The sequence below is a fragment of the Sturnira hondurensis genome, unplaced genomic scaffold (genome assembly GCF_014824575.4).
Source record: "Sturnira hondurensis isolate 20B ecotype Veracruz unplaced genomic scaffold, ASM1482457v3 Scaffold0014384, whole genome shotgun sequence".
NCBI classification, from domain to species: domain Eukaryota; kingdom Metazoa; phylum Chordata; class Mammalia; order Chiroptera; family Phyllostomidae; genus Sturnira; species Sturnira hondurensis.
The window spans coordinates 8,114,421-8,372,009 of NW_028087015.1; the positions used below are offsets into that span (position 1 = coordinate 8,114,421).

The 257,589-nt window shown below is 48.4% G+C and overlaps 5 protein-coding genes and 1 pseudogene across 17 annotated transcripts; 5 read left to right on the plus strand and 1 right to left on the minus strand.

The window, feature by feature from the left end:
* Window positions 1-8,822: 8,822 nt before the first annotated feature.
* On the plus strand, window positions 8,823-99,854 carry LOC118998638 (leucine-rich repeat-containing protein 14B-like). Of its 10 annotated transcripts, none has more exons than XM_037062908.1 (22): window positions 8,823-9,004; window positions 35,043-35,240; window positions 52,752-53,901; window positions 58,027-58,218; window positions 58,772-58,895; window positions 61,630-61,723; window positions 67,559-67,645; window positions 71,544-71,660; window positions 71,966-72,064; window positions 72,703-72,845; window positions 73,537-73,675; window positions 77,486-77,614; window positions 78,476-79,245; window positions 81,714-81,966; window positions 83,051-83,140; window positions 83,217-83,447; window positions 85,059-85,229; window positions 85,812-85,992; window positions 87,302-87,418; window positions 87,602-87,829; window positions 90,731-90,909; window positions 93,313-94,216. In XM_037062908.1, exons 1-22 carry the CDS (start codon window positions 8,957-8,959, stop codon window positions 93,316-93,318), a joined length of 4,746 nt encoding a protein of 1,581 aa, XP_036918803.1. In that variant the 5' UTR covers window positions 8,823-8,956; the 3' UTR covers window positions 93,319-94,216. The 10 variants fall into 10 exon arrangements, with proteins under 10 accessions (XP_036918803.1, XP_036918802.1, XP_036918804.1 ...); XM_037062907.1 differs by having other exon boundaries at window positions 87,602-87,826; window positions 90,728-90,909; XM_037062909.1 differs by having other exon boundaries at window positions 81,717-81,966; window positions 87,602-87,826; window positions 90,728-90,909.
* Window positions 13,680-24,880, plus strand: LOC118998829 (40S ribosomal protein S25-like; annotated as a pseudogene).
* A 42-nt stretch (window positions 99,855-99,896) lies between the features above and the next one.
* CCDC127 (coiled-coil domain containing 127) lies at window positions 99,897-109,716 on the minus strand. Of its 2 annotated transcripts, XM_037062920.1 has the most exons (4): window positions 109,588-109,697; window positions 108,257-108,387; window positions 104,147-104,845; window positions 99,897-100,882 (listed from the first exon to the last, which is right to left on the minus strand). In XM_037062920.1, the coding sequence occupies exons 2-3, from the start codon at window positions 108,375-108,377 to the stop codon at window positions 104,184-104,186; spliced, it is 783 nt and encodes a 260-aa protein (XP_036918815.1). In that variant the 5' UTR covers window positions 108,378-108,387; window positions 109,588-109,697; the 3' UTR covers window positions 99,897-100,882; window positions 104,147-104,183. The 2 variants fall into 2 exon arrangements, with proteins under 2 accessions (XP_036918815.1, XP_036918816.1); XM_037062921.1 differs by lacking the exon at window positions 99,897-100,882 and having other exon boundaries at window positions 102,160-104,845; window positions 109,588-109,716.
* Window positions 109,717-109,787: 71 nt separating this feature from the next.
* Window positions 109,788-136,436, plus strand: SDHA (succinate dehydrogenase complex flavoprotein subunit A). Of its 2 annotated transcripts, none has more exons than XM_037062918.1 (15): window positions 109,788-109,911; window positions 114,528-114,614; window positions 115,701-115,862; window positions 117,757-117,900; window positions 118,413-118,577; window positions 119,708-119,856; window positions 120,530-120,654; window positions 122,732-122,900; window positions 123,682-123,877; window positions 124,675-124,846; window positions 127,367-127,485; window positions 132,095-132,206; window positions 132,307-132,437; window positions 134,779-134,892; window positions 136,104-136,436. In XM_037062918.1, the coding sequence occupies exons 1-15, from the start codon at window positions 109,849-109,851 to the stop codon at window positions 136,188-136,190; spliced, it is 1,995 nt and encodes a 664-aa protein (XP_036918813.1). In that variant the 5' UTR covers window positions 109,788-109,848; the 3' UTR covers window positions 136,191-136,436. The 2 variants fall into 2 exon arrangements, with proteins under 2 accessions (XP_036918813.1, XP_036918814.1); XM_037062919.1 differs by having other exon boundaries at window positions 114,531-114,614.
* A 6,024-nt stretch (window positions 136,437-142,460) lies between these two features.
* Window positions 142,461-160,658, plus strand: PDCD6 (programmed cell death 6). 2 transcript variants are annotated; one of them, XM_037062922.1, is made up of 6 exons: window positions 142,461-142,670; window positions 143,631-143,692; window positions 151,779-151,823; window positions 153,466-153,624; window positions 157,412-157,521; window positions 160,091-160,658. In XM_037062922.1, exons 1-6 carry the CDS (start codon window positions 142,558-142,560, stop codon window positions 160,187-160,189), a joined length of 588 nt encoding a protein of 195 aa, XP_036918817.1. In that variant the 5' UTR covers window positions 142,461-142,557; the 3' UTR covers window positions 160,190-160,658. The 2 variants fall into 2 exon arrangements, with proteins under 2 accessions (XP_036918817.1, XP_036918818.1); XM_037062923.1 differs by having other exon boundaries at window positions 153,466-153,618.
* A 9,637-nt stretch (window positions 160,659-170,295) lies between these two features.
* AHRR (aryl hydrocarbon receptor repressor) lies at window positions 170,296-254,152 on the plus strand. The gene is made up of 11 exons (XM_037062924.1): window positions 170,296-170,363; window positions 179,514-179,586; window positions 190,517-190,698; window positions 210,474-210,580; window positions 237,067-237,156; window positions 243,479-243,608; window positions 244,560-244,693; window positions 246,782-246,981; window positions 249,387-249,448; window positions 249,728-249,869; window positions 250,705-254,152. The coding sequence occupies exons 2-11, from the start codon at window positions 179,525-179,527 to the stop codon at window positions 251,720-251,722; spliced, it is 2,127 nt and encodes a 708-aa protein (XP_036918819.1). The 5' UTR covers window positions 170,296-170,363; window positions 179,514-179,524; the 3' UTR covers window positions 251,723-254,152.
* Window positions 254,153-257,589: the final 3,437 nt, after the last annotated feature.

Sequence of the window (257,589 nt, forward strand, 5' to 3'; positions counted from 1 at the left end):
AGCCCACAGCATAGTTTCCATTTACACAGGCCACTCTGTCCTCCAGGGCAGGTCTCCCCATGGGCTGAGACACAGAAGGCCCTGCTCTGAAATTACTCACATTCCAGGGCAGGCAGGGCCTGAGTTTCCCTTTGTCTTCTGCTGCCCAGTTCTGTCAGAGTGAAATCCTGTGTATAATGGAATCAGTGTGGGCAGCGAGAGCAGACAACTAACTCCCCATCTCCCCCTGAGCTCCCTGGAGGGGCCATAGGTGTGCAGGACTGGCCGGAACAGGTGGCTTTTCTAAACCTTCTTAGAATATTAGGTTTTAACTATTTCTGAACTGAAAATAATTTTAGTTCATAGGCTCCACGATTATACTGCTGGTGATCAAGGGGTATAGTTCCTTTTTGTTTCTCAGAAGAATTAGCAAATTAACATGCTAAAATGTTTTGTTGTATTAAAATTTTTATTTCATTGGTCTTAGAGTTTTAATATTTAAGTCAGACATACCAATAGTTTAAGAACAATTATTTAAACATCACAGCAAAGCTTTTAAACAGGTGCCCCTCTTCTTGTATGTCAGTGAAACTGTCACTGCTTCAGATGGGCATTTGCTGGTCACCTGTATGTCCCTGCTTTGTCCGCACCGAGCACATCTTTAAGTGTTTTTAAAACAAGCACAATCAGGTAACCCAGGACAGGAAGGTTTCCTCTCCAAGCTCTGTGTGTGCTGTGTGAAAGGGGTTCTCAGGGACACAAACCCTCTCACCTAACACCCAAGTGATCGGTGACCGTGAATGGGGTCAGTGGCCAGCACCATGCCAGGAACAGGGACAAACTCAGGCAGGAGATTGCTGTACCTCTGTGCTGCTTCGTCTGTGAGCACTGCTCTTATTTGTTTGTCAGAGGTGCCTTTTGATGTTTTGTAACTGTGGGAACATTCCCCTGGAAAGCTAATATTTTCTGTTATTATATTCTTTGCTGTAACCTACCATGACGACAAAGGAGTGAAAAAAAATGAAATGAATAAGCCAATTTTAAAGTTAAGTGGTACCCGTGAAATGAAAAATATGAAAAAGTAAATAAAGAAAGGCGAAGTTCACAACAAATTTGGGCCATCAATGCTCAAAATTCCTCTTTAAGACTTCTAAATGCTCGACACCAGAACCTAAATGTCCAAAGGTAAACGCCAAGCAGTAGCCCTGGCCCAGTGCCCACCAGAGTCCTGTCACAGGGGAGCCTCTGCCAGTTCCCAGATCCTCCTCTCCCTACCACACACAGCCAGTGGATAGGCGCGGGTCATCTCCCCAAGGACAGCCCAGCCCTGCACTGCCCGTGTCCCCAACCCCAAGCCCTACCCCCATTCCCCTGCTCAGCCACACTAGTCCTTTGTAGTCCCACAATGCTCTGTATCCATCCAGTCTCTGGGCCTCTAGCCCTGCAATTCCCTCTGTGGGGCGGGCCTGAGCTCTGACCCATGGGCGGTGAGCCCCTGAGGGCGGTGCTCCCCATCGCAGCAGGTGGAATTAAAGGCTCTGGACCCACAGGTGTGTCTCTCTCCTCTTTGCGGCTTCTCTGGGAGGCCAACCTCACGCCGCCCTGCACGGGGGTAGCGGTTGGGCAGAATTCACACCCACTCCCCAACGCACTCCCCTCCGTTTGCTGCTCTCCGCATTTGCTTTACTTTGGGAGATGAAAGGTTAAAAATTCACAGGACGACGGAATCTGGGAGGAAAGGCAGCTGAGGAAGGCTGGGCCAGGAGGAGCGGGCACCTAGCCCCGCACGGATTCCACGCAGTGATTCTCGGCACCCAGGAGTGCGCGCGCCTCTACTGGCACCTTCATTTCAGGCGCGCCATTCATCGCGTCCTCCCCAGAACAAGCAACTGCACAAGTATTCAATCATTGCTGCCTTACTATATTTCCTAGTATAATCTCTGATTAAAACTTGAATTGGAGTCGGGAGCAAATGTAGAATTAAAAAACGAAAAACAAACAAGCAAAGAAAAAAACAACGAGAAGTTGTAAAGCAGTTGGAGCCCTGAGCCCAGCGTTTGGCAGCTCCCACGGTGGAACCCGAACCAACGTCCCGCTCCTAGAGGAGTGTCGCCGCCGCCCATCTGCAGTACGACCTCACCGGACCATAACACGGAGCCCTCGTGGGATAAACCTCTGCGTGTTGTCATTCCATGCACGATTTTATGCTCCAAGAGTGTGAGCGTGCATTGCTTTACAGTCCAGAGAATTGGGGGGGGAGGGGGCTATTTCTAGGGTTTGCCTAAATGGCAGGACACCCTCTGATCCTTTTGTAATGTGCTGGGTGTTTTTGACTTAACATTGCCTTCGAAGCTTCTCTGTTCATTTATTTTACCTGCTGTGCTACTTCGTGTAAGTGTCAGAATTCACTTCTTCGTTCCCAAGTTGGTGGACACGTTTAGAGACCCTCTGCAGCTGGGCCGGCACAGTGCTGTAGAGGGGACCCTATGAGTCCACTCTGCCACTGCAGGTGTCCCTCTCAGATGTGTCCCTGAAGGGGATTTGATAATGTGACGTTTCATCGACAGGTCCACCAATACTCTCAGCAAACAGCAAACACTTGGGATTTTTAGACCTTGATACTGTAACCTATTACATATTTTAGCTTTATAAAAATATTTTAGGCCTTAAATACTTTCCCAAATTACAGGTGTAAAGTGAGATCTTGTTTACACTTTCTTTTTTTTTTTATTGCTGGAAAGGCTGAACATTTTTAAAAAATTAATCATTAGGGTTTATTCTTTCAAAATGCCAATTTATAACCTTTGACAAATATCCCACAAGGCTTTTGTTGTTGATTATAGTTTTCAGGAACTCTAAATATTCTGGAATCTGGTCATTAGTTGGCTGTAAGAGTTTCGAATATTTCCCATTTTGTGGCTCATATTTTAAATTCATCACCCAGCAGTATGAAATTTTAATGTAGCCAAATATATCAATGATTTTATTCAAAGTCTGTGCTTTATGTAGCTCATTTATTAAATACTTCCCTATCCTAACTTCCTAATAATCTTTTTTTAATTTTAAGATTCGGCTTTGTATATTCAGTTCTTTGATCTACTTGTAATTTATTTTTATTGAGGTGACATTCACATAGCATAAAATTCACCATTTGAACCATTACAAAGTGTACGATTCAGTGGTACGAGTATTTAGTGCATCCACCACGTTACACAATCATCACCACCACCCGGCCTCATCATTTTCATCACCGCGGAAGGAAGCCTGGAGCCCATCGGGCACTCACTACCCAGCAGGCCCTCTCCACAGCCCTTGGCAAACAATCATTTACTTTCTCGCTGTGGATTTACCTACTCTAGGTATTTCATACAAATAGAATTAGGCAAACATGTGCGTTTTGTGTCTTGCTTCTTTGAGTTGGCGAATGTTTTTAAGGTTCACCTGCGCTGTAGCATGTCAGGACCTCATTCTTTTCTTGGCAACATTCCATTGGATGGATGAGCCACTTCTGTTCATCCGTTCATCTGGGGATGTACCCTGCCTCGTTTCCACCTTTTGGTGATTGTAAGTGCTGCTATGAACATTTGTGTACAAATTTTGGTGTGAATTTACTTGTTCACTTCTCTTGAGTATACACATAAGAATGGAATTGCTTAGTTACATAGTAGCTCTATGTTTAACTTTCTGAGAAAATGAAAAACTGTTTTCTCCAGAGGCTGAACCATTTTACATTCCCAAGAACAATATAGGAGGATTCCAATGTCTCCACATTCTCACCCTTATTATTTCCCTCCTTTTATTGCAGCCCCCCTCATGAGTGTGAAGTGGTTCGGACTAATTTCCCAGTGACTAATGAGGTCAAACATCTTTCCATGGCCTTGTTGGTCATTTGTATATATTCTCTGAAGAAATAACAATTTCAGTCCTTTGACCATTGTTTAATTGGATTGTTCGTCTCTATTGTTGAATTTTAGAATTTATGTATATATTCTGAATTTTAATTTCTTGTTGAACTTAATAGGCAAAACCAATTTGTCCCATTCTGTAGGTTGTCTTTTCACTTTCTTGATAGACTCCTTTAATGCATAAAGTTTTCAATTTTGATGCAGTCCAACTGATGTATTTTTTTCTTCTGTTGCATGTGCTTTTACTGTCATATCTACAGAACTGCTACCAAATCCAAGGATATGAAGATTTACTCCTATGATTTTTTTCTAACAATTTTATAGCTTTACCATTTACATTTAGGTCTTTGACCCACTCTGGGTTAAATTTTGTGTATGGTATAAAGTAAGGGTCCAGATTCACTGTTTTTGCATGTGGATATCTAGTTTTCCCAGAACCATCTGTTGGAAAGACTGTTCTTTCCCCACTGAATGTTCTTGGCACCCTTGTTGGAGATCATTTGACCATGTATGTGAGAGTCTATTTCTGGGCTTTCTATTCTTTTCCACTGGTTTATACCTCTGTCCTTATGAGAGCACCACACTTAACTGCTGAAGTTTTATGATAAGTTTTGAATTCAGGTAGTGTGAGTCCTCCAACTTCATTCTTTTTCTCAAGACTGCTTTTGCTGCTAGGGGACCCCTGTAATTCTGTATGAATTTCAGAATCAGCTTTTCAATTTCTGTGGAAAAGGCTGTTGGAATTTTGATAGGAATTGTGTTTAATCTGTAGGTCACTTTAGGTAGTATTGACATTTTGACAATGTTAAGTCTTCCTACCCACGAGCACCATGTATGTCCATTTATTTAGATCTTTCATTTCCTTCAGCAATGTTTTAGTTTTCAGCATTCAAGCCATTCACCTCTTTGATTAGATATGTTCCTAAGCATTTAATTCTCTTAGATGCTATTATAAACGAATTTATTTTGTTAATTCCTTTTAAATGGTACATTGCTGGTATATAGAAACACAGCTGATTTCTGTGTGTTGAACTTGTACCCTGCAACTTTGCTAAATTCATCAATTGGCTCTAGTAACTTTTAGGTGGATTCTTTGGCATTTTCTATGTATAGGATAATGTCACTATGAATAGAGATAGTTTTACCCCTTTCTTTCCAACTTGAATGCCTTTTATTTCTTTTTGTTGCCTCTACAGCTCCAGCTGGAGCTTCCAGCACAATGTTGAATAGCGGTGGTGAGAGCAGGCGCCCTTGTCTTGTTCCTGATCTTAAGGAGAAAGCTTTCAGTCTTTCATTATTGTTTATAAGTTTAACTATCTGTTTCCCATAAATATTGTTTATCATGTTGAGGAATTTTTTTCTCTAATCCTGATTTCCCAAGAGCTCTTCTCATGAAAGGGTGTTGGATTTTTGAAATGCCTTTCCCCATCCATTGAGATGATCATCATCCCCCCATTGTGCTGTTACTGAGACGCATTACATTGATTAATTCTCTTGTGTCAAATTACGTTTGCATTAGTAGGATAAATCCTATTTGTCCGTGGTAATTCTAATATGCTATTAAAATTTTATGGAGGATTCTTACATCTATTATGTATTCATCAGGGATACGGATGTGTAGTTTTCTTGGGTCTTTATCTGGCTTTGGTATCAGGGTAATGCTGGCCTCATAGAACGAGTTAGGAGGTTTGAGAAGGAGGCCCATCTATTCACTCCTGGTCCCTCTTTCCTTATGTTTACACATTCAATGTACTCATCTCTAAACACACCTGTGTGCAGTCACGTCCAGATCTGTATTTCCAACCTGACCTCTCCTCTCAGCGTACACCAAGCTCATTCAGCACTTGGTCCCCTCTACAGGTCTAACAGGTTTCTCAGTGTTAATATGCCTTCTTGTCCAAAATCTGCTTTTCCCCCAGTCTCTCCGATCCCAGGAGATACCCCTGACTTCCACCTGCCAATCAGACCCCCAATCCTGAACTGCTGTCTTGGTGCCGATTCTCACCTGCAGACAGCAGAACCTGCTGTAGCTAATTTATGCAGTAAGAGATGTAGTAGAAGATATCAGTAGATTATAGCGTCTGTGAGAGGGTCAGGTATCAAGGACCAGCCAGAAACATGAACAAGTCGGAGGAACACCTGACCGTGCTGTGAGTGTCAGGAAATTTCCCCTGCTCTGCTCCCTTCTGCCCTCAGCACCACTGCTGTCGGGGTCAGGACCTGAACTGCCCCAGACAAACCAATCACCTCCCTCACCAGTATGCCGTGGCACCCACCACTTTCTGTGGTTCCTTGCACATCTCATGTGGTGCATGTCTCAGCAAAACCAGGCATATCTGTGATCTCAGACTAAGGGACCCAGGGCACGTAGCTTTGCCGTCTCCAGCTTCTGCATGCAGCAAGGCACACAGGAGGTGGTGGGCATGGGTTGTGCTTAGCTAATTTGAAATGCCTCCCAGTGTCCTCCTGGGCTTCTCTTTCCCTCACTCTCCACAGCCAGCAGTCAGCCGGTCTTCTCAGCCTCTCTGCTTCTAAGTATATCCTGCTCTGACCACTTCTCACAACCTCTGTCATTCCCACTTTGATCCAGTCCTATCACTCTCACCAAGATTGTGGCAAGTGCTTCCTGACTGGTCTCCCTAACGTTGACCGCCTGGGGTCTCCACATTGCAGAGAGTGAGGAATGTACATCAAATAGCGCCACTTCCATTCCAAACTCTCTCCACAGTGGTTTCCCACAACACTCCAAATAAAGCAGAACCCATTACTGTGACCTACTTATTCCCGCAGCCTCTCCAACCTTGTCTGCCTCACATTGCCCTCATTCACCATGCTCCTATGTACACCAACCTTCCCCAAGGGCACCAGATCCATCCCGAGCCCAGGGCTTTGCCTAGGCAGCTTCTTCACTTTCTTCCAGTCCCTGCACAGTCTTCTCTGCCCGGACCATCTGCTTTATCTAGGCTTATGTTCTCTGTTCATTGGCTTATTGTCTGTCTCCCTCCACTGGAATGTCAGACCCTCCAAGGCTCTGACAGGGGCTGTGCAATGACGGGCCAAAAGTATATAATCAGTAAGTATCTTTTGAATAAATGAAACCACCTCCATTGTCTAAGTTTTGGAAAAAACTTCTTATCCCTGACTTTATAGATGCACAACCAGGAAGGAACTGGATCCCTATACATTACGATGGGAGACAGTACGAACAGGACCCCTGGGCTTGCCCTGTGCCAGCCCAGCTTTCCCCCCACAACAGAAGTGTGGCAAGACTGGCTCCACCTGTAGGCCCCCAAGCCTCCAGTAAGAATAAGAGTCCAGGGCTGCACCTTAACCAGGCATCTGGGTCACTGTTGACCTCCCCTAAGGTCAGATCCTGGATTCTGGGGAACCTGGTGAGGGACAAAGTCAAATGCTCTGGAGGTGTGCCAACATTCCCAGTTCTGTCCTGGCAAGTGCTTTGGGACCCTACAGGTTTATAAAGCCTGGCTCCCATTCCTAGAGTGTTGTGGTCAGGACTCCCACAGGGAGGAGAGCAGGTGGCAGAAGGCAAGGCAGGGATGCTTGGTGGCCTCAGGGAGGTGCAGACAGGCGTAACACCCAGATTCCCAGAAGACTGGTGCACTCTGCTTGGGCTCAGTGGGAGGGCTGGGGGTTCCAGGAAGCAAGGCAGGGAACAACCAGAAAAGTTCAAAAAGGCCCTGTGCTGGTAGGAGAGGGAGGGTGACCACGCAGAGCTCACCCCTGCCGCCCTCACTGCCATTCCTTCTGCAGCCCGTGGCTGAGAGTGCAGCTCTCTTCCCTGAACAACTGAACTTTATCCCAGATGAGCATGCTGGTGGGTGAGCCTGTACCTGTTTCCAGTCAGGACACAGCCGAGGGAGAGACAACATACAGATGGGCAGGCTCTGCTGGGACACCACCCCCTAGAGGAGGCCGGTTCACCTGGGACCTTGGCTGCCCTCTCAGGCGGTCAGGGAATGTGCTCCACCAAAATCCTACAAGTTGCCCAGCTACAGGGAAGTCATTTTTCACTGTGATGTGGGAGATACTGTGCTTTTTGGAGGTTGTCTATAAAACAAGACATTAAAATTGCAAAGCCGGTGGGAGCCTGTTCAACTCTCCGGGTACCTGACTCCCCAAAGAGGGGAAGGTGGGCCCCAGCTCAAGCCCCTTATTCTGAGACGAGGGCCAGAGGGCTCAAAATAGAATCCCCACAAGCAATGTGCTCACTTGGACGGGAAGAGAAGGTCGGTCCGTCTTCCCCAGCACAAATCGAAGTCCAATGTGTCTATACCGGAGGAAATCAGGGTTCCAGGGGTCCTTCCTAGTCCCTCTACATCAGTGGAGGTCAGGAACCTGTCTGTATCTGTCTTCACCGGGGAAAATCGGGGTTCAATAGTCTTCGCAGGCAGAAATCAGGGTCTGGTCAGTCTACGCTAGCGCAAATCGGGGGCAGAACAACAGTTACTGGTCTGAGAACAAAATGGCAAGTTCCCCAGGCTTCGTGAGAACAAAGTAAAAGAAAATGCCACCGCCGATCCATCTCCAGAGGGAGGAGCCCCACCGGGCCCCGCCCAGGTGAGAGCGTCAGGTCGAAGCACTTGCACTCAGGGTCCGCCTCCCAGAGGGGAGGTGGCGGGGGAGGGAAGGAGGACCCCACCTTAGCCTGTAGACCCCCGGGGTGGGGAGGGTTAGGCTTTGCTCCTGCCGGGCAGTACTCACTGGAGGTGAGACCCCGCCCCACGCCTGGGAGCCCCTGCAAGGTGAGACCCGGCCTGGGAACTAGGGGGGTGGGTGGGGCTGAGACCTCGCCTCCGAGTTCCTACGAGGTGAGGCCCCGCCCCCTCCTGGGAGCCCCCTCGGGTGAATCCCAGGCCCCGCCCCCGCGTGGAGCCCCCGCGAAGTGAGATCCCGCCCTCCTGGTCCGCCCATCGCTTCCGCAGCCGGGCGGGGTGGGGGTGCGGCCGGAGAGGGTCCACCAGGCCCACTGCGGGCCTCACTCCCGCCCCGGCTCCGGGCAGTGGCCTCTATGGGGACGTTGGCCCCTGAAGCTGGACAAAGGCGGCACCACCATGGCTCTCAGCGCGGACGGCTCTGGCGACAAGGGCTCGAGCGGCCAGGTAAGGAACCGGCCGCGGGAAGGTGAGGTCCTGATCGCCTCCTCTGCAGCCAGGGGAGGAAACTTTGACTTTCTTCTCTTTGGAACACAGTTTAGCAAACTTTTCCCTTAACCTTATAAATATTTATGAGGAAAATATGCTTTCCAAGACAGATTTGCATTCCTGGGGTCTGAAAGGAGTGCAGAGGGAGGGAGTGTAAGACAAAAAGACATTTGTGAAATTGTTGCCTAGGATGAGAATGTTCCTAAGTTACTCATTAGCTCCAAACTGGTGGGACAGTCCGATGAACTATGGTGCACAAAGGCACAGCATTTTTACTGAAAGAAATACCAGGACTGACTTTTACATTGGAAGGTCAGTTGATTTAAATAATGAACATTGTCTAGTAAAACAAGATAGTCATTTCAGGTTTGGAGAAATGTAATGAAAGCTGTTTTGAGTACTGCTTCGTGTGAACTGCAAAAAAGTGAATTGGGTTTGTTTTTTCCTTTTTCCAGTGAAACTAGAGTAAAATGTTTGGTAAAGTAATTACACTTGATTCCTGTTACCTGACAGCATTTTACTTAAAAATTTTCATTGTTACTTGCAGGTGTTTAATATTAAAACATGCAATCCAAAATTAAGTTAAATGTAATTGAAACTGTGCATATGTAATACCTTATGAAATGGCTATGCTACACAGGGCGCAGGCCCTGGGAGGAGAGTGAGCGTCTCAGCTTCATGGAAAGAGATTTCAAAGTGGAGAGAGTGAGGTTTGGCTTCTGATCCCTAGCCTGCCTCACATGTACAGGGTCTTTGTATCAGGAGGGACTCTCGAGGTCACTCTATGGGAAATGTTTGCTCTCATTGAAACACATTCAGAGGCTGAGATGTTTAACAGCTTGCTACACATTTCTATTCACTATGGGGTCCTATCTGCAGAGCTCGGCATCAGCCACCCAGATAACAAACCCACTTGTGCTTCTGTGGTGACATGCATTTCGATCTCACAGTGTTGGGTCTAGTCTGCAAATGTGCAAGGTGGCTGTGGACTGTCCAGCTGGGCAACAGAGAGCAGAGCCATGACATCCCAGTGGGTGGTGTGCCTGGGTGGCAGGTAACCTGTGGTTAGCAGGAAGTCCTCACGTTTTATCCCATTGGAGGGGTCCAGTGTGGGTCTAGTCTGAAAGGGCCTCTGTGAAATTAAGACTTCTGTGTGTACGGCACCAGTTAGTTTCTGAGCCTGCTGGTGGTCTCACATGAATACTTGTAAAACCTAAGAAAGAGTATAGGAGGCTCCAGGTTCCCAGATCCCAGCAGCTTTGTAAGAAAGTCATCCAAAACCAGTTCACAGGCCACCACCTTTCTCTTGCACACAACACTGGGTCCTCTCTGCTTGAACAGAAATACAAGTCACATGCAGACTGCTAGGCCCAAACAGCAGTGTGCTGGGCCCTGACGGCAGTCTGCCCAGGCTGGATACCCATTCCTCAGATAGTGGAAAGTGAGGCTTTTTGTTGCCTGTGTCTCCCAGACAAGCAGCAGCCCTGAAGCTGTGGTTTCCCTCTCTACACCCCAGCATGGCTGCGCCTTGAGGCAGTGGTGAATCTGCTCAGTATTGAGCTCTGGGTTTCAGTTGGTCGGGAAGCTCTGGGGATTGAGAGTTCCTCACCTGCATCCCTCCACAGCCAGGGCTCACTGGGCCTCCGCTCAGCTGAGGAGAATGAGCCCCGCATACTTCTGAAGGGTGGTGAGTCAGGAGAGGAGGCTGGGGTAAGGGGGGGGGAGTGGAGGGTGGGCTGAGAGGTGCCAAGTCCTTTCCTGCATGAGTTGATCCTGGGTGCCTGGGGAACCTGGGGTCCTAGGGGGAGAAGACATGCCCACCTTCACTATTTACTCTCCAAGGGGCCTGGAGGGTGGTGCTTGTGGAGTGGGGAAAAGACACCAGACCCCAACCAGTGCCTAGAGAACAGGCCTGGATCTGAGATTGCACGTGCGCCTGCATCCACCCTTCGTTAGCTGTCGGCCTTTGGGCTGGTAATTCATCCTCTCCAAGCTTCAGACTGTGCACATGTGTAGGAATAACACATGGCTCACCTACCTCTTGGAACATTGAGCAAAAAAGAAAACAAAGAGAGAGAAAGGACTCATGGACATGGACAACAGTGTGGTGATTGCTGCAGGTGAGGGGAGGAGTAGGAGGGTATGAAGGGGATAAGTGGTGATGGACGGAGACTTGGGTGGTGAATGCACAATACAGACGGTGTGTGTGGAACTGTGCATCTGAAACCTGTATACATTTGTTAACTAGCGTCACTTCAAGAAATTCAATAAAAAGGGGAAAAATTAAAAATAACATAAAAATGAGTATGTAGATGCTTCTGGAAAGGAAACCCAGTTCCTCATTTAGCTGAATGCCTCCAAGTTGAGTACCACCTCTGCCCTGATATCTGGGACACCTTTCCAGGTGTCTCCAGGTATCTCTGTTCACATCTGGGCCCAAATTCCTTTAAAACTACTTATGTTCTTGAGACCTAGTAATGGGGATAAATCTAATGCAACAATAGTTAGGAATTAATTAATTCAGAGTTCTGCACTAGAATTGATCAAGTCAGCCAGGTCATGAGTATGTGTACCCCTCCTGGAGAAGTCTCGCCAGCCTGCAGCCTCTTGACCTGGGGCCCCCCAGTCATTCATGGTAGGCATCGCCCTCAGAAAACTCCCCCAGTCATGCTGCTTGCAGCCCGCTTTGTGGCGTTCCCCTGCTCCTGCCCCACCCTAGCCCCTTTCCTGCTTGGTTTCTCTACATGTGGGTCTCCACAGGAGGGTCTAAACTGATGTCACCCGTGTCTGGATCTCCTTGATTGCCTGTCTCCCCAGGCTTTATTTCATTCCCCTTGTTTCTCTGATACCTGGAATGGTGCATGTCACACAGTAGGTGTCACATGGTGGTGACCCTCCCCCCTTCTAAAGCCCACTTTTGCTCCCCTGCCCACTCCCAACCTTCTGTGGGTCACGAGATGCAGCGCCTGCCTTGTGGAACCTGAGGGAGCAGCCAGGGCATAGCTCATTCTGGGAAACCTTCTTTGTCTGAGTGCGGTATAGTCAAAGCAGACCCAAGACAATTACAGAGAAAGGCTCAATAAACCCTGGTGTGACGTAATGGGTGTGCTTTGTGTGTGTGTTTTGGGGTGGGGATGATGGTGAGCAGAGCAGAAAAGAAATGCCTGAATGTTTCAAAGAAGTGGAAAGGGCAGCCTGGAGGATGACCCCTCCCTTCATGGTCAAGTGGAGCTGTGGTTTGGCGTGGCAGAAACTCTTCGATCTGTAATTAGCTGTGAGCCATCAGGTGACTGACTGCCTGGAGAGTGAAGGGGTTAGAATGAGTTTCTGAGAGCTCTTGACTCTGTCCCTCCCAGACTGAGACAAAGGACAGTGAGGCACAGAGGCAGTGGCTTGGTGGTTGGGACGTTGTCTGTGCAGCCACAGGGGCCTGAGTTTAGTCCTGGTTTCCCCTCGAGTGGGTGGGCAAGCCAGCCCCTCACCTCACCGTCTCACCGTCTTTAGGAGGGAAATGATACCAGTATCATAGTTGCTTAGAATAGTGTCTGCAGTACTTGAAAAATGTTAGCTGCTACTCTGTGATTCAGTATAGGGATTTAACTATAAATACAAAAAAGGGTTGAGTTTTCACTTTTTGTCAAATCACTTAAGGAAAACTATTCAGTGAAGTTATCTTCAAGGCATTTTTGTACTCAAAGATATTAACTGAGAAGAGGAATTATGACTACAATCAAGTACTGTTTTTGACAGTATAATCATCTATTTTTTAAAAAAGAAACTTTTTGTGAAAGTGCCCAAATCCAACTCCACTTGGTGCCAAGGCCACAGAGCTTTCCTTCTGGATTATTCAGAGACTAAAGCCACCCAATTGGCACAAGCCTTTAGTAGGTCTGGAGTCCCTCACTGGGTGAAGGAGTGAGCACTTAGTAATCTCCAAGTGACGTCTGTGTCCAGAGACTCGTGGTGGCTAGTGACGTGTACTGACTAGCCTCAGAGAAGAATGGGACCTGTGTCCCAAGCGCGGTGTTAACTAGGAAAAGCACGTGCGAGGGCTGTTGGGGACAGAGAGCAATAGCAGTGCAACAAATGAGGGAAAAAGATATTAGCATGATTTCTGGAAGGTACTGTAACTAATTTTTTAAAAATAATTTATAGAGGTGAAATTTACTTATATAACATAAAACTAACCATTTTCAAGCCAACGATTCAGTCACACTGAGTGCATTTACAACCCTCTGAAACCACCACCTATGTCTAGTTCCAGGACACTTTCGTCACCTCAAACCCCTGCACCGATTAAGCAGTGTCCCTCCATCCCTCCCTCTCCCAGTGCCTGGACCCACCACTGATGTGTTCTCTGTGAATTTATCTGAATATTTCCTGTAAGTGGAATCAGACAATCTGTGGCTCTTTAAATTGTGTTCAAATACATATAATGTGGAGCTGCCATGGAGCCACTGGACCTGCCCACTCCCCTGTGGCCGAGAACACCTGGGTCACAGTGAGGACGCTGCTCAAAAAGGGCCAAGAGCCACGAGGGCCAAGTCCCAGCAGGCCATCCTGGTGACTCAGAAGAGGAGAGGTGGAGATTTCCCAGAAATGTGCCTCTGGCCAGAACAAATAGTATCCAATCATGAAGAACATGGCCAAGCTGGACAGGGAGACTGACGAGCTGCATCACGACCAGGCGTCCCTGAAGATGGGCAAGGTGATCCAGCAGGGCCAGCAGAGCGAAGGACTGGCACAGAAGGACCTGGTGACAAAAATCAACGAAAAGCTGCAGGTCATCGTGAACTATGAGGGTGGGCTGACCATTTCTGTTAACTGGGCTCTGGGCAAAATTGAGAGAGCCAATGGCCTCAGGCTCCGGGGAAGGGCAGTGGGAAGCTGACTGAGAAGGGGCCAACGGGAAAATGCACACAAAGCCTCCAAATCAGTGCATTCCAACTGATCTTGTCTGGCTGGTTCCTCTTGACCATCAGCGCCAGCATGAGTCTCTTCACATGGCCAAGCAGAACACAGGGTGTCAGCCCTGCCTGGGAAGCCTCTCTACCCTGCTATCAAATAGAACCTTGCAAAGTGTTTGCTTCTCCTGATTTTTATTCCTCCTTACTCCCCAATCTCAAATTGAGGTGCAAAACGCCACCTTCCTCTCCTACGGTACTGGCCCAATTGTGGGTGCGGTTCCTGGGGGAGCTGGGTGGGACCCCCTGCCATGGGCGTGTGTGGGGTGGAATGGCCCAATCTGGTCCAGGACAGGGAAGATGCCGCCTTTAGACTGGCTGTTAGAGGCACTAACAAACATTTGCTGCCCTTCAAAAAAGCACATAACATGAGATTTACCATTTAACCATTTTAAGTGGTTAAATGTAAGTGTACGGTTCAGTGTGTTAAGAACGTTCTCATTGTGCAGCGATCACCTCCATCCATCCCTATAACTCCTGCATCTTGTAAATCAGCAACTCTGTGCCTATTAAATGCTAACTCCCATTGCACAGTCCTTGGAGACCATCACTCTACTTTCTGTCTCTATGATTGTGACAACACTAAGGACCTCATATCAGTGGAATCACACAGTATTTGTCTTGTGACGACTTATTTCACTCAGCATAAAATCCTCAAGGTCCATCCACGTTATAGGATGTATCAGAACTCCTTCCTTTTTAAGGCTGATAATACTCCGTTGTATACATACACTACCTGTTGGATCGTTCTCATCTTTTGACTTTTGTGAATAGTGCTGCTAGGAAAATATGTTTACAGGTTTTCATGTGTACAGATGTTTTCATTGTGGGATATATACCTAGGAGTAGAATTTCAAGGTCACATGGTAATTCTGCATTTAACTTCTTGATGAACCACCACACTTACACATTTCCACAGCAGCTTAACCATTTTAAATTCCCACCAGCAGTGTATGAGGGTTCCGATTTCTTCACAGCCTCACCAACACTCACTTCTGGTTTTTAAAAAGTATTATTATAGTCATCCTCATGTGTGTGAAGTTGTATTTCACTGGAGCTTTGGTTTGCATTTCCCTGATGACGGCGGATGTTGAGCGTTTTTTCATGTGCTTGTTGGCCATCTGTGTGTCTTCCTGGGAGAGCTGTTGATTCTGTCTTTGCCTGTTTTTAAAGTGGATTGTTTCTCTTTTTGTGTAGAGTTTCAGTGTTTCTTTATCTAATCTGGAAATGGGACTCTTTATCAGATGTATGACTTGTAAGTCTTTTCTCTTGTAATCAACAGATAATCTTGTTGATTATCTGTTTACCTCCTTGATACACAAAAATGTTTAATTTTGATGAAGTCCAATTTACATGTGTATGTATATTTGCTTCTGTTTTCAGTGTCATATCTAAGAAATCATTGTCACAAACAAGGTCTTGAAGATTTACCTACATTTTTTTTCATAAGAGTTTTATAGTTTTAGCACTTACATGGAGGTCACTGATCCACTTTGGTTAATTTTTGTGTATGGTGTGAGATAGGCATCCAACTTTTGTTCTTTCGTGTGTGGATATCTGCTTTTTCTAGCACCCCTTGTTGAAATTGTTAACCTAAGAAACATCCAAACCTGTAGAGAACTTTTATGACTTTATTTAGGCCAAACTGACTATACTTGCTGGGAAGCAAAATCTCAACCAGTTGAGAAAATGTCTGGAGAATTGCAGTTTTGCCGCTTATTTTATCCATTAGAGTGAAAGGAAGAGGTGTTGCTAGGGGTTACCTGAATCCCACTAGTGTTAGATGAAGGGGGCAGGAGAAAGCAACGCAAGGAACTCTCTGAGCTTGCATTCAAAGCAAACCAGAGTGATACGTATTTGTCTTTCATTGGGCAGCACAGGATTCGTATGTACAGCACATGGAGATCACATGCCGGGGACAAGGTAACCAGGAAGGGTTCTGTGGTCTCCTGCAAAAGATGGTCTGAGATTTCAAAGGTGCGTAACCTCAGATGCCAAAAGACAATAGACAAGCTTACTTGGAGATTGACCTTTATCAAGGAAGCTACAGGTCTAAGACGTGACTACCCACTATGACCTGCTTTTAGTTAGGAATTTGTATGTTCAGACTGTCCTGTGTGGATACTCTCAGTCTTTCAGTTTGTAAGGCCCACCATGCAGGCCTCCCCTGAGCTTGCCAGGTTTAGAATGTGGTCCTTCTTTGTCCACAAAATTAGTTTTCGCTTATTGAATAGTCTTGGAAAACTGGCTGAAAGTCCATGGGTTTTAGCTGTATGGGTTTATTTCTAGACCTTCAGCTCTGTACAGAACTTTTATGAGTTTATTTGAGACAACTGACAACATATGCCGGACACAAGATACCAGATGCTCAAGAGAATAGCAGTTTGCCGTTTCTTTTATGCATTTGGACTTAAGGAGGGAACAAGAGAAAGACAACGTGAAGATGGAGGGAAGCAAGGCAGGGATTGGATTAGAAGGAGGGGTGAAAGGGGGCATTTCAAAGGTATATTAACTTAGACACACAGAAACAATGGCTAGGGCTTGCCTAAGGCAAAACAAGCCTTTTTGTAAAGAAGTTCTTTACGTGGGGTGTGACTACCCACCTATTACCTGCCCAGTTAGGAATTTATGATCCGATCACCCTATGAGGCGACCTACCACAGCGCCTGCTTTTCTTCTATAATCTCCCCACCCTTTGGGCAGAAGTCTACCCAAAGGGCGCATTGATGACCAACCTTTTGATCAGATAGTGGTCTCACGGCACTAGGAAGGCTTGTTCCGAGGATATCTCAGTACTAACGTCATCGTTTTGACCACTGCGGGCGGGGCGGTACTGTAAAAGCATGGGGGATGTAAGTTGAGGCTAGGTTTTCCTGAAATGGGAAGGGCAGGTAAATGGAAGGCAGTCGCGTCATGTGGTTGTCGTTGAGAAAAAACACTGGGTTGTTTCCATCCTATAAACTGTCATGATCTGAGTTTCACCTTCTGCCTCATTTTTCTGTATTCGGCATCAAGTATAGCAGTTACATAGTCATAGAGAAAGAGTACCAACAGTTATCTTATACATGTTCAGTTGGACTATATGGAAAAACCCAAAGAACAAGTACAACTATTATGAATGATATCATTAGCACGCAGATAAAGACAATTAAACAGAATGGTTTCGGAGTTCACTGTCAGTCTGTAGGCATACAAACCTTGTTGACATCTTGGGACAGCTGTCTACCTCTGATATCAATGGCTTCTCATTTTTGAGGAGTTTTAATGTCCCTTGTAGGTGGAGGCAAGTGTCAGAGACAGGTAGATGTCCATTCATGGTTAGGCGTCTGGTAAGGTCTGATCCATGAAGGCTGGGGTGTGTCTTTTATTTGGTGTCTTTTTCAATAAACAAAATCTCAGGGTGACTGTCAATGACATTTAAAACCTTGGACTTCTGGGAGCTCACTGTGAAAGGAACCATGTACCAACTTGGCATTTTCTTAAAGTAACTCTTTCAAACCTTAGTGATAGAGTAAGATGTCTCCCTCAATAATGCCAGCTCATAAATTCCTTCATTTAATTTCAGCGTAAATGCACTACCATGTGCGGAGGGATGCAAAACCCAAAAAATGGGGAGCCAGGAAAAGAACCAAGTACCTACTTGGGTTCCCCACAGCCCTAATATTTTTATCACTCAGCTTCATAAATGTATTTCATACACATCAAAATAAATTATTAACACAAACTTATTTTTGTAAAACCCAAGTAAAATAAAGACATGTCTGTTCTACATAAACCAACAAACTTAAGCTAGATTTTACCCATGAAGATTATTACTGTGATAATTTTCCAGGGTGAACCCCTTTCAGGGTGCCCTTCCCTTCTCCCCTGGGCCCCCACTGGCTTCTCTAGGATTGGCTGCACTGCCACACTGGACAGCCCTGGGGCCCATCTCCGGATTCAAGGATCCAAACAAGTCGTGACTGCACTTGCCATTTGTGTTGGGGAGGCAAGTGTCCTTTCTCTTCTGGAGCTAAAAAGATCCAGTCTCTCAGTTAACCAGCAAAGGTTTTGTTCACATTGCTTTGAATACTATTGACTTCTTAAGAGTAGGAAGTCTTTCAGTGCATGAATGCAGGATGCTTTCCATTTATTTAGGTTCCTTTAATTTCCTCTAGCAATGCTTTGTAGTTTAAAGTGTACAAGGCTTTTGCCTCACTGGTTAAATGGATATTATTCTTTTTGGATGCAATTGTATAACGGAATTGTTTTCTTCATTTCCTTTTGGATTATTCATTGCTAGAAACACAACAGATTTTTGCATGTCAATTTTATGCCCTGCAACGTTGCTGAATTCGTTTATTGACCCTAGTAGGTTTTTTGTGGATTCTTTGGGATTTTCTGCATACGCAGTCATGCCATGTGCAGAAAGAGAGTTTTACTTTATTTCTAATTTGACTGCTTCGTTCTTGACTTTCCTTCTCAGACTTTGTTCACAGCACGACACATTTTTCAGGGTTCATTGGCTTTGAATTCAAACACTGTCAGTAAAACACAGCATGTGAGGTGGGAGAAGAGGGCCCCCACCCTGGGAAGAAAGAGGCTTTGGACTGCACTGACCAGAGAACCCAGGTGCATGTTCCAACCACACACATCTGTTTCCCCAATTGTTCCCGTGTGCAGACACATGATTTGTCCCTCCCCAGGACTTGCTCACATCCACACACCTTTGCACTACATTCAGCCGTCACTTCGGATTTACTGTCGTTATTGGTGGAATTGCTGCCAGATCCCTGTGAGAGTGCAGCAAGCCTGATCCTGCCTTCTGCAGTTGCGACACTGTCCTGAAAGGACACAGAGGTCGAATCGTTTCCTAGTGTCTCATCAGAATTCCTCACTCTCCTCCACCCTCCCTCACCTCCACCTCTCACTTACCTTATCTTTATTTACCTGCTTCTACCCTCACCCACCTTCCCCCCACTTACTGCTCCCTTGCTGGCCTCCCCCTCGCTCACCTCCACCACTCACTCACCTTCACTCTTCACTCATCTTCACTCCCACTCACCTCCACACCTCAACCCTCTCCATTGTCATTTGCCTCCCACCCTTCACTCACCTCCTACCCTTTACTCAAGATGAGGCCGGTTGGGAGAGACGCAGATTGTGAAAATTCAGGGTAATGAACCTGTGGTCACTTGAGTTGAGAACTGCCACCCTGGGCTCAAGGAAGCCTACATGTTATAATTATGGTGGCCGTATCATTTATTGTCCCAATTGGACCACTTTGGGGCGGGGGGGAGAGGTAATGCCAAGACCACGGGTCAAAACTCAGATCATTTGAGGAACCTTGTGACTCGGGCCATCATTTCCTCCTGGAACCTTCGTTGTCAATGACAGGGGTAAGTCCCTTCTGTGGACGGGGATGCTCAGAGATCGGGTATCTACCGACTCCCTCCAAAGCCAGGTGCTGTCATTCCAGTGGGAGCACTTTAGAGCCAGGCTGTGGGGAGGTGCCGACTACACAGCATGCAGCCAGCCCCCAGCAGATGTGGGCACAGCCTCTGTCGTCACGAGCCAGCCCACTGTTAGGGCTCTGCCAGGTCCAGGCTGCCTGTGTACTGAGCCTGGCTGCCACTGGGCACTATACCTCTCGTCAGTGGTTTTCCAGTTTGTACCAATAGCTCCTTTCCTCTGTGCCAGGAGTGACAGACTCATCTTCACCAGGGGCCACATCAGCCTCATGGTTGCCTTCAAAGGGCCGAAATAATTTTAGGACTGTGTAAATGTAACTACTGCTTAACAGTTAAGGAGCTGCAATTACATTCAGCCCTTTGAAGGCACCCATGAGGCTGATGTGGCACCCCCCTCACCCCAGTGAAATGAACTTGACACCCCTGCTCTATGCTGTGTTTGTCTTGCTTGCATCAGAATTCCCCTGTTCCGGAACACCAACAATTGGTTAGCCTCTTGCCCTGCCCATTCTGAGTGTGGGTTTGGGCTCCATGCTCTGGCTTCATCTTCAGACTCAGGATCCCCAACAGTTTTGTTGAACATGTCTTTCTTGGCCCTTCTTTGGGCCGCGTGTGGGAAACCTCGGGAGCCAGTTCACATCCTGTGCAGCCACACATGCCAGGCTGGCCTTGGCCTGGGGCCATGTGCTTCCTGTGCCAGCCTAATGGTGACTTCCCTGGGTGGGGAGGCCATGCAAAGGGCCACTCAGCACTCCAAGTACATACATCATGGGTTTCTCATTAGCATAATTTTATTGTTTTTATCATGTACATAAAGCTTGCATTTCCCTTAAAGTACTTTAAATCCTTGTTTACCCTCTGCCACTTGCTCTTCCTCCTGCGCTCCAGTACTGCCTCATGAGTGTTCCTCCGGAGCTTTCCCAGCCAGCTGTGCTGCCCTGAAGCCTTCCTCTGGAGTAAACAAAGGGGCTTCGTCCCGGCCCAGCACCAAGCCCTGAGAAACCTCAGCCCGCTGTCAGCACTGATTCTCAGACAACCTCAGCCCAGGGTCAGCAGTCATCTCTGTCCCACTGAAACTAAAGATTTAAAGATTAAGTCTAAATCCTGGGGTCCTTTAGGAGAAGTACAGGAATCATGCCTAATTTAAAGCACGTCTGTGGTCCTTCATTAATACCATAAATTGGGGCCTTCTTGCCTTAATTGTTAGTCAAATTAGGTCCTAGGTACCAGCTGTCTTCCAGGCACCATTGAGCCGAGCAGCGCCGCCAGTCTGCGGGAAGGGCTCCTGCACTCCGGCCGGCCGTGAAGGGCGAGCATCAGACCAGCTCCTGACTGTGGTCGCTGCTCTGTGGTCTGGGGTCCCCCGCTCACAGGATGCTTAGGGAAGGTGTCAGGTGACGCTTTTAAACTAGCAGTGCAGGTACGTACACAACGGCACACTCCCACTCAGCGTTTTTGAACCTAACTTTTTAAAAATTTATGTTGGAATATAATCTGAAAGTGTGAGGGAAAAAACATGTAACTGTGATTTAGGTGGAATCTACAGTCAGATCTACAATTTAGAAGAATTAGTTTCAACCCTTCCTCCAGAGTGTCAACTGGAATTAGTTGTTTTTCTGTGGGAAACTGGGCGGGAAAGGTGTGGGGACGCCAGGTGTGCCGAGGGAAGACAGGATGCTGGGCAGACGCTGGCAAAGCAGCTGGACCCAGACAAAAGGGAACTCGCTCTGGTTTGGAAGGCGGTTTGTTTTGGCTCCATTTACCAGCGTGTGAACCAAAAAGGACAACAGAAACCTTGGAGGGATGAGAATATGTTTTGCTTTTCGTACATGAGAAGCAATACACCTCGTTGACCTGACACATTCCAAGAGCACTTTCCCTCCCTGACCCGGGGTTTTTCAGGTCAACCGAGCAGGAACAAGTGGCTGTTATCAGTTGTCCTCCTAAAGAGCTGCGGGTTCGGGTGCAGGGTGCAGAGATGGACAGGCTCAGGGGCCGAGCAGGCCCCCGCCTGGGGGGGCGGGTCTCTGCTCGCCCATGCCCCAGGTCTGGAAGGAGGGCCCAACGCAGACAGCTGGGTTTGGTGTAATGAGGAGTGCAGGCAATTAGGTTGGTATCATCTTTCTGGTCCAGCCATGGTTTAGAACAAACAAAACTCTTCCTTCCAGCTGAAATTCCATTTCAGCACAAGGAACCCAGTCTGGGCTGGTGGTGGTTTACAAGTCATGTGCACTTTTTATCAAGCACCTTCAAAGAACTAAACAAATTACAGAACTAAATTCAGCCAAAATGCCTTGAAAAACCAACATTTTATTGTCAGTTTGCCTTGTGTGTTAAAAATAAAAAGCTTTGAAGTCCTTTTAAGATAAAATACATTGTTACCATTGTGTAATAATTGGTGAATTATTAGCAATTTTCCCATTTTACAAATGGATAAACCAGATGTGTAGAAATCTTGGGGACTTTATACTATGAATCGGCCAACACAGCACCCCGGTGACGTTTGCATGTAGTGTCATCTCCCCCCACCCCCACCACCTTTGCCTTGGGCCCCGTGGACACTGCCCACTGCCTGGCCAGCCTCCTCTTCACTGGCATCTCCACTCAGGCCCCCTTGGTCCCTTCCCCAGGCCTGCTTCTCACCCTGCCAGTCCCACCTTCTGCCTGCCCATTCTTCCTTCTGTGTCTCCGGTAGTTTCTTTTCCCCTCAGTGCAGAGGGCAGGACTAGGTGTGTTGACCAACCCCTGCAGGATCAGCAGGTGAACAGTAAGGTGGGGTCACCTCCTGCTCGCGCTGGCATGATGGGCTCCTGTGCCCGGGGCAGGCCGTGGTCTGGGACCTTGTGCTTGCAGCTGCTCTTGTGCTGGGGACAGGCCAGGTGACCATCCAACAGGTGGCGAGGATTGTGCTCGACTCCCCACGTGCAGCCACCGTTCCCTAACATGCTGCCCCATAGAGCACCCCAGGACTTTCACAGCCCCCTGCTTGGGAATTCCCCTGTAGCTTATTAGGCTGTCAAATGAAAAACCAAAAAGCAAACAAACAAAAAAATTCTACCCTGGCTGGTATGGCTTGGTGGTTGAGTGCCAGCCTGTGAATCAAAGGGTTGCCAGTTTGACTCCTAATCTAGGGCACATGCCTGGGTTGTGGGCCCAGTAGGGAGTGTGTGAGAGGCAACCACACATTGATGTTTCTGTCTCATTCTCTCTCCCTTCCCCTCTCTAAAAAATAAATTAAATCTTTTAAAAAGCCCCCCAAACCTAACAACAGGACTTTAAATGACTGCATTAGACACTTTCCATGCACTTGACCATGAGTAGAAATGAGCACTCCCCGACAGAAGTGCCTGGTGGCCGTCCCCTCCTTCGCAGGCTAAGACCATCGACTGCCCACCCTCAGAGCACACAGAACAAAGCTGTTCCCCGGCTAAATCATGAAGGATCACGTGTCACTGCAATTAGTTGAAACTTGATTGTTTAATCAGAGAATGGTGTGAGCAGAGCCCTCCCTCCTCTGTCTTCACCCAGAGCCGCAGCCGTGAGGAGCCAGGCTCCACACCACGGGGCGGCAGACAGGGAGGTGGGTGAAGTGGGTGGGGCTGCCCCTCGGCTGCCTGGCCGGAGGGCCTCCCTCCGAGTGGGGTCAGCAGCTTTTCTATGAAAGGCCGGACAGTAAGTGTTTTAGGCTTTGAGGGGTCACAACTACTCAACTCTGCTTTTGTCGCACAAAAGCCATCGCAGACTGAGGGTGGCTGTGTTCCAATAAAACTTTATTTATGGACGCTGAAACTTGAATGTCATGTGATTTTCATATCACAAACTAGTGTTCTTCTTTGGTTATTTTTCGACCACTGGGTCATGGTGGGTGGGCTGCTGAGCATTTTGTAGAGAGCAACAAGGACAGAGCTGGGGTGACACAGGGTGCCCACGCATGCAGGCGAGTTCCTGAGGCAGCGTTTCCGAAGAACACCCAGGGGAAGATTATGGGCATGCCCGGTGGAGGCAGTCACCAGGAGAGGGAACCCCATCAAGTCCAGGCCATTCTGTGACGTGGTAGCTTTGATAGAACGGCTAATGCCATGATTGCAGAGTTAACGTAGAGTTGTGGGGCCCGGCTGCTTTGTCGGTCACAGGAGTTAAGTGTGTGAATGTGGTTGTAAACTGTGAAGTGCCCTCAGTTACCACACTGTGGTGGTTGTGGCATTACAGTTTGGAGGTTCAGAGGCCACATGGTGGGCAGGTATGCGGATACCCCACTGGTGGCCTGGGAGCCAAGCCTTCTGGTCCCATGGTTTAGGGGCATCTCCTGGAAGGTTGCCTGAGGGTGAACGCCCCATCCCCTGAACCCTGCACTAGTAGCTGGGTGGGCGTGACACATCCATTACCCTGCAGCTGCCTCGGTTTCCTGTCCTTCAAAGGAAGGGACTGATCTTCTTTCTGTTTCTGAAGCTCTGTTTGGGGAGGTTGATTTTTATGATTTTGTTTGATGACATAGGATTGGGTCTATTTGTTTAACTGGAGAGGAAAGCAGGGACCTCACGACATGACCGGAATGGGAAAATGAGAGCCTCCTGGAACAGAAACAGGGGCCGTGCTGAAGAGGGACACAGCTGCTGAGCTGGGCACGTTCTGGCCTCTGACTGGGAGTGAGGGCGAAGCCCCCTCCCGCAGGCCCTGTCAGACGCCATCTTCCATGGACCAGGCCCCCTCCTGAGGTTCCCGCCCTCCGCCCTTGCAGCCACCCTCTGAGCCCCTGTATGTGTGTAACAGAGGAGGAAACCAAGGCCCTGAGTAGAGATGGAGCAGGTCACCCAGGCCTGGCCACCTGATATGAGTAGGGACCTTGAGGCCCACTCAGCTGTCCTGGCTGGGTTAGTGACAGGTATGAGAGGGGGAGGACCCAGGTTCTTCCTTCAGGACAGTCCACCCAGACATCTTATCACAACTGCGGTGGTAGCAGCTGCTCCTCAGGGCTTGCTGTGCTGCCCAAGGACAACAAGAAGAAAAAAGATGCTGGAAAGTCAACCAAGAAAGACAAAGACCCAGTGAGCAAATCTGGGACAAGGCCAAGAAGAAGTGGTCCAAAGGCAGAGTTTGGAACAAGCTCAATGATCTAGTCTGGTTTGACAAAGCTACACATGACAAACTGTAAGGAAGTTCCCAACCATAAGCTTCTAACCCCCACTGTTGTCTGTGAGAGATTGAAGGTCTGTGGTTCCCTGGTTCCCTGGTTCCTTGGTTCCTTGGCCCAGGCAGCCCTGAAGGAGCTCCTTAGTAAAGAACTTGTTATTAAACTAGTTCAAAGCACAGAGCTCACCTAATTTATACCAGGAACACCAAAGGTGGGGACACACCAGCTTCTGGTGAAGATGCATGAATAACAGGTCCCACCAGCTGTCCATTTTGAAAAATAAAACTTTATTAAAAAGAAACAAAAAACAGCCTCACCCCAGGTGTGCCTGCCACTTCTACCTCAGGAAGTTTAGTCTGGGCAGCTGGGATAGCAGGAAGAAGGGGAGATACATTTAAAAAGAAATTGGCACATAAGCCACCTGTAAAGTCTCTGCTCCAGGTGGATCTGAGCATCTGAGGAGGGAGCAAAGAAAAGAAAGTAGCAGTGGAGCCTCATTCTGCTCATAGACTTGAGAGAAGCCCGTCTGGCGGCCCTCCCAGCAGGGTTCTTGGCACAAAATTGCAATGGGCAGCAGTTCTAACACGCCAGAGGAGACAGTGGCTGGGCTGGGTATTTAGCACTGTTAACAGATTTTCATTGTCAGTGATCCTCAGCATCCCATAATCCAATGTAATCTCACACCAGCTTTAAATCTCTGAAGTCAGGCAATTGTGTGTTTCCTATTTTGTAAGTTGTGTATAAATTCAGAAAAGACATTTCAAGCTTATATTCGAAGACATTATTTTCTGGATTTTCCTCCTGGGCCTGTTACACAAGGTTCAGCCCTGAAGAATGACCCCTGAAATGGTTTCTTTGCTTTGACATTCTCCCAAATTGGCCCTGAAAGCTGTGAAGTGTTGGCACCATGGAAAAGCAAAATCTGCAGATGATGAAACTCAGGGCTGAGATGCTTCTGCAACAGCCCCAGCCTCCTGGAAATGCAGACAAGATTGAGAAATGCCAAATGGGCCTTTCACCCTGAAGCCACCATGCCAACTATGGGGGAGCAGAGCCCCAAGCTCCTGCTCCTCAAGCTGCCTTATAGGGCTTGGTCTATCCAGGAAGCCTCTGAGAACCAGCTCCAGCTCAGGATGCACCGACGTGTTTGCAGACAGCTCTGTCCTCCCAGGTGCACCACGGGACACCTGTCTGGGGGGCCATCAGTAGAGGTGGTAGTCCATGCCAAGGTGTGTGCTGGGGCTGCCCTGGTGGGCAAAGGCCCAAGCTCAGCTGTCCCCTGGATCCATGTCCCAGGCCCTGGGGAGCATCAGTCAGGGTGGGCAGGGTATGCTGCAGTCACCAGTGACCTCGAGTCTTAGTGACCAGCACAGAGGACCTGCTCATGCTGCATGGCCATTATGTCTTGCCCTGGGATCCAGGTTCATGAAATGGCCCCTCTCTGGGGTGTTGCCTGACAGATGGTGACCTGTGTGCTGGCTCAAAGAGCTGCTTCTGGAGCTGGCCTTTGCCATGGCCACTGCATTTCTTTGTCACATGGCCATGCTGATGCCAGTGGGCAGGGGTTCTGCGAACAGCATGGCCCACCAGGGTGTTTGCTCTGCCTCGTGCCAGATCAGTATCTCAGTGGAATCCAGCATTTCCTGTCCCTCAGAGGAGTCTTGTCCATGCAGTGACGCTCTTTCAGAGACAGGACTTCCTTGTGGTAAACATTTGGGCAAACATTTCCCTACCTCTCTCTTGTAGACAAGAGATCCTATAGACACTTCCTGCTCTAACTTGACTCCTAAAAGCAGAGCCTGGTTTGGGAAACATACAACAAGATGACAGCCAAGTGCCCAGTGAGCAATTTGGAACTTGAGAAGGAAGCGCTTACCTGGCTTAGGAAGGCCGAGCTTGTTTGTGGAAGGTATGAGGTGAGCTACAATCACCCGTGTGTCATGCTCGGGGAGCCCTGGCCAGGGTGAGAAGACCCAGCCCACAGGCAGCAGATGCTGCTGCCTTTGCCCAGGAAGGGTTCCAAGTGGCAGCTGGGGTCACCAGTGGGGCAGGTGGAGGCTTAGCTGGAGAGGCAGGTCCAGATGGAGGCGACACCTGCTCAGCGTAGCCAGAATTTTCCTGGAAGCAACTGCCTTTTTGAGAATTATTTATGCATCTGGAAACCCTCAAGGTGTTTAGAGATCTTCATGTTTGCTAAGCAAGCTGGCAACCTTAGCAACATCACCATCACTCACTGACAAACTGCATTGAAGGTCCCGTTCAGGCGGGAGGTCTTGGGTGGCAGGTACTCATACAGGACCCTAGCCTGAAAGTATTAGGAAGAGAGAAAAGGGGGTGTAATGGGCAGCTGTAGCCTCAAGAGGGGCTTCCTTAGCTTTTGCCTTTCAGCTGCTGTAAATGTAAGGGTCCTTGTTTGAGTGTGAAAAAACTGGGAATGGCCTGCCGCTGTTCCCTCTTCATTGTTTTCAGTTACTGAAGGGAAACAGGCAGTTCCACGTCCAGCTCCCTGTCTTATTCAGGTGCAAATCCCAGTCCTTAGATTGAAATTTTATTCTTGAGATTAAAAAAAAAACCTTAGACCTAAATACATGGTGTTGTGTTTAAATACTTGCATACTTGTTTTATTTCAATATTTTATTTTCAATTTGAAATAAAATTCTGCAAGCAGTATTTAGTCCAGGGTAATGAAGCTTTACAAATAAGTTTTAAATTAGTTTTTCTCTCATGACTGGTCTGTAAGCTCCAAACTTACAGAACTCCTGACGCTCCTGCTGCTGCCAAACAGGGGCTGAGAACAGACCGAGGTGAGAAGCGAGGCTGTAGAAATGAGAGGTTGGGTCCAGGGATGCACAGACAGGATTTGGGGGAGTTTCTCTGCACTTCTGAGTGTGTGTAATGTGTGTGCCTGTGTGTGGGGGTGTGCACACATTCCAGAAACTGTCTGTGTGTGCATGCATGTCTATATGCATGTGTGCAGGGGAAGAAGGTACAGGGCACAGTTCTCATGTGTTTGCACATGCATTTATGTGTGCGTGTGTGTGCACACATCCATGCAGGGAGACCCAGGTGTACTGCACAAGGCTCTATCCCCACCAACAGGCTGGAATGTTCAGCTTTCTGAGTCCTGCCCACTGGGATGTGCTGTTGCAGACCAATGTCTCTTGGGCTGCACGAGCTCAAGGTAATGGGCTCATTCAGTGCTTGGTGGCTACAAAGCCAGCTCTAGCCCTCACCTGCCTCTCAGTGATGGAGGAGGGCACCAGCCCTGATGGGGAGTCCATAAGTGCCCATGGTCAGCCCTGGGGACCAGTGGACAGCACTCCCTCACTGTTGACTCTCTAGGGACCTTAGCTTCTTCCTGGGAACCTGACCCCATAGACACCCTGCCTGGCCTTCTGGGCTCTCTGCTCTGGGTTGCTCACCCCCATTTAGACCTGACCTCATTCTCTCCTCTATGGCAGGTTCATCCAGAGAGCCAGGACAGCTCCTGGACATCTCTGGGGATAGGTGGGCAGCCTGCAGAAAAGGAGAAGGAACCCCTGGAGGGCTCCTTCCTCATCTGCCCACCCAGTGAGACCTTGCTCACACCTGTGTCCTTTGTCTATGGGAAGCTGCCTGGATCTGCTCAGTCCGTGCTCCACACGCCCACCTGCCCACCTGCCCACCTGCCCACCTGCCCTGGTCTGGCCTCATTATCTGGTCCATGGTCAGTTCTTCAGAGTCCTCTGCCCCTTATACTGTGAGTTAGTAGAGAGCCAGGTCACCCTGGGCAGGGCCTCAGAAGAAGGGAACTGGACCAACCATGGAGCCTCCTGAGGCTTTAAGCTGCCAGCTGTGCTCTGGTGTGGGAAGAGGGGATCTGGCCAGATCATGGTGGTGTTGTCACCAACATGAGACATCACCACAAGGCTTAGTGGCTCACCTGGGCCACCTGCAGATCCTGGTTGAGTGCTCCAGGTGGGGACGTCAGACCTAGATGAACTAGGTGTATGTGTTTTGGGGCTGTGGGAAGTACAAGCATTGGGGTAGGAGGGGGTCATGCAGGGCTCTTTCAGCAGCCATCGCCATCCCAGGCTCAGTTATAACTGAGAGGTTTAAAAGGAGGCTGTGGAATCAGGAGAGAGAAGGTCTCATTGATAGAGGATTCCCCAGAGGCGCCCCCCGCCCCCAGGCGCTGGTATCTCACGTCTCTGCTAGGCTTCTTGTGCCAATTTAAGTAGAAAACAGGTTGGGAAAAATACTTGTCAGGTGAAGCTTCTCACCAGGGCCTGAGGATTTCCAAATCTGCATCAGCAGAATTAGGGGTGTGCATTGCTTGTGTTAATCTCCAAGCTCTACCAAGGGTGTAGGGTGCAGACCTAAAGAGGCCCCGCCACTTTTTCTTCCTTCACTTTCCGTCTGGGCGCCAGCTTTGGGCCAAAAGAATCTTCACCTCTTAGGAACATCTCAGCCTCCCCAGCTGTGAGGGTCAGGAATCCCAAGGACACAGCAGCCTGTGAGTGGAAAACAGGGCAGGTACAGGTAGGTCAGGTGTAGACAGACTGGTGTAGACAGGCCTGACGCAAATAGACTGGGCACAGACAGGTTGGATGTAGGTGGACACGGTGTAGGTAGACAGGCTGACACACCAGCCCAGGTGAGGGGACCAGGCTTTTTAGACAGGGTTCTTGGATTCGAAGCTGGTTCCTGGGTCTGTGCACACAGGAAACCAGCGATGGCCATCGGCAGCCTGGGCGGGACCCTGGGTGGCGGGATGCTGGGTGCCGTCACTGGGCCCTTTCAGGGAGGAGGCCCCTGTTAATAGCACCTGAGCGGCTCTAACCAGGTTGGCTGCCCAGAGCAAGCCTCTGGGGAGTGTGGGTTTCACACGCAGCTCCCTCACCCGCATAGTTGAGAAAGCAGCTATTGATGGAAAGTGGGGCAGAGCAGGGCCCCTCTTGACCCAGGCCCTGCTTGGGGGCGTTGCAGGACACTCCAGTGTACATCCTGGTTTTTGTTTTTAAATTCTGGCTAGAGGCAAAGGCCCAGCGGTGAGTTAAAAGGCTGTTCTACCTTCTGGGGTGGAAGTGCCTGGAAGTGCCTGGGTGACAGACACCACCACACTCCCCACTCAAGATGGCTCCACCCTGGGATGCAGCCTCTAATCACTGGGGCTGGTGCTGGGGCTGCAGGAGACCCAAGCTCCCAGACCAGACGAGGGGCCCTTGTGACTACCACCCCCGCCCTTGTCCACCCAGCCACGCCTGCCTCCAGGGTGATGCCCCCAGGCCACATTCTGTCACCCTCAGCCCCATATTCTGTCTGCTCTTTGTACCCCGATGTCAGCCCACTGAATTTTCAGAATGAAACAATGTGACTGGGTCCCAGAGCAGCCCCCCTAGCCTTGGGTGTGGAGAGGACTGTGCCGACTTTCACCAGCACTGCTTCTCAGTCCTCTCCTCTCCCCACCCAAGACCTTGTCCTGAGTGTCCTGTGGCCTGTCCTACACACCCCCCACTATCTTTGGGCAAAGGGACACAAACATCAAGGAATCACCCATGAGATTGGGTAGCAGGTTCCTTTGGTTGTGGGGTGGCCACAGGGAAGATGTCCCCAAGGTGGCTATGCTGAGAGGGTAGGAACAGGGTCTGGGAGCCCCCCGTTTGTGTGGGGACCTTGCTATTTAGCAATCGGTTATCTTGGGGGGGCAGAGTGACCCCCTCAGTAAGCCACTGTGGGCCTTCTTAGCAGGTAAGGGGCCCAGCCTGTGGACAGCCACTCCCAAAGCCCTGGGCTGCACCCTGGACTTGCACCTTCACTTGCCTGTGGGGATGTTGTGCTTAAATTAAAACTCAAGCATTGATAGACATTTCTTGCTGGGGTAGCCTCAGCCACGTCCCTTCAGCCCACCAGGCACTGGAGAGGGTTCTCCTATTTCAGGGGCTCCTGAAATAGACCCCCTGACCCCCAGCCTCTATCTTCCCATCTCTGGCCTATGTGAGACCCAGAGTGTCACATCAAGATGGTCATCTTTTGAGGGCCCGGTGCCAGGAAAAGCTTATTCCCCGGGGAGCAGGGATATGATGAGAAACAAAGATCTCAACTTAAAAAATCATCCTCATTTCAATAAAATTTTACCTAAAGTTAATAGGGAAAATCCTTTGTTGAAGAGGGAAGCTTTAAAATGGCTTTGCAGACCTTGATTTTTGGTTGTAAAAATGCAAAGACAGTCCTGTGGTCAGCAAGATAACAGCACACCGAGTTCACAGTCCAGCAAGATGGTGATTAAAAGCTTTTATGCAAGTATTGTGCCTGCCATTCCACTAACGCGTGTGGCACATAATCCCATTGGAAGCCACAGTCAGATTTATGATCAAGAGAATAGGCAAGGTTCTGCATTTTGGAGTCAGCCCAGGTCCATGTGTGTGGGTTTGGATGAAACGGAAATCCTGAGATATATAAGGAAAAGAAATGAGTGGTTTACTTTTAACAAAGTCACCAACATTCGTCTCCTCTCCTCTTATTTTTGGATGTTTTGATGGTGTGTGAGGTTTGGTGCACAGATGACTTACCTCAGAGGCCAGGCTGAAATGGTTAGAAGTGCTCACACAATATTCACCCCAACCCTCCGTCTACCACTGTCATGTCCTCTGCACCCAAAGGCCTAGAAACAATTTTAAGAATTTGTCAACATGTATTCCTCTTGGCTCACCACTTCTCTCCCCATGCACACACACATCTGTAGAAACCCTTGTGCACAAACACTGGCCCTCAGCACTCCCAGTCTTTGAACACACACTTGGCCTTCCCATACAAGCAGGCTCTCACACACATAAACACACTGGCCTTTGCAAACACTCATTGTCCCCCACACACCAGCCCTCCTACACACACTGACACCCACTCACCCTCACACACTCACCAGCCTTTGCACACCACAGTGTGTGTGCACATGCACACATACACTTGGCCCGGCAAACATGAGGGAAGAAAATGCTTTACAGAGTACATATTCCAGATGACTGAACTTGATGCTAAAGATACCAAAACAATGTTCTCTTTTTAAGCACTTATTGTGGAAATCACTCTAAAATACACTGTATGTTGCCCTGTTTTCTTAAGCTGCCTGGAGTATACTCAAGCTAACAGGATTTTGGTGTAATTGAAGAGTTTCTGCCTCTCCTGTGTCTCTGTTGTTTCCCTCCCCCGTCTGTAACTCATGTGTCCCCACAAGCTAAGCTGTTAGAGTTGTGCCAAGTGGGAATGGCCGTCCTGTGCTGGGCACAGGCACACAGTGCTGCAGCCTGGGGTAGCCCTAGCCTGGCCAGTCACAAACCTGGCTTGTTTATTAGAACCTCTCTTCCTAAGACCAAGAACAATCACCATCCATGAAATGACTGGGGAGCTCCTGCAGCAGTGGTCTCAAGCACAATCTGGTGTCTCTCTCTCTCCTTCATCGTGAAGCACCCAGTGAGGTGGGTGGTAGTCAGGAAGTTCGGTCATGGCCCTCTCTTTTCAGTTAGGGCACCTTAGCATCTGAGGCTGGAGAAGACCATGTTGTCCCCTCGCACCTGTCAGAATGGCTATCATCAAGAAATCAAGAAACAACAAGCACTGCCAAGGATGTGGAGAAATGGGAACCCTTGTGCACTGTTGGCGGGATTGTAAGTTGACGTAGCCACCATAGAAAACAATATGGAGAGTCCTTAAAAACCTGAAAATAGAACATGATCCAGCAATTCCACTTCTGGATATATATCTGAAGAAACCCAAAACATTAATTTGAAAAGATGTATGCACCCCTGTGTTCATTGCAGCATAGTTACACAGTCAAAATATGGAAGCAACCAAAGTGCCCATCAGTAGACAGTTAGATGAAGAAAATGCGGTTCATATACACAATGGAATATTACTCAGCCATAAAAAGAATGAAATCTTGCTATTTGTAACAATTTAGATGGACCTAGAGGGTATTATGCTATAAAATAAGTAAGACAGATATCATGTGATCTCAATTATATGTGGGACCTAATAAACAAAATCAACAACAAGCAAAATAGAAACAAACTTACAGATGCAGAGAACATTCTGATGGTCACCAGGTGGGAGGGGATTTGGGGGAACAGGTGAAAAAGGTGAAGGGATTAAGAAGCACAAATTACCGATTATAAAAACAGTAATAGGCCCTGACCAGGTTGCTCAGTTGGTTAGAGCATTGTCCCGTACACTGAAAAAAGATTTGAGGTTTGATTCCTGGTCAGGGCACATTCGTAGGTTGCAGGTTCAATTCCTGGTTGGGGTGCATACAGGAGGCAACTGATTGATGCTTCTCTCTCACATTGATCTCTCTGCCTCTCTAAAATCAACAAACTTGTATTCAGATAAGGATTAAAAAAACAGTCACAGAGATGTAAAGTACAGGATAGGGAATATATCAATAATATTATATTAACTATGTTGGTGTCAGATGGGTACTGGATTTATTGAGTGATCAGTTATTTCATAGGTAATATAAATGTGTATCCACTATTGTACACCTGAAACTAATATAATATTGTATGATAACTGTAATTGAATTTTTAAAAAATTTTAAAAAAGAAAGTGGAGAGATTGTTTCACTTTGGCTTACCCAAGGCTTCCTCAACTTACCTGACTGGGGAAATGGCCTCTTGGCCGGCAGACAACTTCCCTTGGGTGGCTCTTGCCAGAACCAGGCTCTGAGTGGGGATGTCTACACAGGGAGTTGGAACCAGTGGAGGAGCACCCCTCAGGCCAAGTGCGGGGGCCTAACTCAATCACAAGTGAATTCAAACGACAAAGAAGGAGCCAGGGAGGCTCTGGCTGCCCTGCGAGTGACCAGGGTTGTCTCTAGGATCTCAGCGAGCGTCGATTCCTCTCCTTCCATGTTGGGCAGTTTTCAGAAGGTGAACCGGTGAGGTGGAGGCCAGGAGACCCACCCATCAGCTGGACATGGGAAGTCAGGACCTTCCCCGAGGGTCAGGAGGAGGAATGGGCCTGGATTAGGTCATCTGAGCAACAGAAAGACCTCTCTCTCTGAGAGGGTCTGAAATTTGCATTTCAGTTCCTCCAACATAGGTCATTAAAGACATGTCCCCTAGAACCACGTTGCACTTACTTCCTAACTGTTATCTTTCATCCCAGGAGCCTTTGCTTCAGACTTCTGTAAGGAGCTGCGCGGCTCCTGGAGGGTGTTGGAACTAGCTCCATTTATTCTCATGGACTGGATGTCTGCTTCCAACTCGGGTGCGATTTGAGTTTTTGGAAATCACACCACATTGGCATTTTCTGGACAAAAGCAGTATTTAGATAATTCACATTGACAAGGGAGGACCAGGCGAGGCAAGACTCATGTGGGGCACGGATGCTCCAGAGGGTGTCAGCACGGGCGCCTCCATGCTGGCTCAGGTCTGCCTTGAATCACGTGCTTTCTGGAAGCTGAACTTGACACTGCAGCACACACCTGCCGGGTCTCTGTTTGGCCTGGCCCCTCAGAGAGTGCAGACAGCCTCCCTCTGAGTCCTGTCTTCCTCAGGCCCAGAGATTTCACTGCTGTGTGGTCAGCTTTCTTAGGAAATTATCTCTGTGATTAGCTGGTCAGAGGAGTCTTAGATGTAGCATTTGTCCCTTTAAAAATCTACTTGGCAATTTAACCTCTTTGGCTTTTAACCGTTATTTGTAGCCTTTCGCTTATTTTCCAAACAAATGAACATTGTGGCATTTCCTCAGGAAATGGTATATCTAAAAATAGCATTAAACCGTTTCTTAAAAAAATAAAAGCATTCCATCTTTATACAAAAGCATGTTGCACCAAACATGTTAAGGGAGATCAAATACCAGTGGCACTGTTTTCAAAATGACTGAAAGAGCACAATTCTGTGACTTTCTATAATGGTTTCTATTTAAATTTTAAAACATCAATACAATTAAAGTGCATTTGCTGTGGATGAACTTATTTCTGAGCATTCAATGGCGTTGGACCAACTCTCTTCTCCCCACAGCCCCCCCCCCATTCCATGGGCACACCCAGGAATGCCAAGGAGGGGGAGCCAGGGGAGGGGGAAGGCACCCTGAGAAATTTCACATGTTCCCTGGAAGACCCTAAAATGTAGCATTGAAGGTGTGCATTTCAGAATTTGATGGGTTGGAACTTCTGCCAAATCTAAACATGTGATAAGAGTGACAACCCTCACTTCCAAAGTGGTGCTGAGGATTGCCCTAGCAGGCAGAGGTCCCCAGTGTCCCTGATGCAGCCTCGGTGTGCTGCTGCTGTGTGACAGTGTGAAGGACAGCAGGTACTCCCCAACTGGAACTTCCCCGTATGCTGAGGATTCATGTGTACCCTTCCTCTTTCACAAATATAATTTGGGACCCTTAGGTGCCAGCCTGAGAAAGTACACACATATGTGTCTTTATTGGTGTCTTAACCTTCCGGATGCTCTCTTCCATTTCAGGATCTGGGATCCCTTGACACCTACATCCAGAACACCCTCTCTGCCCTCTACCCACCATTTGAGGCCACGGCGGCCACCGTGCTCTGGCAGGTGTTCAGCGTGGCTGAGAGGCTCCACGGAGGGGATGGGCTGCGCTGCCTCACTGACTTCCTCATCCCAGCCAAGAGGGCCCTGCAGCACCTGCAGCAGGAAGCCTGTGTGAGTACCCATCCTCAGGGGACAGCCTATTTGAGGACTTCCCTGCAGGGAACACCTTAACTGTTCTTTATCTAGGGGAAGAGACAGGCAAAGATACCTGGTACCTGGAAAATATTCAGTGTTTAAGCTGAGGAAGTGGAATTTTAGAACCAGGGAAATAGGCCATCAGAGGCCAGGGAGAACATTTGAAATTAAACCAGTAATAAAAACCAACATAATTCAAGTAAACATTTGTTGTTTTCTTTCTATAAGAAAGCTGTGAGATAATGAAAAAATAAAACTGTATTGTAATCCCACCCGTGTTCTCATAGAGTTTAAACACATAAACAGAGAAAACTTCCCATTCCTCTCTGTCTGATGGATCCATCAGGACTGGCTTGTCTCCCTCTTTCTAGCTTCTGGCTCCTCCTTTTTCTCGTCCCAAATGATGGGTGAAATAAGACTGTGTATTCCAGAAACCAGGCTTCTCAGGTCTGCCAGGGGGTGTAGAGACCACTCTGCCTGCAGACATGCACTCTGGTTCCCCCCAGCAAACTTTCACTACAGCCTTTTAATGAAGGAAGGAAATCTCACTCTTGAGTAATCATCTCAGGGCCAGCTTACTGGACCAATTCCAATACATACAAAGAAAATCTGCTTAATACATTTCTCATGTGTTCAGTTTATTTCTGGGGATGTTTTTATTGTAGGTTTTTTTTGAGGCAGTGCTAAAACTAATGACAGCCAAGTAGTGGGTATATTATTGTGAGCTGCTGGAAAGATTATGGCTGAATCTTAAAAAGACATTTTATTTATTTTGTATTGAATTAGGGCTTTAAAAAATTACCTTTGGGCTACTTCAATGTATTAAACTGTTTGAATATCTTTTAGTTAGAAGAAGGACCATGGCAGAGAAATAACCAGGGGTAACCTGGATTGGACCCTTTGTTTGAAGTAGTCTGCTCGGAGGATGTTTCCTTGGTGGTTCGAACCTCGTGCACATTGACATAGAGAAGGAGCGGGAAAGGTGCCTCTCAGCACAGAGAACCAATCTGCTTGACGTCAGGTCTGAAAACACCTGTCCCCTATCAAAGTCATGTCTTGAAAAGTTATTCTGACCTAATGTTTTGCCTTTTTTCTCCTAAGTGTCTTTTCCCTTTCATTTCAACCATATATTCTCTTCTTGCTTACAGAACCACCTATTTTCTGAAAAAGCCATATGAATATTACCCTTTAATAAGGATGCATATTTACAAGCATTTAATAAGCACAAAATGAAATTTAAAGACAACCTTACTATTTCATATTTCTGTTGCTATTGCTTTTTACTTTTTAATATAGAACATAAAATTTGATCATCTTTATGACATAGAAAATGAACTTATTCTAACAACTGTGAATATAAACATATTTTAGTTAATATAAATTTAATTCAGTTTTTATTCCTTTACCCACATTTGTCAAAGTATATGGCTTGGAAATCATTATTAGTGACATTAAATTTAAGATATGTTGTATTAGGCTAATATTTCAATGACCACCATCTGTCATTCCTCTCTAGATAGAAGAAATGCTTAAAATCACTCATTGACGTACTTGTAATTTTGTTTCATCACAGTTTGGATCAGAAAATGTCTGGAAACATTTAAAAAAGAGTTATCAGAAATATATAAATATAGAATGTTTCTACTAAGGGGAAAAGTAGGAGGAAGAGATTAGAATAAAAAAATGAAATCAAGTAGAAGTCAGAAAAAGAAGGTAGTAAATACAACAAAGATGTGGAAAATAAAAGGCACAACTTACATAATAGGTTAAAAATAAAGTTATTAAAATTGTACACCAGCAAAATTCTATTTTTTTAGATTTTGTTTATTTCTGTTTTATCTATTTTTTAAAATATGTTTTATTGATTATGCCATTACAGTTGTCCCATTTCCCCCTTCATTCCCCCGACCCTGCACACCCCCTCCCACCCACATTGCCCCCCTTTAGTTTATGTCCATGTGTCACAAGTTCTTTACATTCTGTATTTCCCATACTATTCTTGTCCTGCCCCCTGTCTATTTTCTACCTACCATCTATGCTACTTAGTCTCTGTATCTCCTCCCCCTGCCACTCCCCTGTTGCTAACCCTCCATGTGTTCTTCATTTCTATGGTTCTGCTCCTGATCTAGCTGTCCTCTTGGTTTGCTTTTGTTTTAGGTGTGGTTGTTAATAACTGTGAATTTGCTGTCCTTTCACTGTTCATATTTTTTATCTTCTTTTTCTTAGATAAGTCCCTTTAACATTTCATATAATAAGGGCTTGGTGATGATGAACTCCTTGAACTTGACCTTATCTGAGAAGCACTTTATCTGCCCTTCCATTCTAAATGAAAGCTCTGCTGGTTAGAACAATCTTGGATGTAGGTCTTTGGCTTTCATGACTTGGAATACTTCTTTCCAGCCCCTTCTTGCCTATAAGGTTTCTTTCGAGAAATCAGCTGACAGTCTGATGGGAGCTCCTTTGTATGTAACTGTCCCCTTATCTCTTGCTGCTTCTAGGATTTTCTCCTTCATTTTAGTCTTGGCTAATGTAATGATGATGTGCCTTGGTGTGTACCTTCTTGGGTCCAACTTCTTTGGGACACTCTGAGCTTCCTGGACTTCCTGGAAGTCTATTGCCTTTGTCAGATTGGGGAAGTTCTCTTTCATTATTTGTTCAAATAAGTTTTCCACTTGTTCCTCTTCCCCTTCTGGTACCCCTATAATTTGGATGTTGGAATGTTTAAAGATATCCTGGAGGTTCCTAAGCCTCTCCTCACTTCTTCCTCATTTTCCTAAGCCATTCCTCCACTGTTTTCTGTTTGGTCGTTTTTTTCTTCCTTCTGGTCCACTCCATTGATTTGAGTCCCAGTTTCCTTCCCATCACTATTGTTTCATGTGCATTTTGCTTCATTTCACTTAGTGAAGCCTTCATTTTTTCATCTAATTTGTGACTAAAACCAACCAGTTCTGTAAGCATCCTGATCACCAGTGTTTTGAACTGTGCATCAGACAGGTTGGCTATCTCTTGATCACTTAGAAGTATTGGCTCTGGGGCTTTGAGCTGTTCTTGAACCATAATGTTTTGGTCTGTTCATGCTTGTTATGTATGAGGTGTGGAGCCTTAGGTGTTCACCAGGGCAGGGCAACCCAGTGGCTGGGTTGTGATGCTGTATGTGGGGGTAGGGTCAGAGAGGGGCAGTGACATTTGTTCTGCTCTCTCTCAGATTTCGGTCCCCTCTGCTGCTTTCCACAAGCAATTGGGCCCTTCTGGTGCTAGTTCCCAGATATGTGGGCTTGTGCACCCTGCAGGACCCTGTGGGTCTCTCCAACAAACTCTGTGAGCCTGGGAGACTCTCCCGGCTGGCACCTCGACCCCCGAAAGTTTTTTCAGTCGGTGCTTTTAGGCTTTATTTCCCCGCACTGGGGCCCTGGGTTGTGCAGGGAAATGCTGCACAACCAATGCTCACTCCTTTGCCTGGTTTATCTGCACGTGAATGTGTGACCACGGTCAGCCAGCTGCCTTGCACCCTCACTGGGTCCACCTGTTGCAACCCCACACCTGGGATCTGTCAATCTCCGCCTGCTCGCCTGGGTCGGTCCGGCCACTTTTTACTGTGCGACCCAGCTCCATTCGCCACTGACTCCGCCCTTCTTACCAGTCTGGATGAATGGTTCGTTGTTGTCAGACTTCAGTACAGCTTAATTTTCTCTCTGTTTTGGTTGCATTCTGGTTTTTAAATGTTTGTTGTTCATAAATTTGGTTGTGCGAGGAGGTTCAGTGTTTCCACCTATGCCTCCATCTTGGCTGGAAGTGGGCTTATTCTCTATTTGTGTTTTATTTTTAAGTATATTTTATTGATTACGCTATTACAATTGTCCCACCTTTTACCTCTGCTTTATTTGCCTCTTCACTGCAACACCCCCACCAGCATATTCCCCACTTAGTTCATGTCCATGGGTAGTACATGTACTTTCTTTGACTTCTCCATTTCCTATACTATTATTAACCTCCCCCTGGCTATTTTGTACCTGCCATTTATGCTTCTTATTTCCTGTACCTTTTCCCCCAATCTCCTCCCTCCACTTCCCCTCTGATAATCCTCCATGTGATCTCCATTTCTGTGACTCTCTTCCTGTTCTAGTTGTTTGCTTAATTAATTTTTTTGTAAGGTTCAGTTGTTGATAGTTGTGAGTTTATTATCATTTTACTGTTCATATTTTTGATCATCTTCTTTTTCTTAAATAAGTGCATTTAACATTTCATATAATAAGGCCTTGGTGATGATGATCTCCTTTACTTGACCTTATCTGGGAAGCACTTTATCTGCCCTCCCATTCTAAATGATAGTTTTGCTGGATAGAGCAATCTTGGATGTAGGTCCTTGCCTTTCTGACTTGGAATACTTCTTTCCAGCCCCTTCTTGCCTGCAAGGTTCCTTTTGAGAAATCAGCTGATAGTCTTATGGGAACTCTTTTGCAGGTAACTGTCTCCTTTTCTTTTACTGCTTTTACGATTCTCTCCTTATCTTTAATCTTGGGTAATGTAATTATGATGTGCCTTGGTGTGTGCTTCCTTGGGTCCAACTTCTTTGGGAATCTCTGGGCTTCCTGGACTTCCTGGAAGTCTGTTTTCTTTGACAGATTGGGGAAGTTCTCCTACATTATTTTTTCAAGTAAGTTTTCAATTTCTTGTTCTTTATTCAGATTGGGAGTATTTAAAGTTGTCCCTGAGGTTCCTAAGCCTCTCCTCATTTTTTTGAATTATTTTTTCTTCATTCTGTTTTGGTTGGGATATGGGAGTGTTTAAAGTTGTCTCTGAGGTTCCTAAGCCTCTCCTCATTTTTTTGAATTATTTTTTATTCATTCTGTTTTGGTTGAATGTTTATTTCTTCCTTCTGTTCCAAATTGTTGATTTGAGTCCTGGTTTCATTCCCATCGCTGTTGGTTCCCTGTATATTTTTATTTTTTTATTTTTTTAAATTTAATTGTTGTTCAAGTAGTTTTCTGTCTTTTACTCCCATCCCAGCCCACTGTCCTCAGTGCTCCCCACCTCCCTCCCATTTCCACCCCCCCCCTTAGTTATTGTCCATGTGTCCTTTATACTAGTTCCTGTAAATCCTTCTCCTTTTCCCCTGAAATTTCCTCCCCTCTCCCCTCTGGTTACTGTCTTCCTGTTCTCTATTTCAGTGTCTTTGATTATATTTGTACATTTTTCTTTATTTCACTTTGCATAGCCTCCACTTTTTCCTCTATTTTGAGACCATACTCAACCATTTCTGTGAGCATCCTGATTACCAGTGTTTTGAACTCTGCATCTGATAGGTTGGCTCTCTTCATCGCTTAGTTGTTTTTCTGGAGTTTTGATCTGTTCATTCATCTGGGTCATATTTCTTTGTCTTGGTGTACCTTACATTGTAAGGGGCAGAGCATTAGCTATTAGCCAGAGCAGGACAACCCACGTTGCTGCACTGTGGTGCTGTATGTGGGGGAGGGGTTAGAGAGGGAACAGTGCCACTTGCTGGGCTCTCTGTGGGCTTTCAGGCACTTCCCCCACTACCCACAAGCAAATTGGGCCCTTCTGGTGTTGATTCCTGGGTGGGTGGGTTTGTATATGTTCTAGGATTCTGTGGATCTCTCCAATGAACTACCCCGTGAGACTGGGAGTTTATCCTGCCACCACAACCCCCACCGGTTTTTACACCCAGAGGGTTTTAGGCTTTCTTTTCCCACACTGGAGCCCTGGGTTGCTCAGTCTGTCTTGCTCTGAAGTTGTTCCTCCTGGTTTATCCACAAGCAAATGTGGGGCCACCAACGGCCACCTCTCCCGCCTGGTCCTCCAGCTACCTCCTTGCTACCCCCTTGCTACCCATCCTCTCCACCCTGGCTGCCAATCTCCACCCCCTCCTATCAATCAGGATGAATGTTTCTTCTTTAACTCCTTGGTTATTTGACTTCCATACAGTTTGATTTTGTGTCAGTTCTGGCATTATTTTTTAATTTGTTGTGGTACTTATTTTGGTTGTGCAAGGAGGCAGAGTGTATCTACCTATGCCTCCATCTTGGTCAGAAGAGAGCTACCAGCAAAATTCTAATAACCAAAAGATAACTGATATAGCAATATTCATAACAAGTTAAATATAGTAAAAGGCAAAATGCATTGTTATGGCTAAAAAGGATCATTCAATAGTAGTACTGGTCACAATGACAAATACATAAAAAATTGTCAATACTTAGCATAGCATGAAAATGTTTGAAGCATAAATTGAGGGAATTACAGGGAGTAAGTCATAATTATAGTAGGCAATTTCACCTCTCTCCAACGCAAGCAGGATAAGCAAACCACCTATTAATTAAGGTATACATTTGAACACGTATCTCTCTTCCGCTAATGGCATTCACAGAGTGCTGAACCCAGTAATTTCAGAATACAAATCCTTCCTATGTGCACATGGCATACTTTCCAACTTTAATCAAAATTTGATAAAATTCTGGTCAAATTTTACAATAAGAGACTATGCATGTATCTCAAGAACTTACCTTCTTAAGTAAGTATACATGTACATCTACCAAAATTGACCAGAGTTGACTATTGGCCATAAAGTGTCAACAAATAACAAAGAATTGATATCTATAGACTGTAAGAAAATAAATCTAGAAATAACAACAACAAAAAAACACACCCTTACATTTGGAAAATTATACTCCTATAAATAAATAAAGGGTCAAATGGAAAATCACAAAGGAAATTAGCCAAACATTTCTTACTGATGAATTGGTGAGTCCTATTTCTGGTTAGGGCGTAAAAGTATGTGAAACACCTTTACTCTGCCAAAACAAGAAATCTCAAGATAAAACAAAACAATTCCCCTTTCCTTTAAAGCCGTCGTAGAGCTATGGATACACAAAGATCCCAAAGAACTAAACTGTGAAGAGACAATGCTTTCCTAAATGAGCAAAGAACAGAAAACACTGTCATACTCGGGGCCAGTAACTGCGTTTGCAGGGAGCATGGGTGGAGGAGCAAGCTGCCAGAGAAGGACTGTTTTGCTTAGATGAAGAGCAATTGAACTCTGGAAACCTCAGGGCTGATTCATCAGACAAGAATCTAAGAGAGCCTGGAAAAAGGAAGGATAATCCTCTTTACCAATCCTAAGCATTTTTTTTACAAGCAATTCTGTTGAGTAAGTGGAAACAGAAATGGGGACAGAGAGCAAAAGAAGATCTCAAAAATCTTATAGTCACAGTTTCAAAGTGTCATAATCCCCAACTCTCATGGTCTCTTGGTCACACAGTCTTAAAATTTTAGTTATCATAGTTTGAGCACCTCTTAGTATCGAAGTCCAGTAGTGGTCCGTGGAGACTTGTGAACCATCAAGCATTTGAAACCAGAGGTAAATTGAAATTAACAAAGCTGAGCCACACCCCACCCAATTCAGATTTTATAAAATATCCCTGGTGGCCAAAGGAGTCTGGGGTTGAGCTGGGAAGTAGAGAGGTATCTCATTAGACTCCTGTAGCTTGAATTCCAAGGCTCCTCTAGAGTTTCAAGCCTCAACCTACCCCAATCTACCCCTATTTTTAAATGCACTAAACTGATAAACCCCTTATGCTAGCTGCCTAACAGAGGACAAAGCATGTTTTTTTAAAAAAATCACCTACTTTAGACACAATCTCTGGCATAAAATTAAAAAATTACAAGATGTACAAAGGCACCAGATTATCAACCCATAAACAAGAGAAAAAATTTCAGTACAAACAGACGCAGACTACCCAGGTTTGTCATTATCAGGGAAAGACCTTTTAAAAACCTATGCTAAACATAAATAATCTATAAATAAATATGGATGAATTGATTGGAGAGATGCAGAATTTCAGGAAAGATTTGGAAACTATAAAAAAAGATCAAAATGGAAATCTTAGTATCCTAATATATAATATCAGCAATTAAAAAAAAACTTACTAGATGGGATTAATGTAGATTGGACAAGAAAGGATACATCAATTTGAAGACATTACAAAAGAAATTGAGCAAAGGGAAGCACAGAAAGAAAAAAGAGTGCGGAGAAAATTATCAAAGCCTCCATAACCCGTGGGAGTATTGAGCAGTCAAACTTACAAGTGACTGGATTCCCAGATGGGGAGGAGTGAGAAAATAGGGCAGGAGAAAAGTATTTGAAGAAACATTGTTGGAAAATTTTTGTATTTGTTAAAAAGCAGTAACCTTTAGAGCCACGAAGCTTATCAAATGCAGGAGAGGATAAATGCAAAAACAAAACAAAACACTTCAATACATTGTGATTGAGCTGCTGAGAGCCAGTCATAAGGAGAAAATAAAGCTCACAGAAACGAGGCACATTGCATACAGTGGGCAGCAATAAGAATGATGAGTGACTCTTCATCAGAAGAAACATTGGATCCCAATAGACAATGAGAAAATATCTTTAAATGTTGAAAGGAAAAACATCAACCTAAAATTTCATAGCCAGTGAAAATATCTTTCAAACATGAACGTATAATGACATCTTCAGATAAATAAAAGTGTACTAGCAGAGGTGCAATGCAAGAAATGTGGAAGGGGGTCTTTAGGCTGAAAAGAGGTGGTACCAGGTAGAAGCTCAGATCTACAGTAAGAAAAGAAGAGCAGAAGCAAGACTACTATATGAGTAAGGGTGAATTTCTCTTAAAAATTACTGACTGCTTAGAGCAATATTGTGGGATCTGTAACATGGAAGTAAAATATGACAACACAAGAACGAAGGGTGGGAGGGAGTAAATTGAATTATACAAATGTAAGGTCCTTACGTTGTTTTTAAATAATAAAATATCTAAGATAGACTGGGATAAATTACAGATGCGTATTGTAATCTTGAGAGCAACCACTAAAAATAACACAGAATATAACTAAAAATTCAGTGAAGGAGATGAATGGAATCCAAAAAATAGAAGAGGTGATTAAAGGAAGAACAAAGGAACAAAGAGCAGATATGAAGATAGAAATTATATGCCAAAGTGATAGATTTAATCCAACCATATCAATAATTATATTAAATGTAGTTAAAAGAACTAAACATTCCAAGTAAAAGGCAGAGATTACCAGATTGGAAAACAGGCAATGCCAACTAAATGTTGGTTATAAGAAATACCCTTTAAATATAAACACATACAAAGAGTGAAAAGTAAAAGAATAGAATAAGTTATGCCACAAGTTAGATTTCGGACCATGAGTATCACCAGAGACTACGAGGACAGGACATTTCTTAATGATCAAAGGCCCAATTTATCAACAAGATACCTAATAACAGAGCTTCAGAACACATAAGCCAAACCAATGACAACACCAAATGGAGATTTTCACGCTCCTCTCCCAGGATTGATAGAACAATTAGTCAAAACAATCAGTAGGGATATAAAACAGCTGACCAACAAACACTACGGACAAAGTGACCAATTTGACACGTACAGAACATCATGTTTAACAACGCAGAATGCACCTGCCCTTCCCAGACACATGACATGCTTTTCAAGATCAATCGCTTACCATAGGTCACTAAAAAGCCAAGTTTCGATTAATTTCAAGGGACGGAAATTATACAGATAATTTTTTGCACCACAATGGTATTAAATCAGAATCAAATAATAAAAAATATAACTAGAAACTCCTAACATATTTGGAAATTAAGTAATATATTTCTAAATAATATAGGTTAAAGAAATCATGGAAAATTATTGGAGCTGAATCATAATGAAACAACATGTTGAATTTTTAACATATAGTGAACCAATGTTTAAAGTATAATACATAGTTTTAGGGGGGAGTTTAATATTAATTATCCAAATTTCCACCCTATGAGGCCAGGAGCAGAAGAGCTGATTAAACGCTACTTAATTGGGAACTAAAACTAATTAAATACAAGGGCAGAAATAAAGGAGATAGCTTTTTCTGAGGAAATGAACTTGAATGTTCTGCGAAGACTCATGAAAAGTCACTAAAAAAAAGTGCTGTCATATTAGGTGTGAGCAAAACAACTGAAAAGACTAGGATATTTTGAGGGGGGACATCCAAAGAATCCTACATTCCTCATCCCTTCCTAATAATGTCTTTAAATTCTAGCTCCACTTCCAAGGCACTGTAAGACAAAGCAGTCTGGGCACGCACAGCCCAGGGAAGACACTGGAGCCTTCCACATCAGCAGAGAGAAGTTGGGCTCTTGATGCATTAGTCCCATCAGGCAGCAGAAGCCACAGAGACATTTAATCAGGAGATTGGTATTATTAATGTTATTCTCTAATAACACAGGATTGACTCTAATGGGGCAGCGAGAGCTGGTCAAAAAAGAAGACAAATTTCGTGTGATTCCAATTAATATCAGGTCCCTAGAGGAGTCAAACCCACAGAGGCAGAAGGTAGAGTGGTGGTCTCCAGGTGCTGGGGACCGGGATGGGGAGTTACAGTTTAATCAGTAGAGTTGCAGTTTGGGGAGGTGGAAAAGTTCTGGAGATGGCCATACTTAATGCAGACAGACCAATCCATATTGAGAACAGTGTTTGTCTTGTCACAGATTTAACTGGTAGAGATGTGGACCCCTGGAGATGAGGCAAAAGACCCCGAAGACTCCAACTTGCTTCCATTTGTGTTTTCTAACAGAGCAAAACCTAGTGGTTATTCCAAAGACGAGTAACTATCTTGTAAATGGTCATTTGCTCATTCTACATCAGATCAGCTCTTCAGAAGAAAATGTCCTGGGTGCAAATACTGTGCTGTGGTGGGCATTGGCATCACCAGGAATGGGCCCTCGGTGTTCTGGGGGGCATATTTCAGGTGGGGCCCCATGGGCCAGGGGATGCCTTTCTTTACTGGGGTGAAATGTGCAGGGAAGGGAGGGGGTGGTGCAACCTGGAGACATGCATTTCCTTGGGTACCAGGCCCTGTGCATAGCATTCAGGGAGGTGTGTTGCAGACTTACTTCTTGAATTGTGTGCTCACTGATGTAAGGAACATTCTCAGAGATCTTTAAAATGTACGAGGTAATGCCTAAGCGGACAGTGCAGCTGCAGAGTTCGACATGCCCTGGAGAGCTCCTGTGCCTGACCCCCGATCTCTGCTGTTTAAACAGTACGACTCCTATTTGGGGGCCACAGAAGACCCTGGGAAAACCCTGCCCCAGCTATTTTTTTCCATCTGAAATGGAAAGGTAGTTTCTATTTGTGTTTCTGCATTGCTTTCAATTATTAATTCGTGTTATTTTCTGAAATCAGTACTGTTTTCCGCAGGCCATGGGGTCCAACACAGGAACATAGGCTAAAGGTGCCCCCTGGATCTGGTGGGCATAGTCTCAGGGGGAAGGAGGTTGAAGTTGGACTGGAGTGAACTGAGGAGGGCTGGAGAATGCAGAAAGGAGAGCGAGTGTGACCACAGAGAGGGCAATGACAGGGGGCAGGGAGGCTGTGCACTTTTATGGAGGAGAGCTACTCAGACTGACCACTGAGAGGGGCCAAAGGTTCAGGAGGGAGGGGGGAGATCCGTGGCTCAGTGCCTACGCAAGCAGGAGGAGCATCCAGGGTGTTGTCCCCATGCTCAGACCCCACGCAACCAGACTCTGGTTCATGATCTCAGAGTAGAAAGTGGAGCTGGGCAGAGCTAAGCCAGCTGCTCCAGGAGCCTATCGACCACAGGCGTACACTCGCCTCTGGGACATGGCAGAAGAGTAGAGGAGGGTGGGTCCCCATACATGGCACCGGGCAACTTGGTATCCACATGCAAAAAACTAGCTGGACCCTACCTCACATTATACACAAAAATCCATTCCATGTGGACAAAGTCCTGATGCAAATCTCAAAACTATAAAACTGTGAAAACAACATAGAACATTTGCAACATGTAACCAATAAAGGACCATCTCTAGATCGTATGGAGAATCTACAAATAAAAAAAAATGACCTGAAGGAAAATGATTGAAAGACTGGAACTGAAGGCATGAGATACTACTTCACAGCCTCCAGGTTGACACAAATGTTCAAATCTGATACCAAATGAGTGAGAGTGTGGAATGGTCGACAGGGTTATACACATACATACTGGGAAGAATGCGGACTTGCACCAGCACCTTAGAAAACAGTTTGGTACCAGCAAAGTTGATGTACCCAAACCCAATTCCACGTCTAGGGCTATCCCCAGGAAGCATTGTTGTGTCTGTACACCAGGATTTGTGATCAAGACCATTCACTGTAGCTGTGTCTGTAACCGCCAAAGTGTACAGGACAGACAGACAGAAGCAGCTCAAATGCCCACCCAGTTCTTCTCCCAGGTGTTCACCATGGGCTCTCTCCCTGTATGTCAAGGCATTCTCTCTTATCCTTTTGAGTCCAGACTGTCTGTGGTGACTCAGGACCAATAAAATGTAGCAGAGGTGTTGTCCCAAGGTTTCTGAGAAAGGTCACGGAGGTGGGGGTTTGCAATGCTTGCTTCTGGAACAGTTACCGTGGGGAAGCCTGACTACCCTGAGCCCGCTGTGCTGTGAGGAAACCCATGTCACAGAGGAGACTCTGGACAATCAGATGCCCTTCAGAGGAGGGAGAGAGATAAAAGAAGAGAGACAGGAAGACCTCGGAGTCCCACGGTGCAGACATGGGGGTGAGGAAGCCATCTTGCAGTAGGTCCTCCAGCTCACACCCTGGGTCCAAAACAAACCCCTTAGCCAAGTCCTTCCCTGATTCCTGACTCACAAAACTGTGAGCAAAATAAAGTCATTTTTGTAAGCCATTAAGTTTGGGGATAGTTGGTTATACTAGTAATAGTCATAGATCAAATTAGTACATAGCAAACACTACCTTGCAAAGAAAATTAGTCAACTGCAGCTGTAACGGTATTGATAAATTTCAGTGTTGATTGAAAAACAAGTCAGAAGAATACAGACTATATGACTCCGTTTTGGTAAAGTTCAGATACATGCAAAAGTACAGGATTTATTGCCTAGGGATTCAAACATGTGGTAAATGTCAAGAAAAGGAAGAGACTAATAACAAAATTTGGGGAAGTTGTCCTCTGAGAGGATGCAGGTGTGCAGGAGATGGCCACCATGATGGCGACGTTCTTTTCCCAAACTTCTGTATCATGATATTTTAGGTCTTATACATCTAAACATTCTTTTGTATCTCAATATTTAATTAAAAAAAGCTTAAAACGATTTATTATCACTGTTGTAAACAAGTTTCTCACAAAGATGGGAAAATGCCTGCGTCTCTCACAAGACCTAACAGAAGTGGCTCGGACAGGGCGATCTTTGTGTCACGAGCCTTTCTGATTGGGGGCGGGGCAGGGGAGACATGAGGTGGGAGCTGTGTGTCGGGTGGGAGGTTCTCATTGGACTGGAGATTAATAGACCCTGTGATGTGGCCAGAGTGCCAAACTCCGCATCACAGGAATGACTGGCTCTTCCCACGGCAGGGCAGCGCGTGGTGCCTGCTGCCGGAGGCCAGTTTTCTCCACCTCCACCTTGGAGCTTCCTGCCCGCAGCCCATTGGATGGTGGGAGCAAACCCAGGGTGTGGATAGTCAAGCTGTTTTCATGGCAGGAGAGCAATCGGCAGGATTGGGGTGTGGAGGCTGCACGGTCACAGGTCACCAAGGGAAAGTCTACCCACAAGCGCCACCCTGACCTTGCTTAGGCCCTCCAAAACAGGATTGCCTCATTTGTCCTTGGACCCTCTGATTCTGGACCTTTCTATCATGAAGGTCATTCCTAGGGCTCAAACATCGACCCCAGTTGCGCATCTTTGGGCCACAGCTCAGGTTGAACTTCTCTCCCTGGTGGCTGTTGGGTTCCTGGCAGCTGCCAGGCTGGAAATCTCACCTTTGCTGACCGTGGGGCGGGGCAACTTTGTGTCCAGTGTGGGGAGGTCACTGACTCTCAGTAGAGACGTGGCCCACATCTGTGGCCATCCACACCAGCGGGCACTGGCTTAGCCCAAGGGCCCGGGAATAACCATACTCTTTGACCTGCTCAAAGGCCTCCGATTCCACCGGGGCATCTGAAATCCCAGTTGGGCTCCAGGCCCAGAGAAGTGCATGGATTTTCATGTGTCAGAGACAAGTTTGAGGGAAGTTGGGACTTGGCAGTGAAGTAGTCTGTGGGAAGAGTTTCTCACAGTCAGGACATGCTGATGAAATCTTGTTACATGAGAAATCAAGGTGCTCAGGGAACTTGTGATGTCATCACAATTGTTACAAATGCACAGAGAAAGGAATGTGGTGAAACCCATAAATGTCCATAAGGCAAAATGTCCAAAATGCTGGCCTGGGCATTGGTGTTGGGATCATTTTATTCTTTAATCTCAAAGTATTAATTTTTATTTTTTACATTAATTTTTAAAAGATTTTCTTTATTTATTTTTAGAGAGGGGAAGGGAGAGACAAAGAGAGGAAGAGAAACATTAATGTGTGCTTACCCCTCAAATGTCTCCCATTCCCCCACTTGGGGACCTGGCCTACAGCCCAGCATGTACCCTGATTGGCAATCGAACTGGCAATGCTTTCCTTCTTAGTCTGGCACTTAATCTACTGAGCCATACCAGCCAGGGCTCAAAGTCTTACTTTTTAGTTAAATACAGCCATAGGTGTGAAGGTACCTAGCAGGTGTCCAGTAAATACCACCTGCATCTGCACCAGAGGCCACACTATGCTGCCCTCCTCGAAGGCCATCCACCTCAGCTCCTTGTCCGGACCATCTGCTCCTCCTTCCTGTAACATGTGCGTGCATAGTGAGCTCATGCCAGCAGGGACATAACTAATGAGACCTTTACTCTTAATTCATATCTGTATATTTGAATTACAATTTTCAAAGTAAACTCCAGGTATACAAGGTGTGTCTCAAAAAAGTTCAGCCATTGTTAATATAATAAAAATGGTTTGCGTGGCATTGATGTAACCGGGCAACCAAGGAGAGTAGACTAGAATGTGCATGCATGAACAATGACAACTTCTTTGTACTAGTTAGTAGGGGCAGTAGATGCTGTTGAGTGAGCATATGTACTGTGTTGCCACTGCATTCAAAATGAGCATGTAGAGCAATGAATCTGCAACAAATTTTGCACTGCGCTTGAACATTCCTCCACGGAAACTATTCAGATGACTCAGAAGGCCACAGCTATGGGCCACTGGTGACTGGCAGCTTCATCACAACAGTGCTCCTACTCATGCATCACATCTTGTGCAGGGTTTTGTTTTGTTTTGTTTTTTTGCAAAACATCAAATCACCCAGGTTACTCAGCCCCCTACAGCTCAGATTTGGTGTCCTGTGACTTCTGGCTTTTTCCAAAACTAAAACCACCTTTGAAAGGGAAGAGACTTCAGACCTTCAATGAAATTCAGGAGAATATGATGGAGCAGCTGATGGAGAGTGGGAGAGCTGTGTGAGGTCCCAAGGTGCCGACTTTGAAGGGAACTGAGGCCTCATTGTCCTGTGTACAATGTTTCTTGTATCTTGTATCTTCTTCAATAAACATCTCTATTTTTTATATTACATGGCCAATACCTTCTGGACAGACCTCGTATGAAATACTAAATCTTTTTCAACCTCAACTCTTAGGAAAACTAAATAAAAGAAATGTGAAAGACAACTTCTGCTGAGATACCAAGTTCTAAGTTTTAAGACAGTAAAAGATGCCACCAAAAAACTCAGGGAACACATCTTATATAAAATTCAGCCTTCTGTAGAGAGGAAAAGAACATAGCCAAACTATAAAGCAAGTGAACTGGGAAGCATACATGTTGCAGTAGATACATGATAGAAACATTGGCTAATGGTTTGTGTAGAAAATTATTAATTAAAAAAAATCACTGGCAACTCATAAGGCAAGAAACAAGACAATTGAGGCAAAAAATACATATAGAAAACAAACATCAAAAAAGGGTGACTTTTTTATCACATAAATGTGAATTAAAACAGCAATATTCCACACTGTACACACCAGTTTAGAAAATGATGTGTCAACGCAAAGCCCAATGTTCCTGAACCTGGCATACCTGTCCCAGTGACAGCACTGGCAGCAGTCCCCTTTCTTGGCAAATGGGCCACAGTGCCAAGAATCGTAAAGGAGCGCCCTGGCTGGTGTAGCTCAGTGGATTGAGCGTGGGCCTGCGAACCAGGGTATCACGGTTCAATTCCCAGTCAGGGCACATGCCTGGGTTGCAGGCCGGTTCCTTGCAGGCCAACTACCAGCAGGGGATGCACGAAAGGCAACCATACATTGATGTTTCTCTCCCTCTCTCCTTCCCTTCCTCTCTAAAGATAAATAAATAAAATCTTTTAAAAAAAGAATTAAAAAAAAAGAATTGTAAAGGACATTCCTAGCCTTTGATCCTGTACTGCTAACTCCAGAAATGTGTCCTAAAATGATCATTTAGAGGAAAAAGGAACTATATCATGAAAATGTCCCTGGTGCGTACTGTTTACAGTAGTCGAAGCACTGCGGATTTACAACACAAGGGACAGTTAAGCTGTCACCACCATGGTGGTAACTGTGAGAGGGTGACATGGAGAAATGTTTGCGGAGGCTGACAAGCCTGCCAAATTATATCTGCATTACAGTTTAGAAAAGTTATTTCCCATGTAGGTAAGGACAAAGAAAAGTTTAAAATCTGTGAAGGTATATCGGGTGGAGATTTTTTTTTAATATTCTCGGTTATTGTAATAATGTGTGTGCAGTAAGTCAGTGTTGGGATGGAGAAATGTGAGTTGCAAAGCCAAAAATGTTGGAACTCAACTTGTCCTGTGGGAGGTGATTTCAAGTTAGAACGTGTAGCTGCAGCTTCTGACGTACCAGCGTCCCACCCCTTGTTCCCTGACCGGCGGACACTGTCATGCCTCGTGAAGACACGGCCCCTGTTTGTGTCTCGCCCATCCTGAAGCTGAAACTTTTTCTATAGCGAATTCTTTTCAGAGTGCTTGAGAACTCTCCCAGTAACCTACAGCTTGGCTGTAACCATCACTGACTCAATAAGTAGAAACCGCCGGTCGCATTAGGTGGGAGTTTGCAGCCAATGTGGTTGGGGTCCTGCCCAGATCCCACATTTTCTTGCTGTGCTCCCACCCTGTGATTCCAGAAGCTATGCTGTTTGAGCGGGCTCCCCGTGGATGCCTAGAAGCCCCTGGAGGTTAGACCGAGGGCAGGGGCCAGGGAGGCTAGAGGGTGGAACCGGGGTGGGGACAACCCCTAGGAGTCACTCCCTGCAGAATCCCCTAGGGTCTGGCCGCCTGAGACTGTGCCTGGGGCGGTTTCCTCCCTTCCTGTCCGGTTGCCTACCCTCCCCCAGCCCCCCAGCCTCCCAGGAGGAGCTGTAAAAGTACAGTGTGACTACACTGAATCAAAAAGAAACGCATTTTCAGCCCTAATTTGTTTGCTGTTCTGAGGGGCAGAGGGTGCGTCTCCTCTCTGTCTCTCTACTGGGTGGAGACCAAGGGTCCTGACAGGCCCACCAGCTGCTAATCTCCCTCCCTTTCTTGTCCCAGGCCAGGTACACGGGCCTCATCTTCTTCCATGAAGGCTGGCCACTGTGCATCCACGGGAAGGTGGTGGTGCAGTTGGCGTCCCTCCGCGGAGTGAGGCTCAGGCCCGGGGACTTCTACCTGCAGGTCACATCGGTGGGGAAGCAGTCGGCCAGACTGGTCTTAAAATGCCTCTCTCAGCTGGGGCGAGGCTCAGAGGAAGTCACTGTGCCTGAGGCCATGTACGGCTGTGTCTTCACAGGAGAGTTCCTGGACCAGGTGAACAGGGAACGCAACAGTGTCCTCTTGAAAAACTGCTTGCTGACCTCAGGCTCCACCGTCTACCGCACCCCATGGAGTAACGTCACAGTCCCCGTGTTTTTACCTGCCAGTGGAAGAGTACTGCCCAGCTGCTCTACCTCTGTGCCTGAGCAGCCTCCCAGCAGTGCCTTGGAGGACCCGGCCCCAACACCAGCCATGGCCAGCCCCTGTCTTCCGGGGAGCACCTCTTCCAGAGACACTCTGACCCTGCCTCACTGCGCTGGGCATCCTGGCAGCGACCGGCCCAGCCACCTTCCTCACCTAAGAAGAGCCGAGTGCGAAAGCCCCATGGCCCTGCCCGGGAGCTCTGACGTCGGCCCACAGGAGTCCACAGAGAGCCCCGAAGGACTGGGAGGGAGGCTGGACCCTGTGGACAAGAAGGATGGCCCTCAGGCCCTTACCTCTCCTGAGGATTCAGACAGCCCAAGAAAGCGGCCACCTGAGGTCCTCGCTGGTGTGGAGACCAGACGCTGGTTCCGGAAGTCCTACATGGAGGCCCTTCAGAACCCCATGCCCCTGGGCTCCAGCTCCGAGGAGTCCCTCGTGGATGAGGCCTCCAGCACCCAAAGCAAGAGGGCCGGGACAGCAGCCAGCCTGACCCAGAAAGAAACCCCCAGCCCCCAGGGAGACTCCCAGGGGATCCGGAGTCAAGAGAGCTGCCCAGGAACTGCTGGGAGGACCCTTACCAGGAGGTCTAGGTCCTTGGACAGGTCTCTCAGAAGTGTCCGAGGTGATGTCCAGCAGGCCTCCCCTCATTCAGCCAGTGCTGGACCCGGAGGTCTCTTAGGAGGACAAGCTGAGGGGACCAGAAACTTGGGCTCCAGCCAGCCTTCTGTCTGCACAAAAGAGAAAGGTAAATGTCTCCTCTCCCCTACCCCCTTCTTCCCCCACTGTCCCCTTTCTCCCTGAACTTCCTCTCCTCCCCCTGCCACCCTGCCCCATTTAGTCTGATCACTGCTAGGTTGAGTAGAATCCATCTTGACTGTTGAAAATAATGTTCACATGTCCTCATTTCCTGTGGCTGCTGCACAAAGTACCGCAGACACGGTGGCTTAGAACAACAGAAACCCATCCTTTCATAGTCTGGAGGCCAGAAGTCTGACCTCACAGTGCCACAGGCTCTAAGTGAAGGTCCGTCCAGCCTCTCCAGCTGCTGGGGCCTCCAGGCACTCCTGGCCTTCTCCCTGTCTGCCTCTCCATGCCCAGAACCACCCTGCCCTTTCTCTTCCAAGGACACCTGTTGTTGGATGTAGGGCCTACCCTAAACTTTATGAGTCCACATCTGCAAAGACCCTTCCCCATATAAGGTCCCATTCACAGGTTCTGAAAGTGGACACACCCTTCCGTGGTGTACACACCATGTACCCCAACATTGTATTAATCATTGTTCATATAGATAAATTCAGTTTCATATTCATTTGCAATGACACCAGGTCGGTGACTTTATGCCCTCACACATCCTCAGTGAGTTTCGGAGCATTTATTCCTGGAGCACTTTTCCATGGGCTCTGGAGGGAAAATGATTACCTAGCAGACTGTATGAGGTGCATAAAGAAGGAAAGTATGATAACATATTTCTTAAGTCAAATATTTCAGCTATTTCCCCTTTTTTGTATCAAGAAATGTTCTGAGAACAAAAACAATCTTTGGAAAGAAGCATGACATGTGAATGTGCTGTGGGCCTTAGAAAGCGGGTCCGGCAAGTGCCAGCAGCCCCACACAGCAGATGCAGCGGGGGGAGTGAGGGCTCCTCTCCTGTCTCCTCACCTGGCCCCCCAACCTGGCCAATGGGGAGGGTCCAGTCTTGTTTGCATCTGAGGGCTCCTGGAGGCCTCTCCTCTGGATGGGCCTGTCCTCCGCATCTGTGCAGGGCCTCCCCTGAAATTAGTCCAGGTGCTCCTGCCTGAAATGCTGACAGGATTCGGGAAGCATGGCACAGACGCTGGACTTATTGCAAAGAGTTGTGTGATGTAATTATTTACTTAGGGTCGACACTTAGAAAACATTCCACCACCGCTCTGCAATTCAGTTAAAGTTAAAGTCAAGCAATAACACCCTGACCATTGTTTCCAGGTCCGAAACTGTCTTTTATTGTCCATTTCTGTTCCCATTTGTGTTGGGCAGGAAACACACAATCCCCTGCACACACTGGGTGACGCTTTGAAAACTCATGTCTGCAGCAAATCCTCAGGTAGGAGACAGTGCTTATGTCTTCAGCCCCATGTGCATGTACAATACAGTCAAGTACATTTCTCCCCACGGAGGAATGCTGTCTGTGCGAATGCTTTCGTGGACATTCAGGCACCGTGTCACTGACAGTGTTGTGGCACAGGGTTGCAGATGTTTGACAACAACCAGATGGTGTCTGACAGTCATGAAGGCGGTAGGTTTAGTTTAAACAAACCAGCACTGCCCGCTGGAAACGGGGCCAGTTGACTCTTTTGTGTAGAGTAGCACATCTAAGAAGATTCAAGGCCTCGGCATCAGAAATGTACTATTCTCAAGTAATCATCCCTCTCGGGCCCAGTGGGCTTCATCTACTCAGTGTTCAGAGACTGCATGTGAGGTAGTACTGGGGGCCGTCAGGGAGACCTGAGGCTGGAGCTTACTGCCTGGGCCACTGCGCCTTCTCTTCTTACTCCACCTCCTCTCCCTCCTCGCTGGTGAAACAGAACCCACCCGTGTGGGGTGTCTAACATCCAGGAAAGAAGGAAGAGACTGAATAAGTAGAAGCTACTTCTACCTGTGAGGAGGTGGGCAGCAGTACCAAGGGTCTGGGCAGAGGGCCAGGACATTGATTACCCAACCAGCGACCAATGGATCATTGATACATGCTTTCCCCTTCACACCCTGCTGTCGCTGGAGTCAAGTCTGTGTGTGGTCCCAGACTCCTTGTGTTCATTAACACAGGGAAATGCCTCATCCGGACCCCCCTGCTGACACTATGTTAAACAAGCGAAATCTAGCACATTCACTCCTCTGTAGTGACAGGCACAGCTTGTCCCTCCAGTTCCAACATGCTCCTCCTCTGTTCCAGCTTTCTCCTCCTCTGTTCCAGCTTTCTCCTCCTCTGCTCCCACTTGCTCTTCCTCTTTTGGCTTCCTCCAGCTCCTGAGACTTTGCTTTGTCTCCTCTTTAAACATGAAATTAATGTAATTTCAAAACTATAAATGTAGCATTTCAGAATTTATTTTAAGAATATCATACTCAGATCATTCATTGTTCATCCAGCCAGTAGTCACTGAGCAGCTGTTTCTCATTAGCCACAGATGGTAGCTACTGCTTTTATTCCTGGCCCCACCTAAGGCCCCTCCTCTCACTGCGTCCTCTCAGGGGGCAGGCTGAATTCAGGAAAGCCTACATGAATGGCCTACTCAACTATGTCTGATGAGAAAAGTCCTCCATGAATGTGATGTCCACCCCCTTGTCGGTGAGAGGCATCTTGGGGTTTACTGCAGATAGGGTTTTACCCTTGGCCGATGGTGATATGTCCTAGAAAATGGGTGGACATTCATGAAAAACTTCATTCTCGAAGATACAGTGCAATTGGAGTCCCCCAGCTAGTGGAGGGATAGACAAAATGCTGTCCATCAGTCTGTGGAATGAGACCCACCATGGAAAAGAATGAGACTGTGGCACCGGCAATGTCATAGGTGAACCTCAGAAACAATTCTGCTTAGTGAGAGAAACTGGACGAGAGACCACAGTTGCGTTTGGTCCCATCTGTATGATAGGTCCAGAGTAGGTAATTTTTTAAAGATTTTATTTATTTATCTTCAGAGGGGAAGGAAAGGAGAGAGGGAGAGAAATGTCACTGTATGGTTGCTTCTCGTGCATCCCCTGCTGGGAACTGGCCTGCAACCCAGGCATGTGCCCTGACTGGGCATCGAACCATGATCCTTTGGTTCACAGGCCTGTACTCAATCCACTGAGCTACACCAGCCAGGGCCAGAGTAGGTAAATTTACAGGCAGGAAGTAGACAGGCGGTGGCCTGGGGTGGGAGAGGATATCTACTGTAAATGGGTGTGGTTGGTCATTTTCAAGGGACGAAAATGTTCTAAAACTGATTTATGGTGATGGCTGCACCACTTGGTAAAGTTGCTAAGCACCTCTGAATTGTACACACATGATGTGGGTGAATTTTATGACATATAAAACATACCTCCGTAAAGCCTTTTTTAATATATGGAAATGAATGCTGTGGACTTCCTAGGCCCAGCTCTGCTAAGGAAGCCGTGCACAGTTATACAGTGTTAGCTCTGAAAGAAGTTAAGGACGAGGCTTAGGGACAGGAAAGTTAAGCATGGGCTGCTTCATGGTGCCCCTGGGAGCTCAGGTTCCAACATCCACTTGCCATCTCTGACCAAGCCTGTCCCTCCTCCCAAGAAGGCGACACAAGCCCTAGGCAATTGCAGGGCAGGGTTTTGGGTCTGTTCGCTCTGTCTGTGACGTGGCTGTCCTATGGAGTGCTGTGTGGGTACAGCGCTGACTGGGGTGCCTCCAACCGGGGCCACTGCCATCCCCTCCATGGTGATGCACAAGCGTGGGACCCCCTCCGTGAGGATGCGGGAGGGCGAGGGCCCTGCCACTCTCACGAGGACGATGCCTGCCCTGGGGTGTTCTTGCCACCTAGGGACATATTTTTACTGTGCTCTTTGGGAAATCCATATTACAGAGTAAGTTAGGATGACAGCATTCAGTAGGGAAGTTTTCTCCCCAAGGTCTTCAGGTAGTGAGCACTCCTGGCCGACTGAAATATTTAACTCTATGTGTTAGTTAGCACCCCACTTCTCAGGAACGGACACGCCTGTTCCGGAAGGCGTGGCACACTTACATTTCCACCGGGAATGGGATAGGTTCTCATGGAAACCCACAGTTTTCACTCGTGGTTTTGTCCTTGTGCTGTGGCAAGCCAAGCAGCTGCCTTCAAACCAGAGCAATACTTCGTCTTTGACCAGGTGTCTTTCTGTTGTCCAGCCGGTGTTGATGCGGATGGCTGCTGCTTCCAAGGACAGGACCCCAGCAAGTTCCCAGACATGCTTGCTGAGCTGCTGTGCCCTGAGGGTGAAGGGCAGCCCCCCAGCACAGGAGACCTGCCCAACCAGGTGCCCAGGCAGCTGCTGGAGATCAACTCGGAGCTGCTGCAGTCGGGGGCCGTCAGCCTGCCAGGTGAGCGTGGCTGCCCCACTCTTTTCAGGCTGCTATAACAAATGCCACAGACAGCGCAGCTTATAAAAACGAATTTATTTCATACAGTTCTGGAGGCCCAAAGTCTATGATCAAGGGGCCAGCATCATCAGGTTCTGGGGCGGGGCCTCTTCCTGGTTCAGTGGGCACTTTCACTGTGTCCTCACCTGGTAGAAGGGGTAATGGAGTTTTGTGGGATTTCTTATAAGGGCACTAATCCCATCCGTGAGGGTTCCACCCTCATCACCTAAGCACTGCCCAAGGGCCCCATTTCCCGACACCATCAGGTCAGGCATTAGGATTTGAACATATGATTTCAGGGGAACACAAACACTCAGATGATAACAGTGGCCATTACTCTCTCAGACCAGCATGGCCTTCACCGGCCCAGGTGAGTGCCAGGCTCGCCTCTCCTCTCAGATCTCATATCTAAGCCAATAGCCGTTTGCAGACGCTAGCACACTATTTCTCAAGCTTGAAGCTATGGTCCCCCCACCTGGGGTTTCCCCCTTTCACAATGCCTTCTTTTCTGCAGGGACCCGAGACCGCCAGGGGAGGGCAGTGGTGCAGGTCTGCACGAGGAGCCCACTCTGGTCTAGCCAACAGGTGTCCAGCGCCGAGCTGACCCGCCTGCTGAAGTACCTCCATGGCATCCCCAGGTGGGACTGAGCCAGGTTTCTACCTTTCAAGCCCCTTTGGGGATAAACTCATGTGAGCATGTGTCCTCCTGTGAGAGTTTTCATCTATAGCTTCGGGGACTCTCATAACATGGGCAGCACACCCCTACCTGCCCCTCAGCTCCCGCTGTCTGATTCCTCTCTGTGCTCAGCCCCATCTCCCACTTCTCCCCTCCGGCCCGCAGCGCTGCCCACTGCTCACCCTGCCCTCTCCCCTCTGAACCGAGGCTCTGCCACACACTCAAGCCCTGAACTGGGCGTTGCTCTGCCTTGTCCAGTACTTGCTCCAAGCATTCTTTATTTACATGGTTTATACGCCACCTCTTTCTAAAACATATTTGAATTGGCCTTGGATAAAGAACTAATGTAAAGATAATATGTAGAAGAAACGGGTGAAGAAATCGTTCAGCTGAGTGGAATCTGGTACTAGGAGGCAGCCAGGCAATGCCGTGCGCCCGCTCCTCAAGAGATGCACCTCCTGACAGAATTCTCAGAGGAGCGGGTCTCCTGGGCCCTGCATGAGGGTATGGGTATGGAGCAGGTCTGCCCGGGACCTTTCCCTGGGCTGTGAATGTGGGTCTCTCTGTGGACCAAGGACAGAGACGGAAGAGCTGGAGTCCAGGATGGTTAAAGCGTGTTATTTAGGGCCACTCAATCTCATCAGATGCAAACGTGTTTTGGATTGTTCTACGGCCTCCAGACCAAGACCCCCCCGTGTGGTTTTGGCAGAAGCACCCCCCAAAGAAGGATAAGCTCAGTCATAATAAGGACACATGGCCTGTCTCCAGATGCTGGCTGTGAGTTTACCGGCTGGGCACACGGTGCACCTCAGCATAAAACAGGGAGGTGACAGCTCTCTCGCAGGTATGTGGGAGGGTTAGAAGTAACTCCCTCAGGTACCTGTGCTGAAGTCCAGAGCATCCATCATCTTCCACCACACCACATCACATCACAGCATAGCAGTTACATAGCACACATCGTGTGATGTGATCTCATGTGAAAACATGCTGCCATGTGATACATATGAGAGCTTGTGTGAGCACCTGGTATGTGGCACGTGGTCACATGATGCATCATCATGGCCTCATGTTCTTTGTGGTGCATCCACTTTCTAATTTAATTTCTTCTGAAACAGCATAGGTAGGATCAGGGTGGGAACACCCAGGCAGAAGAAGAGTTAAAATACTCGCCGACACTCCTTAGTACAGAACAGACTTTCCAGTTATCTGCAGGGCAGTGGTGTTGCTGCCTTTGGGGAAGGCTGGGATTGCGCATTTGTCCTTCAGCACAGGTTTCAATATACATTGAAATTATACTGAAAAAGAATCGTTTCACTCTTGCATCAGTTTATACCTTGTAAGCCTCAGGTAAAGAATGTCATCTGTCAACAAAGGCTCCTTTAATGGGCGCTGTAGTGGGGAGCTGTGCACTTTCAGAGTGTTTGCCCTCGGCGTCCTCAGCCTCGAGCAGCTGGTGAGCGGTGCTGCGTTCTTTATTTTGCAATGAATGCCTGTGAGTCAAGGTTGAGGGTACTTATGGGGTCAGCAGGGCCAGCACTTGAACCTGGAAGTTCAGCCCTGTGCTTTTCCTCCCTTGCCACAGCAACTTCAGGCAGCCCAATGCTGCTCACCAAGGAAGGTGTCTCCCCCAGCTCATGGTGCCCTCGGAGAAAGCCTCTGTTGAGGACCATCCCTAAAGCACTCGGGACAAAGCTGTCCTGGGGCCCCGGGGTTTGGCCAGTTATCTCTCTGCAAATGTTGTGGTTTCGTTAGCATCCTGGTAGAGAATTGCACCTTGAAAAACTGAAATTCACGCACCGTCATGGGATGTGACGCATGCCTTCCGCTCTCTGAAAGAGGTGCCTGAGATGTCAGCATTATTAGGAAGAGCACCTAGCAGTGTATGGTTAGTGGTTACTGCAAGTGTGGGAGCCACATGTTCTGTGGGTGCACCTTGTAAATGCACTACCATCAAACTGAAAACATACACAAAACCTTAAAACTAGGAAGGATGTTGGTTGTCATTCATCCGACCTGTGGCGAGGAATCCAAAAATCCATGCGTCCATCCCACACTTCCCTGGGAATACAAAAGGGAAGAGGACGTGGTTCCTGCCCTCGAGGAGACACACATGGGAACCCCATTTACTGCAGCTCCCAGCATAAGGCAAGTCCATGTGTTGGGAAGGAGCTGCATTCCCAGCCAGGGAAGGGGGCTTCCCGACATGTCTGTGTCTGGGGGGAGGGTGAGTGCCGACAAGAAGAGAAGGCTCTCCGGGTAGAAGGAAGAGCACATGCAGCCCCAGGACGGTTGGTCACTTTCTGGTCAGGAGGTGGCACTGCCAGAGGCAGGAGAGTGAAGACTAGAGACAGTGCGAAGGGAGCAGGTGCCCCTTGGCCAGAAGACCATGTTGACCTCAGGGTGCAGTAGACGGAGAGGCCACAGTGGTGGCAGGAAGACAGCCCTGAGGCTTCTGCAGCTCCCCTTGCCTGGAGACTCCACCAGACATGACTGGTCCATCACAATGAGACCTGATTGCCTGCTTCCAACTGATAAGCAACTTGATTCCTAAGAAGGTTGATGTTTGTAAAGTCAGGACTCCCCAGTTCTAGACACAGGAGGGTCTGGGTGAGGAAGTCTCATTGAGAGATAGAGAAACTCATCCTGGAAGAGATTTAACCTGCAGTGGTTAACACCATCTGTCTTTCTCTCTCCAGGAAGGAGGTGCGAGACTTGGGGCTGGTCATCCTGGTGGACGCACGCAAGAGTCCAGCCGCTCCTGCCCTCTCCCAGGCCCTGGCCGCTCTGCAGGTGAGTTGGGGTCACTCCTGAACTCATGTCTGAGCGTCTCAGGGCTGTGTGGGCCATGAGCACAGAGCCCTGTTGGGAAAAGCATGCAGCCCGTCACCAGGTCATCACTGCAGGCCTTAGCAGCAGAGCCAGCAGGATCCGCCCATGCAGACGTTCTAGTGCCGCGTCCTGTCTGGCAGGAGTGGCAATGTCCCCTTCCCTTCCTCACATGCCCATCTCAAACATCTGACTGAATCGGGTGCAGAGGTACACACATCACCCTGCCAGACAGGGATGGAGGAGTGGAGGGGCAGCCGCTGCTTACTGTGAGGATGAGGACCCTGGTCCTTGGGGGCCAGCACTTCTGAGAGGCCTTGGGTGGGTTCAAGGGCGTTTGTTCAGGAGGTTCGTGGTCCCCTCCAGGGAGACCCCATCCTGCATTCTGGTTCATGAGTAAAATGCAGAGGAAATTTAAATCCCTGGAGTGGGGATAAAGGTACCACTGGGATGGATGTTCCAGGGACGGGGCCTGAGAACATTGGTGTCCCTCAGACCTGTGTGCAGAAGACCCTTGTGTGCCAAGCGCTGTCCTAGGGTCTGAGGCCAGAGGCCCCTGGAAGCTTCTCCAGCTGCCTCAGCTACTCTCTCAGCTGAAGTCAGTCTCTTTAGCAGAGACAGAACAGGTCACTGTCCCTAAGTTTAGGGACGCCAACTGGAAGTTCTTTCCAAGAAAGGCAGAGGTTGGGGCATGTCTGAAGGTAGGTGTAGAGGCCAGGCTGCAGAGGCCAGGCCAGAGGGACTGGGGAGATTATGGAAACATCCAGGCAGGAGACACGAGGCCTGGAGCTGAGGCCAGGAAGTAGGGCGAACGAGTTAGCAGGAGCAGGGGTGTCCCTGGCTAGGGCACTCAAATGGTGGTGCTGCTCCCAGCCTGGCACAGCGATCAAAGCCAGAAAGCAGATTCTGGGAGAGGAAACAAGGCCCCTGGCCACCCAGCACCACTGGAAGCAACCTCAGTGCAAACCTCACCGGTGATGCCTGCATTGCAGAGGGATGTGCACGCTCGGTCTTAGCTTTCACCAGGACAGGTTCACATTGCATGCCTTTAAGGCCCGCACCAGCTCGTTCGTCACAGCAGCCGTCTGACGCGCCCAGACCCGCTTTCCGTAAGACATTGCAGAAGCACGAAATCTACTTGCTCATATTCCCTGCCGTCGGGCTCGAAAGTCAGAAACCAGGATGCCATCCAGCTTTGTGTTCATATTCTGCTCAAGGCATGGAAATTCCTTTGAGATTCTGGTCTTTCTTAATTACATGCAATTTTATTGTCTATTACAGTAAAGACTGAGAAATTGCCAAGTAAGATATTCTAAGAAAATAAGTAAGTGACTGCTTTTCAGAAAGACTTTGAGGGAAGTTCTGTTAAAGGATGGAAGTGTTGGCAACTCAAAGATTTATTCCGAGTTCTTTGATTTTGCCAAAAGATTGTTAATCTGAACGTCCCGGTTGGCTGTAATCCAACTGGACAATAAGGCAGCATTTGTTTCTGTCTCAGGAATGCACTTCTCTAAAGTCAGTGGCTGAAGCAGGTATGCCTCAGGTAATAACATCAGGTCAACACCATAAAAATAGCAACTTGAGAGAAGAGCAACTTTGTTTTTGCCTCCAGAACCAAACTAAAATGTCACTGTCGGTTAAAGATTTTGAAAAACGTAACCAGGAGTTTGTATCAAATTCCTAGAAATCCTTTCATTTGCTTCCTGTAGCTTGTTGGGAAAGCTGTGTGTAATAGTGAACGCCCTGTGGGCGCTACCAGCTCTGCGTGCTGCACTCGGAGTCCTGGCTGGGTGTCCGGCGGCACCAGGTGCATCCATGGCCCACATGGGTTTCACACACTCAGATTCTAGTGCCTTCATGGAAGCCTTTTATGAACCTCAGAGGCCAAAGTGGACAGCCGCTCATGGCCCCACCCACAGAAGCTCTTCCGGAGGGTCCTGGCCTGACTCCCCCTCATGGGGACCCAGCCCCCAACACTTACCCTTGTCCACAGGTAGCCCCTGTCTTCTCCGGACGGTGCTCTGGGAGCCCCACAAGGGGCTCACTGGGGCTGGCAGTGCTCACCCAGCCCGGACCAGCCCTTCCCTCCTTTCCTCTGTTTCTTCCACCTTCAGCCCCAGCTGGTGGTTGGGAGCCTGTCGGGGGAAATAGTCCTGGTTGTCAACCCGTCTTCTGGGTGCCCTGCCACCCTTGTCAGCCCTGATTCATCACCCTTAATTCAGAGTCGGTAAATTGTATCCATGCTGGTCACTTTTGTCATTAGCTGCCCTGGAGAATGTGATGAAGAAGGTTTGAAACTTGTGTTCAAAGGGAGAAAAATTAGGACAACTATAATAGTGTAAACAATAAAATATATATCAAAAAAGAAATTTGGCCCTGGCTGGTGTGGCTCAGTGGGTTGAGTGCCTGCCTGCAAACCACAGGGTTGCCGGTTTGATTTCCAGTCAGGGCACATGCCTGGCTTGCAGGCCAGGTCCCCAGTAGGGGGTGAGTTAGAGGCAACCATACATTGATGTTTCTCTCCCTCCCTTCCTCTCTCTCTAAAAATAAATAAATAAATGTTTAAAAAAATAAATTTGTATTCAGAGGAAGCTTTGAAACCCAGTGACTTGCTGCAGGACCTAGGAGAGCACCCTCCCTGGCCAGAAGGTGGTCCTCGAGCTGCAGGCTCCCTGTGGTGCCCTCCCGTCTGAGCACAGGGCCAGGGCCCCTGAGGCAGCGGGGTTGGTGCTGGGGCACCTTTCACAACTGTAAAGGGCTTGGAGAGCTCTGTTAGCAGATTCTCAGGCCAGTATTGAGGGGTGAGGTGCAGATTCTGGTTGGGAATGAGGGCAGAACCACATGCGTGCCAAGGATGGGGCTAGCATGGTATCTCCACCACGAGGTCCCTGACCTGCACCCAGTGTGGCACCGGTTTTGTGAGAAGTTATCCAGGTACCAGGATAGCCGCCTGCAGGTTCTCACGCTTCACTGTTAGGTGTGTGGTGTGTGTGGGATCAGGAGCAAAGCGGGGCCCTCCAACCAGGAAGATGCTGTTGCACAGGCTCTTCCTGAGGCCAGAGGACTTCTGTGACTTCTCATCCTTCAGCATCCAATAAAAACTCGAAGATTAAGTCCCTGGCCTCAAAGAGAGTGAGCTCTTCCTGGGAAATCTACAAACTTAGCAGTTCCCATGGTGCGTGAGGCCCAGGCAGTTCCGCCTGTGGCCCTTCAGTTGTCGGCGTGCCTTCCTGGCAGATTGGACAAAGTCAGCCCAGGACCATTTATCAGTTTTCTTTGGAAGAACATCCCCTTCCCAACATTTCTTCATTTTCAGACTTCCCTTAAATCCTGTACCACTCAAGTGCCACAGGGGAGACTGAGCCAAGAGTGGGATGGTCACTCTCCACCCATACATCTCCAAAGCATAAGCTGGGACCTTTAACTTGTCACTAGTGAATCTTCAGGCTGGTTTAGGAGAGGAGTCCAGTCCCACCGTAGCCGCTCCACAACACTGGCACCCAGACGGCCGCGGCCTTGGCAGTGGGGGGGTGGGGGGCAAGGGGTGGTGCAGCCACAAGGTTTGCAGTTAATGTGAGAAGAGTGGATATGACCTGGGATTCCAGGGTCGTGTTTTTGTTTTCAATTTCATTTTGGAGGAATATACAAAAGTAGGTAAATTCTTTCACAGAAGGGCAAAACTACGTAACTTTTTCATTACTACCTCAAGTAACTATGCTTCAAGTTTATTAAATTATTAAACTCTAATGTCATAAAAAATTTTCCATTTTGAAAGGAAATAATGATTTTTTTGTTGGTGAAGAAAATTCTGAGAATTTGCTCATTCCTAACCTCCCCTCCCCCCCAACAAAACACATACAGCATATAACTGCGAGGCACTGATATGGGTAATTGTCATAAAGCATTGACTCTGTTCTCATTTATATGAGAATTCATATTAATTTTCTTTGCAATAGAACAGGACTTAATAGTGAAAATTCACTCAAATAGGAATATAGAGAAACAAAACACTTCGCAAAACTGTAATTTTAATGCACGGTAACTCAAAAGTTTAGCTGAACTGAGTGAGAGAAATAGAATACAGCTGTATGATAGGAAAGCAAGACTGCTTCTTTCTTTGGGCTTTCTATGGTTTATTTATTCAACAAATATTTATAAAATATCATTTCTAAGAAGCCACTTGACAGAAACACAAGTATGTAAGATTAAAGTAAAACCAAAAAGATACCAGCTCTGAGGCCCATCTACAAGTTTATTTCAAAATAAGGAATTTTCTAAAATCTGTTCATTACTATGAGAAACTCTGAAAAAGTAAAGCTTTAGAAAGTATGAATGAAGAAGCACTATGTAAATAAAAGCATTGTATTGCTAAATGATCTGGCCTCAATATAATCTAGCAAACAAAAACCAAGGAGGTTTGATTAAAGTCATAAACACATCAAGATACAAGGTTTTTCAACCAGTACATCTAGAACAATTGTACATCTGTATATAAAAGAAAAGGGAAAAAATTCTCAACACATACCTCATACTATATGCAAAAATTAACTAAAAATGGATCGTAGACCTACGTGTAAAATCTCAAGCTACAAAGCCACCAGAAGAACACATAGGAGAAAATATTCATGACCTTGGTTTAGGCAAAAATTTCTTCCCTAGGACCCCAATAGAATAATCCATAAAAGGAAAAAAAAAGGTAAATTGGACTTCAACAACAACACTTAGCAAAATTAAAAACTTTTCAAAGGATACCATTCTGAAATGAAAATACAAGCTATGGACTGGGATAAAATATTTGCAAAACATGTATCTAATAAAGGACTTGTCCCCCGAATACTTAAAGTCACAAAGCCCAATAATAAACCCAATAAAATAGGGGCAAAAGATTTTTAACACACTTAACCAAAGATAATGTGTGAATAGCAAATAAGCACATGGAAATATATTCAACATCACTAATCATCAGAGAACTGCAACTTAAAACCAAAATGAGATAAAACACATACTACAACGACAAAACTTGACAATGACAAATGCCCGGTATTGCTGGTGGATATGCAGGATGGTCCAGCCACTCTGGAAGACAATAGACTCTTTCTTTAGAAGTTGAACATACACTTCTAATAGGACCCAGCCATCTCACTACAATTATTTACCCAAGAGAAATGAAAACTTATATTCTCACAGTGTTTACAGTGGCTTTACTTATGATTGCAAAAAGCTAGAAACAACCCAAATGTCCTTCAACTGGTGAATGGAACACTAAACTCCGGTACTTCCTTGCCGTGGAATTCTGCTCAGCAATAAAAAGGGATGAACTGCTGACATTCACCACAGGGGTGAATGTCAAATGCACCATGTGAAATGAAGGAAGCCAATGCTGTGTGACTCCATTTATATGATAACTGGAAAAGGCAAAGTGATTGAAATAGAAAACAGATCAGTGTCTGCCAGGGGCTGAGATTTGACTAAACAAGGAGTGTGAGGAAATTTGGGGGACGTTAAACTGTTCTGTACCTTCATAACAGTGGTAGTTACGTGACTATAAGTTACGTCAAAACTTAGAGAACTGTCCTCTTAAAAGGGTGACTTATATGTAAATCAGAAGCAATAAACTTGATTACATTAAATAATTTATAAGGGCAAGTAATTTACATTCAGTGTGAAGGCAACTGCATTTATGCATTCTAGGTATTTAAGGAAAATATCAAAGTGGAAGTAGCTCCAATCAAAATTGGGCAACTCTATTAACTCAGTTAAGTTAAAAACTAGAAAGCTAACTAGTGTTTCTTATTACAGAACACATCTCCCCCCATAATTCATAGTATTTTGCTGTTGGTGGATAAAGAATCAGCATTCAGACCAGACAAGGCTGTAGCAATTCAGGTAATGGTTTTAGACTTTTTTTTCAGTATATTTTATTGACTATGCTATTGCAGTTTTCCCAATTTTTCCACCTTTATCCTCCTTCCACCCTGTACCCCACCAGCCCTCCAGCATTCCCCCCTTAGTTCATGTCCATGGGTTGTACATATAAGTTCTTTGAGTTCTCTGTTTCCTATACCATTTTTGACCTCTCTCCATCTATTTTATGCCTACCAATTCTGCTTTTTCTTCCCTGTACCTTTTACCCCCTATTCCTGCCTTCCCCCACCCCACTGAAATGTCTCCACGTGATGTCCACTTCTCTGATTCTGTGCCTGTTCTAGTTGTTTGCTCAGTTTTTCTTTTTGTTGTTTTTCTTTTCTTTTAGGTTCATTTGTTGATAGTTTTGAGTTTGTTGTCATTTTACTGTTCATATTTTTTATCTTCTTTTTCTTAGATAAATCAGTCATAATGTTTCATATAATAATGGCTTGGTGATGATGAACTCCTTTAATTTGACCTTATCTGGGAAGCACTTTATCTGTCCTTCCATTATAAATGATAGATATGCTGGATAGAGTCATCTTGGCTGTAGGTCCTTGCCTTTCATGACTTCAAATACTTCTTTCCATCCCCTTCCTGCCTACGAGGTTTCTTTGGAGAAATCAGCTGATAGCCTTATGGGTACTCCTTTGTAGGTGACTCTCTCCCTTCCTCTTGCTGCTTTTAAGATTCTCTCTTTGTTTTTAATCTTGGGTAACTTAATGATGATGTGCCTTGGTGTGTTCCTCTTTGGGTCCAACTTCTTTGGGACTCTCCTGACTTCCTGGAAGTCTATTTCTTTCTTTTCTTTTTTTTTTTTTTGCCAGATTGGGGGAGTTTTCCTTCATTATTTGTTGAAATAAGTTTTCAATTTCTTGCTGCTGTTCTTCTCCTTCTGACACCCCTCTAATTTGGATATTGGAATGTTTCAGGTTGTCCCAGAGGTTCCAAAGTCTCTCTTCATTTTTTTGAATTCTCGTTTCTTCATTCTGTTCTGGTTGGATGTTTATTTCTTCCTTTTGTTCTAAATCATTGCTGTGAATCCTGGTTTCCTTCCTGTCACTGTTGGTCCCCTGAACATTTTGACTTATTTCATTTTGGGTATCTTCCATTTGATTTTGTGTGTGTGTGTGTTTGACCAAGCTCAATCAGTTCTGTGAGCATTTTGATTACCAGGACCTTAAATTCTCTATCAGATAGGTTGGCCATCTTCTCATCGCTTAGCTTTCTCTCTGAAGTTTTGCTCTGTTTTTTCATTTGGACCCTATTTCTTTGTCTCGGTGCATCTGGTAAGTTGTAAGGGGGCGGGGCTTCAGGCATTCACCTGGTCAGGGCCACCTCCTTGCTGCACTGAAGCACTACCTGTGTGGGAGGGGCCAGAAAGGGCACAGCTCAGCTGCTCGTCTCTAGCCCACTTTCCAGCGCACATGAAACTGGGAATTTCTCCCACCGTGGCAACCATTGTAGCCCACAGTCAGCTCTGAGTCTCAGTGTCCCATTCAGCCAACCCCACCTTTGTGGTCCATTGCTTCACCATGGGTTCTTACTGGTCTGGTTGTTTTGGTTGACTGTTTCTTTAATTCCTTGGCTGTTGGAGTTCCATGAAGTTTGATTTTCTGGTACTATCTGGTTGTTTATTGGTTTTAGATTGTTATCCTCCTTCTGGTTATACAGGGAAGTAAAGGGTGTTTACCTCACCTCCATCTTGGCTGGAACTCCGGTTTTAGACTCTTGACATTAGATATGACTCTGAGTGATGCATAAAGTCAAATATTAAGGCACCCAGATGAGATAAAACATATTAAATAATTTGTGTCAATTTTGGTCTTACTCACAAAGGAGCCCAGAGACCTGTCTTTGACCCTTCAGTTCTTTTTTTTTAATAAGATCTTATTTATTTACTTTTAGAGAGAGGGGAAGGGAGGGACAGAGGGAGAAACATAAAGGGAGAAACATCAATATGTGGTTGATTCTGGCACGCTCCCTACTGGGGACCTGGCCCTCAACCAAGACATATACTCTGACTGGGAATCGAACCAGTGACCCATTGGTTCACAGGTGGGCACTCAATCCATTGAGCCACACCAGCCAGGGTGACCCTTTAGTGCATGCAGGAATTGTGCAGAGCCTAACATCAGAACACTTTGAAAATCTGATCTTTCTTCTCCACTTCACTTGTTTTCTGTCTTTCTCTTTCTTCTTGATTCTTTCTCTTATATCTGAAAACTTCTTTACTTTGCCTTCTTTCTTGACGGGTATGCTCAGTAGATAAAGAATTTTGGCTTTATGGCAGTCTTTCTGTTTGTTTGTTTTTCTATCACTTTAAAGATGTTGCTCTATTATTTTCTGGCCTCCCCATTTTCTGATGAAAAATTCATAGTAATTCAAGTAATTGTTTATCTATAAGAAATGTGTCATTTTCTTCTGGCTACTTTAAAGATTTTTTTCTCTATCTTCACCAAATTGACTATAATGTGACTGGGTGTGTTGACTTTTTTCCCCACATTTATCCTGTTAGATATGGCTGAATTTTATATCTATCACCAAATTTAGAAAGTTTTCAGTCATTATTTCTTGAAATGTTTTTTTCTGCCCAATTCCCTCCTCTCTTCCTAGGATTTCAATTACACATACTAATATCATCTCATAGGTCTCTGAGAATGTGTTTTTTAAAACATTTTTTTCTCTCTCTTCTTCAGGTCAGGTTGTTGCCACTGATCTATCTTCAAGGTCACTGACTCCATACTCTCACCTCCTTTCAGCTGTTAATCCCATCTAGTAAATTATTTAGTTCAGCTATTGTATTTTTCAGCTATAAAATTCCCAGTGGGTTTTTAGATATATCTTCTATACCTCTGTGAGATTTCCTATCCCCTCATTAATTGCAAGCATTTTTCCTTTACATCCTTGAGCATAGTTATAATAGTTGCCTTAAAGTGCTTATCTAATTCCAGCATCTGGGTCTTCCCTGGGTTCACCTCCATTGGTTGCGTTTTCCTGTGAAAATAAGTCACATTTTCCTGATTCTTCATGTGTCAAGTAGTGTCAGATGATATTCTAGACTTTGTGAATACCCTGTTGTTAAGACTCCGGATTTTGTTATAAACCCCTCACAGTTTTATTTTAGCGTCTATTTAACTTGGTTAAACTCAACCGAAAACCATCCCTGGCACAAGTCCAGTGCAGTTCTTGCCTTCGGCTGCTGGAAATCCTCCCCATGCACACGTGGTTCAGAGTCGGAGTTTGCAGATGTCTGGAGCTTCCTTTCCCGGCTTTCTCCCTTGTGAGAACTGATTTTCACTTTCCACCCTGTCTGTCCTTTGATCTTTTGGGCCAGAAAGATGCTGATTTTCTATCAGCTTCAGCCACTCTAGTCTCACCATTGGCAGCCTGCCTTCCCACCAAGACCACAGGACTGGGACACTCCCTCCATGCCCATCCCTGCATCCAACTGCCAACTGCTCACAATAAGCCCAGCTTTGTCCCCTAGCCTCAACTCAGAGCTTTCAGACAGTTGTCATTGCACTTTGTCTACAGTGTGTGGTTTTGTGTAAGGAGGCTCTGCTGTGCTGTACCAGAGGTGGCACGTCCTCGATCCCATCCTCACTTTTCCTGTCCTCTTCCTGCCTTTTCCCTTCTCCCCTTATCGTCTTGCCCTTGCTTCCTTCCCAGTTTTCCCCTTTTTTTGTCTTTCCTTAACTGGGGCCTTTCCTGCATTTCTCTTTGCTACCCTTTCCTTTCACTTCTTCTCACCCTCCTTCCTATAACAACCGCACACACCCCATTAATGCCAGCAGCAAGACAGCGTAGCAGGACCCACGGATAGCGGTTCTGCCGGCAGTGAGCCGCTCCAGCAGTGTTTCCCTCCCCTCGGCAGTGTGAGGTGGTGGGCTCCCTGAAGGCCCTGCACAAGTTTGTTGACAGCTCCCAGCTGACCGCAGACCTGGAAGGCTCCTTTCCCTACAGCCACAGCGACTGGATCTGCCTCCGCAAGGTAAGGAGCAGCTCGCAGCGGCTGCGTGTGCCACAGTCACCAAGGGGCTTCTCCTAATGGATGTTTTTACTCAGATCTAGTCTGTTTCTAACAACCACGTGGCACGGGCTTAAGAATGCCACTGAAACCCAGCCCTGGGCTGGGAGGGTGCTGCTCCCGTGCTTCTGTAGACACCCGGAGGTCGCCGGGTGACGCCGTGGCAGGCTTGCTACCTGAGATCAGTTTAAACGTGGGAACTCACAGCTGCTTACTTCAGTGTCTAATAGAATGTGTCTGTATCGTCTCTTCCTCTCAAACCCCAATAGAAGCTGGAGCCCTTTACCACAAACTGCCAGGATGCCATTGCTTTCCTACAAAGTTTAATCAGCTCCCTGAACACCCACAGGGTCCTAAACACGGCACAGGTGAGTGCTCTGTATTTTCTTTTAGGTGACAGGTGGAAACAGAGAGGTAAAACTTGAAAGTGGACATTTAGTTTCACCAAGTGGAGTTTTAGTTTAGAAACTCTTGAGCCCTTTTGATTGTAGATCTCTTTCAATTAGCCAATGACTTCCAAAGGATCATTTCCTCTCCCTCGAGACCAAAAAAAAAAAAAAAATCCCAGCCTCCCAGAAAGAGAAACAACACTGCCACAATGAACGCTATGCCAGCGAGGCACGCGTGGTTGCTGCCGGGAGCAAGCAATTCAAATACAGTACAGAGAAGGGCTGGCCGGAGGGACTGGGACAACCTGGAGCCGCCTCCCAGGTGCCCGGGTGTGCTGCCTCCAGAGCCCAGGCTCTGCTGCTGCTGAGTTTCAGCTTCCCTCCCTCTGTCCCCTGCCCTCAAGTCTCAATCTCAGATGTCCCTCCCATGAGTGAGGCGTCCGGTGTCTGCTGCCTACCTTCCTGCTAGGACTGGGTGGCTGGTGTGGCCATCCCAATGTGCTTTGAGTTTGAATGGTGAAAGCCCGGTGTGGTCACACCTAATTCCTACCCAGCATTAGACCCAGGAGGACCTGCTTGGAGGAGGGGGTTCTATGAGTACTCCCCCCACCCCCCAGGAGGTCACAGAGTCCATCCACGAGCACAAGGCCATAATGAAGCGAGTCCTGGAAGACGAGCTGCTGGTGGCGCTCCGCTTGGAGGGCGGCACTGTGCTGGCAAGGCTGAGGAGGGAAGAGCGTGGGTCCAGCGACGATGGCCGGTGAGTGTCCCGCTGGGGCAGGTTGGGGTGAGCCCGTCTCCGTCACAGGCAGCATCTCCCAGACCTCCATTCCTCCGACAGACATGCTTGATGGGACCAGAGCTTGTCTCATTGGAGGACTCGGAGGGAAAACTAGCCCATTCCTTGGAGTGCTCAAGTGGAAGATAAAAGTCATCATAGTGGGCCCTGGCTGGTGTGGCTCAGTGGACTGAGCATCAGACGAAGCAAAGGGAGCAAAGGGTCACTGGTTCGATTCCCAGTTAGGGCAGGTGCCTGGGTTGCAGGCCAGGTTCTCCCCTTTCTTTCTCCCTCCCGTCCCCTCTCACTAAAAATAAATAAATAAAACCTTAAAAAAAACCTCATTATAGGTCCTGACCAAGCGCTTCCTCCATCCTGGGGTGCTGCGCACTCCCACCCACATTTCAGTCCCACATTTCAGTCCCACCTCTGAGGTGCCAGTGTGTGTGTGTGGCCAGTAGGTGTCACTACTTACGGGCATGTTCAATTTCCTGCTCTGGCTGCCCCAGGCTGCCCCATCTGGGCCCCATCTGGCGCTTCCATTCTGTCAGACGTGAGGGACAAAAAAATCAGCGCAGTTGTATTTTTAAGTAGGCTGTCACCAACAGCATATCCCTAAGAGGATGCATACCATGTTTGGGATGTGCCACCCAACAGCTGCCTTCTCTTCCAGAGACAGCATTGAGGCTGCCTCCCAGCTGTACAACCAAGTAGACGAGGAGGTCCACAGGCTGGTCCTCACCTCCAACAGGTGTCTGCAGGAGCTGGAGAGTCTTCGCGAACTGAAGACTCTTCAGGAGGAAGGTGACCAGGTCAGTACCCTGGGAGAGAAGTGACCAGGTCAGCATCTGGGAAGGAGGTGACCAGGTCAGAATCCAGGGGGGCGGTGACTAGGCTGTGCTCCAGTCAGAGGAGCCAAATGAGAAAAATATTTTAAACCTCTGCCTCGTGAAATAATCAGTGTTAACACTCGGCATGTTATAACCCAGACTTTTCTCCACGTACATGTGCATGTAAATGCTCTTCAGAAGCTTGTCCAGTCATGTGCTGCGTAAAGCTGGGGATGCAGTCTGAGGAAATGTGCAGTCAGGTGATGTCACTGTTGGGAGAACATCACAGAGGCACTTACACAGACCCAGGTGCACAGCCCACTACACACCCAGACTGTGGTACAACCCACGGCCCCAGAGCTACCAGCCTATGCAGCCGATTGCTGTGCAAAACAAGACGAGACTAAGTCAAGCACAAGAGAAAGTGATGCCATCAAGAGACAGTAAAAATGAGATATATGAAGCCAGCATAACACAGCTACTGTTTTACAACAAACGTTTTTTTGTAAGTAGAAAGAGTACATTCTAAAATCATGATTAAAATATAGGACAGTAAATACATAAATCAGCATAGTCACTGATTATCATCAAGTATTATGTACTGTATGCACATAACTGTGTGCTATACCCTTTACACAGCTGGCAGTTCAGTGGGGTTTGTTTATACCAGCATCACCACAGTGTGCTGTGCTATGATGTTGCCATGGCTACGACATCACTAGGTGATAGGACTTTTTCAGCTCTGCTATAATCATATGGGACCACCTTCATATATGCAGTCTGTTGATGACTGAAACCTCATCATGCTGCACGTGACTACATGCTTTAAGTAAAATCCTTATTATTTTATAAACCGCTATTTCCATGTAAATAATGTGAACACAGGAGCCTGCACAGCCAGGTGTGTAGGGCAGAGTGGAGAGTGATTGGAAAATGTCTCTGGATCCTCGAGTTGTTGGGGTGGGAGGATCGCCACTGTGAAGCATGGGGTCCCCAGGGTGGCCATCAGAAATGGTGGGGTATGGACACTGTATTTTTCCCTCCTTGGTCTCCTGACACCCAATCCCAGCTCTAGTCATGGGCCAGTGGGGGTCAGGAGCCAGGATAGATGATGACCTGGCTGGTCCAGGCTTCAACACAGGGGCAGGAGACCATCAGCACATCTAGGACAAGGCAGCAGTGGACACGAGGCGAACCAGCTCACCAGGTCCCTGAAGGGGACGCACTGCTTGGAGCACCTGATGTCCTGTGGCTTCTTCTCTTTCTTCTCTTCCTCCATCCTGTGGGGTCCCCTCTCTGTCCTTGGGGTCCCCCTTCTATCTGTGGGTCCTGTCTCTGTCGTGGGGGTTCCTCTCTGTCCCGAGGGGCCCCCTCTCTATCCTATGCCCCACCCCCTGTCCTGTGGGTCTCCTCTCTGTCCTGTGGGTCTCCTCTGTCCTATTCCTCATGTACCCAGTTTTCCTCTTTCCTCATTTTTCTGTGGTTTTGAGCAAAATGCCCGCCATTACTTTCTAGAGAAAGAGGTAGTGGAATGAAAAGTTCTGAGATCTTGCCTATCTGATGATGTCTTTTCCCGCCTTCACATTCCACCGTAGCTTTAATGTCCCTCCCAAATTTTGGAGGCACTGTTTCATGCCTTTTAAGCTTCATGCATTGCAGTGGAGGAGTCCTCATCTCTCCTGCCCTCGTCCTTGGTCTGGGCCCTGTTTTTACTCATCGATGCCTGTTCACCTCTGGTCTCTTAAGGGCACTTTGGCCCCAGTGGCCCAGGGCTGGGGGTTCCTCCTTTGGCCGCCACGTCTCTCTGCTCCGGGATCTGTTGTTGTCTTTGGTGAGCTCCCCTGTTTTCTAGAATTCCACACTTCCACCTGGTTCACTGATTTTCTCGCCTGTTTTATTTTCCCTTTTGTTGATTGGTTGGTTCTACTTTGAGTGTAGATTTTCTAAACTCGATTTTCTAACCCTTTGTCAGTGTTTTTGCCTCTGCAATCACATGTTTAATTGCCATGGAGTTTTGTTTGGTTTCTGAATGTCCCTCCTTGATGCAAGCGTCCTGCTAGACCTGCCCTCCTGGACCTGTCCACAACCACCCGGCTCCCTGCTCAGGTCTCCCAGGGCCCTCCCACTGTCTGTCCCTCCTCCCCAGCCCTGCTGCTCCCCTGTCTTTTATGGATTAAGGGAGTTTTCTAAAGCTGTAATAGTGTTTCTACATGGAGCAAAAGTTGGTATGTCTTAATCTGCCTTCTTCACCCAATACCAAATACATTTTAACCAAAAAATAAGATTGTCCTATATACAGGGTATTTAATTTCTTTTCAAACTAAGAAATGCATGGACACTATGGAAGAATTAGAAAAGAGAGAGTTTTTTACAAAACTGTGATCACGCCGCACACAGCTGTCTTGGACCTGCTTTGTCTGGCAGGCTGTGTGCGGGCGCCCCCTAGTGGCCTGCGCCTCCCGGGCTCCGCCCTGCCTTTGGCTGTCATACAAGCATCACCACGCCTGCATCCCTCACACTTTGTGACCGTTCACTGTGGACAGATTGCTCAGCTCGGGACAGCTGAGCGGAGCTCACATAGTGTGAGGTTTCTGCACATTTGGTAAGCAGGCCCTGTCAGTCCGCCCAGCCTAGACTGCGGCCTCCCTCACCTGGTGAGCGAGAGCTCAGGGTCTCACCAGTGTTTGCCTTTGGGGTTTTCTTTTAATGCTGCAATCAAACTTTGTCCGCATAAATTTGTTGGTTATTTTATTTACTCTTGAATAAGTTGCATTTTCCTGCACTTGGACAATTTTTCTACTGTTTGTAATAGTTTCATTGTATCACTTCTATTGATCCTTTGATGATGTTACAAATAATTTCCCCCATTTGTAATCTGTCCTTTAACTTTGCTTATGGTTTAAATGGGCTTTTCTACTTTAGGGTTATAGAACAACTACTATATTCCATCATAACACTCTTATGGTTTGAATATTCCCATTTAAATCTTCAAAGCAATTTCCTTTTTCCATGAGTTTGGAGGGAGCTCTCCACCTCTCCTGAGAGTTCTCCGCTTCCCTGGCTGTTCCCTGCTCCTCCACCCGGCGGCTCTGGGGTGGCCAGTGCTTCCTCATAAAATCCCATTTCAATATTTTTCTCCATGACTCTCACAACAAACACTGTTCACTCTGATTTCTCTCCCCTGCCTGTATATCTGGGACCCCTAAATTCAGTCCTTGTGGTCATAGGTGCAGCCCAGTGACACCATTTTTAATGACATATCTCTCGGACACCTAACAGCCAGGGGTCTCTGGCATTGCTGTCCAACAAGAATTGTGCATGAAAATGAAGCATTTCCCTATGACATGTTCACTATGATCTAGTGATGTTGCCACAGGATTTGTCTCCAAAGTGAAAACCTGGGCCTCGTCACACTGTGAAGTGCAGACAGGGCTGCCATCCACCCCTGTCACTCCCAGGCAGCCCCCGGGGCATCCCAGCACCACCAGCCTGAAGAACATCTCTGGGGTGTGTTTAGCATAGAAAGAAGTTTCCAAACTGAAAATTCTAGGTCTGTGTTTCAGTGATCTTAATTTCCATTTCCAAACAATGAGAGTTGTCAAAAACTGGAGCCTTCATGGTGACCCTCACTGCTGTGCGGCGACTCATGCAGTGTTTGCATGGGATGCGGCCTGCCGTCTGCAGGAGTGGGCGCACAGCCCCTGAGCCACGGTTGGACGCCTCCGTGGTCCTGCGAGTGTCAGCACGGACCGCTTCACGTGCTACAAAGTAAAGCCTTCTTTTCCTGTGTAGATCAGATCTTGGTTTGAAAAAGAGCAAAAGAAAGTCCTGGGCCCTTTGGAGAAGGTGAAGCCGCAGCAGCAGGAGCTGTGGGCCACGCCAGCAGTGGGTGCGGGCCAGCCCTCGCTCGGAAGCCCCAGAGTAAGTGCCCAGCTTGTGCTGATGGTCAGTTCCTTGGGCTACAGCAGTGTTGTCAGAAAGGGCGACCCCTGACGGAGAATGACTTGCAGGCCACACGCATCTGAGCACCACCACAGGCCCGGCTGCTTGGAGAGAGGGAGCGCTGGCCCGGTGCACTCACCAGTCCCCGTTCTGAGAGGCACCGAGAGGCCGGCAGAGCTTCTCCCAGGAGCCGCATGTGCTGCCCCATCCTTTACTCTTAGACATCGAGCACTGTCCCCTGCAGGTCTGGGCGAGCCGAGTGCTGGGGCTGCTGGCCAGCACACCCTTCAGACCATGTCCCTGGCTCTCAGCCCACTCAAAGACCCCACAGTAATTGACACGGTACAGCCCATACCTGTGACCTCACCAGCACCCTAGACTTTCCTAGACATTGGGGAGCCTGGGACTAGAGCCCTCAAGAGCACACCCCCTCTGGACAGAATCCGAGGAGTCAGGGAAGGTTGGCACAAGCCAGGGCAGGGGTACCCTCTGCCCTGCCCTCTCTGGGACTCCCACACCAGGTAGAGATGGGGAATAACTGATTTCACAGCATCCTGTGGTTCTGGGATGCCCCTCATAGTGCCCTTGGGGGCTGCAGCGGACTTGTCTGCCCTGTGGGTGAGTCCCAATGGCAGCTGCCACCATGGGAAAAGGGGTGTTCCTCTCGCTCTGGCCTCCTGGCTCACCCTGGTGCTTGACTTGGCACCCGGATGGCAGAACAAGCCTGTCCAGAGTTCACTTGAGTCACTCACTGGCCACATGGCATGGGTGGGGCTCAGAAAGCCATCCGGCCTTGCAAGCCCTTCAATAGACTTACTGGGGCTCTCCTCTGCTGTGCAGGTGGACGGGGTGACACTGTACTGCCGTGAGTGTCTGGAGCACCTGGACCCGGAGCTGGTTGCCGAGTATTTGAAGAGGTGTCACCAGGAGGCCCTGGGGGTGCCTGCGGACATGGCAGTGTTGTGCCTGGGTGGCCAGCAGGCCTTGGGGCAGCAGCAAGCCTTGAGGCTACAGTGCCATCAGGCCCACCTCCACTCCCATGAGGCCCTTTCTGAGTCTGCCTTGGGCCCCAGTGCCCCGCCTCCGGACCAGAGCCCCTTGCAGCTCGAGCTTGTCCAGGGGGCCGAGATGAGGCACAGTGAGGCATCCTGGATCCCCCTCACTGACTCCGAGGGCCACACTGGGGAGTGGGCACGACTGCTGTCCAGCCTCCCTAGGCAAGTTGCCCTGCATGGGCAGGAGGGTGAGCACCTGGACCCGGGTGAGCACCTGGACCCAGGTGTGCACACCTCGGACGACAGCTCCACTTGCTCCTCGGAGCCCACCCAGACCCCCATCATCCACCACAGGAAACATCCTGTGAAGAAAATTATGAAGAAAACACTGAGCTTCGAGATTCCGCAGCTCCACAGTGGCCCCAGGGACTCCCACTGGCCAGGCCACACTGGGGTCTTCATCAAAGGCCTAGAGGTGACCAGCACCGTGGCCTCAGAGAAGAAGCCCTCACCGAGGCCGCATGCCGAAAGCCCCCCAGTTGCTCTGAACCGGAGCCTGTCTTCCCCCTCCAGGATCCACCCCTGTGAGGAGGACCGGAGGAGGCCTGCAGGAAGGTAAGGTGGACGCCCCTGCAGCCTCAGGGTGTAGCGTTCAGTGGGGATCTAGACATTCGGAGCCATGAAATGTGCTTCTGCAGAACAGAAGGTCCACGGCTCTCCCTCCAGGCTGCCCGGTCCAGGCCAGGCAGACTCGCATTTGATCTTACACTGCACGTCAGTTACCTCCAGTGTGCAGAACAGAATCCTTGACAGCTGCTTCCTCTTCCACGGCGTGTGTGGTGACCTGGCACACCCACTCCGAAGGCTAAACAACCACGTCTAGTCACTTGGAGCCCATTCGTAGAAAGTGACAGTAAGCAAATCAAGCCCACAATATGAAGAAATTACTTTAAAAATTGCCTTTAAAAAAAGTCTCTAAGTGCTGTGGGAAGAAGTGTGTGCCCATTTATTTGTTGCCCAAAGGAAGATAGATGTCTATTTTAATTCATCTTTGAGTTGTTGGTAAAATGATACTCTTTATGAACTGTTTGGATAAAGTGGTAGGAACTCTGTCCATCCCTAATGCCAGAGAAGACACGGGCCTGGTGTCAGCACTGCTGTGCGCTGGCCGCATTTATAGAGAGCGTTGCGGCCTGGAGGTGGGGCGTCTGGTTTGTTACCCTGTTTTCTCCTCACGCAGAGCAACTTTAATTTGAACCGAGATGGTTACAAAATGCTCTTCTGAAACACACCTTTAGGTTCCAAAGCCTTGGGCAGTTACAATGTACCTTGTTGAAGGTAAAGGTTTCATTTGTGCAGGGGGAGACAGCTGGGGTGTTTTCCCTGTGGGCTGGAATCCATGGGCAGGCAGCAGAGGGTAACGTGGGTTTGTGGATGGCCTTCCAGTTCCACTGTGCTCACACAGAAAGTTCCAGGGGCAGCAGAACAAAGGGGTGGAGGCGCCCACTCGCCAGAGCTTCCCCCGGTCACTCAGAGTGGACATCCTGGGTCAGGAAGGGAGCAGGGATGGAAAGCTGTTCTGCCTTTGCCCCTGAGAACAGGTCCCCTCTCCCAGTGTTCACAGGCCACAGACCCACCACCCCAAGGTCTGGTAGTGAGGAGTCTGCCGCACACCCTGAAAGGGAGCAAGTCCTCCTTGAACTCCAGGGCCCTGGGGGTGGGGCGTGGAGGAGATCACTACACCAGATCCATCTTTCCCGAACACCCAGACCTGCCAGGTGTCCCGGATCCATCTTTCCCAAACACCCAGACCTGCTGCTAGGTGTCCCAAAGGAGCTGCTGTCACCCGGCCAGCAGTCATTTCCCCAGAAGTTTCTGTCTATTATGGTGTCATGAGTCAATTTCCATTTATTTGGTCCAAATCCTCAGACCACCCTCATTTTAACTTTGCGTCTGAGTATTTAAGGAGGATGCTTGTTTTCGTGAGCGTTGATGAGAAGTGATTCTCTGCAGCCTGTGCTGTGGACCAGGGGCACCTTCCGGTCCCCCAGCAGCAGGTGTCCCGGCCAGATGTGCTGTGTGCTTGGAAACAACAAGTATTTGTGAAATCTGTTATGTGGGGAGGAAATTGGTGAGGGTCGTGTTCTCCAGGTCCGTAGTAGACAGGATGTAGTCAGAAGCATTTCTGACCACATGTGTATGTCCCACTGGGATTTGCTTTTATTTTTTTTTCCAAATTAAAAAACAAAAGCAAAGACAAATAACGGCAGAAAAATTTGCCAGCTGCCATTAGTGTCATTAGGGCTGAGTAATTTAAGGACGTTTGAAATAGGTTACTGCCAAGTAGGGGAGAAACGCAGTGTGCCTCGTTAGTAGGGGGAAGGCCAGGTCACCAGCAGACCTCTTCTTGGTACCCTGATGTTCCGGTTGACTGGTGACATGTACATGCCACCATGCCACACCAGAAGGAGCCGCAGGAGACCTGGGCCGGGTGGGAGGAGGTGTCTGCCACCCGCTTTCTGCATCCCCCCCACCCCAGTCCTACTACCTGCTGTCTGTCTCCTCACTGTCCTGGGTGGGATGTCACTACAGTTTAAAGCTGCTTTTTCAGAAATAGCTTCTGGGAGGTTAGGGGTCGGGTGCATCAGAAACCCATCTTCGCGTGAAGCTCCGCATGGCCTTGCTTGCCCAGGGCTCACAGCTGAGTGCCAGGTCTCCTGACCGCTGCAGCCGCCTCCACCTGAAGCAGGTGCTGGTCAGGCTGCCCAGAAACAAAAACCCACCGGCGTCCGTTTGGTCTGGGAGACTGCAAATCTCTCCTCTTCCGTTTCCAAAGGGATTTTCATCTGGAAGGCCACAACCAGTAACATGGAAACATTTCATATAGTATGCACCCCTCCCCTGTATCTCTTACCTTTTCTTACCGTACATCAGGAGAGCAGTTCCAGGTAGCCATGACTGTGACTCAGGTGTGGGGCCGCCCAGCATTATTCACAGCTGAAGAGGGACTTCACTGTGCGTCTCCTGGCTGCACGCCATCGCGTCCGTCCCTCAGCGTCCCGTCCGCTCTCTGTGTCTTCCAGCAGCCGCCTGCAGCACATAATGGCCGAGATGATCTCCACGGAGAGGGAGTATGTTAGGTCCTTAGGATATGTCGTCGACAACTATTTTCCAGAAATGGAAAGAGTGGACCTGCCGCAGGACCTGCGAGGGAAGCGCAGCATCATTTTCGGGAACTTGGAGCAGCTCTACAGCTTCCACTGCCACCACTTCCTCACGGAGCTGGAGCGCTGCTGGTGCCGCCCCCTGGCTGTGGGGCGTGTGTTCCTGAAACACGTAAGTCGTCCCCCGCCACACAGTGGGCCGAGGTGACTTCGGCCCCGCTCTCCTTGGGAGCAGCAGGGTCTGGAGCGCCCACCCACATGTCAGGCGGCGGAGTCAGCATTCCAGGCTCGGGAAGCGTGTCCCCAGCAACACATCAAGGCCTGTGAACACACAGGCGCCAGTACAGACAATGAGCCAGCAGCACTGGACATGGTCCTCACCCTTGTCAAAGGCCACGTGGTGCCGGGGGCTTCCTGTCATCACAGTTCATGGCATCAGCAGCCCCGCTTCCCTGCCACTCAAGCCTAATTGGCCAAAAGGAGCTCCCGAAATCAGTTCATTTCCTGCACTAGGAAGCCCACCTGGTCCGTTCACGATCTTCCTGCCCGAGGCCCACCCAGCTCCCCTTCCGGACGGACCGCAGGACCAGCCTGACGGGTCCTGAGGGAGTGGGTGGGGGCACGCAGACCGAGTGGAGGAGAGCTGCCCTCCCTGTGCTCAGGCTCTTCTCCACCCTGAGCAAGGGTGGGCTCCCTGCTGGGGCCTCTGATAGAAGCTTGAATCGCTCTAAAAAGAAGAGTCTTTCAACAAGTAGCTACTAGGCACTGTTGCAGGCACTGGGCACTCGAGTGGCTCTGTGCTGTGGGCAGGTGACACATTGGCCTCAGTATTAGTAAACATAAGTAACCCCAAGAAAACACCGTGAGTAACAGAAAGCCCAAATTAAGTCTTTTCAGCTATTTTTAGAGTGCTTTAGCCATAAGGTGCAACTTGTATATTGGCTTATCCTGACAGTGATTGTGAGGGTTTTACGTGCTTGGGCAGCTTGATTCTTGACCCTTACAACTTTCAGCACTCCCCATGCCCCTCCCCAGCCTGCCCTGTGAGCGCTCCTTGCATTTCTTCCCCCAACCTTTGTAGCTAAGACCCATCCAGAACACTGGCACTGCCCCCAGGGGCACCCACTGTGCTGGGGAAGCTGAGGTGGCCCCGGTGCAGTGCTGTGCCCTTTTCTCGTGGCCACAGTGAGAACTGTGCTGCAGGGCTGGGGTTCTGACCAGCCCTGCTCAGGCACGCTGTGCCCTCCCCTTTGCAGGAAGAACAGTTTGGCATGTACGTGCTCTACAGCAAGAACAAGCCCCAGTCGGACGCCCTGCTCTGCAGCCACGGCCACGCCTTCTTCAAGGTCATCCCCCTGCCTGTGAGCCTGCCGCACCTCCCCTGGCCTGCCCCAAGCTGACCCTGTCCCCCGGCCCTTGCAGGACAAGCAGCGGGCTCTGGGCGACAAGATGGACCTGGCCTCCTACCTGCTAAAGCCCGTGCAGCGCATGGGCAAGTATGCACTGCTGCTCCAGGACCTGGTCAAGGAGGCCAGACGCTGCCCTGCCCGCGAGCAGGAACTGGGCGAGCTGAAGGCCGCCGAGGACATGCTCCGCTTCCAGCTGCGCCATGGCAACGACCTGCTGGCCATGGATGCCGTCCGCGGCTGCAACGTAAGTGCCCCAAGGCCCTGACAGGCTCTCTGGGTCAGGGCTTTGAGTTGATTGAGGACGTGCCTGGGGACAGGAGCACAGAACTTTTCTTTAGGAATGTCCCCGAAGCTTAGACCTCCTGATGCCCCCACCCAAGGGGGAGAGGAGAGCAGAGTGGAGCTCAGTGTCCAGCTTTGGGGCAGCAGCTGTAGGGTGTGAGAGCAGGTGGGTTCTAAGTGCTATGTGTCTGCTTACTGGGGCTATTTTAAAACAACTGAATGCATGAAAATTGTGCTGGGCCATCAGGCTTGGGTCCTGGCCTGCCAGTTGGTGGGCTGGTCTCTGCTAGGGATGGAGGCCAAGCATCCATATCGCCAACATGGTGGCGTGGCAGGACTACACGGGCAGGAAGAGGACACCCCCTCTCAGGCAGGACCCCTTGTCTGATGGTCAGACGGATGGCTGCAGAATTTCCAGGTCACAGTGAAAATGTGGACACCTGGCTAAGAGCAGCATAAGAGTTTCAAGTGACAGCAGAGCAACAAACTGCAGGGTCGTCCCCGAGACCCCGCAGCCACTCAGACTCTCCCAGTGAACTGGGCTGAGCGATTGGGACGACTGGGATCTACCCAGAGTTCTCAGGCATCACCCAGGACAGGGCCCTGCACCGAGGGAAGGCGGTGGGAGAGATGTCCCAACAGCGCCTGTCGTTTGGGATCCATCTGCAGGGAGCACTGGCCAGGCAGTGGCTGTACCCTGAGGATCGGCCCAGGTTGCCACTCAGAGGGGTGTCTGTGCTGGGGAACAGCTCGGGTGTGGGATTCACAATGCGACTCCTGGGTCCCCACGTGGGACGTTTGTACACAGTGACTGACGCTACAGCACATCGACAAGGGGATTTCTGTTAAAACGAGCAAAGGGGCTATGAAGTGGGAAGTTAAACAAAATTGAACACAGAGGATTTTACCATAATATCCATGCAGACGAGCAGGAATGTGGACACAAGGGAAGCTTACCCTGGGGGTTTGCACCCAGTTCCAATGTGCAAACCCTCGTTTGGTTTTCCCACACACATTGAAGCAATCCTTGGACACCAGCTGGATGTCCTGCAATTCAGCTCACTTCTGATATCTTCCACCCTTCGATGACATCAGACCCGACAGGTTAAGGGCTCAGTCCCACAAGACTCCCCCCACCCCACTTCAGATGCCAGTTGCAAGTGCAGGTTGTCACCTGCCCTTCTGACCAATCTACTATAGATGAGGGTTCTCACAACCCCTTCCTGGGTTCCATTAATTGGCAAGAGCAGCTCACGGAACTCAAGGAAACCTCTTCCTTACTGGATTGCCAGTTTATTATAAAGGATACAATTCAGGAGCAGTTGGCTGGAAGATGCAGAGGACGGGGTGTGGAGAAAGGGTGCAGAGCATCCCCACATCTTCACATGCTCACCGAAAGGAAGCTCTGCAAACCCATCTTTTGGGAGTTTCTCAGAGGCCTCATTACATAGGTGCGATGGATTTGGTCATTGGCCTTTGTGTTGACTCAGCCTGCAGCCCCTCCCTCTCCGGAGGTCAGGGGGGAATCAAATCAAACTCAGTGGTCCCTGAGGGCAGCCTCCTCCATCCACAGGTGAATTTGAAGGAGCAGGGGCAGCTGAGGTGCCGGGATGAGTTCATTGTCTGCTGTGGAAGAAGGAAGTATCTGAGGCACGTCTTCCTTTTTGATGACCTCATCCTGTTCAGCAAGACCAGAAAGGTGGACGGAGGCTACGACATCTACACGTACAAGCAGTCCTTCAAGGTAACATGCCAGCCTCGTGCCTCTGGCATTGGGCTGGTCCCTCTATAGATGAGTAGGGACCACATACTTGTTCTTTCCTGTGGTTCTTTGGCTGAACTGTAAGAACTTCAGACTCCAAAAGCATCAGGACTTTCCGTGTGCTGGTCCAGTGGCTGGAAAACCTGAGAGGCTCTCCCCTTAGTGGGTTTTGGGTGGCCCTCTGCCCCTAAGGAGGCTCTGAGGGTAAAGAGTTTCTGCTCCTCCCAGGAGCCCAAACCCAAATGCCTTACCTGCCAGCACATCCAAGGTGTGACGGTTATGTGACCCCACCCAACGTGTGACAGCCAGAGGGCACCGCAGAACCTTCTCGTCTAGCCCTCATTGCCCCAGTGGGGAAGCAGAGGCTCCAAGAGGAGCCAGCATGGATGGTGTGGAAACCGGGTCCTCCTGTCCTGTGCTCGCCCCCACTCCACCTTGTCCACACCGTTTGGTGTCTGGGTGAAGAACCTGTTGCACTGAGGCGCTGGGGTCAGAGTGTAAGCCCCAAAGTGGTCAGTTGCTCAGAGACCGTCTCCCTGGTTCTCTCCCATGCTGTGACTGCAGATGGCTGAAATCGGGATGACCGAGACCGTCGGGGACAGTGGTGTGAAGTTTGAGATCTGGTTCCGCAGGTGGCGGAAATCCCAGGAGTCCTACGTTCTCCAGGCGAGCTCCCCAGAGGTCAAGACCATGTGGACTGACACTATAGGGAAGATCCTGTGGCGGCAGGCCCTGAGGAACAGAGGTGGGCAAGAGAGGGTGCGAGGCCAGCTCCGTGTCAGGAGTCCTGTCCAAGGGGCCCAGGCCTGGCAGCCCCTGGGAGGCCCTCTGTTGGCACTACTTACCTGGAAGTGCATGGACCTACCCCATCAGCACACAGACACGTATTTTGCCCTAAAACAAATATGAACAGGACCCTGCCCCTGCACTGCCGCACTCCCGAGAAAGGGCCGGGCTCAGGCTCCCTGGCCTGCCCCCTGAGGCCCATACTGTCTGCCCCACCCTGCTTGGCAAGGCCTGACTGACTGCACGCTGGGCTGATGGCTGGCCTGTGGGCCCCCTGCAGGTGAGGGTCCCTCTTCCTGGGACCCCCACACAGGTTTCTTCCTTCTTGCTGTTGCCCCTTTGGTCTCTCCTCTGCCCTGATTTAGTCACTAGGGCACCTCTATCTACACTCACAAGGTGGGCACTATAACTGCCATCTTCACAGGGACCCGTCAAGCTGGCCTTCCCTTGGCCCCACAGGCCTGAGGAACCCTAAGGGCTCTGATGTCCAAATGGCCACTCACAACCACCCGTCCCCTCAGTGGTTACACCCTCACCAGAGCCCTGACCTACCCCAAAGATGCCCCACAGCCCCCACTGCTGCCTCCTTTGAAGCATAGACCACCCCTGCACACATGTGAACACATGTGAGTGCATGCACATATCCACATGTGTGTATGAGTGTGCACACATGCATGTGCTCACGGCCCACGAGGCAGCTCTGCTCTGTGCCCAGTGTCTCCTCAGTCCCCTGGGAATGGATCCAGCCCTTGTGAGAAGCAGGAGGCCCTGCAGGCCAGTCCCCCAACCCCTTCCCCAGTCTCCTCTGCTCCTGCCCTCCATCAACTATAATTATTATCTTCTCTCTTTTTGTTGTTTTACGAAGTAATTCATTTTAGACTCTCACCTTATGCTTAGACCTTCTCTCAGTATGCAGAGACACTCAGACACCTGTCAGTGTGTCCTCCTCATGGCCCTGTGCCCCCTGGAGGCCTCTGTCCCCCACGCCACACCAGCCCTGCTCATCTCCCTTCACCAGCAGAGAGCCCTCCCTGCTCTGCCCACTTGAACACCCGGTTCTGGTCGCATTCCCTCTGAGGGAGGCCAGTGTGAGGCCAGACCAGGTGCTGGTGCCGGACTGGGAGCCCTAGCACCTCAGCCCCACAGTGTCACCCTGGGGTGCAGGGCCTGGCCCTGACATGCTTCAGCTCTGGACTGACAGTGTAGGCTGCACTTCCGTAGTGAACCCAGGAGTCACTTGGAAAGTGTTCTATGTTCTTCTGTTTCAGAACTCAGAACGCAAGAAATGGTGTCTGTAGGGTTAGGCAGCAAACCGTTCCTGGACGTCAAGCCCAGCGATGCAGCCATAAATGGCCAGGCTGTCAGTCGCGTCATAAACGGAACAGGTAAGGGGCCACAGCCCTCTCCTCACCTGGCTCTGCCAATTGGGGCCCAGGACCCAGAGCACTGGGGTGGCACTCAGCAGGCCCAGGAGCCTGCTCAGTCCCCAGAGGGCTCTGTCTGGTCCTCGCATTGAGGCTGTACTTCCAGAGCAGCGGCCAGACAGACGTGCTTTCCGTCCCTTCCAGAGTCAAGACCCCAGGCGCACACAGTGGTGCCCTCCCGCAGTCATAGCGCCCCCTTCAAGAGGCCGCGCTCCACCATCTCCGACAGCAGCACCTCCTCCTCCAGCAGCCAGTCCTCTGCCACCCCGCACGTGTCCACTGGCCACGCCCACTGCCCCTGGCCTTACGACGTCCACACCTGCATTGAGGAGGACGAGCTGGAGCAGGAGATGGGGAGCCCGACTCCGCTACGTGAGTGCCCTGAGCGCTGTGGCCACGCGTGCCAGCCTCTGGCAGCCGATGTGGGTGGGGGCCAGTGTACGCGTCCTTCTGTTTCGCTTGATTTTATATACTTACAACATTTTCAAGCAAATTATAGTTTTTCTTTTATTAAAAAAAAAAAAACTTCAGGCTCGGGCCAGGTAGCTCAGTTGGTTGGAGCAAAGTTCCAATATGCCAAGGTTGTGGGTTTGATCCCTGGTCAGAGCACATACAAGAACCAACCAATGAAGGCATGAATAAGTGAAACAATACATCAGTATTTCTCTCTCTCTCATCAATAAATAAAATTTTTTAAAAATAATTTTCAGTTCCATCCAAGACAATGTAACAGGGAACAGATTTAAAACAAACAACAACAAAAAAGACAAGACAAAACCAGAAGAAGTATATGAAATGAGAGATTTCAAAACCTAGGACATCTGGCACCAGAGAACAGTGACCCTGAGGGTCGAGAAGATGAGGTGAACCCTGTGGCTGTGCTGCTTTCTGTCTGAGGGTCCCAGGACAGGTGTGGTGGACTCCCTGAGTGGAGGAGACCAAGGTGGCGGGGGTCTGCAGGATGGAGTAGGAGAGACCTGTGCAGTGAGAGGCCTTGGGGGTCTGACAGACAGGTCTTCTCCAGAGTCCAGCATCCAGCAAAGTACTGGCCAGCATGGCACGTGAGGACTGGAGAACGCCTTGCACAGTCACATGGACACCCATTCCCACCAGGTGGGTGAGACACTTGGGACTCAGGGTGCTAGGTGAGTTCTCGGAAAGGCCTACCTCAGGAGGAGGGAGCATGCAGCCGGATACTGCCACCAACCCACCCACCAGCTCACCAGGCAAAACCCGAGAGGACCAGTTCCCAGGACCACACCCCAGGACAAAGCTCATGGACATTTATAGAATCACAAAAGTATCCAGCACCCAACGAAGTCAATTCACATTGCATGACATCCGTTCAGAGCAATGACATCCGTTCATTAGCCATAATGAGAATAATCAGGCAAAGCCAGCCCGAAGCTGACACGATGTTAGAATTACCAGTTGTGGACTTCAAACTATTGTTGTAACCATTGCTGATGCTTAAAAATCTAAGTAATGACATGGAAGATATGAAAACACCAAGACTGATCATACAGGGACAAAAACTGTGATGTCTGAGGTGAAAACAACATCAGATGGGGTGACAGAAGAAAATATGACGTAATTTGAAGGCACGTCAGTAGAAAGTACCCAGAATGATGCAGCGGAGAACGGGAAAGGAGGAGGAGGGCCACATCGGTGCCGGCGGACAGCCGAGTTCGCTGGTGCGAGGTTTTACACTTCCGCTGAGCGGAGTGATATCCCCTGGAAGTAAACTGTGATCATTAGATTATAAGCCCCAAACGACCTCTAAAATAAAAGACACAGAGCTGATACACCAACAAAGGAGACCAAGTGCAACTGTAAGGAAAAAGTTGAAAGAATGTAGAGAAAGAGGAAGAGGTCTTTCTCTACAAAAAACAGCTGATTGGTACAAGGTGGACCCTGTGCTCACTGTTTCAGTGACCACACTGAATGTACATGGTCACCGGCAGCTTTTGGTGAGCAAGACGTGTGTCCTGTCTGGCTCATGTGTACATACATGTGTGACCTCACGTGTATACACATGTCCAGAGGTGTGCGGTCCATTGTGCCATGTCCCAGTAAAGCAGTATTTTGCACACACCCCCACACGGAGGCAGGGACGTGTCTGGAATTCGCCGCGGTTGGTTCTCTCCGCACTCTGCGTGGGGGGTGAGGACCGCAGGTTTTAGGCCTCAGGTCAGCGAAGTCTCAGAGAAACCCATCCCACAGCCCAGATGTGGCTCATCCTCAGGCCACACTGCCTGGAACAAGCATCTTCCCAAGCCCAGAAATATGTCGTCTCCAGCATCTGAGGGCTTTGCGACTGACACCAAGGCATTTCTGTGCCCAGTTGAAGGCGTTGCACATAAAAACTGCTGGGGAGCCCAGGTGGCCAGGTGCTGCACACCTGGTCAGACAGGCAGCAGCCACTGTGGGACGGGCCACCAGAGCACAGTGGGGACATGCTGCATTGCCAGTCCAGAGTCCTGTGGTGCATATCTCTGGCTCCCAGACCACGGGTAGTTCACATTTGGGCTGGAGCAGCCTCCAGTCACGGCCAAGTCTGGAGACCAGGAGCCTTGATGTGAGGCCAAGGTGGAAGTGTATGTGTTGAGGCCTCAGCTTGGCTGTCCTTGGCTCAGTGCCCAAACAGCCCCCGTGATCCCTGCAGAGCGGTATAGGGGAAAGCCACCAGCCACTCACACGGCACTGGCCTAGAGCACAGGTCCTAGACATGGGGAGTGGCCCTGGGCCAACACCCAGTGGCTTCAGCTAGGTCTGGGTCTAGACTGGTACAGGAGGGCCCAACAGTCCTGCGGAGGCAATGGTGTGGGGTGGGGTGGAGTCGGGGAGTGAGGCCTCGCTGGTCTGTTCTTGCTCGTTGTTTGAAGCATGAGGCCCTTCTCTGATCTCAGTTTCTGCTTCTCCTTTGACTTGCACGTCCAGAGGTGACAGAGAGCCATCCAGCATGAGCTGGAGGCCTCCTGCTGGTGGAGAGGTTGCCTGGGTGCCGCCTACCCTGGTCTTCTGCCTACGCTGGCTCTACTGTGATTTCCAAAAAGCAGGTCAAGAAACACTTGTCCATGAGCATACGTGGTGTCTACCTTCCAGCCACACCATCCTGTTCTCACCCAGCCCTCACAGGCTGTTGGAAACATGCACCTGGAGCAGGAAACAGCCAGCCCTTGAGTGACAGGATCCGGGGCCCCTGATCGTAGAAGGTAGACAGGCAGCCGGCTCACCCTGATGGACCAGGCCTAACTCAGCTCCTCTTCTCAGGGACAGAGAGCTCCGAGTCTTCCCAGTGTGTGTTGGGGGACAGCAACCCTGGCCAACCCCTGCTCTCACAGCCCCTCCTCCCAGGACTGCTCTCTGACGAAGGCCCCCAGGGAACATGTCCCACCCTTCTCTGGAGGGATCCACAGCCGCAGCTCAACGGAGGCCAATCCACCACAACCGTGAGTGCCCCCTCTTCTGAGACCCCATGGAAGAGGCAAGGTGCTGAGTGGTTAGTGAGTACCCACCCGAGTGATGCTGGGCTGTCACACAGACCATCCCCCCAACCCCTGGGTCATTCTGCACAAGAATCTGCTCCCAACCCACCCCCCAGCACTGTGTGCCTGGCAGGCTGGCTTGAAACCGAAGACCTGGCCCCGTCCCTGGGCAGTTCCAAGGTCACTTAGCCGGGGAGACTGAGGGCCTTCTTGCTGCCTAGATTTTGCTGGCCACAAGGAGGTCTGATCTGTACTGTCTGGCATTCACTGGTTTCAAGCCCAGCACTGCCCTGACTCAAGGCCCCTGCAGTCCCGGGTGAAGGACAGCTGGTGGCCAGCAGAGTCAGTTTCCTAACAGCCTGGTGAGGATCAAACTGGAGTCAAAGGATGTAGGGTCGAGGGTCAGCAGCTCCGCCTGGAGTCCAGCTTCCCCTGCAGGACCCCCAGTTCTGCCCCTCTGATGGGATCATAGACCTGGCAAGTGAGTGTTCCCCCAAACTGATGCAAATGTGTATTTTTACCTTCGGAGGGTTTCTGGGGCCCAGCCTGTTTTAGGAGGAGGCCCCAGGCATCACCCTGGATGTGCACTCAGACATCGTCCCTGAAAGGGAGGGACTGAAGTGACCGAGGAGAGGGGCCGGTCAGACAGGAAACAAAGAGGTCTTTTCTTCAGGACGCGGCAAGGCCTGCAGGTGCAGCAGCCTTCGCCCACCCCAGGTCATAGACGTCACTCTGCAAGCGCATCTGCAGTTCTTGGGAGACACCTGCAGTCCACCCCCTGGCTGAGTCAAAGGGGAATGTCCACTTTGAAGGGTGTGCAGGGCTGAGAGTCGGGGACAGGTGTTTAGTTCCCATGCCCTAGATCACTCAGGGTGACCAGTGATGCCGATTCTATAGTGACCCCCCCTTTTGTCAGAACAAAACCCCTCATGTCTTAGGCTTCTGGACAGCAGTTTGAGTGTCAGGCAAACAACTGCACAAGTAACAGGCTTTCTCAGCTTCCCCAGTGTACCAGGGGTTCTCTCGTCCACTGTAACCCCTAAGGCGCTGGGCACACTGCCACCGCCCAGGCCGCCTAACTGTGTCTCTGCCTGTTGCAGATGCTTCCAAATCTCGATGGCACAGCTGGACATAGCACCCCGGGAAGGGGCACACTGACCAGGCAGGACTGCTCCCCAGTTCCCCCATCTCCCTCACTAACCTCCCTGGGGGGTTCACTGCCGAAACCCGCTGGTAACCGGCATATCCGAGGCCAGCATCCAGCCATTTCTGAGAGCTCAGGTCGTCGTCTGACAGGACAGCCAGGCCCCTCAGTCCCTGGTGCAGCTAGTCACTCCCCAGAGGCCAGGCCAAGGTGGGGGACCACCTCCACCCCCCCCCCCGCCTCTAGGGCACCCCCCAGAGTACCCCTATCCAAAGCAGCTCAAGGGAACCTGGGGCTCTCTCCTGAACGTGGGGCCTCCCTGACACCCATTCCCACCTGCCCGTGCCCCATGGCTGGAGCTCGGCCTGTGATTGTCCACAGGTGAGACTGCATCTTGGCCGGGGCCGCCACTCCCGCTGTCCAGGATTCCATGCAGGTATTCCTGTGTACACTTTAAATCCAAGTTGCAGCAGGCACGTGGCACTTCGTGGGGGCCACCGCCCTCGGTGGGAGCCACAGAAATCGCAAGGCCTTTACAGTCTCAGTGGGTAGTGGGGAAGGCACAAAGCTACAAGAGACATCTTAGCCCAAGTTCCACGTTCACTCCACAGAAGAACCCCCTGCCCATCCACTTCCGCCATCCCCACCGCCTTCCACAGCCTCCCCATACCGATCGCTCTCAGTGCGCATGTAGGTCCCTGAGCCAATTACAAATCTACACATACACACGGATCCCTCGTTCCTGTGACATAGACTGTTTTCCACAAACCACGTGTGAAATCATAAGTGATTTCAGTTCACATGTGTGGCTACTGGTGAGACACACACACATACATGTTCCAGGGCCAGAATGGCAAACACAGACCTGAAACATTTCAGGGCCAAAACCCTTCCACCCACAGACGCCCGCGGTGTCGGCTGAGGGCTGCCAGTGGCCACTCCCGACCGGGCCCCGCCCTGCCAGCTCACAGACCAGCGCCGCGCCTGCCACGAGCAAGGTCAGCCTCACCAAGGCTCTCATTCACAGTGCCTAGTCCTGCCCTTGCCTGGCCCCAAGTGCTTCTTAGAAAGGATGTGTGTCCATGAGCCAAGGGTGCCTTTGGTGGTGTGAGAACCCCTGTAGAGCCTCACAGACAAGGACCCTGTGCTGTGACAGACTTGGGGGTTAAGGGGCCGGTGGAGGAGGCCAGGGCATGTGTGTAACTGGGTCATTCTTTTGACAGCTCTGAGATCTGGACAAGACGTGACTCCTCCAGGGAGAACCCCAGGGAGAGCGCAGAGGAACCTTGGCCCAGACCTGTGTGTGCGGTCTAGGGCTGAAACACTGGAGCTGCGGTCTCTGACACGCCTGGCCCCCAGCCACCGGCTCCTCGGGCTACTTGGTCCCACGCCCCTTGAGGCCTGAAGTCATCCCCATTATTCCTCCCCACCCTCCCCGACCTGGGCATGGCCAGGCCTCCCTTTCGTCCTTCCTCGTACAGCTCCTCCTCCACCTCCACCCATCACGGACACCCTGCATGGTCATGCCTTTCCCACCGTGGTGGGAGAACCCCGATCCGTGTGGAGGCCCAGGCATTCTCCAGCCTCAGAGCAGGGCAAGCCCTCTGGGACTGTGTTTCCCCACCTTCTGGGCAACTTGGGCCGTGGATGATGGTCCCCAGGAAAGTGCGTCCCAGACCCAGGGCAAGTATAATAGGAATCTCAGTCGGGATGGCATTTGAGCTAGGCTGAGGGGCCACAGTCTCCTCCACCCGTGAGCCTGAGACAAGACCACACCCTGTTTCCCAGGTAGGCACCAGGCTGGGGCAGGGGCACATCAGTTTAGCCTGAAGCCCTGAGAAGCCAGTGCTGGGAGGGGAGGTCCTGCGGGTGTGGACACTGCCCAAGAGGACCACCCGCACCACATGACTTGAGTCAGAAGCAGGGAGAGCCTGGGAGATACCACACCTGTAGCGAGCTTCCCCCGTGCCCCCTCCTCCTCCCAACTACAGGGACCACCCAGACCAGGAGTGGTGGTGGCAGGGACCACCTCTGTGATTAGCTGTCTGTGTAAACTGTTTGCTACTTTTTTTAGTGCTGACTTGTCCCAAACTTTAGGAACAGAAATAAATGGGACCTGTTTCTACCCCGTGGTTATGCATCTCCTGCATGTCACCCACATCACCAGGGAGCCCAGCTCCTGCGAGGGAGGGAGCATGGCCGGGACAGCAGGGCCTCCCTCAGCTCCACATCCGCACAGAACACCCTCTGGTAATGCCGGGCGAAGTCCCACTGCCTCACGCCCACACCTCACCTGCCTGACTGTGGTGGTTCCACCCCCTGGGAGCTGAGGCGCAGTGAGGCTCAGAGGGGCAGCTGCCTGACCCTGAGGGAGGGGCCGCACCCCTCAGCACGTCCTTTCCTCCCACTGCCTTCCTCGGCCTCTCCCCTTCCTTCTCTTCCTCTTCATCTCTCTCTCTATCTCAGTCCCAGCTGTGATGCCCCCAGATTGGTGCTGGTCCAGGTGGCCTGTGCACTAAATGCTCCAGCCCTGCCCCAAAGGATGGTGACTGTGAGTGTGTGTCTGTGTGCATTGGGGCTGGGGTGTTACTTACTCAGTAATCAGTTAACAGCAGTTGATGCCCAGGCTCTGTGGGGAGGAAATGCTTCCCCACTTCCCTTAGCAACAAAAGACAGGTTAACAAGAGAAAAGCAAACTGATATATTTAACAAAAAGTTTAGGTGACAGGGGGGCCCTCACAGGACATGAAGACCCCAAGTGGATAAGCCCAAGCATTTCTCCAACCTGAGCAAAGAGCTGATCATGGAAAAGTAAAGGAAGGTGATGTACTTCCTGAGGTCGGTCTGCTCAGAATGTGGCCTGAGCTCCCCACCCCTCCTGGTGCAGGGAGGTGACTTTCACTCGGAGCTTTAGCTCCAGCTTTCAAGAGGAACCGGGGAGGTCAGCACACCTGCTGTTGCTCAAGCGCCTTTAGCTCAAAGTCATCCCTATGCCAAAGTGGCATATTTGGAACATCCCTCAGAGTGAGTGAACACCCCATCGGGGGGGCATCACAGGTCCCAGGGCCTGCCGTCCAACCTGCGGCACCACCCGCCTCCCGGGTCATGCGGTCACAGATGAGGACACTGCAGGGGGTGAGGGTGGTGCTGAGCCCTACCTCTCCTAGCTGCTGTCAGGCAGGCCCACAAAGAACCACCTGCAGGGACAACGCAGTGTCAACACCTCATGGGGCTGGTGTTACTTGTCTTCTCGAGATCAGGAAAGTTGTCAGAGGTGCACACCCCCATTCTTGGTACTGAGCCCCTATTCGCAGATGTACAGCAGGGGCAGACTCCAGACCCCGGAGGCTGACAGTGTTCTCTGCTCCCACGACTGCAGGGCAGGCTCAGGGCTCGGGCTGCCATGCTGCCCCCAAGGAGGCCTCCCCAGGACCAGCTTACTGCCGCTCCCAGGCACAGGCCACTCCTGCAGTGAGCGTGGGCAGCACTTTTCCAAGGCCCAGGCCCCCCTGAGCTAAACACTCAGCTCTGCTTTCATCAGCCAAGCTCCACCAAGACAAGCCAGCCACTGCCAGACACCTCGCCCAGAGCCAAACAGGCACCCAGGACCAAAATAACCATCAGATGACCAGAGGACTGGCTGGCCGCCTCCCTCCCAAAGGCAAGCTGCTCATAGCAGCTGCAGTTAAAAATAGGGGAGGAGGACATACTCATGTCTTTGGGAGAATCACAAGGGGAGAGCACTGTCCTGCCTTTGCCACCACAGACGGGCATGATGAAGTCACTACGCTTTGCTTCTGCCGAGGCCCTGGTGTCCCACCCCCAGGTGGCCCTGCAGAGCCTGGACAGTGTGGCCCACAACCTCTACCCACTTCTGTTCAAAGCCAGCTACTTGCTGGAACGGGCAGAGGTAATCCGAGTTCTGCTGGAGCGCTGGCCACTGGAGGAGTTCCGGCTGGGCACCCTGCTGGGGCCAAGCACAGACCACCCAGAAGACCTGCGGGACCGGGCCTGCAGGGCCTGCCTGGAGGCCTGCGTGAGGGGCCTGGCGGACCACGTGCTCCATGGCAGGGGCCGGCAGCGGCTGCAGTTGGCCGACCTCATGGGAGTCCGAGATGTGCAGGTGCAACAGTGCCCCTGTGGGAGGGCGCTGGGCAGGTGGGGCCGCACCGAGCTGCTGGCCAGGACCTGCTGTGAGCTGCAGGCGGGTCCCCACACACCCCGGCATTCCATAAAGGTCCTGGCAGATCTCTTTGTCACGGAGGGAAACTTCCAGGCTGTGGTACAGGCTCTGGCGCCGGCTGGCCCTGCCCCACTGCGGGTGCACTGCCTGTCCTTCCGGGCGGACAGCCTAGACCCCAGTCAGCTCCTGCAGGTGCTGTGTCTGGCCAGGCCAGGCGAGCTGCGCAAGCTGCAGGTGGTGCACAATGTGCGTCTGCATGCTGGCCATGTGCAGCAGCTGCTGGCCCAGGTGCACTTCCCCCAGCTGGCCTCGCTCACCTTGCCTGCCAAGGCCTTTGACAGGCCCCCTGCCTGCACCCCAACCGTAGAGGATGAGGACCCCCTCTTCACCTCCATCGCCTGGGAGCTCAGCCAGATGACCCAGCTCACTGAGCTGAGTGTGGCTTTCTCCACACTGACGGGCAAGATCCAGAAACTGCTTGGGTGAGTCTGGGGTAACTAGAGGGAGGTTGCAGGGTGAGTGCAATGTCTGCGCACAGCTGCCCATCTGGGTCAGGGCAACCTGGGACCCTCTTGGAGGCTAAGCTCAAGATGTACCAAGGACCAGTTAGCAGGACCTTACGACTTACAAGAAAATCAAAGCAGCAGAAGGGCCAGACTAGAGTGGGTAGTGCTGTTTCCAGTCAGTAAGCAAAACAGAAAACTACTGATTAGCAAACGAATGACATGGAAGTAACTGTGTTATATTGTTAACCACTTACTGTTGTAACAAATTTCTCCAGCACTAGACTGAATGCACAAGCTTATCTCAAGGTTGCCTCTGGCTGTTGGTGGGCTGTGGGTTCCCTGAAGGCTTGGTTGGGCAGGAAAGTGGGCCATCTGCTTCCAGGTTCACTCACCTGGCTGTGAGCAGGTGGCCTGGGCTTTGTGTCCCTCGGGCTCTCCACAAGCCTCTGGCTACTCATCCGAGAGCCCGAGCGCCCAGTGGGGAGGCTGTCCTTGTAGCCTCCTCCTGAGAGTGTGTCCTCACTTTGGCCTCATCACAGTGGTTAGGAGCCATCCACCACACAAGGGTGGGAGCACCAGGAGGGCTGTCGGATCACCTTGGTGGTCACCCACCTTGAATATACTCATAAAAGTGTATAGAAAATTGAACTTCTCACTTATTGAGCCAAGGAGTGTGAAGGTTTCTTTCCTAGTTTAGGGAGCCCTTGGCTTACAGGTGTTTCTCTTTTACACAAATGGAACCCAGAAGCAGCCAGCCCAGATGGCCTGAGGCCACACCCCCTCTCCCTCCTCCAGATGCCCTGGCTTCCCCCATCCCTGCTCTTCCATTCCAGGTCTGCCAGGCAGAGGCAGTAGGGCCCCTCCTCCTGTCCCCCACAGGACCACAATCCCCTGACAAAGAGAGGGGGATTCCCAGCCCAAAAACCTTCTGGCTTTTACTCTTGAATGAAACCTGGGTGTTTCATCTCCTGCCAGTTCACATGTATCTTCACTGTCCTACAACAGGCTTATGAGCAGACATTCTCTAAAGGGACCACTGCGGTCACTTCCTTACAGTCACCCCACAAAGGGTTGGCAACACAGATTTGTCCTTTTAGGAACTGTGCACAAGGCCAGACCTGCCTTTGGTAAAGTTAACTCTTCCCTCCACACAGCCACGCCACGGTCTCGAGGGTGCAGTTCTGCCTTTTGACCCTGAAGCAGCCACAGACAGCACATAGATACATGAGCAAGGCTGTGTCCAATGACACCTAATTCATGGCCTCTGGAATGTGAAATTCATCTAGTTTTCCCATATCACAAGCTATTATTCTTCTTCTGATTTGTCCAACCATGTTGAAACATCAGAGCCATTTTAGCTCTCAGGCGGGATGAAATCAGGCAGCTGGTGGCTGTGGCCCTCCGATTGTGGAACGCTGGCCCAAGACGGAATCCACCTGGCTGCCCTAGTGCTCTGCCCTGGGACCGCCTCTCACATCTGCTGTTTTCCACTCCACCCTGCAGCCCCCTGAGAACCCCGCTGAGGGTGCTGGACCTGGCCAACTGCTCCCTGAACCACGCGGACATGGCCTTCTTGGCAAACTGCACCCATGCCACACACCTGGAGGCGCTGGACCTCAGCGGGCACAGCCTGGTCCACCTTTTCCCTTCGACCTTCTTCAGGCTGCTGAGCAGGGCCGCCCCAACCCTGAGGGTCCTCACCCTGGAGGAATGCAGCATCGAGGACCGCCACCTGAGTACGCTGATCCTGGCCCTGAGCCCCTGCCACCAGCTCCAGGAGCTCCGCTTCCTGGGGAACCCGCTGTCGGCCGCTGCCCTGCGGCGCCTCTTCCTGGCTCTCTGTGAGCTCCCCAAGCTGCGGTGGGTGGAGTTCCCAGTGCCCAAGGACTGCTACCCTGAGGGTGCCACCTACCCCCAGGATGAGCTGGCCATGTCCAGATTCGACCAGCAGAAATACAACACAATCGCGGAGGACCTGCGTGGGGTGCTGCTGAGGGCTGGCCGGGATGACATCGAGATCTCCACACCAGTCTTTGGGAGCTTTGACCCAGATATTCAAGAAACAAGCAATGAACTTGGAACTTTCTTGCTGCAAGCTTTCAAAACTGCTCTAGAAAACTTTTCCAGGGCACTGAAACAAATGGAGTAGTCCCCTCAACAGGCCACAGCAGGTCTGGCACTTCAGCCAGCAGGTTGCATTTCAGCCCCAGGCCGGCAGCTTGAGCCACACATTGGTGCCCTCACCACTGACACCCAAAGCATTTCTTAGTCAGTTGTTCATGGTATCTGTTAGGCACTATAGAGGAAGCCCTGCCTCCTAGTAGATGGGGCATGTGGGAGTGGAAAATGCCCTGGAGCCGCAGAAGCCACCATGACAGTGGTGGGCACAAAGGCACCAGGGGACCTAGAGTGGCTGCCCTGGTCATGGTGCATCCCGGGCTGCGTGTGAGGTGCAGGCTGGTAGTGGTAGCAAAGAGGAGGTGCAGGAGCAGGACATCAGGCTGGCATGAGGGGGAAGAAATGAGAGGAAATGTCACAGAACGGATGTCAGAAAACAACCACCTGGGAAAAGAGTGAACGTGAAGAGCATGGGAGCCAGACGCTGCCCCAGCCCCCTCGGTTGTCTGCGGTGCTGACGCTTCCAAGGGGACGTCTGTTTGGGTATTTACAAAGGTCAGCCAAGCATGGACCTTGGGCTTCAGTGATTAATGGCTTCCATCCACTTTCAAGGGGTTTGCAGTGCTCAGGCTCTGCTGCTGCTGGTGAGCCTGAGAGCACAAGGTTAAGGAACCAAAGGGCCTTCTCTACCCACCGAAGCTTGGGGAGGTCATCTGTCACTGCAGGGAAACCACAGTGCTGGCAACGACCCTGCCCCATTCTGCCCAGGTTCTGCCTTCTTAGACTCAGAGGCCCAGGTCCGGGGCAGGGCTCTCTGTGGGCCCAAGGGAGCGGCTCTGCCTGGTTGTCGCAGTCCTGGCGCACGAGAGGACACAGGTGGACTTGGTTTCCACCAAGCTCCGATTGGTGCAAAGGTGATTAGGATGATTAAATACAAATAAAACATTAGTGTGTCTTATTCAGATATGCTTTTAATTTCAGTGCAATTCAGAATTTTTAAAGGAACCTAAGAAAATAAAACATTTTCTCAAGACAGAAGCTAGTACTTGATCTGGCCAAACCCTCCTTACACCACAGGCGCCATGAGTGTTTGCCCTGTGGTCCAACTCCACGCTGCCTCCTCCCCCGGTGTGTCCCCACCCAGGTACTCCTGCCCTAGGATGTCTCATGCCTTCTTCCCACAAAGGAGTGGGGCCCCTGGGGTTGGGTCTCCAGAGCGAGTGAGTGCCTTCTTAGGGGCCTGTGGGCTGAGGGGGCAGGAACCTTCCTTCCACTGAGTGGGCAGGGGGTAGGGAAGTGGGGACTTGGAGCATCCATGCTAATCAGATCTGCTCTCTGCTGACCTGCTGCACGCCTGGATCTATTACTCGGGTCATCTCTGGAATCCTATTTCCAGCACATGGGGTCTGCCATTGTAAGAAGCTCTTGGAAAGAGAGTAGGCATGGCAACCTTTTTAAATGATTTGATTCTAACTGCAAAGAGCAGAGTAGCTTCTACTGTTTGTGTCTGTGATGTGTCTCTTGATGACAGACTTGGCCTCTGGGTGCCAGCCAGGTGGGACCCCAACATGTGTTTGGCGGAGCCTGGCAGCCTTGGTACAGAAGGGCCCAGGGGTGCCATGGTGGCCTGGGATCTGTAATTTGGGGCAGGAGCAGGCACACAGATGTCTACTGGTGGCAAATGTCCCCTGTGCCCTGGAGTCCCCAGGGAATAATCCATTCTTACTCAACCCAAGAGGCTGGGGGGCTCAGTGGAGCCATCACGAAACCCATGGAGCAGCCTGAACAGGACCGCGCCTCCGCACATTCCCAGTATGCACACTTAACGTGCTCCTGTGGGCTCGCTCAGCCCGGCCCTGAGTGTGCACATCCAGCCACAACAGGCTTTCACTGCACCTGCCCAGCCTGTAACTTGTGGCTCTCACGATGCCTGACGTTTCTGCCATGGTCCAGGAGCAGGAGATGTGGCCCCCACACAGAAGCAAACTGTGGACGTAAGAAAATGCACTCATAAATGTCTAATCACTGTGCTGTACCCCTGAAACTAATATTTTTTTAAGATTTTATTTATTTTTAGCGGGGGGCAAGGGAGGGAGAAAGAGAGAGAAACATCAATGTGTGGTTGTCTCTCATGTGGCCCCCACTGGGAACCTGGCCTGCAACCCAGGCATGTGCCCTGACTGAGAATTGAACTGGTGACCCCTTAATTCGCAGCCTGCGCTCAATCTACTGAGCTACACCAGCCAGGGCCTGAAACTAATATTTTATGTCGACTGTAATTGAAAAATAAATTTCTAAAGAAAAGGTACTCGGGATAGGGGACAGACAGGTGAATCAAATGGAGATATGATGGGACCACCGTGATGGACACAGTAGGACCATCACCCAATACACTTGGGGACTGCTGTGACGAACACTGGGGGACAATTTTTCTGGACTGTGGGGACCACCACCTGGAACATGGGGACCCCATCCTTGCCACCCCTACATCCTTTGTAGGGGATTAAGCATTGTTTTTCCTCCTGGAGTTCAGCACCACTTCCTGTTCACCGCTCTGGCCAAGAGAGGGCGCTGATTCATCTTAACAACCCTTGTGCCTGACAGTTCATTCCAATTATGTACTCACAGAGCTCTTGAGTAGCTATTCTTTTTTTCCATGAAAAACCATTTCAGTTCAACAATGTTCCACCATAATCTCACTTTATCCAGAAATCTTTTAGTACATCTGTGACGCTGTCAAACACCACCACATTGTGTAAACATTTCAAACCTAATAACATCAATTTTAAAAAGACAGATGTCACCCTGGCAGGTGAGGCCCAGTGGACTGAACACCAGCTGCAAACCAAAAGGTCACTGGTTCAATTCCCAGTCAGGACACAGGCCTGGTCCCCAGTTGGTGGTGTGTGAGAGGCTACCATGTCTCTCACACTGATGTTTCTCTCCCTCTCTTTCTCCCTCCCTTCCCCTCTATCTAAAAAGTAAATAAATAACATCTTTACCAAAAAAAGATAGATGGCATCAAACTGACACTGAAGTTTGCCAACAGAAGTCAACTGTGCCGTGCAAATATAATGTGGCCTAATTCATTTTTTCTATAGAAAACTTGTCTTACTACTTTTACAATCTGAAGTGCCTTTTTCTGAATATATTCATCTGTTCTAGCTGTTGAAGGAGGCGAGGCTCAGAGCATGTTGGACACTAGAAAATATGATGATTAACAATTCTCCTTGAAAATCATTCATCTACTAAATGGTTGGGTATATTTTCCTTATTTAAAGACAAAATCAAAAGAAAAAGCATTAAGTAGTTTATCCAAGGACATGTGACACATCGGTGGAGTAACAGGAACCAGAACATGCACCAGATTTAACGGCAGAAATCACATGCTCAGATCAGTGGTGGCCACAGAGCGGAAAGACACTCCGGGCCTGCAGAGAAAGCTCTAGACCCCCCATGAGCAGAGCCCCGGGGCTCCAGGCAGAGCCGGGCACAGGGCCTGCCTCCATTTTAGGGAACTTACTGAGGCAGCGTTCTCATCTCTGAAATGGTTCTGAAGATTTAAACAGCATATAAGCATAAATTACATAAGAACTGGTGGGCATTAGGTACTCCACAAAGTGTAGCTCTAATGCTTATACTCTACCGTTAACTGAAGTTTTCTATGAGCTTAATGTTTTCCACAGTATGTCTTACTGCCACACAGACAGGCAAGCAGGCAGGTGGGGAGTCAGGATTCGAAACTAGATGGATCTCAACCCTTTCACTGCAAGGCCACTGACTATCACACATTTGCACCTAAGTTAGCAGCAGCTCTGGAGCCAAACTGCCTGGGTCCATGCTGGCTCCAACATGCCGGCCAGGGCGACCTTGAGCAGGTAACTTTCGCTGACCTCACTGCCAGTTCCCTTCACCTGTAATATGATGGGCAGAAAAGAGTTCACACCACAGGCCTGACACGGTGTCCTCCAAAAGGTCTGCTTAGGGAGTCGGCACTTGGCTAGCATCTGGGGTCCTGAGTTTCGGGAGGGTTTCCACCACCATTAACTAGTAAGAGTGGCTGAGTGTTCCTAAACCTTGTGCAGTGAGTTCGGACTGAGCACCTGCTTTCCTTCTGGGATTCTGGAATTTGCTGGGCACGTGCCATGCCAGGCGGAGGGTGCTATCTGTGCAGTGTCCCTGGCTGGCAACATCGCACAGGTTGTCACAGCTCATTGCTGGGGATCACATCCCCTGGGAGGGGCCTCAAGAGCTGCACCTGATCTCCTCACTCCACCCCACGAGTCTTTCCTTTCGTGTCCTTTCCAGATACCAAATCTTCGCTGTGAGCACAGCTCTGTGCTGAGTCATCCAACTAGGGGTGGTCTCGGGGACCCTGGATCCAGAGGATGGTAACGTTAACTTACTGCATAGAGGTGGGGTTGGGATTACTTGAGTGACGTACACAAAGAATAGTAAAGGCTGATTCATATTATATTAGCTTTGTGAAAAAATGGGGCCATGAGAGCCTTCCTACTTACTGATTTGTGGCAAAAATTGAGATAATCTATGTAAAAACATTTTGTAAGGAGTAAAAATTATACATGAAGGTGGTAGGTATCTTTGAAACTGCAGGTTTCATTTACTGTATGTCATCAGTAATCAACAATATCTGTTTACTGAATACAGACAAGCCAAATTCCAAATACTCACTAGGGAATCAAGTGGATACAAGAAAACCTTTTTTCCCTTTGGTGGGAGAAATGTTTAAAACAATATAAAACCTCAATAATATTACTACTTCCCAATTGTCATTTGTTAGGCAGTCCTATCCATTACTTGGCAGTAGGGAGTTCTATCCATTACCTGATGACTTCTAAATGTAATTTTAGAAGAAAAATAATTTGTGGAAAAGACAGAAGTTATTTAGGTAGTGATAAACCAGAAAACCAGGAAATTTCTTATAGTGTGGATCACTACTGTATTTCACTTTCTTAAAAAACATTTTACTCTAGAGCTAAGATATGAGGTTATACTCTCTGCTTAATAAAATGGCAACAGCTTAAAAACCGCTTCTGAGAAACAGCTTCCTTAGTAACTGCAGAGGATCAGGAAGCTAACCCTATGTCTGCTGAGGGCTGCCGTCCCACTCAGGGTGGCAAGCTGGAAGGACACTCTGTGCACGTGGCCACAACACAGGTGACTCAGGTAACAGGAAGAAGGGAAAAAGCAAACACTGGATAACCCAGAATGCCACAAAGACAGTCTGACCTTGATTCATCACAAGAAGTCTTATTTCATTCTCGTCTTACTCTTCTAGTATGGCTTTCTCTGCTTTCTTAAACTTTTTCATTTCAACAAGTAGTTCCCAATACTTGAGATACAGCCACATGAGTCTCCCATTTTGGCGTTTGTTGGTGTTCCAGACATCACCACAATAGGTATCATGGTTAAATATGTCAGTCAAGCCCGCTGCCATTTCTAGGTCTGCAGCGATGGGGTCGGTGGCTGCTCGGACCAGTAAGTTCTTCTCTATCTCCAGGCGCTTGCGGCGAGGGAGGACCAGGCTGCAGTAGATACTCTGTCTTTCTGAAAGAGCGCTTTCAAACTCTTTCAGCAGAAGCCGGGCCCTCCTCTGCCAGTCTTCTTCCTTTTCCAGGCAACTCAGATACACATTTCTCAAGGGCTGCAACTGTCTCTTTTCTTTCATGACCTGAGCCCGTTCCTGTTCCAGAAGCTTCTTTTCTTCCACCAGCTTGCGTCCCTGAGCGATAAGGGCTTCTCGATAGCTAGTCGTTCTGTTTTGCTCCTTTTCAAGTTCCAAAGACAACTGAGCAACGGCACGTCGGTTTTCCGAGATCATGACATGGTACTTGGCTTCAAGATCCCGCTGGAAAGCAGCCGTTCTCTGACGGTATGCTTCTCTCTCTTTTTCTATTTCCTTCTGGGACTCTCTAGACCAAATCCAACCTGACATGAATAAATTGAGGGCAAAAACACACATAATTAAAAGCCAGAGCTGAAGTTCTATAGTCTTAAAACAATAAATAAATAAAGCAGCTAAGACAGCAATTCAATAAACTCTCAAGTCCTGAGAGTTACAAAAAAGATAATATTTTGTATGAAACTACGTAATACACCAAGTTTTTACATCAGAAAAGGGCTCCCAAAGGACGAGGATGACAGGCTGCAGGCAGAGAGTCCCCCATTCAGTCTTCCAATTTTCCATCGCTAAGAAAACCCCACTGTTCTCTTTTGCTATCAAACCACAGTGCCCCACCTATTGTTGACAACATTTCAAAATTAATATGGACTACTTTTGAAAGGAATTTATATGGGTAGGCTTCGAATATTGTTGGCCAGGTTATAGGAAATTTCAAAATGTGCTCGGCTTTGCCTGGCCATCACCAGTGACCAGCTGAGGTCCCAGGTGTTTGCCTGCTCTGACAGTGGTACATAAAAGATGGAGTAAGAAGTTCAATGTCAAGACGTGGTGGCGATGAGCCAGAGGACACTGGGGAGCCTGGACTCCACCCGCCGCCTGGGAGGAAGGTGGCAGCACCGCCCTTTTCCTATCGGAACACTGCCCACAAAGCCAGTCAGAAAAGGTCTGAACAAAAAGCACCTTCAAAACATAACACCCAAAATGCACAGGTTTCCACTGAAAATCCCTCTTCATACCAAGAATCAGGAAGATCTCATGTTGACTAAAAAAAGGTAATCAGTAGACACCACTGCTCAGACAACAGAGGTCAGTGTTACTGACAGTGTTTAAGGCAGTCATCATAATGAAGAGCAAAGAAATAAAATGGAAGTTTCAGTAAAGAAACAGAAGACCCAAAAAATGGACATTTTAGAACTGAAAAATACACTAACTGAAATAAAAAAATAGCAAGTTGAAGGGGGTGTGAAGAGAGAAGGCCCTACCAAACGGCTGAAACACCTGGTGTATCCCTTCTGGGCAGAGACATGGAAGTCCTTAGCAACCTGTTGGCAAACGAAATTCCACACAGAGAGTGACACAGCATAACCAAGTGCCCACTTGTTATTCCAAAACATGTCAGAGTGGTTCATATTAAAACATCAGTCGATGTATCCCAACATACTAGCAGAGTAAAGAACAATCTATCAAACAACCACATCAACTGATGCAGACAACATTTGACAAAACTTGAAATTCGTGATAAAAACACAGAGAAACAGGAATCCAGGGAACTTCCTGGCCTTGACACATAGGAAGAGCATCTGTAAAACACCTATAGCTGCCATTGTACTTAATGGTGAAAAGGCTGCAAGCTTTTCCTGTAAGATCAGACACGATTCAACAGAGTCCTGGAAGTCTTGGCCGGTGAAGAAAGCAAGAAAGGAAAACAAAAAGGAAAAAGAGTGGAAAGGAAGAAAGAAAACCCACGTCTCAGATCTTATACAAAAACTAACTCAAAATGAATCATCCACTTTTTGTGTAAAACATAAAACTAAAACTTTAGGAACTACATATAAGAGAATCTTCAGGATTTAAGACTAAGCAAAGAGTTCTCAGACTTGGCAGGAAAAGCATGACCCATAAAAGGAAAAGTTGATTCAACTGGACTTCATCAAAAGTGAAACTTTTGCTCTGTGAATTACTCCATGAAGAGAATGAAAAGACAAGCTGCAGACTGGGAGAAGATGTCTGTAAGCCGAAGGGCCACTATAGTACTAGAATCTGGAATACAGTAAAACTTCAAAAGTCAGCATTAAAAACTATCCACTTAGGAAATGGCTGAAAGGCAGGAACAGACGTTTCCGGGAAAAGGATACACTGATGGCAAGTAAGTAGTGAAAATATCCTCCACATCACTAGCCATTAGGGAAACGCAAATTAAAACCCCAGCGGGCCATCACTGCTCACCTACAAGAATGGGTGAAGCTGAAACAATAGTGACCCCACCAAATGCTGATGAGGAAGCCCAGAACCTGAGCCACTCACACAGCGCCTGAGAACAAAATGGTACAGCCACTCTAGAAAACATGTTGGCACTTTCTTAGAAAACTAAACATCAAGCCCCACAGAGTGTGACCAGACTTGGTTTTTATGCCGCAGTGATCTGCACAGTGCCTGCTTCTCGGTGAAAGACTAAATCCAGCCCTAAGGCATTGCCCTTGACAAGCTCACCAGCCTGCCACCTTTTGAAGCACAACTTGGAAAGACTGTTGCCTGCAGCTAAGGTGATGAACTTGGTGAGTGAATTGAAAGATTTACAATTACCAGTACTAATGTAATAATTACTTTTGACGCTGGGAGAGGCCCTGGAGTGACTCATTTTCCGTTTGTTTTTGAAACTCATCTCCAGCTTTATAGACTTTCTATAGACTTATAGACTTTATAGCTTTTTGAAGTTCTTGTCCTGGGACTTTGGAAATGATGCTTTCTATCCCCGAGAAGGGTTGAGGAATATTTGTTTTCTTCTTGGTGGTCTTGCTTAGGTAATGTGATCAGAGAAGTCTTTTAACTGCATTCTTATAAGGATTCTCCCTCCAAAATGTGTAATTACATGGCTGAGAAATTATATTGCAACTTAAGTGTGTTAACTAGACCCCTGGCGTAGTCCAACTAAAGCAAAGGTAGATAAACAAGGTTGATAAACTCTACTCTTGCCAGACTCCACTTCTTCTACATAAACCTGCCCCCCTGAGAAATCCAGGCATGTAAAAAGCACCCTATAGAAAGTGCCACTGCAAACAGAAGGCAGCTTTTGCTTTTTTTCCCAATCCACTATTCATTTTCTCGTATTCTTAAATGCCAACCCGGAACCGTGGGATATGGCAATATATAAAACCAACTCCTAAGCATCAGAAAACTTATCGTGTGCTGAGGGACGTAAGCTAAGAGCTGGAATAATTACAATGGAATGGCGGATGGTAATTTCCCCAAAGTGGTGCAAAGTAACTTCAGACCAGACAGAATTTTTAGGCTGAACAGGTTTCATGAATGAAGCCTCCCAAAGACTGATTTCTAAACATTAAACAGACATCCACAACACGTTTTTTTAGGCCCTTTTTATTCTCCCTCCTCAGTCCTTGAAGGGCAGCTGGAACCAAGGAACTCCCTGCAGAGTAGTGAAGCCTTGAAAGGGAGATGAGTTATTAAAATCCACTCCACGCAAAATGCTCCTAAATATCTTGTCTTATTTAACCCTCACAACACATCAAGGTAACTCTGATTTGCCACTTCCCATGGACAGGGAAACTGAGGCTCAGAGGGTAAAGTAATTTGCCCAAGACACACCATTTGGCGTAAAACTCGGATGTACACTTGCATCCGTCAGGTCCCAAAGCCCATAGTCTTTGGGCTCCACACTACCAGCCCAGAAAATGCCACTCAGGAAAACTGTGACTTACGAAAAGCAGCCAATCCCAGCATGGGAACCAACAGGGCATAGTTCCATTTGCTTCCATCACCCCCATCATCCCTGGAATTAGGCCGGATATTCCAATTTGGTGGGTCATTTAAGTTATTCATGAAGATATACCTTAAAGTAAATAATAAAACCATTAGCCATACAAACGGAATACAGTACATCTGTCACAATTTTATCATCTACGTGGCTCATAGGAATCCTTTTTCTCTTCCAAAAAATTGTATTCAGACCACATGTGTGTTGCCCATCACTGAATCTTATGGGATCAAAAGAAGAAAACCACAAGATCGCAGATAAAAGCAGTTCACAGTATAGTGATGACAGAGACGTCTCAATAACTGAAATAACAAGCTAAGGATGAGAAAAGTTCCTTAGTATAAAAATGTTTAAAATTATGGTATTACATTATGACATATAAATAGGAAGGTGTCAAAACACTGGCTGCTTTAGGAAGGGTGACAAGTATTGAGGGGCTGAGTCCCAGGGAGTGAAGACTTCATCCCAGACACTGGTCATGAACTGCAGCTAATAGATGTTTCTGCCTGATGCTCCTGGTTTATCTCCATCACCAGGCTGTCGTCTCAAAAAGAGATTCAACTGAATTTTGAAAATCTTAATGGTTTTCTTCAGTAAACACTTGCTTAATATCTAAAAACCTAAAATTCCAATTGGCAATAAAGATGTGCCAAAAATATGGCTCAAGACTTCACGGTAAGGAGTTTGTGGTAACAATGGAATAAGAAATTAGTTATCTGAAAGTACTAAACTGCATGACTGTCAGAGGACATCTGGGAAGCGTGCTGTTCAACTCCCTCAGGGGCTGTGGCCTGAGGGAACGTGTAATTCTAATAAAAGCATTGTAGTCCTACAAAAAGACACAGGCTAGGCCTTATTTACTAGCAGCAAAAAATTGGCAACAATCTAAATGTCAGTAAAATGTGAATGGTCCCTTGTCAACTTACTCAAAATAATTCAAAATTGTCGCACACAACTGCATCCCCAAAAGATTTTAATAATCTGAGGTTATATTAAAAGCGGCATTACGATCACATTACTTCTGACCATTGCTACTATTATTCCCACGCCACTTCCTTCCACAAAGGATCTCAGACATCTCTTAGCACAGAACGAAAACAGAAACACCATCTGGACCACAACAGGCGAGGGGGTAAAGACCCCTAAGCACGGAACTGAACCGACCCCGGCCGGGTCGTCAGCCCACCCAACCGCGGGGGCTTCCACAGGAGGCACCCTGGCCCACCCCCGAACACTGGCCTCCCACACTCAGAGCGCGCCAACCCCGCAACCTACCCCCTTGATTCGAGCGCGCAATACAGCAACACAGTAGACAGCAGTCCCCGGGTCCTCTCTGCGCAGGTGCGGTGCCTCCAAGCACCAGCCCCCCTCCCCAAGTCGCGGCGATGTGCGCAGGCGCAGTGTCTTATCAAGCTTTGACGTGGGCGCGGGGTGGTGCGCAGGCGCAGTGTCCTCCTTCCTCGGCCCTGGGCGCGGCGAGGTGCGCAGGCGCGGCCGGACCAGTGGGGTGGTAGCAGTTCGTTGCTGAGGGTAGAGATGTCGGGGGTTCGGGTTGTGTCGCAGCTGCTGCGCACCAGGCGCCTGGCGCTGAACAGGGCGGTGAGTCGGCATCACGGGCAGGTCTGACTCGGGTTGGGCTGGGGCGGAGCGGGTGGGGGCAGAAGGTCCCTGCTGGCCGCGCCAGACTTTTTCCGAATTCGGTCGGGCCGCGTCCGGGTGAAGGTCACGATCCTCCCCGGAACTCTCCTTCCCTGGGATGTGGCTGCACGCTTGGGCCGAGGTGATCGGTCTCTGCTCCTGGCACGTGAACATCAAGAGGAGGCGGGTAGCGACCTGTAGGTGCCCGGGGCCTCGAAATCCCAAAACGTCAGTAGAATTGGGATGGAGGCAGAACCGCGATCGCGGAGGCTGGCAGGGTAGGCTACTCTCTCTACCGTCTACGGGGCTGTCCCGTCCGTTCCCCGCAGCTCTGCGGTGGGGCGATGGGGTGGCCAGTGGCGGGGTGGGGTTCGAGCCTGTGGCCCCCGGCCGGGCTGTGTCCTTGCTGCCCGAGGCGAGGTGGGGAAACGCCTAACAGTCGCACCTCAGCTTGCCTTACAACTGTTTGCAAAACCGGGCCCCTTTTCGAGAAAGTACAGACCGAGGCCTGGCAAATAAGTTTAGGTCCTTCATTTTGGATTTCGTATTGTGTCCTTGTGCACACTTTTAAAAATCAAGCGAAGAATTTCAGCGCAATGACTGAAAAACCACAATTGGGAGGAGACGCTGGGACATTTGTTTTCCTGCGCTGTCGGTGGAGGATTAGCTTTCCTGAGCTCTCCGTGCTGGGTTGTCAGACATACTCCATACTAGTACTTATTCAGACTCGGCAATTCACGGTCTCCGCAAACACACTAAATTGTAGAGGATTTGGTCATTTGGTTCTTTTAAATGAAATTGTTCACCCACCTACTTAGTAATTTACAGCTTAGAAGTTCCAAGAGGAACCAAGGCATTCAACAGTGTGGACATTGAACCTGCAGTTTTCTCCTTGAGAAGTATGTACTAAAAATTACATTAAATGTGAGAGGGTTTAGACAGCCATCCCATCCCGCCAATAGCGGAAAGCATTTTAAATACTGTAACGGGTTTACTGACCCCGCCCGGCCACTTCCATTTTGGGCTCTTAAGGCGAAATTAGGTATGGAGTCCAAGTGAAGTCTGGGGTTCCATGGGGTATTTTTAGTCCGCCAAACATGAACAAACCTCAGAGTGCTTCCTAGTTAAGTGAAATGACAGATTGGTAACCGGTGGTGACTGGAAAAGGGCTGACACATCTTTCCTCAACCGGACTGGTGCGCAAGCATTCCTTACACGGTCAAAGACCCCCTCCAGCCTGTGGAACTCCCTCCCCCACCATACACCCTTTGTCAGTTTATGAAAACCAAAGTTATCCTTTACCCAGGCAGAACTGGAATTCTGGCTTCTGGCTTGAGCTCCCAGCTGGAAGTGAGTAAGTTTCTAAGCACAAGAGCTCATGTGGAAACCTATGGTACGGACATGGTTGGAAGTGATCTCTGTTGAATCAGCTATTAGCTGCCAGCTCTTGACCTCCATTTTCTCCTTGGATCTTCTCCACCGTCCTGTGTTTAGGTGGTTGTAAACATGGTGGCAAGGTGGAGACAGTAAAATTGAACAAGGTGGGCCTGCGATAGATGATTTTAGGTTTCTAAAATCTTTTTATCTTGATGAAGATAGGTTTTCCAATGGAAATCCTGCCCCCAAGCAATATATTTATTGGCAGTTAAGATCTGCAAGAACAAAAGCATCAATTTGGCGCAATAAAAAAAAAGAAATTTATGGTGCCAAGAAATGTCCACAGAAGGTAGGCACTGAGGATAACTTGAATAAATGCCACAGAGAATTTTTCTTTGTACAGTTCTGCGGTGTTTCTAAGTCATTTTTGTATTTGTAACTGCTTTCAAGTGACAAAATGATCAAACCTGTTTTACCATTGCAATCATTTTACCTTTGCAATCATGCTAAAGCACTGACACCATTTACAACTGTTCCAAATAGTTTAACGGAAAGGGAAAGTAAAACCGAGGCCCTTAAATAGTTGTTGGTTAACTGATCGCTTCAGATGGATTTGTTACCAGACTTGAGGTATGTGCTTGGGGTACTCGATTCAAAAACCAGAAGTGGCTGTGGCAAGGTAGTTTTATTTACTTACAGCAAGTAAAGGAAAGGGTTCAGGCTTAGTTTCCAAATCCCTGCCTTCCCAAAGGGAGGCTTAGCCATTGCTTATATATATTATTTGCTCAATTACATGTTGATTTCTTCTTCACAGTTGCTGCATTTATCAGTTGTCTGAGTTCTTTCCTCATCCTGTTCACTGTTGCATCTGCAAAATATTGTGCTATATTATACAACATTTAGCAAGAAATAGCATTTAGAACTGCCCGGACCTTGAGACCCTTACCCAATCTAATTTCTTTGTATGTATTGTTCTGAATGTTTTAATGGTGTGTCTAGAATTACGTTGTTTTGCTTCTTGGCATAAGTGCCAGTTGCATAGAGTTTTGTGTTGTGTGTGATGTTTTCCCTGGTTCACTTGAATAATTGTGGTTCAGTTTTGATGTATAACTTGGATATTCATCTAAATTTGGAGTTCCAGAGATTATTTTCCCCTTGGGGGTCCTTAGATAGTAGGGAAAGTGCAGAATCTGGAGCCAGCAGGCAGACCCAAGTCCCGTGTGTTCTGTTAGATGAGGACTCCCCACTCTGCCAGATCGGGGATATCACCCTCTGCCCTTCTCCTTTGTTCTCGCTTTTACCCGTTAATCCAGTCACCTGTACTTTGATGCTATAAAAGGTGTGAGTGAGTGCCTTTTAGTTGTACTTTAGGTAGATTTCCCTATTCTTCATGTTGTCCTTTTAGACAGTGTTTGATGGTTTCCCTTTAAAAAACATTAGATTAATGAATGACACAAAATTCGTTTTATCTAAAGGCAGAAATTGGGCTACAGTTGGACTCTCCAAATTCCACAGTCATCCTCCCACCCCACTCCAGTCAGATTTAGTTACAAAATTAGGTGTGTGTCTGTTTACTCACTGTGAATATCCAAACAAGAAATCACAGTTACCTAGGAAATCTCACTGTTCTGTTTTAATTTGATATTGCAGAATGTACTGTTTTTATTGGTACTATAACCTATATTTACATTGAACTTTATAACATTTTCAAGAATGGTTGTATTAAAATTCTTTCAATGACTTCATTTCTTGTTAAAATATGATTTTACCATTTAAAAAGGTTAAAGCAGAGGAATATTTGTTCTTTTTAGTTCTTTTTAATTAATTTCCTGAAAGAAATCACTGAATTGGCTATGTCATTAAAAACAAGTATGCTTAAAAATAAATTGGGCATTTTAAGAATATTGTTCTTATCAGGCCAGTTCTTTAAAAATACAACAACTACTTTGTAATTGGAGCTATTAAAATAAACTCAGATATTTTGCCAGTCATCATTTGGTCTCAGGATTAGAAGAAGCTTTAAAGGTAGGAGCCACATCCGACTTGGCCTCACAGGAGGTTGAGGCGCTGAGTCCTGGCCACGGTCCTCTCATCTTGCAGGGGCGGCCGTTTACTTTACAGCGGCTCAGTTAGAGTTCACACCATGTTTTGCCAAATTCTCTCCCCTGTAATTCCCACTCGTTTATACCACAGGATAATTTGTTTAACCCACAGAATAAATAACATCTCTTCAAATTGCAGAATACTTGAAGGCGTCTCTTACATGCCCCTTTGTCACTGTTGAATGTACTTACTTCCTAAAGCTGTTCCTTCTGTAATTTCTAAGACTCATTGGTTTATTTTATAGTCTACTAATATGAAGTCCTCAGAATGGAAAGACATATCCGCTAAGTTCATGGCCATTCTTGCTATATAAAGAATGTTGCCTCTCCTGCTCAGCAGTGAATTCATTAGGACCAGTTTTCTCGGGTACACGTTTATAGGGTGGGACCATGAAGCTGAGACTTGGAGAACTGTGGAGGTTCTCTAGGGCAAGGCCAGGGATATGCATCCGGGCAGAGGGAATGGCTCTGTGGTGCAGACAGATGGGAGGCGGTGTGGCTGGAGCCTGGTGCAGATGTGGCAAGTGGTGAAGCAGGACTGTGAGCATGTCTGGACCTGGGATCGTGGTTTGTACGGTGAAGGGATAACGGCACTGGTGCCTAAGTGTCACAGCAAGCAGTAGAGCCTATTCCAGAGCCTTGATTTCTTGATTCAAGGTCCCACGCCTTTCCCGATGAACCACAAAGCCTCACAGATGGGTGGAGCTCCAGTATGAAGAGGGTTATGATGGATTCAATAAAAGTGTTTTCTTGTTTGCAAAACTACCGCTTAGACAACCTGGATGTCTTCCCCTTGTCCATTTATATAACATAAATTAAGAAATTAATGTGAAAGTATACCTGCCTGAGTCAGTATCCTGTTTGGAAACCAGCTTCACCTAGAAGGGCTTTTCCTAGAGTGCCAAGTCCCCTGTGGGCTTGCTTCAGTCCTTAGTGCCTGCCCTCCCCTTCAGGGTTCAGTGCAGACTCCTGGGTGAGGATTCTAGGTGAAGGGGAGCGCCTGAGTACATAAGAAGCTTAACAACTTAGCAGAGGAAATTTTAACTACAAGTCTCCTATACCTTCAAGACACTTAGTGCTTTCCATCTGTCTCCGCAGCAGCCGGCAGCAGTGCAGACGGGACCCCGTGGTTTTCACTTCACTGTTGATGGGAATAAGAGGTCATCTGCTAAGGTTTCAGATTCAGTAAGTTCTTGGCTTCTTATTCCATTGTAAGTGATTTTCTTGGCTTAGATGGGTAATGAGCTATACCAGTTTTTACTGTATTTGAGTAATACACAGGTCTTACTTAAAGGAAAAATTCTCATTCCAGTGTATGCCCAGGTTATTTTTTACTGTAGTTAATACTTAATTGGAGTACAAATGTAAATGGTAGATATTACCATTTTTTCTTATGGTTGTGATGTATCTATAAACCAGATACAATTTAAACAAGTGAAACAACAAAATCGTGAAAGACAAATGACAGATGCACAGTGTGTGCTGTGGCGGATGATGACGCCCGCCCCACACGGGACCGTGTGGGCTCTGGCGTTCCCTGGGCTTGCCCGCTCTCTGCCAAAGACACTGAAATTTGCTTCCAGGCTCTCTTCTCATGACCTCACAGTAATTACTGAATACTCGTTGGCACCTTCTCAGTCAACAGTGCAAACGTGGGCCTGGAGTAGAGTTGTGGTCCTTGGTTCTTCTGTCAGGCACGTGAACTAGAATACAGTTATCTAAATGAAAGCAACATTTAATTTTAACATATTTGTGGGAAGCACGCAGATCACAATGGAGAAGTGTGATCTGCACTACATTCTAAGTTCAGATTCGTGTGTGTGTGTGTGTGTGTGTATACATAATACATATGTATGTGTCTATATATAGGTACAAAAAAAGAAGACTAATAAACGATAATTAAAAAGGAAAGCCAACTTTAGAATTGGCATTTTGATTGTGTTGGTGTTTTCCTTTGTGTCTACAGCCCCCTGCTTGGAGGTGCACCTTTATGTCTTCGGCATTCCAACTACTGTTGGTTTTCTAGCTCCACAGGGTAGTTGTCTCTACCCAGTGTGGGTACAGCTGGCTGGCCCCTTCCACGGAGGGTGTGCCCGCCGCATCTCAGGACTGCAAGTTGTTGGTATTCAGCCTCACGCAGGGCAGAGGCCTTCTGAGTACTTGGCTTTTTGTATTTCTTCTTTCATTCCCTTTAAGCCCTTCACTGTAGCTACAGTCTATGTGTTCAGCCTAGTTGAATGGGCCATAGACTGATAAATTTTTCTTTTCCAGATTTCTACACAGTACCCAGTAGTGGATCATGAATTTGATGCAGTGGTGGTCGGCGCTGGAGGGGCAGGCTTGCGAGCTGCGTTTGGCCTCTCTGAGGCAGGGTTTAACACAGCCTGTGTTACAAAGCTCTTCCCCACCAGGTCCCACACTGTGGCAGCCCAGGTAAGAAAAGGGGGCTCTGCCAGTGCTTTTGGCACCTGCGAGGCACCTGCAGTGCAGCCTCTGCCTGAGCAGCCTCCTGCCACAGACGGCCTTCCCATTGAGTTCCTTGCACTCACTTGGCCTCGCTCCCTTAGGGATCTCTGCCCACGCTGCCCCCACTCCCATTGCATGGGGCCACATTGTCGCTCTTTTTCTGCTCTGGTCACACTCAGGGCTTCTGTGACCCTTCCACTGAGTCCCCTTCCCCTCTCCTTGGTTTAATTTTCTTTACTGCACTTACCAATCTGAAATGAGCTTGTCTGTGGGCCTGTTTTCTGTCTGCTCTGAATCTGGTGGTTACTGCTGCATCCCCATTAAACGTGGTGGCGATGAGCTTTGATGATGACATGAATGTGCAGGACAGAGAAACAGTGGCTCTGGATTTGGGGGAGAGGACAAGAGTAAGGGAGAAGTTACTCAGTGGTTTCATAACTTTGTTCTTTCGTTCTGGCATTGTAGGTGTGTGCAGGCTGCATACAGGATGTGTTCCAAAATCATATTTGACCGTCTCTTCTTTATAGAGACAACAGAGTGTGTGGTGACTTCCCAGGGACCATATACGCCACTGTACTCTGGAACAGTCTGCATTCAGTGCCCAGCAGCGTTCTTTAGGCTGTCCAGATACTTTGTTCTAAGCTATGTTTTGTGAGCTAAAGAATAAATATATACCTCTGGAGAATCCATTGCCTTAAAGGAAAAGGGCAAACAAATAGTCCTAAATAATATGAAATAAAAGTGTTCAGGTAGGGCAGTATTAATAAAATAAAAAGAATAAGGAAAGGATAGCTTAACTTGCATGTTGGTTCTGAGAAAAGAGGTGTAGTTGGAAGGATAAGACAAGTGGGGGCCCGGGAGAGTCCAAAGAGCACTTCTAGGAATGCCCGGGAGAAAAGGCGCCTGTGGCCCTGGTTCTTACCAACAGCAGCCATACCACAAATAGCATTTATGCGTGCACCGGGCCAAGTATTTCTGTGTTGTTGTATGCCAGACTTCTGTGGTCTGCTACTTCTCTGATACTGAACATACTGTATCGGGGTTGCATTGGGTTTGCAGTTGGAGGGGTTGCAGGAGGGAGGAAGAGAGTAGCAAGGTTCCTCACTCTGCCAGTGACTCAGTTTGTCCCGACACATAACTTGGGAAACTGAGGCACAGCAACACTAAGTGGGGAAGGGATTCCAACATGGGTGTGCTCGATTCCAAAGTTGCGATTGAATAACAATTGGAAAAGAGCGAGGTGAGTTAGGAAATGTGCCTTATGTAAAAAACATAATCTAAAGAGGACGAGGAATCCAGTTTTAAGTTGGGGAGGAAAAGGGCCAGCCTCACATTTGTCCCTGAGCTGCATTTTCTGTGCCTCTGAGGGGTGGAGGCAGTGGGGACACGGTGGCGACCATGCACAGCAAAAGGAAGTAGGGGTATGGGGAGGTGACTCTGAGTTTGGAGTTTGTCACTTGGCAGTACTTCTCATCTTCAACACATGCCCATGAATGCTGTCAGGAACGTTTTGTCACAGAATCACCCAGATTTGTTGAGTATGTTTCGTGTGCCAGGTTTGGTGAGAAGCGCTGCACATGTAACCTCTCACTTTGTTCTCCAGGTAACTCTTCAAGGTGTTCAGCTTCATGTCCTGTTGACAGATACCGAGGCTGAGGGTTGCAATGACTTGGCCCACATCATTAGCAAGGGGAGGCAAGGGGAGGAGGCATGATTTAGAATCTGTCCTGAAGTGCTACCTCACAAGTTCTTGGCTTTCTCCACTTCTGGTTCCTGGGGAGGGTCCGTGGAGAGATGAGCCTGGAAGGTGCTGTGGGGCTCCCATTTGTAGCTACTAAGTTTGCTCTGTGTTTGTTTCCAGGGAGGAATCAATGCCGCTCTGGGGAACATGGAGGAGGACAACTGGAGGTGGCACTTCTATGACACTGTGAAGGGATCTGACTGGCTGGGGGACCAGGATGCCATCCACTACATGACAGAGCAGGCCCCTGCCTCCGTGGTTGAGGTAACATCCTCACAGTCTATTTTTGATGGTATTGATGCAAGTGTGGTTGGCTGATAAGTAAGGGTGGTGACAAGCCGTGTAAAGAGGGAAGTCTTTTCTGTTATCAGCCATTCATTTAGTACGGAAATATTTCTTTTTCCTGACGTGCCAGTGTTTTTGTGCAATATATTAGTGTTGGGTTTGCAGATTTAGGTTGAAGTTGCTTGGAGTAAATTAGCCATGAGTGTCTTGATTCCTTTAAAGCATTAGGTGCGCCCTGGCCGGTGTGGCTCAGTGGATTGAGTGCAGGCCGGCAAATTGAAGGGTCGCTGGTTTGATTCCCAGTCAGGGCACATGCCTGGGTTGTGGGCTGGGTCCTCCTCACTTGGTGGTGTGCAAGAGGCCAAGTTCCCACTTTGGGGCTTGCAAGAGGCAATGGATTAATGTTTCTCCCCTGTTCTCCCTCCCTTCCCCTCTCTCTAAAAAATAAATACAATTAAAAAAAATACTAGGTGTTTATTTTTGTTTCACAGCTGGAGAATTATGGCATGCCATTTAGCAGAACCGAGGATGGGAAGATATATCAGCGGGCCTTTGGTGGACAGAGCCTCAAGTTTGGGAAAGGCGGGCAGGCCCATCGGTGCTGCTGCGTGGCCGACCGCACTGGCCACTCACTGCTACACACGTTGTATGGAAGGGTGAGGCTGCCCTGGGTGGTGGGACAAGCATGTGGGGATCAGCTGGAGACAGGCCACCTGGGGATGTATCAGAGTGTCAGCTTAAGGTGTAGTGCCTTAAGCAGCAGCAGAACCACTTGGTAGGCCATGTGTAGTAATGGTGAATAGAAAAGAACCTATTTTAGCAAACTAAATCGATCATCATTACATACCAGGTTTGAACTTTGTAACCTCTCACACCAAAAGTATAGGAGCAGAGAGCGCATCTTAAGGCCCTTTCACCACCTCTAAGTTCACGAACTGATTTGTTTTAATACTTAATTGTTAAAACTGGACCAAGGCTTGAGGGCTACTCATCACTGGAAAATCAGGGCAGACTTTGACACAGCCAAAAAAGCAATACTCTGAGTAATGTTGATTCAGAATAATCAGTGTTCTGAATTCTTATTTACAAATGGTACAGGCCATTGATTTGCAAGTGTTAGACACCAGTGGCTTTTCTGGCCAAGTGTGTTGATAAATATGTGACAGGCCCTGCTCATCCCACAGAATTGTATGTCACCTGAGAAGCCGACAGTTGTGTGAGAGACCCTTTCGTGAGCTGAGGGGGCCATCAGATCCAGGGTGTGGGCAGTTGTTGTCCACTATTGAACATCCTGCTGCCCTAGAAATATGCTTACCTTGGTGTCCAGTCCAGCAGCTTCCCACCACGTGTGGCCATCACAGATGTTTCTGTTGTGCTGAGGGGCTGAATGTTTTGTTTTATTTAAGTGGCTGCGTGTGGCTATCAGCTCCCATGTAGTACAGCCAAGCCTAAGTCGACACCTGTGGTTGGTGGGCCCAATTCTGGCATCAAGCCACATGTGTCTCCAGAGAGCCTGGAACACCTCTTAGGACGTGTAGAAAGAAGGGATGTGTTGGCACATTCCCATTTGCTTCCTGGTGTCAGTCTCCCGGTGAGCACTGAGTGTGGGTGTCTGCAACTTGGTTCCAGCCTGGGACTCTCAGGGTCCACCCGATCCGTTTGTTTCACACCATACCAGGTTTTAACCTGTTCACATGAGCAGCATTGCCTTAAATGTTGGCCTAACGCCCTACATGCAGTCGAAAAGGTGGAATATTTATTTGTTTGTTTGTTTGTTTGTTTTTAGTCTTTGCGGTATGATACCAGCTATTTTGTAGAGTATTTTGCCTTGGATCTCCTGATGGAGAATGGAGAGTGTCGCGGTGTTATCGCGCTGTGCATAGAAGACGGGTCCATCCATCGCATAAGAGCAAAGAACACTGTTATAGCTACTGGGTAGGAATCTGATTTTAATGCGTGTAATTTCTCTGTAAAGAAGTTGAATTTCAGGGTTTTTTAATCCTGATAAAAGCAGAGGCATTTTGGACATGTGGTTCAGACACAGGCCGTCTCTTGGCCTCTGAGGCCAATCACTTTTGCCAGCCTCGGTTCCTCCTCTCTCAAGGGGGCAGCAGTAGCACCCGCCTCTGCGGTGGGTAAGAAGGTGTCTTATCATCAGTGTGCAGTGGGGAGGACCCTTGAGGAAACTGAGGCCTAGAGAGTCACATGACACTGGGAATAATGAGACTATTGCTTTAATGAATAGTGTTTTGGTTAGATAAGTGCTCTTTGTTCACGTGATGAAAATATGTAAATTCCATTTTATACCATCAATCTGTTATTTTAACCCCTTAAAAAGGTGAATCCATAAACATTTAAAACTTTCATTGTCAAAGTGATATATGCTTATCATAAGCGAAATCACTCAGACTTCACACAGGTGGTAGAGTACCAGTGAGAGAACCTTCTCCCAGGCCCCCCCTCCCACTTGTCCAGGGTAGTGTGTGGGGAGCACAGCCCTGGCGGTGCTGCATGGGCTGCTGTCCACTCAGTGCCATCAGAAAGGAGGTTCTGCTGGGGCGCTGTGTGCAGTCACCACCCTCTCTGGGCCGGCTTGTCTGTTTTCCAGAGGCTACGGGCGCACCTACTTCAGCTGCACGTCTGCCCACACCAGCACCGGAGACGGCACCGCCATGATCACCAGGGCGGGCCTCCCCTGCCAGGACTTGGAGTTCGTCCAGTTCCACCCCACAGGTAGGGAGGGGCTCCGTGTCTTTGCAGCACTCAGTACCCGTGGATGCTCCTCTGCGGTTCCTGCAGAAACTGTCCCGCGGCCTCTTCTCTCGGTCCTAACTTGTCACTTCCTCGTAAACTTTCCCTGCTTTACCCGGGGCAGTAGAGGACCCGTCTTAACTACACCTTGCCCAGGTGTGCTCAGTTGTAAAGCAACGGTTGTTTCAGTGTCCCTTTCCCCACTGGGTTGTCAGCAGAAATCAGGGGAGGTCTCTGTCATTTACTGCTGTGTTCTCAGTACCTGGCACCTGGTAGCTCCTCAGTCACATCTCACTGAGTGAATATCCTGAGAGCAAGGGGGATACCTGTGACCAGAAAAGTGGCACCGGCATATTTCAGTTTGTGGGGACAGCATCAGGCTGCCACAGTGACAGTGCCATCAGGGTGTAGCTCTGACGTGCAGGGCTCCGTGAGGTGCTGATGAGGGAGGCTGCCGGTCATGGCGGGGACGAGCTTACCTTGGGTCATCGGGCGTTAAAAGTGTGGGATTCAGACCGTACAGGTGCAGTCTCGCCTGGGATGGCAGGTTAGAGATTGTGGAGCAGTTATCCCTCCATAAGTGAATCTCAGAATCTGCCTCTTGGGAGATCAGTCTCATCCTGACCTTTCTTTCTGGGCTGCTGTTCTGGTCTGTCAGCCCAGGAGACTCCACACACGGTAGCAGTGGCTGCCGTGCTAAGAGCTAGACCTGTGTTTTCTCTTTGCTCTTTGTCAGTGTGTTCTTCCTGATCCCTGGCAGGGAGGGAAGCTAAACATTGCATTAGGTGGTTTTATAATTACTAGTCCGAACCAGACTTTTAATTCCCCTTGTAATTTATTAGAGCTCCATTTCTCATGCTTCCTATTCAGTGTGTGAGAAATAAACCATTGGAAGAAAGGCCATTGAAAGTAGGAACACTGAAAGGCAAGTGAAATGTAAGAGTTTATATTCTCATTTTAAAAGCGAGGTAATTCTCGTGGTGTGTGAATGCAAGTGTTAGCTGTCCAGTTACATTATGTATCTGTCTCCTTTGTTAAAACTGGAGCGTGACTTAGCATTCCTCATTTTCATTACATCGAGGACCAAGTTGAGGAGAAGGGAGCAGATCTCACGTGTTGCCAGGTGTGAGTTTGGGCTCTGCCCTTCCCAGCTGTGGAGTATTGGGCAACTTACGGAGCTTCAATTGCCCTTCTCTGAAACTGAGGATAATATTACTTGGAATCACTTGCAAGTACAGTGTCAGTATTAACTATATATTATTACCATTGTTGGTATTTTTTACTTTATTTTATTTTTTTTATTCATTTTAGAGAGAAGGGAGAGGGCAAGAAACATTGATTTTTTTGTTCCACTTATTTGTGCATTCGTTGGTTGATTCTTGTGCATGCCCTGACCAAGGATTGAACTTGCAACCTGGGTGTATAGGGGTGATGCGCTAACTAACTGAGCTACCTGTCTTGGGTGGTATACTTTAGATACAAACTTTCATATATATATCCTATGATCACCACAATTTCAGGGTGTTCAAAAATTAAAATAAGCCCTGGCTGGTGTAGCTCAGTGGATTGAGCGCGAGCCTGCGAACCACACGATCGCGGTTCGATTCCCAATCAGGGCACATGCCTGGGTTGCAGGCCAGTTCCTGGCAGGGGATGCACGAGAGGCAACCATACATTGATAGTTCTCTCCCCCTCTCCTTTCCTTCCCCTCTAAAGACAAATAAATAAATCTTAAAAAAATGAAAATAAAACCTGAGATATGTAACATATACTTAGTTGTGTTGAGAGGCTAAAATGCAGTGAAAAATCAGTACTCAGCAGGGCTGCGTCATCGTCCATGGTAGCTGTCCTTCCTCCTCACTACAGTTTTATCAGTGCCTTTGTTCCAGAAACCTCCTGCTTACTATTCCTTAACTTTTCTGTTGTCTTACTTACACCGTTGACTTTAATGTTCTTTGACGCCCCTTTACCATCCTCCCCCCAAATGTCTTTCAGGAAATACTTGCACAGGCCTGGCATTGTCAGATTATAAATATTTCATTAACTGGGTTCTTCGCAGGCATATACGGTGCTGGTTGTCTCATCACGGAAGGGTGCCGAGGAGAAGGTGGCATTCTCATTAACAGTCAAGGCGAGAGGTTCATGGAGCGATACGCCCCAGTCGCAAAGGACCTGGCCTCCAGAGATGTCGTTTCTCGGTCCATGACTCTGGAAATCCGTGAAGGAAGGTCTGTGCGACTATCACCGAAGGTGTCTGAGTGCACGTGCATGCAGGCACTGCCTCCTTTCTCTTCGGTGACCGTTGTTCACGTCTGTATTTTAACATGGGCTGGTGTGGCTTCTGTGTGAGTTCAGCACCCACCCCCACCTCTGTGTCAGCAGGCAGACTTTTGCCTGTGCTGCTTCTGGCTGTCGTCTGTTAGTTTATGTTTCTCTAAAGAGTTACACTTTGAGAAGTTTAGCAGGTTTGATTTAAATCTTTCTCAGATCTTTGGAACATGTCTGTGTGAGTGTGAGTGTGTGGTGGAGACAGTCAGGCAGTACCAGAGAGGTAAGGTGGTGTTTGAGCCTGTGCTGTTTACTGTGTGTTAACCCCCATTTTGGTACCTTCAGGGAGTGTGGGCTGTTTGTTCTTCAACCAGGCAGCTTTAGGTTCCTTACTGTGGTGACACGTCAACTATCTGCTGGTATGGCCTTTGGAGGTTTTACATTTTTGTGTCAAAAATGAGAAGTCAAATGATTTTGGAATATTTGGCATAAAAGGACTTTCAAATGCAGTACCCAAGAAAAGCATAGCAAACTGTGCGGCCAGTGTGTCTGTCCATGGTGTTCATGGCTGTGTCCAGCATCTGGAGTCCACCCTGCACACAGTAGGTGCTTAGAAAAGACACGATGACTGGGTTTTATTTAGTGTCAAAGCTGGGGAGCCTCGTGTGCTTTGATGATTTCATGTCATGCTTTCTGTAACCACTGTTCTTTGACTTACATTGTACTGTCCTCTTTGACCAGAGGCTGTGGCCCGGAGAAAGATCACGTCTACCTGCAGTTGCACCACCTGCCCCCAGAGCAGCTGGCCGTCCGCCTGCCTGGCATTTCGGAGACGGCCATGATCTTTGCAGGTGTGGACGTCACCAAGGAGCCGATCCCCGTCCTTCCCACTGTGCATTATAACATGGGTGGCATTCCCACCAACTACAAGGGGCAGGTACACAGCAGGGAAGAGGATGGGGACCATGGGCCCGCCTTACAGTTGTCCCTTTAGATCTTAGAGGAAAAGGCACCTACTTTTCTCAAAAAAGTGCCTGTTGTTTGGCTGAACTTTCTTTAAATTGCTGTTAACTAGAGAGCAGAAGAAGCCCTTACTTAATATTCCAGTTTTTACATTCACTCCTTAATAACAATTCTGAGTATTTGCCAATCCCTCCTTAGTAAATAGTCATGGATATAACTTACGGTTTTTTCCTTTATGATCTTAATTACTTTACAGTGACCTTGTAAATTGTATGTTCTTTATAATTAATATGTTTGGGTGGTTTGCAGTTGACAAAGAGCTTTGCAATCACTTTATTGTAGTCCCTTCTCAGGTGAGGTGATTAGAATTGTATTCTCACTTCGTAAATGAGTAATAAGTTGGAAAAATCTGAGTTATAACTCAAGTCTTCCACCTCATAGTTTAATATTCCCATACCCTGCTGTGCTCCCTTCACCTGAATCCAATCAGAGGGTGGGAATAAAGGGAGTCAAGTCAGGTGATAGCTGAGGCTTCTGATGAGAACTAGTTGTGGGATTGAAATCACAGGTGCTGCCGTTCAGGGTCCTTTGACCTCGGCCTGGGGTAACCGAGTGTCCCCAGGCAGAGGGAGGAGGCTGGGCAGATAGGTTCAGAGGTTTCCCTGCAGGCGAGAGAAGACCCTGTCCTTGCTCTGACATACAGCGTGGCAGCTCCTTGTGGGGAAGAGCCGATGCGAACTGCACTCTTCCCCTTTACTTCCTTTCCCACAGGTTCTGAGGCATGTGAACGGCCAGGACCAGGTCGTGCCCGGCCTGTACGCCTGCGGGGAGGCTGCCTGCGCCTCGGTGCACGGTGCCAACCGTCTCGGGGCAAACTCGCTTTTGGACTTGGTCGTCTTTGGCCGGGCGTGTGCCCTGAGTATTGCAGAGTCCTGTAGACCCGGTATGTTTTCTACAAGTAGCTGGTGTTTCAGGGGCAGAAGTTTACAAAGTCAAGGTCTGTAATTGGGGTTTTGCTTAGCCATACAGTGGCAGTCTGGTTTTCCCCTGGAAGGGCGGAAACAGATTCAGAGGTTTACATGGCAGCACACTTAAGAAGGTAACATGTTTGATCAAAACTTTTTTGCAATTGATATGTTCTGTTTGGATAGAAACATCACTGTTAGGAAATTGTTATTTGGATGGGAAGTTTATCACATATTACTTGCTTCACATAAATTGCTTGTGGTGAGATATTGTAAATCACAAGTATAAGCAAATACATACCTTTTTGGTACTTACCGAACAGTAATTTACAATTCAGACCATTCTAAAAACAAAGTGTAACTAAAGGAGGAAGGGATGATTGATTGCAAACAAAACGAAGGCTGGGGTCACGGCTCTCCCCCTTCGGTAATAGAATAGGTGTTAAGCAGTGATTTTCTCCTTGTGGTAACTTTAAATATCTGCAGAGGAAAACAACACTGTGTATAAAAGTGTAAATCTACACTTAGCACCACTGAGACTGGTCAGGTAGCTGCTCTGGCCTTCCGGAGGGTCCTGGCCTCGGTTGCCTCTCCTCGGGCGTCCAGAGCAGCAGTGTGAGGTGGAGACGCATTTCCCGAGGCAAGACTGGAGGGGTCCCTGGGCCCCGACTCTGCATTGCATTTCACGGGTGTGAACTGTTCATTATCGGTGTCACTGTTTTTATCGAACAGAGATGTTTGTGCAGATTTTAAATTGGTGAAAGTGATGCTGTGAGAACAGTACAGTCTTGCTAACCACTAATTAAATGTAACCCTTAGCGTAGCAAGATGCTCTGCCCGCTTTTGTATCTGCAGGTATCGAGATGTACGTAACAAAAAGGACAGTTACACGTTCAGAGACACTTGGATGCTCTGTCCACAGCTCCAGGCTGAAACACAGAGGCGGGCGGGACCTTGTCTCCCGTCCTTGTTGCAATGGCAGGAATTAAATCCGCCTTGTCCGACTCCAGATCTGGTGCTCATTTCCCTGCCATGGAGCCTGATGCCAAATCTTCCAAAGCAAAGCAGAAAACTTAAGGTTCCCTTTCTTTGAAAATGAGAGAACGGAAACTTCAGAAGCATGCTTTATACTTCCATGTCTGAAGGATCAGCGCACACTTAAAATGTTCTTAAGTCAGCAATGAGAAGGGACAAATACCCGTATGTGCATCAACGTGAATGAATCTCAGATGTGTTAGCCTCTGTGGTCCAGGCTCAGGAGACTGCATTTGTATGAGTCTGTACACATAATGTTCTGGGAAAGGCAAAACCAGGGACTGAGAGGGATCCGTGGTTGCCAGGGACTTTATCCTGCTTCCGGTGGGGCCTGTGCATCTCCCTGTCCAAACCTGCAAAACTCTGCACTAAAACTGGTATTGGACCTTAGTTATATTTCGACTTTTGAAAGTCCAAAAAGGAAAGGAGAAATGTTTGTACCAATACTTCCCTCAAAATATGAATATTTTAAATATTAATGTCATTAAACCCTGTTCTGTATCTAATTATGGTGGTTACGGGAAATCTGTATGTGTATTAAAATGTGTGACACTGTGTACCTAGAAAACAGTCAATTTTACTAAATGATAATTTTTTAAAAGACTTTAAGGCAGGGAGAAAAACAGCAATGTGTGAGAGAGACATCGATCGGTTGTCTCTTTCTCGCCCCCCAACCAACGACCTGGCACACAACGCAGGCATGTGCTCTGACCAGGAATTGAGCTGGAGATCTTTTGGCTCACAGGCCAGCACTCTGTCCACTGAGCTACATCAGCCAGGACTAAATGATAATATCTTGAAACACTAAAAACAAAAGCAGACAGAACACCAGCCTACCTAGAAGAGCTCAGGGAGACCACAGAGTGGCCAGTGCCCTGCTTTATCTGCGGACCTTTGTCTCCTGCACTTCATACCCCCTGCATGTGTTACACGCTGAAGAAAATGCATTTAAAAAATATCCTTCCCCAAAAAGCCTTAAAAATCCTCAAAATATTTATCTTTTTAGAAAGTCGAGAATAGCAAACCTCGAGGTATAGTTAAGTGACTATAAAGTTTAGAATCAGTGGGAGATAAACACAGCTGGTCAGGCCAGTGAGGGGGAAGGAGGGGTGGGTAGATTGCCGAGAACCGCTGTCCTAAAGGATGCCACTTTTCCCCTTACTAGAGAGTAGTGGTACAAGGTCTGTTTGCATGAATCTCATTTTTAAACTTAAAAGATGGTTTTTTCTCTTTAGTTTGTTTAAAACTTACTAGACACCTACTCTTTGCCAGAAATTTTGTCTTTGTGTTTACTCTTTGACCCCAAGTCAGCAGAAGGTTCCTCAGGTATAGGGTGGTCCAGATGGAGTTACAGGTGCATTTTCAAACTTCCTAAAAGGTTGTAATACACATTTGGTGTCATTCATTTCATCTGGTTTTTCTCAATGTTTTTCAGAAGTTAAATTCTAGCTTTCCTTTTTTAGGAGATAAAGTTCCTCCTATTAAAGCAAATGCTGGAGAGGAGTCTGTCACGAATCTTGACAAATTGAGATTTGCTGATGGAAGCATAAGAACGTCAGAACTACGACTCAACATGCAGAAGGTAAGAACCTGGACTCTGCGGTGAGCACACTGGTTGCATCGATAGCCTTGCTCTGAGGTTTGGTGTAAAGAGCAGAAGGACATATTCCTTGCTGTATCAAGTAGGAGTAAAAATGAGATTATATAAGGTAAAAGTGCATGTCTTTCTACATAGAAGGCTGGAGGTAGTGGCCAAGGGCAGTAATTGCAACTCCACAGCATCAGAGACTCAGCCTTCCTCGTAAGCCCCAGGGTGCTTGCACGCGGGCTTCTTCCCTCACACCGCCTCTGGCCACCCTGTAATGTCACAGCCTGAAGGAGGAGGGACAGTGAAAGGTGTGAGCTCAGTTCCTAGCTGGAAGCTTCCTTTTCGCAGTCTTCCTCTAAGCTCAGCACTTCCCATTATTGAGAAATTAACCTCATCGTCACACCTAGCTTCCTCTGGGAAATGCCTTTATACCGGGCCGTTGGTGCCTGTAAGCAAAGTCAGGAAGAGGGGAGCGTGGATCGTTCTTGGGACTGTAATATGTGCATCGATGGCTATCAGAGTATTTACTTTTTTAGATCAGCATGTCTGGTGGATCATTCTACAAGGGGGTAAACGTTCCATATCTTTGACCACATGTGACTGTGGAGCACCTGAAATGTAGCCAGTCTGACTAAGGAACTGGATTTTAAATTTATGTAATTTCAATTTTAATGTAAATAGGTATATGCTGTTAGTGGCTACTGCATTGGATAACACAGGTTTAGATCAATGAATGTGATACGTGAAATAGCTAGGAATCTATCAAACTCTTCTAATACAGGGATTCTCGGTCCATGAATGAGATCTCTGTCCACCTAAAATTATCTGCAAGAATTTGTGTGGAGACATTTTCTGAAAAGAAGGCCCTTGTTTTAGTCATCTTTTGAAAGGGGTCTAGTGGCACATAACACAGATACCACCAGAAAAAAAAAAAAGAAAGTTGCGTATGGCCATGTGACTTCTGTCTGCAGGTGAGACTGGGCTTCAGGGAGGCTTCACGGCCTGGTGAGGAAAAAAGCGTGAGTGAAGGAACAGGAGTGTGCTTGTGGAAAACCAGTTAAGTGATATTCTGCAGGACTTCTGTAGGATACTGAGGGCAAGGGTAGAGGGCCAGCGAGGACTGACATGACCGTTGTGTTACATGTGATGGAAATGGCAGACCCAATAGAGACTTTGAAGTAGGAAGCGCTAGAGGCATTCCCATCAGGTACCGTGTGCCAGGGGCAGGGTTCTAGATGCCAGAGTCAACACTGTGGCACTTACATTTGAGAGGTGGACGGGGGTTTTGTTTTTGTTTCTGCTGATTCCATCTGATACAGTAGGAAACAAAAAAGAAAATTATGTATTAAAAAGAATAGATAAAATTATCATTACTTACAGATATGATTACCTAAGAATTCCAAGACAATAAACCGAAAAACTAATAAAAACTGCAACAGTGAAGTAAGTTGTCTGGCTAAAAGATTCATGTGCAAAAATCAGTAGCTTTCTTCCTGCAGTAATCCATTCAGAAGTTAATAAATACCTCATCCTCAGCGCAGTCAGCAAAGGCCTTGGATAAACCTGACCTTTTCATCCTTTGTAAAAAGGGTATGAAAAAACCAGACTACTGAAGAAGTGAAAAAAATAACTAGATTCTAAGACAATTTTTTCATTTGCTCTTCCTGAAATGAAAAACTGACATTAGAGCAGTATATCATTCTAAGGAAGTAGGTGATGTGCCTAAATAGAATTAAATTATAAAACTACATTAGTGTGATATTGGTAGAGGAAGAGGCATCTAGGTAAGTAGAACAAAATCAAATCCAGAAATAAGCCTCTGGGTTCATGCTGGGATTTAGCATATGATAAAGAAGTTTTTTAAGAGGGATGAAAAGTCATGCAGTAAATGATAGGAAACAAAGGCAGATTCTGCTTCTCCTCATGCTAAAATAATTTTCAAGTTTATTTCATATCACATTTCTTACAAGCATGAACAGTAAAGCTCTGAAGGCACTTCCTGTGTGAGGCGCTTCTACAGAATTACCAGCAGAGCAAGCAGTGAGGGTCCCCAGGCCTCATCACAGCCTGCCTCCTCAGCACCCACCTCTTTATCTCAGCAGTTCTTAGTTTGCATCACCAGGGGGGCATCTGCTGGCTCGGGTGGCATTTAACACCAGACCCTGTGAGGGGTGAGAAGGTGCCCCATAGCCCTCTTGGAGCTGCTGTCTCCTGGGTACTTGAGGGTGGAGAGCTTATGCCCTTTCTGCCACCGTGCATCAAAAGCTTTCATCAAAACTTAATCATGACATTTATTTATGATGAAAGTTTAACAAAGGAGGGTATAAAAAGAACATATCTCAACAAAATGAAGGCCATAAATGACAAGGCCATGGCTTACATCATACTCAACAATGAAAGGCTGAAAGCTTTTCTCTACCATTAGGAAAAGACAGGCATGCTCGCTCTCACCACTTTGATTCAACATCGTACTGGTAGTCCTAGCCAGAGCAGTCAGGCAAGAAACAAAAACTAAAATGTATCCAAGTTAGGAAAGAAGTAGAACTTCACTATTTGCAGATGATGTGATACTATATGCAGAGACCTCTAAAGATTCCACCAAAAAACAAGTAGAATTAATAAACTAAGTCACTGAAGTTGCAGCATATGCAATCAACAAAGAAAAATCTGTGGCATTTCTATATACTCATAATGAACTCTCAGAAAAATTGAGAAAATGGCCCCATTTATATTTGCATCAAAGTGAATAAAATACATAGGAGTAAATGTAACCAAGGAGATGATAAACCTCTGTACTGGAAACTATAACACATGGATGACAAAAATTAAAGACACAAATAAATGGAGAGAGGGTTTGTACTCATGGATAGTAAGAATTAATATTGTTGAAATGTCCATACTTCCCAAAGCAATCTGTAGGTTCCGTGCAAATTTCCATTCAAAATTCCAATGGCATTTTTCACATAAATCAAATAATCCTAAAATTTGTATGGAACCCACAAAAGACCCTGACTAGCCACAGTAATCTTGAAAAGGAAGAACAAACTGGAGATACCACACTCTGTGATTTCAAATCATATTACTAAGCCGTAGTAATCAAAGCAGTAGGTATGGTGTTGGCATAAAAACAGATGAACAGAGTAGTGGGATAGAATAGATTAATAACCCATGCTTGTATGGTCAATGAATTTATGATGAAGGAGCAAGAGTTTACAATGGAGAAAGCACAGGTCCTTTAATACATGGTGTTGGGAAAATTGGACAGCCACAAGCAAAAGAATGACACTGGGTTACTATCTCACACCACACACAAACTGACTCAGAAATGAATTAAAGACTTGAATGTAAGAATTGAAACCATAAAGCCCAAAGAAAACAGGGAGGGAGCTTTTTGACATCGATCTTAGCTATGAGTTTTAGTATCTGACAGCAGAAGCAAATAAGCATAAACAAGTGGGACTACATCAAAATAAAAAGCTTCTGCACAGCAAAGGAAACCATCAGCAAAATGAAGAGGCAACCTGTGGAATGGAAGAAAATAACTGCAAATCATATGTCTAATGAGGAACTAATATGTGAATATGTAAAGAACTCATACAACTTAATAGCAAAAAAATCTGATATATAAATGGGCAGAAGATCCTAATAGACATTTTTCCAAAGAAGACATAGGAGTGGTCAGCGGGTGCATGAAAAGATGCGTCACACTAGTCATCATCAGAGAGTCGGGCGGGGAAATGCAAGTCAGAACCACAGTGCAGCATCACCTCTCACCTGTCAGAGTGACTACTATCAAATATAAGAAAGAATTGTTGGCAAGGATGTGGAGAAAGGGAATCCTCGTGCACCGTTGGTGGGACTGTAAACTAGTGCAGCCACTATAGAAAACAGTACGGAGGTTTCTCAAAAAATTAAAATGGAACTACTATTGATTTAGCAATACTGCTTCTAGGTATTTATCCAAAGAAATACACTGAGTTGAAAGGCTACATGCTCCTTTGTTTTCATTGCAGCAGCATTTACAGTTTGGGAGGTCATGAAAATGTTGACAGATAAATGGATAAAGGTGAGGCACGTGTGTATAGTGGAATATTATTTAGCCATAAAAAAGAAGACAATTCTGCCGTGTGTACAGCATGATGAACCTGAAGGGTGTTAGGCTAAGTGAAGTAAGTCAACAAAAGACAATTACCATGTACTCTTATATGGGGAACCTTAAAACACACAATAACCGAGCTCATAGGTAGAGTACAGATTGGTGGTTACCAGAAGTAGGGAGTGAGCAAAATGAGTGAAAGGGATCAAAGGGTACAAATTCCCAGTTAAAAATAACTGGGCATGTAATGTGCATTATGGTGACTGTAGTTAATAATACTGTATTGCATATTTGAAAATTGCTGAGAGTATCTCACAAATGAAAAAAAACACTTCAGTTTAAAATTCAGAGTAATAAGCACAGTCTGGATTTCTTAGTTTTTCTATTTAATTTATATAAATATTTTACAAAAAATGAAATGCAAAGGAAGAAAATCTGAAGGTTCAGCAGTTTTTGACATGGCTTCTATGTGTGGATAAACGACTCCTGGGTCACTTTGTGTTACAGTCAATGCAGAATCATGCTGCGGTGTTCCGTGTGGGCAGCGTCCTGCAGGAAGGCTGTGAGAAAATCACCCAGCTCTACGGAGACCTAAAGCACGTGAAGACCTTTGACAGAGGTGAGCAGGCCCTAGGCCCCTGCACACGGTTAGGATGTCCTGTTCAGCGATGACTTAGCCCCACCCTATCTGTCCCTCACGGTGCCTTTTGTGTCCCCAGGAATGGTCTGGAACACTGACCTGGTAGAGACCTTGGAGCTGCAGAACCTGATGCTCTGTGCACTTCAGACCATTTATGGAGCAGAGGCCAGGAAGGAGTCACGTGGCGCCCATGCCCGGGAAGACTACAAGGTGCGCCTTCCTGACATACTCTTGTGCACCCGGTGTCCTCCCCATGGGCATCACTCAGTCCCTGACAGACCCTGTGGCTTCTCCCCATTTTACTTCATTTTGAGTAAAATGAGAAAAGTGAATTGAGAACCTTGCCTTTTCTTTCCTCCTGGTAACGTTTACACCTGTGTTCTCACTGTATTTGTACCACATAACTTTTTTCTGGCTTTGGGTCAGCATCTCCTGCCACGAGTTGGCATCTCTAGGCAGAGTGCACTTTTCCTCACTAGGGTGAAGATTAGCCTGCAACCTGAGTACTGTTGCCAGAAAATGCTACCTTAGGGATTAAAAATGATGAGTAAATCATTCGGGGACTGTGGTCATGGGGCCTCATCTAGGGACCACTATTTTTTTAAAGAAGCTGATTTTTATATAGAGCATACTTGTCAGATTCTTCCAGAAAAGAGCACTCAGCTTATCAGAGCAAAAAGTCATGAACAGAGGAGCTTAGGGCAAATGTCACTTAAAGATGAATGACATCAGCAAGCCCTGAGCCACTTCTCTTGGACAAGCACAGAGTTGGGTCCAGAACAATGGTGGGGTCTCTGACAGTCTTGCCAGCCTACCAGGTAGGGTGGGTCGGGGATTGGCTAAGCAAGAGGGTCTTGATTTACTGTGAAATTTTACTAATTGACCCTTCACCAGTTGGGGCTGAACTAGATTTGCTGTTTGCATGGGGTGATGGAAGAAATTGGTAAGCACATTTGTCCTGTGTACAGAAGGACTGAAAGCTTCTCTGTGGGTTGGCAGCTCTGTGGCTGCAACGGAGGCTTCATTTCGTTCAGTCAGAACCCACTCACCCTGGGAGAGCACATCCCATTCCTTACAGGCTTAGGAGAGAATGTGCTGTGGCTCACTTGCCTCTGCCGCCCCACCCCAACCCCTACACACACACACACACACACACACACTCTCTCTCTCTCTCTCTCCCTCCCTCTCTCCCCCCTCCCTCCCTCCCTCTCTCTCCCCCCACCCCTCTCTCTTTTGCCTCACTCCACAGAAATAGCAAGTATTTAGATCTTTGGGGTTTTATTTGAAGAGGCTCTTGTATAGCTTATCCACTACCATGTGCGAGTTACTGCTTAACAGCATCTAGCTTCTCTAAGAGATTTTGAAAATTTTGATTTACAGTCAAACCTCAGTTCTTGATGTCTCCCACCTCAAACAGTTTGGTTGTCAAACAGAACTTCGGTTCTCGGCCCAACAACTCTTTCATGCTGATAACCTGTATGATCAGCCATGTGTCTATCAGGTGACAGAGGAGAGAACATGCGAGTATGAATATGACTACGTTTTTGAAAAAATGGCTTTTTGAGCAGCCTTCTGGAATGAGTTAAGTTTGAGAACCAAGGTTCCACTGTAATTGCTAAGAGTGAAGCATTCAAATAAAAAAGGCTGAAAGAAGTTGCAGTCTCCTAGAGTACAGAGTAAAAAGACGAGAGGAAGTATTTGATGAACTTTTAAGTGCATAAAAGCACAGAGGTGGAACTCTGGACCCTCTGCCTGTGCAAACCCACTGCCTGGCTGTGTGGCTTTCCACCATTAGCTCTTTAGCTGTGGTGGAAATGGGATGAGTAACAGCTAGGGATCTGGGATGGGCTAGTACAGAGTGAGGGGCTTACCGGTAACTGTGGAGGCTGGGGGCTGGTACATCGTGGTTCTCCCTTCCCCTGTAACTGGTACTTAGTTGCACCCTGTTACGTGCTATGTGTTCTTTCAGATGAGATGTACACAAGTGGTTTTTACTAGGAATAATAGAGGGATAGACGTAGGTTGGAAGACGGACTAGAAAGGCCCTGGCTCTCTGAACAAGGTGTGCTTAGCACAGTGGGACCTCCTTGTTGAGGGGATGTGGGGTTCATATCAGACCAGTCTCTCATGTATGATTTTAATGAGTTTGCCATGTTTTGTGGTTATATTGCTGTTAGAGTACTAAGAACTTGGGAATGTAATTGTCAGTGGTGTTTTCTGAAATAAACTTAACCTTCTTGGCCTCAGGTGCGGATCGATGAGTATGACTATTCCAAGCCCATCCANAAGTGGTTTTTACTAGGAATAATAGAGGGATAGACGTACGTTGGAAGACGGACTAGGAAGGCCCTGGCTCTCTGAACAAGGTGTGCTTAGCACAGTGGGACCTCCTTGTTGAGGGGATGTGGGGTTTATATCAGACCAGTCTCTCATGTATGATTTTAATGAGTTTGCCATGTTTTGTGGTTATATTGCTGTTAGAGTACTAAGAACTTGGGAATGTAATTGTCAGTGGTGTTTTCTGAAATAAACTTAACCTTCTTGGCCTCAGGTGCGGATCGATGAGTATGACTATTCCAAGCCCATCCAGGGGCAGCAGAAGAAGCCATTTGAGCAGCACTGGAGGAAGCACACCCTTTCCTATGTTGATATCCAGACTGGGAAGGTAGGTGGGGAATGTGGTTTGCTCACATGTGCACAAACACATGTCATTTGATGAACTGGGAGAAGCACCATGGATTTAAGCCACCTGCTGATAAGTTGAGACACCACTGAAAAAGATACTGTCAGTCAGGCTTCTCTGCCTGGAAACAGAATCCAGCCTGGGTGGGTGTGCAGAAGGGCCGGCTTTCCACAGCCTTGGCGCTGGGCAGGGGGTGAGCACCCAAAGCCTGGTGGCAGGGTCTAAAATGGTGATTCCTGACCCCATGGAGGGTGGGGGTGGGACAGGAAAATCCTGCTTTTCCTCTCCCCTCCCATTGGTTAGACCACCTGGGAGCAGCCTCAGGGAAGCCCAGGGGATGCTTGGAGGAGCAGAGACAGGGTGGGGTGTACAGGGCCTAGGAATGGACCAAAGTGTTTACCGCTAAGCATTTCTTAGCTTGTAAGGATAATCTTGATCCTTTTATCTGGGTATTTAGAAAGCCAGTTGTGCTCTGTGGTCATCACTTAATGTAGTTTAGTCTAGGCAGTCATGTTCATACTTTTTTACGAAGGCTATTTTCTGGTTGTATGGGAAGACATCAGACCTTCCTCTCTCAGTACAACCCTGTTTTTAGTAATGTTTGGAGGTTTTGATGATTATTAAAGAAATACATGCTGATGTTAGAAAGTACAGAAGGCATAAAAAGAATAAAATAAACAGTTGTAAGTTCACCAATTAGAAATATCCTGGGTGGGTGGGTTGGGATGGGAGTAAAAGACAGAAAACTATACTTGAACAACAATTAAAATAAAATTTAAAAAATATAAATCCTTTATTGTCATTTGGAAATACTTCTTTTGTGTGTGTGTGTAGAGATACTCAGTTACTAGGAGGAAAAATGGAAGAAAACACAGTATAAAGATATTTCAAGTATGACAGTACATACAGGCTTTTACCTACTTCTCGGACATTTTTGTAAAGCATCAAGAATTGTGTATTTTAGTTGCTGTTCTACTACATGGATTTGCCATGGTTACGTAGCTAGTCCCCTGCTATGCATTTAGATAATTTTCAAGTTTGTTGTTGAAAATATGCCCTATATACTTTTGTTTTTCAGTATCTGCATATTTGTCTGAAAATCTGTTTTTATAGTTAATTTTTCAAAAGAGCATAAGAAAGTTGCTGTTAGTACATCTTTGTGTCCCAACTTACCACCAACTCTTCTGTTCAAGGTCTCGCTGGAATACAGACCTGTGATCGACAGAACTTTAAACGAGTCTGACTGCGCCACAGTGCCCCCAGCCATTCGCTCCTACTGAGGAGACTGGAGTTGACCTGCTTTTGTAATTATGTATTATAGCTCCCACGTTCAGAACGTAACTGTATGAGAAATCTTTGCTCTAGAGAAGAAGGCATGCCCTCACAATAGGGATCATCTACCCAGTGGTTAGCAACTTGCCAGTAATTAAAGCCAAAAGAGTTACACTTACCTTTATCCTTGTTTCATTTTTGTGAAATAATGAAAGTTGGCAGGATTCTTAAATAAAACGTAAGTTACAAACTGAGGTGGATGTAAATGGATTTCCTGCCTCCCCACTTTCACAAACACTTCCTACTTGTTCTTAACAAACAAATGGTTTCTTGTGTGAACATATGTCCTGAAGCATTTAAATAACGAAATACTAAATGAAACCAATGTGAATTTAAATGGATTTCTTCCCTCCCCACTTCTTTCAGGTGCCACCAGCGGTCCAGTTCTTGTCTCAGTGTCAGCTTCTCTGGAATCCAACAAGGCAGTTACGTTCATTCATTGCAGATCCTATTTCTCAGTTCTAGAGATTGTCTTAAAATTCTTAAAGTTTGTAAATATGTTGAATATTTACATGATTTCAAAGTCTGTTGTATTCAGAGCTCACCTCCTTAATTGTCCCTGCACCCTCTCTCCACCCCCCAGAGCATCACTTTATTTTTCTAGTGTTTTAAGAAGAAAAAGCAAATAGATATGTGCATTCCATGAACGATATATCCTGGGGTCGGTTATTCCTTATCATCAGTAGAGTTGCTCTCAGTCCTTCTGAGGCTTCACAGTACCCCACTGCTGCATGGAACTTATCCCCTAGTGCAGACCATCTGTGTTGTTTCCAGCGTTACAGATGCCGCAATGAATAACTTTGTGTGTGAAGTCATTTTCTTTGCCAGTTTCTTTGAGGTGGAGTCTTAGGTGTATAATTGCTGGGTCACCTTTTGTCAGATGTCGCCAAATTGTCTTTCCTACCAGCAATGTGTGAGAGTCCTGCTTTGCAAAGAAATGCAATGGCAAGCTTCTGGGTGTTAATGACTCACATAATGAGAAGTTTTATCTTAGTATAGCTTCTCTTCTATTTTTTTTTCATTGTCATTGTTTACATTTTTTTGAGGTGTAATTGGCAGAGGGTAAACATTCACCAACCCCAAATACCTACCTCCCCCTTTCTCCGCACCAGTCCACAGGGAACTACTGATCTGTTTCCCATTCTTACAGGTTAGTTTGCATTCTCTACATTTTTCAAGGTGCTCCCTTACTTTATTTTTAAGTTTTTTATTATTGATTTTAGGGAGAAAAAACATAGATTTGTTGTTCCATTTATTTAATACATTCATTGGTTGCTTGTATGTGCCCTGACCAGAGATCAAATAAACCCTCAACCTTGTCATATTGGGATGACACTAACCAACTGAGCTACCCAGCCAGGGCTAGGCATTCTCTACATTTATGTAAGTGGAAACATACAGTATGTTATATCTTTGCTTTCTCTACTCAGCATGGTAATTGAGATTCATCCATGCCTCTGAGCCAGTAGTTCACGAGCAAGGAGACTGGTCTGTTTCATGGGTTGAGGGCTACCTCCAGGGTGTCAAAACTCCTTGCCCTGCCCCAAGCCACACTTCTACCACCAAAGAAAGCTCTCAGGCAGAGTTGCAGGTTCTTGGGGCAAGAAGCAAGGGGCTGCACAGATCCAGTGAGTGCTGAGGGACAGCATCAAGTGTCTGCAACCCAACCACAAATACAGCTGTGACAGTCACACAAAGGAGAACGTTACTTCAAGTGGCACTGAGTCTACAACCTCAGGAAACTGGAATCTAACAACAAATGGAGCTACTAAAAAGTCCTAAATTTCAATCAGTAGTTTCATTATTGGTAGTAATGTTGGCATTTATCTTTGGAATTGTGTAGTGTAAGTTAAAGCTAATAGGTAATTATATTACTTAAGACTGAAAGCAATTTTTTTTACAAAAGGAAACATTCAAAATCAGAGGTGAAAACCCTATAATATTGTGTAAACCCATTCTTTGTTCTAAAGTACTGGCATTTCCTAGTGCCACCCTAGTGCCAGTGGACACCCCAAGCACCTGGACTGTGGCCTGCATACCATATCCCACTGCAAGGGACCAGGCCTCCTCGGATTCTAGATTCCTGGGCTGAGGAAGGAAATGTGTAAGATGTACCCAAATAGTTTTCTAATTGAGAGCCAGGAAACCACCAGAGACCACTAAGACCATGTCAGAGGGTGAATGGAAGCCAGCAAACAATAATGATCACATCCGACTGAAACACTGAACGTATTAAAGTGTCTAATATCTAATGTTGAATGTGTAGCCCTGGCTGGGTAGCTCAGCTCAGTTGGTTAGAGTGTTGTCCCAAACACCAAGGTTGCATGCAGGTTTGCTCTCTGGTCAGGGCACCAGAGAAGCAACCAATGAATGCACGAGTAAGTGGAACAACAAATCAATGCTCTCTCTTTCTCCCTAAAATAAATAAATAAATTTAACATATAATGATAGTTAAAAAAAAAGAAAAACAGCCAAAACCTAACAAAAACATAATTGGTCACTCTTGGAAGTAACTAGGGCACCAATTCCTAACACTGAAAGTGGACATTTAAAGGAAAATAAACAATTATCCTGCCTTTTTCCTAAAAACTGCAACTCAGGATAACCTAGTTGATTAGGGAAAGTTCTTTACAGAGGAATTCCTATAAATAAATAAGGAATAATAGGATTTGAAGACCACCATTTAGCAATCCCTCATATAGTGGTTCTGGAACTTGTGTGCACAGGTCATCTCACTGAGAGATTGTTAAGGAATTCATGTCCAAAGGCCACACTTTGAAAACCACCTGCACGGAATGATGTGCTCCAACAAACATGAAGGAGGTCATTTTCATGAGAAAACAAAAACAACTGACTACTGCAGACAGCTTCATCCCGACCACTAGATACAATGAGAAGGTGTATGCCAGAGGGTTTTGTGAACTAAGTCAAAGTGTTAATACAGGATTTTGAGCAACATTTAGGCATTAGGATAATGAATTAAAAGCGTAGGTCCCCCTGAAGCACAACAGGAGAACAATGAAAGGGCCAATTAGGATTCAAAGAAATAATTGTCATGGTTTTCTTGTCTGTCTCCTCCTTCTGAACCAGAAACCTTCAAACTATTTTCATGAGTATTTGGAGACCAAGAAAGCCACCCGCACAGGTAGCCTGGAAGTGTAAGTTTCTATGGGACTCCTCTAGTTGAGCCATGGGACAGAATATTTCACACCAGAAAGGTTTATAAAATGTGTTCGCAGTTTTTAAATGAACCCACCCGTACTAGGGGAACTGACAAACTAGACAAGTAAAAAGAAAATGTGAGTCAAGATACACAAGTAAAAAGAAAATATGATTCAAGATACAAGGAAAATAGAATAATATCCAAAAAGATTATGTGGATAATTTCTAATATGGATTAAAAGAACCAAATGGCAAGACATACAGTGAAACATTCTGACTTGCACTGCCATAGCAATAACCGTAACCACATGGCTGTTCACATTTAAGTTCATTAAAATTAAAATTCCATTCCCAACCTATCTTCATCCATTTTCAGGTGTTTGGTAGCTACACGTGGCAAGTAGCTATCACACTGGACAGCATATACAAAACTGTTATCTTTGCAGAAAGTTCTATTGGCCAATGCTAATGTGGACATTCACTAGTATCTAAGAAATCAGCATATACTTGATAAATTGACCACTACTCAGTAAGAAGCCTGACAAAATGGTAGGGCATACATTTTCATACTGAATTCTGCCAAGAATATAGAAAAGGAAGGGGAAGGCTGGGTGTGCTGGGCTCTGTCCCCTAGAATTCTACACCAGAGTTTGTAAAAGGTAAAGTGACTGAAGAAGGAAAGTTACCCATTTTGCTAGCGTCACAATGCAGCTGATGAGAAGACATAGGTAATTTGTTAAGGTAAGATGCACACAAAACTCATCCTCCATTTGTTTAACATATTTATAGAGAAGTAATTGTACACCAAAGATGGAATGAACAAGAAGGTGGGCCGTGGAAAGTGTTACAAATTCCAGCATCCAGATAGAACCAATGTTTAGAAAAATTCTAAGGATAATGGAAGAGCCATTTCCCAATTAGCCCAGAGAAATTAGACTAAAAGGAAAGACTGGCCTGAGATTTGATACATCGTGTAGTAACGTTAATGTACAGAAGAAAGCAGTGTTGTCTTTCAGTTTATTTCCCCCTCCATCCAGGAGCACCATTTAAATGGAAAGTTTAGAACAGACCTGGTTAGGAGGGAACTGAATCCCGAGATAGGCGAGGAGATAGTGGCAAGCACATCAATACTTTAAATGACTGAGTCAGCAGGACCAGGGGCAGGAGATGATCTGCCTCCTCTTGGCAGAAGGTGATCTCCATTGTTGCTGTACATCTTCGCAATGTGGTGAAGGATCCCAGGCAATGCCCCTCATCAATAACAATGACATGAAGGCCTTGTTGTGCCCCAGCAGTGCAGCACAGGTGTGCCACCCACTTGGGTGTGCCACCCACATGTAGTGCTCAGCCTCACAGAGCCAGAGGTTCCTTGGAGATGGGTGCAGTGAAGGGAGAGACAGAGCCTGCCTGGTTTGTGAGTGCACCAGGCCTATCTGGTGAATCCTTTCTAAGTGCATTTGTCGATTTATATGGATATACATGGGGCAGGGGTGATTTTTCTACAAATCTTTATTTGCTACTAATTAATCTCCCATTTAAAAGTCAACCTTGCCACTACTGAGGTAATGCAGAAAAAACAGACAGCAAGCAAATTGCCCATTTGGTCTTAGGCCAACCATGGTTTTCTCATCAGCAAAATGTGGACCTTAGTACAATACCTTACAAACAGGTGCTAATATGAGGATCACATGAAGTAACACTTAAGCACTTAAGGTAGATTCTAGCTCATTGTGAGCAGCCAGTGAGTGATTTTTACCTTGAATGAATCGTTGCCCACCCCAAGAACTAAACAGAAGATAGAATGGGGGGCCCTTTTGGGCCCCAGAGATGGCGTTGGCTGGGTCCATCTAGGTTGGAGAATGGGTCAAGGGTCTGTGGAAACTGGTGTCACTGTGGAGAGAGGGAAGCAGGGGCCCTCTGCAGCCGAGGAGGTGAGCAACGAGATGTTTCTTGCTGAAATTTCCCTATGCACACTGTACTAGAAAACTTCCAATTTGGGTTGGAAAATCACAGTTATTAACTTCGTAGAGATCTAAAGAACAAAATAAGAGCCAGAGATGGGATCTAAAGATGGGATTTCAAAAACTACAGATCAAAGAGCTGTGGAAAATCTAGAAAGGACTGTTCAAGTGATGTGAATACTTCATGAGGTGAAAACAAGAAATCACTTAATTCACCGGGTCATAAAAAAAAAATCCACATTGTTGAAAAAGTTTGAGGATTAGTACTGCGGTTGAATGCCATGGTCACAAAATATTTTAATTTCTTTGTAGAACTTGTGAGAACTCTCCATAATGTGGCCCGGTGTTAAGTGGGGCAGAGGATAACAGTTGGGAGAATGATCGCTGGTCAGATCTGCAGCTGTGCCCAGAGCGCTAAATAATGGATTCGTGACCACAGGGAGCAAAGTCTCAGGTGCCTCCAATAAAAGGCCACGTTCTTGGCTCCCATTCCTCCCACATTCTGGTAAGACATGCTTCCCAGCTCTGAGGATGAAACAAGTCAACGACCATTGAATCAGGAACTTAAAAACCTTCGAACCTGGAAGTCTATGAATGCCCAGGAAAAAACTGCGTCCGGACCTGGACAGGAGGGGCGAGCTGGCGGACAGGAGCGGGACTTGAGTGCCCTTAAGCGGGGACCTCGCTAAAAACAGTCGCACAACCGTCCAAATGAAGGCAGTGTCTATCACTGGGAGACGGGGACAGCCTGCCCGGGGGAGTGAGGGGTCCCGGGTCCGCAAGCATTTAGAGCCTCTCGTGAGGCCCGGGAAAAGCGCGCTGGGACAGGGTCTGTAAAAACCAAAGACATGCCAACGGCGTTCTGCCCTCAATCACATTAGCCTTCACGACTCTTTTGGTGCATGAATTAAACGTGCGGGGGTGGAACCCCTTCCGGTACTCAATCCTCACGCGCGCTCGGCGGACCTGACGCAGGCGGTACCCAAACCCGGAAGCGGCCGACAGCAAGGAAGCTGGGCTGCAAGGGATTGGTAACGTCAGGCCCCGTGACCTTCCCCGAGACACGCACTTCCGGTTGCTTCTGGAAGTGGAATGAGAACCAGGCCACGCCCTTGGCAGAGGCGGAAGTGCAGTTACCCTAAGGCATTTAGTGTCTCCTCCGACTCCCCAGCCTAGCCTCACCCCTGGGCCCATGGCCGCCTACCCCTACCGTCCGGGCCCCGGGGCCGGTCCCGGCCCGACCCCCGGCCCAGCCGCAGGCGCGGCGCTGCCGGACCAGAGCTTCCTGTGGAACGTCTTTCAGAGGTGAGATCCGGCGTGCGGGCGCTTGCGGGAGTCTGCCAGCCTCTGCTCCTCCACCCCCTCAATCCCCGGCCTACTCGCAGCCTCTCCGCCTCCTGCTCAGTTTTCACCCGTTGCCTCTCCCGGGCCTCGCTCGCTCCCATCCCACCCCCGCCTCTCTCTAGCCTTCACTCTAGCCTGCCTCCGGTCTCTCCCGGTCTCTTCCCTCCTCTAGCCTTTCCCCGTCCTTCTGGCCTCCTGCCCCAACTGCCCCCCACAACCCAGCAGTTCCCGAGGCCTCCGCTCTGCCCACTCTCCCTCCTCCCCTCCGGTCCCTGGCCCTGCCCTTGCCCCCTTTTATCTCCGGGTCTTCTCAGGCGCCGGACCTCTCGTGGAGTGGAGCCTGCCTTAGACGCCAGGGACTTGGCGTCAACCCCTCCCCCTAACCTCCAAAAACCCTCAGTTGAGGGGAGGGCTCTTGCTGTTCCGGAAGATTCTCCTGGCGATGCTAGTTTTCGATAAACAGAAACAAGACTCTGGCCCAGCGCTATTAAAATGCCAACAGCCAGGAAAGAAGCTGGGACGTGATGGCTGCCAGGATAGGTGATCTTTACCTGAGGACTTTCTGTCTGTGGCCGTCCTTCCAGTGAATAAATGACGGAAACTTGGGTGACGCATGGCCAGGGAATGACTAGATTGAGAAAATCTTTTCTTGTTTGTGAACAAGAGAGAACCTGGTGCAGGTGGAACTCGGGCCAAGGGAGAATCGAAGGGAAAGGCCTGGAAACCAACTTGGACTTTGTCAGGTGGGGTGCTTAGGATGAGGGAGGGGCCCCAGCGTTTCCCTTGTCTCCCGAAGAACAAAGTGGAAGCTCCAAGGGAAGAAACGTGCCAGAACTAATGTTGGATGGACAGTGGGATTAAATGTTTTGCTTGCATAGTTTGCTTTTGTAATCACCAGGTGAACTGGTCTTGATTTTGTAGGGTTGATAAAGACAGGAGTGGCGTGATATCCGACAATGAGCTTCAGCAAGCACTGTCCAACGGTGAGTGGGACTTGGTCATCAAGACTTCTAAACTGCAAGCCCGACCCCCCCCCCCATCTAATTATTATTGGCAGGTGCTGGAGGCGGATCTGACTTATTTTTCCAAGTGGCCCTGTGTGTGTTGTGTCAGTGCTGCTAGAGTGCCTTGCAGAGTGCAACTGTGTGGATCAGCGTGCAGAACCTCTGTTTGAGAAATGCAGGTTGGAGGTGTAGGTTTTAGGGAGGGATAGAAGTTTAGACTTATACAGCAGATAATCCTTCCAGTATCTTGAAGATTATTGAATTTCTTAGGTAACTGATCTCTGCAACCCTGCTGGAGAGGACCACCAAGGTCCAGTGACCATCAGATTGGGGAGGTGGTCTTGTCAGTGACAGAATTAGAAGCATTCAGACAAGGAAGAGGGTTCTTGTGGGTGGTGTGTTACCGGCTGTCCCTGGAGTTGAGTATTTGCCAGTGTCAGTCCACACTATTAATCCGTGGAATTGCTGTTAGAGATCTTTCACTTTATTAAATGTCCTGACTATGGTGTCCTTTTTTTAATCCCTCAGATGCACTGTCCTTTCTGATTCTTACATTTGTGGCTTGCCTTACCACTAGAAATATGCTAGAAAAGGGATTGATTTTAAGATGTAATAAAGATGTTGAAAGGCTCATTTTTATTAGTTTTTAGTAGTGGCAAGCAGTTTGATTCTATAGAAAGACTGGACTAGGGAGTGGAAAAGACCAAGGGTACACACCCTGCCTCCCAGTGTTGGAGATGGTGTTAGAGAAGGCAGAGCCCCTCGCTGTTAGCACATACCAGGAACTCAGCGTTAATGTGTATTTCATTGTCTCATGATTTGCGTGAAGCTGAAGATTTGTATTTAGAAAGGTAGATGCCACTGACTTTATTTCCACTATTTAACATGTGTAGGCCACAGATGTTGGTATACAGTTTCACATGTATAGATTATTTTCACATGTATATAGATTATTTTCAGAAAATTTAGAAATTCCATTGCTTCCATCTTGACGATTATGCCGTCTTGATTCTTCTCTGAGCATTATTTACCCCTTTTTATTTTTAATTTCTGTCCCCAGTGCTTGAGTTACATTAGGGCAAGTAGAAGACAGGGTTGCCAGAAAGATGAAAGATGTCCAGAGCACCTGAAATCCAGCAGGCTACAATCTGGCAAATCCTGGCTTAAAACTTGGTAAATATTGACCATAATAGATGATTTCTTCACGTCATATGTTAATTGTGGCAGATGTAAAGCTGTTGGCCAGGACAGTGAGAGTGCCCCATGGGGTCAGTCTTTCTTTTGAGCTCTTTTCCAGTGAGGGAGGACTGATCTTCAGTCCCCTTGGACATCTTTTTGTCCGTTTGCTGTTTAGTTTGGAGAGTGCCACCCAGGTTTAGGGCTTGTGTGAAACCTGTGCAGTTGGGAGTGATGGTCGCATCCTCTGAATCTGTCCACCTAGGGTGGGCTCAGGGGACCAGCCTCCCTGGATCAAACCCAGGCTCTACCAGTTCTAGGAACATGACCTGGAGCAGGGGCTTGACCTTTCTGGGTCTGTGTCCCACAGTTACTGGGACGGTAGATGGAGGAGATGCATGTAGAGCACTGGTGAGGGATGAGGAATAGTGGTGTCACTCCCACTGTTACTGGCCAAAGGGCCACCTCGAGTCTGATGGCTTTTCTTTTCTGCATGACAGTGGTGGTGATGGTCATCATCTAGTGAGCATCCACTACAGGTGGGCAGCATGCCACGCACTTCGCAAACCTTGTCCCATACTCAACGTTGTTGTTTGAGCCCCTCGGGTGTGAGTGGGGGACCCTCTGTTCTGACCTAAGGGTTGGGCTCCTGTGTCTTCACTAGAGGTGTCAGTATGCCCCCCTGGTTATGCTTGTTATTGGAGCATATGGCTCTTTACTCTGTCACAACATAGTCTTGAACTCCGCTGCTACTAAATCTCAGCCAGGAGCCTGCTTGAGATCGTTCCCCCCTTCTGAGGTGCTTAGAAATTAATACCTGGATTAACCCAGTGCATGTGGGGACCCATCTCACAGTGGCCCCTTTAGAGTCACTTTTCTTGAATTGCCCTGTGGGATTCCCTCAGCTTTTGTTGGGACCATTATACTAGCCCCATGAAGCAGTCATTTAACCTGACAGAGATGGCCTTGCGGTCACTGTGCCCTCTGGGGCAGCCCCAGAGAAATGACCATGTCACTTCTCACTGGGAACGTGGTGCTTCCTGGGTACTAAGCAGCTGTGATGATTGGTCTGTTTTGTTTGTATTTTACAAACACAGTTTTTTAACACAGTACCTGCTATAAAATTTTAATTAAATTTGTGGTGCACTGGTAACAAGAATTTAGAGTTTAGGAGGTAGTTTCATGGACGTAGCCTTAGACTCCTCACTTTCTTCCTACTTTTCTCCAACATAATTAAAATTTACTTTCATGACTGAATGTCTTTAACAACTTCTTTTTTAAAAATTTGTTATTTTTTTTTTTAAGGAGAGAGACAGAGGAAGAGGGGTGGGGAGTGAGACAAACAGCGATTTTTTGTTCCACTTATTTATGCATTCATTGGTTGCTTCTTGTACGTGCCCTGACTTGGACCCACAACCATGGTGTATCAGTACAGCACTCTAACCAACTGAAATACCCAGACAGGGCTTCATAAAGGGTAGTGATTAATGAGTACAGGTTTCTATTCCTTTCACAACATCCCAGAGTAGGTGACAGTATTACCACCACCTTACTTGCCCTTTGTAGCTTTCACATGGTAAAGTCAGGATTTGAATCCAGAAGTGTGCTGCTGGTGCATCTCTGTGTCCCTGCTCGTGTTCTGCTCGGGGTTGCTCCTCAGTCAGGCCCTCGCTGACCTTGGTGCTTTCCCACTGTCTTTTCATGTTGGTAACCAAATGCTTCTGGTGCCCTGCTGTGTCCACCCCAGCCTCGAATCTCTGTTCCTTCTGTCTAGAATGCCTGCCTCTCTTCCTGAAGATGGACTCCACCTACACCACCTTGCTTTCAAGTCCCTTTGCTCCCACGTTGGTGTGCCGCCGCCCCCCCCCCCCCCTTTTGAACAGCATTTCTTTTTCTTTGGTGTGTTCCTTTCTCTTCACCTTCTGTAACCATTTTTGTGGCTGTCTCCTCCTGAACAAAGGCCAAGCTGCTTACTGGATAGACAGTGTTGGTTCTCCTTGCTCCTTGAATTCCTGTAGCTGATATGATTGACATTGCTTTCAGTTCTGATTTTTCTCTCAGGAGTAGGCTTCTGTTTTCACATTAGAACTAGGCCATTGGTCCACTTCAGGAAATTATTTTTAGTAGTTTGTTGCTGGTGAGCAACTGGAGTTACAGAACAGCGTGGTCTTTCACTTCAGTTAGACCTGTGGTTTGGAGTGCTCTCTGTTTAAAGTCGAGCTGAAACTGTCTTGGAAAAGGGCTTTTGTAGGTCCCACACACTGACTCCTTTGTAGGAAAACCTCCAGAAACGACTGCTCTCAGGACATGTGTGGCCAGTGGGTCTGAAGAGAGAGGGCACTGTTCTTGTGCCTTCATTTTAAAATAACTTGTCACAAACTGTCTTGGCTTTTAGGTACTTATTTATTTATTTATTTATTTATTTTACTTTCATGCTATTTTTTGGAATTAAGGGAAATTAATTTTGCTCAAGCCTCTTTTTTGTGCTTTAAGGTTTGCCTTGACATAAGATATTGGTGTATTTTGAGGAGACATTTTTTAGCTCTGCTTATTCATAGATTCTTTTAAAGGCATTTTTATCAAAATAGAATTTCAGCTTTCTTTGGGAACCCATATTTGAAAGAATGAGAGAAATGAGACCATCCAAGCAGATAGTCCCTATAGTTGCATCCCTGTCCTGTCCCAACCCAGTGTCATGGGTGATGGTGTTTGTTGCCCAGATGTACCAGAGGGAGTGAGGTTCACCTGCAACCCCCATCTGCCTGTTTGCAGGCGTGGGCTAACTCAGCAGGCTGGGTTACTCAGAGCCTGCACGTTTCCAGGAAGGGCCCGTTGGATGACTGGCTGCCTCTGGAATGTTCTGACTAATAAAGAGTGTTTCACCCACTGAGGGCCTTAATTGCATTTTACCCGTTTGCCTGGAAAATTCTGTTTGGTGCTGGCAAGCACCTGTCTTCCCCCTGGGCTCCCTGGCTCAGGGGAGCTCCTCTGGTTGACCATCAGCACTTCACATGTGTCATGAGCCTCTCGCTGGAGGATCAAGCTTGTCCTTTGTGACCACATGTGGCACTCTGGAAGCTGTGCCTGGTCTCCCCAGTCTTGTCACAGTGCCTTTCCCTCTGCTGGTTTGACTTTCTGTCCTTTTGCTGCACCAGACTGAGCATGAGTGTTGTCCTAGCTAGTTATCGAGCCTGAGGGAAGTCTGGGGACCCTTAGTACAGCCTGTCACATCTGCTCTTCCTAGAAACTTGCCCACCAGCATTTCAGATACAAACAAGGAAGGTTGGTGGGATTGGATGGCCTGACTTTGCCAGTAGGTTATTGCACAAGCCTGGGCAGGTCACAGCGTTCCTGGCCTCGGTGTCTTTGGGTGTAAAAACACGACAGCTGAAGTTGAGATCCCTTTCCCCCTCCAGCCAAACCCATCTCCACCAGGTGCCACCCTGCCTGGTCCAGAACTGCAAGACAATGTCAGATATACCCAAATGGAGTTCACAGTGTTCACCGTTCGACACTTGCATTGTTTTAATTTTCATTAATGTTAACTACTACAGTGATTAGACCCAAAGTTTCATAGAACATGTTTCTAGAAGGGGCATTTATCAGATCAAAGGGTATAGGCATTGTTGTGCTCTTAGTCAGTGTTCAGTCAGCTTTTCAGAAAGACCATATTTCTAGTCATGGCTGTTTGAGGCTGTAACCGAAGATGACTGGTGAAACGTGGGATTTTGCTGAATCTAAAGAGGCACCAAAGTCCTCGCACATCCATGCGCTGAATGGCATCCCGTGCCTGTGGCACTTCCACCCCCTCCTCACAGGTTCCCCTGGCAGAAAAGCCCAGGAAGGCTGGATTCTGGGTCTGCTGCAGGAAAGCACACAGAGACAGCCAGTGATGATGGGGAAAGTCTTTTCCCCCTCAAAAAAGATTCTAAGTACTTAGGTATTTCAGTTGTACGTATGCAAGATGTTGTGAAGACTTAACCCATCACCATCAATAAAGTCTTCATGAACCAAAATTTAAGTTTATGGTTAATAGGACATAATTTCAAGAAAGAAAACTCTTTGGAGAGTAAAAAGATGATATAGTTGGCCAAAAAGTTCATTTGGGGTTTTTTTCCCATTAGATGGCTCTTACAGTGCTTAGTTGTCTTTAATGTCATCTGAAACAATTTTGTTAGATTGTACTGTGACAGCTGTCACAACAGCATGCATTCTGAAAACTTAGCAAAATTGGTGAATTTTTGTGTAGCTATTTTAATATTGAAGATAGAATAAAATAGCAACATTTTCAGCATATTATGCTTTATTATTTCAGGAAATGTAAAATTGGAACTGAAACAAAAATTTGTGCAGTGCTTAGAGAAAGTGCTGTGACTGATCAAATGTGTCTAAAGTGGTTTGTGAAGTTTTGTGCTGGAGATTTCTTTCTGGACAGTGCTCCATGGTCAGACCAGTTGAATTTGATAGCAATCAAATCGAGACATTAATTGAAAACAGCATTATACTATGTGGGAGATAGCTGACGTACTCAAAACATCCAAATCAATAAAGTTATTGGTGAAAATGAAAAAAATTATGTTTCATTTTACAGAAAAAAAAAAAACAAGGACTTTTTTTGGCCAACACATATCACAGAGCAGACTGAGGAGGGAGCAGATGTAAATTCCTAAAAATCAGTTGCACGCTTGGAGTTTAAGTGGGAAAACGCTGAAGTCCCCTATGGTGACTGACTACCCTGTAGACTGCAGCTTGTTCCATAAGCATGCATTTGTGCGTCGTTGCTTCAGGTTTTAGCACTGTTTCCAAATTATGGGTGAAAACTTGTGTACTCAATTTACAGGGGAAATAGTAGTGTTTCCCAGTTTTTTGTTTTGGGATTTGGGGGGAGGCAGGAGGGCTCTTTGAGATGAAGTTGAGACAATACAGTGAACATATATTTCTGTATAAAAATCTGATAGGAAATCTTTTGCAATCTGGGTGGTTCTGGTGTTTCTGTACACATCGCTTACTGGAAAGAGCAAATGGGAATGTTTGAAGTCACAGCTGGCCCAGGAAACCTGGGAGAGGCTTGCTGGGGGTGAAGGGCTTGTGGAAAAACCCAGTTGTAGGATGTGGCCTCTGCCTCCAGCAAGCGCTGTTGAATGTGCCTTATTGGCATTACAGTGTGTTTTCTTATAGAAAGCTGTTGTATAAACTGTTTAGGTTTTCAGGCTGATACTTGGGTGCATTTATTTATTTTTTAAATATTTTATTTATTTATTTTTAGGGAGAGGGGAAGGGAAGGAGAGAGAGGGAGAGAAACATCAATGTGTGGTTGCCTCTCACAACCTTCCTCCACCTCCCGTGGACCTGGCCTGCAACCCAGGCATGTGCCCTGACTGTGAATTGAAGTTGGCGACCCTTTTGTTCGTAGGCTGGCACTCAATCCACTGAGCCACACCAGCCAGGGCCGGTGCATTTAATGCTTAATATAACCAAAATGTAAAATGTCTGCACATTGCGGCATTTCGGCTTCATTGTGGGTTGTTAAACTTTGATGTTAAGCCTGGGAACCAGGCCACAGGACTGAGAGTCAACTACCTGTTGGCTGTTATTGCCCCCCTGGTTTCTGTGGAGAGTCAGGTCCTATTTGGGTAACAAGAAAGACAAGTGGATGTCCAGGTCCTTCCATCATTGACTCTGCCCAGATCCTTCAGTTCTCAGACTCCCCCAGCACGGCTCGGTTCCCAGGCCTGCCTCTCTGGGGTGCACCATCTGTGCACTCCACACCTGCCTGTTGGGGTCCTTGGTCCTCACCACAAGAGGGCCTGTGTGTACAGCCTTACTTAATTAGTTCACTTGGACTGCTTTCGTTTAACACTTGTTCCACGAAGTCATTTGCTGACAGCCTAGGGTTGATGTGCGCAGTCAGGGTGGACTAACCACTCCAGCTCTGCACAGTCAGCTCAGTTTGGCCCATGCTCACAACTCTTCTCCTTGGTCACTTAGTGCATATCAGGTGGCAGGAATACAAAGGACGGAAGAGACTCCAGTGGGGGCCTGTGGTTCCTGGCTTCTGGTCAGTGGTGGGTTATCTTCTGTGAAACCCAGTTCTGTGCATGGAGCCACTAAGAGGGAGGGAAGGGCCAGCAGGCACAGGTGAAGCAGTGATACTCCCTGGTGTGTGTAATTTTCCTATAACATAGTTTTGCTTTTATACTGGCTTCCAACAATACTGACTTTTCCTAATGCCTATGTATACGTACTCCTGCCCAACTCCCCCAAACGTCTATGAAGCCTACACAGAGGTGCTGTCCAGCGCTGATGTGTGCCAGGCCTGGGTGGGGCCATGTGAGCCCCTGCTTTCTGGGGAGGACCAGCCTTCCTGGAGGAATGACCATTACAGGTGTTCTGAAGGGGCAGTCAGAAGGCATGAGCAGAACAGATGGATTTAACTTAGCTCCCTAGAGTGTGGGGCACTCAGGTAAAGCTCCCTGAGGAAGCATTTCACCTGAAGCCTGAAGGTGGGGTAGGAGTTGGGTGGAGGGTGTGTGTGTGCTTGCAGGAGTACCTGTGAGGATTAGAAACCTGGACAAGCCCTGAATTGGGTGGGTGTGGACTTAGGGGGTGCTCCAGGGCCCAGTGTCCCTGAGTGTGAACTGTGGCTCCACCCCAGCAGACTGTCCATCCCACCACAGCCCAAAGGTCAGGGGTAGGTCTCTGTGTACCACCCAGAACTGAAACAGTTGTATATATAGAAGGGAAAATGGGCTGTTTTTATAGAAACGAGACATAAGCAGAAATACTGCTTTTCCTCCACATTAAAAGCATTTTCATTTACTTTGTTTTTACGGAGTGTAAAAAAAACTATGAATTGCTTTCTCTTACTTTTGTTCCTCTTTGTTTTCAGGTACCTGGACTCCATTTAATCCTGTGACCGTCAGGTCAATCATATGTAAGTAAGTGTGCTAGCATCCTGCTGTACTCTCCTGAACTCTCGTTAGACGTGGGCCTTCATCTTGCCCTTCTGTGCCCACACTGACTCTTTTCTTTAATCCTTGCCTGAGGATACATTTATTGATTTTAGAGAGGAAGGAAGAGAGTGAGAGAATCAGAGTAACACCTATTGGTTGCCTTCTGTACACACACCAACTGGGGATTGAACCCAAAATCTAGGTGTGTGCCCAGACCAGGGATTGAACCAGCAACCTTTTGATACATGAGGTGACGCTCCAACCAACCGAGTCACCTGGCCAGGGCTGATTCTTTACTGTCAGTGTACATCTGATCTGCCCTTTCAGTTGCCCACCCTGAAGGTTTCGTGCACACACTGGACTGCACGCTGCACACACAGGCCTTATCCCCTGTGACCTCAGACTTGAGGAATTCCCTGGTTTTTTTACATGGAACTTCACTGAATGCAATGTGCTTCTGACCAAACCAGGAGCACTCATGAAGAGAGTGATTTAGCTGAAGAGACTCCGAACGATTTATTAGTTTCTTTATGGCATTGATTCAGAGTGAGTTTTTATATACATATATTTTAGCCATTTTGCAATTTTATGTAAACACAGTTTTAGGTTCTTTTGTATTTGGAGCTGGAATTGGGCTGATTTTTTAAAAATGAAAGGCAGGTCTTACTAAGGAAACATTAAAGCCAGTAGAGTCCCTCCTTGGCTGGTGTGGCTCAGTGGGTCGAGTGCTGGCCTGTGAACCAAAAGGTTGCCAGTTCAATTCCCAATGAGGGTACATGCCTGGATGTGGGCCAGATCCCTGGTTGGGGGCATGCGAGAGGTAACCCATCAATGTTTCTCTTGCACATCCATGTTTCTCTCCCTCTCTTCGTCCCTCCCTTCCCTGCTCTCTAAAAAATAAATAAAATCTTTTGAAACTAAAAATAAAGCCAGTAGACTACAGGGGTGTCCAGCCTGTGGCCTGTGGGCTGCATGCAGCCCAGGATGGCTATGATTGTGGCTCAACACAAAATCGTAAATTTACTTAAAACATTATGAGGTTTTCTGTTGATCACGTGTTGCAGTGTATTTAATGTGTGACCCAAGACAACCTTTCTTCTTCCAGGGTGGCCCAGAGACACCAAAAGGTTGGACACCCCTGATAGAGTCTCTTTCTCATGGACGTGGCCTCCTCTGGAGTATGTCAGTCCTGGGGAATGGCGGGGACCCGGGCTCTAGACCCAGAACTAGGAGCTGGGAATAAGGGGCTCTTAGTTCTGGAGTCTTTCTGGCAGTGCAAGGGCACCCGCCAGTGGTTGCACTTCTCTAGAACCTACTGCAGTGTGAAGTATTCTTTTTATTATGACTCTAATAGTGTGTTTTGTTTGCACTTTCCTTTTCATGGGGACTGTGGCTGGGTGACGGCATCTCTGCCCCTCCCCAGCAGAGGGCATCTTGCCCCTTACTCACCAGGGAGCATGATCAGCAGCAGCACTTAGGGCTTCACTGGCTGAGCACCACGGTGGGACTGACGGTATCCAGGTCTGCTGGATATGTGGGGAGGTAGCTGCTGGGGTCGTGTTTCTTGGTGAATAATGTTGAGATTCTATTCACTGCCACCACTCACTCTCCTTTTCCTCTCAGCAATGTTTGACCGCGAGAACAAGGCTGGTGTGAACTTCAACGAGTTCACAGGCGTCTGGAAGTACATCACAGACTGGCAGAATGTCTTCCGCACCTACGACAGGGACAATTCAGGGATGATTGACAAGAATGAGCTCAAGCAAGCACTTTCAGGTTTTGGTAATTCATTTACCTTGATTGTGTAGCATGTTTCATTTTGGAACCTAGGTACCATAAAAGTGCTTTTTACTTTGTTCAGCTTAACTGATTTTTTAACCCAGTGTGTGTGAAATTTTTGTTTACATCATACAGATTTATATTTTGATGTTACTGGGACTAATGCAGTTTTGTTAATGCATTTTTTTCATCCAAAATGAGATAAGGGCTATGCAATCATTTATCTTTTGTGAATTGGAATGATGACATCACAAGCACATTGAGAATGTGGCTTTGAAACAATTTAGAGTGAAGAAGTGAAAAAAAAAACAGTGTAGGGCACCTTACAGTTCATGATACATCAAAATGCACAGGAAGGTGACATGATACACATAAGAAGTGATTCTCTAGGCTGCAGTGCACATTGCGGGCCTCGGGTATGGTGTCAGAGTCAGCGAGAGCTCCCATTCTCAAGTGCATGTCAGCGTGTGTGCGTGCAGTGCGGTCAGGAGTGCGCACATGGTACCTTTCCAGAGGGGCCAGTGGGCCTTCCGATACCAAGGCATGGGTCTTAGAGGAATTTGTGGGGGGTTTTTGTTTTAATAGAGGCAAAACCGAAATGTTGACAGATTTGTTCAAGGGTGAAGTTACACTGAGATTCTAATTTGGGGCATTTTTACTCAACCCTGTGTTCACTGGGCCCCTGTGACGAAACTCCTTCTATGTTTTTCTTTAAAGGCTGCTTATAAATGCCTCTTAGAAATAAGAAAAGTTAGATTGTAATGCACAGTTTTCTAGGTATTTCAAGTATAAACTACATTTCAGTTCTTGTGGTGGTTAATATGGTTCTGCCCTCTCCCTGTTTCTCTGATCACGTGCTTTACAGCTGTCTTTGCTTTCTGTCATTTTTTTTCTTGCCTTGTGAACTCAGACATAGTATCAGATAGAGGCTGTGGGATTGCACAGGAATCCTGTGTGGTCAGTTTGGGCAGGACATGGACCTCGGGTTCTCTGAGTTGGAACTCAAAATGTAGCCGACCTTGTTCTTCCCTTAGGTAGGGGACCTGGTGGGGGTCCGAGGGAAGTCTGGGAGGGAAGGAGGGAGGAGCCCAGATCCTGTGAATGATTTCCAGTCAAGTGACCTCAGGTGTCACGGGTCACAGAACACAGCATCGTCTAACCTTGTGAGGCCCAGAGCCCTCTTTTTTAACTTAATGCTGTGCACTCTGTGTCCTTGGAGCTCATGGTGGAAAGGCTTATGTGGAGCGTTATGACCTGGAACTCTTGGGCCTCCCAGTACCGGTCAGACCCAGGACGCGCAATGATGACGGAGCCGTTCAGGTCAGGCAGGTACGCCGAGTGGTCAGGAACTGGCAGGTCCCACACATCGGTGCTGAGATGCTTCCTGACTTCCGACCTTTTTATGGAGAAAGTAAATAATCTTTTGCAATGTTTCTTCATTCTAAAAAGTTTATTCCTGTGATTGGTTCTTGATTTTCCAGGGCTTTTCTGAAGCCTTGTTTTTTGTGCAAGAACATTGTCATCCTTTTCCCATATTGATTATTTTGGAAGATTTTCATAGTATTAGGAAATGTTTCGCAAAAACAAGATGGTCCATTCAGTTTTGACCCTTAAGAATATGTATCTTGCCTCTGGTAAGCAGGGGCTAAATTTAGCTCAGCAGATGCATGAGGGGGTCTGGGGGATTGAGCCTTAAAGGGTCTTCTGACCTTGGTCATCTCTGTGCTGGTGTCTCAGGCAGCCCTGGCAGCGCTGTGTGAGTGGTTGGCACATGTGCTGGATTTGATAGTCCATTTATTTTTAAACTTTTATTAATATGTGCTGTATGCCACATACAGAGACCTAGACATGAGAAGGTGCACAAGGCACAGCCCTCACTCCTGGCAGCCTGGTGGCCGCAGCTCCACACCCCTTTTTCCACCTGGCACAGCTCTCCTTTCTTCTACCTGGGCCCTGTCGGCTGCTGAGCCAGGGCAATGTTTATTATGAAAACTTTAAAGTGTAGTGAACCTCTATTTACTCATAACTCATTTTCAGCCATTTTCTATCTTTTTACTGCATTTGCTTTGTCTCCTTTTTATTTAGAAGCAGAGAGGTGCTTATCTACAGGTTTGTGTATGACCCTGCAGCCTGCACGCCAGTCTTAGAGGGCAGCCAGTCCCAGCCAGGTCTCCAGACTGTGGGGGCCACAACAGAGGGCACCTCCTTTTAATTATTGCTACATGGATTTTTACTGAAAGGACCCATTAGAGGACTGGCTGCTACCAGATTTTGGCTTCTTAGATAAATACTCTTTTTTCTATGGTTTGTCCACCATTCATTTTTCTGGTCTGATTTTCTTCACTTTTGTTTTCCCGGCAATGGTATTGAGATCCAAGGTCACTGGAAGTTAGTGCCGGGGCAATACAAGCTGCTTCCAGTTGTCTGTAGATTGTGGAGATACTGTGTCATCACTTTCTTGTCTGTCCTTTCCCATTCTGGGTAGGAGACTATTGCATCCGAGTGGGCGTGGCCTCCTCCTGGTTTCCCAAGCTCAGCCCTCACCAGCCGGGTCTCTGTCTTACCTGACCACAGGCACAGGTGCTGGTGTGAGGAGGCGAGAAGATGAGAATCATAGGGGCTAGGAGGAATGACAGCCAGCCAGGACCTGCTGTCTCTTTCTGAGTCAGGCGTCCTGTCTTCTACTGAGATTTCAGGGAGGGGGACCTGGATTTAAGTCATAGAGACGTGCAAAGCACGCTGGCCACTCAAGAAGGTACCATCACGTTTGCATGTTTAAATCTTTTTTAGTAAAGCGTTAAGTGTTTACACAGCTAATTAACTGTGACATTCACTCAGACAGTATGGTGTGCATTTCCTTGCAAAGACTACAGCAAGACTGAAAACCAGTAAAAATATTTTGGCACCTGGATCTTGTCTCCTGAATAAGTAAGGATACCTTGGTCACACCGGTAGTGGGACTCAGAGGGGAGGAAGGGGAAGAAAGCAGTTGTCCTCATTTCATTGGCCCACTGGGTTGTCCCACACGTAAGGAACTGTGCGTTCACACATCTTCAGACCCATCTTCCTGCTGGAAGTCTTTTCAAGACACATCTAGTAAATTGAAAATGGAATCAGTGACCCTTTGCCATAACATTTGTTGAACCTGTAGTGGTTTTAAACTTTGTGAGGCTCTCTTACTCCTTGAAAAGTTTAATTTCCTAGTCAGTTCATATCTGTGGGGGAGATACCTATCAATTCAAATGTTTCCTTCTTAGGTTTACATTTTGTTTAACTAGAAGATATCAGTACTATTTTATCTTTCAAAACATTCTCTAGTAATGAGTAACCCAGGGCAGCTGAACTATTCAGAACTTTCGTATCTAGGTTAATGAATGTAATAAAATCTACCAGCAAAGGAATTTTTAAAGTGAGTATCCCATTGCATTCAAGAAACTTGGCCTGGGTACCTTGCAGGGTGGTCTGTGGTGGGGCCACCCAGTGAACTGCAGGTACAATGTGAACTAGTGAGTTCACAGGATCCTTCAGCTCGTGGTGTGTGTGGTCCAGCCTCCAGTTTCTCCGCTCCTTCCGGGAGGACACTCTGGCCTGTCAGCAGTGGTCACTGCTGAATGGCTCACGTAGCTTAGAGTGCCTTTGAACAAATGTGCACCATGTGTTTCCCACCCAGCCCAGAGCATTCATTACCGGCTGTGGTAAGAGGCATGGTCTGTTGGGGAGGAGGGTGAGTGTGGTGTTGAAGGAAACACCTGTTCTCCTGGCACTGTATTTACTCTGATTCCTTTTCAAGGCTACCGGCTCTCTGACCAGTTTCATGACATCCTTATTCGAAAATTTGACAGACAAGGACGGGGACAGATCGCCTTTGATGACTTCATCCAGGGTTGCATCGTCTTGCAGGTAACTGGGCTCCCCAGAGGAAAAAGGAACTGCCAGTCTGGACTCTGCGATAAAGTGGAGTCAGGCATATGTAAGATTAGTTCCTAAAGCTTCTAAATGTTAGTCTTTCCTTTGGAGAAGTAACTCTTTTTCTCTGTTACTCAGGGGGTAAACAGTCGTGCCCTTTTCTCTCCCTGGGAATACAGAGCGGTCCGTTCGGAAGAAGTGGTTTTCTTTCCCTGTATCCAGTGGGTTATTTACATGTAGACTCTGCTGTTTTGTTTTTTTTTTTAAGTTTTTATTTGTTTATTTATCTTTTAGAGGGGAAGGAGAGAGGGAGAGAAACATCAATGTATGGTTGCCTTTTGTGTGTCCCCTGCTGGTTAGTTAGCCTGCAAGGAACTGGCCTGCAACCCAGGCATGTGCCCTGACTGAGAATCGAACCACGATCATCTGGTTCGCAGGCCCGCGCTCAATCCACTGAGCTACGCCAGCCAGGTGCTGTTTTTGTTCTGTTTTTATTCTGAGGAAATGGGCAGATTTTCCACGTGGTCTTCCTGCTCCTGCCTTCCTGTGTAAGGTGGGCTCTAAATCCCCAGCCTGGGTCCAGAGCTCACGGGCCTTTCTGTGGGTGTTGGTGCCATTCCTGCCAGTATCTGGTGGAGCTCATGGGTCACACTGAACCCTGCACGCCCTATTTCCCCACGTTTCTGAGATACCTGTCCTACGGCAAAAAAAAAAAAAAAAATTTAACAGTGACAGAGACAACAGTAGAATGAACCCATGTGCCCATCACCCCCATTCAACTGTTTTCACTCCTAGTCAGCGAATCAGGATAACACTATGACCTCCTCCCCCATTATTCTGAAGCAAATTCCACTTATGGAAAGAGAATGTTTTTTCCATCAATATTTTAGCAGAGCCCATCTCATTTTGTCAGCTTTAAAGCTCACTGGAGATGTGAACAGCATGAGGTTTCTAAATGTAATTTGGAATTTTTAAAAATGTTCTCAGATTTTTTTTCCTTGTTAAAATGACAGGCCATTAAAAGTAAAGTTTCTGATTTCCTTCCCAATGAATCTGGTGGGTCACTGTGTCTCCAGATCCAGGCCTGTTAACTCTGAAGCTTCAGATATATGAGATGCGAGGCCTTGACCTCATCTGTCTCTCAGGGTCTGGTGAGGTTGAGTCACATGTGTGCAGTATTTGAACACACTAGAAAAAGGTGCAGCATAAAAATCTCATTAGGGTATGTGTCTGATTTGCTTAGGATTTTCGTTTGAGATGATTACATACGTAAACATATCCTTTTTTTTCTGCCTAAGCAACGGTTACTGCATATATGCTTAGCAGTTGAGGTAATGTGGTAAATCTCCTGAGAAGCTCCCCCCAGGCTGCGAACAGGCCAGCCACTCCCTCCAGGCAGGCCTCCAGAAACTGTGCTTGGGGGCCCGATTGCCATTTCCTAGTCCCACCCACACTGTGAGAATGACCCTAAATGCTGGACAGAGGTGGGGAATTGAAAAGAAGAGCTTCAGGCCACAAGTAAAAAGCCCTCAAAATGTTTGTTTTCCTTCATCTGCTCTTTTCCAAAAAGAAAAGGGCTTTTTGAAAATTGTTTCTGACAAAACAGCATGAAAACTTGTAGAGCTCTGACCAGTGTGGCTCACTGCGCTGGGTGTCATCCTGCAGAGTCAAAGGTCACCAGGCGATTCCCAGGCAGGGCACATGCCTGGGCTGCAGTTCAGTGCCTGGTCAAGGTGTGTATGAGAGGCAATTGATCTGTTTCTCTTTCACATAGATGTTTTTCTCTCTTTCTCCCTCCCTTCCCCTCTAAAAATTAAATTTTTTAAAAAACCTTGCAGAAATCTTGGAAAAATACAATTAAAACATAAAAAAAGATTACCCATTGTTCTTCAAACCAGAGTTATATGCTACTGGTGGTTTCTGTCATTTTGCTCACATGCTGGAATGCTCCTTGCTGACGCTGAGGGGATGGTTACCTGTGTCAGGCCCCGTTTGTTATAGCCACTTCCTTGCCCCAGCTCTGGAGAGACAACAGGTAGAGCCCCAGGAAGACTAGGGCATGCACAGCCCACATGGCCAGGCTCCAACCTTTCTCCGGGCCTTGCTCTGGGCAGCTAGCTAGCCACCAAGGTCATGATGAACCCAGGCTTTGATTTCTTCTCTTGGCATTATGATTCTTCAGGACCTATTGTGGTTGCCAGCTCTGTCATCTGGGGTCTTTCCTGACTGTTCTGCTGTTGGGTACCAGCTCTTTTCTGCTTTTGAATGGTCAGACTTGGGGTGAGAGATCGGCGGACAGGAGAACACAGCGGGCAGGATACACCCTGAACTGCTGCAGGGAGACTCACCCTTCCATGCTGTGTGCTGAGCATCACCTGCTGGGGCCAGGCCTGGCTTGGGAAGTGGGCAGGAATCTCCCACCTGTGCCTGCCTGTACTGGTCTTTGTCTTGGTGTGGAACATGAATGCTTCTGAACTGGGCTTCCAAATGTCTTTCTGCCAAAGTCATTTTGTTCCTTCTCTTTAATAACAAGATCTAAATGCCTGTGGTTTTTTCTCCCCAGAGGTTGACAGACATATTCAGACGCTATGATACAGATCAGGACGGCTGGATTCAGGTGTCATATGAACAGTATCTCTCCATGGTCTTCAGCATCGTATAACACTGGCCTTCTACAAATAGCAACGTGACTTGCAGGAAAAAAGACTGAAAATGCCAAATCTCTTACATTTAACGGAACAGAGCATGGATGCAGTAGCCACTGTTCTTCCTTTAGATTTTATATAATTCGTATTTTGGGGACCCAACTGTACATATGTGGATAGGCTGATTAACATTTTTGCAGTTGTAACAGTAGTCATATTGTCATTCACACACAGGCATTTGATTTGGGACTGTGCCATGAGGTAAGGTATAATAATGGTTCAGGTATTCTGCATGTAAAACATTCATCATGTGCTTTTCTATATAGCTCTGATTCTACAGTGGGAAAACTTTTATTAGCCAATAGGAATTTTAAAATTATACAAAACTTGCACAGAAGGCTTTTCATGTGCCTTACTTTTTAATAAAGGGGTTTATTGCATTTATTTGAGTATGCAGCATAAGCAATAAAGCAATGTGCCCCTTGTCCTGGTCCATCTCTGACATGCTTGCAAGGGAAGCTTTGAGGGGTTTGGACACCCGGAGGTGTCCACACGACTCGCTTACAGAAATGCTTCGAATCCTACCTGTCCTGTTCCAGGAGTTCATTTAAATTTCAGAGGACTACTTTGGACACGAATCCTAGAGTAGTGTAGAGGTGGGTTTTGTCGTTCGCTCTGAACCCTGTGATGGTCTGCCACAGAGTTTTCAAACACGAAAATGAAGTGGGTGAGTGCTCACGTAAGGAATCGCCTTAACCTGTTTCTGCCCCTCCCCTATATATACTTCCCCAAACCAGAACTTGTGGAGTGGGGGTGGGTTCTGAGGATTTCCACTCTTATGGGTGTTGGGTGCCTCTCTAGATGTTGACACAATTATGACAGCACCATCACGGGGCCCCAAAGTTCTACTTTTTGTGACGTCAGTGTCTGACCCCAAACCCTAAATTTGCAACTACAAGCAGCCTTCAGGCCCAAGAATTAACTTTGTGCATCCTACACACCCATGTGCTCAGGTGACTTCTCCTTGGGTCCTCATGGGCACATTGGACTCAGTGTCTTCCATCTACTGAGTCCCATACTCACACTGCCTGCACCTGGTAACCTCTGCTACCTCCCTGTCCCCCTTCCGGTTCCACACACCGTGGATACTAGTGATGCCTGTGGAGACACCACTCCCATTTCTCCCTTGATCACCAGCCTGTGAAGACCCCAAACTTAGAGCAAGGGCAGCAGCCATCGCCACTTAGCCAGCCTCGTGTTCTGTGCCCTGTCCTGCGAGTGCTGGCTTGCCCAGTCCACTTGCTATACGCCGCATCCTACCTATATTGTACCTGAAGCCCCTTGGGCCCTGGAATCAGCCTGGGACGCTGGGAAGCTGGTCTCGGCGATGGTGGTTCAAGGCTCTGGTGAGGAACCTTCCCACAGATACACGGTATTTAATCTCCAGGGATCATCGAGTGTCAGACAGTGGGTGCTGAAAGAGACCTCTCACACTATCGGCCACAGTGAAGGGATGTGATGTGTGAACCATCAGCTCTGCTTTCCTGATTTAGGGAAGGTGAGACAGACACTTGGAAAGAAAAGGTCTGATTGTAGATGGGTTAAGGTCTCATCCTCATTAGCAGGTAGAGCTGTTCCTGTTGATAGTATGGGCTTCTCATCAACTCACAGGTGTGGTAGAGCTACTTTTTAATATACAGATGTGTGCAGGTGTGCGGAGTCAGGTAAGTACAGATAGGCTTAATGGAGCAGATAGGTAAGGTTCAGATGTGGTATAGATCCAGGTAAGGTACAGTATGCTTGGGTGTGTGGGACAGATAGTATGGGGCAGATGTGCTCAGGCATGTGGTGCACATTCAGATAAGGTACAGGTGTGTGGTACACGTCCTCTCAGTGAGAGTCAAGGGTTTTGGCCAGTAGAAACACCCTGAGGAAGTTTGGGGGTGCTGAATGTGGGGGCAGTTTGGCAGCCTCTGAGGGCTGTGGTGGGGGGAGCCAACTCAGCTCACAAAAATGCCAGAGAGACAGGTGAGCTCTGGGGGTCCAGAGGACCGTGCTGGAGGCCAGGGCTACCTGATGGGTGGTAAGCAAGCCCTCCTGAGCCACCAGGCTGCCCTGGCAGGAGGGCAGGAAAGTAAAGGGCTCCAAATGTAGCCCACAAGTAGTGGCCACACGGGGGCAGTGCATCACGCCTCAGGGGCACCAACCACCTCATTTCTGACCTGCCATCATGGAATTCACAGATGCTTCCCAGAACCAGGGTCAGTGGGGCTCAAAGTGGTGGGGAGGCAACAAGGCCACTAGAAAGTTGTGGAAACACTGGCTGGAAGCTTTTCATTTATCAAGTTGCGCAGCTCATGGTGCATCAGGTCCACTTGGAGTCGGGTGTTTGGGACAAACAAGCACTGCTGGGCAGCTGGCCTGGCCTGGCAAGGTCACCGGGAGGTCAAGCCAGGCAAGCTGCAAAGGCCACAACTGTACCCTGTCCCTGCCCCATTTCCCTCCCTTTGTTCCCCATTACTCCTCCCAGTCCTCCACACCCCACCTTTCCTTCCCCATAACTCCTCCCCAGTCCACCATCCCTAGTTCTCTCTCCTCTGTTTCTAGGCCCTCATCCTCCACCCCCACCCCTGTCTCCCATCCTCAGTCCCAAATCCCCTGTCTGCCCCCTTCCCCCATTCTGCATCCCTGGTCACTGCTCTCAGTCACATGCTATCATGACTCCTTCTTGCCATTTGAACAGTGTATTGACCCAGCTCCTAATCTGACTTGTGGAGAAATGAAAAACCTCAAGACCCCTGGAGTTCTTGTCCAGTTGTTCGTGAAAAGGACCATAGTCCCAGAACAATCAGGACATCTGACCTTGGCCTCTTCTGCAGTCACTTCTGAAGTCACTGTTGCCAGCCGGAAGAGTCCCCTATTCCAGTCTAGATGAGTCTTGCCAAGGAGGAGAGCAGGCGGGGGTCCAGGGGAGGGTGTCATCACCAGGGGCCAGGCTGCCAGAGATGGGGGCTGTTACCCTTCACCTGAGATGGGCAGGTGGAGCAGAGGGCAAATCTTTCTGTTGTGTAGCTGAGTCACTCCCAATGGAGTCCCCACTGGGTCCTCTTGTCCCCTCTGCAAGGTGCCCATGCAGTTGGGCTACTGGGCTGCCCCGGGAGATGGGGACCTGAGAGGCTGGGCAGCGTGTGCCCACCTGGTACCTAGACCTTCACCCTGCCCGACAAATGGGCCTGCTGCTTCTCCAGCACTTGTGCATTGTGGACATACTCATGCATGCGCATGTAAGTGTGAATGCACGTGTGTGTGTGAGTGTACAAGTGCATGTGTATATGAATCTGTGTGCCTAAATATATGAGTGTGTGTGTGCTCATGAGTGTGAATGTGTACCAATGTCTGACCCCATAAATTAGAGGCTCCAGGAAGCCAACCCATGTCTGCCTCTAAGAGTGGGACACTCACACCTTTGGGATGGTATTCTTACCTCTGTGTGTGTGTGTGTTGAAATATATAGAACAAAATTTACCATTTTAACTACTTTTAAGCATTTGTTGGGATTAAGCACATTAACATCACTGTGCAGCTGTTACCTCCATCGTCTGCAGAACTTTTTCATCTTCCCAAAATGGAACACTGCCCCCACAAAACACTAACTCCCCAGCCCTGCCCCCAGCCCTGGCACCTACCATCTGCTTTCTATCTCGGTATTTGAAGACCCTAGGGACCTCACAGAAGTAATAGCACAGTATTTGCCTTCAGTGATTGGCTAATCTCACTCGATAATATCTTCAAAGTTAATCCTTGTTGCAGCATGTGTCAGAATTTCCTTACTTTTAAAGATGGATTAATATTCCATTGTATACATGTACCACATTGTGCTCATCCATTCGTCAGTAGACACTTGGTTTGTTTCCACCTTTTGCCCATTGCGAATAGCTGCTATGAACATGGGTGTGGAAATATACCTTTCATTTTTTTTTGGTTCTATACCCAGAAGTGGTAGGTTATATGGTAATTCTATGTTTAATTTTTTTTAGGAACCTCCATACTGTTTCCCACAGTGACTGCACCATCTTACGTTTCTACCACCAGTGCATGGCCTTCCAACTTCTCCACTTTAAAAAAAAAAAAGCCATTCTAATGGCTGTGAAGCATTATCTCATTGTGGTTTGATTTCCATTCTCCTAATGATCCGTGATGTTGAGCATCTTTCCATGTGCCTGTTGGCCATTTACATGTCCTCTTTGGAGAGAGGTCTAGTCAAGTCCTTGGTCCATTTTTTAATTGGCTGTCTTTTTACCTTTGAGTTGTAGGAGCTCTGTATAGATTCTGGATGTTAATCCCTTATCAGATGTATGATTTGCAAGTACGTTCTCCTATGATAGGTTGTGTTTTCATTCTATCGTTAGTGTCCTTTGTACACAAAAGTTTTAAATTTCTATGTACTTTTTTCCTTCTTTCCTGTGTTTCGGGTGTCATTCTGTAAGATAGCAATGCCGAATCAATGTCATGAAGCTTCCCCACTATGTTTCCTTCTAAGAGTTTTATCTTTTATGTTTAGATTTTTGATGCATTTTGAGTTCATATTTGCATTTGGTGTGAGGTAAGGGTCCAACTTCACTCTCTGCTTATGGAGACCCTGTTGTCCCAGCACCATTTCTTGGAAAAACTGTTCTTTTCCTATTGCATGCTCTAGCACCCTTATCAGATGTCACTGACCGCACATGCGAGGGTTTATTTCTGGGCTCTCTATTTTGATCCATTGGTCTGTCCCTTTTTTTTTTGTAGATAGGAAAGTAGAGACCCAGGGAGGACCCATAATTTGGCTGAGGTTATATGATCAACAGTGGTTGGGCTGGGGTTCTGACCCTGCCCTGTTCGCACTGGGAGGTGGGGAATGCAGAGGGCACATCCTTCCGGCCAGCTCTTTCCACCAGATGACACGCAGGCCAGCAGGGGTGTTTTAAATAGGTCACGCTAGCTTCCCGCAATGCAGGAATATTTTAGGATGGCCAAGTTCCTCTTGATGTTGCCTCAACAATGCAAAGAACCAGAGCGGGAAACAAAGCTTCAGCCTCTGATGACATCAGGAGACACCTGTCCCCAAATCCCCAGAAGGACAATTCAGGGGAGAAGGGAGAAGGTGACAGTCCCTGCAGAACCTGGGAAGGCTCAGAAGGGTAGTGGTAGCTAAGGGTAGGGCAAGGAGGGGCTGAGGGAGTCCTAGGGTCTTCCTGCAGGACAAGCCCCCCACCCCAGGTGAGAGACCTGAGAAACCACCATCCTGAGAGCATGCCCTGCGATACCAGGCAGTAAGCCCACCACTCAGATGGCCTATGCAGCGCTGCCCTCCCATATGAAGCCTGGCAGAGTTCACCTGACATGTGTAAAAGGCACCTTAGGGACCAGAAGGAGTGTTTATAGAGTCCTACAGTCTTCAGCCAGCATCTCAGATGACTGAAGACACCGCATCCATTAAAAAATGAACCAATCCTATAAGAAATAATACAGAATGAGAATTAGCCCTGGCTGGTGTGGCTCACTGGACTGAGTGCTGGCCTGTGAACCAAAGGGTCACGGGTTCAATTCTCAGTCAGGACACATGTCTGGGTTGTGGGCTAGGTCCTCAGTAGGGGGCGTGTGAGAGGAAACCACGCGTTGATGTTTCCCCCTCTCCTTCTCTTCCCCTCTCTCTAAAAAACAACATCTAGTAGGAAAAAAATGAAAGAACAGAGAAGAGTATAGGGAAGAAAGTTTCAAAACAAAAGCAGAGAGATAATTTTCCAGAACAGGTGAGACTTGGTTTGGAAGGAAGGGTGCACTGGTGTCCAGCACTGTGCATGGACAAGGTTGCCTTGAGGACCATAGGGGACAAGGAGGCCCTAACCCTCCTGTGAGGCTGGCTCAGGCCCACATGAGGCTCAGGGACAGGATGGCTGCAGCAGCAGCAGCCAATGTCAGGCATGTGGAGGGAAAGTTTCCACCTTCAATTCTGTCCTGGTCTAGCCGTCCCCCAGCTGTGCGAGTGGACATCAGGAAGTTTTCTTCCTCCATTCCTTGAGCCCTTACAGGCTGTGCTCCAGCAAAAGTGAGTAAACCAGGAGGAAGGCCTGGGGTTCCAGAAATGAAAACAACATAGAGACAGGCCAAGGGGAGCGGGGAGCGTGGGCAGCAGCCTGGAGGGAGCTGGCCCTGTGTGTGTGGGATCGAGAGGGTCTGACCCTCTGAACCCTGCAGAAGGCTCCTGGACAGAATTTACGGAGCTGCCGGAGGATGTGGAGGACAACAGCAGGTACAGAGAAAGCCAGGCCAATGACTCTTCGTTCGGTTGGGAGCGGCAGTTGTGCAAGAAAGGAAATAAAACAGTAAATATGTCAGGAAATTTAGTAAGTTGTCCCTCCCTTCCTCCCCCTCCTCTCCACCTCTCTCCTATCTCTTTTCCTCCCCCTCCCTTTCTCTCCCTCCGTCCCCCCTCTCTCCCACCTTTCCTCTCCCTCCCTCTCCCCCTATGGGCTAAAGAGCTGTAGCAGGGTACAAGGTGAATAAAAGTTTCTGCACTGTCCGCCACCTTAAACCCAAATAAATGTCAGGTGGTAACGGGCATATGGGTGGCCTCTTCTACAATAAAAGGGGACCTCTAAGCTGAAGGAGAAGTACAGGCCGCAATATGCCTGGAAGAGCATTCCAGTCACAGGGAACAGCACCCGCAAACCCTGAAGGGTTTTGACTATGCCCTCTTCCAAGTGTGGGTTCCCCATCCCCCACTTCCTTGGAAGTAGGGTGCTATCCTGCACCCCAGGAGTGGCTTTCCTGCTAGGCACCCTGTGCTGGGGGAGACCCTGATCATCTGTTTCAGGTGGGGAATCTGTCCTGGTTCCCTGCTAGCAGGGGGTCTTCAAAGGATGGTTACCTGGTGGGAGCCAGAGACACACCTTTGAGATGCATCAGCTGGCAGAGATTGGGCTCCATGGGGCTTCAGGGCCACCAGAGGCTGGGCTGTTGGCACCAGGGTGGGAGTACTAGGAGGTGGAGGTGAGTGGCAGGGTCAGACCAGCCTACTCCCTGAGGGTATTTCACCCCCTCACCTTCTAGACTCATTTGCCAGTTGGCCACAACCAGTGTCTTTGGTGTTCAGGAACAACCCCTAAATTGTATGTCATTGACTCAAATGTCCCTGGGTCAGTGGAGCTCCTGGCCTCCCAGAATGGTCATCTGCTGAGCCGTCCTGCTCCTCCCTGCACTTCTGTCTTGGGCCCTCCTGAGGATGGAGAGTCTGGGCAGGTACCTGGAGCCCCAGGTGCTGCAGGTCCATGCTTTGAGTGGTCACAGCTCATGTGGCTAACTGTCACATCCCCAGGCTCTCACTTGGGAGGGCGCCACCTGAGATGCAGACATTTAGGAGAGAGCACAGCACCTGGGGGTTTCCTCTTTCTCTAGCACCCATTCCCGTTACTCTGGGAGGACAGCTGACCCAGGAACGAGAAACTCCTCCCCGGCTGGTGGCAGCTGGAGGACTCAGGCCCACAGAGCTGGTTTGTAGTGGGGGGTCCTGACCGTGGAGAGAGAGAGAGAAGGGGCATCTACTAGGAGGTTCCGAGGAGAAGGCTGCTACTGGGGGGGTGTCTAGCTGCATGTGGACCCTTGTGGCGGGAGTAGGGGCAGGGTAGTCACAATGAGGAAGTTATACGACACTACTGGATACGCACTGCAAACTGTCGTGTGCGCACAGCACCTGTGTGAACAGGAAGCTGCCAGAGGGAAGATGTGCCTGCTGAGCCCCTCAGGAACACCAGCTCGGATACAGCAGGGCGGGAGCCACTTCATTCTGGTGGGGTGCCCAGAGGCTCCCAGAAAGGGTGCTCCCCTGGGAGGGCTACAAGGGAGGCGGCCTTTCTGGGCAGGGTCATCTGTTTCTGCTCAGTCCCACTGACTGCCTGAGGCTCTGCTTTGAGAACCAACACAGCGGGTGGCTGAGGCGAGTGGCCTGTGTTCATCCAGGACAGTATGAGGGAAGGAGGGGGAGGTGGACACTGGTTTTCTTTGGCACCTTGGGCTGCCCAGCTTCATCTGTCTGGCTGCAGCCAGTTCCCTGATGGGAAGGAGGGGGCAGGTGGATGTGACTGGTGCCTGGACAAAAAGTAGGGGGTCCCCTGAGATGCAGGGGAAGTGTCAGCTCTTACTGCAAAGCTCCGGTTCCTCGGGGTGGGTGGTCACACAGGTGTTTCTGCCCACATTCCTAGGTCCAAGGGTCCCACCATAGGCCTGCACTGCCCATGGCTGACCCAGGTCACCACTGCCTCTCCAAGAGGGGTCCCCCAGCATCGTACATGTGCTCACTCATTTTCTTTAACAAAAGAAAAAACTACCAAAAACATCCAAAGCAGCACATGGTTCTTGCAAAAGGAATTATAGAAATTTAAAAAGTATAAAGAAGAAACTAAAGCTCACCTGTAACCTTGGAATTATCCGATCAATGTGTCTGTTTATAATGCACTTTACAAAAATTAGATCAAGTCACAACTACTGATTTTTAACTACTTAAAACACGGAGCACTATAGCTGCACATTGTTGCATGTCAAAAAATAACATAAAACCACTTACTCAGCCAACAGTTTCAGCCCCTGCTCTGCAGCAGGCGCCAGGCCCTGGAGAGAGGCATGTGGAACGGTCCTGGTGAGCCTGCCTGTTGGACCCAACTCGCGCTGTGAGGTCCGGGGTGCGCACACTGTGAAAAACATCACGGAGAGAAGGGTGGCGGTGGGCTTCCATTTGGCGTTCCCTTGAGGACAGAGGAACAAGAGGCTGACCCTGTGAGTAGCAGGAGAAGAGCATTTTCTTGAAGGGACAGCAAGAGCAAAGGTCCCGAGGCACATTGCTCATTCAGAGGGCATCAGTGAAGCCAGGGGAGAAGGGGTTAGGGGTTTCTGGGGGGAGCAGCATTTTTCTCAGAGCCCAGGAAGAGGGCTGGACTTTGGCTGTGGGCAGGAGGGTCACAGAAGCCCCTACAGGACCAGCTGCAGTGATCCGACATCGGTCTGTTGGGCTTGGATGAGGAAGGTGGTGGGTGCTGAGATGCCGCCTCCTGGAACGACCGAGGGACTGGACTAAGGAGAGAACAGAGGCTGGGTGACCCTGTGGTGGCCCGGTGAGGACAGTGGCGCCAGAGTGGGCTGAGGTCTCTGGGGTCCCTCAGACGTTGGGCAGAGACCTCAGGATGTGAGGCCAGGCTCTGGGAGTGTTCTGGGAGTCCAGGACAGGACACAGGTCCGCGTGGGGGTGGGGAGGTTGTGAAAGTCAGATCTTCAGCGGGACAGAAGAGGGGAGGAGGCCTGAGGATCGCAGAGTGGAAGAGAGGAGGAGTAGGAAGCATGCCCGAGGGGTTGGCAGGTACCCACCGCTGGAGGCCCAGGAAGAAGAGGTGAGGGGTAGGAGCGTGCGCTCGCCGCTCGAGTTCCCAATGCCCACAGCGTGCGGGTTAGCAGAGCAGGGCATCTATGTCATGCGCACCCACCTGGTGGCACCCGAAATACCCAGGGTTGGGACATCGCAGGAATGAAGCTGCGGTTGCAGTGAAGTTCAGGGTCAAGGGTATATATGTATTACCGGACATATATACCTTTTGCCGTTTGTAAAACCTTTTGATTATGGCAACAACCCGTAGAAGCTGGCGGGGCCGGACACATTACCTCCTGTTACCTCTTCGGTTGGTTGGGGACCGCCAGGGCCCCTGGCTAGGGACCCTGGGGCTTTACCTTTGCATCTCGAGCAGGTGTGTTCTCTAGCTACTCGGGCGCAGGTGGAGGGGCGCGTGGCTGAAGGCGAGGAACCGAGGATGTGAGGAGAGCACTGGGGCCTCGAGAGGCGCAGGGCACCACCCACCCGGGAGCGGACAGTTCCCTGTGGAGGCCGCGGGGACAGAGGAATGCAGGGCGCGACCTGGCAGAGGCGCACTCAGACCGGGAGGATCAGAGGACCCGATGGGATGCACTCGCGCGCGCGCGCCCCCTGCTGCCTCCCGGTCCTCGGCTCCGGGGCGGGGCAGAGCGGGCTCGCGTGCCGGGGTGGGGCCGTCCGCCGCAGCCGCCGGCTGGTCCCCGAGATGCGGGAACCCGCAGCCGCTCTGCCACAGCTCCTGGCCCTGGCGGGCTTTCCCCACGGGTGCGCCTGAGCCTCCCAGCCGAGCGGCCCCGGTAAGTGCCCTGGGCGGGCTCCTCGGCCCCGCTGCGCGATGTAGACGCTCTTGGGGAGCCTTCCTCCTACAGGTCCTACCCCATCCTCCGTTAGATTACCCTCCTCCCACCCCATCCCCACGTCTCAAGGCCCTGGGGTCCAACGGGCAGCTTCTCACGTAAAAAATAAAAATGGAACTTTTGAGGAAAGCCGGTCCACTTCCACTGCTCATGGTCCACTTCCATGGCTCACGATCCTTCAATCCCCCACCCCATAGCCTCAGTCCTCGTCGTCCCCCATCCCTCCTCCCCCCCAAGCAGTGAGTTGAAGCTCATGCTTGTGACCCACCCGCGCTGGGGGAGTTGGTCTAATTGCCCTCAGTCTTAGCTCAGTTTCTTTAAGAAATGTTTTGGGCAGATGCTGGTGAGAGGCTTTGAACCCACGTCCTGAGCTTTCACCAGGGCAGCTAGGGGTGGCAAAGGCCAGGCTGGGGGCTTCCAGAGCCCGTGTGGCACAGCCTGGCCCCTGGTACAGCTCAGCCCCTGCTTCCTGGCAGGGGGTACCAGGCCTAATTCCCGCACTTGGGAAAGGCGGAAGGGCCCATGTTCCAGGAATTCGCTCGGTTGCAGTACTTGCACCAAGAAAGTTTTCCCCCTTGAAGTCTTGTTTCAAGTTGCTGAAAATCATAGGTTGTGGATTCTTCCTGACTGGCACAGACCCTCAGGGCCCTGCCCACCCTGATGTTGTCCCAGTGACCCCTGTTGGGAGGGACAGGTACTGGTCAGGGTCAGAGGTCAGAGGCTTGGGCAGTTCAGCCTTTGGGTCCCTCCTGCTTCCTGGTTGGTTCCGAGAGCTGGGGCTGGAGACACTGTATTTGCCCCCCTGGAAGCCATCAGGCAGGCCTGCAGTTGTTAGTGTCCCCTTTGGGGGCATGGGGTGGGGGGAGATGACTTCTGTTGGACCAGCCACAGGCTCTGGGTGTCTGTCCCCAGGCTCTGGGTGCTCTGGGTGCTTTGGATCTCTCCATGAAGGGCACTCTCCAGTGGGCTCTGAGAGAGGCAGGCCCTTAAGCCTGCCTGGTTTCTGCCCTGTGTCCATCTGCCACTGGGGCCTCAGGCCTGGGTAGGAGCCTGTCAGTTATGGGGGAGGAGGAGACCTGGTGGTAATGTGCGGGCAATCCCCACAGGTGCTGCCCTGACATGGGGGCTCTGCCATCTCCTGCAGTCCTCCTGAGGTGGCTGGAAGTCACCCTATTTTATGGAGGACAAGTTTGAGGCACTAACTGGCAGAGTTTGGACACAGACTGTGTGCGGTTTCTCTCTGGGTTTGGCCCCAGAGTGGCGTGTGCCCTGTGGAAAGAGGGTGGGGGGCACTGTTGGGTGGGAAGGATTTTTGTTTGTGTTTTGCTTACACGTATCTTCTAAAATGGAGTTATTCCTTTTACCTCTTATACGTGAAAAGTTCAGATTTCTCTGAGATGTAGTCAGCCTAGAGCTTGGTGGGGGCGGGAGGCCCACAAGCCACCTGGTCGGGCTCAGTGCACCTGTTGCTGGTCTGTGTGGTGCCCAGCCCCCACGCACCCCCACCCCAGCTCTGTCTATGGCTGCAGGAGGACCCTGGCCCTGGGCGGATGCAGGCTGCAAGGAGCCTAGTGGCCCCCTTAGGCAGAAAAGGAAGGTGGTCCTGGGCTGGGCCCTGCATCCCTCCTCAGATGGACATTTCTGTGGGGAGGTTAGTTTAGGCCAAGGAGGCTTCACGCTTTTTAGGAGAATACACCAGTATTTAGTAGAGCAGAGAAACTCCTGCAGAGCACTCATCCCTGTATTTATGACTGCGAGGTTAGAAACTCTGCACAGATCGCACTCCGTGCTGTTATGCAGCAGGGACTGTGGCTAGGGAGGATGGTGGGGGCATTGACCGTGGCTTCCACACTCCCCAGTGGAGAGGTACCTGGGGATGCTTTTCTGCTCTTGGTGCTTTTTGCCATACCTGCATTTTTAGGGCCCTTGGAGCACTGAGCTGGAGACACTGAAAGAGACTGTGGCTTTGTGCAGGGGCAGGTAGTGTGTGGGTTGGGGAGGGGGCCGCACGTGGGGAGCCTGGATCCTTCTTAGCTCCTGCTGTGGGGAAGAGGGTTTTGGATGGAGAGGGAGGGTGTCAGTTCCGAGGAATGTTTGGGGCAGATGCTGGTGGGAGGCTTTGAACCCATGTCCTGAGCTTTCACCAGGGCGTCTGGTGGAGACAACTGGTCCCCTCCTCATCTTCCCAGTCATGCCTGCCCTGAGGCTCAGGCTGATTTGGGAAGTATTGGTGCTGGGGACAATGTCTCCTGGTGCTGGGATCTTTTGGGACTGGTGCAGGTCAGCTGTCCCTGCCATATTTGACTTCAAGGGGTAGCTGGGTGGGTTACTGAGTGGTTGGCCTGTCTCGGGGTTCAGGAAAACCTTCCTGGCCTATTCTCCCCAAGGCTGGAAATGGGCCTGGGTGCGGCTCAGGACTCTCCTGATTGAACTGAAAGGTCTTGCAGCTCAGATGGGAGGGTCTTGCATATTGGCATCTAGCCACCAAGGGTAGGACCTGGCTTCTTGGAGAAGTGTGGGCAAGAAGGCCCTGGCACTGGGTGCGGCTGAGAAGGCTGGGCCTTCTGCAGAATCCATCTACCTGTTCCTGCTCCAGCCTATGGCCACCTGGACCCTCTCCCCACTCACAAAACCCAACCCATGCTCAAAGCTCCCTGTCCCCTACAGCACCATTGCCCTCCACTTAATCCGTGCTTTTGACCTCCAGCCCCTGCTGCCCCACTACCCTCCACCCCCTTCATGCAGAGCTCCCTGCAGGCATTGCCCTCGTTGCCATACCCTTTCTATCTCACCAATCTGCAAACTTTATTTATATTTGCATGTACATTTGTGCTGTACCTTCTTAAAAATCTCCACCCAAGGATACATTTAATGATTTTAGAGAGAAAGGAAGGAGAGGGAGAGAGAGAGACATCTGTGTGAGAGAGAAACATTGATAGGTTGCCTCCCATACATGCCTGGACTGGGGATTGCACCTGAAAACCTAGGTATGTGCCCTGACCAGGAATCGAACCCACAACTTTTTGGTGCATGGGATGACATTCCAGGCATGTAGGCCATGTGGCCAGGCTGTATGTTTTTTATTGAGGTAAAATTCACATCACATAACAGTAACCATTTAAAAGTATATACGGTTCAGTGGCATTTATTTTGTATATTGCCAGAGTAGGGCGGCTACCACCTCTGTCTAATTCCAAAATATTTTCTTCACCCCAAAGGGAAGCTCTGGACCCATTAGCGGTCACTCCCCATTTTCCCTCCAGCCCCTGGCAACCATGAATCTACTTTCTGTCTCTACGGACTTGCCTGCTCCGGACATTTCATGTCATAGAGTCAACGTGTGCCCTTTCATGGCTGCCTACTTTCACGTAGCGCCATGTGTTCCAGGTCCGTCCCTGTCGGAGCATCATGAACATGAACCTGGCTTCTGTGGCCACGTAAGAGCCCACTGTGTGGAGAGTGCCCGTCTTGCTCATCCATCCACCAGATGATGCACGTTTGAGTTGCTTCCCCTTTCCAGCTCCCGTGAGGTGTGGCCGTGAGCATTTGTGTGCCAGGTTTTCCTTGAACGTGTTTTCAGTTCTCTTGGGCATCCACCTAGGAGTGGGGTTGCTGGGTCATATGGTAACTCTGTGTTCAGCTCTTTGAGGAAATACCACGCTGCTTTGCACAGCTGCTCACAGAGCACAGGGGTGCGGTTTCTCTGCAGCCTCACCAAGACCTGTTACTTTCCATTTATTTTGTTACAGCCATCCCCAGGGGTGTGACGTGGTATCTCAGAGAGGTTTCGGTTTACGTTTCTCCAGTGACTAATAGTATTCAGCATCTTTTCATGTGTTTGCTGTCTCTTTCTATATTTTCTTTGGAAAAATATCCATTCGAGTTGTTTGCCCATTTTTAAATTGGGTTGTTTGTCTTTGTCTTTTTGTTGTTGAGTTGTAGGAGCTCTTTGTGTAGTGTGGGACTGATCCTTATCAGCTGCATGGTTGGTAAATATTTTCTCCCATTCGGTGCGTTGTCTTTTCACTTGTTTTTGATAGTGTTCCTTAAAGCACAAGTTTTAATTTGGATGACGTCTAACTTGTCTATTTTTTTGTCTTACTTGTGCTTTTGGCAACATTTCTAAGACTCCATTGCCAAATTTAAGGTCATGAAGATATATCTTTACATTTTCTTTGAGAGTTTTGTAGTTTAATTTTTACACTTTGGTCTTTTAACTAATGTTGGTTAAGTTTTTCCATATGGTGTGAGGTAGGGATCCAACTTCATTCTCTGGCCTGTGGGTATCAGCTGTCCCGGCATTTTCCGTTAGAGGCTGCCCTTCCCCCACCGAATGGCCTGGGCACTCTTGTTAAAAATCAATTGACCACAGTGTGCCTATTCTTCTGGTCCTTTTTCTCTCTTTTTAATGCTTTAAAATTATTATGGGTATTTTCAAATCTTTTGCCCAAAAGGAAACAGTTTGATCATTCATCAGCCAGCACAGGTGGTCAGCTCTCCGCATGGGCCAGTCCAGTTCCAGTTAGACCCCACTGTGCTCCCGGCGGTGGAAGCAAATCCCTGACATATCATTTCTTTTGTATGTGTTTTAGTATTCACCTCTAAGATATGTGCACTTTAAAAGATTAGCTTTTTATGTATAATAGCTTTTTAACTTAATGTTTTGTGTGACGTGAGAGACTTAAATGTAAAGAAGGATAAGCTACAACAGTGGAGTCACTGCACAGGTGAAAAGGCGACCCTGAAGGGTTCTTGAGGGCTGAGCAGGTCCCAGCACACTGGGACGTGGAGGGCCCTCCCCAAACCTGGGTTCAGGCCTCCTTGGAGAAGTTATTGTTAAGTGCCCTGGTTGGTGAAGTTCAGAGTCCAGCCTCCGGCAGCAGTGAGCAGAAACAAACAGAAACATTGGAAGCCCTGGAGCCCGAGGCCCCTCACTCCTACAGTTCCCTCCAGTGCCTGTATTGGCAGTGACGCATTGTGTTAACTTCAAAGAAGAGACGCTGGAGGGGTCCAGCGCACGAGTGAATGTGGAGCCTTGGGACAGTACCGTTCCACGGCTGCGTGAGGAGGGTGGGAACCTTACCCCAGCGGGTACTTCCCGCCTGGCCTTTGTGCTGTCCTTGCCATCCCCTTGACGTCTACATGTTATAAACCCCGTGGTACATGGGGTATTGTCGTTGTTTTGGAACCGTTGATTATCTTTTGAAGACATTTAATAGCAAGAACAAATGCGTACTTTGTGTTCCATGTACCATCTGGTATCGGTTTCCTTTCGCCGGGAGACACCCTTTCAGATTTCTTCTAGTGTGGGTCAGCAGGAAGTGAATTCTTTCAGCTTTCGTATGTCTGAAAAAGTCCTTATTTCACCTTCATTTTTGAAAGGTATTCTCGCAGGGTGTGGAATCCTAGGTCTCAGTGTTTTTTCCCCTCCATGCTTTTTGGCCACTGCCCCACTGTCTTCCTGCGCACGTGTTCCTGAGGAGGCATCTGCTGCCATTCTCACCTTTGGTGCTCAGCCTGCTGACTGTTTCCTCTGGGGACCGTTAAATTATTCTATTTACCGCTGGTTATGAGCGTTCGATTGTGATGTGCCAGGGTGCATTTTTTTTCACGTTTTCTTTTGTACTTGGGGGTTATTGACCTTCTGGAATTTGTAAGTTTATAGTTTTCATTAAATTTGGAAAAGTTTCTGCTACTATTTCTTAATTCCACCCCCCCCATGCCTCCTTTACTTCCCTATTCTTTAGGGCCCCAGTTATACCTCCTAAAATCCCTGAGTATTTCTCTTTTTTTGGCGCTACTGTCAATGGTACTGGTTTCTAAAAATCTGTACTCAGATGGTTCATTGCTGGCCTGCAGAAATGCAATGTGCTTTCGTGTGTTATTCTCACCCCAAGACCCTGCTGAGCCCAGGTATTGGTCATCCAAGGTTTGTCTCAGCAAAGTTGTTGGGATGTGCGAACATGTGCCCGTCATCGTGGAGTATGTCTCTTCCTTTCCCAGCGGCATGCCATGTCTTTTTGTCACCTTCTTGTCCTGACCCGTGCACACGTGACAGGTTTGATGGAGCTGGGGGTGGAGGGTGGCCTGGCCTGGGTCTGTCTCAGGGGCGGGACGCGGCCTTTCGCCGTGGGGTGCGGTGTTGGCTGCAGCCTCTGTTGTAGATACCCTCCCTCGGGTGAATTGAGTTCATGACCTATTCTTAGTTTGATGAGAATTATTTATGATTATGAATGATTTGAATTTTTTTCAAAAGCTTTTTTGCATCTTCTGAGATGATCGTATGTATTTTTCTGTAGTTAATTGATGTAGTGAACTACACTGATGAATGTTTGGATGTTGAAGCAACCTTGAATTCTTTGGCTAAATCTCACTTGTAGTGTACTGTCCTCTCTCTATATTGCTGGATTCTACTTGCTAATATCTAATCGAGGATTGTGTGCCTATGTTTGTGAGGGATAATGGTCTGTAGCTTTTTCTTCTTGAAATCACTTTACTTTTTGGTATCAGAATAATGCTGAGCTTATAAACGGATTGGCATCTTTAAATTTTATTTTCAATGTTCTGCCAGAGGCTGTAGAGAATTGGTATTTGTTTATCCCTTAACTTGGGAGAATTTGCCAGTGGAAGTCATAGATGTTGGAGTTGGAATAGACAGAGGACTGAACAGGTTACCTACTTTTTTCTCGAGTGAGTTTTGGTAGTTCGCGTCTTTCAAGGAATCCGTCCATTTTACCTAAATTGTTGAATTTGTGGGGATAGTACCTGTCTTGGTCACCTTGGGCCACCATAACAAAATAGAGCAGACTGGGCAGCTTCAGTGATGGAAATTTGGTTTTCATAGTTCCGAAGGCTGGGAGTCCCCGATCAGGGTGCCAGCTGATCTGGGTTCCAGTGAGAGCCTCCTCTGGGCTTGCAGGTGGCCACCCACACGTGGTGAGGAGGGAGCTCTTTTTCGTCTCACCAGGGCGACAGTTCTGTTGGGTCAGGGCTCCACCTTTATGACCCTGTTTAACCTTAATTTCCTCCTGAAAGGCACTGTCTCCAGTACAGTCCAGTGGAGGGTTAGGGCTTCAACACAGGAATTTTCAGGGGATAGAACTAAGCCTCTAGCAGCATTCTCTTATTTCCCTTCTAGTGCATGTGGGGTCTGTAGTGATGCCCCTTTTGATAATGGTAATTCATGTCTCTCTGTGTCTTGATCAGCCTGGCTAGAGATTGATCAACTTTGTTGATCTTTTCAAAGAACCAGCTTTTGGCTTGTGTGATTTTTTTCTATTTTTCTGTTTAAGTGCCGTTTATTTTTTCCTCTATTATTTCCGTCTTTTTGCTTGATCTGGATTTCTTGTCTCCTAGATATTGAAAGTAGAAACTCAGCTTGCTTACTGAGACCTTTCTTCTGCTATCAACGTTTAATGCGATCGGCTCCCATCAAAGTGCTGCTCAGGATACGCTGTATTTTCATTTTTCCTTCAGTCCAAAAGACTTTTAAATTTCTTTGGGACTTTCTCTTTGACCCATGGCTATTTAGAAATGGGTTACTTTCCAGATATTTGGACATTTTAAATTACCTTTGTAGTTTTTAATACCATAGTTGTCAGCAAACGTACTTTATATAATTTCTATTCTTTTAAATTCATTTTAATTCCCAGAATATAGTCTGTCTTGGCAAACGTGCTGTGTCCAAAGGGCGTGTGCTCCGCCTTCGCTGGGGTGAGTGCCCTGTCAGTCCCTGTCGGCCCACGGCTGCCGTCGTTTGGATGCTCTGGGTCCTTCGGAGCTTGCTTGCTTGTTCTGTTGATCACGGAGGGAGCAGTGTTGAAGTCTCTAACGAATTATCTTGTGCTTTATCAGCTTTTGCTTTGAGTATTTTGTTGTTGTTGTTAGGTGCATACACATTTAGGATTGCTATATCTTGTCAGAAAACTGAACCTTGTGTCGTTATGTGATAACCCTTTTTGTCACTGGTGATCCCTTTGTGAGATCTACTTTGTCTGATACTGATACAGCTATGGTAGCCTCTTTTGATTACTGTCTGCATGGTGTGTCTTTTTCCATCCATTTACTTTACTTTACCGGCTTACATCTTTATAGTCAAAGTGTGCTTCTTGTATTTAAAGTGGGTCCATGACACGTTTCCGATATTGTCACGGCGCTTTCCGCACAGGTTGGAAGCTGTGTTTTCCAGTCTGCCTCGTCTTCCAGGTTGCACATGTGTGAGGCTCCTGACCTCCTCTCCATGCCTGTTGGCCCAGAACGTGGCACTGAGTGGTTACTGCGCACTCATCTGCAGGGTGTGAGAGGCCTCAGGCATCCTCACTGCACAGAAACCTGAAGTGGTGGGCGAGCTGACCAGCCTCAGGACACAGGTAGTGGACTGCCTCTTGGGGGCCACTGCTCAGATTCAGGCACCCGTGTCCAGCTGTGCTGATGGAGGCTGGCGGGTTGGGTCAGCTGGGCTTGGTGCAGCTGTGAGTTAGTGGCCAGCATGGAAGCCCCACACTGTGGACTCAAGTGAGAGATTTACACAGAAAAGAGGAAGCCTATTTATTGGCTTAGAAGTTCAGGGCCGTCGGTGGGGGGGATGGGAAGAGGAAGAAGACCCACCACAAGGGCCACTGAGACAGGACACCCAGTCCCAGGGCTGCACGGAGCTCTGACACTGTGTCTCAGCTGTGTGTGTTCTGCTTGGGGCACCATGTGGAACATCTTCTGTGTTGTGGTGGTAGCCCAAGTGTGTTTGTCTACTGCAAGCTTTTCGAGCCAGGCACAAGGGCACCAGGCTGTGCACTGTAGGGGTGTGGTGTCGCCAGTCCTCAGGCCAGGCTGGGGGTCCATGATGCTGCCCGTTGAAGGGGGGATGCTGACCGGGGGTACACTGAGTGAGACGAGGTATGAGGAGTGCCGGCTTGTGCTGGAGTAGGTCATCTTGCTTGACTGTCAACAGAGGAGTGGGACCCCAGTAGTGGGGGCAGGACAGTGTGGTGCCTCAATCCAGGCACAGGGACCTCGGCTGCCTTTGGTGGCTTGGGGAGTCATGCAGGCACTGGGGCCACGTTGACGTGACTAACCTGATGCTCCTTTTTTTAGGGCCAAAGACGATGATCCCGCCAGGGGAGTGCATGTATGCGGGGAGGAAAAGAAGGAAGCCCATCCAGAAACAGTAAAGTATCACCTTTTTTTTTGCTGATTGTGACTGATGAAGGGGGAAGTGTTTGTGTTTTCATTGGCAAAAGTGAATTTTAGTAACGCAGTGAAGGAGGAAAAGGCTTTGGTTACGTCTCCCCAGGGAACAGAGGGCCTTGCAAGGCCTGGCTGCTGGTGTGCACACTGGATCCCATGGTGGGGGACCCAGCTGCCCTTCTCCAGGGGTGATGTGGGAGAACCTGCTTTGGCTGCTCTCCTGACTTTGATGGAAGGTGAGGTGAGGGCCCAGTGATGCTTGTTTGGCTGGAAGCCCACATGGAGGGCTGTGATGTCACCCCTATCTGTGGCGGCCACCTGACCCTTCTCTGCCCATCCTTGGTGAGGACGTACCCAGCACTCCTTTGGGAGCTTCACCATGGAAGAAAGGAGACCATGGAGGAGGGGGGCTCATCCTCCCCACCTGGGGGCGCCCTGAGCTCCATGGCTCCAGCCCTCCATCACCTCTGGAACGTATTGCCATTGCTCACAGTCCCTCTACCTGTCATGGCTGGCCCAGGGGAGCTCTGGGCCACTGAGGTGTGAGGTCTGCAGTAGCTGCAGGAATAATGGGGTTTAGGGGATGCCCTGCAGGGCAGTCAGCAGCGAGGCCACTTCTGGCTCCTCCAACAGGGGTCCTGCAGGTGTCCCTCATTGGCTGGGGCTCCGTGTATGTGTAATACAGCTCCGTGTTTAGTAAAGCTGTGTGTGAGAGAAAGAGAGATAACTGTGTGTGTTTAATACAGCTATGTGTGTAACAGCTGTGTGTAATACTGCTGTGTGTGAGTGTGTAACACAGCTGTGTGTATTACTGCTGTGTGTAATACTGAGTGGATGCTGGTGGGAGGCATCCACTCAGCATTATGTGTCTGCCTTGCCCGCGTCCAGGTGCACGCAGCTGCACTCTTCAGCCGCCTCCCCTGCAGACCCCGCTGTGCCTGTGTTCCCGGCACCCACCCACCTAAGGCCAGCAGGCTATATTAATTGCAAGAAGGTAAATCAAGGCCCAGACCCAACGAGCACACGCATGCCTAAACTGGGATTGCTCAGTCAACGATGTGGGTGTCTGTGATGTTGGCAGGTCGCTGAACTGCTGCTCGGCATTGGAGATGTGTCTGTCCCCTGCCGGGCATAGTGCAGACCGTGGTAATCTGTGTGCTTTTATCACAAGGGAGGTTTGGAGCCATTGTGTTTCCTTCTTTCTGAACTGTCTGTGTTGATAACTTTTGCTCATTTTTCTATTCAGTTGTTAATGTTTTTGTGCTTCTTGATCCTTAGGAATGTGTCCACGTAGGGAGACTAATTCTTGAGTGTGTTTCAAATACTTTTCTCCTGTTTCCTTTTTTTAATCCTCACCTGAGAATACTTTTTCATTGCTTTTAGAGAGAGGGGAAGGGGAGGAGAGAGAGACAGAGAGACCTTAGTGTGAGAAAGAACATTGATTGGTTGCCTTCTCGTATGCATCCCAATAAAGGCACAAACCTGGTATGTGCCCTGACCAAGAACTGAACCTACAGCCTTTCAGTTGATGGGATAATGCTCGAAACAACTGAGCCACACTGGCCAGGGCTCCCCAGTTTTAATTTATTTATGGTGTTCTTTGTCATGCAGAAAAACTTAATTTTTATCAAGGTGAATTTATTCATCTTTTATTTTGTGGCTAATTTAATTTTACATCATGGTTAGAAAGATCTCTGCTTCACTTTTATAAGAAAATTTTGCAACTATTTCTTCTTAACTTTTATGGATTCCTTTAAAAAAATTAAATTTTGAGCCCTTGGAACTTTTCCTGGTATAAGAAGTGAGGTCTGAATCTGTCTCCTTCTTTTCCCTTATGGCTACCAGTTGTTTGTAATACTTTCATTGAATTATCACTCTTTTCCCCACCGATTTAAGTGGCATCAGACATCTTTTTTATTTTTCTTTAATTTTTTCCTTTTATTGAACTTACTGGGGTGACACTGGTTAACACAATTATACAGGTTTTGGGTGCACAACGCCACAACACATCATCTGTATTACGTTCACCACCCCAAGTCAAGTCTCTCCATCACCATTCATGTCCCCTTTACCTTCCACCACCTCTCCCCACCTCTCTTCCCCCCAGCAATCACCACACTTGTTCATGTCCATGAGTTTCTTCTCTGTTTTTCTTTATAGCTCAATCCCTCTACCAACCCACCCGGCCCCTCAACATCTGCCCCCAGCTGTCAGCCTGTTCTGGATCTCTGAGTCTGTCTCTATTTTGCTTGTTAGTTCATACTGTTCATTGCATTCCACATATGAGTGAAGTTACATGGTACCTGTCTCTCTCTGTCTGGGTTATCTCACTTAGCGTAAGGCTCTCTAGGTCCACCATACTATCACAAATGGTAAGATTTCCTTTCTTATAGCTGAGAAGTATTCTACTGTGTAAATGTACCAGAGCTTTTTTTATCTACTCATCTACTGACGGACAGTGGGGCTGCTTCCAAACCTTGGCTGTTGTTAATAGCACTGCAGTGAACATGGGGTGCATATATTCTTTCAAACCAGTGTTTCAGGTTCCTTGGAATATACTCCCAGAAGTGGAATCACTGGGTCATAAGGTAGTTCCATTTTTAATTTTTCTTTAGGTAAGTTCAGACTGCTTTCCACAGTGGCTGCACCAATGTGCATTCCCACCAACAGTGCATGAGGGTTCCCTTTCTCTACATCCTCACCAGCACTTGTAGTTTGTTGATTTATTGATGATAGCCATTCTGACAGGTGTGAGATGGTATCTCACTGTGGTTTTAATTTGCATTTCTCTGATGATTAGTGGCATTCACAGAGCATCTTTTCATGTGTTTATTTGCCATCTCTATGTCCTCCTTAGAGAAGTGTCTATTGAGGTCCTTTGCCCATTTTTTAAAATTAGATTGTTTGTTTTTTTGGTGTTGAGTTGTATAGTTCTTTGTAAATTTTGGCTACCAACATCCTATCAGATGTGTCATTGGCAAATATGTTCTCCCTTTCAGTGGATTGTCTTTTCATTTTGTTGATGGTTTCCTTTTCTGGGCAAAACTTTGTACTTTGATGTAGTCCCATTTGTTTCTTTTCTTTTTTTTTTAAGATTTTATCTATTTTTCTTTAGAGGGGAAGGGAAGGAGAGAGGGAGAGAAATATCAATGTATGGTTGCCTCTCATGCATCCCCTGCTGGGAACTGGCCTACAACCCAGGCATGTGCCCTGACTGGGAATCAAACCACAATACTCTGGTTTGCAGGCCCGCACTCAATCCACTGAGCTACACCAGCCAGGGCTTCTATTTTCTTTTTTTAAAATATATTTTATTGATAATGCCATTACAGTTGTCCCATTTCCCCATTCATTACCCTCCACCCTACACACCCCCTCCCACCCACCTTCTTCCCCTTTAGTTCATGTCCATGTATCGTAAGTTCTTTAGCTTCTACATTTCCCACACTACTCTTGCCGTATCCCTATTTCCCCCCCACTGTCTATGCTACTTATTCTCTGTACCTTCTCCCCCACCCTCCTTCCACTCCCCTGTTGCTAACCTTCCATGTGATCTCCATTTCTGTGGGTCTGCTCCTATTTTAGGTATCAGCTTAGTTTGCTTTTGTTTTAGGTTGTTAATAACTGAGTTTGCTGTCCATTCACTGTTCATATTTTTTATCTTCTTTTTCTTAGACAAGTCCCCTTTTTAAAAAATATTTTATTTATTTATTTTTAGAGAGAGGGGAAGGGAAAGGAGAAAGAAAGGGAGAGAAACATCAATGTGAGGTTGCCTCTCATGTGTCCCCCACTGGGGACCTGGCCTACAACCCAGGCATGTGCCCTGACTGGGAATTGAACCGACGACCTTTTGCTTCACAGGTCCGTGCTCAATCCACTGAGCTATGCCAGCCAGGGCTTAGATAAGTCCCTTTAACATTTCATATAGTAAGGGCTTGGTGATGATGAACTCCTTGATCTTGACCTTATCTGAGAAGCACTTTATCTGCCCTTCCATTCTAAATGAAAGCTTTGCTGTATAGAGCAATCTTGGCTGTAGGTCTTTGGATTTCATGACTTGGAATACTTCTTTCTAGTCCCTTCTTGCCTGTAAGGTCTCTTTTGAGAAATTCACTGACAGTCTGATGGGTACTCCTTTGTAGGTGACTGTCCCCTTATTTCTTGCTGCTTCTAGGATTTTCTCCTTCATTTTAATTTTGGCTAATGTAATGATGATGTGCCTTGGTGTGTTCCTCCTTGGGTCCAACTTCTTTGGGACTCTCTGAGCTTCCTGGACTTCCTGAAAGTCTATTTCCTTTGCCAGATTGGGGAAGTTCTCCTTTATTATTTCTTCAAATAAGTTTTCCACTTGTAGCTGTTCCTCTTCCCCTTCTGGTACCCCTATAATTCGGATGTTGGAATGTTTAAAGATGTCCTGGAGGTTCCTAAGCCTCTCCTCATTTTTTTGAGTTCTTGTTTCTTCATATTTTTCTGTTTGGTTGCTTCTTTCTTCCTTCTGGTCCACTCCATTGATTTTAGTCCCAGTTTCCTTTCCATCACTACTGGTTCCCTGTGCATTTTCCTTCATTTCACTTAATGTAGCATTCATTTTTTCATCTAATTTGTGACCAAAATTAACCAGTTTTGTGAGCATCCTGATCACCAGTGTTTTGAACTGTGCATCTGATAGGTTGGCTATCTCTTGGTCGCTTAAAAGTATTGACTCTGGGGCTTTGATTTGTTCTTCTGATTCAGCCATTTTTGGTCAGATCTTGCCAGTTACGTATGAGGGGTATACCCTTTGGTGTTTACCAGGACCGGGCAACCCACGTCCCTGGGTTGTGACGCTGGGAACATTTGTGGGGGTGAGGTCAGGGAGGGAGCAATGTCTCTTGCTCTGCTCTCTCTCAGATTTCAGTCCCCTCTGCTACTTCCCATAAGCCGGCACCTTTTCACTCTGTGCTTTTAGGCTTTATTTCCCATCCCTGGGGCCCTGGGTTATGCGGTCTGTCTTGCTGCCCGTTTTTGCCTAGTTTATCTGTGCATGAATGTGTGACCGCGGTCAGCCTCACGCTGCCTTCACTCCTGGGTCTGGCTGCCACTGCCTTTTCCTGCTGCAACCCCTCTCCCCCAGCCACCGACTTCACCCCTCTTACTGGTCTGGTTAGATGGTTGTCGGACTTCCATACAGTTCAATTTTCTGTCTGTTCTGGTTGTGTTTTTGTTTCTAAATCTTTGTTGTCCTTAATTTTGGTTGTGTGAGGAGGCACAGTGTTTCCACCTATGCCTCCATCTTGGCTGTGTTTATTTTCTCTTTTGTTTCCCTTCCCCAAGGAAGTATATCAGGAAAAAATATTGCTACAAAAATGTCTGAGATTTTATTGTGTTCTCTTCTAGGATTTTTATGGTCTTAAGTCTAATATTTAAGTCCATTTTGAGTTCATTCTTTTATTTTGTGTAAGAAGGTGGTCTAGTTTTTTTGCATATAAAGTCCAATATTCCCAACACCATTTATTGAATAGACTGTCTTTACCCCTTGTGTGTTCTTGCCTCCTTTGTCGAATATTACTTTATTGTAAAGGCATGAGTTTATTTCTGGGCTTTCTATTCTGTTCCACTGATCTGTGTGTCTGTTTTATGCCAGTACCATGCTGTATTGATTATTGATGCCTTGTAATATAGTTTGATATCAGGCAGCATGGTTCCTCCAACTTTGTTCTTCTTTCTCAAGATTACAGGACACATTGCTTTTGTGCAATGTGCTTTTGTGCGGGGCACACTGTTGCATTGCTTTTGTGGTTTCATACAAGTTTTTGGAATATTTGTCCTGGTTATGTGAAATATGCCATTGGTATTTTGATAGGAATTGCACTGAATCTATAGAGTGCTTTGGGTAATATGGATATTTTAAGATATTAATTCTTATCCATGAACATGGTATATGCTTCCACTTATTTATATCTTCTTCAGCTTCTTTCCATTTCTAAATTGAGCATTTTAGACTAGTGATTTGAGAAGCTCATGCAGAGCGGCTGGGTGTGTGCATGTGTGCCCAGCATCTCCACAGGGACGCGTTCTGGGAAACTGGGGGCCAGACGACTTCTGTTCTTGATGTTCGAATGCAGGACATCCAAGCCTGCAGCCCCTCCTTAGGAGTGAGCTATAGCCCTGCATCCCAGCAGTGGTCCCAGCCTCCCCATCATGGTGGAGTGCTGTGGGGCTATGGTCTGGCCCTGCCCTCTGGAGTGGGTGGTGGGTAGTGTGTCTGTGCACACCCACCTTTCCCCGGGAAGGTGAGGGTGATGAAAGCCATGGAGCAGGAGGTGAACAGAGAAGATAAAATTTGGCTGGACTTACGGGCACCCGGCTCCTGGGAAGAACCTGAGCCTGAAAAATTTTCTCGGGGCTGAAGGCAGAGAGTGGATACAGAGAGAGTGGACCTCGGTGCTGTTGGGTGCATGGGACTTCTGGAGGCAGCGTGACTGTGCTCTCGGGGGTGGCACGCTGAGCTCCCTGGGGTGAGTGAGCAGTGAGCATTCCCTTTTGTTGTCTGCATTTTCTATCTTCGTTGGGCTATAACTGAAGTACCTTGGGCTGCACAGATTTCAAGTGTGCAATCCACTCAGTTTTGACATATGTGAACACTCATGAAAGCATCTCTGAAACCAATGTCACAGACATGCCTGTCACACCCTGAGTTTCCTTGTCATTCCTTCCTGTACCTAGTTCCCAGCAGTCTGTGATGTGCTCTGCCCTGCACACTGGCTTGCATTTCCTGGAAGTTTCTATAAATGGCATCACATGCCACTGTGTTAGGCTCCTTTGACTGGGCAGAACAACTGTGAAGGGAGATTCCTGCAAGGTTGGTGCATCAGAGCCCTGCCCAGACTGGAAGCTCCACATTTGTTTATTCACAGGCAGACAGAAGCTCGGGCTGGCCCTGTTGGAGGCCTTTGCGACCAAAGCTGCTGTGGACATTAGTGTGCAGGTCTTTGTGTGGCTGCGTGTTTCCATTGCCCTTGAATAAATACCTAGGAGTGCCACTGCTGAGTCATATAGGTGGTGTGCGTTTAACTTCTTAAGAAACCACCCGACTGTTTGCGAAGCGGTTGCACTGTTTACATTTCGGTGTCCGAGTGTGAGTGTCCTGGATCCTCTGCACTCTGTCCGGGGCCTGGACACTGGTCCCCTTAGCATCGGCCATTCTGGCTCTGTGGTTCTCACCCTGCATTTCCCTAGTGACTGCTGGTGTTGAGAACCTTTCAGGCACTTATTTGCCAACCACACATCTTCTCTGGTGAAGTGTCTGCCTAAATAATGTGCCTGTCTTATCAGATTATATGTCTTTTCACTGAGTTGTAACACTTGATTCCATGTTCTGGATGTAAGCTCTTGCGAATTTCTTTTTCCTGTCTGTGGCTTCCTTTTTGATCTTTGTAAGGGTGACTTTCAAAAGACATTGAAAAATTTTTAATGAAGACCAATTTATCAACTTTTTTCTTTTATGATTTGTGTGTGTGTTCTAAGAGTCGGGAGCCACTGTAAGGTCAATAAGATTTTCTCGCATTTTCTTGTAAAGTTACACTGTAGGATGTAGCAGATTCAGGTCTATGACCCATTTTGTTAATTTGTGGGTGTAGTGTGAGGTACAGGTTGATGTTCACTTGTTTCCATGGACATCCAGTGGATCAGCACCATTTATTGAAAAGACTTTTTTCTTTCCCTGTTGAATTGCTTTAATAGTGTCTTTGTCAAATGAATTGACCAAAAATATGTGGGTCTATTTCTAGACTATTTTGTACCATCAATCTATATTTATATCTTGTCTCTAATGCCAAATCGTCTTGAATATTGTAGCTTTTGAGACGGCTTAGAAGCTACAGGGTAAGTCCTCCAACTTCTTCCTTCTTTTCTAATAGGCTGTTCTAGGTCCTTTGCACTTACACACAGATTCAGAATCGCTTGTCAACTTCTGTAGAAAGGCCTGTGGGACTTTTACTCGCTGTGGCAGTGAATCTGTGGATGAGATTCTGGGAGTGTTGCCACCGTGACAGTACCAAATCTCCAGACTATGAATGTAGTGTAACTTTTCCATTATTTAGGTCTTTAAAATTTCTTCTCAGCAATATTTTATAGTTTTGATTTAGGTGTCTGGGATGTCTTTTGTTAGACTTATTACAGGAATTTCATATTTTTGGTGTCACGAGGCTCCCTTCATGACTCTCCTTCTATCTGAGCTGACTGTAGCCCCTCCTGCCCTCTGCTTGTGCTCCGGTCCTGGCCCTTGGTCCCTGCGGCTGCCTGCTGAGTCTCTGCCCTGGGGGATGGGCACTTCCTCCCTGTGTCCCTTACCCCATCCCTTCTCACCCACCTGGCTGCAGGATGGTTCCGCTCTGGCCCCGGGGCTGGGAGTGGGGTGGAGGAGCTGTATCAAGGGGCAGCCAGGTGTTCTGAGAAAGTTTGAAAGAGCAGAGAGGTCATTGTCAGGCTCTTCAGACACCTGTTTCTTCAGCAGGCGAGAGTCTGTCCCCCAGGAATCCCATGGGAGAGGGGTGGGAGAACCGTCACACTCAGCTCGTTCTCAGACACAAGCTCTCTGGGGAGCAGGTGGCCAACAGCTCCCCCAGGTCTGCGCAGAGGTGAAATGTGAGCCAGGGCCTCCTGTCCATTTCCCAGTCTCTCCTCTGACCCCGCATGTGCCATCGGTGCTGCCTGTTTCTGGGGGGCTCTTTCACCGACGGAGTGGGCCTCTTCTCTGGCCAGCAAGTGCCCGTCTGCACTGGAGTCTGCTCAGTGTATCTCCAAGTCTCTTGCCTATTTATGTTTTGGCTAGTGGTGTGAGTAAATCTGGTGTAAGGGCCTCATTAAGACAAACAAACAAATAAACAAACAAACAAAAAAACCACAGAAAGCAAAACGATAACCAAAAATATAGGATAAAATTTTTGGAAAGTATGTATCTGATAAGGGACTTGTATCTAGAATATATAAAGAACTCCTACAACTCAACAATAAAAAGACAAAATAACCCAATTAAAAATTGAAAAAGGAATTGAATGGATATTTCTCTAAAGAAGATACAAAAAATGGCCCGAAATTACACGAAAAGATGCTCAACATTATTGGTCATTAAGGATATGCAAATCAAAGCACATCGAGATACCGCTTCGCACCAGTGAGACTGTCTCTTAGAATAAAAGGAGAAACCCCAAGCGTGGGCAGGATGTGGAACAACTAAGTCCCTCCTGCTGGTGATGCGAAGTGGGATGGCCCCCATGGGGACAGTTTGGCAGTTTTTCAAAAAGTTAAGCACAGAACCACGTATCAACCCAGGTACTCCACTGCTGGGCTTATGTCCAAGGGAACTGAGCTCACCCATCCACGCAAAAACTTGGATGTGGACGTCTGTGCGGGGTATTCAGAATACCCACCAAGGGGAAGTGACTCAGAGGTACATGGGCTGGCGGGGGGGGGGGGGGATAGGCAAATGTGGGAAATCCATGTGGAGGAACATTATTCAGCCTTAAAAAGGAACAAAGTTCTGATAAATGCCACACCACGGGTGACTCTTAAAAACCTGATGTTCAGTGACTGAAGCCAGACACGAAAAATCCCACATTGCATGGTTCCATTTATGTGAAACGTCCCAAACAGGCAAATCCTTGAGATGGAGAGCAGATGGCGGTTTCCTGGGCTGAGAGGGGGAGGCGGAGAGCAACTGGGTATGGGTTTTATTTGGGGCTGATGACATGGTTTGGACCCTGACAGAGGTGCTGGTTACACAACACTGTGGATGTCGGCATGCCACCGAACTGCACACTTTAAGTCAGTTGGTTTTATGTTATGTGAATTACCTCTCCGCCAAAAAAAGAAGTGACTGTGGAGCCGGGGCTGGAGGTGCTGCCGTGGTCCTCATGGCCAAGGCCCTCAGACAGCACAGAGGCCGAGTCTGCAGACAGAACAGGGAGCCTGTTCACAGCCTACTTCCAGCGTACTTACAAGTGAACACGCAATAGAAAACTAGGAACTCCTGGACAGAAGAGACCCAAGTGCCTAAAGGCAGCAGGAGCCCAGGGAGGGTCAGGAGCCCTGGAGCTGGGGCCCCCTCCTAGCAGGTCCAGTGCTCTGGCTGTGTTTAGGGGCAGAAGGTTTCCTGTGACGAGATCGAGAAAGGACACATGGGAGAAGCTGTTCTGTGAGGCAGGAAATAGGGTCAGGTGAAGGGGACTGTCATCCTGGAGGGCATGAGGGGTCAAATGAGAGAGGTAGGGGTCTGGGGTCAGGGAGGGTGGGCAGGGGACACTCCCTTTGAGGGGAGAGCCGGTCTGTTGTGGGCAAGGGGGAAAAGCAGCCGGGGCCTTGCCCACCTGCATGGTGGCACAGCCCTTGGTGGCAGGCCTTGAGGGGTGGGTGGGCAGCACCCATGGTGCCCAGGGTTCTCACTCACCTTCACCTCATTCCCTTGCAGCCCTGCTGTGTAGAGGGGAAGGTGGGGCCCAGAGAGGCCACTTGCACCCAGACTACAGGACTAGGAATCCAGGTTCTAAGAAGGCTGTGTGTTTAGACTCTGAGGAGTTGCTGAAAGAGGCTGAACAGATGTGGCCTTGGGCCAGCTGTCCTCTCACTTCCGGGACAGTTAGCACAGAGAGGTCAGGAACTTGCTAGAGTCACACAGCTCGAACCAAGCCACATTCTCAGGCTACAGCTATTGTTCATCTCTCAGTCTCTCTCTTCCGATAAGAAGAGGTGGTCACTCAGGTGCAGCTTCAGGTTCTTCGCATGCGCGTTTTCAGGCGTGGGTGAGTTTTGGTTCATTCCAGCACTTTTTTCCCAGCAGCAGTTCCACTTTGAAACAGGGACAGGTTTCCTCCTGTGTGGCCGATGGCCTCTGGTGGAGTCACCCAAGTCTGACTGTGGTCATTTCCTCACAGGAAGCCCGCTGTGGGGTCTGAGAAGTCGAACCCTTCCAAGCGGCACCGAGACCGCCTCAATGCCGAGCTGGACCACCTGGCCAGCCTGCTGCCGTTCCCACCAGATGTGGTCTCTAAGCTGGACAAACTCTCAGTCTTGCGTCTCAGCGTCAGTTACCTCAGGGTGAAGAGCTTCTTCCAAGGTAGGACTCTCACCCGTGTCCATCTGTGCCCAGCTGGGTCTCACCTGGGTTCTGCCCTCTCTGCTGGGATGGTCCAGTTTGTGCCTCTTGTCCTGGGTAACCATTTAGAGGAGGACTTGCTGAGTGTTGATGAACCAGAGCAGCTCTGGTAGAAGTGACAGGGCCGGTTCTCCCCACCTTGGGCTCACTCAGTGCCTGGGCCACGGGGCATCCTCACAACCCCAGGGCTCCACGGGACCGGGCGGATCTGCTTTGTGTCCTGCCATTGACCAGTGTAAGGCTGGGTGGCCAGCTGCCACGTGATTGCTTTGGCTGTCCTGGGTGTCTGGCATGCTCACCCACATCTGATGGTCTGGGTCATGCTATTTTCTATGCGGCCTGGCTCAGCTCCTGAGAAAGAAATGTGGTTGCCACTGATTTTAAAACTTGTGACTGCTACTCCCAGTGAATTAAGTGTGAGCTTTTTACAAAACCATCAACTTACGATGTGTCTTTGGAAGCAGGTAAGGTAACTGTCTTAAGTGGGCATGTGTGGGGGACAGGGAGCAGTGGGCATGCAGCCAACTGTACAGTTCCTGCTCTTCCTGCCGTCAATTTTTGTGCCTCCTCTTGCTGCTGAACAAAACGCCTTGGGCTGCAGTGAGGATGGACCGTAGGTGAGGGCCGAGGCCTGGACGATGTGAACCAAGTCTGTCCACGCTCCACACCAGTGGGAGCAGTTTGCACGGAGATGTGACCGGGGTGTGACTCAGCCTCTGCCCGTTGCTAGCTTTCTCTGTTCCTCCAGGAGAGGGAGGGTGGCTTTCCTGAGGACTCAGCTCTGGCTGCCATGCACTCCAGCCGGACACCGATCCCTCCTCCATAGGGTCCCTTTGGCCTTCTTTCCTCTCACAGAGCAGGAGCCCCAAGTCCTCTGGCCACCACTGGCCTCTGAGAGCCCCTGCTCTGAGTGCGAAGACTTTGCACAGGTGGTCTCAGCTCCCCTCCAACCTTGCGTGAAACCCAACTATCTGTGTTCCCACTCTGCTCAGGGGCTGGTCCTGAGCCCCACCAAGCTGTCCCATTGTGGAAAGGCCATCTGCCCCCACGGGAGGCTGAGCACATAAGGCTGTGGCTGTGAATGTGTTGAGTGGGGCTTGGTCCTATGTGCTGGCATCAGCCATGCCAGGGCTCCACTGGAGTGTCTCAGCTCCCTGTGCATATCTGTGCCACCTGAAGCCACCTGCCGGTGTCCACCCCACACTCACATACATGGGCACCTTAGGCAGGGATGGTGGGCTGAGATTTTTCAGCCTGGGCTTGGAGCTCACCCAGCACTCAGCCTAGGTCAGTCTCCCCAGAAAACCACATGCTTTTCCTTTGGGTTAAGAGGCTGCTATTCAGGGTTTCTTACCCAGACCCTGGTGGCTGGAGGGGCAAGCTCACAAAACATTTTCTGAAAAGTAGGTTTGGAGAACATCAGAGAACGATGGATGCCTTGGGGCGGGGGTGGGGGGGTGGGGGTGGGGGACTCAGTGAGGGTCACCAGAAGGGTCAAGTGGGCTGGAGGGCTTCCTGGAGGAGGTGAGATGGCCAGGTGCCCTCTGCAGGCGGCACTGAGGTGTTCCTGCATTCTTTAGGGGCCCTCTTCAGTGTTCCTGCCTTCCCGGTGTAGTCTGGGCCCCTTCTCCAGGGACAGAGGGATTTTCTGTTCCTACTCCAGCTGCACGAGGGGGGTTTTACCAGGCCCTAGGGTGATGGGCTTGCTGCCCCCCCCCCAGCCTGCACTAGAACTCTCCCAGCCCCCTCTTCTTCTCCCTGACCACCCCGAGGTCCCCACAGGAGCAGCTTCAGTGGGTGCAGGTCCCACCTCGAACCTTTATAACTGTCAGTGTTCTGGGTTCTTTCCCTGGGTTCTGGGCCCACATACAGAATCACGTCTGAGATGCGTCTGAATTCTCCTTCCCAGTGTCCACAGTAACAGGCTTGTGCCCTCTCTGTCCCTGGAAGTACCTTTATTTCCTTGGGTTTTTTGTTATTGATTGCCCTGGGACCTCGGGTCTCTTCTGAGCCCACGAAAACTTGCAAACTTGCAGGTCACTCAGTGTTTCGTTGTGAGGCGAGGTGACTGGCTTTGGGCTTCTGTATTCCAACTGGAAGCTGAAAATGACATCCCCTCAGGTGGTCTTAAATCACATTCCTTTTCAAATGAAAAAACGAACAGTCATCTGGCCAGCGGGGCATCTGAGGGGGGTGGAGGGAGTATTGTTCCAGGTCCTCCTGGCTCAGTGTTGGCCGCCAGGTCCTCCTTGGCTGCGAGGAGACTGGGGGTGTGGCCAGCTTTCTGACTTGGAGTGAGGCCTCTGCACAGGCCTCTCACTGGCCCTCCTGTGTCCCTCCAGGGAGGAGGGTCTGTGGTGGGCACGTGTGACAGCTTACCACAGGGGCGTGCTGGTCTCCACACACCTTAAGTGCCCCTTGTGAATGGTATTGGCTCTGGGGATGCTGGAGGGGGTGCCCGAATGGCGTGAACACTCAGCATCACCCCATGACCCTGCAGAGGGGACATCGTCAGCCCTGTTCCTAGGGCCTGGCCAGCCCCAGCGCCTGAGAACTGAACACAGGAAGGTGTTAGCAGCAGGTCTCACAGTGGAGATGTTCCAGGGGTTTTGTTCTACTTCCCAGGGTTCCAGTTTCATACCGAAGTGTATTAGTTTTATAAATAGGAAAAACTCAAATGTGTAAAGCAGCCAAGAAAAATCCCAGCCGCACTGCTGCCATCTTGATGTGGGGACTCCAGGCTCCCTGTCCTGGAGACCTGGTTGTGCTGGGGTTGCTGGATAGATAATTGTTGAAATCGTCACGTAGTTCCTTGTGTAAAAGCGTCATAACCAAACATTACACAGTAACGTATACAGCCGAGGATGACCAGATGTCGCTCCTGTGCGTGCTAACTGTGGGACAGTCCCCAGGGGGCAGGGCAGGCATCCACCAAGCAGCATAGGACACCTGCTGCGGGGACGTTCGAGGAGCAGAAGGAATTCTGTCTCATGAGGAAAAGCTACGTGACTCTGAGAACGGAGATTGTAGAAGTTACTGTGCCATGACTGCCCGGCCAGAAGGGCTGTGTTCACAGAGCTGGGAGTTCCTGGGGGAGTGACCGAAGAAGCCCTTCAGACGCAGACCTCTTGCTGCGGGCATGTGGTGCGTCCATCATGACCCTCTGCCTGGCTCGATGCTGTGGGGGCCACAAGGCCATGTCCTTAGTGAGTCACCACTGAGTGAAATAACAAACCTGTTTCCCCATCACCTTTCCTATTAAGGATTCTGCAGTTGTACATTTTAGAGGAAATTCTAAACACTTTCCTGAATTCATTTCCACTGTGTAGTTAGCAAAGAGTCAAGCTATAAAAATTGGATCTTAATCTGTGCTTCCTGACTCAGAAGTGAGCGAATTAATTTCATTACAGCTTCTATAAAAAGTCACCTTTGGGAAGGACGTGCACTGGAAAGTCTCGGCCTCATAACAATGGCCTGAAAATTTCCAGTAATGTTTACTTCGGAGGTGACTTTCATGAATTTTTAAAAGACAGTGGGATCATTTTATTTTATTTATTTGGTTTTGCATAGAGCAAAAGGCTGGAGCTTCTGAGTTATAAACCCTCTGTTTGTACTGAAGAGCGGAGTTTTCCACTCGTAAATCTGAGCATTCGCAAGAGAGATGTTGTAGGAGAAGGCGGGCAGAGGAGAAGCATGAAGGCCCCCCGAGGTGGGGCTGGAGCAGAGCTGGGTTCCTTCCTGGACCTCCTACTGCAGCACATGCGGGTCCAAGAAGTTCCTCACTTAGGCTGAATGGCCCGTCAGGCCTCAGTGCCCACTCGTCGGAGAGTCTCATTGGGTGTAAGGGACAGTACCCGGTGTGGAGGGGCAGCACGCACAGACGACAGAGGACCAATGTCCATGGAGGCCTGGCACATGGAGAGTGTGCCCCAGTGAGTAACAGATGTGTACTCCTGACACCCTGGTGAGAAGTGCAAGTGAGAGAGGATCGATCTCAGTAAATACCACTGAGATGGCATAGATCTCAAAACCTGGAGATTCTTCACATGGTGCCCCCACCCCAGTCTTCATGTACCCTGTGGCTGAAACTGGGCCTTCTGTCCCTCTGAGACTTCATGCTCAGCCTCTGACACCCAGTTCCACACATTCCCATCCCAGAGCTCCGCGTGGTTGGCCCTGGTCCCCACGGCACCTGAGCTGAATGGTCACCCCCACCAGGGACGGGCAGGTGCAGAAGTCCTTGAATCACGAGCATGTGTCCTGGGACCTCCACACAGGGCCATGTTCGTTGGCTGTCAGAAGTGAAGTGCTCCTTGAGACCATCAATAAGCTTCTAACCCAGGACTGAAGAGTATACAATTATTAAGCTAAATTCTACCAGTTTGCAGCCTTCCCTGGAGTCATCCTTCCCTTGTCAGCCCTGTTATGAACTGAATATTTGTGTACTCACGGATGCACATATTGAAGCCCTGACCCCCTGGGTGGCTCTCTTTGGAGATGGGGTCTCTAAGGAGGTAGTTAGGGTTCAGTGAAGTCACAAGGGTGGGCCCCAATCTGATAGTACTGGTGTCCTTACAAGAAGAGATGCCAGAACTCCCTCCGTCTCTGTCCCCCGTGGGGCTGAGGAAAGGCCATGTGAGGACACAGCGAGAAGGCGGCATCTGACTGTCAGGGGAAGAGCGGTTCCTGGAAACTGAGTCTATTGGCACCCTGCTCTCCGGCTTCCAGCCTCCAAAATGTGTTTAAGCCACCCCTGTGTGGCATCTTGTTAAAGCAGGCAGTGCAGACTGAGACGGCCCCGTTGTGCTGCTGGGGGTGTGAGACAGCCTTTTCTCTTTCGAACATCCGGTGAGCCCGTGCCCACGGGACAGACGTGGGTTGTTCCTGCCGGAGCCCCTCCAGAACACAGCTCACCCTGAGGCCTGTCCAGTGAAGACACACTCGCTTTGAACCATTCAGCTCCGAGAACCAGTCCTGCACCAAAGTCATGGTGACCATTGTGTAGCCACCTGCCCCTCTGACCCTGGGCCTGGGGAGGTCCCCACACAGTTGTGTGGAAAAGTCTCTCTTGATTATGTTACACATTGGTTTTATTTTTCCTACCATCCCTTAATCATTTCCAGAAGATAAATCTGACCAAGAGGAAGAGCAGGCCCCTGGCCATTCCTTCGTTCACCCACCGGGTGAACAAGGACACAGCAAGGAGCCAGAGCACGGATCAACAGCTTTGCCTTTCTCTCGCTGCCCCAGCAAGCCCAGCAAAACTTCGGGGGCTGGCTCCCTCTCTGTGCCTGGAAGAACAGGGATAGTCCTGGGACTTCTCTGGTCCCTTATGGTTAATTTGGGGTCTTCCAGTCACTGCCCCCCAAGCAGGCTGAGCAGCAGGAGGGAAGGGGGAGAATTGGGATGGGTCCCATGCAACTGGCTCCATGGGGACCTGGCACCTGCTGCTTGGCCGGGGCCTGGGGGCTCTTGGGGGCTTTAATGGATTCTTAAGAGACTATACACCAGGGATCTGTGTGCTGCTGTTGGCCAAGTCAGACAACCCATTCTCTCCTGCTGCTCCCTTGCACTTCCTTCTTTAGCCCCAGGTGACAAATTGTGCCTCCAGCCACTTCTCAGGCCTGCAGGCACTTCCTGGGAGGATTTGAGGTATCCTAGGACAATGTTTTGGGTGTGTGGCCTCACCTGCTCTTTAGGAAATGTGCACCTTTGACCCACCCAGTTGGCACGTGGTACTTCCCACACTCAGTCCTACTGCCTGCCAGGAGCTCCAGGTGCAGCCTCTGCCCCTTGGATTTCCTGAGTTAGGGATACACCAGTCTTTAGTGCCCCCACTGGCCTCTGGAGGCAGATGGAAGGTCCACACGTGGGGTCTTCATGAAGCCCCTCTCACTGGGCACAAGGTGAAGAGAGAAGTACCCCACCCCTCTCCTGGTGAAGGTGGGGGCATGGGACTCACAGCACAGCCCTTCCAAGGAAACCCTTCTCCCAGGCTGAATGTGTCTCATCCCTGACGCTGGCTTTGCAGCCCTGCCTCGGTCACCTGGATTCTCACTGTGGGACTTGGTATAGTTGCCACCTCTTGCCTTCAGGCATTGGCCAAAATTCAGACTAAAAGGGTTCCACACTAACAACCTGTTATAATGCAAGTAACCTGAAGAGCTGCCCTGGCATTCGGCGCCTGGTGGGGAATGTGCTCCAAACACAGTCTTTCCTGGCAGCAAGCTGGATAAGGAACCAGGCCATCCTCCTGCTGATGGCAGCCAAAAATACAAGATAAAAACATCTGAAGCCTTTTAAAATATATTGATGAGCCAGTAGAAAATTAAGGAATCCTCAGAGACCAAATTTAAGTGAAGCCGAGAGCCCAAGGAGAACTCTATTAAGGGAAATTTTGAAGGAAGGAAATTCCAGGTGGTGGACCTAAGATGCAGGGAGAAGGAAGATGGGAAGGTGTGACTGTGGATACACTGGGCCCTGACTATATAAAGCAATGGCATTGATGCATGGTAAGAACAAAAAGAGATAAATTCCAGGCAAAAGAGCATGTGTATTTGGAACAGGAGACTTGTGTTAAATAGTTCAATTGTTCTTGTAGTAATTACCTTTGGAGGTTGATGAGCTAATTTACAGTAAAATTTCCAGGATAATCATCAAGACAAGAAAAGGGGGATTTAACTTTCAAACTAGTAGAGAAAAAAAGTGGAATAAAAAAGGTAATCAAGCAAAAGAAAAAAGACAAGAAAGGAAAAAAAAGAAACGTGAAAAGGGTGTAACAAATAGAAAGCACTAAATTCTAAACAAGTTAATAAATACAGAAAATGTAGATGGACAAAGCATGCCAACTACTGGTCCAGGGTTTTGAGAGGAGACAGCTGTTTGCAGAGGGCACAGGACGGGGGAGTGAGAGGGTAGAGAGATGCTACCTGGAAGAAATCTGATGAAACCATATTAATGTCATAAAATTATTTGGGGGGGGACAAATGTTACTGGAAATCATAAGACAGTGTCCTCATCTAATGATTAGAACATTCATTTCATCGAGCAGATAAAATAATTTTAAATTTGTATGTTTCTAATAACATGACTTCAAAAACAAAACAGACATGGACTGAACTATAAGGAAAAATAATACATGAACTCATCATCAGAGAGAATGATGTTAAGTAATTCTCTCAGTTTTAATAGAGCAAATAAGTAAAAATCAGTAAAGATTACAGACTATTTGAACAAAGCAAAAAAGGCTTAATCTAATGTACATACATAAAACATTTTAGTCTAAAACAACAGAATTCATGTACTTTCAAGCCCACATAAAACTTGCAAATAGATTGAAAACAGATTGGTCAATAAAACAAGTCTCAATAAATTTGAAAGACAAAATCATGGAGAATGCGTGTTGAGGACTTAATGCAATTAAGCTAGAAATCAAAAATGAAAAGATGACTTGAAAACCCTCATATTGGGAAGTAAACACTCTTATAAATAACTCATAGTTCAAAGAACAAAATGTGGTGGAATTTAGAATATATTTACAAATTAAAATGTGTGGGAGACACCCAACACAATACTTACAAATAAATAACCTTAAGTGTTTATATAAAAGAAGAAAGGCTGAAAATTAATGGTCTAAGCCAGGGGTGTCCAACATTTTAGCGTCTCTGGGCCACACTGGAAGAAGAATTGTCCTGGGCCACACATTAAATACATTGTGACATGTAATCATAAAAAATCTTATAATGTTTTAAGTAAGTTCATAATTTTGTGTTGGGCCACATTCATGGCCATCCTGGGCTGCATGCATCCCATGGCTATGGGTTGGACACCCCTGACTAAGCAAGCATTCAGTTTAATAGTTTTTTTGTTTTTTTAAAATATTTTATTCATTTATCTTTAGAGGGGAAGGGAAGGAGAGAGGAAGAGAAACATCAATGTATGGTTGCTTCTTGTGCATCCCCGGCTGGGAACTGGCCCCTGCCGGGAACTGGCCTGCAACCCAGGAATGTGCCCTGACTGGGAATCGAACCGTGATTGTCTGGTTCACAGGCCCGCGCTCAATCCACTGAGCTACACCAGCCAGGGCTCAGTTTAATAGTTTTGATAAAGAAAAGCAAAATAAACAAAAAGAGAGTCAAAGAAAGCAAATAATAAAGGAAAATATTGGTGAAATACAGAAAAAACATACCATGGAGTTTCTTTAAAATTACAAAATTTGCAAAGATCTGGTCAGACTGATGAAAGAGAAAAGAAAACCAGTGTCAGGAATGTCAAAGGGATGCAGTGATAGATGATATAGATATTTCAAAGATAATTTGAGGCTAATGTGAACAAGTGTATGCCACTACATTTGAAAACCCATGTGACTAAATTCCTAGAAATTCATCTTATTAAAATTGACTCAAGAAAAAATAGAAAACCTAAATAGTCATATAATGATTAAAGAAGCTGAATCAGTTACAAACCTTCCCCCAGACAAAATCTAGGCCCAGATAGGTTTTAAAGCAATTTCTATCAAATACTAAAGTTAACATAATTTCACTGTCTACTGAATCCGGAGGTTCTGAGTTGGAATTGGAGGTATTGGTGTAAAACCATGAATTTTGATATATATAAATATAGACACAAATATATGAGGTCTGTCTGGGAAAAGTCCAGCCATTGTTAATATAATAAGAACAGTTTGTGTGGCATTGATGTAACCTGGCAGCCAAGGAGAGTAGACTGGAACGTGCATGTGTGAACAATGATGACTTCACTGTACTAGTCAGCGGGGGTGGTAGACGGTATTGAGTGAGCATGTGTACTGTGCGGCCATCCCATTCAAAATGAGCTAGTATAGCAAAGAATCTGCATCAGATTTTGCGTTAAGCTTGAACATTCCTCTGTGGAAACTATTCAGATGATTCGGAAGGCTTTCAGGGACAATGTAATGAGTGCAGCACAAATACACACTTCAAAGATAGTCAACAATCTGTTGAAAGTGATCCATATTCTAGAAGGCTTACAACAAGCAGAACCTGAGAAAGTTGAGCATGTACGGGCTGCAACCAACAAAGATCAGCGACTGACAGTGCAAGAACTAGAAGCTGATCTGGGGATTCCAAAAACTACTGTGTCTGAGATTTTCATAGAGGATCTTGGCAGGAACCATTTGGTGACAAAATTTGTTCTGCAGCTTCTGCTCCCAGAGCAGAAGGAACAGTGTGCTGCAGTTGCCAATGACTTGATTCAAACAACTACCAATGAACCAGACTTCCTCAAGGAGATCATAGCTGGAGATGAACCATGGGTCTACATCTATGACCTGGAAATCAAGGCCCAGTCGTATCTTGTATCTTCTTCAATAAATACCTCTATTTTTCACATTACATGTCTGGATACTTGATGGATAGGCCACATATATGCATAAATGTGTGTGTTCTAGCTCTGTCCACAGACGGAGTCTGGGAGCTGTTACACCACAGGAGTGAGCGTAACTCACATTCAGATCTTGGTGTCTAGACACCATTAAAAGGAATGAGGTCTTTTTCCTTTTCTTCTCTTTCTTTCTTTCCCTGCCCCTCTCCTTCCAGAGTCAGAGCAGGGACAGTTAAAAGAAGCTTAGATCCTTCGGGCCAGAAAACACGACTGTGCTCAGACAGTGAGCAGGATGTCACGGGACACAGAGCCATCCGAAGGGGCTGCACTGGCCATGCCTGGGACAGTTTCAACATTAGCATGAGTAAGGACAACGATTATAACCCAGTGAATAACATAGGATTTCATAAGCTCACACTGATATGAATAAATGAATAATAAGGGACAGCTCCTCCTTACAGTAAGTTGGCAACTAATAGGCAGGAGACAGAATTCCAGACAGATGGCTGTAAGTAGAAGAGGTGAATTATAAACTCACTAGTTGGTAACCATTCATACAAGAAACATCAAAGATGCTAAAATTAGTGTATGGAACTGAGGTGAGAAGTGGGCTTTTTGTAGTCTTGAATTATCTCCCAACAAAATACAAATGAATTACAAAGGGAAAAAACTTAAGAGTGAAGAAACCCAGCGAACACTCTCCTAAGTAGACAAATTTGACCTCCCCAATAATGGAATAAGCTGACATCATACATGAGAAGAACACACGTCACTTCTGTCATATTCTGGCTGAAGATGAATAACCTTGGTGTAATCAAAAGGAAACACCAGACAAAGTCAAATGGAGGAGCAGCCTGCAAAACAACTTGCTATAATGATTAAAGTCAAGGTCATGAATGTCAAGGATGGACCAAGGAGCACTCTGGATGGAGGGGAACGGAGTGATGGGACAGCGGGACCAGAACCCAGGCTAACAGGATGTTCGTGGGACAGTAGGCAGAACTACAGTAGAGTCTCTGGGCAAAGGGTATTTGGGGTGCTTTGCACTGTTCTTATAACTTGCCTGTGAGTCCACCATTGTCTCTAAACATATGCAGAGGAAGAACAAAGAAAACTACACAGCCAAAAATTTGCTCTGAGCTTATGAAGGGTGAGGCTCCTGGAGAGGCCATGGGGACAGCGAGGTCCTTGGGAAGGGAGGGCAGGAGGATGGCGAGGGTAGGTGTGGGGGGCAGCCCTGGACAGAGAGACTGTGTTCGGGGAGCGTGGCGTGCTTGTCAGGGTTTGTGAGGCAAGTCATGTTTGGACCTTTTAGGACAACTTGGCATTTTCCAGCACTTAGTCCTTTTGTCAAGAGAAACGTGAGAAGAGCCAGCGCGTCCCTCACACCACCGTGGCCACCCGCCATTTCACAAATGTGGTCTGAGCAGAGGTGGCTGGTCAGGCCGGAGCAGGGGAGGGGGGCGCTGTGGCCATACGGACTGGGGTGAAGCCCCATCAGGATGGGGTGCCATGGAGCACAGATGGGCCCCCACCTCAGATGGGGGCACTCTCCTGACCAAGCAGCTGCCCATGGTTTCCTTACAGCCACGCCCCGCCAGTCCCTCAAGCCCTCCAGGTCTTTTCATCAGTTAGGTCTGCGTCTGTTGATGGTGAATTATGTGTGATGGGTGGGAACCGACCTGTGATTGATTCATCAGGAAATTGAGGGTGACGAAGAGTGACAGGCCCACTTCAAGTTGGAGTCATTTGCAAATCTGGGTAACTGGTGGCTGGGCCTCCAGTTTTTACTGTATAAACTTACTATAAATTTACTATAAATTCGTGGCTCGTGCAGGAATCAGAGGCTGCCTGACAGCTGAGTTGAGCACTCCCCCAAGGTCCAGGTACCGTAGGTACCCCACTCTGGGACTGCCATCAGCTGGGACTGCCATCAGCTGTGACTGCCACTGAGACCTCTCTGTGAGGCCGTCTCTCTGAGGACTGTCCTGCCTCAACTCCGGCCAGGGTTCTCTGACTGTCACCGTGTGAGGTACCGGGTCCTGCATCCGGGCTCATGCACCTCGCTGTCACAGCTGCACACCATGCAATTACTGACCGAGTAAATCCTGGAATTTTTTAAAGCACCAGGACACTCTTTTTATGTTTTGTTTTGCAAAATTTTTCTTGAGCCCTCGGCTTGAAGTACACTGGTGCACTTTCCATTCAATGTGTTGGAACTTAACAAAAGCACCCAAAGAGTTGGCGTCTTCCAGGTGCCTTCCACCATGAACAGAACATGGACCCACGATGAGTATGAATAACATTCCTTTTATCTTTTTCTTTCCAAAGAGCTAGCTGTTCTTGGTGGCACTTTGCCCTGTGGCAGGGGGTCACAGGCAAGAAGGGTGCATTTTTGCTGCAGAACCTGTGACCAAGTTTCCACAGATCCCCCTGTGGGCTCCAGGGAGGAGTGACCTCAGAAAGTGGTTAGAAATGTGTCCTGTTGACCAGAGAAAACCAGAGTCACCGGCTCGGAAGAAAAGCATTTTTGGTGGTTCTTTGAGCCATGTTGAAGTGTGAAATGCCTAAAGCTTGCCTGGTGCATTTTAGAAAATATGAAAGTTCTTTCTATAGAAAATGAACAACAGGATGCATATACATTATGGAGCGTGCCCTCAGCCTCTAAATGTGTGAAACGCACATGTTTACTTACAGTCCTGATGAGTTTTCTTGTCTAAGGGAACTTTGGGCTTTGAACAGCAGTTTTAATCCCTTCTCCCCACAAGCTGTACTAGTAAGGAAGGTGGACAAGCATTTGGAAGGACATATACCCACGCCAAATCCCACATGCTGGGACCCCCTCTCCGCATGTGTGTGTCATGCTCTGGTAAAGCGCGTCTGTGCCACGTGTGGAAAGCATCCTCACAAAGGAATCATTTTCTCCCGCTCATTGTCTTAACCTGAAACAGGACGTTCAGACACTCAGAGTGTCCACACAGGCCCTGCTGGTGACTCCCACTCTTGCGGTCCCTCCCTGCCTGGTTTATCACCCGTTGGGCCCACCTGGCTGGCTAGCCTGCAGCTAGCCCGCACAGAAGAGCACTGCCTGGGGAGGGCAGGGCTGCCGGGCAGTGGGGGCAACGGGAATGTGGCTAGGAAAGGGGAGGCCTGCAGGCTTGCCCCTCCCCTTGCCCCCCTGTACCTTCCTGGGGGGTCTCCTCCAGGCCAGGTTGCAAACCTGGGCAGGTTGTAGACCCCGCAGGTAAAGTGAACTGTAGGCAGTGCCTTTTGGTCGAGGCAGGTGAGGTCCCCACAGATCCACAGAGGGAGCTCTTGGGTAAGAGGACTGAGAGCTGGGGAGAGACCCATCCTTGGCAGGACAGAGCTAGCACGCCCTCCTGTCCTCACCCTGTGGGGAACAGAAAGACACACACACCTGCCCAGGAGCTCCTGAAGGCTTCCAACTGGCAATCTGGACAGAGCTCTGCTCCCTCTCACCTGGTGCCACGTGTGTTCTGGGAGGGCTAGGGGCTCTTCGGGACCCCCATCACCCCTGTCCCCCCCAGGCACTTGCTCTGGCTGGTGTCCCGCATGTGCTGGACTCGCCTGCCCTTCGGGGCTAAAGTGTGTATGCTCCTCGCCTGTTTATAGATGTGTGCACAGTCCTTCCAGGCCTGCCGGGCACCCTCCATCTCCGTTCACACCGTTTGTGTTTAAGGCTGCCTTTGCACATTTCTTGTCACCCATCTGGGCGCTCCTGACTTATTCGTGGGGACTCCACCTCCCTGGGGTGGTTGGGTGAGAGGTGTGCCTGTCTGAGTCTCCTTCACAGGAACCTTTGGGCAGTATTACCCAGTGCTTCCACTCACCCTCCCTGTGCGGAGCCGAGCAGGTGTTGAGCACTAAGCACTGTCACCTGCCAGCTGCTTAGAATGACACAAAGGGTTAAGTGTCTGCATCCCAGGTACAGGCAATACACCTGTGCAGAAGGTAACAGAGGCCAGGAGCTTCCTCCACAAATACAGCTCATAGCCTTCAAGAAACACTAAGCACTGGCCGGATGGTTCAGTTGGTGTATAGACACAGTAGGGATGGGGAGCAGGGGTCAGGGGTAGAGCAGCCCCTCTCTCCCCCCCTGCCCTCCCACAGTACCTGCCCTCTGTCCCTGCCCTGGAGCACCCACCCCCCTGCCCTCCCTGCCAGGCCCTGGTCATTTAGTCCCCTTGGTCTGACTGCACGGCAGTGTACGGGACTCACAAACATGCCGGTCGGGCACGGAGCAAGCGGGTATTGTGAGAGGTGAGCTGGGGCTTTCTGGTTGCTCGTCAACTCCTGGACTCATGTTGCCTCTGGGCCCCCGGAGAGGCGTCGCCATAGTTACCAAAAGGGGCAGCACACTCCCATTACACTGCCCCGGTCCCAGATCCCAGTTTCTTAGCTGTACAAAGGGGACGGGCCATCCGCAGTGCACCTGGCAAAGTGACCCTTGTGCACGGGCTGCCAGGGACCCTGCCCCACTAGATGTGTGGCCACGTGGTTACCATCTGTATACTTCAGTAATTCAGTAACTACCCATGTTAGTCAAACCGGGCTGCTGTAACAAACTGCCGGGGTAGCTTATAAATAGACACTTATACCTCACATTCTGGAGGCTGGACATGTGAGCGCAGGGTGCCCACACAGTTGGGTTCTGGTGAGAACCTCTTCGGGAGGCAGACCTGCCTTCTCTCTGTCCTCACAAGGCCAGAGAGGTGGGGTAAGGGGACTAATCACACTCACGGTACTCCACCCGCATGACTCAATCATCCCCCAAAGCTCCACCTCCGCATACAACTTGGGGGTTAGATTTCAACACATGAATTGGGGGGCACACATCAGTCAGTAGCATTGCCTCCCTGTGGGTGGTGGTGAGTTAGCAGCAACAGCTGTGGAAACAGAACAGAAAGGGGCTTATGGGGCACCCGCTGCCCAGGCTGCATCAGGCATGTCAGGCGTGTGGCCTTGTGGGACCCCGCCTTACTGGGGACCCCAGGACCGGGCTCTAAACTGTGCTCATCCCTCTTCTGAGTGTGACTCCCAGGGGGCCAGGCTGGAGGTCAGCTTCCAACGAGAATGGGACAGAATGGGGCCTGAGGCCATGCCAGCTGACTGTAGAGGAACCCGAGGCCGGCCGTGTGGAGGTGGGCTCTGAGCTGTGAGGGCCTGGGCAGAGGCGGAGCCCTAGGGCCCTGCAAGCTGCTGGACCAGGGCTGGAGGAGGGAACACCCAGATGACACTTGCTGTGGGTACTGCCCCAAGCATGGAGTTCAGGTCACAGGGCAGAGCCCTTAGGACTGGACTTAATGACGAAATAGCGCCAGGTTTAACTGGACATGTGTTCCATTCAAAGCGGAGGCTGGCCTGTGGACACGGGCCCACGCACTCTAGGAACTGCAGCTGGTCAGAATCGGGTTTCCAGTCCAGCCTCCTGTGGGAGCCCTTGCTCTCTGTCACCCTGGGTGACAGAAGTCCTGGACCCCAACCCCTAGACAGCCCCACGAATTCCACATTCAGTGCACCCCACATCCTGGGATCATCCGTCCTGGACCCACCTGACCTAAACTCGCCTGTTGTGAATTCACTTGTCCCACACTCACCTGTCTTTCCACCAAGGAAGTGGCTTCACCTGAACTGGGAGCAAAATGGTTGCCACCTTCCAGGCATCACAGCACTGTCCAGAGGCAGAGATGGGGGAGTCTCCTGGATTCCACCAAGAGCACTTAGCCAGACTCAGGCACATGACCCCTAAACAGCTGTTGGTAGGGAACTGAGCCTCCACGGCACAGCTCAGGGTTATGCCTTGCCCTAAGTTTCCTCTGTGCAAAGGAGATGGAGGTCTCTTAGCAAGCAGGATAGGGGCCGGCAGGGTGCAGTCAGCCTCAGTCCGAGCCTCAGAGGGAAGCCCCTTCCCCACCCTGCATGTGCATGCCCCCTGTGTGTGTAGCTCTTTCTCAGGGATGTCCTCTGTCTCCATGATAATTCTTCAGTTTCCCTGTTCCAAACGAAACTTTTCATGGATGCAAGAAGAAATCAATGAAATGAGAGAAAGGCTGGGTCCAGTTAATTCGGCAGTCAGTTGGGGGACAGCGTGGACGGGGCAGTGAGAATCTCAAGTGTGGCTGCAGTTCCGGGGTTGTGGTACTCAGCGGGGAGGTCATGGGGCCAGACCTCTGTCATGGCAAGCAGCTGCATGAGCCAGTGACCCTGTCCTTTCTGAGAGTAGACAGCCCAGGCCCCTACTGCCTGGCCCTGAGTTCCATCTGACAGGAAGCCGAATGCCCCAGGATCTGCCCAGGGGAAGATCTACTTCCATGGGACCGCCCCACCTCACACTGCCCCCCAGAGGCACCTGAGCAACTGGATGTGGACAGGCCTCCTAGTCACTGGTTTGTCCCCGGTCTCCGGGCACTCTCATTCTAAGAACATTGCCTCCACCACCTTCTCCACAAGCTGGGCCTTGGAGAGAGGGGTGCATTGTGGCTCTCTCCACACGGACACCAACTCCCCCAAAAGACATCCCACACCTGCTGCTTTCCAGCCTTTCTCCTTGGCCTTGGGCAGACAGGTGCAGGTGGAAGGGGACCTGGAACCAACCTTGATGGTTGGCTTCCCCTCCTCCACAGGAGTAGGAGGCTGGGTATGGAGAGGGGGGACCCCCAGGGTATGCCCAGCAGTGGGGCTGTGGTCTGTCTGCTGGCACCCCTGCCCACAGCCCCACCTCCACTCAGCTCCTTGCTCAGGGGGGCTGGTTCCCCTCCCAGGTCCGACCCTCAGGTCTGAGTCCCAGGGGCGAGAGTGACTCAGGAGAGAGCCGCTGAGATGGAGGATCAGACCCAGGGTGATAGGCAGTGTGCTGAGGCCAGGAACTGCTGGGAGGGGACCTGGGGGTGCCTGCAGTGGGTGTGGGGGCGCTGCTCCCCAAGGTCTCCCTGCTGTGTCAGCACCTTCACTCACTGGTAACAGGGGTAACCCGACCCACAGCACTTGGGCCCCAGCTGGGATCCTCCCCCACTGGAGTTTGCTGCCCTGCTTCAACATCCTGAGAGCCCCTGAACTGGGGGACCTGGGAAGTGAGGGGGCAGGCCATGTTGGCTCAGGGATTTCTGGAAAGCGGATCCCCGCCCCGCCCCGCCCCTGCGAATCGCACTCGGTTTCTTTCTGTCTTGCCGCAGGCCTGGGGTTGGGGGTGGGGGTGGCAGTCCTGCTCGCACGCGAGGCCCTGGCCGGGGTCCAGGCGGCTGTCACTGTGCGCTGAGGCCCCATCGCGTGACAGGACTCGAGGAGGCCGCTGGGTGTGGCCCGGAATGTGGCTGCGGAGGAGGGAAGTGGGGGTGCCCACGATGCAGGGGGGGACCCCGCGATGCTGAGGGGGCGGTGTCTGGGTGCAGAGATCTGTGGAGCGGGGAAGTGGGGGGGTGTCTGCAGTGCGGCGGCAGCGGGGTGGGTGGGGGGCCCTGAGGGAGAGGGACACGCGATGCGAGGGGTGGTATTTGGGTGCAGAGATGTGGGGGGGATGTGATGCTGGGGGAAGGTGTCCAGGTGCAGAAAGGTACGGGGGATGGGGTAGAAGTTAAGAGGTGGGGAAGACCCCCACTTTTGACGCCACACGCGGGCTGCAGCCCCCGTGCACTGCAACCCCCTTGCACCTGAGAGTGAACTGTGAGCACTGCAGTAGGGGTCGGGATCCAGCAAGGGGGCGGCCTCCACATCCGCAGTGACGTCACCGCCTGGATTCCCACCCTCCTCACAACTGTAGGAGTCAGCATTCCCCACCCGCTGGGCCTGCAGGGGCGAGAGAGCAGAAAGGCAGGGTCAGGCCAGCCCCAAACCTCCCCTTCCCCTCAATTGAAGGGAAGTGTTGGGGAGGCTGGGGCAGGGAGCTGACCTGAGCTGGGGTGAGGGTAGGGGTGGGGGCAGGGGCGACCCTTGCAATGGAGTTTGGTGAACAGGAGGTCTTGGTGGTTGGGTCTGTGGCAGGCAACCTGGGTGTACTGATGTGGCGGTCCTGCCCTGCCCACCCCATCCCCCACCACGGCACCACTCCTGGCCTTTACTGAGCTCTTAATCCTCCCAGAGGCTGTGGACTCCACCCTCATCCCACCAGGTCCAGCCCCAAGCCCTAACATGGTGGGACCATCTGGGCATCTGGGAAGCCTGGCCTGGCACAGGGGCTGTCTGGAGGAGTGGGGGGACGGGTGGCAGGGGTAGACTTCCTTGTCTCATCCCCACACCAGTTTCTCCTTGATCATTCTCAGCATCTGAGCACACACTAACTAAACCCTCGGTCCGAAGCTCACCGCAACCTTGTGTGATGTTCTGAGACCAGGAGGCCCCTTCAGGGAAAGGGGCTGATCCTGGATCTGTCTTCCTCCAGGAAGCAGAGCTATAGCAGCTCTGTGTATTCAGAGCTCTCAGGCTTGGGAACTCCGTGTAGTAAGCAGGGCATGTACAAGGGGGGTATTAAAAATAATCGCCTTTTGCCCTGGCTGGCTTAGCTCAGTGGACTGAGCGTGGGCCTGCAAACCAGAGGATCGTGGTTCAATTCCCAGCCAGGGCACATGCCTGGGTTGCAGGCCAGTTCCCAGCAGGGGACGCAGGAGAGGCAACCATACACTGATATTTCTCTCCCTCTCTCCTTCCCTTCCCCTCTAAAGATAAATAAATAAAATCCCCCCCCCCCCCCAAATAGTCGTCTTTAATGTTGCAGAGCTCCTCCATGTGTCTGCCTGGAAAAACCAGCAGTTGTGTGGGGACTTGATTGCTGTGAGGTTTCCACTTTGAGAGGGTGACTGGCAGCGCACACAGCCTCCTTCTATTTGTCATAGACCCCTAGGGATGCCCCCCCCCACCAGGCACCACTGCTTTGTCCCCAGGAATACACCTGTCTTTGGGATGAAATGGGTTCTTTTTCTGTTCTATTCAGCACAGTGACTGGCGATTTAGTGCATGCTCACTGTGGGAGAGGAGGGTGATGGCACAAAGGCTTCTGAGAGAGGGAGAGACAGAGAGGCCAGCAGGGACCAAAGGCCATGATGTGGCCAAGAGGTGGCCACTGTCCATGGAGCTCTCCCAAGGGCTGCCTCCCTGCGTTGAGTTCTCTGCCCAGAGGACACCCTACTGGCTGGCACAGGGAGCTTAAATGAAGGTGCCCAGCATGGCCTGCATGGGGTGGGAGTTGCTGGTCCAGGGATGTGGCTTGGGCGTGTCCACTCTGTAGGGAGGACAGTCAGGCACAGTGTCTCAAGCTGGAGCACACATTCAGGCCCTGCTTTGCTGTGGGTCTGGGGGCCTGGAACCCCTGGGAGCAGGTGCTGCCCACCTCTCATTGATAGGGGTGAGGGGCATCTGTGGGGAGCTGCAGGCAGAGCCTTGTGGTTTTCTTCACAGTCAGCGGATGACAAGCATTGCAGACCAGCGCATCCTGGAACACAAGTTCAGGACAACCCACTGGTTTTGAGAGAGAAAATGCTGCAGATTTAAGTGCCTGTGTTTACATTTTATTCCCAGACCAGAGCAAGTGCTCAGCTCCACCTCCTGGATGAGCCCCTGGCCTTCAGGGCACTGACATCGCCTGTAGCCTCAGTTTGCAAATCTCAGAAATGAGAAGCCATGAGGCACTTCCCCTCTCCTCCTCCACAGAGACAAGGCCTGGGCTCCTGCCTGGATCCCTCTAGGCACCAGTCACCTTTGCCCCTGGGGGTCCTCCCATAACACCCAGGTGCCAATGAGGATTCTGGAGCATGGAGTTGAGGGTCCCTAACCAGCTCCAGGGAGCTGGGAATTGGACAGCATCTGTCTGTCATCTGTCTGAGCTCCTCTCCATAAAGCGGAGAAGAAGCCAGCCTGGAAGGGATTGGGGAATGTGAGCATGTGGGCATGGGGTAGGCATAGGGAGCTGCCAGAGTCACAGGGAAGGGTGGCAAGGCAAGGCGGGGCACTTCTGGAGCTGGAACAATCAGTGCAGTAATGGACAACTGTGGGGGTGGCCTGCTCCACCCCAGGGGGACCCTGAAACTAGTGGAGCTCTGAGGAATTTATAGGAGGGGGCAGAGAACAGTTTCTGGGGAGCAGAGTGGGTAGGGTCTTCAGGGTCAGGCCCAGGTGTGATGTCCTGATTTCCCAAATGGCTGCCCTGGTTGGATGTCCTGGCTCCACTTACCCTCCCCCTTCCCGGGGAGGCGGAGCTGCCCCAGTGTGTCCTGGTGACCACAGGTCAGCATGGGACCTCAATGTTGTCAGAAGAGGGTGGCAGTGAAGAACTATGGGCTGGAGGACGGAGTAATGTAGCTTCACAAAGGTTTGCGACTGGGCCTGGGTCTGGAAAGGTGCTAACGTCCTCTGTTCCTCTCTGACAGCTGTGCAGGAGAAGCGCCCACTGCGACCCGAAGTCAGTGGCCCCTCACCAGGAGCCAGAGGTCTGCACGGAGGCTCAGCTGTGCTGGAGGGAAGGTTGCTGCTGGAGGTGAGCCCCTTGACCTTTGATCACGTGCAGGGTCACTGTGTGTGGGCCACTCCCCCCTGGACCCTGAGGTTTTCACCCTTTACAATTAACTCCAGTTAAGACTCTGAGAAATGTTTGTGGTTGGAGTCCCAGGTGACCTCTTGGGAGAAGCATGAAATTAGGGTCTCGGGTACTTTGGGTGAGGTACCAGACAGAGAGAAACAGCCACGGCCACACTTCAAATCTGGAAATTCAGTCTGCATTCTTTGGTTTTATCTGTCTGTGGCAGAACCTAATAAAATATTAAGCAGGGTATTTTTTCTTTCAAATTAAGGACAGAAAATTGTGCATTAAGCTTCTGGGTGTCTGGCAGGCACGGCTGACTGGTCCATTTATAGGCATTACATGCCAGATGTGAAGGGTCAGGTGGGCATTTTCACCTGAAGTGGACACCCCTGGCCCCGTTCCATTGTTCTGGGGTGTTCCCCTGACCCTGTCACGTTGGCCTTTGCATATGGGATGGGAGAACTGTGGTCAGTTTCTTAAGGAGATGCAATGGTGAGGAGTTTTCCGGGTTCTATCCAGTCACTGTTGCAGAGTGAGGCTGCCGCTGCCTCACCAGGGGCCAAAGTCACTGCGCGCCCCAGGCCCTGGTGTGTCCTTTCTCTGGAGGGACTGGGAAGATGCAGCGATCTCTCCATGGGAGGGTGTGGGGGGCACAGGGAGAGAGGCCCATGGGAGATAGTGCCATAACCAGCTGCCAGGGTGTCCCTGAAGCCCCAAGGTGCCTCCCTTGGAGTGGCTGGGCCCACACATCCCCCGGAGGGCCCACCTTGGACCCCTATGTCCAGAGCAGAACTGGTTCTTACCACCTTGCCAGCCCTATTTGGTGGGAGGTTCTATGCCCCCAGGTGAAGCCTCCTTGACTCTCCTGTCCACATTTGGTCAATATATTAGACTGATGGATTCAAGGGCAGAAATGGTGGACTATGGGTGCCACTTCAGCTGGGTCAAGTCCCCATTCTCTGAACAGTAGCAGCAGCTTTGCTCCAGCTGGTTCTTCTGCACCCCAGCCTGCTCTGCAGCAACTGGAATGACAGGTGGACCCTGAGAAACCCCAGTCCTTCACCCCCAACCTGACGCCCACCTGTGCTACTGGAATTGCCTCTGTGGTCCCTGCATTTCACGGACCAGAGCAGTGCCAGGCTGTCTGAGGTGGAGACCATAGGGGAGGCCCCGTCCTCAGGCCCACTCAGCCCCTCCTCCTCGGACTCCAGCTCTTCAGTGGACTTCGCTGGTGCTCTTCTGGGCCCTCTCTCCAGCGTCCCTGATCAGTCTCACAAGTTCTTAGCTGTTCAGCTGTTTAACCAGCGTGGGCTGCGGTGGGGGTGGCGTGTCCTCTGATTGCTGCAGGCATTGAGATCAGTCACCCCATGTCCTTGCAGCCCCTTTGGGTAATTAAGGGGAACTCGCCTGATTCCTTTTCTATCCGACTCAGCCAAGCCCTTCAGAGATCCCCTCCCCTCGTTCACATTCCACTTTTTATTAGAAATTTCAAATGCTCACAAAGAAGGGAGGGTAGAGCAGTGGTGGTCAGCTTTGGCTAGCTTGCTCCTCCCCGTCCCCCCAGTCCTCTTCACCTCTCCCCTGATCACCGCTCTGCTTTATCTCCTCAGACTCTTCCCTGGCCCGAGATTTCTTGGTCTCTGGATGCCCCCTCTTCGTGCTGTACCCTCTCATTATGTGGGCACCGTGTCCAGCCCTCTACCTTCTTATCTGCCTGGCTGTGAGCTCTGCTATTTCTGAGTACCTGGGTGGGTAGCTAAGTACAGTGGGGATGGACAGACAGACAGTCAATATCTAGAGTGATTTGAGGGAAGTGGGAGAGAGGGAGACATTTGCAGCATAGGATCTGGGGGTGTGGGTGCCAGATGGAGCTTGGTGGCCCTGTATTCTCACCTGCTAGCTATGTACCCCTCATGACCCACCCAGCTTCATGAGCCCTTAACCTACCTGATCGACACAGGGACTCCATGATCCCTGTGGCCCACCGAAGTCTGTGCCCTGATGAAGGATCCTCTTAGGAGGATCAATGAGCTTATGAATCATTTCCTTTTTGAAAAATAAAATATGTGAGGAAGTGTTTAGATCACTGCTGTCTGGTCTGCTGGGTTCGTGGATGTTTGGGGGACGCCTGCCTTGGAGTGAGTGCAGGTTTCATTTCAGTTTTGTCTGGAGCAGAGCATGGGACTGGCAGTGGAGAGCGGGGGGCACGCCATGCGCTCAGTGCAGGAAATGCTTCCACACTTCACTATTTATCAGGTTTTTAGGAAGCAAATTCTTACATCTTATTTTTCCTTAACATTTTTTTTGGTCAGTGCTAGTAAAATTGGAGCTGGAATTGTGGCAGTTTGACTTTTAGTCTCAGCGAACCTAATTGGCATTACTTTTTTATTATTCATGTTCAAAGTTGAGATAAAATCTTAATCATGAAATCTTTTAAAAACTTTTGTTCTGAGGTGTCAATTCAGGAGCTTATGCACAGAGCACCCAGTCTCCCGGCTGGGGCTCAGGAGACCGTGTCACACACGTTCACATGTGTCCTCACCGCTAACCCTCTTCCTGCTCATCTGCTGGGTTCGCTGAGAGCAGCACCCCGGAGGCTGTTCTGCAGCCCCCCACCCCGTGGTTCTGCTCTAGGGGGCTGAGTCTTCCCTGGGGCTTCCTGGTTCAAGCAGCCCAGGTACTGATGACCAGGCCTGATTCTTGGGTCCCCACTGGTTCCTTCAGGAAAAAACCCTGCCCCACTTTCTGCCACTGACTTTCCGAGCCTGCTGCCCGGTGTGTGTAGGTGTTTTGGGAGATTCCTTTCAGGGTGGGACTTTTCCAAGGATCAGGTCCCAAGAGCTGAGGGCTGTCCTGGGGCCCACCCCACCCAGCAGCCCCCAGCCAGGTTGGAATAGTGTCCGCCCCACTACATTTTAGAGAACAAGGTCCTGCAGTTCTTGAAGCCTCATTCTGCCGCCTCTTGTTTATTGTTCTCTATGGCCCACAGGAAGTTTCTGGAAGTTTCCTTTGGTTGCAGTCAGGGAGGCTCTGTGGTGAGGGTCCTCCTTCACCCGATGATTCTCCAACTTAGGGGTTAGGCTCTTTTTTCTTTTTTAATGAATTTACTGGGGTGACATTGGTTAGTAAAATTATATAGGTTTCAGGTGTACAATTCTGTAATATATCATTGGTATATTGTATTGTATGAAGTTTAAAAGTATTCCCAAGCAGTGTAAGAGAAGCAGATTAAATAGTAATAACAAGAAAACTCAGCTTTTATTTCCAGCCTTCAATCTCTTGAAGATAAACTAGAAAAAAAGGAGAGGTTGGTGGCAGGGCATTATTAATTCACAAAAATTTAGAGTTGGCACAGACTTCAGAGTCCCTGTGGTCTCATGTCTGTTATTTTAAGATGAAGAAACCAAAATTTGCAGCCGTTAGGGGCTGGTCCAGGGCCCCCATTGGGTTCAGCGCTGGGGTTGGACCCGTGTTTCTTTGACTGAGTTTGGGGGCTCTTGTGCCAAGTGGCTCCCAGCCCTCGGCTCCCCTGGGAAGCCCAGGCAGACAGGCAGAGCTGCCAGCTAGTGAGCACCGTGACACAGGCACTGGGTATGGGGGAGAGCGAGGGCCCAGGCATGGGAGGTAGGTGGGAGGAGGAACCAGGAGGGCATGTGGGGGGAACACAGGGTCCTGGACACACACACACATCAGGTATACAACTGGAGCATCGCTGGGAGCTGGGAGCCTGGTTCAGAGTGCCTGGATTTTTATTTCTACTTGTAAGGTAGACTGCCAGGCCATTGTGTTTATTGTGGAGATTGCTATGTGTTCACAAGAATGTGAACTTGGGCCTGTGTGTGTTCAGGGGTGGCCAGGATGATATTATGACTGCTTAACCCTGGCTAGAGTTCAAGTGCATTGTGGCCACATGGTACATTTTCTAACATTTTTATGTTTTTATTTTTTATTGAATTTGCTGAAGTTACATTGGCTAATAAAAATTATATCAGTTCCAAATGTATAATTTTATGATACATTTTATTGTGTGTTCACTATCCAAAGTCTAGTTTCCTTCCATCACTATTTAACCCCTGTTTACCCTCTTCTACCTGCCCCCACCCCCTTTCCCTCTGGTAATGGCTGTACTGTCGTCTGTGTCTGTGAGTCTTTTGCTTTTGCTTAATACCTCCACCTATTTCACTTGGCCCCCCAGCCCTCCTCCTCTCTGACAGCTGTCAGTCTGTTCTCTGTGTCTATCAGTTTGTTTCTATTTTGTTTGGTGGTTCATTTTGTTTCTTAGATCCCACATATAAGTGAAATCACATGATATTTGTCTTTCTCGGACTGGCTGATTTCACTTACCATTATACCCTCTAGGTCCATCCACGCTGTCGTGAAAGGTAAGATGTCCTTCTTTTTTATGGCCAAGTAGTATTCCATTGTGTAAATGTACTGGAGCTTTTTTATCCATTCATCTACTGATGGGCACTTGGGCTGCTTCCAAACCTTGCCTATTGTAAATAGCATCGCAGTGAACATAGGGGTGCTGATATTCTTTCAAATCAGTGTTTCTGGTTGCTTCAGATATATTTCATGTCATAAGCCAGTTCCATTTTTAATGTTATGTTTTTTTTAGGTTAAGACTATACTGCTTTCCACAGTGGCTGCACCAATGTGCATTCCCACCAATAGTGCATGAGGGTTCCCTTTCCCCACATCCTCGTCAGCACTTGTTGTTTGTGGATTTATTGATGATAGTCACTCTGACAGGTGTGAGGTGGTATCTCATTATGGTTTTAATTTGCTTTTCTCTGATGATTAGTGACATTGAGCATCTTTTTGTATGTGTGGAATCTTCAGGGTTTGCTACATACAGTATCATGTCACCTGCAAATAGTGACAGTTTTACTTCTTCCTTTCCAATTTAGATGACTTTTATTTCTTCTTCTTGTCCGATTGCTGTGGCTAGAATTTCTAGTACTATTTTGAATTAGAGTGGTGAATGTGGACATCCATATCTTGCTCCTGATCTTAAGGGAAACTCTTTTAGTTTTTGTCCATTGAGTATGATGTTGGCTGTGGATTTGTCATATATGGGCTTTTTTATATTCAGGTATGTCCCCTCTATTCCCACTTTGCTGAGTGTTTTTGTCATAAATGGGTGCTGGATATTATCAAATGCTTTTTCTGCACTTATTGATATGATCATGTGAATTTCATCCTTCATTTTGTTTATGTGGTTAGCATTTATTGATCTGTGGGTATTGTACCAAACTTGCAACCATGGAATAAATCCCATTTGATCCTGGTGTATGATTTTTTAATGTATTGGTGGATCCAAATTAGTAATATTTGTTGAAGATTTTAGCATCTGTGTTCATCAAGGCTGTTGGTATGTACTGGCCCATCTCACAGTGCAGGGACATTTGGGTTGCTTCCAGGATTTCATGTTTCAGAATAAGGCTGCAATAAACGTTCACACACAAGTTTTTCTCTGAACATAGGGGGAGTTTGGGTGGTTTTGTTTGGGTAGCATTTATGCATGTAATTACCAGGTCATAAAGTAAGTGAGTTTTTAACCTAATGAGGACCCGCCACACTGTTTTCCAAAGTGACTGTGCCCTGCTGCATCCCCGCTGGCAATGATGGGCATTCCAATTGCTCCAAGTTACCTCTCTTGTCTGTTCTCAACCCCATCTTAATAGGTGTATACTGGAACCTCACCAAAGGTTTAATTTACATTTCCTTTAGGATTAATGATACTAGGCTACTTATAAGGATTAGGATACTTTTCTGTTTGCCTTCCATACGACCTCTTTATAGACTGTTTGCCTGTTTTAAAATATCAGATTGTTTGCTTTCTTACTATTGAAGCTAAGAGATTTCTTTATATATTCTGGACACATATCCTTTGTTGTATGTATGATTTGTAAGTATTTTCTTCCAGGCTGTGGCTTGTATTTTTATTCTCTTGACAAGATCTCGCAGGGAGTAGAAGTATTTAATTTTGATGAAGTGCTTTATAAGTCCTGAAATTGGTGTGAATCTTCCTTTTTTTGTTCTTTTTCAAAGTTGTTTCGGCTATTGTAGTTTCTCTTTCTTTCCTTATAAATTTTAGAATTAGCTTATTGATATGTACAAAAAATCTTGCTGCAATTATGACTGGGGCTGTGTTAAATCTGTAGGTAAGTTTGGGGAGAACCAATGCCCCAAAAGTACTGACTCTGCCAGTGCATGGTACAGCAACACGGTGCATCTCATTTGGAACTTCTGCTTATACAGTCTTCAGTGTTCTGTAGTTTTTAGTATACGGATCTTGTGTACACTGCTGGACTTATAGGTATTTGATATTTCAATTTTTATTATAAGTGGAACTGTTATTTCATTCCAATTTTCACTACTCACATATAGAAAGAGAATTTATTTTTCTAGGTTGACTTTGTATCTGTGAGCCTGCTGAATTCATTAGTATTTCTGAAAGATTTTTTTTGCAAAGTCTGTGGGAATTTTTACATAGATCATCATGTTGTCTGAGAATAGAGACAGTTTTATATCTACTTTTTCAATTGATTTGGTTTATTTTCTCACCTTATTGCACTTCTAGGAATTCCAGTACAATGTAGAGTAGGAGAAAGGACACCTTCTCCTTGTTCCAGGTCTTAGGGAGAAATCTTTAGTCTTTCAAGCTTAAATATATTAGCTCAGGTTTGTTTCCGTTGTTTCATTTTTTTGTACATGCCTTATTTCAGATCAAGAAATTTTCCTCTATTTCTTGTTTTCTGGGAGTTTCTATAATAGATGGGCATTAACTTTTGTCATATACTTTTTCTGCATCTATTGAGATGACTATGGTATTTCTTCTGTTAATGTTGTAAATTCCATTGACTGATTTTCAAATGTTGAGCCCAACTTGTATGCTCAGTTTAGATCTTAGTTATATATTGCTGGGTTAAATTTGCTAGTATTTTGGGGATACTTGTGTTTATGTTCATAAGAAATAGTTTTTTAGGTTTCTTTCTTGTATTGTCTTTGTCTGGTTTTGATATAGTAATACAGGCTTCATAAAATTAGTTGAGCGTATTCCCTTCACTTCTATTTTCTGGAAGAGATTGTGTAGAATTGGTATTATTCCTCCTGAAATGTTTGATAGAATTCAGTAGTGAAAACAACTGGTCTGGGAGTTTTCTTTGTTAGAATATTTGTAACTATGAATTTAATTTCTTTAATAGATATGGGACTATTAAGGCTATCTATTCTAGTGTGAAGTTTAGTAATTTGGGTCTTTCAGAGAAGTGATCTATTTCACCCGCCTAATTGAATTTGTGTATACAGAGTTGCTCACAGTTTTCCCATCAGTAAGTAAATTGGATGCCTTTTAATGTAGTTTCTGTAATGATGTCTTCTCTTTTATTCCATTGGTAATTTGTGTCTTCTTTCATTTTTTCATGGTCAGTTGGACTAGAGGTTTACCAGCTTTATTGATTGATTTTTTCCAAAGACACAGTTATTAGTTTCATTGACAGTTGCTCTGGACTGAGTATTTGTATCCCTGCCTCAAATGCCCAAGTTCCTGTGTGGAGATCTAATCCCCAGTGTGATGGCGTTTGGACATGGGGCCTTTGGAAGATGATTAGGTAATGAGGGTGGAACACTCATGAATGGGATTAGAACCCTTATAAAAGATACCCCAAAGACGTCCTTTCACCTAGTGCCACGTGATATGCAGCCATTACTGAACCAGGAAGTAGGCCCTCACTAGACAGTGCCATTGGGTGAGTTAGTCTACAAACATCAATTACATCCAGTTGGTTCAAGTCTTTTGTATCCTTGTAGATTTTCTATCTAGCCTTAATCTTAAAGACAAGTGTTAATGTTTTCCAGTATAATTGTAATTTTTTTATTTCTTTCAGTTCTATCAGTTTTTGCTTTATGTGGTTTGAAGTAGTTTCAGGGTGTGCATACTCTTTTGGGATGGATTGGCCCTTCTGGTACTATCATTACATAAAATGCCTCTCTTTTCTTGGTAATTTTTCTTGTTCTGAAGTCTACTTTGCCTGGTATCAATATAACCACTCTGGCTTTCTTTTTATTAATGTTTGCTTGGCATATTTTACTCCATCTTTTAACTTTTTATCTATTTATGTTATATTTAAAGTGTATTTCTTTTTACTTTTTAAAAATGCTTCCCATTATCACTCTGACTGGTGTGGCTCAGTTGGTTGGACATCATCCTGCAAAGTAAAAGGCCGCTGTTTGATTCCCAATTAGGGCACATGCCTGGTTTGCAGGTTTGGTCCCTGGTTGTAATGCATGCAAGAGTCAGCCTGATGTTGCTCTTCTACATTGACATTTCTCTTCTTCCCTTCACCTCGCTCTGAAAATAGATAAAATCTTTTAAAAATTAGGAAGAGATAAGTACATTTCATTATGTATTTAGATATTTAAACTCTGACACTAGATTTTCACAAGTTGGTGAACTCTGACAGATTATTTCTCCCCTAGAACTATAACCATACATTGCCAGACAGTATAAATACATGGTTGAACTCACGTTAATACACATCACCATTTTACCTATTACATAATAAAACAAATTATGACGTGTCTAAATAGTAAGTCACACAACTCAAAAGGCACATAAAATATTAAATGTCTGCTTAATTCATTAGCAGAAACCTACTTTTTTGCAAAAAAGGGTAGGAAGGAAAAAATCATACTTCAAACAAAAATAAGTTAGTTAACAACCTCAGAAAGTACGAAAAATACAAGAATTTCAGAGTTTTTATTATTAAGAATTGCTTTAGCTACAATAACAAAGCACCTCTACCTTTATTTACTCAATTAAAGAGCATATTCCACATGTTCCACACAAGACAATGGCAACATTTTACGAAAAATAGTTAATAGCGCCTCCCACTCTTTTCTCAGGGCCCCCATAGAAGTCACACCCCAAGTGCAAACATTAAAACTAACTAAGGCTTTTTGTCTGGAGACATTAAAGACATATGTTTCTGCACAATGCAGGTTTTCAAAATGAAGGTTTTTCCATACAGCACACCATGGGATTTATAGAACGACAATAAATAATCACTGAGACTTGGTATAAATTTTTTTTTCAAAAAGTTGAGCAGCCCTGATTTGTACTTGTATGAATGTGGGAGATGCAAACATAAAGTGAGCAGGCAAATAATCTGTAGGTCCTTATTGTCTATGTTTGAAATGAGTGAAGGGGTAAACCGCATAATGTCCAGAGTATAATGTCACATAACCGCATAATGACATTATAACCGCATAATGTCACAGTTCCTGGGCTTCTAGTTCAGTATGATACTAAATGTATACCAGTATTGTGCTGGGTGTTTTCACACATAATCTTTCTAAAACCTCTTATATGTTGATAAGATTCTGGCGTGGGAATAGATTTAAAAACATAACTCAGTACTACATAATTTCAGGAAAAATCAGTTGGCACAAATGATAAGCATGTTTTCAATGCTGAACAATAAGAATCTTTTGCTAAGTGTCAAAGTAGATTGCTCTGACCCACACATAGAGGTTGCATTCTGTCAAACTTGTGGCTTTGTAAAACTGCTCTTTAAAACTCCTGTGGAAGCTTCATTAGACTTATTCACTATGTCCACACGTTTGACAAGTTAGACCCTGTTTTAAATCCACATCCAAGGCAGTGGCATCAGGCACCCATTTTATTGCACGCGACAGTTTTTCTATGGCCGTTGGAAAATGGCCACTTTTTCTATGGCTCAGCTGCATGGTAGGATGATTGTTCTCCGCACACAGGAGTTGCTTGCTGTTGAAAGCTCCACAATGCTTTTGTCTTATGAACTGTGCCGCGTCTTCGTATTTCATTCCACCTTTGATTGATGCTAGGTCAGCAAACACCAGAGCTCAAAGTCTGCAACACAATGAACAGCAATACAACAACCAGGTTCTTCACGACACTTAATTTTTACAAGACTTAACCAGCCATCCACAGTCTGGTTGGATGGTGGTGCACCACTGTCAAAAGGTCAATCGAGAACACAGCTGCCTTTTCCCCAGTAGTGTCATAAGTTGCTTCACATACCCTTACTGTTGTGGTAACTCCATACTTCTTAAGTTCCTCTGTAAGGTTGTTTAAGGTCACATTGGTTGGACTGTGTGTTATAAGAAATCTCCTGTGTTCATATGTGACTTCCACAGGAGCTGGGTGGTTCATGTGAGCCATGTTAATTTAGTTAAGAAACACTCAGTAGGGTTATGAAAGAATTTAAAAAGTGGATGCAGAAATAATGCAAAGAAACTGAGTCTACTTCAGTATACTCCACTTGAAGTTCTCAGTGCTTTGAGTGTGGAGTTGGGAGAGATGGGAAGTGAAATGAACCTCCTAACAGGAAGCAGCAGTTCTTCGATCCGCCCGTAGTGAGGTAACAGAAAGGAAGTACACTGAGGTCTACCCATCCAGGTCAGAACTGTGAAATGCACTGCAGATTTCAATTCACCTCTTCCATGTCCAGGTTAACCACTCTTATGGGGGCTTCTGGGTGGACTAGTAATGAGTTTCAACAGCTCACTTGTCTGCACAGAGGTCGTGCTGTGCCTGGCAGGAGTCTCCACTGCCCCTCAGAAACTCCCTAAATGTGTGACCAAGAACACCACAGCACTGGAGAATACATTTACTCATTGAAGGTTGTGGCCTAATCACACCTCCAGTCCAGAGGTGGCAGCGACACAGAGGGCAGCAGTGGCGGCGGCTACAGGGCAGGACCCTGCGGTGGTCATGGCAGGACGGTGGCAGAATGGTGGCAGCTGTGCAGATGGCGGCAGGTGCACCGGACACTCTGAAGTATAGTTGTTGTTGTCAGTGTGTAGTTGGGTCTCGATTTTGCTTTCTTTTTAAATACTGTTTGACAACCTCTTTCTTTTAATTAATGTGTTATTAGATTTAAGTCTAACATTTAATAATTTTTCTATTTTTCTTTCTTTCATCTTTTATGCCTTCTTTATAAGGATATTTATTAGTATTCCATTTTAGTACACCTATTGGATTTTAGGTATATATTTCATTTTTTAAGTAGTTGCTCTAAGGAATACAATGTAAACCCAACTTTTTCCACACAGTTTATCAAGGATTTAAGATTTTATTTACTTATTTTTAAAAAGAGGGGAAAGAAGGGAAAAAGAGAGGGAGATACATTGATGTGTGAGAAATACATTCATCAGTTGCCTCTTGCACACCCCCAACTGAGGGCCTGGCCCACAACTCAGTCATGTGCCCTGACTGAGAATTGAACCTGTGACCTTTCAGTTCACAGGCTAGCGCTCAGTCCATTGAGCCACACCAGCCAGGGCAGCAAACCCCACTTTTAACAGTCAGAATTAAAATCTTATTGCTTCAAGTAAAGCTTGAAACCATTAAATCCTTTTACCTTATTCTTTTATATTTTTCATATGTATTATGTATACACTAAACCATCTAAACAATATAAATTTGGCTTTCAGTAGCCTTACATATTTCAAACAACTCAACAGGTGAAAATAGTCTATAATATTTTTCTCAGATGCTCTCTGTTGCTCCCTGAGATTCTGAGTTTCCATCTGGCATCAGTTCTCCTCGTCCTGAAGAACTCCCTTGAGCATTTCTTAGAGTGGTGGTCTGCTGGAGGTGAGTTTTCGAGTTGTTGATTACCAGGACATGTCTATATTTGCCTCCAGTGTTGACTGATATTTTTGCTGGGGATAGAATTCTGGAAAGACAGTTCTTTTTTTTTTTAAATTCTCACTTGAACACTTTTAAAATTACTTTTAAAGAGAGAGAGAGGAAGGGAGAGAGAAACATCTATGTGAGAGAGAAACATTGATTGAGTGCCTTCTGTACATGCCCAGACTGGGGATCACAGGTGCCTTGGCCAGGAATCAAACCCACAATCCTCCAGTTATGGGCCGATGCTCCAACTAATACGAGCCACACCAGCCAGAGTGACACACTTTTCTTTTAGCCCTTGAAAGATGTTATCTACTCTCTTCTGGCCTCCTTGTTTTCTGATGAGAAATGCACAGTCATTCAAATTATTGTTCCTTGGTGTATATTGTGCCATTTTTCTTGGGCTATAATCAGGACACTTCCCTTATCACTGGTTTTAATTTTTATGCTGAATTTTGATGTACCTAGTTTTGGTTTTATTAGATTGTCCTGCTTAGTGTTCACTGAGCTTCTTGAGCCTGTAAATTTATGTCTTTTGCCAAATTTTGGGAGTTTTCAGTTGCAGTCTTCAAATGCACTTTTACTGTACCAATCCCTTTCTCTTCTATTTCAGAAACTCCATTGACACAAACATTAAATCCCTGAGGCCCTGTTTGCTTTTTCCCACTATTTTCTCTCTGAGGTTGGATAATTTCCATTGAGCTGTCTTTAACTTCACTGACTCTTTTCTTTGTCGCCTCCTTTCCACTATTGAGCCCACCCAGTGATATTTTTAATTCATATATTGTATTTCTCAGCTCTAAAATTTCTTTTTCTAAATATATTGTATTGATTATGATATTACAGTTGTCCCATTTCCCCCCTTTATTACCCTCTGCCCTGCACCCCCACCCCTACTTGCATCCCCCCTCTTCGATCATGTCCTTTGGTGGTACATGTAAGTTCTTTGGCTTCTCCATTTCCCATACTATTCTTCACCTCCCCCTGTCTATTTTGTTCCTATCATTTATGCTTCTTAGTCCCTGTACCTTTTCCCTCATTCTCCCCTCTTCCCCCTCCCCACTGATAATCCTCCATGTGATCTCCATTTCTGTGAATCTGTTCCTATTCTAGTTGTTTGCTTAGTTCATTGTTGTAGTTTTTTTGTTCTTTTAGATTCACTTGTTGATAGTTGTGAGTTTGTTGTCATTTTACTATACATATTTTTATCATCTTTTTCTTAGATAAGTGTCTTTAACATTTCATATAATAATTGGCTGGGTGGTGATGAAATCCTTTAACTTGATCTTATCTGGGAGCACTTTATCTGCCCTTTCATTCTAAATGATAGCTTTGCTGGATACAGTAATTGGATTTAGGTCCTTGCCTTTCATGACTTAGACTACTTCTTTCCAGCCCCTTCTTGCCTACAAGGTTTCTTTTAAGAAATCAGCTGATAGTCTTATGGGAACTCCTGTGTAGGTAACTATCTCCTTTTCTTTTGCTGCTTTTAAGATTTTTTCCTTCTTTTTAATCTTGGGTAATGTAATTATGATGTGCCTTGGTGTGTGCTTCCTTGGGTCCAACTTCTTTGGGACTCTCCGTGCCTCCGGGACTTTCTGGAAGTCTATTTCCTTTGCCAGATTGGGGGAATTCTCCTTCATTATGTTTTCAATTTCCTGCTCTTCCTCTTCTTCTGGCACCCGTATGAGTTGGATATTGGAACATTTAAAGTTGTCCTCAAGGTTCCTAAGCCTCTCCTCATTTTTCTGAATTCTTGTTTCTTCATTCTGTTCTGGTCAAATGTTTATTTCTTCCTTCTTGTTCAAGTCCTTGATTTGAGTCCTGGTTTTCTTTGTTTCACTGTTGGTTCTCTGTATATTTTCCAACCTTCAATTTTTCCTGTGTTTTGCAACCATACTCCATCATTTCTGTGAGCATCCTGATTACCAGTGTTTTCAACTCTGCATCTGATAGGTTGGCTATCTCTTCATCACTTAGTTCTAGCTTTGGAGTTTTGATCTGTTCTTTTATCTGGGCCAACTTTCTTTGTCTCGGCACTCTTATTAAGTTGTAAGGGTCAGTGCCTTAGCTATTCACCAGGGTAGGGCAACCCACTTCACTGTATTGTCCTGTTGTACGTGGAGAAGGGGTCTGAGAGGGAACAATGCCGCTTGCTTGGCCCTGCCAGCTTTCAGTCACTTCCCCTACTACCCACAAGTAAATTGGGCCCTTCCTGTGCTGATTCCCTGGTGGGTGGCTTTGTGTACATTCTAGAACCCTGTGGGTCTCTCCAGTAAACTCTCCTGTGAGGCTGGGAGTTTCTCTTGCTGCCCCAATCCCCACAGGTTTTTACTGCCAAAGGTTTTGAGCCTTTATTTCCCTGTGCTGGAACCCTGGGTTATGTGGTCTGTCTCGCTCACCAGTTGTTCTTCCTGGTTTATCTGCACACAAATGTGTGACTTCCCGGTCCTCCAGCCACTGCCCTACCATGAGTCCTCTCTGCTCCAGCTGCCCATCTCTGCCCCTCCTACCAGTCTGGATGAATGTTTCTTCTTTAACTCCTTGGTTGTCAGGCTTCCACACAGTTCAGTTTTCTGGCAGTTCTGGTTATTTTTCATTTTTAAATTTGTTGTTGTCTTTCTTTTGGTTGTGTGAGGAGATAAAGTATATCTACCTATGCCTCCATCTTGGCCAGAAGTCCTCTCAGTTCTAAAATTTCTATTGGTTCTTTTTTTTTATAGCGTCAGCTTCTCTTCTGAGACTCTTTATCTTTTTTCTTATTTTTATTTCAGGAGTGTTTATTTTTATCTCATTAGCTGTTTTAAAATTTTAAACTGATAATTCCATCATTTGTGACATATCAGAGGTGGCATCTGTTCATTGCCTTTTCCCTTTAGTATGACTCTCATACTCTAGTTCTCAGTATATACAGTGATTTTGGATTGTATGGTAGACAGTATGATGGCCCCCAGAAATGTTCAGATCTTCCTCAGAGCCTGCAAAAATTGATTGTATGTGGCAAAAGGGACTGTGCAGGTATGACTACAGATACAGACCTGAAAGTGGGGAGATGATCCTGAATTATCTAGTGTAATTAAAAGGACCTATAAAAGTGGGGGCCCCTTCCTAGCTGTGGTCAGAGGAAGAGATGCAGCAACAGAAGAGTCAGACAGTTGCTACGTGGCCAACTGTGGACGTGGAGGAAGAAGCCAAGAAATAAGCAGCTCTATAAGGTAGAAAAGGCCAGAAAGCGAATTCTCCCCCAGAGCCTCCAGAAGGAATGTAGCCATGCCATCACCTTCACTTTAGTCCATAAAACTCGTTTTGGACTTCTAACCTACAGAATGAAGAAAATAGATTGGAGTTGCTTATAGTAATTTGTTATAGCAGCAATAGGAAACTAATCCAGATTGTATCCTGGACATTTTTCACAGACTCTGGGTCCTTTTAAAACCCTCTGGGGAGTGTTGGTTATTTTGAATTATATTTTAGCAGCAGTCAGCCTGGTTAGATTCGGCCAGCAGGCTTTCTTCTGATGCTATAAAAAAGGATGCCAGCTGGGTTGTCAAAGCCTCTGCTGTGCCCTGCAGGCCTGCCCCCTCACCAGCCTCACTCAGGACCCTGGGCAGCAGATTATATCTCAGTCCAGCTCTCAAAGCCATTGCACTGCTTCTCTGGGTGTGTTCCACATGCACATACACGTACACACACAGGTGGGGTGAGCCCGGACTCAAGTCAATTCACACACAGAAGTCAGGACTCCCCCACTCCCGCCGTCTCCTCTGCAGGATCCCTCCACACTTGGAGCTCATACCCTGATCTTCTGAATAGAAAGAGGATATTTCTCTTGGAGGTGTAGGCACCATCATTGCTTTGCAGTTGTGTGCAGTGAGCTTGACATCAGAGCAAAGTGGGGAGAAAGAGAATAATAAGGACCCTGCATCTTTGCACAGCAGCCCCTCCTCCCTGGCTCCTCCTTGCAGAGGGTCAGCTTTGTCTCCAGGCTCTTGCATGCACCCACTGTTCCTGCTACAGCCACAGCACAGCTGCCCAGCCTGTCTCTCTCTGGTGTTGGTGGATGGGGAGCTCACTGAGGTCTGTCCTTACAGAGGGAGGCCCCAGGGCTGGCACTATAAAAAAAGAACCAATAGAAATTTTAGAACTGAGATACAGGGGACTTAGAGACCATCTCAGCGTGTGGACACCATGGCTCCTGGTGGGAATAACTGTTAAAAATGTAACTGGGAAGCAGTTAGCCACCAGAAGACCCTGCAGTCCTGCAGAAGAGCGTTGGGGTCTCTGGGCCCTCACACAACTAGACAGTTGAGCCGCACACGTGTGCTGAGCCCAAGCCCTAACTTGGCCACCAGAGCACTGGCCACTTCCACCTATAGGTGCAAGGAAGGGCAAGGCACCTCCAAAGAGATGGGCAGCCCAGAGAAAGGACCCAGAGATGCCAACCCTAGTGCTTGCCTCTGGAACACACTGCCCAGAAGCCAGTGGGCATGCAGGCTCCGTCATGGGTGCAGGGCTTCCTGCCATGTCCTGTGCCTGCTCCTAAAGCAAGCATGCTAGGATCGCTGCACCCCTCAGGAAAGAGGCTGACATGAAAGATAGGAGCAAAACCCAGGGCCGAGCATCAGGGCAGCATGGATGAAGCAGATGTGCAGCAGAAGAAATGAAGACAAAACAAACCAAGATGTCATTGGGCTCTTCAGAGAGAACTGAGGGCCAACCAAATAAAAACAGGTTGCTATAAAAAAGGATAATCTGAGATTTTTTTAAAAAGATCAACAATTAAAAGCATGAGAGCAAAACTTAGAAATCCTTAGGAATATCAGAAATTAGAGTTGAAGGGGTCTTTCCCAGAGTAAAAGAAAAGTAAGGAAGCCCTGGCTGGGTGGCTCAGTTGGTTGAAGCATCATCTTGTGCACCGCATTGTTGTGGGTTCAGTTCCCCAGTCAGGTGCATACCTAGGTGGTGGGTTGTGTCTTCTCATATTGATGTCTCTCTTTCTCTCTCTTTCTGGAATTGGTGAGTATATCCTTGGGTGAGGGAAGGAAGGAAGGAAAGGGAGGGTGGGAGGGGAGAGAGAGAGAGAGAGAGGCAAAGGAAAGAAGAAAAAAAAGAAAAGTAAGAGAGAAAAGGAGAGGAAAGTCAGGCAAACTGCCAGATCCCACACGACCTGAGTAATCAGAGTTCCAGAAAGATCAGAGGGAAGGAAATGGGCAAGGGAGCAACCCAGAAGGTTTCCCAGAACCCAGGACTGAGTTTCCGGCCCAGAAGGTCCCACTGGGTGACCAGCACAATGGATGAAAGGACTAGAGTGTTCATCTTTGTGAAATTCCACTCCCGGGGACAATGAGGAAACCCTTTGTGCTCCCAGAGAGAAGGAGCGGGTTTCACAACGCATCCATGGGCCTCAGAGGCTGGACTGCCAGGAGGAAATGCCTGCAGAGTGCTGAGGGAAGGTGACTTTCCACCTAGGACTCACACACACCTGGCCTACCATTGGAAAGGAGGTGGCCCAAGGACGGCCCCAGACGTTCTGGGTCTCAAAAGTTTCACCTCCTCTGCATGGTTTCCCAGGAAGAGTCTCTCCACCAGAACCAGGGTGACGGAGAGGGGAAGGAGGCCAGCTTCCAGGAGGTGGGCGAACAGGAAGCCAACAGATAGAAGGCTTTACCCCACGCAGGAGATTTAGGGGGTAAATCAGGGACAGTGTAAATAAATCAGCAAGCTCATTTATTAACACCGGGCCCACAAGTCGTTGAGGGACAAAGAAGTGTTCAAAGTGCATCCGCCTGGCTCAGCGGAGAGGAGTCTGTAATAACACAAACACTGTGCACTGATTTAAGCAAAATTATGACACAGCTAAATTAGGGCGGTGAAGCGGAAGCTAGCGTGTGAGCGTGTGTGTTGGTCAGGTACACGTGGCAGCAAGCCAACAGGGACGTCTGAACCCAAGGAAGTGGAGAGAGAGCCGTTATGTAAGCGAGCCACTCAGAGAGAGCTGGGAGGGGCAGCTCTGAGGAGTGGGAGGCTGGGGGTAGCGGGTGGGTGTCAGCCACAGGCTGCTAATTTTGTTACAGGCTTGGGGTGGCCCAGGCCTCTTAAGTCTGGCACATTTGACTTTAACCCTCTTGTCCCAGCTAATTATATTTTATCAGATACAAAGTTGTCCTCAGCTTCCTGTGGGTTTCTTGCCACGTGATACAGCTTTCTTGTTCTTTCATTTTCAGCTTTTCTTCTCTGTTTAAGTCTGCCTCTTGCAGACACACATGAAGGACCCTTCCCCCAAACTTTCTTCCGGTGATTGTTTTAACCTATCTGTACTTCTTGTAATCACTTTTACTGGGGCTAATTTCTATCATTACATTTTCTATTTTCCATTTTACTATCCTTTCATTCATTTCTCTTTTTCTCCCCAGCTCTCCAGTTGCAGACTGAGCTTTCATAAGCTTTTGTTCTTATGGGGTTGCCTTTACCATAAACCTTTTTCATGTTGGTGTGATCTTATTTATTATTGTAGATGCATCAATGTTGGCATTTTCCCAACAAGACTTGCGCATGGCATGCACTCAGGTCCTCTGGTCCCTACCTACCCTCCTCCCACGCGCACGCTTACACATTGATTTGGTCTAGAGGTTGAATCCTGGATGGGAAAGATTCTAGTCTTGGTTCCTAACTTGTTAAAAGACTCCCCTGTAACGTTGACTGGGATTTGGCCACCATCCTTGCTCTGTCTTATAGCCCAGATGTGTTTCTCTTTGAGTGCTTCCCTGAAAGTGCTTTCCTTGTGGGTCTGGGTGTGAACTTCCCCTTGGTCCCTGCTTGCTGGGATGTTGTTATGCCTTCACATCTGGATAGTAATGGGGCTGAAGATACAATTTTAGCTTCAAAGTTTTTATCCTTCCATCTCCATACATTGTTCCCAGCATCCTTGTGGCTGCTGGTGTGGTGAAGTCTGGGGGTTCCTGCTGTTTGTTGCATTCTCTTGCTGCTTTGGGGTTCTTTCTTTGACTTTGATGTTCTTAAATGTCACTGTGTTGTTTGCCTGGGTCACCTGTGTGGTGCTGTATGCTCTGTCCATCTGAGCTCTTCTGACTTCAGTCCGGACACCTCATTTCCATCGTTTATCCAGCATCGTCCCCCGCACATCACTGCCGCACCTCCCGGAGCTGCCCTTGCATAGGTGCTGGCCCTTCTGTGGCATCCTCCCCCACCTGGCTTCCCTTGTGTATCTTTTTCTCCTGCCTTAGTGGGCAGTGAACTCGTCATTCCAACCCCCCCAATGGTTTTCTCCCTTTGTGCCATGTTCATTCCTAGTATTTCCTGTTGATTTGTTTGTACTCTTTCTTGTTCTTGTTTCATTTTGCTGATAGCTTTTCTAATCCCCTGACATACATGTATTTGAAATCACGCTTGGCTCAGCTCTTAGGTGTCTGCTCTGTGCTGCCCATGGGCTGGGCGTCCACCAGGCTCCTGTGTGCTCTGTGCCTGCCAGTGTCTGACCCCAGCTGCTCCAGTGAGCTGTGTGCTAGCCTAGGGTTGAAGGCCAGAGACAAGGGGAGGGGAGGGTCTGGGTGGAAGTTTGTGTCCTCTTTAGAAAGGGGTACAGAGAGGGGAGTCCCTGGCCTGGGGTTTGCACCAGAAGGAGGGGTGGGTGCCTGGAGGGCAGCTCAGCTGCTCTCACTCCAGCCAGCCCTGCCCCTCAGTGCAGCCCCTGTTGTCCCACCAGGCAGAGACTGTGCCCAGGCAACCTGGAGGGGTAGCAGCAGAACATAAAACAGATTTCTTCCACCTGTTCGCTGCTTCCCCAAAGCCCCTGCAGCCTGCAACCTCCAGTCTTCTCCTTGCCCCATCCCAGGCAGCCTTGGGCTAGTGGGAGGAGCCCAGGGGCCCACCTGCCAGTCTTTGTGGCCCCACCACCTCAGCCAATTGCATTGTTCAAGAACTGCTCTCAAGTGCTGAGCTGCTTCATGGCAGAGAGTCAAGCCAGAGTGTACTGTTTGTGGGATCTATAAACAGCCAGTTGTTCCGCTCCCCAAGCAGGAACGCCGCTCGCACGCACACTGGCCGCAGAGAGGCCCAGCGAGTGATCTGGCTCCAGGAGGCTGAGCCAGCTGCCCGACACCCGAGTCAGTGCCCGCTCACTCACTGGGCTCGCGTGACTAGCAGGCTTTGGCCTTGTGTTGTTGCTTGGTGACCTTGGCAACAGCTCTCAGGGGAGTGCTCTGCTCCCCACTGCCTTTTACTCTGGGAGGAGCAAGGAGGGGCTGTGAGAATTGTTCCTTTTCCCTCTTTTTTCCCCCTACCCTGACCTTGACAAAACCATCTCTGAAGTACTTGCTGGCTCTTTCTTTGCCACAGAACTGGAAGAGATCGGGGTATTCAATGGGTTGAGCAGTGGAAGCCCTGGTTTTCTCAGAGGTCCCTTTTTCTCAGAGAAGGGCTGCTGGTGGCAACATTGTCTGTGGCCGAGCTGGGCGGGAGGTGCTGGCACCTCGGACCCTTGCCCTGAAGTGGCAGGTGCACATTTCGTGACTTTCAGTAATTGAATGTAGATGTGATTATTTTCCCCTTAAAAAAATGCAGCCTTCAGCTTGGGGCCAAATCCTGTTTTCCACTTGGAAAAGTGATCTCATTTTCCATGTACCATGTTTAAAAAAAACACACACACAAAACTCTTGCAGGATTAAAAAGAGAGGGGGAGAGAAAACAAACAAACGCTCACGATGCATATTTGAAGGATGGTCCCACATGTGTAAAAGTATTTGGCGCGATGACTCTGGACCAGAAAGCCAGTCTGATATTGAATCCATATGACTCGGCACACAGCACTTTATGGTCTTTCTTCTTTTTTTAAATTTCTGCTTTGTGAGTTAAAATTAAGGTTGTTTTGATTGTGACTAATCTCATAAAATCTTTTTTAAGAAGGCATTTTATATGCTCAAGCCTTGAGCATTTCTTTGGTCTTTGAACTATTATTAGTAGGACATCAGTATGCGGCGACCTTGGCATTGGGCGAAGCTGTGGGGGAGCCGGTGCCCAGCCCAGGCACCCACTGCCTCCTCCCTGACCGCTCGCTGAGGTGCTGGGTGCGGAGGATGGGGCTGCCCCGGCCCTGCAGGTGGCTGTGCCCCTTCGGCTTGCCCAGGGGTTGGACCTGAGGTCCCTCTCAAGGTTACTACTGCCCAGCAGCACTCGTGGGTGATTGGACCCTGACCACTGCCCTTTCACCATATGTTTCCTGGACCACGTAGTCCACAGGTTACATCAGGTCTTCACTTTTTGGTGATTTGCTGTAACAGCAAATAGTTGCTCTAATAGTCTATTAGAATGGACACTTGGTCTTCTAAGAACCCCTGGTGGACCCCAGCATCGCCCCACTGTACGGCTGCCCAAATCCTGGAGGCAAGGCTGCAGGGGCCTGATGGAGTGAGTGTCAGACAGGCAGCCTGCAGGGTCCCCCATCCCAGGATGCTGTTGCTGGCTCCTGATATGCCAGGAGCCGCTGTGGTGATAGCTCTCCAACCACTGAGCACCTGTGGGAGCCAGGCATTGGGCTCTTGTGGTCTGAGTGTGCCCCCCTCACCACCGGGTCAATGTGTGGTACCAGCCCTGTCCTCCCTGCTGAGGCCCTGAAACCGTCGTCCTCCATCAGCACCGGCCCCAGAGCCTCATCCGTGCCCAGGTCCCGCTGAGCATGGAGCAGGAGCGATTTGTGCACGTATTCCAATCAAGTGCAGGTGAGCAGCAGCTCCAGGGCTTCCGAGAAGCAGCACATTGAGGCCAACACAGGATGGATTTGGGGTGCAGGCTGAATGCCATCTGTCCTTTTCAAAAGACTTCCAGCTCTGCAGGTTGGCAGTGTCCTTAAACCTCATCATGGGCCTCTTCTATCCCAGGCAGGGTGTCAGGGAAGAGTAAAGTGTCGAAATGAATTTCATGCTTACCTCGGATACCTTCCTTCTTGCAAATGCGCTACTGTCTTACTGGTTCCGACATGGCCACCCCAGCATCAGTTACAGTAGCCAGGAGTGGAAGCAACCCCAGCATCCACTGATGGATGAATGGAGAAGCACAACGTGGCCCAGCCACACACTGGAACATTACTCTGTCCTGAAAGAGGAAGGAGATTCCGACATACGCGACAGTGTGGACAAACCTTTGGGACATGATGCTGAGTGAGACAAGCTGGTCCGAAAGGAACACATCCTATGTGATTCCACTAATTTGAGGTCCCTAGAGCCGCCAAACTCACAGAGACAGAAAGCAGCAGGGAAGGCACAGGGCTGGGGGAAGGGGATGGGGAGTTAGTGTGTGATGGGTGCAGAGCCTCAGTTCGGGAAGATGGGAAAGTTCTGGAGAGGATGGTGGATGTGGCCGCACAACAGTGTGAAGGTGCCTAATGCCAGCAAACTGTACACTCAGAAATGGTCAAAATGCTGGGTTTTATGTTATGCGTGTTTTACCACAATTTTTAAAAATTTAATTTAAAAAATGTCATTAAAAACATACTGCCTTGGCTGGGTCAGCAGTCTGAGAAACACAGCAATCTGGACCTTGGTGGGTCCCAGTCTGGTCGCAGGTGCTGACAGTAAAGGTGCTTTAGGAAGACCTCCGAGCTGGTGGGAGAGGATGAGACAGTCTTAGATGTTCAGGTGAAATGTTTCTGAAGTGGCACAGGACACGGCGGAGGGGGTGGGGATGGACATCCAAACTCACTGATTGCCAGGCAGGGGAGACCAGCCTTCAAGATCAGGCCTCGCCTGCCCAGGAAAACCCCCACATGATGCGGCTTTCATAGCCCCCACTCTCCCCGCTCCAGGTCCTGGAGTCCGACCACAGTGCCGGTGGGAGAGCTGTGTCCTGTCTGCACTCACCAGACTAGACAAATCGGGTTGTTTGTTAAATGATGAAAACAAGTAAATCTTTTGCCCTGGCCAGTGTGCCTCAGTTGGGGGGGGGGGTGTCCTGTACACTGAAAGGTTGCAGGTTCGATTCCTGGTCAGAGCACATGCGTAGGTTGCAGGTTTGATCCCCAGTCAGAGCGTGAATGGGAGGCTACTGATTGAAGTTCCTCTCCCTCTCCCCCACCCCCTTCTTTCTCTTTCGCACACATTTTCTCTTTTCCCCCTTCTCCCTGCCTTCCTCTCTCTTTAGAAGCAATGAAAAAAATGATTTCTGATGAGGATTAAAAAATAAACAAGCCAAGCAAATCTCAAATGTTTCACAGGCCCCCCCAAGAAATACTGTGTGTCTCAGAACAGAGGCACTGGCGAGACTCTGGCACTTTCAGCCTCAGGACTAACCCAGAAGGACGAGGTTCAGGCAGACACTGCCCATCCCTCTCTACTCAGAGATGTCAGGACAGTGGCACCAGGCACACCTCCATGGAGCTGCACCAAAATTGGAATGACAAATGACACAGTCCGTTTAGTTCCCGGATACGTCATGGTGGATGCTTAGGTTGCATGGGTCAGTTTCCCGTTCTTTAGAAGTACATCGGAGTCCAGGGGTCCGGGGCTGCCAATGAGCTTTGTGGCAATCTGTGGTCATCGTCTCAGGCCGCAACTGGCTGCTGCCTCTGCGGTGCCGTGTGAGCTGGGCCTTCTCGCTCCAAGAACAAAGTCTAAATCACATTGTGAGGTCACCGCCCTGGTGTTTGCACCTCCGTGTCAGGAGAATTATCTGGAACTTTGAAACAAGCCAGTGACTTGGGTGGCACGTCCTTTTCACTTGGGGATCATCCGGGGACTGGGTTTTGCCTCTCTCAGCAACCTCAACCTGACTGCTTCCCTCTGGAGTGAAACTTTGACATGAGCGCATTTCCTGTTTTCATGAGCATCACATCTTTTCCTTTCGGAACTGTATCTTCATGGTTGGAAGTACTGGGATGAGACAGCAGTCAGGGTTCGCTTTCCCAGCCACATAACCGACGGTCCCAAGTACATTTGCGTAAAAGACGTTCCTTTCCCCATTGGACTGACCCAGCACCTCTGCCGAAGACAGCTTGTCTGTCCTTGTCTGTCTTCACACCAAGTGGCCGTAATCACTGCCCCTTCAGAGCCAGGTGGGGAGGCAGTCGGCGAAGCCTTACAGCGTCGTTCTGACCCCACCACGTCTGTCGGTCGGGACCTTGCACATCAGTGCACTTGGGCTCCTCTCCACACCATCGTTTTCAGCACCTGGGGCTTGCACGTGTTTTATTACATTTATTACTAAGTTTAAATTTCTTTCATCTGGGCTTGGAGGTTTCTTTGTGAGATAGTTTTGATTACAAATATAACTGCTTAATTAAACAAATTTAGTTATTTAATAGATATTGGGCTCTTTAGATATTCTAGTTCTTATATCACTTTTCTGAGTGTTTTTTTCAAGGAATTGGTCCATTTCATTTAACTTGTTTAGTTTGTTGACTATCAGTCTTAATTATTTCCTACTATCCTTTTAATGTCTGTAGGATCTGTGATGATACAGTCTTTAAAGTTCCTGGCATCAGTAATTTGTATTTTTCTTGATCAAGCTTTAAAGAACCAAATTTCGACTTTATTGATGACCTTCATTATTTGACTGCTTTAGACAACTGTCCTTGGCTTTTTCTCTTATTCTTACTTTTCCTTCCTTCTGCTTACCATGGATTTCATGGGCTTCTCTCCCTGGCTTCTTGATGCGGGGGGTGGGGGGCGTTCTCTGCTTTTCCTTTTGAGACATTTGTGTTAGGCTCACTGGGACTTAGTGCTGCCTGTCCTGCCCCAGTTTCTGTGTCCTCGCCACATTGAGGGGCGTGGGTTGTGCAGTTGTGCTCATTCTCATTGCTCTCCATCATTTTTTAGAAGTGTGGGGTTTGGGTCTGGGTGGCTGCCATGAGTATCCTCAGTATCTGTAATTTAAAAGCTCTTCAAAGTCGGTATTTATAAACCCTAATGGAAAAATTAGCACATGACCTGCATGGGCAGTTTGCTGAAAAAGAAATATAAGTTACGACTGTATAAAATGTTGTCAGTCTCACTGATGATGGCAGAGATGAAAAGCACAATAATGGTCAAGTAGTTTAGTGCTTAACAAATTGGCAAAGGTTTAGAAAGAAAAAACAAAAGTATCCAGATGGTCAAGAATTAAGTGAGTATTATGATATACTGCAGATGGCCACAGACTTCATGGGAATTAAAATCTCTAAATGTCTGCATTTTAAAGATATAAATGGAAGTATTTATGAACTCCGCTGTCCAGAGGTCTCAGCCTCCCTCACCTGCAGCTTCCGCACTGGCAGAGTGGAGTCACGCCTGCTCCTGTCTCATGGAGGCGATGTGAGATCGAGTGAGATATTTCATGTGCAATGTCTCACACTCATAAGGACCTAAATGGCTTGTGCTGCCCTTACTTTATCATGGTGATGGTTGTGATGATGGTCGTGGTGATGGAGAAGACAGACAGATAGACAGACAGCAGATAGATGGTTGAATGCGCACCAGTCCTGCCATTAGGCGCTGTGGTCTCCTGTGCATCTTCAGTGGTGACGGTTTGGGGAGGCCGCTGCAGGGTGGTCCGGAGGGCTTGCTTTCCAAGTGAAGGGAGACTTGTACAAGTCGAGTACAACAGCCATGGGCCCTACTTTTCTCTGCACACAAAGTCCACAATAAATATAGATACAGTAGATTTAATAATCACAATAGCATTGTAAATAATATGCACCAACAAATTTAAAATCAAGATGAAATAGATTCATTGTTACAAAATATTTTAAGATGCCAGAATTTATATAAGAAAAAAATGTGAACACCAATATGCTAACAACCGTTAAATAAATGATATAGTACAGAAATCTACCCATTTTCACTTCCTGCCTCCCTAGAATGTGCCTAAACTGAATGATCTAAGAGATGGGGCGGGGGGAACCAAACTCTCAAGGAATCCATGAAGCTCATCTTAAATAAGTGGGTCCAGAAAAATGAAAGGGGAAAGGGGCCTTACTCACGTTTGATAATTTCGTATACTTGGCACATAAATGAGAAAATCATACAGTCTGGTTTCTCATTAAATGTAGCATAAATTTACAAATAACTCCCAAGTGAAACAAATCATTTCATAGCATATAAAGTTACAATCAGATAAGTTTACCCTAAGTGTGCCAGGATGATTCTGTTTTTTAAAATCCTTATCTAAAGAGGATTATTGATTTTAGGGAGAGAGAGAACCATCAGTGTGAGGGAGAAATATACGCACCTTGACTGGGGATTGAACCTGTAACTTTTGGTGTATGGGACAATGCTCAAACCAATTGAGCCACCCTGCCAAGGCAGAATGATTCTTCATCAGGAAATCTATTCCTGTAATTCAACACATTAATAGATTAACAAAAGTTTATGTGATTATTTCTGTTGATATAACACTCAATGGAGTTCAATGCTTTTTCATGATTAGAGATTCTTACAAAAACTACAACACAGTAAAGAAGAAGACAGGGAAGTCGCACAGGTGAAATGAAAGACAGGCTTCTGTTTTGTTTCAGGGACTGATGGTGTGTCACCTTTTCATGATGAAGTTCACATTTTGTAAAACAACTTTTATAACCATCACAAAAACAGGAGTTCGAGTCTTGAGCTTTATAAGCTGTGACCAAGTTTCCATGTCACCTGCTGACTTGGGGTACAGACTACAAAGCAGGGAGAGAGGTGGAAGTCTCAAGCAGAAACGATGCCTGCCCTTTTTTCTTTCGAGTGGTTGCATGCATGTATCTTGGAGCCAACTCGATTTTCGTTTCTTCCAGTCCCTGGACGGCTTCGCTCTGGTTGTGAGCGCAGAAGGGGTGATATTTTATGCCTCAGCCACCATCGCAGACTACCTGGGCTTCCACCAGGTAAGCACGGCTCTTGCATCTGCCGCACAATAGCTTCCATTACCTGTGAATGCCCATTGTCTTTGAGGTTTAAACATCTCCAAAATCAAGCTTTCCTTATCACAGAGGTTTTGTCAGGTAAGGATTTCCACAGCCCACCTTTGTCTGGGGCTCAGTCATGGCAAGAGGCATGACAGTGTCCAGGGTGTCCCAAGTCTGAGGGGCAACAGCGACCGTGCTGACTGTGGCATGGTTCCCACACTTGTCACTCTCTGGTGAGTCCTCACCAGTAGCACCGATGCCTTAAACCTCAGAACAAACTGTGTTTTGGAAACACTCTCACCGATGTGCTGATAATCCATATGGAATGTTTCCACAGACCAGCCAGGGGGTTGGTTCCAGACATTGGGGCCAAGAGCTGCTGCCGAGGCCATCAAATGCTGGGACCCAGGGACGGCTTCTCCAAGAAAAGGAGCGATGAGAAGTCCCATTCCCACCCAGGAAGGGAAAAGGAAACTTCTCTGCATGGCCTTTGGGAAAGGAAAGAAGTCTCTTGTGAGGAATCCAACCCCCGCCCCCCAAATGACTTACAGTCCCACAGAGTGCAGACTCCTGGGACTGGGGGGAGGAGTCCACAGTATGAAATGACAAACCCATGGGAAGCCTGACCTGTAAGGGGCTGGCGGTCTCCCTGAGGACTCACGATAACAGTGGGTCAAAGAAAGAAAAACAGAACTTGGAAAATGAGGAATACAGTGTGTCAGTCAGTCAGGGTCTTGTGTGGGGTGGAAACTGCACAATGATTGGAACAGTTAATATAAAGAATTGCTGTATGTTTATGCAAAGATTTGTTAAGTAATAGCACAGATTAATGATGAGGGAGAACAGATGTAGGCACACACAGTGGGTGGGGGACAGCAATGCCCCCAGCACCAAGGCTGGACGTCCAGGGGAGCAAATTTTAGAGACCTCTCCTTACTGGTGAGGTGAGGCCTTGGCCCCTGGGTAGAGAAATCCCCCAAGGTGCTCCAGGCCAGGGCTGGCCAGGAGGGAACTGTGCACTGGGGTGCTGGCGGGACTCTTGAGGAGACTGCCTGTGGTGGGCTGCTCCTCGGGAGGCCGCTGGAAGCGTCTGATACTTGAGGGGATGGACCTCCCTCTGCAGAGCCGGAAGCCCCATTTCTGGCCAAGGGGAGATGTTGGTAGGATCCAGGATCAGAACAGAGCTGTGAAAGTGGGGTTTGAAGCCAAGAGGCAAGTGGTGAAGTTAGTAGCAAAAATCTCAGTGGGCGGGCAGAACACCAGGAAGGTACCTAGAAGCAAGGAGCAATGGGGCCAAAACTTGAGAATGTGGGTCTTTGGCACATCAGGGAAGTTCAAGACCTGTTCAAGTCCGCCTGAGGCCCCGGAGGCTGAGGAAGTGTTCACTCCAATTTCTGCAGAAACTGTCATTTTGAATGTTTGCAAACCTAAAGTGGCTGCCACCCCACCACGATGCTGAGGAACAGTTTCTCTTACACCTGCCTCTCAGTTTGCTTTCCGTTGTCCTTGAACCTGAGGACCGACAACCACCGTGCCCTGTCCTGACCGGGCTTCCTTCTCACGGGCCCCAGGGCAGGCCTTTGGCTGTCCATGTGTTCACAGTAGGACTCCCCATCCCCTCGGCCTCTCATGTAGCTGATCACATAGCCTGGGTGAGACCCTGCAGCATGTGGAGGTGTGACCCCTGAGGGACCCCATGGGACAGTCGGTATGTCCCATGAGTGAGTGAGTGAAGTGTGGTGGGCGCAACCTCCATGAGGCATTCCCAGGCTGCATGTCAGAGCCTTGGCTCTGGCGTCTGGGCTGTTAGGTGCTGCTCTGAGCCTCCTTTTGTTTCCGTACATGAAGGGGTAGCAGCAGTGTCTACGGCCAAGGTAGCTGCTGGGACGACACAGGTCCCTGTCCATGCAAAGCACTGGGAAGGGCATTGGCGTCTGTGACACTTAGGAGAGGCGTCCCCACCACCAGCCCCGCTGCCAGAGGTGTTTCACCCCTTGGCCACACCTGAAGTGTATGTGACAAGAGTTCTGTCACCACGTCCATCTCCCGAAGACCCCTGGCTCAGAGAGACAGGTAGTGATGAGTAATGAGTCTCTCCCTTCCTAGGATGATACAAATGCCAGGCATGGCCAGCTGAGCCCTGATGCCCTCCCTCTCCATAGTCCCCTCCTGTGTGTCACAGTCACTCTGGGGAGCTTCGTTTACACTGTGCTGACTCCACCCCTAAGAGAGCAGTAGATTGGTGGGCATGGCTGGGGTCAGTGGCTCCCTCACCAGGGGTCCACTGACACTGTGCAGAGCTCATAGGGTCACTAGTGGACCCTCTGAGTCTGTGGACGTGACTCGATTCCAGCCCCCCGGGGGGCAAAGCTGTCAACTGACTTCCCACCATTGCTTGCGCAGGGCCTGCATGCAGAGAAACCGCTTTGGTCTGCCTTCTTGTGCTGTCACCAGAGTCGCCCTGCGGATTCTTCAGCCGTAACTGAAGGATCTCAGTGCAGGCTTCAGCTCGGTGGTCAAGGCCGGGGTCTGACTGTGTCTCGAAGCTTGATTATTTCCCACCAAAGTTAGAAGTAAAAAAAAAAGTTTTGCCTTTTATTATACAGACATTGTTTCCAAATGCCATTAAATTGACTCTTAATTTATGCAAAATATTTCATAAAATATTAGAACAGCTTTGTGCTACTGTGAGCTTCTTATACAAAATGCTTTACAAAGTCAGGAGCCAGATTCTTCCCATCACATCCTGACCTGGTTGTTCGTCTTCAAGTCCAGCACGTTTGGTGATGAATATGTAGGTTAAGACATATATTGCAGTTGCCACTGACACTTATTGATTGAAGAAGTCGTCTGTTGCCTCAAAGGTCAGCAGCTGGGGCAGGCTGTCCCCGTGTGAGCCGGGCGCCTCCTGGAGCTCGTTGGTCGGAGCACACTCTTGGGTCACAGATACACACCCACTTTGTACAAAGAAGTAAAGTTGGTAACGGCTGGGCTAAGGACTGTTAAAAGTGGCACTTTTAGTCTGAGCTCCATAAATTATTGGTTACAGCTAAACCAGTGACTGCTTTTACTTGATCAAAGTTGTGTTTTTGTCCATTTGAATAATTGTTGCATCATTCTCTCCCCTCCTCACATTTTCCCACCATTCGTGTTTCTTGACTTCGCTTCGTTGGACTCAAAGTCTAGGAGATTGAAAAAACACAGGGCGGTTAGATAGGCCACACTGATTATTACAGCACAGACCCTGTTTCCCCGCGTTGAAAAAGAACCCCATTTAGTGCCTCCAAATTTGCCTTGGTCAGAAGTGCCGTTTCCAGTGTTTTCATGCTCTCCTCCAAGTTAACCTGCCCCATTTCAGTGGAGCCGCAGATCCATACATCACATGTTAACTCAGCACGTCCCTTTCATTGGTGACTGGGTGTGGCAGCGATGAACGGGGCAACCAGGGGCACCTGTGTGCAGCTCACCACCTTCTGGGTTCTGCAAAGCACTGGGGCGACTGACTAAAACTCACCAGAGAACAAGATGAACTGTGGTGAGAGCCATGACTACCCAGTGCTCAGAGGTCAGCGTAAGCTTTTTCTTAATCAAAACCATAGAGGGAAAAATGCCATCCCTCTGAAACTGGATGGAAAAACATCAAATTCTCAGCAATGACGCAACCACACAGAAAGCATAAAACATTCTTTAAAGAAATTAAAGAAGACCCAGATAAATTAAGGGATATGTCAAATTCATGAATTGGAGGGCCCAGTATTATTATAAAGATGTCAGATCAAGTTATAGAATTAAGGACATTACCACAAAAAAAAATGAGCAGCCTTCCTGGAAATTGACAAGCTAATTGGAAGTGTGGAAAGCTAAGGGGATCCGAGCGGAGGGAGGGGTGGGGTGACTATGCGGAATGTACGATCCTGTACACAAGGCTTCCTGCAAAGCTCAGCAGTTAAGACAGTGTAGCCTCAGCGCAGGGACAAGTGGCCCCATGGGAGAACTGGAAGTCAGAGAAGACGTGTGTGCGTGGATGGGGGTTACGGTAAAGGCAGCACTGCCGACGGTGGGGAAGGGGTGGTCTTGCCAACGAATGGAGCTGGGTGAACTGGATCCACTGCCAGAAAAACAAATCTTGGCTCCTGCCTCACACCATACCCAGTAAATACCAAGTGGACGGTAGAAGTTTCTAGAAGAAGACTAAGGGCAGAGTTGGGAGATCTGTAAGGAAAGACTTCTTAGGACAAAACCCCATCTCTGAGAAAAGATTGCTGAATTAAATGGAGTGAGACCCCCCCGAGAGAGCAGGAAGGCAGGCCAGGGAGTGGAAATGTTTGCCCTGGAGCACACCCCACGGAGTCCTCGTCCAGAGTCCAGAACAGACAAAGAACACTGACAACTCAGCATGCTAGTCCGTGGAAAATGGAGAAAAAGACACAAATGGGCAACATGCACACACACACATACACGTCCGAAGACCAATAAATATGTGAGATGCTCAAGTTCCTTAGAGTTTATGACGTGCCAATTAAAACCACACGAAGAAACCCTGACACATTTGCCACAGTGGCTCGAAAAAGAAAGGCTGAAGGGCCGGCTGTTGGCCAGAACGTAAAGCGGCCGGACTTTCACACTTGCCACACAGGAGCGTGTATGTCTAGGCTCACTTTGGAAAGCCGTCTGGCGTGAGATGCGGACGCTGAACTTCGGCCACCATGACCATGTAATTCCACTCCTGGGTGTGTCCTCGCAGACTCAGTAGTGTCCCGTGTGCGGCCCGGACGGGAAACAGCCCGGATGTCCGTCAGCAGGGAGGGGGTCAGCCGAAGGTGGGGTGTTCATGCAGTGACACCCGTACACCAATGGGAATGGAAACTGCCCCCCACACAACACGGGGCAATGGACGGGCACCAGAGAGCAAGGCATTCACGTACAGAACCAGTGACCTCGGCGCCATGACCGCCTCCAGGGAGGAGGGTGAGAAGGGAGAGGAGGGGTCTCTGAGGGGCTATTGGTATCCTGTTTCCTGAGTGGGTGGTGGTTTCCTGGGAACTCGTCAAGCTGTATGTTTCTGTTTTGGGCGCTTTTCAGCCTATATGTTATGCTTGAATTATGAAAGTTTATTAGGAAAACATCCCTGAAGGAAGTATACTTGTGATCATAGAGCCTCCAGGTAAGGTGAGAGCCCCCAGGTGAGCTGGAAGCCACCAGGTGAGACAGGAACCTTCAGGTGCGCTGGGAGCTGCCAGATGAGGTGGAGCCAGCCAGTCCGCGGCTGGAGGGAGAGCCTGTGCATCCCCTTCTGCCATGAGTCAGTCTCTGCCAGTTGGTCCCATGTTCATGTCCAGAGGCCCTGGCCCTGGACAACACTGACCAAGGACAATACCATCCTGACCTCTGCGTCCACTTCTTTCTGTACAATATAGTCTCTTTGGACTGTGGGTGTGCAGAGGATCAGAGTCCAGCCTTTGAGCTCTGATCGTGTTCCTGTTCTGCCTTCCCAAGGTGGTATCTGGTTTGACATTTGGGGCATCCCAAGCAGCCTTAGCCAGAGTTACAGTTGAGAGAAGGTAGTGGGAGATGTGCACAGGCCCTCATCATTCATGTCCGTGCTCTGAGAATGTTTTCACTGGCGATAGCAACAGCCTTTGTGGCCTGTGGTTGTGGCCTTTGTGCCCCAGACAGTGACTTCACAGTGTGGACCCGGTGCCTGTGAGGGCCAGCCTCTGTGTGGAGGTCCCAAGCAGAGGGGAAGACAGAGGAAGAGAGAGAGGGCTGTGGACTGGTGGGTCCCTATGGAATCCTGGAAGGGGCTGAACGTGGCCTGGAGGTGCTAAGAAAAAGGAAGTCACTGGCTGGGAAGCACTGGTAGCTCCTGCCTCACCTCCCAAGGGTGATTTCCTAACAAACTTTTGTGATTTGAATATAACATATAGTCTTTAAAGTGCCCTAATAATACAGCTTGATGAGTTCCCCCAAGTCATTGAGGGTCAGAATCAATTTAGAAAAGTGGGTATCTTGGCCCCAGAAGACATTTGGTCTCTGAGCCTCCTGCTCTGCCCCTGAAGGTGCCACATGGCAGGTGGACAGGGGCCTGGAGGGCTCTGCATTGCAGGTCGTGTGGCCCACCCTCCCAGAGTGGGGAGGGAACGGCTTCAAGGCCAAGCTTCGGTCTTTCCTGTGGACTTTCTCTTCACGGACGTGACTTCCTCTTGACAGACGGATGAGGCGTTTGTGCAGGTGGTAATCACCAGGTACCGTGTGGAAACTCCTGCAGGGAAAGGCTGAAATAACTGTTGCAATGTTTCAGACGGATGTGATGCACCAGAACATTTACGACTACATCCACGTGGACGACCGCCAGGACTTCTGCCGGCAGCTGCACTGGGCCATGGACCCCCCACAGGTGGTGTGTGGGCAGCCCCTGCACTCAGAGACAGGTGGGTCTCACTGAGACTGGGAGCCCTTCAACATGGATGCTGCCCAAGAAACTGCCCACCTATAGCCTCCATCTCTCCTCCTTCACACTGAATGCAGTGGCCCCCCCCCCCTTAGCACCCCTCTCGCCTCCTCCACTTGGCCCCACGTGTCTTGGGCTCCTGAGTGTGATGGTGACTCTAGTCACTTCTCTGTGCTCTGCCTGGGCCTGAGAACCCCTCGCCAAAAAGCCACAGAGCTTGTCTTCTCCTTGGGACACAGTCCCCCAGGAAATTCCTTTGGTCCATGTTAGATTTACCTTTTTAAAAAAGCCCCCAAAGATTGCTGTCTGCTCACAGATGTTGCCCCTTGCAGGCAGAACCCCCTGAGAAGCCCCACCAGCCCAAGGCCCCTGTTCACTCAGGACGCACATGGCAGGCGTCCAGCTGCTGCAGAGCAGACTGGCACTCGGGGGACAGCGCACTCGGGTGTCGGGAGACAGGGTGCCATCCACCTGGGGCCCAGCAGGGGAGAGCGAGTTCAGGTCCTTTCACACATCTCCCCAGAAGTTGTAAATGATTCAAGAAAAGTTTCCAACACAACCTCATGCAGCAGCATAATTCCCTCGTAAAGCTGAGTGAAGAAAGCAAACCCCAGGTGCTGACACGCCGCCCCATTTTGTAAGGCTCGAAACAGATGGAGAAAAAACAACCAATGGTGTCACGTGTGTGCTCATACTGAAGTGGCATTTTTAAGGGCAAAGGACTGTGAGCACTTTGTCAGAGCAGCTGTCTCTACGTGGTCATGGGGACAGGTAGAAGCATGGGGGACAAGCAAGCTGTGCCCTCCAGGGTGCATGTAACGGGGCGACAGCTGGCTGTTAACTTCCATGCCCTTGCTTATTGGTGTGTTTTTTTGGTTTCTCTCGGTCACTGCCTTCCTGGCTCTCACCACTGCCGGGGCCTCCTGGGCAGGAGAGGATGCTGTCCTGGGGAGGCTTCTCAGGGCCCAGGAGGGGGCCTCGGGCCCCACCGAGTACGCCGCCTTCCTGACACGCTGCTTCATCTGCCGCGTGCGCTGCCTGCTGGACAGCACCTCGGGCTTCCTGGTGAGTGAGCGTGATGTCCGGCTGCATTGCTTCCGGCTGCAGGGGGGACGGGGTGGGGGAGCGAGGGGCTGGGGGCTAGACCGCACGTGGTTCTCGGTGGGACGGAGCATGACAATGGGTGGCTGAGCACGAGGGAACATGTGACACCTGCTACAGGTCGATGGCACGGCACAGCTGAAATGTTAAAAATCTGCGGGAGGTTTTACACTGCAGTGTAAAGGATTTACACTACAGGATTTTTATTTATGTTTAGCCGTTATTTCAAGTCCATTTTCAAAATTTTCTCTGTACACACCACAAGAACCCGAGACAATGTTCCTGCCAGGCTTTTAGGTTTAACCTCTTCTCTTGCAAATAGATAACTTGGATTCCTGCTTCTAATATGTGACCATTTTCTCTCCCTCACTGAAGGGCCCAGGGGGAGGGAAGAGATGGCCTTGTCGGGACACAAAAGAGCAGAGCACCCAGCCCATGCCAGGCCTCTGCCGACCACCCAGCCTGTGTGGCGTTCCAGAGCCTCTGCCCCCACCCCTTCCCCAGCTGGGTCCCCACAGTCTCCTCTGGGTCACAGCCTCCCAAGGTCTCCAGTGCTCCCACCCTTGGGTAGCAATTCAACACCAAGACCCTTCGACCCCAGGATCCTTCGCCATCAGTGCGGTAGAGCAGGCCTCTTAGGCTCAGCTTCCAGCCCCTGCTGCCTGGCCACTGCACACACCTCCCCAGACCCACCTGGACTGTGCACCCCCAAGGAATTCGTCTGTCCACCCCAGAGTTTGGGCCTCTACCCTGGGGTCTGTGTCCCCACCTGGACTATGGGCTCTTGGAAGGCCCATTTCCCCACCTGGGTTGTGGCCCTGGGAGGGATAAACCTTGTTGTTTGGTGTTTGGTGTTTGACCAAGCCCCTGAGTGTTGGGCCCAGGGTGGGCTGGTGACTTCTAACGGATACTCAGTGTGCCTGTCAGGAGGCGAGGCAAGCTGCCTGTGGATCATCCTCTAAGCGGCTCTGGAAGAGGGAGCAGTCCTTGCAGACCCGTCCTCAGGCGCCACCTACTGGCTTGTCGCATCAGTGCCTGTCTCACTGTTAGTGTTTGGTGCCCCTTTTCAGCTCAGGGCCCTTTGAGCCCCCCAACCCCCAGGCTCAGACCTTGGGGAAATGCACACCCAAACCGTCCCACATTGGAGCTGCCCATCAGTCCTGGGCTGAGGGGGCCAACCCCCGAGGACTCAAGGCCCTTGGCACCAGTGGCTTGGGTCACCTGGCGCCAGCCCTTGCAGGCTGGACTCAGTACAGGGGGCCATGCGCTCCAGAGGCTAAAGTTTCATGAACCTGTTCCTGTTGGTTGGTTGTTTTGTTTCTGCGTTAGAAGTTGTTGTTGTTTTTTTTCTTAAGAAAAACATTATTCGTACGTAATACAAATTTAATCACTTCAGAACAGTAGAGAATGAAAAAACGTTCCTTCTTTGTGTCTACCCAGGCCCCTTCTCCAGAAGGGAAGGGAAGGGAGTGGGGCCCTGTTGCAGAGTCATTCTTATATCAAGGGCAGGAGGGAAAGCATCCTAAAGGCACTTGGTAACTAACTCAATTATAGATCAGCTTTTCTATGATATAGAGATCTTTGTTTTAATTTATCACAAAATGTCAAGTTACATGTTGGCTTTTAAACTTACACTATGTACTGTAGATAAAGTCAGGCTGTCCCTAAATGTTGTCATCACAAGTGAAGGCGTGGTCATTTGGAAATGGAGGGTTAAAGCTGGAACAGTTCTCAGAGATGGTCCCTAGCAGCAAACTGTCCTGGGGTCAGTGTCAGCCCAAGCTGATGCACGTCCCCACTCGCACGTGACCCACGAGCACACACCTGCCAGTTAAAGGCTGATACAGAGACTCCAGAGGAACCGTGGATCATTACAAAGGCATGGGCCAAGGAGGTCAAGGAGGCCACGCATGGAGAAACGCCAGTTCACGTCTCCTCAGTGACTTAGGACAAGCTTCTTGTCTGTGTTTCCTTCCCAGAGCATATCATTTCTCCGTCTTTTGACCGTGTTACTAATTGCTTTGTGAACATGTTTCTGTCTTTAAAAACCAGACAATGCAGTTTCAAGGAAAACTAAAATTCCTGTTTGGACAGAAGAGGAAGGCACCATCGGGGACCGTCCTGTCCCCTCGGCTCTCACTGTTCTGCGTTGTGGTACCCGTCCTCCTACCTTCTGTGGCAGAGATGAAAATGAAGGGCGCGTTCTTGAGGGCGAAGCACAGAACAGACATCTCAGCCACAATGGACACAAAGTAAGTAAGAAACCCCCAGCGGCCACACTCACTGTGGCTGGTGCTTAAAGCAAAGTGTCTGACACGGAGCACTTTCCATCTACTCTTTCTCTATTTCCAGCAAACAATACAATGAGAAACTTGGTGTCTTTTAAGCTAGCACATTAGGGAAGCCATTATTAGAAAAAAACGAAATGTTGCCCTGGCCAGCGTGGTTCAGTTGGTTGGAGCATCGTCTCATAACCAAAAGGTTGCAGGTTCTACCCCCAGTCCAGGTATCTATGGGAGGCAACCAAATGATGCTTCTCTCTTGCATCAATATTTTTCTCTCTCTCTAAAAGCAATGAAAAAAATGTCTTTGGCTGAGGATAAAGAAAAAAGATGCCTTCGTGAATGGTGGCGGCCAACCTGCCTACACCTCTCCCTCCCGAAATCCTCCAGTTACAGTCCAGACACAGGAGGCTTCTCTCCAAAGCCTGCAGTGGGAGCCACTGACTTCGTGGCACAAGCCCCACCTTGCTGCGCTGGTCTCACATGTCTGCACCAAAGGTGGCTTCTAGGGGTACAGGCACATGTGACCCTGAGGCCATCCTCTGGGTCCCTGGCAGGTGCCAGCATGCTAAGACAGCAGCTTTTTAAAGCAGTTTTAAATGAAATATATATGCCCTTTTAACATTAAAGATACAAAATGTCATGAAATATAAAGGAGGAAAAACACAATACCCAATGAAAACAGCTGTAAACCTAAGCGATAAGGCAAGATAAATCTGGAAGGTGTGCCAAAGTGCAGAGGTTATTTATTGTCCAGAGATTAACTCACGTGTGCAGAGCCCACTGCAAAGGTCTCATCCATCTGGTGGGAGTTGAGCCTGTCCACACCTCCTTCCTTACCACCTGGACTAACACACCCCTGTTCATTTTCATTTATTCTCTTCCAGTTTTCTGTGTTTTTAAGCTGCTGTGGCTTGATAATTATAATTGAAACTCAGGCAATGAGTTTTCTCTCTTCCATACATGTTTTTCCAACCCTACATATTGCAGAAAAATTCTACCTTTCCCATGGCCTGGCAGAGGTCGGTGTGCAAGGTGGGCTCCTGCCGCCCCCTGGTGACCATGCATGGAAGCACAGGCTGGCTGCTGCTGCTGCTGCAGCTAGTGTGTGGTGGTGGCAGGTGTGGTGTGGCCCTAAGCGATATGAAGGTGGCACACATGATGACAGCTGAATCAATCCCAGACATCATACTGTACAGAATATCATTAAAACTCAGAAGAGGCCAGACAGAGGCCCTAGGAGAACGTTGATTCCACTCAACATTTTAAGAGAGGAGTGAACAACTTCCTGGGCTTCCTGGTTTGGGAATTCCCAGATGCTCTGAATGGATTTCCTAAGCCCAGGTTCAGTTCACACATCACATTCACTTCCCTCTGAGCTCAGAAACCCTAGAAGGTGCAAACCCAGAGAGTCAGAGGCCCCGAGGGCTGCTCTGGATGTGTGTCATGGTCCCTGCAGACAACTGGTCGAGTCCTCCACAACTTTCCCCATAGCTTTGTGACACTCCTTCATGCCCAATTGTCCATGCGTCCTGTATGTGTGACTCCACCTGCTCGCCAACACTTATTTGTGCCCCCAAATCAATACCCAGGGGCCTTTGCAGTCGTTCATGGGCATGCAGAGTGGCAGATACTTGAGTTGCCCAATGAACACATTCCAGCGGAGGGAGATGTTTCACCCTCTTTCTCTGCTCTTTCCTCTTTTCTCTCATCTTCTCCATTTCTGTCCTCCTGTCTCTGTTCTACAGAAACAAGCAGGGGATGGTGAGGCGGGGCCAGGGCCGGGCAGGCAGCTGTGGCTCTGGGGCGGGTAGGGTGGACTGGGTTTGAACCCCACCCCTGGCCCTGCTAGAATAGCGGCCCCAAGCAAGTCACTGAACAATTCTGAGCTTGTCTTTTCTCTTGAAAAAATATTTTTTAAAAAAAGAATCTAGCAGGAGGGGTTGCCCCAGACTTAGGATCCCACATAAGCTCTGTGAGGGGGCAGTGTATGCGTGTACACACTCAGGAGTGATGGCCCAGTGTTCACTAATGTAGTATTCACAGTGACATGTAGCACATAACTAGTGTAAACAACAAGAATCAACTGCGTTTTCGTTCTGGCCATCCAGAATGAAACAAAATTCATTCTGTGTGCAAGTTGACTTTCTGAAGCAAATCCTTTAGCCCTTTATTGACCTAAAAAGTGACATGAATTGGGATTTTCAGCAAATATCTAGCTGAGAAAAGGCTTTACAATCTACGCAAAGTTAGAAAGTGTGAATTACTGGTGTGTCTCCCCCTCCAAGCTGTGACAGTAATGCCTGTCTTATTGTTAACTTCTACTGTCTACACATGTGATCTGCATGTCACTTTGCTATTTCTCTTCTTCACAGAGCAAAAGCCACCAGGAGTCTGTGTGTGTCAGAATTGCATGGAAAACCCAATTACTTAGCAGGTACCTTTTAAAAGTTTAGTATGTCATCCATTTTAAACGGGTAAAATGTGTCCATGTCTCTTGGGGGCCTCCCCCTGCCTCTGGAAACCATGTGTATTCCATGGGAATTCCGTTCGGAGCGAGCGAGCAAGGCTGGGACGAAGGGGGGGCTCTTGTGGGCTCTGGCCTGTGCCTTTCTGAGGAACTCCACAAATCATGTCCGTGGAGACAAAGCTAGTCAGGTCCGGGCACCGTTCAGTTCATGAGTTGATGGCATTTCCCCCCTCTGAATCCTGACAGGAAGAAACAATGGAGAAAATGGCATTTCAGTGTTCAGGACACAGATGGATGCCTGCCACTGGGCCCGGGTTCCAGCCAGGGCCACGTGTCTGTGCCTCAGGGGTGGCCCCGACCTCGTCCTTTACCCTGAGGGGGCTGCAGGGTAAGTGGTGCCCCTGCCCAAGGCCACATATAGCCAAGTCACAGCCGGGTTTTAAGGAAAAAAGAGTGACTGGTGGCCTTGACCGTGACGGCTGGCTAAACCTTGCTCTTAGTGGAACATGCAGATGCATACGAAACATGCCCAAACATGCTTCTCACCCTAGAAGTCATTATCCCATGTGTGGGGACTGGCTGGAGACAGGGGAGGGGACTTCAGTGGAGGCTGCCAGGACCTATGGACTCTCCCTCTGCCTGTAGTCTGGACCCTGGATGGGTGACTGTGCCATCCTCCACCCTCACCTTTGCTTGGAAACCCTCTGTACTCCCCACTCATCTACACCCCCACCCCTTCCCTAACCAGTGGTTCACCAGACTGGCCTGGCTATGTGGTTGCAAGGGCTGCACCTCTTGCTCCCTGTCACCATCTCCCCTGTCACCACAGGTGATGCCACACCATGTAATGATTGCAGCAGCAACATGGGCAGTGACAGGGCCTGGCACACAGAAACCACCCAGAAACCCCTCTCCCAGTGTTAGTAGCTACTGGCATGGTTGGCCGTCCCTTCAGACGTGGCATGTGCCTTACAGAGGTGCTGCTCTCTGCACCCCTACCCCATCCTGAGCCCTCAGAGTCCCGCTGGGTACCCAGGAAGTGGTGGAGGGTCAAGTACAAGAAGGGAGGGTCCTGGCACAGGCATCACAGGGCCGCAGGCAGTTTAAGAGCAGCAGTGGAGTATGGGCATGTATCAGCCCTCACAGATTCAGTGTCACCCTAACTTAGCACCCTCCCTTATCACCATCCTTGCTCTGTCTGACTGGCCATCTCCTCTCTGCAGGGACTGGGGAGGAGAGGAGCACAGGCGGGTGCCAGGCAGCTCCTCTGGGGTGAGGAGGAGAAGGCGGGAAATACACGCATATGACTGCTGCTTCGAGACACCAGGACCCATGAGGCAGGTGAACTGGGTGACAGGGAAACATGGTCAGGATGGCACCAAGCTGAAGGTGGAGCCCAGCAGGAGTGACCCGTTCTCTGTGCATGCCACACCCCGGGGTTCCTGCCTGCCCTACCCTGGCACCCCGGGCACTGTCCCTGCCTTCAGGAACTCACCCAGCTTGCAGCAGTCTCCTAACGTGTACGCCAGCCAGCCGAGCAGAGCTTTGCGGGACGGTGATGAGGGCCAAGTACACCCCCACACCAGCTGTCCTTTCCCCCAGGGAAGCCTGGAAAACCAGCTCCCTCAGCCTGGAGTACAGTGTCTCTCAGCAGGGGGCTATTCCACCGAGGACATCAAGTTGCCAGGTGTGCCCATGCCCCTGGAGGCCCCATGCAACCCCATGTTGTCACTCAACGTACCCATCAAGATGGAGAGTGACTCTGGGTCCGAGGATGCAGCAGATGGCTACTCTATGCCCCCAAGCCAGGTGTGGCTGGGAACCAGTGATGCGGCCAAGAGACAGCTGGTCACTTTCCCTACCAGGATGCATTTAAAAACAGAGCCAGACTCCAAGCACCACCTGTACCCCCCGCACCTGGGGCATGGCATGCTGGGGGCTCCCCCCAGGCCTGGCAGGGAGCTGGCCCCATTCCATCCTGCACACTTCGTCTGCCTGGAGCGTGGCCACGGCCCTCCTGAGCCGGAGCCTCCCCCCTGTCTTTGTGTGCGGAGCCACCGGCCCCCCACTCTGGACTGTGACTGCAGAGCTCCAGGGACCACACCCATGATCAAGCTTGAGCCCTTGGACTCCCCACCGTGGGCTGCTCACAGCCAGAGTGCAGTGCCCAGAATGCTCCCCAGAAGTGCCTTGGCAACGCTGGTGCCTCCCAAAGCCTCTGAATGCTCTTTTCTGCCATAGGTCTGGGTGGTTGTTAAAAGTGACATCTGTCCACGCTCTGATTCAGTGGTCAGCTGGAATGGACAGCAGGTGCGGGTCAGAGCCTCTCCTCAGTGACACTCTGCAGAGTTGCACCAGTCCAGTCCTCTGTTATGTGTTCCATGCAAGACCTCTGTTATGTGTTCCATGCAAGAGCACATTCTGTGTTTTGTAAAATATCACCAAAGTTCTTAAGTGCAAAGTGGCCTTAAGTCGGTTCCAGTATGACAGTATTTCTCTCTGAGGTATTAAAATTTTTCAGGAAGTGACCATCACGGGGCATGCAGGCCTGATGGGGTGCACTCCCTCAGAGGCTTGAGCAGTGGCAGCAGGCTCTGGGCTGACTGTCCGTCATGTCCACAGTGGAGGACATGCAGGCTGTTGAGCTGGAGTTTCCTGCTGCCCCACACCTGCCTCCCAGCTCCTGGCTTGGATTTGGAGAGCCACCCCACCCTGGAGACTCTGCTGCCAGCAGTAGCTCAGGGCTGTAGCTCACTGAGCTGCAGACGGCCAGGCACCCATTCATGGAAGGAATCTAGGAAGTTCCAGGCAGAAGGCACGGTGGGCACCAGGTCCAGCAGCACGTGCTGAGTGGTGGAGTTTGAGGCCGTAGTGAAGTGGAGATTCACGGGGCAATGTCCAGTTTCTTCCGGCAGTCTCTCTGAGGTTCTGAATGGGCCTCTGAAGAAGGTTTGTGCTTATCTGTCTCTTGGTACAACGTGTAACGTAGAGTCCCCAGAGTCTGGTTTGGAGGTAGAAGTTGAAAACGTAGAGAAAAGAAACAGGAGGTCACATTGTGCTGCTGTCTCACTGACTGTCCACAATTTTTCAAATGAGGACTCCAATCACCATCCCAGGAAGAATTATTAGAGAAAAGGCAGGCAGGTAACTTTTTTCATTGAAATACATTATGACTGTAGACAATTTGGATACAAAGCATAAATCGGAAAGTGAAGATGACCCCCAGTCTCTACCCAGGGACGGCTTGTGGCTGACGGCGAAGTTCCACAGGGGGCTCCAGTGCACTCCATCGGGGTGTGTAAACTGCCGACAGGCAGGAGGAGAGGTCACGGCAGTAGGCCCTGTGGGGGAAGGACATCTGTCCTTAAAGTCACCTCCAGTTGGGCATCTAGGGAGGTGGCAGGAGGCCCTGAGTAAGGAATTGCTGTTCTGCCATCTGGAAATTCTCCTCTTCAGTGTGTGGTTTTTGCTCTCTGTCGTCGGTGGCTTTGGTGTGTCAGTGTTCAGTTCCTGGGTTAATGCTGAAACTGGTTGGTAAGAGCCACCAAGGGGACCAGCCACCCAGAGGACCTGCTACCTGTGAGCACCAGCCACTCTGAGGACCACCTGCTTCCCCTCTTGCCCCACGCTGCCCCAGCATCTCCTGTCTACCCAGTTCTCACACCGAGCACAGCAAACCTGTGCTCCCTGGGTATCTATGGATTTTATTCCAAAGACAAGAGGTGGAGTTTCAGAACCTTCCTGCCTCCTTCCTGTTCAAACTGAGTGCCCACTCCTCATCACCGGAAAGAAGCCCGTGCGCATCTCTCGGGAGTAGCCGTCCACTCTCTGTGCTCCCACCTGGGAGAGCTCTCCCTCAGCTCCTCCTCTCACTTCATTCGACTGAGAGGATGCAGGCCACTGCCCTTCCCCATCTTCGGATGCTGAAGACGGCAGTACTGTGCATGTGTAATGTGTAACTATGAAAATATGGGACTGAAAAGATGGAATTCAGAGATGCTGTTGTGTGTTTGCACACTGTAGCCAGATCCCATCGTAAATGAAGGAGAGCTGCAGGCTTGAACATCCCGGGAGGAGAAGCCTTTGCAAACATACTCGGCGGCCCCTGCCCACGGGGCGAGGCACCGGCGCTGCCCTGTCCTGCCCACGCCAGTGCCCATGCGGCCCCACCTCCTGCCTCACGTTCAGATGAGCCTGTCTGTCTGCATTCTCCCTGGCCCACGTGCACCAGATTGGCCATTGTTGGGTGGACAGGGCATGCTCATTGATGTAGAATTCAGCGTCTGGACCTCAGTGCCACAGGTTTTCTGTCCTTGAGACTGTCCTGTGCTTGGGCCCGGCAGCAACAAGACTTTCCTGAGTCAGTACGTCTGTTATCTTACCTGCTTGTCTGTCCTCAAAACTGTGGGGAAGATGACGACAGGAGGCAGGAGGCACAGCTGTGGTATTCCTGCTCGGGGCTGTCGACAGTGGTGCCGATCACTGCTGTGTTGTTCTGCTGTCTGGGGCTTGTGCCTGCGCCGCTGAAACAGATTACGGTCAAATAGAAGGTGGGGCTGGGGTGGAAGGGAGGAGATGCACACAAATTATATTTTATATTTTGGCAGTTTCTACTGGAAGAAAAAATTTCCAGTATCTATACTGATGTTTTTGAATTTTACAAACAGATGACTATAACTTTTTACATTATAGTAAAAAGTTACTATAATGTAACTTTTTGTAGTTTCCTTGGTGCCTTTAGAAGGAGCTTTCAAATGTATTTCTGATACTGTGGACTCATTACGTTTGCAATATTGATGTAAAATAAATCATGGTAATGAGGGTCTATCATACATGGAAACATCTACTTGATTTTTTCAAATGAAGTCACTTTATTTCCTTTAAAAATGTGTGTTGGTTGACTCACATGGTAAGACCGTTCTTTACTGTCTCAGGCACCAGGCAGTGATAAAAATGAAAATCAACATGGTGAAGCCCAGTCACAAAAGGAGGGAGACTGACCACGAGGCAGTGCCCTTGCTGCGGCCTAGGACTGCTTCCTCCTTCTGCCTGCCAGCCCCTCTCCTGCCACCACTGAGGGCTGGGAGACTCTCCCAGGTCACCCAGACTTCAGGACACCCCAGACTTGACCTTTCCATTGAGTGCAGATGCCCCTGCCACATGTGTGTGGGGACCCTATGGGATCAGCCCAGCCGGGCCTGGTGATGGGTGTGTGGGAAGGGGCGAGGATCATCAGGGCCCAGCAGAGAGCCCTCCCAAGGCCCAGAGAGTGGTGGTGGTTTCCTTCGTCTGGTCGAAGAGCGTCTCCAAAACAACACATGTCAGGGGCCCCGGACAGAGCGTGGATCCGCCCCTGCCTGCAGCACGTCACGCCCTGGCCAGGCCTCCTTTGGGGTCCTGAGACTCCTGTGTCCTTCACAGGGGAGAGCAAGCCAGCCGCCCCCCATTGCTGGGCCAACCCCAGCTGCTCCCTCTGTAGTGGCCGCCTGCCCTCCCCTGTGCCACCTCTCGATCTTGCGCATGTTCTCATACTCACCTGTGTTGAGACCTGAGATGGAGGTCACTCACTCACACTCTGTCCCATGACTACTCTGCTCCTGTGGGGACAGATGGGCATGGGGATCAATTCCAGACCCCAAATGCACTTTTTAGGACTGAAGACACCCCCAGAGAGCTGCTCATGACCTGCCAAAGGGGTCCTGCCACGTGTGTGCCTCAGTCCCCTTGTGGCAGCACCAGCACAGGTGGGGGTTCAACAATAGACATTCACATCCTGGGGGCTGGACCCTGAGATCAGGGTGCCGGACAGTCGGGCTCAGCCAGCTCTTTACTTTGTCCTCACTGGTGGGAGGGCCCCGCTCTGTGGCATGTTTTCTGAAGGACAGTTTGGGCCTAGTACCCCTCCAAAGGTCCACCTCTGGACACCATCACCTTTGGGGTGAGGTTTCAGCATATGAAGTTTGTGGGACATGGACCACAGCCGTGTGCCCCACCAGCAGCCCTGGGGCTCATGTTCCAACTGACACTGGGTGTTGTCAGACATTTTGGTTTTGTTCTTTGGAGGATGAATGGTAGGTAGTTGCTTTATGTGTATTTCCTTCCTTTCATCATTCAACGGTAGTTGTTAAGTCCCTGGTAAACACCAGGCCCCGTGACAGGGCTGGGGACACACCAGAGATGGAAGGATGCAGACATTTCTGCCATGCTGAAGCTGACACCCATGTGTGTGCATGGGGGAAGGGAGAAGTGACCTCAGAACCACTAAGTTCTGTAATGCATCATAAGAGGATGGGTGCCACACAGGCGAATTAGCTGGGGTGGGGCAGGGGGCAGCCCAGGTGGCGGCTTTGTGTGCAAGGCTGTGCTGGGAGGCTGTGTTTGAGCCAACACCCAAAGTTTGCTTGCAGGTGCAGGTACACAAACAGCTCAAGCAGGTGGGGTAGGAGGGACCGTGGAGTGGCATGGAAGGGAAGGAGAGGGTGGGACAAGGCCCTGTAGGGCCTGCAGGTCACAGGTAGGTCGAGTGAGAGGGAGTGGCAGGGCTTTGAGTGGGAATGACCCTGGTCTGTGGTTTGAAGGCTGTGAGGGCTGCAGGGTAGGAGGGGCCCTCTGGCCTCCCTGAGAATGCTGACCAGGCTTGGGGCAGCACAGACTTAGTTTCTTCCCTGCTCTCCTGTACACTCGCTCTCGCTGGGCGATTTGTGCCTTTCTTTGCTCAGGATAGCAGTGCCCCTCAGTCAAAGATCACTGCAGCTTGTTTTTTTCAGTGAAGGGTTTTTTTTAATCATAAAAGTTTAAGATTTTAGTATAGCAAACTGTTTCTTTATGGCTTAGGCATTTAGCATCTTAATGACTCTGACAGTGCCTCTGACATAAAGCCCATTTTGTCTGACACCAGCTTTGTTGGCTCCAAATGGCCATGTGCCAACTGCTTCCATGCCTAGCTATCCTGTTTGTGTTTTGGGCTTTTCTCATTAACAGCTATTCTGCTGCTTTAAAATTAATTTACTTGTGTTCTGATCATTGATATAGTTGAACATATATCTACTTAGTGTTCCGAGTTACATATGATCCTTTGGCATTTTCCCCTTTCCTGCTGTCCATGTGGGATTGCTGGGTTTCCTCTCTTCCTTCCCTCATTTGTTTGGAAATCACAACTCTTTCTGTTTCTTCAGTGGTTATCATGGATGTGCCTATTTAACAAGGTCTCAGTTGGAGATAACCAAGATCCCTATTCCCTCAGAACTGACACGGGTCTCAGAATGCTTCAGAACAGGCCTCCTCACTTCTCTTACTCGTGCCAACATTAAAGGGGCCTCTCTAGAAATGTTCCCAGTTTGCTTCTGCCAAGGGGTGTTCAAGTGAGAGCTTCTAGCCCAAGGAGGGTATAAACGCAAGTGAAGTGCGGGCCCCTCGCTTTGAGTTCCTGGGTGCCTTCCTTAACCTCTGGGTCCCAGTAATGGAAAGAAGCTAGTTTTCAGGGCTGTTGTTTGTTTCCCCTGGTCCACTCTTACGCTGATGCACCCTTTGAGCATACTGTCCTTATGGAGGAGGGTCAGAGTCCACCCACTGGACTGTGGCCTTGCCTTGGGCATTAGGAGTATCTCCCCCACCCCCACTCCAGGGGAAGTTTTCACTCATCTCACTCTCTCCTCTTTACCTTGCCACCCTGGTTGTTTCTGTGCTTGCTTGTGAATTTTCCTGTGCATTTAAATAGGTGATTGCTATTTTTATTCAGTGTTTTATAGAAGGTATTCCAGTTATTTGGTTTGCAAAAAAACCCAGAAGTCAAAAAAGATTTTTAATCAATATTTTGTTCTCGTTTTTAAGGATGAAAAAAATAATTTAACAAAGTATCCCTGGCAAACTGTGCACCCAGGTGTGTGCATGTTTGTGGGATCACATGTGCATGCATGTGTGTGTTCACATGTGTGCGTGCAGGCGCCCATCCCCTTTGCTGCTGCCCCACCTGTCTCCCCTCCACATCCGCTCACTCGCTGCCTGCTCAGGACTCTGCCCCGTTAGTACCAACTGGGCTGGGCTAACTTCCAGGATGTGCCCATTGGTAGTCTAGTAGTTAGTAACAGTGAAAGGTTCCCTTCTCAGTT

Coding starts and splice junctions, on each gene's coding strand:
- PDCD6 (XM_037062922.1), top strand. CDS start 142,558: ATGGCCGCCTACCCCTACCGTCCGGGCCCCGGGGCCGGTCCCGGCCCG. Junction 153,625..157,411: donor GCAAGCACTTTCAGGTTTTG/GTAATTCATTTA, acceptor TTCCTTTTCAAG/GCTACCGGCTCTCTGACCAG. Junction 157,522..160,090: donor AGGGTTGCATCGTCTTGCAG/GTAACTGGGCTC, acceptor TTTTCTCCCCAG/AGGTTGACAGACATATTCAG.
- CCDC127 (XM_037062920.1), bottom strand. CDS start 108,377: ATGAATAACTTAAATGACCCACCAAATTGGAATATCCGGCCTAATTCC. Junction 104,846..108,256: donor GCTGGGATTGGCTGCTTTTC/GTAAGTCACAGT, acceptor TATTCATGTCAG/GTTGGATTTGGTCTAGAGAG.
- AHRR (XM_037062924.1), top strand. CDS start 179,525: ATGATCCCGCCAGGGGAGTGCATGTATGCGGGGAGGAAAAGAAGGAAG. Junction 243,609..244,559: donor GCCCCTGCACTCAGAGACAG/GTGGGTCTCACT, acceptor CCTCCTGGGCAG/GAGAGGATGCTGTCCTGGGG. Junction 249,870..250,704: donor TACCCTGAGGGGGCTGCAGG/GTAAGTGGTGCC, acceptor TCCTCTCTGCAG/GGACTGGGGAGGAGAGGAGC.
- LOC118998638 (XM_037062908.1), top strand. CDS start 8,957: ATGGCTCTCAGCGCGGACGGCTCTGGCGACAAGGGCTCGAGCGGCCAG. Junction 53,902..58,026: donor TGTCTGCACAAAAGAGAAAG/GTAAATGTCTCC, acceptor TCTGTTGTCCAG/CCGGTGTTGATGCGGATGGC. Junction 85,230..85,811: donor CGTACAAGCAGTCCTTCAAG/GTAACATGCCAG, acceptor CTGTGACTGCAG/ATGGCTGAAATCGGGATGAC.
- SDHA (XM_037062918.1), top strand. CDS start 109,849: ATGTCGGGGGTTCGGGTTGTGTCGCAGCTGCTGCGCACCAGGCGCCTG. Junction 119,857..120,529: donor AACACTGTTATAGCTACTGG/GTAGGAATCTGA, acceptor TCTGTTTTCCAG/AGGCTACGGGCGCACCTACT. Junction 132,207..132,306: donor CGTGAAGACCTTTGACAGAG/GTGAGCAGGCCC, acceptor TTGTGTCCCCAG/GAATGGTCTGGAACACTGAC.